This window comes from Schistocerca americana, chromosome 4 (assembly GCF_021461395.2).
Source record: "Schistocerca americana isolate TAMUIC-IGC-003095 chromosome 4, iqSchAmer2.1, whole genome shotgun sequence".
NCBI lineage: Eukaryota > Metazoa > Arthropoda > Insecta > Orthoptera > Acrididae > Schistocerca > Schistocerca americana.
The window spans coordinates 223079273-223367630 of NC_060122.1; the positions used below are offsets into that span (position 1 = coordinate 223079273).

General features: G+C 43.3%; 1 protein-coding gene across 1 annotated transcript; it reads right to left on the reverse strand.

Moving 5' to 3' along the window:
• Positions 1–22058: 22058 nt before the first annotated feature.
• Positions 22059–161086, reverse strand: LOC124613362. The gene is made up of 8 exons (XM_047142061.1): positions 160838–161086; positions 104359–104589; positions 93036–93140; positions 76417–76596; positions 59418–59589; positions 42818–43042; positions 39398–39604; positions 22059–22150 (listed from the first exon to the last, which is right to left on the reverse strand). Exons 1-8 carry the CDS (start codon positions 161084–161086, stop codon positions 22059–22061), a joined length of 1461 nt encoding a protein of 486 aa, XP_046998017.1.
• Positions 161087–288358: the final 127272 nt, after the last annotated feature.

The following is a 288358-nucleotide window of genomic DNA, read 5'->3' on the forward strand; positions in this document are numbered from 1 at the left end:
AGGCAAGTATGGGGTGCAGGGTCTCAGGGGAGGGGGGGATGGAGGAAAATCCGCTCTGGGAGGAGGAGGAAAGAGGAGAAGGGGGCCCTGGGGAGGGGGGAAGAAAAAACAAACGCTTATAACTTTAAGTAACCATGAAAATTACCAAAGAATTACAAGCACAAAAACTAAAATCACATCCTGCAGTGGAGATACATAAAACATTCGTGCCAAAGGCGTCGCCGGTAGTTAAAATTAAAATATAACCTCCAGCTGTACAGCATAATTCTGATGAGATGGTCGATGCGAACACGGCATACTATCAGTACTTAGCCTGTGAACTAGCGTGAAGAGGGTGTGCAAGCACTAGCGCAGACGGTTTCACCAAGAGAGGGCACTTGTGGTATGCGCGAGACACTCGCGCACATTAAAACCTGGGATACATACCGTACTCATGCTCATCAAAATTTTAAAGGTTGTGCTAATCCAAACCCTCTGTCTTAATAAATAAAACATATCAGAACCATTTAAAACACCTGCATACAATAGAAATTATGAACACCAATTTGCCTGTGTCCTAGTGTCAAGCAGGTGAAGCTTGAGCTAAGGAACACATACAACGAGAGAGGGAACTAGTGTTATGCGCGAGAATCTCGCGCCAAATTGAAGGCTAGGATACATACTAACGAAAACGAACAAAATGTTGTCGAAAATCGAAACCATCTGTCATCATAGATAAAAAAAACATAACAGAATCATTTAAACCACACATACACATCGGAAACGCTGAACAACAATCATCAAAAATACGTAAAATCCCTTCTCGCTCTAACGTAATATAGTTTGGCTGACTAGAAGCCAGTTTCCTTGTCTGTTGATGCTGGTGAGATGCTCCTTTCCTGTCTCGTTGGGATTTTACGTATTTTTGATGATTGTTGTTCGCGGTTTTAGATGTGTATGTGTGGTTTAAATGATTCTGTTATGTTTTTTATCTATGATGACAGATGGTTTCGATTTTCGACAACAGTTTGTTCGTTTTCGTTAGTATGTATCCTAGCCTTCAATTTTGCGCGAGGTTCTCGCGCATAACACTAGTGCCATCTCTCGTTGGATGTGTTCCTTAGCGCAAGCTTCACCTGCTTGACACTAGGACACAGGCAAATTGGTGTTCATAATTTCTATTGTATGCAGGTATTTTAAATGGTTCTGATATGTTTTATTTATTAAGACAGAGGGTTTGGATTAGCACAACCTTTAAAATTCTGACGAGCATAAGTACGGTATGTATCCCAGGTTTTAATGTGCCCTCTCTCGATGAAACTGTCTGCCCTAGTGCTTCCTCACCCTCTTCACGCTAGTTCACAGGCTACGTACTGATAGTATGCTACGTTCGCATGGACCATATCTTCATAATTATGCTGTACAAATGGAAGTGAATTTTGCTAAGGAAGGTGTCTTCCTATTCAGGTGCATTTTTGCTTCTGATGAAGGTATATTTAGATATACCGAAACCGTGGTCAAGGATTGCAATAAATCTTTATCCTGTAACTATTTGGCTTTTATCATTTACCGTGAAGAACTTTGATGTTATTAAGACAACTCCAATCTGCTGTAAAATCATTTAAATTCAAGGCTCGTCGTTGGATTAGTTACGATGTACTTGCGTATCGCTGCACAGGAAACATTTGATGGGTTCAAATGTGACACTGAAGTACAGCAACGAGACATAAATTGTTTATACAAAATTTTCTTGAAGTTCTATGTAGAACTTGTATCACAGGTCAAAAAACGATTTGACTTCTCAGATGACATTTATGAAATAATTTCCATAGTTAAACCTAACGTAGCCCAATTTTACACGGTTAAATGCTCCCTGTCCTAAAGAGTTTTCTGTTCTTCAAAAATGAATCAACTGTCAGCAGCTGGGTTTTGAATGGAAAAGTCCTGCTATACTGGAGCGTGAGAAACTTGGATTAGTTGTACCTAAATTGCTACTGTATATTGGAAGAAAACTCCAAATTTCCCAAATCTACAAAAAGTAATCTTCCATCTCATCTGTCATCCCTTTTCCAATGCCTCTGTGGAACCAGTGTTTAGTACCCTTAAGAACTTGAAAACGGCTCTTAGGAACACATTGAAAACTGAAACAATAGTAGCATTGATGGCAGCAAAAGAGGGACTAGAAGGTGAAGGAGAATTTGTTTCCTTCGAACCGACGAGAGAAATGATGAGAAGCAGTGTATTACAACACTCAGTGCCAGTAAAGTTGGATCAGGTAAGTAAAATGTTTAACTTTTAATGTAATTTGTGGCCACCTTTCTTGTACGTAAGCATTTCCGATACTATGTTTGAAACAGAGGGTATTTTGAGGTAAAAACGTGAAATTTGACGATCCTGGTCGGGTAATTTAACTGATAGACATTGCAACATCGGCCATAATAGTCAATCGCCTAAAGGATCCCTTCCGAATTAGTTTTGTCGTAAGACCATGCTCTCAGGAAATTATTAGTTTTCAGTTAATCATTATTAATTATGTAGATATTGTCAGTGTATGGTGTTTCGTAAACAAATACTTCATGACGGAATCGCTTTTGAACGTTATTCCGAATGATACAGCTTCCCGCTTCATCATTTACAATTACAGGAAGTAGAATGCACTTCACAAAAAAAATGGTTCAAATGGCTCTGAGCACTATGGGACTTAACTTCTGAGGTCATCAGTCCCCTAGAACTTAGAACTACTTAAACCTAATTAACCTAAGGACATGACACACATCCATGCCCGAGGCAGGATTCGAACCTGGGACCGGAGCGGTCGCGCGGTTCCAAACTGTAGCGCCTAGAACCGCTCGGCCACCCCGGCCGGCCGCACTTTACAGAGAGCTCGACGGCGCTGATGTTGCTTCTGCGAGGGACATAAACTTCGAGCGCTTCTCGGCAAAACAGATAGAAAGAATCCTACACGATAGTTCACTAAGACAGTCCAAGAACAAATTGTCTTAATCTCCGCAAAACTCGGATGGAAAAACAAGGCCAGTCATACTGTACACCTCTTATACCATCCTCTGCTTACTCACTGGCTAAACTGAGACATTTCTGGAGTTCTAGTACCAGTGGTGGGGGGGTTCTTGCAACTGGTAACATGAATTGTTCTAAACTGTGAGTGTATTCCTCCAAGTCCATTCTGAAAGAAGCTATACTGCAACTAATTCTCTGGATCCAGATCCAGTCATGCAGCCATAACCACCCAAGTTCATCCTTACACTATTTGCTATGAAGACAATTTGATTTGGAGAGTAACGAGAATCATCAGGCCTCCTTGAAAACATTCTGCTATGCTTGTATGACAAGGAGAAAAATTCACTCCAGAAGTCTTTGCCAGCTGGGAGGTACTGAAGACAATTTTTCCGAAAGTTATGCTTGCCCCTCGATGACGAAATGTAACGGCTTTTTTGTGGTAGGTTTACAGTGATTGAAATCAGCAGCATGAAGGAGTCGACAGACACCAATCACTGGAAGACTGAAATTTCTGCCTCCTTCAGCATTTGACATAATGGATTCTCGTCGCTAGCGTTTGAAACGACTCGATCTCAATCTTTAGTACTTAATTGAGGTCTTATTGCTTTTTGCTGAGCATTAAGACCTTCTCCACATTTCTCTTGATACCTTCTTTCCCACATTTTCGGAGCTACCTCTGAGATGCCAGTTGTTTCTGAAATACGCGCGATCGAGCGACTACATTTCCTCGTACCGACAAGGTGGTCCCTTGTTATCTCAGATGAGTTAGGCATGGTTAGAAAAAAGTACGAGGACGTTGTCATTCGACTGATAACAAAGAAGATTTCGTTAACTTCTTCTCATCATTAATTTCCTCGACTGTTGTCGCAACTCACACCTAACATTAGAGGAAATCACTAGCTGCAAGGTTGGAAATTATGGGAGCAGGGAACGTCAGTTAATGACCAATGTGAGAAGTTAAACGGTCTACTCACAGCTGCAATTCCAAAAAGTTGTTATGGAAAGACACTTTTGGTCGTGACTGTACTACTGCGCGTAACGCTTTCTTTTTCACTAATGAAATTATTGTTGTGTTTGGCAATCTGCATTGCCTTTCTGTACAACCAACTTCAGTAAATGCTAGTGGCTGGCAGAACTTCAGTCCTATAAAACTAAATCCTATGGATTCCTAACAGAAAATTGGGTTCCGCTAAGGATTGTCTATTAATTTCTTCCCGTCACAGTTGCCGTAATGACCTATTACCTTTCCTGCGTTATATTCGTGTTATCCACGTATACCTGTCAAAAATACGGGTTATCTGTGTACCGCTCAAGTATCAAAAATGTTCAAATGTGTGTGAAATCTTATGGGACTTAATTGCTAAGGTCATCAGTCCCTAAGCTTACACACAAGTTAACCTAAATTATCCTAAGGACAAACACACACACCCATGCCCGAGGGAGGACTCGAACCTCCGCCGGGACCAGCCACACAGTCCATGACTGCAGTGCCTTAGACCGCACGGCTAATCCCGTGCGGCAGCTCAAGTATCCTTGGCTGAACTTAAATCATTTCTGTGTCTATCTTTTGAGCTTGTAAATATGAAGCGATATGCCATGTGAAAAATATTTCCAAAACAGCCAGTGGCTTTTTTACTGAAAGATAAAAAAGACCTTGGATTTTACAGACGACTGCATGCTACTATGATTTCACAACTACCATAAAACCTTTTGTACAATGTTATGTAGTGAGGCCAGAAGAGTAAGAGAATGAATGATAGTGGAGCATATCATTAATGTGTGTTCTATTTAATCTGAGTTTGTTTGGTGCGAACTGCATTATCATCCGACCTTTGGATCGGCAGATATTCAAATTTTAGTTAAGTGCAGTCATCAGACTTCGCTGGGGCGCGTGCTGGACTAGGACGATCATTGTAGCGCAGAAGGCCGATAACGGCCTGGAAACTTGCAAGCCACTTGCGGCTAGGCCGGAGCAGGGCGTCGGAAGAGTTCCGGAGCCTTGACGGAAAAATACTACGGGAAAAGTTAAAAGTAAGACGCAGGCACACACCCCTTAGTAAGGAATCGCCTCGAGGCTGAAGTCCGGAAGAGGAAAAGTAATCCATCCAGAGGTATACATTTTTACGAAATTTGCCCGATCGTAAAATTGTTTAAAGTGTGACAAAAGTGTATCCATTGGAAGAACCAATGTAGGGCCATATATTATCAAAAGTGTAAATACTAGGAAAGGTACTTACCTGACATCACAATCCGTGGAAAGTGTATAAATAGGAGTCCCAGACCATAGTGCAGGCAGAACGTGTCAGGTGTTGGCTGAGGCAATACCTGTATCGGGTGGCAGTCCCATCTCAATGACGAAAAAATCTTTATAATTGCTCATTTTATGTTGACAAAGTCTGAAAACTGGCAAAAAAAAAAAAAAAAAAAAAAAAAAATAATAATGGTTCAAATGGCTCTGAGCACTATGCGACTTAACTTCTGAGGTCATCAGTCGCCTAGAACTTACAACTAATTAAACCTAACTAACCTAAGGACATCACACACATCCATGCCCGAGGCAGGATTCGAACCTGCGACCGTAGCGGTCGCTCGGTTCCAGACTGTAGTGCCTAGAGCCGCACGGCCACTCCGGCCGGCCTGAAAACTGGCACAACTCGTGTGGTAAGTATTAATTTTTTTAGGACAATACCTACAGACCTAGACATTGGTAGCGTATATGAACAAAGTTTATTTCTTATACTTAAGTCATCTCTCATGCTGCTGTTGGTAAGTTGGACGATGCTTATTATATGGATGTGAAAATTATTAGTGCTGCATTAATTCGACGCTGATGTCCTTCTGTCCACGACTGGTCCCACATGGCAGCAGCAGATTTAAACCTTAAACGGGAGTCGCGAGTGAGTTTTATTTAAAAGAGTTTCCTGTCTATCAAAATTAGCGTCTGTGCTAGTAGCTCTGTGAATTCTGGTGTCCGGCGATTGAATCTTTGCGTTTTTCTTGTGACTAATGTACACCAAACTAATCTGAGAGCATAGCGCCTCAACAGGTACAATGTGTCTTACCAGAATAGCGTGTTATTTATTTCATGTTGTGTGAACCTCTCCCTGTGTTCTGTTGTGTAAATGCAAAGATTTATAAGGCCACACTAGCGGGCGCGCAGCGTAAGAACAGCTGCATTCATCGATCAAAATATTCACTGACGGCTCCAAAATAATATAAGGCACTGCATTCGTTTACTTCTGCAGGGACCCACTACCTCGGGCTAAGTTTAAGCTTTCGACGAAAACCAGCATTTTAATTGCCGAAGTTCTTGCAATTAAGGAGGCCCTTCGATATGTGGCAAATCAGATTGATGACATCCTTACTATTACAGGTTCGAGAAGTGCACTGGAAAACCCGGAAAAGCACCAATGGAGCTCCAACATTAACCACCATGTGCTCGATACAATGAAGTTAATCTACCAGTGTGAAAGTCAACATAAACGAGTCGAGTTATTATGGATCAAGGGATACTCTGGTATCTCACGTCACTACGTGACGGACCACCTCGCGAAACAAAGTGTGATTGATGGCCAACGTACTACACTTGTCTTCCATGTAGAGATTTTGTTGTTGGCGCAAAACGTCCATCAAGAGTGGTGATATGACAACAGTCCAGAGAAAGACATTATGCTGCAGTGTAGCCGAGTATTTCGCGAAAAACTTGATTCTCCCAAATCAAAACATCTAGACGTCGTACCACTACTACAACACGCATTCGGCTGGTTCACGGCTGTTATCCTTCAGATCTTTACACGATGGAAGTTCAGCCATCTCCGTACTGCGAACTCTATCCTGCTGCGGTTGCAAACCTCTACCATGTGTTCAAGCTATGACAAACAACGCTGCAAGTTTGTCATGGTCTTAACCAGAGCTGGAATTCCCCAACCTACGTCTGTGACCGGCCTGTTTTGGCAGCTGTCCAAACTGGTCTACGTCAGTATTCCCCAGTTTCTGCAAGAAGCGGGTATCCAGTTATAAGTCAGATGCCAAGGATCCAGGGTGAGAAATTGTGACATATGGACTGTGTTGGGTGTAGAAATGTACAAAGTGTCCCATGAAGTTTAATTGGTATTAATGTAATTTTTAATGCCTTTGGTGTATGTATGATATTGTATACCAAATAAGTAGATATTCATTTCTCTAGCTGAATGCTTAATGCCAAAGACCAATAAAAAGAAAGAACAACTGCAGAATGGGTACGGGCAGGTACGGTTTGGCAGGCAGAGGATGTGCCAGTGGAATTTGAGTATACAGAGCAGAAAGATAGGTTTTTGTTACCACTGGATGACACTCATTTGTTATTCCTCCGCTTATGGTTGCAGGCAGTAGATTCTAGTGTTTTTGTGAATTTTCCTCCTATTCGTTTAAACTGATATACTAATTCTTCATAGCAAAATAGTCTGAGAGGTTTTTGAGGTATGCAATTCGATTCTATGCACGAAGAATAATACGTAATAACTAGCTGACAGGAGAGGCGACGGTCGAGGGTGACGCCAAGGTACTTAAGGGTGGGGATGAGGGCGATAGGACGGCCATAGATGGTGAGATAGAAATCAAGGAGGCGGAAGGAAGGGGTGGTTTTGCCTACAATGATCACCTGGATTTTGGAGGGATTGACCTTGAGCAACCACTGGTTGCACCAAACGGTGAACCGGTCAAGATGGGATTGGAGAAGGTGTTGGGAACGCTGCAGGGTGGGGACGAGGGCAAGGAAGGCGGTGTCATCGGCAAACTGGAGAAGGTGGACGGGGGGTGACGGCGGCGGCATGTCCGCCAAATACAAAAGGTACAGAAGTGGGAGAGGACGGAGCCTTGGGGCACACCGGCGGAGGGAAAAAAGTTGTAGGAATCCGTGTTATGGACAGTGACGTAGGAAGGACGGTGGGAGAGAAAGGAGCCGATCAGACGGCCGTAGTTAATGGGAAGGGCGAAGGTTTGGAGCTTGAAGAGGAGACTGGAATGCCATACGCGGTCATAGGCACGTTCGAGGTCCAGGGAGAGGAAGATTGCGGAGCGACGGGAATTTAGCTGTTCGGAAAGGAGATGAGTGAGGTGGAGGAGAAAGTCATTGGTAGAGCAGGACAGTCGAAAGCCACACTGGGTAACGGGAAGGAGGCAGTGCTGGCGGAGATGCTGGTGGATGCATCGGGTGAGGATGGATTCCAGGACCTTGCTGAAGACCGAGGTAAGGCTGATGGGACGTTAGGAGGAGACGGCGGACGGCGGTTTACCGGGTTTAAGGAAAATCAGGATATGGGAGGTTTTCCACAGGTCAGGGTAGTAGCCGGTGGACAGGACTACATTGTAGAGCCTGGACAGGGTGGAGAGAAAAGAGACAGGAGCTTCACGAAGGTGGCGGTAGGTGACACGATCGTGACCAGGAGCGGTGTTGCGTTTTGTGCGGAGTGTAGCAATGAGATCCTGTGTAGTGATAGGGGCATTGAGTTCCATGTGTGCAATGTTGTCCAAGTACTGGAAACCAGGTGCGAGGGGAGGGACAGAGGTGTCAGTTCGATCGCGGACATCCGGGAAGAGGGAGTAATCGAACTGGGGATCGTCGGGGATGGAGAAGACATTGGAAAGGTAGGAGGCAAAGTGATTGGCCTTACTAAGGGTGTCAGGGAAGGGGTGATCATCATGGAGAAGAGGATAGTAGGGGGAGGGTTTAGTTCCAGTAAGGCGATGGAAGGCTGACCAGTACTTGGGAGAGTTTATAGGTAGGGTAGCATATAAACGGGTGCATGTCCGTCACCAGTCCCAGCGTTTCTTAGCCGCGAGCAAGTTTTGGATGTGTCGCTGGAGTTGCCGGGGGTGTCGTAGTGTGTCCGGGTCACACGTATGGAGGAAGGCACGGTAGAGACGGCGGGATTCACGGAGGAGGAGGATGGCCTGTGGGGGTAAGGTAGGACGGTGGGGGTGGATGGCGACAGTAGGGACGTGAGCCTCCACGGCCTCAGTCAAGGTCTGCTGGAGAAAGGAGGCGGCATGGGTAACATTGTCAGGGTGGTGGTAGGTGAAGGGATGGCCTTCGACCCGGGTGGAGGGGGTATCCCGGTAGGCATTCCAGTCGGCACGGGAATAGTCATGGACATACTTTGGGGGAGGGTCATTACGAGGGTCGGGGCGGGGGCGACGACCATCTGAAACGGTGAGGAGGACAGGGAGATGGTCGCTACCAATGGGGTTCAGGACATCCACCGCTATGTGGCCAAGGGGGTTGGGGGAGGAGAGGATGACATCGGGAGTGGAGTTGGATTCGGGGCGGGTGTGCTGGGGAATGGGGACGAGGTCGCCTTCGAGGGTGGAGAGGAACCGATGCCACCGCCGTAACTGGGTGGCGGAACGACTATGATTGTTGAAGTCGGTGGCGATCACATAGGAGGAGAAAGTACGATCAATGTGGGAGAGGAAGTCGAAAGGAATAGGGGCGTTAGGGCGGACATAGATGGTGGTGCAGGTGATGGTAAGGCCGGGGAAGAAGAGACTAAGGATCATGTGTCCGGTGGGGTCGGGAAGGAGAGGTTGGAGCCGAATTGGGATCTGACGGTGGTCACCAATGGCAACTCCGCCACGCGCAATCAGGAGGGGATTATTGGAGCGGTGGAGAAGGTAGGGCGAAGTGTGGACGGTGTGGTGGGGTTGGAGGAAGGTTTCATTGAGGAGGAAGGCATCCGCGCGGTGGGTTGCAAGGGTGTGCATGAAGAGGTTCTTGTTGGCAGGAAGGGAATGGATGTTGTTGAACAGGACACGGTGCTGCCGTGCCATGGTAGGGATTTAGACAAGGGTGTCGAGACAGGAGAAGGTGAAATGGGCCTGGTTGTGGGAGTAGGTGGCATACATTTTTAGGTGGAAGACGGAACGGGCGGTGAGGGAGACCTGTCGGAGGGTGTGAGGGCGCTGGAAAGGGTGGACGTTTTGCAGGACAATGGTGAGGAACCTGATGATGTCCTCAGCGGTGCGGGGGGGGGGGGGGAGGGGGGGACAAAGGGAATTGCCAAAAGGGGTGGGGGCGTCCAGAGGACGGACAGGGATGGTGACTTCAGGAGTCGTCAGACACCTCTGGCAGTGAAGGGACTGAGGAGGGGAACGGGAGGGGTCGACCTTATAACGCTGGTTGAAGAGGAGGGCACCCTCCTTCAGGAATCGGTCAATGGAGGGGGCATCCTCGGAGAAAACCCGCATAAGGTGGGTGGGGCTGGCCGAGTTAAAAATGTGGCGGACCGCCCGCACCTCCAGCGAGGGATGCGCCTTGAGCTCTGCCAACACCTCCTCCTCCGTGATTGTCAGACTAAGCCGAGTGATCACGGTGGTGAGGGTCAGGGGGCAACGTGGGGGTTGGGGTTGGCGGGTAGGAGATGGAGAAGGAGCATGGGTGAGGGAGGGGTTAGGGCCAAACCAGGTGATGGGGAGGCGGGAGAGGATGTCAGTATGGAGGGTGAGGCTGGGGGAGGAGATGAGAATTGAATCCCGTCTGGGAGTGAAGAGTGAGTTGGGGGCACCAGCGAAGTGTTGGCGGAGGAGGAGGGAGAGGTTCTAGGCCTCGAGAAGGGAAGGATCGGGATGGGAGAGGAGGTATTTGTATAAAGAGGGGGGGGGGGGAGGAGGAGGAGGAGGAGGTGGAGGGAACAGGGCCAGGCGGGGAGACATCCATGGCATCCAGGGGGCGGAGGGGGGGAAGGAGGATGGGGTGGGGCCTTTTTGGGAGCGGAGGAGGTGGTGGTGCCACTAGGGTGTTTAACGGCGGCAGAAGGGTGGGTGGTGACATGAGGGACGGGAGCTATAGGGAGGTGGTGGGAAGTGGCAGGTCCCGGCGTGGGGGTAGTAGTGGCAGTGGTGGTGAGGGCTGACATGACGACAGGGATGAACAAAAGCAGCACAGGACGAAAAGGTGAGGAAAAAACCAGGGACGGACAAAGACGGATGAAGATGGACGAAGACGAGGACTAGAGTCCCACGCTGCTGGTGCTGGCGACGGCTGGCAGGAATGCCAAAGCTGCTGCTGCCGCAGACGGGGCCGGGGCCGCTGTTGTTGCTGCTGCTGCTGCTGCTGCTGCTGGAGGGCTGGCTGGCTGGCTGGCTGGCACCTGAAACCCTAACACTTCGATTAGTGCTGGAATGGCACAATCGAAGGGCGGTATCCTTTCTAATTACCGCCAGAGATGGAAGAGACCTCAGATTCGGCAGCTCCTTTATACCGCGGGTACTGGCCATTGTGTGTGCGCGAGCAACGGAAGAGCTGCCCTCTATGGGGTGAAGAATTGCAGCAGCGCCAGCTGTGAAAACTGCCAAAAGCGAGGAATCACAAAATTAAAATGCAGCCGGTTGGAAATCAGACCGTTGTTGTTTTATCTGTGATAAAATAGGATTCCACGTCTTACTTAAAGGAAAACCCTTATCTCTATTAATAATATCATCAGACAGACGTATTTCAATTGATTCTTTCAATACACAATCCCAGTAACGGGAAGCCGAGGCAACAATTTGCGTCTCATTATACGACATATTGTGCCCTTCATTAAGACAGTGTTCAGCAACGGCTGATTTTTCCAGCTGGAGCAGACGTGTATGCTGTTGATGTTCCACACATCGATCTTGAACTGTACGAATGGTCTGTCCAATGTAGGCCTTTCCGCAGTGACAGGAAATCTTGTATACCCCAGGCTTTCTCAGTCCCAAATCATCTTTAACCGATCCAAGAAGGGATCTAGTTTTCGCCAAAGGCATAAGGACGCTTTTAATATCATATTTCCTAAGGATTCTTGAAATTTTCGAAGAAATACTTCTCACAAAGGGTAAAAAAGCAACTGATTTGGAAGTGTCCACCGTTGGTTCTCGTGGGGGTCCAAATTGAAAAGCACGAGTAATTTGGTGATCAGAATACCCATTCTGCCTGAAAACAACCTTAAGGAGATCCAACTCCTGTTTCAAGTTATCGGAATCTGAAACAGCATAAGCCCTCTTGACCAGTGTGCGTAAAACTCCCAAGCATTGATGTTGTGTATGACAACTTGTGGCGTGGAGGTAGCGGTCCGTATGCGTAGGTTTTCGGTATACACTGTGTCCCAAAGTCCCATTCCCTTTCTTATGTACTAAGACATCCAAAAAAGGTAATTTGCCATCTTTTTCAATTTCCATCGTAAATTTGATTCGTGGATGAAGGCAGTTAAAATGATCTAAAAATGGATTCCATTCCATGTGGCCAAACGATGAAAATATCATCCACGTATCTCAAAAAACATGTTGGTTTAAGAGAAGATGTCCTAAGTGCCATATGCTCAAAACCTTCCATAAAGAGATTGGCGACAATAGGGGAAAGAGGACTCCCTATAGCCACACTGTCAGTTTGTTGAAAAATTGCTTCATTAATAAAAAAATACGTCGATGTCAATACATGGCGACACAGTTCACTAGTTTTATCATCCAAGAGCTGACCAATTAGCAATAAAGACTCCTCCAAAGGTATCTGCGTAAAAAGTGAAACATCAAAGCTCACTAGAAGGTCAGATGTTCCAGGGCGTAGAGACGTCAGGCACTGAATAAAATCGAACGATTTGGATATGTGGTGTTCACACTTCCCAACATGTGGGCTCAGAACAGAAGCAAGATATTTGGCCAAATTATAAGTAGGGGCACCCAGATTACTAACGATCAGACGAAGAGGGGCACCATTTTAATTTTGCGATTCCTCGCTTTGGACGGTTTTCACCGCTGGCGCTGCTGCAATTCTTCGCCCCACAGAGGGCAGCTCTTCCATTGCTTGTGCACGTGCAATGGCCAGTACCCGCGTTATAAAGGAGCCGCCAAATCTGAGGTCTCTTCAGTTCCGGCGTGACTGTGCACTCAATCTCACCTGAAGGTGGCGGCCAGATGGTCCGCCGAAATATCGTGTTGTCGTCAGGATGATGGAACCCGGCTGCAAACCCATGAAAATCATCTGTAATTAGTATTGTTGGCTGCCACGTGCAAGACGGCAGATTATTGTGCAAATTACTCCAGTATTAAGTGGCATAAAGCGAAATGGAGATGGTTTACAATTAATTTAATGAGTGAACATACGAAAGTGAAATTAATTTCATTCATTTTGCAAAGAGTCGTATCAGTATTAAAACATGCCTTTGGTTGCCACTTCCTGGCTATCTTTTGTTCAAGTAACGAGATTTTCACAATTAAGTTGTTGCTCAGCTTTGAATTAATAATAAGTGTGCCGTGCAAAAGGTGTTTCTCCCTTAGAACCTACAAAAGTATAAATTATCACTCATGTGGAAAGACATTCCATTTTAACCCTGAGATATTTCTAAAAGTAAAAGATGAAGGTGCTTCACAACAAGTCATTCCTAATTTATTTTACGTCCATTCAGACATTGCAAAGCGATTTTTTTATTGGGCATTTGGATATAGAAAGCCTTAACAATATGAAAAGTAATAATACTTGCCCATGATAAGAAGTTGTAGCGAATATGCTATGTGTAGCCTTATGTGACCTTGGAATGCATTATTAACAACTCAAGGACATACACATCGATATAAACACAAAAGAATCACTTAACTTTAGACTTCAAGATGAATGTAATAATTCCAATTTCAAGGAAAGCAGGTGCTGACAGGTGTGTATTTTACTGAACATTCAGCTTAAAAAAATCACGGTTACAAAATATTAACAAAAATTCTTTACAGAAGAATGGAAAAGCTGGTAGAGACTGACCTTGGGGTAGATCAATCTGGATTCCCGGAAAATGTACTAACATACAAGGGGACTACCGAAGCGTCCGATTCCACCCGTCTGCTTTGACCCTTGACATTACTAGTATGGCGGAAAGGACCATTCTCAACGTCTCCAATATGGCACCTATGACATCAATACATAAACACAACAAACACATATCACTCCAAAACTATAATCAAACTAACGGGACCAGCACAGGAAATTGGGGGTTTTTGTATGGGGACAAACTAAATATAAACACATATAGACACACACCACGATTGCAAACCACACAAAACGACAACATAAAAACACCACAAAATGCCCAAATACCGCTATACTGAGAATATCGACAGGAATCGGTCACTTCCCTTCACCTACATAGCTCAACTGCAATTGTTGATACCTCAAAATAAAAACCAACTATTCCAAAAATTATTATCACCCCGCAGCTGTCGCGATACCACAAAACCAACACCTGAAACAACAAAAATTGGAATCGGACACTTCCCTTGACCTATATAGCAACGGTAGCTCACAATACCAAAACACAGCTACGACCACAAATTGGAATCGGTCACTTCCCAGGACCTATACAGGTCAACAGCAGCTCATGATAACAAGATACACGTTGCTGGCTATGTCAAATTGGAATCGAACACTTCCTGTGACTTATGTAGCTCAAATACAACTGACGATACCAAAAAAATTGAAATCGAGGACGTCTCCTAAGATACATAAATCAACCACAAGTGCCAATACCAAAACATCAACCACTAACATATACAGTAAATAACACTGATCCAACAACACATAAAAACCCCATCGAACATCATAACATGTTAGACCCAAAAAAACGACTACTCACCACAAAAAAGTTCAGGTGCTACACACTAGGTCAGCCACCCCAATCACACACATGCAGGCACACACACGCAGGCACACACACACACACGCACACACACACACACACACACACACACACACACACACATACACACACACACACACACACAACCAAAACAAATCCCCAACTCACATATTCTGCTTACATACGCTGCATTTCACTATCTCTGCCACAAGCCCAAAAAGTTGCGGAGACTTAGTGACAGACAACATGTTGTCCCACATTTCAGTCCGCGGATGCGCAATATTAAACTTAGAAGTCATATCCATACCTAATAAAAGAAGCCACAAACTGAATTAAATGACTTAACGCATGACAAACAACAAACCAATAACATCAAATGTCGCTGCAATGACATAAACACAATAGAAACTTAATTCTTAATTCATTGAAACTAACTCCCATTCTTCTATAACAATCACGACCGATAAATGCACACTTCAAGCACTGACACCTAAATAAACCCAATACACCAAATAACATGTGGACCATACACACACCACCAGAGGACACCACCAATTGCAACAAGATGACATCTACAAACACAACACACTCATAAACTAAACTCTGCGCCATCATGACGTCACACAATACAACACCCTTACGTCCCGGGTCAAAGCCGATGGGTAGGATCGGACAACTCCATTGACCCCTGTACTGACCATATGACTTATCTTAGATGATAGGTTAAAGAAGGGCAAACCTACATTTATAGCATTTGTAGACTTAGAGAAAGCTTTTGAAAAAAAAGTTGACTGGACCACTCTCTTTGAAATTCTGAAGATAGCAGAAGTATAATGCAGAGAGGAATGGTTATTTACAACTTGTACAGGAACAAGATGACAATTATAAGAGTTGAATGACATGAAAGAGAAGCAGTGACTGAGAAGGGAGTGAGAAAGGGTTATAGTTTTTCCCTAATATTATTTTGTTTCTACATTGAGCAAGCAGTAAAAGAGGCTAAAAAGAAATTTCTAGTAGAAATTAAAATTTAGGAAGAAGAAATAAAAACTGTGAAGTTTGTTGATGACATTGTAATTGTTATGGTGTAAAGTCAGTGCCAGCATGCTCGTCGGGTATGACAAAGAAGAGAAGGCTGTGAGAAGAGGTCAGCCAGTCGCTCGCTGACTGACCTCCCTCCAGGAGAACAATGTGATATCAGTGGCCCCTATGTGAAGATGATATAAGCACTGTGCCTGACTCATAGCACCCTAGTTCAATAGCAACTTCAACATTAGTCACTTCATTAGATGACACATTGTAGCATCGATCATTAGTATTCTCTACGTAGCACAGACTTATGTTTCCTATGCTGAAGAAGACTGATGATTTTGTATGTCACTCTTTGCTTGTGGCACATCTATCAAAGTTAAGTATTGTAATTGTTTTGTTGTAATTAAACTCATTAATATGAGTTGTTTGATTGTCTGTCTAGTGAGCTGAGAGACAAAACAGTAATTCTATCAGAGACAACAAAGGACTTGGAAGAGCAGCTGAATGGAATAGACACTGTCTTGAAAGGAGGACATAGGATGAACATCAACAAAAGCAAAACAAAAGTGTTTGTAGGATGAAATCAGATGATGCTGAAGTAATTAGATTAGGAAATGAGACACTAAAATTAGTAGACAAGTTTTGCTATTTGGGCAGCAAAATAAACCTATGATGACTGAAGTATATAGGATATAAAATGTAGACTAGCAGTGGCAAAAAATGTGTTTCTGAAGAAGAGAAATTTGTTAATATCAAATACAGATTTAAGTGTTAGGAAGTATTTTCTAAAGCTACTTCTCTTGAGTGAAGCCTTGTATGGAAGTGAACCACAGATGGTAAACAGTTTAGTCAAGAAGAGAATAGCTACTTTTGTAATGTGGTGCTACAGAAGAATGATAAAGATCAGATCGGTAGATCATGTAACCAATGAGGAGGTACTGAACAGAAACGAGGTGACAAGACATTTGCAGAACAACTTGACTAAAAGAAGGGATCTCTTATTAGGACACATCCTAAGGCAGCGGAGGATCACTAATTTACTATTGGAGGGAAGTGTGGGGAGTAAAAATTGTAGAGGGAGATCAAGAGATGAATGCAGTAAGCAGATTTAGAAGGACGTAGACTGCAGTAGTTATTGGGAGATGGAGGGGCTTGTGCAGGAGTGAGTAGCCTGGAGAGCTGCATCAAACCAGTCTTCAGACTGAAGACCACAACAACAGCAATATTGCAGTCATAGGACACTATGAATTTTCATTTTGTGAAGTGTACAATTTTCATACCAGTTACTATCTATAAGTAGACAGTCTCAACTTAGGAGCCAAAAACACAATAAGCACCAGAGATCGATACATGAGTACCAAGAAGGCAGTCTGGTCTTATTGAGGACTAATTCTAAAGCCTCTAGCATAAAGAAAATTAATAAGAAGTGGCAACTGTTGTATACAGGGCCACATGCAATTGTGAAAAAAACCTCATGAAGTTTGATACCTTGTTTGATACCTTCTAGCTAATCCAAGGACACTAATGGTGAAAGGTCTGTATCCACACTGGGATTTAAAACCTTTTATTGCCCCTGAATAAGTTGATACTAAAGGTTTGACAGCAAGAAAAATAATGCTTATATTTTTGTGAATAGTTAGTATAAGTATGATATTTGTATTTAATTGATTTGTATTTATGTGCATTTTTACTTTCTCTGCAAAACTTTCATCTGACTTGGTATTTGTGAAACTTATGTCAGATAGCACTTCACTATAGGTAACAGCATCATCTGCAGTAAGTCTGAGGTCATCACTAATGTTATCTGACAGGTCATAAACACACAACGTGAACAGGAGTGGTTCCAGCACCCGTCCCATAAATATAGTTATTTCCTCTGTACTTCAAAAGTGAGGAATTTTTTGTCTCATAATGATTTTGTCAAACAATCATCAAACATTTGTGATTTCTATCTGTTCTAAGTGGTTTCTCCACAACAGATGGTGCCTTGCCACATTAATCTACAAGGGCAAGCTGGAAAGTGACACCTCTGAATTTTTTATTCTGTTCTCAATATTGCTTGAGGTATTACATGTCACACATATCAACAGGTTGATTTTACCACTTCACTGATGCAAGTTGCAACACTCTGTCACTAGAGGGCTCTGAATTGTAGCATGTAACATGGTGGTGCGTACTGTAAATATGTCAGTGCATGACAGACTGTCAGAAAACTGAAAGAATGAGTTTGAAGAATTTGTCCATATAACAAGCACTCTCTCCTACAGCATGACAATGCAAGATCACACATAAGCACTGTGACATCTACAACAATCCAACACCTTGGGTCACTGTCACTGATCATCCTCTATAAAGTCATGAGTTGGCACCATCCAATTTTTATTTGTTCTCAAAAATTAAAGAACACAGTTGAGGATTTCACTTTGATAGTGATGAAGTGGTGCAAGCAGAGGTGAAGTTGTGGCTCTATCAACAAAGTCAAACAATCTACAATGCCAGTGCAACTAAGTGGTCTCTCATTGAGAGAGATGTGTTCATCACCAGGGTGACTATGATGAGAAATAAATATGTAGGCATGAAGAATAATTGGGTATGAGTTCAGGTCATGGCTGTAGTGACTGAGGGAAAACTGATGACACAACAGTTAATTCATGGACATCCTCCATCTCGTTGCGTTAACACTCATGCACCTGTATCATAGTGTCATTTTTCCACAAGAAAATGCTTGTCCACACATGGAACATGCCTCTATGAAGTACCTGTGTGAAACCTATGCCAGCAATATCCCGAGATATGTCCCAACAGAACTTGTGTGGAAACAGTTCAGACATCAACACTGTCCCAGTACCAGTATCTAGCATAGCACAAACCAGTTACAACAGTTGTGTGCCTGCTTGGCACATGAAAGGATACAATTGCTTAGTTACACTCTTCCCAACTGAATCCTTGCATGCTTTCAGGTGAGACAGGTGCGACATCACACTATTAGTAAGTTTATACCACTGAGTTCTTCATAAATTTGAATTATTTTTTAATCAGTGAAATAACATTACATACGCTCTCAACCCATGAAGTTTCATTTTATTTTCTCCTCCCCTCCTGGTGCATCATTTTTAAGTCAGGCTTATATATTTATAGAAATAGACACTTTTGTGTATCTACCAGCACAGTTCTGGATGGCCAAGATCAGTTTATAACAAACTTGATATCAGGAGGCAGTTTCTGAGGGGGTGAGGCTATCCCAGCAGCCCCATTTGTGCAGGGGGGCAGGGAGGGGGCTGGGAGTGGTGACATAAAATCATAGCTCTGGAAAGCCACGAGGTATTGCAATAATACTTGGTGCATGTGTAATTTACCATCTGGGAAAGTATAATGTGAAGCTATAATACCCTTAAGACTCATGAGGATGTGTGTGAAAGTAGGGTTGGAAGAAGGTGACTTGTAAACATAATTCTGGAATGCTGTGAGAAATTTCTGTGATGCTTACTACACATATGACACAATACGTAAAAATGCTGTGATAGTAAGAAGTGCTGGACAGATTAACTGAAGCAATAATCTTGACAAGAAAAATATGATTTGAAACTGTCTTCACCTCACAGCACTCATTCCAGTGGGTTATTTTGTTATTTTAAGAGATTTCCATTTAAAACTATGATTAATATGTCATTGAGTAATTAGCCAGTTAGTAATTAATACAACATGTCCCAGGAGAAATAGTCAATATTCAGGGATATGACAGTTATCACCATTTGAAGCAAAAAAGTCTAGTAAACATGAGCTGTGAGCACTTGTTCATCTTCACCACTGTGAGACACATCTCTTTTACAGAACAAGTACTCACAGCTCTTAAGTTTGCATTTTAGATTCCGTGTTTGCTATACTTTTTTGTTCTGAATGATCCTGTCATATCCCTGAATACTGATCATTCCACCCGGGATGCCTGTATGTAGATAAGGACAGTTGAAATTTCCTTCAATGTAACAGTAATTTTACCCTTCTTTGTAAGGATAGAGTGAACAATATTGTTTGGAATTTATGGACAATATTGAATTGATGTGTTGAATGAGAATATTCATTATAAACTGTACTTAGACAACAACAATAGATACCATCCATAATATTTTAGTCTACCAAGTGGAATTCTTGGTTCACACAGTCAAATGCCTCGAAATTCTTATTGACGAAAGTATGATCATACAAAGTGAAATTTGTGTCTGGATTGAGGACTGTTTGGTAGGGAGGACACAGAATGATATGGTGGATGCAGAGTCATAGCCATATGAAGAAGTAACTTGGGGAGTGCCCCAGGGAAGTGTGTTGGGACCCTTGCTGTTCATACTATGTATTAATGCCCTTGCAGACAATGTTGATAGTAAAATCAGGCTTTTTGCAGATGATGCAGATATCTATAATGGAGTTACTATTCAAAAGAAGCATAAATATTCAGTGAGATCTTGATAAGATTTTAACATGCTGCAGAGATTGGCAACATGCTCTACACATTCAGAAATGTAAGATTTTCCATTTCACAAAAAACCGCATAGTATCTTATGACCATAATAGCAGTGAGTCACTGTTGGAATCAGCTAACTTGTACAAAAACATGGGTGTAACACTTTGTGGGAATATGAAATGGAATTATCACATAGGTTCAGTTGTGGGGAAAGCAGATGGTAGACCTGGGGAAGTGCAGTTAGTCTACGATTGCTTAGAAATCAATCATGTGATTGGTTCTAGAATAATGTTCAAGTATGTGCTATCCTTACCAAATAGGACTAACAGGGGATATTGAATGTGTACAGAGGAAGGCAGAAAGAATGATCACAGGTTTGTTTAATCCATGGAACTGAATTGAACTGGAAGACTCTTGAAGATAGAGAAAAGCTATCCTGAGAAAGACTGCTAAAAAAGTTTCAAGAACTGGCTTTAAATGATTAGTCTAGAAATATACTACAACACCATACATATAATTCACATAGGGATTGTGAGGGTAAGATTAGAATAATTACCGAATGCACAGAGGCATCCAAACAGTCATTCTTCCTGTGCTCCATATGTGAGTGGAATGAAACCGTAATAACTGGTACGTTGGCTGTACCATCTGCCATGCACCTGATGGTGGTTTACAGAGTATTGATGTAGATGTAGGAAAGGACATAGAATACTATACCTATGGCTTGTATGGTTTGAGTATACTTTCCCAAATCACAGAGACTGTTAGTAAGTTATAATGTGAAAAATTAACCAGTATTGATAAAAAAATCTAAAAACTGAGAGGAATAAAATGAGTCTATTATTAGGCACAATTTCCTAATCTACCTTTTTAACACTTCATAACTAAGTCTGTCAGGAAATATGTACTGAATTTTTAACTGATTACTAAGACAGATTAATTGTGACCCTTAGCAAAATAATGAATTATGTATTTTATGGAGAGTGTCTTTTACCTACTGCCAGCTACTTTCTCACACTGCTCATAATTTCCAACTTCGTCCCTAACTTAGCAAAACACTAACCATAAATACACACTGACTGCCTAAGTTAGCCTTACAAGGCTCTGAAATCTTCATATATATTTATTACATTTGGTCTGTGTACAATTTTATGACACTTATGATGTATAAGTATGCATTACTGTTGAATTCTCAACATTTTTCAGTACATGACCTCAAGAATTAGAAGAATTGAATTATCACTGGGCACAAAGATAGAATTTCATTTCTAATATTCTGCAGATGTCACATGTGAATGACTGTCAACTTTTTTTTTTTTTTTTTTTAATAGAGATTAATGTTGGTCAAAATATCAAATACAATAATTTTATTTTAGAAGATAATACTACAGCATAGCTTACATTTTAATACATTTCATAAGAAATTGCATAATCTATTCTTCATACAGAACTAAATTAAATATCAGTTGAAAATCATTAAGAGATGTTAGCACCTTGAATATGTACAAATCATTATTAATATAAAAGGTCAAATATCAAATGAAACATTTCAGACATTAGCAGTAAGATGAATGAAGTGGCACCTCTTTTAATAACATTGTTTTAATCACACAAGAGATAAGTTTCTCTTCTAAACTTGGAAGTACCTTAGTTTAAGGGAGAAAATTGAGGAACAAATTTGAAGACCTATTTATATATGAATTACACAGACTGCTAAAGCAGCAGAATAAAATAAATTGTACAGTTCTTGATTTATCAGTGTAATGAACTTGATCGCATTAATAATTATTCCTGATTTCAATATAGGCTTCATCCACAGCAAAGATCATAACATTTTAAAAATCCTATTGATCTACACTCTCTTATCAGGTTATAGAGTGGTTACTTCATTTGTAGAGGTATTAAAAACTATACACTATGAACTATGGTATAAATTGCATAATTTCCATGATTTATTTCATTTATACTTTTCTGTAAATGTAGATGAATGCTGGTGACATTAGAATATACTGATTCAATGTTATGCTCAGAATAGTGTTCTGTAGCTTAGTCCCTAAAACATAAAAAGAAAATAATATAAATGCTTAAGTTCATTACAGTATAATGAAAAAGATTATGAAAATGTCAAATAATAAACAGTATTCAAATGACTTACACATATTTTCAAATATAAATAAAGATTTTTAAGAAATTTAGTACAATTATAACAAGAAGAAAAGTATACTGATAAAAGATCAAAAAACAGTTGTACCACACAACCAGGAGAATAATGGAACAGGCTTACAACTGGTTTACAGCAAACACTTTGACCTTTGATATTAAAAACACTTTTATGGTGTAATTCTAAACAAATAAAAATGACTTACATATCAGAAGTAGAGATCAAGGTGTATAAACTGGATGAGATGCCATGTATGAAGTTCCTCAGCATCCATATAGATAATAAATTCAGGTGGCAAACTCTTCTGGAATGCCCTCAAAGATTATGCCATAAGACAGTACCAAGTGAAAGTACGCAATATATGCAGCTTGTCAACACAGTGAGAGAAATTTCTAAGTGCAAAGCAGAAAGCAAAGCTAGTGCCACTTAAGTTTATTATTTATCTTTAGTCCAAGGAACTTTAGTCATGAAGCCTCATGCAATATGTTCCTATCAAGCTCTATATTTAAAGATATTAAGAAATTTTTTATTCATTTGGAATTGTGTAATATGAATTTTTGGGAGATTAGGGGTTAAGCAGTTTGCAGTGAGAACCCATTGTAAGTCTGTTCTAGTATTCTGCTGGCTGTGTCTGATATGCATGTGTTTGGGGAATTTATCAGTATTCCATATGGTTGTCATCAACAAAAATGACAGTTGAGGAGTTTTCCAACATCTTTTTTAAATCCTTCACACAGGAAAAGAACATTACTTAAGGTTTCCCCCTCCAAATTTAATCACATTCCTGTTGTGTCATTTGTTAATGTGAAATTTTGGTATCTGTTTTTAATATATGATTCTATTCAGGCATGGGATATGTCTTTAATGGAGTTCAGTTTTGGTTTCACTGGTAGAATTTTATGATCAAAATAATCAAAGGCCTTGGCTATCGTGAGGCTACACAAAGCCTTAACAAAACTTTTTAAATGAGTTAGACCACTTGTCTTCTTAGAACCCATAAGTTATTGAGCTTAGAAGTTGATAAACTGGTCAGTTTCTAATTTTCAAAGTCTCCACAGGGGTGTAGCATGGCAGTGTACTGGGCAGAGTGAAAGCCTGATGACTATATCACTAATACCAAGTGATGTGACACCGGTGTCAGCACAATGGATATGCATTTAGGCCAATGCCAGGATGGTCCCTTTGCAAGAGTGTGGCTCACTTCCTTCCCCATCCTGCTGCAATCGAACCTTATGCCCCACCTCTAAAAAGCTTGTCCATTTTATCATTGATGGAATGTGACACCTTAAATATACCTTCCCTATACTTACATCAGTGACATCAGTACTTTGTCAAATTGTGGATTGTGTTTAATGCATCTTATGAACTTTTTGGATATTGAACACCAGCTCTGTGGAAATGTGTTTGTCTATGAGACATAGAAGGCAGTAAGCTGATACTGGTGTTCATGTTGATGACGTTTCTTGACTTCCAGAAGGCATTCAGTGCAGTTGTGCACTATCACCTAATAAACATAATACAAGCATAAGGGATATCAGACTAGCTTTGGGATTGGATTGAAGAGTTCCTAGTAAACAGAACATATCATGTCATTTGTAATGGAGAGTTAACTTTAGACATAAAGTGGAACATCGGGCAAACCCCAAAGAGGGTGTTACGGGACAACTGCTATCCACTAGATATGAAGTTGTGTTGATAAGTATGGTAAATCTCCTTGAAAAAAAAAAAAGGAATGTTTGTGTTGTGGCTTCATGACTGGTAAGCTTGATTATTCTCAGGATCATATAAAGAATTTCAACAATACATAGCATACATTTCATTGTTGACAGCTGTCTGAATTGGTCAGTGTGTCCACTGCAATTGAAAATGCAGAAAACTGCTGCTGCTATTAAAAATTTTCATTTGAAGTTTTGAATTGCTACACAGATCAAAACAGAACCAGATGAATTTCATGCTGACTCTGCACCATCATTGAAGACCATTTACTTTTGGATTAATAAATTTAAATGTTTTTGGACAAGCATCATAAAGGCAATGTTTAACCACAATCCACAAGACATTTTGCACTGATTTGTTACTGTTGATGAAATCTGGATCTATCATGACACACTGGAGTCAAAATGACAGTCAAAAGAATGGGCAAAAGCTGCTGAAAGTGCACAGAAGTAGGCAAAGACCATTTTGTCAGATGGTAAGGTTATGGCCACTGCTTTTTGCGATTCCCAAGAAATAATTCTCATAGATCATTTGGAAAAAGACAGAACCATAACTGGATCATATTATGCTTCATTGTTTGATCATTTGAAACTTGTGTTGGCTGAAAAAAGACCAAAGGTGGCACACACACCATTCACCAGACATAGTCCCAAGTGATTTATTCCTGTTCTCTAATCTGAAACTTGTTGGGAAGAAATGTACATCAATTGGGGAAGTGTTAGTTGCAGTCAATGTGTGTTTTGCACAGTTTGCACAGTGAGATGAAAAAACTGGAGGACCACTGGACCAAGTATATATCCCTCAGAGGAAACTATGTCAAGAAGTAAGGTGAGTTGTGTACAAAACAAACAGCTTTCTTTGCTTTTATATCAGACTTATCAAACCACCCTCTTACGGAAATGAACTACTGGATAACATCAGAAGCTCCATAAGATTGCTCACAGATGCTGCTGCTATGTATACTTAGAAGTCATAATGGTAGTAACTTGTGGTGTACTGCATGAACACCTGCATATGATTGATGCTTAGTTCAGGGGTTGTCAATAAATCTGGAGCGTAAACAGATATAACTTGTTGTGCATCAATACACAGAAAGACCTTTTATCATTTGGTATACAATCGCCGGACAACCAGCTAAAACAGTGACATCCAGTAAATGCCTTGCAGAATACCCACAGATATGTTTAAAATGGAATGACCACATAAAACTAATCGTAGATAAGGCAGATGCAGGATCATGAACCATTGGAAGAATCTTTAGGAAGTGTAGTCCACCCACTATAGGGGTATCTTATAAAACCCTTGAGGGACAAACACTTCAGTATTGTTTGTCAGTCTGGGATACCTCCATGTTGGGTCGAAAGAAGAAATGGAGAAGATCCAAAGAAAAGCTATCAGTTTTGTCATGGGTCCATTTGATAAGCATGAGAGCTCCTTCCCATAGAGCCTTGACATTCAAGGCAAATGTATTTTTTTGGATGCAGACTCTTTACAGCAGTACACCACCACTCTAACCACTGCGTTCACTGGACATAATTATTCCAGCAGCCTAGTTCAGCAGCAGATTTCCCAGACCATCACATCCAATCCTGGTACTGCTGATCCCTCCAAAAAACAACTTCGGAGCACACCACTTGTCACCCAGTATTATCCTGGTCTCGAATACATTAATCAGCTGCTTCTACAAGGCCATGACTTCCTAAAATCATGCCCTGAAATGAGGTCCATTCTGTCTGAGATATTGCTCACCACACCGTGAATAGCTTTTCATTGCCCTCCCGATCTCTGCAATACCTTGTCAGACCCTATCCTCCTTCTGCACCCATCTCCCTGCTCTATGGCTTCTAGCCCTGTGACCGCCTATGCTGCAAGACTTGCCCTGTGCATCCTCCTATTACACCTATTCCAGCCCTGTTACTGGCAAAAGAATACTACCAAAGGGAGAGCCACCTGTGAAACGACAATTCATTTACCAGCTCTTATGGAAACACTGGTCTGCCTTTATATTAGTATGACCGCCGTCCAGTTATCAGTCAGGATAAATGGGCATAGGCAGATGGTGTATACCAGCAACACACAATATCCTGTTGCAGAGCACGGTCATGACTTCTGTGGCTGTTTTAACGCACGTGCCATCTGGATTTTTCCCCCAGACACCAGTTTCTCAGAACTCCGCACGTGGGAACTAGTGCTACATGTCCTTGGTTCTCAACTCCCACCTTGCCTTTATGTACATTAATTCCTTCCATCTCAGTCTTTCTTCACAGTAGCTACTCCTTTCTTCGCTCGATTTTAGTCTTCTATGTATTTCGTTTTCTGACATGTCTATTTTTCGCCGTCCCCCTCTCACTTCTGTTACATACAATGCACTTAGCTTTTCACTCTTATTATGATGGTTTAGTAGTAATCTCTGACTTGTTTATTACCCAGTTTTTCACTTTTAAGCTCTCAGGTTTTCAAATTTCATCTGGTGTAGTCCCCAACAATCAGTCTTTCCTTCTCTTTCCGTCCGGTAAGTCTCACCTGACCCGGGGTTCTGGGTGACTTTTCTGAACTGTACCCCTTTCCCTAAACTTCTCCAGTCCTTTTCCTTCACCCCTCTTCCTTCCCCTTCAACTCTTCTGCCGGAAGAAGGAGCCACTGGCTCTGAAAGCTTGTAAAACTTAAACTATTTTTGTGTGTGTTCTCCTGCCATGGTTGGTGAGTGGATTTTTTATCTATCCATTTACATTATAAAATATACTTTGTATATCATGGTGCAGTTTGATGTTAAAATTCTGAGGGCATGTGTTCCAAGAAGATTTATTAATATTTTGCTTCTTCCTGCATACATCTCATGAAAACACAATGATGGTATTAGTTGACCACAACATTATTGCACCTGGGATTGGGAGTGCTGTGATCAGCTTATTGTGAGTTTTTATCATGATATTTCACAAGTACTTGCTGACCACTTGATAGCATATGCTCAACTATCTTGAAATTATTCATAACATAATGCAGTTTCCTTCGTTACCTTTGTATTTGCTTACTGTAACATTACTGCATGTTTCCAATAATGGCCACAGGAAGCCAAGTGCAGTAATAATGTGTTTGAGATGTAAGATGAGGGAGATCTGAGCTTAAGCAGTGGTTTGCCAACAGTTGCTTTTGCTGCATATTTGTTGTGATTGGAACAGGTAACAGAAAAGTTACAGTGGCATACAAAGTACCCTCCACCACAGGCTGCAAGCATTACGATAACTTACACATGGCTATAACTGTAATACTCTCACACATTCTACATCCTAATGATACATTAACATCAAGGATCGATGTAGATAAAAAATAAATAAATAATAAATGTTCTGAAGCCAACTGCAGGGTTAGGGGATGTCAGCTGAGATTTAGGCTCTGGTAAGCAAATGGAATAGATCATGTGCAGGCAACAGCTTGGACAGTAACATAAATTAAATTGGTTCACACATGGTTATGACTGATGTATTGCCCCTTAGTCCCATCACACATACCATGTTTACAACTGAGGACTACTGGTAAGAGACTCCTTGTATGGCTAATGGCAGTAGCATCCAGTCTGACTAAAGCAGTAGCCATCCTATCCCAGTGTTTTCCACTGTGTTCCCTAGGCTTTTTAGGGTACATACATGTTAAATACAGAGCTGCAATACCACTATAGTTACAGTTGAAATAGCTACTACCACAATAATATGCTACGGCTTATACAAAGCCATGGATATAAAAGAAAAGCATTTATTGTCTTTCATCAAAACATCAAAAGCCCCATTAATAAAAAGAATAAACTTCTCATAACCATACAGGAAAATGAATGGACAAGTAGAATGTTAGCAAGTTTATTGTGCAAATTAGAACATCACATGGAAATCATTGAAATGAAAACATTCATCTTGATGGAGACAAGAATGTAGAATCAGTAAGAAGAAAGGGGGAGAGGTTATGTGTATCCAAAAAAATGGAGTTGCATTTCAGGTTCTTCGGATGAATGAATGTTGTTACATAGGATTACCGTACCATAATAGTGAATCAGAAAATGTATAGGATTGCAGTACTGACTGTTTGTAGGCCACTAGCAGGATGTATATTAAGCTATATAAAGGCATTGTAGAGAGTTTTAATAAGGTTATGCTGGTTTAACTGGAGACTTCAATCTTCTTTTCTGTCAGATAATGCAAATAAGGAATGCTTATAGTTGGTGATATGAAACTATGAGTTATCTCCCACCATAAAATTTCTTACGATGATTGAAAGACAGTGCAACAGCCACTGACAGTTTGTTTTTAGATCCAGTACCTGATATATCTGTAAAACCAATAGTCACTGGTTTATCTAAGCATGATCATCAAATTTTAACAATAAGACATGCTAAACAATTAGTTACAGTTCACACAAAGAAGTATTATATCGCAGAAAATAAACAATGAGTCAGTCACAGACATATAATGGGAAGAATTCAACAGAAGCAAGGATATGGAATGGACAACTTCTGGAATTAAGCTGTTTAGTGCTAAGAAGACAGCTATGCCTAATTCAGAGAAAAAACTCTAGTTAAAAGCTGGAAGTCTGTTACCACCAGCATTGTGAAATACTTTGCTCTATCATTAAAAAAGCAAAACACATGAACTCTGCTGAAAAATAAAACACTCCAAAACGAAACAAAAACAGTTTGGAAAGTTACTAAATATGAAATAAGCAGAAATAGTGTTTCAAATGAAACAGAACCTCCAGAAAGTAGTTCTGGAAGAAATGATGATGTTTTCAAATACCTGGCCACAAATTCAATGATTACCTTTCACTGAATGTGGGAATAGTAGCACCAACACACATTAACTTATTGAACACAATTTTATACACAAATATCAAATATACAAGAACACATTATACGAAACAGCCAAAGCTCAAAAATGAAAGTGAAGCTAAATTAAATGTTGTGATCAGTCAAAGCACAAAGGTGCTGTTTGAGCGGTTGATAGTCATCACCTCTCTTTCATAACAGAATGCAAAAACGCTCATTCACAAACTCTGTCATAGACATGAAACTAACCTCAGAATGGGGAAGTCATACATGAGGGGTCCCACAAGGATTGGTACTGGATCACTCTTGTCTTCAACTTACATAAATTATCTTCCACTGATCTTAAAGGGCAGTTCACAAACTGCAATATTGGCAGACAACATAAGCATACTACTCAAGGATCCAACCACAAGGATTGCCAGATACAGCTCAGATGATAGTGTAACAGACCAGCAAATGATTTATAGCTAACAGTTCAAGTACTGTTATGTTGAAAGTCAGGTCTCTGCTGGTTATTCGCATCTTTATTCCACAATATTTCAAATGTGTGACTCAGAGTCTTCTTCAGGTGGTGTCTGACAGCAATTGAAGAAGACTGCAAATCACTAATTTGAAATATTGTGCAAGAAAGATGCAAGTAACCAGCAGAAACCTAATTGTTCAACATGGCAATGCCTCACCAGGAGAGCTAGAAAATTACAGTTCAAGTATTAATACCACAAAGAATCATTTTATATAATTTCAAACAAGTAATAATGAGTTACTACACTCCTGGAAATGGAAAAAAGAACACATTGACACCGGTGTGACAGACCCACCATACTTGCTCCGGACACTGCGAGAGGGCTGTAAAAGCAATGATCACATGCACGGCACAGCGGACACACCAGGAACCGCGGTGTTGGCCGTCGAATGGCGCTAGCTGCGCAGCATTTGTGCACCGCCGCCGTCAGTGTCAGCCAGTTTGCCGTGGCATACGGAGCTCCATCGCAGTCTTTAACACTGGTAGCATGCCGCGACAGCGTGGACGTGAACCGTATGTGCAGTTGACGGACTTTGAGCGAGGGCGTATAGTGGGCATGCGGGAGGCCGGGTGGACGTACCGCCGAATTGCTCAACACGTGGGGTGTGAGGTCTCCACAGTACATCGATGTTGTCGCCAATGGTCGGCGGAAGGTGCACGTGCCCGTCGACCTGGGACCGGACCGCAGCGACGCACGGATGCACGCCAAGACCGTAGGATCTACGCAGTGCCGTAGGGGACCGCACCGCCACTTCCCAGCAAATTAGGGACACTGTTGCTCCTGGGGTATCGGCGAGGACCATTCGCAACCGTCTCCATGAAGCTGGGCTACGGTCCCGCACACCGTTAGGCCGTCTTCCGCTCACGCCCCAACATCGTGCAGCCCGCCTCCAGTGGTGTCGCGACAGGCGTGAATGGAGGGACGAATGGAGACGTGTCGTCTTCAGTGATGAGAGTCGCTTCTGCCGTGGTGCCAATGATGGTCGTATGCGTGTTTGGCGCCGTGCAGGTGAGTGCCACAATCAGGACTGCATACGACCGAGGCACACAGGGCCAACACCCGGCATCATGGTGTGGAGAGCGATCTCCTACACTGGCCGTACACCACTGGTGATCGTCGAGGGGACACTGAATAGTGCACGGTACATCTAAACCGTCATCGAACCCATCGTTCTACCATTCCTAGACCGGCAAGGGAACTTGCTGTTCCAACAGGACAATGCACGTCCGCATGTATCCCGTGCCACCCAACGTGCTCTAGAAGGTGTAAGTCAACTACCCTGGCCAGCAAGATCTCCGGATCTGTCCCCCATTGAGCATGTTTGGGACTGGATGAAGCGTCGTCTCACGCGGTCTGCACGTCCAGCACGAACGCTGGTCCAACTGAGGCGCCAGGTGGAAATGGCATGGCAAGCCGTTCCACAGGACTACATCCAGCATCTCTACGATCGTCTCCATGGGAGAATAGCAGCCTGCATTGCTGCGAAAGGTGGATATACACTGTACTAGTGCCGACATTGTGCATGCTCTGTTGCCTGTGTCTATGTGCCTGGGGTTCTGTCAGTGTGATCATGTGATGTATCTGACCCCAGGAATGTGTCAATAATGTTTCCCCTTCCTGGGACAATGAATTCACGGTGTTCTTATTTCAATTTCCAGGAGTGTATTAACATAAGTAGACATTAATGGTAATACACTAAAAGAAACACACTGTCTAAAATTCCTCAAGGACCATTTGCATAACAAGTTCAAATGGAGTCAGCACAAGACAAACTAATCAAAAAACTCATTTCAGAATATTTTGCCCTTGGAATTATTTCTCATTTTGTTGACTTAAAGACAAGACTATTGTCTTGTTTTGCATACTTTGACTCCTTGTTATCTTATGGAATCATCTTCTGGGGAATTGCATCTGAAGCAAATGGAGTGTTTATTCAGAAGACGTGAACAATTGGAATATTGCATAAAGCACATAACCATACATTTTGGAGAAGCAGTTTAAGGATCTTGGAATTTCCGCACCCACTTCCCAATACATTGTGTCTTAATTGTTTTTGTTATTTATAATTAGAAATATGTTTCAGCTGAACTGTGATGCACACCATCACAATACAAAGGGCAAAAACAGTGTTCATAAATATAATTCGCCTCCTTGTCTAGGGTTCAGAGTGAAGTTTTGTGCTTTGGTGAGAACACATTCTACAAGCTCCCATCCAACAAAAATCAAAAATCGGATATTCCAAACAGTTAGTATGGTAGCCACTATTGCTACAAACTTTTGAAATGCCTAAGCTCAAGGACTGAAAAATTGTGTTAACCATCTGACAAGTAGCAGTGTTGTTGTAAGGCTGCATGACAATAATAACATACCATAAACAGGGCTTCGTATTTACACATGGAGGCAACTATGCTAATGTAATGAAAAAGCAGACACAAGGTCCCTGGAGGAGAAAAACAGTGCCTGTTTAGTATAACTGAGGAGACAGCAGCTTTTCTTCAGTGTAGCAGCGTTCTTTATAATGTATCCAATCAAATCTAGCTAGCATAAGCATTGAGTACCATTAAGCATTATAGTGATATTGTATTGTTAATACTGGTACACTATGCAGTTTAAGTTTCTAGGATTTTTTCAGTTTTTGTTAATGTATTCCTTGACTTATTCCAAATTCTTGAAGATTTGCCTTCTTGATGGTATCTACAGAATACGATGAATGGCTGAATGAATAAATGAATAAATTAAAAATGCATTGACTTGCTGGATGCAGCTCTCCACACTAGTCTGCCCTGTGCAAGTCTTTATCCCTACATAATTTGTACAGCATACATCCACTTGAAACTGTTTACTGTAGGAAAGTCTTGGTCTACCCCTACAATTTTTATCCCTCCCAATGCTCCCACCTCCCCCCCCCCCCCCTCCCCCCCACACACGCACATACACACACACATTCTCTCCCTCTCTCTCTCTCTCTCTCTCTCTTCCCTTCTTTCCCAAATTAACTATTTGTTGATGGCTCATGATGTATCCTATTAACTATTTCCTTATTCTAGTCAAGTTGTGAAATAAATTTATTTTCACCCTGATTTGACTTAGTGCCCTTCAGTAGCTATCTGAATGACCCACCTAATTTTCAGCATTACTTGGTTAACATTAATTACCATTTGTAGGACATCCACAACTGTTATATAAATTGATTGTAATTGAAACTTACACTACAGTTGTATAAAATTTTTATTAGTGAAGTCCTACGCAACTTGGTTTTGGGGTCTCAGCCCCATGTTTGCTGCAACTAAAATCAGTACAAAGTGTTCATGTCCAACTTAAGTTAAAAGACAGGCTGCTGGCAGATGGGACACACTGCTGTTTCCTATGAGTAATTGTTATGTCAGTTTAGGTGCTACCTACCAATGACAACACTATGCAAACTTGGCACAGATTGGCCTTGTACTCTAGGTCCTCACTGGTGCTTGCAATTTATGGTTGATGTATAGCAGGTACATCTGAAACACACTTTTAGCAGGTTACTTTTCCATTTTCTCTCTGATGAGCCATGTATGGTAAGTATGTTGCATTTTAACTTAACTTGGACATGTACAACTTGTACTGACTCAAGTTGCACCTGAAGATGGGGCTGAGACCCCAAAACCAATTTGTATAAGTAAGAAAAATTTTGTACAGCTGTAGAGGAAGTCGCAGCAATGAACAATTCTTCAGTTATTTAGTTTCATGTTCCTTGGATTATTTGTGTGATAAATCGTAATGATGTGGAACAAGTAATTTTACATTCACATTACAAATTATGTTGTAAATATGGCTACATGCTGATAATTTACAAGTGTCCTCCGTCTTTTATTTTATTTTACTAAAAACACCAGACATGTAGATATGAGTCAGTAATTCCTACCCACCAACTTTTACACATAACAATAATAGCAGTTCTTCTGTGGAATAGAAAAAGTTGTCGAGGAGAAACTTTTTAGTTTATTTTCATATTTTACTTTCCTGCCTGTGAGACATTTAATATCACTTGGTAAGTGATAAAAAATTTTGGTTGCAGCATTGTGAACCACTTTCTTTATAAAGACAATCTTAATGTGGAATATGAATGTCATTTTTTCTTCTGTTATTGTACTTATGTACATAAGTGACTGTTTTGAACTGCAGTGGACAAACTTCATGAGGGAATAAATACAAATATATTGTGAAGCAATAGTCAAAATGCCTAATGCCTTGAACAGATGTCTACAAGATGATCATGGGTGAGCACCATGTATTACTCATACAGCGCATTTTTGAGCAATGAAGACTTTCTCTCTTAAAGATGAGTCACTCCACATGATAATACTGAATGAAAATATGCAAAATATATTAAGTTATTGGTCTGTCTCTCCTCAAGATTTGCATTGATTGTAAGTGCAAATGTGGCTGAAATGAGTTGTTTTAAAAGGTTTCAAAATGAGCTTTTTCAGAAACATAAAACTCCAGTTGCTTCTATTCTTTTCTTGTTTATCACCTTCACTTCACTTCCATCGAAAGCTATACTCCAGACAAATACTTTCAGATAAGGCTGCCCAACAATTAATTCTATATTACTTGTTAACAACTTTCTCTTTAGTAGAAAAACTTTTCTTGCTGTTGGAAGCCTGGTTTCTATAACCTCTCAAATTCAGTCATCATCAATTATTTTTCTGCTCAGATAACAAAACTCATCTACTGCATTTAGTGTCTCATTGCCAAACCTAATTCATTAGGCATCAACTGATTTAGTCTGACTACAATCCATTATTCTTATTTTAGTGTTGCTGATGTTCATCTTATAACCTCATTTCAAGGTGCTGTCCACTGTGCACATCTGATTATCTGTCTTTTGCATTCTTTGACAAAATTACAATTTTTCCTTACTTTCCTTTACTGCTTCTTTAATATTCTGACTGTTACAAGTACAGCTTCATTTCTGTGCAAGTTTTATATATCCCTTCACTTCCTGCATTTTACGTGGTAATAACTTCAGAATTTAATGAAAAGGATAGTTACTACTCACCATAAACCAGTGATGCTGAGTCACAGAAAAGCGCAACAAAATGACTGTCAGAAAGTTAGCTTTCTTCCAACAAAGCCTTTGTCAAAAATAGGCAAAACACACACCCTTATGCAAACCCAACTCAGGTGTGTGTGTGTGTGTGTGTGTGTGTGTGTGTGTGTGTGTGTGTGTGTGTGTGTGTGTGTCGTCATCAATTTTTGACAAAGGTCTTGTTGCGCCTTTCTGTGACTCGGCATCTCCACAATATGGTGAGTAGCCATTATACTTTTCATTATATTATTACATTCCATTCTGGATTTTCCATTGTTTAACTTCAGATTTTCAAAGACTGCATTCCAGTCAACAAAGTATTTTTTTCTAAATCTAGAAATGCTATAATTGATTTGTCTTTGTTCAACCCATCTTCCAAGATAAGTCATAGGGTAAACATTGCCTCTCATCTTCCTACATTTCCATTTAAAAAGTTTCAAGACTGATTTTATTCCTTATATATAAGCAACATCATTGTAGTAACTATGTTGGCAACTTGAATAACAACTGCAAACAATAGATATGGATTTGTCCAGCAAGTTGTGAGCAGGCATCGTTAACTAGTGGAATTGTGGCTGTACTGTGCCAACATTACTGTGTCTCAAATCAAAATGGAGCAACATCTCTAAATCTAGTTTTCAGGACAGTCTCCAGAATGTTTTTTTCTTGTAAAAGGGAAAAGTGTGTGCAAAGTTTGTGCCATAAATCTTGACTCCTGAACAAAACAAATAGGACAAATGCCCCAAATTGATTGAAATACAAAATATGTACAAGTCTTTTCTGGGAAAAAATCATCATGGGTGATAAGATTTGGTGTTACCAGTGTACACCTACCAAACAATGATGAAATGTAGAAGTTTATGAGAAGGGTCAACATTTTGATGACATAACTGACATTTGAGTCCATGTGATGCACGAGTTGGACAACAGCCCAAAAGAAGACCTTTCTGATAGCTTCAAATGGTTATATGAATTTTCTGTGCATTGTACTCAAGTGGGAGGAGACTACTTGCATAGCATACCTACACCATTAAAACCATCATCTTAACTTCCCTATATTTTTTATTAATTCAGTCTTGAAACTTTTGTGACTGTTAGGAAATGCTACAAACCAGACAGAACAGTTTCATCATTATTGATGTTCCCAAGAATGTTACTAATTCTGAGGCAATGTCGTCTACTCCAGGTGCTAGTTTCTACCTAAATCTTGAAGCACTCTGTCAAATTCTTGTTGAGATACTGTAATCCCTCTTCTCTTTCCACATTACTGATGACCAGTTTGTTTCCCTTCTGTATATTTCTTCCATCTACCAACTTTCCTTCTTTGCTTAGTACAAAACTATTGGCAATCCCAGAGCTGCTTCTTTTTTCTCCAGAGGTTTCAATAATTTTTCTAGATATGTTATTCTAGCCATTCCCATTTTTCCATTTTGTACCTTCTGTCAATCACATTTTTAGACATCTGTATCCCCTTTTGCCTGTGTTATCTAATGATTCCAGTTAGGCTTTGTGTTTTCACCTAGCTTTATCTCTGCTGCTTTCACTGTTTCATCTCTAAAGCTACCTGACCAGCTTTCAGTGTTTTTCTTTCATCTATTCTTTGCCAGGCCACAACTGTTTCCATTGCATTAGGGGGCAATGTGGCTGCTTCACTTGTATTGTAACATAGCAGAGCTATTGGGCCCATAGAAACTACTCAATGGGCAGGTCCATAGGTTTTGCTCCCCAAACCCGCTTTCACCTCTGTGTAAGTCTACAGTCAACCCACAAATTGTGGTTGGTACTTATCCACTGCCATGCTCACAGGATCTCACAGGCAGATAAGGCATTGATTTGCATGACTCATATCATCAAATACCACTAGATGAAGAATCTCAAACTGTGTGTGTTGTCAACACTCATTTCAGCTTGTTTCAATGTTTGGGTTTGCCTTTTGACAGTGCTTCTGCACCCGCCATTTTCCAATGGTATTTGAAACAGCTGACCGCTCAAGTACCAAACTGTTCAAGCTATTTGGATGATACTGTCATAGCAGGTTGTACACCTGAAGAACACATTGCAAATTTGTGTGCTCTGTTTTGTATGTGATCTGATACAGGACTAAAGTGTAGACTGGAGAAGTTTGATTTTTGTAAACCTGAGTTGCAGTATCTTGCTCATGTCATAAACAGTCAAGGTGTACATCTTCTTCAGTCATATTTGTCAGCCATAAGTGACCTACCAGTTCCTTGCAATGTCACAGAATTGCAGTCAGTCTTAGGTAAAATGAACTATTTATGCAGTTCATACTGAATGCTGCACAAATCGTAGACCCATTACATCTCATGCATCACAAGAATGTCCACTTTGTTTGGACAGATGAGTGCCAAGTAGATTTTCAAAAACTTACAGATGCATTGCTCAGTGATTGATGGGTGGTTCACTTTGATCCTGAAAGACCAGTTGTGTTACAAGTTGACACTTATTCTTACAGAATTGGTGCAGTGCTTTCACACAGATTTGGTGATAAAGACAGGCCTATTGCTTTTGCATCATAAGTGTTGCCCAAAGCTCAGTGAATCTATTCACAAACAGAGAAAGAGGCATTGGCTATTGTGTATGGTGTCACCAAATTCCACCACTATTTGTATGGCAAAAAACTCTACTTAGTAATGGATCACAAGCCACTGAAGTCTTGTTTCATCCGATGAAGCTGGTTTCTGTGTGAACTTCCCAAAAATTGCAAAGATGGGCTTTGTTGTTGTTTCAATATCAGTATGAGATTGTGTATCATTCGACAGCTCAACATGTAATGTAGACGCACTTTCATGTCTTCCAATTGGTGAAGGGAGGAAGGGAAGTGAGCCATGGCGCAGCTCTCGGGTGCAAGACACTATCGATTACTCCTCTAGTTAAGGTTGGCACTATGTGTGATCGCGAGCACCTCCTGTCGGAGCGGGTCCTAACGGGGAGTGAGTACGAGTAAAGAGAGTCTGGGGTGGACAGCAGGGGAGAACAGACATTGCGGCCGCACTCTGAGGCGACAAGAGAAGAATTGTTGTGCATGGCCGAGAAGGGAGTGTTGAGCAAGGCGGCAGTCAGCATCACTTTCCGGGGGACAGAGAGTTGTGGAGTCCAGCGAGCAGACACCAGCTCCGGGAGCAGTGCTCTGGTTTGTGGACGTGACGTGGGTTGTATTTTGGCGCAGTATAGTCTGCTTGGTATGCATCTGCTGCTCCCTTTATGCCCACGTGTGTTGTTCTGTCCGTATGTGCATTGAAAAGGTTACGCTCCGGCTGGAACAGTGGTGTGTGCTTTACATTCATACACCCTGACTCATTAGTTTTGCTGCAGGCAGCTGTAATTTCAGAGATTTTCTTAGCACGGTGGTGCCTAGTATCTGAGAACAAGACAGCTAACGTGCGACCTGTTTTGGGTTTTGGAGTCCTGTTTGGGCAACCTAGTTATCATAGACACAAATGTATTGCTGCTGGGTGAGGTTAGCCCTAATCTTGTGAAACTGAGCTTTCAGTGACTGGCTCGTCTGCAAATTAATTAATTTAGCCTTTGTGGTGTGTTTTTTTGTTTTCAATGGTGACTTTGTCATTCATTTGCGTATGTTTCGCCATTAATGATAACTGTAAGATAGCAAGGTCTTGAAGGGCTTGCGTATCGTGACTGTATTTTGGCTACTGTTTAATTTGATTTCTTGTTTATCGGTCTGGTGAAAACTTATGCCAAGTTTACTAATTTCCGTCTGTGGTCTGGAAGTTGGTTTGATAGTAAATCCGTGGGTAAATCTTTACTGGACCTAACTGTTAACTGATCTTGTGTTGAACTAATGCCATTATTAAATCGTTTCTTGTGGGCTAAAAATTGTATTACCATAGACAAGGAGACAGGACACGTTCTGTGGTCGAGGGGTAGGCACGGTTGCTGCTTTGCGTGTGGTGTCTTGTCGCTCGCTATCATTTCCCGCATTAGTACGGGCGGCGTGAGATTTATTTGCTCGCAGTTGTATGGCCGCTGGTCAGCTGTGCCTGCTCCCGCTTCAGGGTGTGCTGTGTTTCGTAAGGCGTACACCGATTTTCAGTCACTGTTACTCCTGTGTTGTTGTCGGTCGCTTACTGAAACATTAGTCTGTTTTAGCATGGTGGCCACTGGGCCATTACGATGTCGGTTGATGACCAGCGTTGGGGCGGTCGTCCGCTCTGAGTGGCTTCAGTCGCTTGGACTTGGCAGTTACCTTCTGATTAAACAGATAAAATTTGTTTATTTGCAGTAAATTCCTAAGTAGTTTGTGCGAAAAGTTGTAACTGAGCTTTTCATGATTTTACACAATTCAATCATTTTGGTAAGGCATTTTCCTATCTGTTTTATTTAAATGAGAATTCTTTATTGGGGTTATTCACCTGTTGAAGCTTAACAAAAAATTTGTAACTTAGCTTTAATGATTTTATTTAATTTAAGCATTCTTGTAAAGCAGTCCTTTATCTAAGTTTTATTGATTGGTAATTCTTTATTGGTGTTATTCACTGGTTGAAGATTAACATATGTTTGTAACCAAGTTTATGTCCTTGCTTAATTGAGATTTGTTAAGAGCCTTTATTGCTGGAAGATCATTAAAGCTTGGGTGCTTGTAATTGTGAATACAGTTGTCTATGTTGTGGGCTGCCCTTCCATTTCCACAGCCAAGCTGTCCTATCTACCAGTACAGGAAAAAAAAAATAGTTCAGTAGATATTAAAATGTGTGAGGTGATGGATGCAACCTGCCATTGGGGCACAGTTTGGTTGGTATCTTATGTATGGAACGTTGACAAGGAGCAAAACCAGATTGCTGTTATGTCTTTGTTCATCTATCTCATAAACATGAAATTGTGACATGGTAGATCTTGTGCACTCACTTGTTAACCTACAGAAACTTGAAGAGATCTGAGTTCAGCACCACAATGAACTAGCTTATAGGAGAGACGTTACACTTAAATCATAAAGCAATGAATAGTAGGAATAAATTATAGATAATAGTCACACATAATAATACCTCTTAAAGCTGAAGCTATATTCACTTTTGCATTTAAATATTCGTTGTTTAAGCCAGAATTCAGGAGACTGTTATATATGCAGGATTCCTCTGTGTCGCTGTATATATAACCATAAGCACAGGTACAGTCATAAGTGCCTGGCAGGTTTAGGCATGCTTCAGTAACATTCTTACACTCATGTGTACCCTCCAAACATTCATCGATATCTGTAACAAATAATAATATACTGGTGTATGAATGTTGAACAATGTGTGGATGGATATGTGTGTGTGTGCGCGAGTGTATACCCGTCCTTTTTTCCCCCTAAGGTAAGTCTTTCCGCTCCCGGGATTGGAATGACTCCTTACCCTCTCCCTTAAAACCCACTTCCTTTCGTCTTTCCCTCTCCTTCCCTCTTTCCTGACGAAGCAACCGTTTGTTGCGAAAGCTAGAATTTTGTGTGTATGTTTGTGTTTGTTTGTGTGTCTATCGACCTGCCAGCGCTTTCGTTCGGTAAGTCACATCATCTTTGTTTTAGATATATTTTTCCCACGTGGAATGTTTCCCTCTATTATAATGTTGAACAATATTTCTACAAAAAGCATTAACATTATTGATAAACTGCTCCTCTCTTTTCTCAGTATTTATCACACATATAAATAATATTTTCTTTTTCTTGCTACTATCCTAGATAATTTCACAGTGTATACAGGGTGATTCAAAAAGAATACCACAACTTTAGGAATTTAAAACTCTGCAACGACAAAAGGCAGAGCTAAGCACTATCTGTCGGCGAATTAAGGGAGCTATAAAGTTTCATTTAGTTGTACATTTGTTCGCTTGAGGCGCTGTTGACTAGGTGTCAGCGTCAGTTTATGCTAAGATGGCGATCGCTCAACAGAAAGCTTTTTGTGTTATTGAGTACAGCAGAAGTGAATCGACGACAGTTGTTCAGCGTGCATTTCGAACGAAGTATGGTGTTAAACCTTCTGACAGGTGGTGTATTAAACGTTGGTATAAACAGTTTACAGAGAATGGGTGTTTGTACAAAGGGAAAAGTTCTGGATGGCCGAGAAGGAGTGATGAAAATGTAGCACGCATCCAGCAAGCATTTGTTCGCAGCCCAGGAAAATCGACTCGCAGAGTTTTGTTTTTGAGTGAAAAAAAAACCTTTTTAAATACTCTTTGTAATGATGTATAACAGAAGGTTATATTATGTTTCTTTCATTAAATACACATTTTTAAAGTTGTGGTATTCTTTTTGAATCACCCTGTATAATGGACTGGGTTATCAGAGAGTATTTAATTATTTTTTTGCCAGAATCAAGTTTAATTGTTAATACTGATGGTAATTTTTTCAATGATGCAGTACAGCATGTTATAATGCTAACAGTTTGGAAGCTCCCATTGTTACAACAAGCAGATTACTGTACAGTGAGTGAACAAATATAAGACACAGACAAATTTTAAGCCTGTTATTTTAAATAGGAAGATTGATTCTATCTGTAGCCTAAAAGTAATGCTGTATGTATCATTCATTTATTTACATTGTCTTCTGTAGATGGTACCATGAAACGAGAACCTGTTTATTATGATATAGGATGAAAGAAGTATTACAAAATTAGGAGAAACCAGTTATAAGTAGTGTCAGTATTATGCATTATGTATGTTATTACCCATCAAGTTAAGACCCTATTTTCGGTCAATAAAACCAATGTGATAAAATTAATATTCTGCTACCAACAGAAGATGACCAGCATCTATTTACTACAACTGAGATAACAGCAGCTCCTATATTTTTTCTTAAAGTAACACCTTTCCATCTTATTTTTCTTGTTAAGTTCAGCTGGCACAAGTGCAAAGAGCATTGAACAATGTAATGATAGTATATTATTAATACCGTGTGGCAGATTATATTTTAATGATATACTTGTCCATGTGGACTGTGAGGTTCCATATGAAGACAATGGTGTTTCTCTTTGTTTAATGAAAAGGGTTAGACAAAAATATGGAAACACCATGAGAAATGCATGCTTGAACATAAATGCAGATGCGCAGGTTATGCTGCTGTACGTGGTCACAAATAGCACTGTGCAATGTCCTCAACATGTTGCATACACCAGTCATGGTCAGAACAATGTTCTGTGTAGCTATGTCAGAGTTAAGTGTATGTGAACAGGCTAAACTGTTGGTGCTTGTATGGTGGGTGCTTCTGTAACCAAGGAAGCTGAAGTGTTTGGTGTTTCAAGAGGCACCTTATTGAAGATTTACACCACATACAGTGAAGGAGGAGAAACATCTTCCACTAAGTAACAAAGCAGACAAAAGTGTGTGTTGCATGTGCATGACAGTTATCGAAGAGGATTTTGACAAAAAATAAGAGGATGACATGTACAAAAGTCACTGCAGAACTGAATGTTGCACTTGTGAGCTCTGCCAGCACCAAAACAACATGAAGGGAGCTCCATAAGTAGGAAATTGCAGAGTGAGCTGGACTATCATTACCACTCATCAATGAAGCAAATGCTTGTAATACCAAAATGTGGTGCTGAAGCCATATAACTTTGAGTGTTGAGCAATAGAAGAAACATTGTCAGATGAGTCTTGTTTCACACTGTGTCCAACTTCACACTGAGATTATGTACCAAGAGTAAAATATTGTGGGGGTTCCATGATAATTTTGGCAGTCTTATTGTCATGCTATTACTTGGACCCCATGGTTATTCTGCTAGTGCACATTACTGGCAAGGATTATGAGACTATATAGCTTATCATGAATGTCCATGCATTCTAAGACAACAAGGCACCTGTTAACACAGCTCACATCATCCAGGACTCATTTTGTGAGCACAAGGATGAACTGTCATATCTCCCCTGGCTAACATGGTCACCAGAATTGAGCCTTTGCGGTCTACTTTGGAGAAAAGTGTTCATGATCTTCGTACCCTGAACATGCCACTATTTTACAGAAGAATGGTATAAAATTCCCTTGAAAACCCAACTGGAATTGTATTTGTCTATTCCAAGATGACGAAGCTGTTCTGAATGCCAAAGTTTTTCCTACAGCATATTAGGTACTGGTATGGTAATGTGTGGTGTTTGTGGTGTTTCCAATTTTTGTCCACCATTCATATATCTTGGCTCATTGAACATCTTTGAAGGATCTCCTTCTTGATTGGATCTACAGACAATTACAAATGAAATCGTGCCAGAACTAAGCAAGATGCAAAAATCCTAAAAGCATTTTCAACAACTTTTTAGTCTCTTTATTGTAAAAATTATAAAATAATATAATGTAATATAATTGGGAAACAAAAGACATTAGAATGGGTGCATGAACATGTATTTCAGACTAAAATTTTTGTGCCACAATTACTGCATTCTTTTGCTCAGTAAGTGATGCATTTTTACCCAAATGGTTACATGGAAAATCTACTAACCAATGCATATGCCAAATCTGGAACTCCAGACAAACCCAGGCTGACTACATTGGCAAGAAAGATTCCAGTGATTAAGTCTCAGTTCATCTAGGTCAGTGTTGAGCTCAAAAGGCAGTGAGCACTCTTTAGAGCCCTCTGGTGCTTCCTCCCAGCAAGGGTTTCCTTCAGCATCTTGCCAGCACTCCTCTATTGCTGACACATGCTTTAGCCGTGGGCAACAGGGATCTGTTACAGGCATTTTTAAGTTGACACTGCATCCATCTGTTCAACATCTTTCATAAATCACATCAAAATTGAGATCTCAGGTACATGGAATATATATTCTTCTCTGGTTATTACACAGTCACAACAGAACATATACATTAACAAAGTAAAGCAGGTGCTCAAAACTAATCTGTTCATTGTGTTAACTATTAACTGACACTAAACATCTACATTCTTTTTGTGGCATACAATTGGATGGTAACTAAAACACCTTTGTTGTGGGCAGAGTAGCAATTGTATCAAGCTCTTCTCTTAGTGGCCAGTATTACACACTACTCTGAATAAATTGGTCCACTGTTATCCATATGAAAATGTTAGTTGGATAGCACATTATCATAAATGCTATTTTAGGTATTCACTAATATTGTGTTTGCAGACATGACAGCAGAGCTGTACCAAGGTGGTGCAAGGTAGAAGATAGACCCCCCCACAAGTGGTACAGGCACTGAGAGGAGGAGGGGTGTATTTACAAAAATTGAGTGAAAAAAAAGCATGAATAAGGTTGTCTGAAAATTAACCTGGAGAGGTATAGAGGTATATAAGTTCTTCTACCCCTCATGTTCCTATCTTGTGCCTACAAGCAGACATCTGTCACTAAAATGATTAATATGGCAAAGTGTGCTTGTTACACTCGAGTGCTGCCTACTTAATCGCTCATTCCTTTTTTGTAAAAACAAATTATTTTTACTTTTGTAAAACATGCTCCACATCTGTAATATATTTGATGAAATTCCTATTACCTCTATATTTGATGAATAATACCTTATTGATGACTAATTTTGATAGTTATCATTTCCAAGTACAAATAAAAATCCATAACATGTTCAGTAACAGAGCTGCTGCTATTTCACTGCTTCTCAAAGGTCAGTGAGTACATGCTAAAACAAGTATGTTATTTAAGTGAAGGCTTCTACTTTTATCAGATTTCTACTGATTAAGGACTGGGGTGACACACAAAGGTGGGAAAAAAAAAAAAAAAAAAAAAAGGAGGAATATGTGATATATTTGCCTCTCCAGTCAGTATGTTTGCTGCTCCCATGTTTCGGTTCATATGATCTGTTGTGTAAGGAAATAACAAGTTAAGAAAGTGCCTCCTGTAGATGATATGAAGGGAACTTTTGAGTCTTGTGTAAGGAAGTAACAAGTTAAGAAAGTGCCTCCTGTGGATGATATGAAGGGAACTTTTGAATCATTTCGCCTGCGTATAACAGAACAAGTTGAAACAAATGTATGCTTTGCCATTGGCCATGAACTGCATTGCTCAATTATCTGGTGTCAAAGAGCTATAGAACTATGCCTTACATGATTTATAAGATATTTTGTTGTTGTTGTGAATGAAACTGTAACACAGGTTAAAGCTTTGAAAGTCTTAAGTTTCTCTACTAATGACTGTGTTAAATGTTTAACCCAATTACTTCTTATATAAAATTTCACTGGGCAGTCATTTCTGCAGGGCCTGCCAGTCATACCCAAATTGACATGTCTTTCATATGTGCATGATGATGAGTGTAGAATGAATTGCAGAGATGTAGTATTACAAGGGGCAGCGGATATCATCTTGGTACAGCTATAGTTTAAAACCACATACTGTGTATTTACAATAACATTGAGAAACTGTTTATTTTTTTCTTAAGTTCTGTTAAATAGCTATTGTTTATCAAATACTGCTAACTTAATTTTTAGATGATGAGGTGGGAACATCCACTGCAATATAATTTTCTGATGTACAAGCGGAATATCTGTGACTTGACCACAGACTTTAGTGCATTCTTATCTTCCAAGCAGAACAGAAGTGTACCTATTATTGTGTAAATATTCATGCAGTAAACATTATTATCATTCTGTACCATGTCGTACCTAAATTATATTGTACCCGCACCACCAACTTCCACATTGGTGACCTGTAACAACCACGAATTATGCCAGATGTGTACTAAACTGAATGTTACACTTCGACAATGTGATCCATGTATAGCTGTCCATGTGCCGAAATTTGCTCAACACACCAACATTTCCCATTCTTAACAGTGCAGTGCTTCTCCATTAACTCTTTGACCACTTGCAGTGATCAGTTCCACAAGTAATGTGCTTCAACACCGTGGTTCAACTTCTGACAATAATCCCAAACAATTGAAAACAACAAAAGATCTACTTTGGGGTCTTGTTGGCATTCCCATTTTGCTCAAACACTATGCAACTGATTAACTGCAACATTCCAGCTGCTCGGATTCGTGTTCTTTCACCATTGATACTGTTTCTTCTGCACCAAGCACAAATTAATTCAACCTGCCTTTGCAACTGCTGTCTGTATAGATTTTGAACATTTGTCCATCATCATAGACAGACCAGGAACATATTCAATTTTGCCTGGACTAACTTTAAGCTTGGTCCATGATTGTTGAAAGCTTATTTGTAATGATTGACATCACAAAGAAACAGTTACTTCAAGAACATTCCATGGAACATCGACAACATGTTGATATTGTTGATAACAATGCTGGCAGCCATCTGCCACAGCATCAGCCTTAACATGCTTCTGACTCTGATGTCACTGGCCGCGGGTGGAGCTACAACTTCAATGCAACATCAACAAACTTCCACTTTGTCACCATCCACATCGCACCTCGGCCTGCACAGAATCCCAATATGCATGCTGCACCCTTGCCTGCACAGATCATTGTCAACTGTGTTGCACCCAGGTATCTGCAACTTGTGACTGACTATGCCTTACACCCAATGCGCATTGAGAAACCTTAAGTCATGCCCTACCACATCCACATGGGAGCAGTTTGGTGACACTGCAGGTGACTGTTGCCTGTCTTGTGACTTCTCGATAGTGTCAACAACAAATTCATCTAGTTGAGAAGACTGTTCTAGTTTTCTAAATGCTCCACATGGCAACAAATATTCTCTCACTCCAAGGACAATGACTGCTACCAGCTTCACATTTCCGATTTTGCACATGAACATATTCTTCTCATTGACTTGGACTCTGACAAGTGTTCCATGCAGCTTCTATCTCCACTTGTCCCACTTGCAAGAACCTCGTTTTCAGCAGTCCTGCTTGCCTCCTTCCCTCTTGTGAACTGCCTTTTGGCAGAAATAAGTTCTGACATCAACCATCTACAACATGTTGGCTCATTGACAAAGGATAAACCTATGGCACTGCTGCACAAGGCTGCCAGCTTGTTGATCAAAGTGCAGGGCTCCATAACACACTACAACAGGTTACTGTCTCACCACCTCACATGGACATTCTATTTATGGACATCACACAATCAGCCTAGCGATGGACTTCTTATGCTAATTCTACACCTCATTGGTCATACAACATGCCATGCTCCTTTACTTTGAAACAGGCCACAGCATCTCAGGACCTTTTGCCCTGGCATCTCCATCCCTACCTGATACAATAAATGTTCAAGACAAGCAACAGGAAGACAATTGTACATCCATCAACTAATTCAAGCATTGTGGCTCCTCTGCTCACGAGCCCCTGGTGATTCACCAATGCTATGCCAACTGTCGTGCATCATTGTACACACTCTGTATGATGAACACATTGCTCCTGCAATGTAATAACGACATATCTGCTACCACTGTCCTGGTGCACGAGCAACCCATGGCCTTGGCACACAACTGTCATGAAAATGACAATTGGAAGTGCATGTGAGGCCCCAGAACCACCAACCAGTCACGCCCAACTGTTGTCTCATTCTGCCCACTTCCCCCTCTGCCTAACCGAGCGGGGTGGCGCAGTGGTTAGACACTGGACTCGCATTCGGGAGGACGACGGTTCAATCCCGCGTCCGGCCATCCAGATTTAGGTTTTCCGTGATTTCCCTAAATCACTCCAGGCAAATGCCGGGATGGTTCCTCTGAAAGGGCACGGCCGACTTCCTTCCCCATCCTTCCCTAATCCGATGAGACCGATGACCACGCTGTCTGGTCTCCTTCCCCAAACCAACCAACCAACCCTCTGCCTAGCACCTCCACTGTCACTGACCTGGGGCACACAGTGAAGCACACACATTTGTACACCACGCCATGCCCCACCGTCTGGCTACGCCATCGCTACTATCATCAGGCACCCCTCTCCAGCTGAACAGCACACCGTCACCATCTCTCTTCTACGTGACCCGCAGCAGTGCAGCTCAATTTTGCTGTCAATTGCCAATCTTCACATGACAACGGGCATGGGTGTGTGTGTTTGTCCTTAGGATAATTTAGGTTAAGTAGTGTGTAAGCTTAGGGACTGATGACCTTAGCAGTTAAGTCCCATTAGATTTCACACACGTTTAGTTAGGTTCACTAGGCTCCATATTCGACTACCACACTCCGACAATCCTCTATGATGCCGCAACATTCAGAGGAATCAAATGCTATATGGTGCCTTTTTCACCACTTCCAACTGCACAGTTCGTCTTCAACCACCACTGACAGTTACAATGGCTCTTTCCGACACTTGTTCAATACAACAACGCTGGACTCTCCAATAGCATCTCCGTCTACACCACTTCAACCACGATCAAAAACACATTGGTACCCTGTGTTCCTGCCTCCCCACAGCCCTCATTCTGCTATGAATGGCCTCTGCACACACTACGTCCATTGAAGTTCGATTTGGCAAATAAATTACCAGCTCATGTCAACTGCACTTGCTCCCCAACATATGCCACTCCTTTCATCAGATCAAAATCTCTCTGGCGTGCGTAAGATCCACATGCCGACATCCTCGCCACCAACACCCCACCCCATCCCTTCAGTTGTACTGTTGGCGACCCGTGTGGAGACATCAGACGCTTCCCACACCAGCTATAGCTATGTGAGTCATTCAGTGCTCATACCACATCCACAACAACAGCCGCTTCGAAAAACGGTCATGACTCATGAAAGTGGCAGTCATGGCACAACTGGTTGCATGCATCTGTATAACATCACTTCTAAAATAGGTCCAGGCCATGGCACGATTGGTCATTCATATCAGTACCCACCATTGAAGCAGTCACTAATTGCACTCTTTGTCTTTCCTTCAGCGCTCTGAACTGTGGGGGAGGGGGGGGGGGGGGGAGGAATAGACTCTATGGGAACATCCTCTGCGATACACATCGCTGACGTACCATAAGTGGAATACCTGTGTCTTTACCACGGACTTTACTTTAGTGCGTTCTTAGCTTCCAGCCAGAACAGACGTGTACTTTTTTTTGTGTGTACTTTTTTTGTACTTTTGTACTTGTGTGTACTTTTTTTAATTGTGTAAATATTCATGCAATAAAGCATTATTATTGTTCCATACCATGTCACACCTTATCTGTATTGTACCCACACTGTACAACTTCCACAATGACATTTGTATTTATCGAAGTGTACCAGTTATCCATATGCCGTAAAAATAGAGTTAAGATTGTTAAATGTGAAACGGTTAACAAAAGCCTCCAAATCTTGCATTTGGATAATAATTTGTGGAAAGAATGGGTAGTAAAAAATGCTTTTTCTTCTCTCTTGATTGTACAGAGATTCCCAGTCTACTATTTTATGTCTTTTCTTAGACTTCTCCAGCGATTCGGTGTCATCTCGTGGAACCGGTTATACTGCTGGGGTTCTGCGTCTTCCCAATACAATATTTAGACGTTGTAACTCGGTGTCTTCATCAGCTGTTTTCTGTGACAAGTCAACAAGCTGACTGTGTCCCATATTTATGCCTGGGCGATGTCTGGCGGTGCTATTCGTCTTTCGGCGGTTCGTCTTCCATCTGCGGCCGTTTCCGTTGTTTTCCCCTGTCACGGAATCTCTCGCGGCTGTGGCTGCTGTCTGGAGTTCTGTACTGTGTCTGCTCCCAGGTTGTGTGGTACCTGGGGTTTTGGATGGTTGATGTTGTTCCCTCTCTTGTCCATGAGCGCTACAGTTGTCTCCCGAGGAGGTAGTTGCTGCCTGGTGTTCCCTAAGAAATTTGATCCCTTTGATTACTCCCCTGGTCATCTGAGGTTTGCTACCAGAGAAGATAACTTTTTCCGTTGTTTCTGCACTAGTTCCAAAGCCAGATTCCACACCATACTGAGCTGGTATCCTATTTCGCGGTTGATCAGCTTCTCTGTCATCTTGATTTCGATAGATTCAGTAATCACACTATCTCAGAATCTGTGGGTCTGAGCCAGGATCCTGGTTTTATCATAATTCATGGCGTGTTCAAGTTCCAGGCAATGTTCTACAACTGCTGGTATCGTGGCCTGTCGTAGCCTGGTAAGTCTTTCGTGTTCTTTACATCTTATGTCAACTGTTCTGGTGGTTTGACCGGTGTAAGACAAACCAAATTTTATGTGGTAGATACCAGATTTTCTTAACTTCAGATCATCTTTGACCATTTCATGGAGGGTCTTGATCTTGTTCGATGTTCAGAATGTACTTTGATTTTGTGTTTTTCCAGGATCTTGCTGAACTTAGCAAATAGAGGCCCTGCGTACCGTAGAGAGGCTGCCCTCCTGGTCTCTTCTTCTTGATCTTCTCCCGTTATATCAGGTTGTCTGGTGGGATGTCCCTGGTTGAGAACCCATTGTCTGTGAACATTTGCTGTAGATGTTCTATCTCTGCTGCCAAGCTGTCTGAGTCGGACAGTGTCTTGGCTTGGTGTACAAGTGTTCTCAGTACCCAGTTCTTCTGCGCCAGATGATGGCAGCTGTCAGCCTGTAAATATAAGTCAGTGTGTGTTGTTCCTTATACACACTGTGGGCTAATGTGCCGTCTGTCTTCCTTTTCACCAGGATGTCCAGGAATGGAAGCTGACCATCAATCTAAGCATTGAATCTATCGAAATCAAGATGATAGAGAAGTTGATCAATGGGGAAGCAGGATACCAGTTCTGTGTGGCGCGGAATCCGGCTTTGTTACTGCTGCAGAAACAATGGAAAAACGTTATCTTCTCCGATAATGGAGCACAGACGACCAGGGGCGTAAACAAATGAAACGAATCTGTTATGGAGCACCAGGTGGCAACTACCTCCTCCGGAGACAACTGTAGCGCTCACGGACAAGAGAGGGAACAACATCAACCACCCGAAACCTCAGGCACCACACAACCTGGGAGCAGACACGATACAGAACTCCAAATGGCGGCCCCGCCACGAGAGATTGCTGCGGGTTGCATGGACAGCATATACAATTCCCACAGCAGCCCGATTCGCCAGGAAGCGCACCTTGTAGATGCTTACTGAACCCTCAATGCCAGGAGAATGACAAGGGCACGATAGAAAGCCGGAGCGGTCGACAATGGCATAAGGAACGTCTGCAGCGTGTTGATAGTGTTAGGAACGCGTCTGGCTGGCGCGTACCCAGCGAGGAACACAGCGGGAACGGGCGCGGATGGAAGACGGAACACCTAGATAGATTAGATTTACTTTCATTCCAATTGATCCATAGTGAGAAGGTCCTCCAGGGTGTAGAACATGTCAGAAAACAATAATACATGACAAATATTTACAACTGAAACAAGTAAGCTAATGTACCTTCCACAGGTCCCAAGTGGAATGATTGTCTTTTTTTTTTTAATGAACACTATATGAAAGAATCATTTTACAGACACTCATTTACTAAGATCGCATTAATGCAGTGAATTTAAAATTTTAAAAAAAGTTTTTTATTTATAAGGTAATAAACATATAACAGAACTACTACAATACTCATTTACAATAAACACATTCTGCACTGAAACGGTGCAGAAGTTAGATTGTACTTGTACGTACACACACACACACACTCTTATTTACAATGAACACATTACTGCACTGAAATGGTGCAAAAGTTAAATGTTAGATTGTGTGCACACACACACACACACACACACACACACACACACACACACACACACATATTATATATATATATATATATATATATATCAATGGAGTAGAAGGAGTTGGCCATCAACAAATTCTTTAGGCTTCTTTTGTACTGAATTTCAATGGTTGTTAAGTCTTTATGGCTGCTGGCCAATTATTGAAAATGTGTTCTTGAATAATGCACACCTTTTTGTACAAGAGTAAGTGACTGCCCTAAATACCACTCAGTGCTAGGATGCAAGTGGGTGCAGAAGAGGATAAGTCCATGCAGCCCTCTCTATCGTGAGACGCTGTCAGCAGGCAGCCACCTGTAATGGGAATCATCACCTGAGGTAATGCACTGTCGCCATCGTCTTGGGACGCTGCCTCCATGACTGGGGCTGGAGCCTGGGACCCTGGCCCACTGACGCCAGACTGCCGCCGCCGTAGATGGTCGCTGAGACAGGGCACTGACCTGTCCCATTACCGCCGCCGCCACGCCCCCTAGCAGTGATTACAACAGAGGCCTGAGGGCGTGGTTCCAGCCGCCGCGGTACGATCCAGCAAGCCTGTATGTAACGCCGCTGCCAGAGCAGCGTACTCCAGTTACTCCAGCGCAGCTACAGTCTCAGCAGCGGGCGCACGTTGTGAGCGTCTGGCTGGCCACTTTCGTCACTGCCAAGAATATCCGAATATCCGGAGGATCAACAGCTAATGTATTTCAGTTGATCAATAAATGTTGTTATTCTGTCATCATGAACCAACTGTGGGCACACCAACCGTGGGCACACCACTATCATCCTCTTTCTCGCAACCAGAGGAAAACCCAAGCTCGATTCCTGCGATGCCTTTAATTTAGGAGTACTGTCTGTTGCAGTGGTGTTCATTCAGGAAAAAGCGCAATGTGTTTTGTGGCTTCTTGAAACATGGTGGTCTCTTACAATTCAGCGACAGTTCCAGACTGCCTATGGTTGAGATCTGCCAGCGTCGAAAGATTGTATCAGAAGCTTGAATATACCAACAGTGTTGGCGATGATGCAGGACGCAGTAGACCTGGAGTGAGTGACAACACTATTGATACCACAGATACAGCATTTCAACGCTGTCCGCAGGAATTGACACGTCATGTTTTCAGATGAACAGGCATACCTCAGGGCACTATGGTGAGGATTTTACGCAAACGGCTGCAATCGCATGCATACAAAGTGCGGTTCCTGCAAGCTTTTAAACCAGATGATAGGTTCAGATGTTCTGATTTGTTAGGAACGTGCTGGTGAAAATATATGGAGACCACCACTACATTAATAACTATTGTTTCGATGAAGCGACTTATTGCATCTCTGGGGAAGTCAGCAGAAGTAATGTCCTTATCTGGGGGATGGAGAACCCACGTATCATTGTACAGCAGATAAGGGACAGCTCGAAAATGAATCTGTGGTGTGGCTTAATGCACAACGCAGGTATTGGACTGTTCATTTTCACTGAGCCTACCATTACGGCAATTACTTACCTGGACATGTTGAAAGTATACTTTGCATCTCAGTCATAGAAATGATGATGCACCGCCGCAATGGGGAGTATTTGTTCACCAGTTCTTGGATGTAACATTTCTGGACAAATGGGTCTGTAGAGACGGTACAACGTCATGGCCACCAAGTTCATCTGACATACGAGCTCTTAACTTTTTTGAGCAGCTACGTTAAGGATAAAGCATCCAGCTCAACAGTTCCTGATCTGCAGACTCTTAAAGCATGAATACAAGATGCTGTAGAGATGGTGAGAGTAGAGATGATAGCAAAAACGCGGAGAGAAACTGAATGTCTGAAATGTAATCGCAGCTGCGAATACGGACAGTCATGAGCTGTATAATGGAATGACGACAATGAAAACTTGTGCCGGAGTGGGACACGAACGCAGATGTACCGTTTATCGCGAGCGGCCGCCTTACCGTTTGGCTATCAGAGCACGACTCATTGCCAGACCAAAACTTCCACATGTCGTCATTCACGTGTCTACAACCCGTATTCGACATCCATTATGTATTTTCCCATATAGGGGAGACATTTTACTTGAAAGTCGCTTGCTTGGTGTCGTGGAAAAATACGATATCACGGTGTCGGTGTTATTCTGAATTACGATGCAATGTTCCTTTGGGTATGTATGCACGTCATAAATAACACTGCATCGTAATTCGGAAAACTAAGGCACTTTAATATAAAATTGAATATTGCCTAGACGTTCTAGGGCTAACAAACGCAGCACATGTAGAAGTATGTTCATAAGAAAACTTATGAGTTAAGTTACCATTTGCAACAAACTGCGCAGACATATCTAGCGTAGCTCCTTATAATAAATTTTTGTAGTCAGAGAAAGACTATGCCCAACTTGTATATCGGCTGTGGCAGGTAGTGCACCACGGAGCTGATCCTCCTTGTTATACAAAACGGGTTAGAACACTGTTGCAGAAACAACGAAACAAACAGGCCAAATTTAAACAGACGCAAAATCCCCAAGATTGACGATCTTTTACAGAAGCTCGAAATTTAGCGCGGACTTCAATGCGAGATGCCTGTAACAGTTTTTACAATGAAAATTTGTCTCGAAACCTGGCAGAAAATCCAAAGAGATTCTGGTCGTATGTGAAGTATGTTAGCGGCAAGAAACAATCAATGCCTTCTCTCCGCGATAACAATAGACATACTATCGAAGACAGAGTTGCCAAAGCAGAGTTACTAAACACAGCCTTCCGAACTGCCTTCACAAAAGAAGATGAAGTAAATATTCCTGAATTCGAATCGAGAACAGCTGCCAAGATGAGTAACGTCGAAGTAAATATCCTCGGAGTAGTGAAGCAACTTAAATCACTTAATAAAAGCAAATCTTCTGGTCCAGACCGTATACCAATTAGGTTCCTTTCGGAGTATGCTGATGCATTAGCTCCATACTTAATCATGTCCAACCGTTCGCTCTACGAAAGATCCGTAGCCAAAGACTGGAAAGCTGCACAGGTCACACCAATATTCAAGAAAGGTAGTAGGAGTAAACCACCAAATTACAGGCCCATATCGTTACCGTTGATATGCAGCAGGATTTTAGAACATATATTGTGTTCCAACATTATGAATTACCTCGAAGAAAACGGTCTATTGACACACCGTCAACAAGGGTTTAGAAAACATCGTTCCTGTGAAACACAACTACCTCATTATTCACCTGAAGTGTTGAGTGCTATTGACAAGGGATTTCAGATCGATTCCGTAATTCTGGACTTCCGGAAGGCTTTTGACACGGTACCACACAAGCGGCTCGTATTGAAATTGCGTGCTTATGGAATATCCAAAGAGATTCTGGTCGTATGTGAAGTATGTTAGCGGCAAGAAACAATCAATGCCTTCTCTTCGCGATGCTGAGGGAATTAGATTAGGAAATGAAGCACTTAAAGTAGTAAAGGAGTTTTGCTATTTGGGGAGCAAAATAACTGATGATGGTCGAAGTAGAGAGGATATAAAATGTAGGCTGGCAATGGCAAGGAAAGCGTTTCTGAAGAAGAGAAATTTGTTAACATCCAGTATTGATTTAAGTGTCAGGAAGTCATTTCTGAAAGTATTCGTATGGAGTGTAGCCATGTATGGAAGTGAAACATGGACGATAAATAGTTTGGACAAGAAGAGAATAGAAGCTTTCGAAATGTGGTGCTACAGAAGAATGCTGAAGATTAGATGGGTAGATCACATAACTAATGAGGAAGTATTGAATAGGATTGGGGAGAAGAGAAGTTTATGGCACAACTTGACCAGAAGAAGGGATCGGTTGGTAGGACATGTTCTAAGGCATCAAGGGATCACCAATTTAGTATTGGAGGGCAGCGTGGAGGGTAAAAATCGTAGAGGGAGACCAAGAGATGAATACACCAAGCAGATTCAGAAGGATGTAGGTTGCAGTAGGTACTGGGAGATGAAAAAGCTTGCACAGGATAGAGTAGCATGGAGAGCTGCATCAAACCAGTCTCAGGACTGAAGACCACAACAACAACAACAATGGAATATCGTCTCAGTTATGTGACTGGATTTGTGATTTCCTGTCAAAGAGGTCACAGTTCGTAGTAACTGAAGGAAAGTCATCCCGTAAAACAGAAGTGATTTCAGGCGTTCCCCAAGGTAGTGTTATAGGCCCTTTTCTATTCCTTATCTATATAATCGATTTGGGAGACAATCTGAGCAGCCGTCTTCGGTTGTTTGGAGATGACGCTGTTGTTTATCGACTCATAAAGTCATCAGAAGATCAAAACAAACTGCAAAACGACTTAGAAAAAATATCTGAATGGTGCGAAAAGTGGCAGTTGACTCTGAATAACGAAAAGTGTGAGGTCATCCACATGAGTGCTAAAAGGAACTTGTTAAACTTCGGTTACACGATAAATCAGTCTATTCTAAATGCCTAAATTCAACTAAGTACCTTGGTATTACAATTACGAACACCTTAAATTGGGCCGGCCGGTGTGGCCGTGCCGTTCTAGGCGCTTCAGTCTGGAACCGCGTGACCGCTACGGTCGCAGGTTCGAATCCTGCCTAGGGCATGGATGTGTGTGATGTCCTTAGGTTAGTTAGGTTTAAGTAGTTCTAAGTTCTAGGGGACTGATGACCACAGATGTTAAGTCCCATAGTGCTCAGAGCCATTTGAACCATTTTTTTGAACCTTAAATTGGAAGGAACACATAGAAAATGTTGTGGGGAAGGCTAACCGAACACTGCGTTTTATTGGCAGGACACTTAGAAAATGTAACAGACCTACTAAGGGGACTGCCTACACTACGCTTGTTCGTCCAGAATACTGCTGCGCGGTGTGGGACCCTTACCAGATAGGACTGATGGAGTACATCGAAAAATTTCAAAGAAGGTCAGCACGTTTTGTATTGTCGCCAAATATGGCAGAGAGTGTCACAGAAATGGTACAGGATTTGGGCTGGAAACCATTAAAAGAAAGGCGTTTTTCGTTGTGACGGAATCTTCTCATGAAATTCCAATCACCAACTATCTCCGCCGAATACGAAAATATTTTGTTGACACCGACCTACGCAGGGAGGAACGATCACCACGATAAAATAAGGGAAATCATAGCTCGAATGGAAAGATATAGGTGTTCATTCTTTCCGCGCGCTATACGAGATTGGAATAATAGAGAACTGTGGAGGTGGTTCGATGAACCCTCTGCCAGGCACTTAAACGTGATTTGCAGAGTATCCATGTAGATGTAGATGGGTCTGACCCAACTGAGTTCCCCTTCAGTGGTGCTATTCCCATGTACCCCAATGGAGATCCCTACGGTACAGTGTTCAGAAATCATAGGCAGAAGCATCAGAGACAGTGAAAGTTTGAGGCAGTCTTTGAGGTATGCTCAGATAGTCTAATGGTTAAAGGGACTGTTTGGGTGGGCAGGAACTCCGGGCTCGAATTCTGGTATGACACACGTTGTAAATTGTCACCACGATTTCCTTATAACGTTAATAGCATTTCTGGCCTTCCACGGCTAGAGAGCCTGTATAGGGAGAGAGTGGTCAACCGGACGATACGGCGGTCATTTTTCTGCCGAACTGCGGGCGGAGTTTTGAGTGGCCAGTAGTGGAGTAGTGGAGTACACACTCACCGATTCAAAAGCACAAAACAATATGGCGAAATAATTCGTTAAATGCCTTTCTTTACAGCTATAATATACTCATAGTAGCCTACTACGTACAGCACAGGAAAATTTGATACAGTGGCTGTAAAAATTATTCGTTACTTGCATTTATCTCCTTTAAAGTTCGTTTACTAGACATACTGCAATGAAAGTAACGCAAATAAAAAAATATAGTGTATAGCATTTGTTTTGTATCGGAAGTGCATGACGCTCAAGATTTAACGTACCCGTATTACGTCAGATGAATGAAAGTCGTAAGCAGTTGTTTACTTGTGACATGCAAAAAGTGTGAGGCGCATTAGTACTTCTTGTCACGTTTTCAAACTTTTCGCATGTCCCAAGTAAACAACTGCTTACGACTTTCTTTCACACAGACACACATTATATATATATATATATATATATATATATATATATATATATATATACTTTATTTCACACAGACACATTATATACATATATATATATATATATATATATATATATATATATATATATATATATATATATATATATCTTTTTCGTTTGTTATGTACGAGAGGTATTCAATATATATATATATATATATATATATATATATATATATATATACTCCTGGAATGGAAAATAGAACACATTGACACCGGTGTGTCAGACCCACCATACTTGCTCCGGACACTGCGAGAGGGCTGTACAAGCAATGATCACACGCACGGCACAGCGGACACACCAGGAACCGCGGTGTTGGCCGTCGAATGGCGCTAGCTGCGCAGCATTTGTGCACCGCCGCCATCAGTGTCAGCCAGTTTGCCGTGGCATACGGAGCTCCATCGCAGTCTTTAACACTGGTAGCATGCCGCGACAGCGTGGACGTGAACCGTATGTCCAGTTGACGGACTTTGAGCGAGGGCGTATAGTGGGCATGCGGGAGGCCGGGTGGACGTACCGCCGAATTGCTCAACACGTGAGGCGTGAGGTCTCCACAGTACATCGATGTTGTCGCCAGTGGTCGGCGGAAGGTGCACGTGCCCGTCGACCTGGGACCGGACCGCAGCGACGCACGGATGCACGCCAAGACCGTAGGATCCTACGCAGTGCCGTAGGGGACCGCACCGCCACTTCCCAGCAAATTAGGGACACTGTTGCTCCTGGGGTATCGGCGAGGACCATTCGCAACCGTCTCCATGAAGCTGGGTTACGGTTCCGCACACCGTTAGGCCGTCTTCCGCTCACGCCCCAACATCGTGCAGCCCGCCTCCAGTGGTGTCGCGACAGGCGTGAATGGAGGGACGAATGGAGACGTGTCGTCTTCAGCGATGAGAGTCGCTTCTGCCTTGGTGCCAATGATGGTCGTATGCGTGTTTGGCGCCGTGCAGGTGAGCGCCACAATCAGGACTGCATACGACCGAGGCACACAGGGCCGACACCCGGCATCATGGTGTGGGAAGCGATCTCCTACACTGGCCGTACACCACTGGTGATCATCGAGGGGACACTGAATAGTGCACGGTACATCCAAACCGTCATCGAACCCATCGTTCTACCATTCCTAGAACGGCAAGGGAATTTGCTGTTCCAACAGGACAATGCACGTCCGCATGTATCCCGTGCCACCCAACGTGCTCTAGAAGGTGTAAGTCAACTACCCTGGCCAGCAAGATCTCCGGATCTGTCCCCCATTGAGCATGTTTGGGACTGGATGAAGCGTCGTCTCACGCGGTCTGCACGTCCAGCACGAACGCTGGTCCAACTGAGGCGCCAGGTGGAAATGGCATGGCAAGCCGTTCCACAGGACTACATCCAGCATCTCTACGATCGTCTCCATGGGAGAATAGCAGCCTGCATTGCTGCGAAAGGTGGATATACACTGTACTAGTGCCGACATTGTGCATGCTCTGTTGCCTGTGGTTCTGTCAGTGTGATCATGTGATGTATCTGACCCCAGGAATGTGTCAATAAAGTTTCCCCTTCCTGGGACAATGAATTCACGGTGTTCTTATTTCAATTTCCAGGAGTATATATATATATATATATATATATATATATATATATATATATATATATATATACTGAATACCTCTCCTACATAAGAAACGAAAAAGATTACAAAAATCAGGTAATGTTAAATATAGGCTACTGTAATAACGACCAAATATAACAAGAAAACTACCGTTTCCCTTCTGCCCCACAGTAAGTAGGCCTATTAAAAACTGTCTTCAAGAGTACCTACAATTATTTACTACGAATAATGTTTCAGCAACCACGACAACTGCAGAAAACGTGCTTACAACTTGCCTGCGTCAACAGTCAGGCAATAATACTGAAACCAAAATAATGCCTAGTGTTCTGATTCGGAACGAAATAAAGTTTGACGCTATAAAGTCGAATGAGCATGGCACAACAATTACAGGAACTTTCTGTTTCCAGCAAGGACTGTCAGATATTGGCTTCAGAAAAGCTTGTGATGCTACCAGTATGCACGAACTGTTAAAGAAATAAGAGCTTAAAGGTGCAGTAAATTGTAATAGGCCTACCTACTCCAAACAAGTAGGCCTACCGACTTCATCACAAAACGCTTTCTTTATTTCAACTCGTATTTAAGATCGCAAACGCTAATTACGCACTGAACACGATATACAACTAAATCGAACATGCATGCACAACGCATAAGTTTCTAAGTAATTCAAATACCTTTTAATCGTTTCCAAAAGTCCTCTGAACTTCAATTCAACTCAAAAGCACGGCGAACATAGGAAGCGCGAGAGACGTTTGGCAGAAAATGGCGCCAAAGCTAATCAACCAATCACGGGCAACTTCGCCTATGGCCACTCTCTCCCTATACAGGCTCTCTATCCTCGGCTGCCCGCTACCTGGACAGAAGGAGTAGAGGGCACATGCGAACGGCTGGGTGTCGTTCGCCCTGACGTCGCTCCGGCCGTCTGGCTGCAGACAGGAGGCCCAGTCGTCGCAGGCCTCCCCCAGCGCCGCCAGCTCGGCGCGGCCCCGGAGCGTGTGCCAGCACAGGTACAGGGTCGCGCTAGTCTGCAGCACACACAAGTCACAGCCAGCAAGTAGTCTGCGCCGCCCTAGGAGTGCCGACGCTATTAACGTGTAAAGCGAAGAACCTTTTTTTTTTTTAAAAAAAAAAAGATATTCGCTCATGCTCATAAAGTAAGGATAATTGCAGAATGTGGTGCCATACAACGTGGTACTACACAAAACTGGCACTAATAGCATAGACATATAGGGAACACACACGACACATATCTGTAAGTCCACACCACTGGTGATAAGAAAACCGTCCCGAAACACATCTGCTACAAAACTCCATTGTTTCCTGCACATGTACTCCAATGTCAGTATGGGATATGATCATCATGCACACGTACACAGGCCGCACAATGTGTTGGCATACTCTGGATCAGGTGGTCGAGCAGCTGCTGGCGTACAGCCGCCCGTTCTTGCACCAGTGCCTTTCGGAGCTCCTGAAGTGTCGTAGGGGTTTGAAGACGTGCAGAGATACGTCGACCGCGAGCATCCCAGACGTGCTCGATGGGGTTTAGTTCTGGAGAACAGGCAGGCCACTCCATTCGCCTGATATCTTCTGTTTCAAGGTACTTCTCCATGTTGGTAGCTCGGTGCAGCCGTGCGTTATCATCCATCAGGAGGAAGGTGGGACCCACTGCACACTCCAAAAAAAGGCGGACATACTGGTGCAAAATGACGTCCCGATACACCTGACCTGTTACAGTTCCTCTGTCAAAGACATGCAGGGGTGTACGTGCACCAATCATAATCCGACCACACATCATCAAACCACGACCTCTATACAGTTTCAAGGACATTAAGGGTTTCGTACCTGGTTTCTGGTTCACACCAGATGAAAATCGCGGCGAGAATCACAGTTCAGACTATACCGGGACTCGGCCGTGAACATAACCTGGGACCACTGTTCCAATGACCATGTACTGTGTTCTTGACACCAGGATCTACGGGCTCTCCTGTGACCAGGGGAGAGTAGAATACACCTTGCAGGTCTTCGGGCGAATAAACCATGTCTGTTCAGTCGTCTGTAGACTGTGTGTCTGGACACAACTGTTCCAGTGGTTGCGGTAAGGTCCAGAGCAAGGCTACCTGCAGTACTCTGTGGCCGTCTGCGGGAACTGATGGTGAGATATCGGTCTTCTTGTGGTATGGTACACTGCGGACGTCCAGTACTGTAGCGCCTGGACACGTTTTCTGTCTGCTGGAATCGTTGCCATAATCTTGAGATCACACTTTGTGGCACACGGAGGGCCCATGATACAACCTGCTGTGTTTGACCAGCCTCCAGTCGCCCCTGTATTCTACCCCTCATAACGTCATCAATATGTGTTCTTTGAGCCATTTTCAACCCACAGTCACCATTAGCACGTCTGAAAACGTCTGTACACTTACTCGCTGCACTGTACTCTGAGATGAACCAACACACCTCTGCGTATGTGGACTGCTGCCAGCGCCACCGTGCGATGACGGCAGGTCAAATGCACCGCATGGACATACCCCTTGGTGATTTAAACCCGCAAACCACCCACCAGAGCGTTCTTTCACCATGTATCAGCATTATTCTTAATTTATGAGCATGAGTGTACAATTGTATCCTGGTCCAAGCGGGCAGGGTGAGCTGCTTCAGGTCTCAGTCCATAGTAGGACTTGTATCTTTCTATGCAGATTCCTATCAACTGCAAGTGAGGCAAAGAGGGAATGGGGGAGTTCGGTGTTCACGGATTCACAAATGGGGGTATTTTACGCTGCAGATAAGTTTACCACACCAAATACATTTTTGAAAAATACGATGCACCACGAAAGAATCATGCTAATGAGATGTAATGGTAGATCTGATGTACATGTAAAGAAAAACAAATGATTACAATTTCAGAATTATCCGAATGGAACGGAAATCCGCAGATGTCACATAAATGTACAGGCAAACAAATGATTAAAATTTCAGAAAAATTGGATTATTTATCCAAGAGGAAAAGCTTCACAAATTGAGCGAGTCAGTAAAGCGTTGGTCCACCTCTGGTCCTTACGCAAGCAGATATTCGGTTTGGGGTTGATTAGTAGAGTCGTTGGATAGTGGCCAAATTCTGTCATATTGGCACATTATATCGTCCGAATCTCTAACTGGCTGGAGGGCCTTGCCCATAATGCTAAAAACGTTCTCAAATGGGGAGAGATCCGGCGACCTTGATGTCCAAGGCAGCCTTCGGCAAGCGCGAATAGAAACACTTGCCGTGTGCGGGCATACATGGTGTCGCTAAATCGTAAGCCCAGGATGGCTTGCCATGAAGGCCAAAATAACGGGGCGTAGAATATCGTCGACTTACTGCTCTGCTGTAAAGGTATCATGAATGACAACGAAAGGAGCCCTTCTACGAAAAGAAATGGCACCCCATGAGCCGCGCACGACTCATGTTCATGCCGTTTATTACTTGACATCTTGTCTTTGCGGTACCGCCGTCCCGTTTCTTATTCGATTTACTGGCGTCACTAAGTTGCTGACCTGCCTACCCGTGAGTGGCACCAGCAGCGCTATAAATAAGAGCACTGTCGAGCGACGAGCTAGCACTTCCGGGTCAGGGTGTGCGGTGAGTTGAGTCGGGATGAAGCTCCAGTGAGGTCTGCACAGCCAGTATTCGCCCAACCGCTGGCGACACATATGCACTGTCCGACGGAAGGAGAATTGAGCACGGACGACCGTTGGTTGGTCGTTCGGTCGGTTGTCTCATCTGGCGACGTGTATTTGGTCTACCGAACGCTTCTGGTGTGGTGTCACCGCCAGACACCACGCTTGCTAGGTGGTAGCCTTTAAATCGGCCGCGGTCCATTAGTATACGCCGGACCCGCGTGTCGCCACTGTCAGTAATTGCAGACCGAGCGCCACCACACGGCAGGTCTAGAGAGACGTCCTGGCACTCGCCCCAGTTGTACAGCCGACTTTGCAAGGAAAGGTTCACTGACAAATACGCTCTCATTTGCCGAGACGGTAGTTAGCATAGCCTTCAGCTAAGTCATTGGCTACGACCTAGCAAGGCGCCATAGCTTTGATAATTAATATTGTGAAGCATGTATCATCAAGAGCGATGTTCTACAAATGTGGATTAAAGTTAAGTATTATAGCAACTGCGTCCATTTTCTAAGTTCTCATTTCCTTTTAACTGTTCCAGACCTCATGCCAATCTGCGTGAGCTTAACGCGTGCCTTTCGGCTTCCTCTCGTTGTGACTTGGCTGTCTTGCTAAGTCACAACATCTGGGCCCCTTCAGTTGGTCATCTTGCGGGACGTGGGTCGGTTCCTTGCTTGTGTGGAGATGTCGGTGCCCAATGGGCAAGTGTTCCCTCTGCATGGTTGGGTTCGAGCCAGTGTCTCTGCTTCGGAGTGCGTTCGAATAGAGTCAGGACGGAGCAGCAGTGGGGTCTGGACAGCCATGACCCACCCGATAGTTGCTGGCGCACATGATTTGAGTGGGGACGACCTTGGTCGGTCCTTCGGATAGTCGTCTCCTCGGACGACGTGTATTTGGTCGTCGACTACTTCTGGGTTCTCTGTGTGTGTCGACTTGTGATTCGTCCTTCTTGTTTCTCAGTGACTGTTTTTAGTATCGTTAGACTTGTTTGTGGAAGTGTTTCCGCGAAACCGTTTGTAACTTGTAGTTTTGACTCACCAGTGATTGTAATGCTGTCTGTGTGTTGGATGCAGTGAGTCGGTTGGGATGGAGCAGCAAGCAAGTCTCCACGGCGTGAGGCCAGGCCGGGACCGCTGGTGGCGTGCACGCGCTGTTGGATCGTGAGGAGTTAGCTGAGAGAGTGACAAGTTCGTTGCCCACCGAACCTGGACGCTGAAGTTGAGTTATCAGTTAATCTGTTATGAAACCTCAACTACTATGACATCTCTTCGTTCATTCGCGGGTTGTCGCCCATTGGCCGTTCGGACTAGCAGCATCGTATGGCGTGTTGGAGTCAGCGAAATCTTTCAGCCATCTTCCTATGCTGTGATTAATTATTAAATGACTGTTACTTATCAGTGAAGTGCACCAGCGGTATTTTCTGCCCTGTGGCCGTTAACGCTCCAGTTACCTGCCCTGGTCGTTAGTGTAGTTTGTAGGCAGTGTGCCTTTTCCTCGTTGTGTTGTTGCTGTCCAGCAGAGCGTGTAGTTCGACATTCTTTTAAGTTGTTTGGTTCATATTTGCTTATAGTGGTTATTGTCCCCCTGGCTGTTTTTAGACGCTAATTTCTGGAGGCGTAATGTTGTTCGTATTCTCGTCCTCGCCCGATATTCTCCGTCATCGTGCCGTTGGTCGGACGGAAGGGAATTGGTTAAATTGTTGGTCGGTCCTTGGGCCGTCCCTAGTTTGGGTTGCCATCCAATTACCTAACTTCAACTCTTGGTTGCCTGTCTCACCTCACCTTACGTTTGAGCTACCTTCCCAGGCCGACCCTTGGAACACTTCTGAGCACCACTTGTTCTGTTTATTTTAAATTGTGGTTTTCATTTTGTTGAAGTATTGTGCGAGGCTTTTGGCCGTGTATTAATTCAGTTTTTTAAAATTTTACTTAAAGGCCTTCAGCCATGTTAAATTAAAATTTTGAGATTTGATTGTTTCAGGAAAAAGATTTAATTCTTAAAAATTGTTCTATCTGAAATTGTAATCCAGGCCCTAAGTCGTTAGTTGTTCCATGTGTTGTGTGTGGCCTTCAGCTGAGGATTTACACGAACCCCTTAATAAGCCCTTCAGCTGTGTGCATTCTTTAAAGGAATTTTTTTTAATAAGATCCGAGGGGTTTGTTCTAAATTATTTATCTGACTTGTTGTTCAGGCCTTCATCCGTTGTTTCAAATTTGTTTGTGGCCTTCAGCCGTGCAATACGCTGATCAGGTTTCGGCCGTTCTGTTATAGTTTAAAAGAAATTTTCTTGCTTAAAAAATTTGTTGATTAATGTGCCTTAATTATAGTTGTCCTTCAGATGTGTAGTGTAAGCCTTCAGCCGTTAATTGTTTTCGTTGCAGGTTTTCTTTAAAAAAATATTTGCCTTCTGTTTTTAATTGCTTTTGATTTATAAGCCAGGCCGTCAACCGCTCTTGTGTTTGCTGTGTGGTTTTGGGCCTTCACCCCAGAAAGCATCTCAAGTTTTCTTTAACTAGGCCTTCAGCCGTATTGTTTGATAGTGGACTTTTAAGCCAATGTGTAAATAAGTGGTTCTTAGGAAAATAAAGTTGTGTGTTTGATTGTGCAACTCACAGTAACTGTTTACGGCCCCATCCACAACCTTAACCTTATCCAGTGCGCTCTCTGATTAGCTACCAATAAGGTTTCATCCCACACCATCACTCCTGGTTGTTGGGTCATATGGTGGGCGACAGTCAGTTTGGTATCCCATCACTCTCTGAGGCGTCTCCAGGCGCATTTTCGGCCTGGAGTCTCAGTGAGTGGAGTAGAATTATCTTCGGTGATGAGTGGGGCTTCGAACTGTGCACAGATGACCAGTGAAGACGTGTCTGTAGATGCCCCAGACATTGTGAATTTGTAGCTCTGACGAGCTTGGGGTTTTGATGATTTAAGGCATTAACTGAACACAGCTTGCCACGATATTCTTCAAGAGGACACCCACCAACTCTATCAATCAAAGCCAAGCCGTGTAACTGCTTTCATAAGGACGAGAGGTTAACCAACGCATTATTGACTTGCTCAACTTGCGAGGCCCTTTCTCTCGGATAAATAATCCAATTTGTCTGAAATTGTAATCATTTGTTTTGCCTGTACATTTATGTCACATCTGCGGATTTCCGTTCCATTCGGATAATTCCTTGATGGAGCGTCTTTTTTTTTGGTCTTAGAGTGTATTATTCGCCAGCCGAAGAGATGGTCGCTTCGGAGCACTGTAGATCGCGTAGAACAGGTAACAGTCAAGTGAGCCTCCAAAGCTGGCTTAAATCAGGGCAGTGAAATGGTGTGTATGTGACAGTCGGATGTAATGAAGAAGCTGGGTCGATATGAAGACGTAACATAATGGCTTAAAGGAGCTATCGAGTTCGGACGTACCTGTTTCACACCGTGACTGAAGTTGGCATATTTGTTGCTATATCAACTTGTGACTGTCCATCATGTCCAGAAGAACTCGTGCGCCATTAGCAGCAATGTAACCAGGTGTAAGAATAGTGATTGCAAAAAGATCCGAAGTGATGTGGACCGGACGCAGGTGTCTCACATTATCAGTGGCGATCGGCGTCAAATCAGACAGGAACTGCTGTTGTTAGTGATTGCAGGTCCAAATCAATCGCCGGCCGCGGTGGACTCGCGGTTCTAGTCGCGCAGTCCGGAACCGCGCGTCTGCTACGGTCGCAGGTTCGAATCCTGGCTCGGGCATGGATGCGTGTGATGTCCTTAGGTTAGTTAGGTTTAAGTAGTTCTAAGTTCTAGGGGGCTGATGACCACAGCTGTTAAGTCCCATAGTGCTCAGAGCCATTTCCAAATCAATCAATTTCCGAGCGCACTGCTAATAGAACTGCATGCAGTGATTATCTAAAGTAGAGTATCTCATAAAAGTACGTTATTATCCTACAGATTTCATTACAATTAACTTTAACACATTTCAGTAATTTTACAAAATTCTTCGCATTACAAGTTACTCAGTATTTTTCTTTATTAATTAAGTTTACAACTATTTATTTGGGTTTAAGTTCGAGTGATTTAGCTGGCCGGTCGACGTGCGACAGGGTGTCTGAGCGTTCGTCAGACTTGGAACGTGTGCGTGCATCCCAATGAACACAGATTTTGTCATCTTTGACAGGAGTGTCCACGCCATACTCATTACCAAGATGTAAAGGAAAGTGCAACACTTGATCATAAAGTTTGTTGGAACAAGCATTGTTGATCATGTTTGTGGTTAACATGAATGAGAGAGCGAAATTCACGGTGCGAGAAACACCACAGAAGTGCCTCCCACCGGAATACACTCTTCACAGTAACGTATCATTGGACGCCTTCAGTGCGCTCGACGCTTTGCATCTTTTAAAAATAAAGCAAATCGCAACTCGTCGGACCACACTACACGTCTCCAATCAGCTTCTGTGTTGTTTGGCCTATTGAAGATATGCAGTTTTATGTGTACCTGTGGCCAGTGGCTTTCTGCGAGGCGCCCGACCACAAATGTCCATAGCAGGCAGTTCCCTTAGCAATATTCGATTTTCGTGTCGAGTGAGTCTACCTTTAATGGAAGCAGAAACTCCTGCCTGGTTTGAAACCGAATGTTACTGACAATGCGTTCCAGTCGTCACTCGTCCAATATACAGTGTGGTCATGGGCACGTACAAACACGATTTTTCCTTTCCATCATTCCGTCACGTCTCCACTTCGACTCGCTTTTCACACCTTTACACTATGACTACGTGAAGGGGCACATAACCACCTCTTACCAGTCCAAACGCAGCAGTATGCGTTTTTCAAGAGTGACTGGTGATTACCAACGACTCATCAGGTTTCACATCTTACACATTGCACAACAAAATTAAAAGGTCAGTTTTTTCGAAGTCCGCAGTTCTCTTCCATTTCGATGTAGAAGTTTGAAATTAGGCTCAAAGGAGTCTACACCCTTCCTCTGTAATTATACAAAAGCGCAAAGACACTGAGACGTCGCTCTCCGCCTTGGCGACGCTTCAGACAGCAAGATGTTGACACATGGTTAAAAAAGGCCACAGCTCGAAAGTTCATGTGAGTTGTAAGGTGGGAACCAAATTTCACCATAATTGTGCCCAACTCCACCGTGGACTTGTCATACAACGAGAAGGTCGTTGCAGCCACTCTTACCCACATTTCGCCCCTTTCGTTTGACGTCTCTGCTAAGGACGTCAGAATTGCAACACCTAGCGTTGAAATAGGCGACCGAGGGAAAAATTTCAGATATGCCTCGGCTCAGAGTTGTCGCGGAAAGGCCTCAGGAGGTGGCATAAAGGGCACTAATGACACTACCCCTTCCCCTGGAGAGTTGATTCCCACGCATTTCGTGGTTGAAAATGACAGTTCACAGTGCAATGGGCAACAGGTCGACGATGTTGACAAACTTCGAGACTGGTGGTACACGGCGAGGTTTCAGGTTTCAGTCTATCTCTAAGGATATTCTGGGACAGCAACCCCACTGAATGTGGATGCACTATTTCGGAGAGTAACTCTAGTGTAAAGGATAGAACCTATAGGCACCGTTCAACGCAATTCGACGAAATTTGAACGTGATCCGAAGCACCAAAGAGTTCTTCTGGTTTTTATGACCTCCTGTTCCGCACCTTCATATGGTGTGATCAGGAAGAGTGCAACACTGACACTTGCATGAATAAAACGGCAAAGGAATCTCCAAGACCACCCACTTCGGTAAGACCCCTGGTGCTACCAGATCACGTTTGTAGAGCCCTTTTAAAAATGTGCCTGTTCAGAGACAGCTCCGGCCGCGGTGGCTGAGCGGTTCTAGGCGCTTCAGTCCGGAACTGCGCGACTGCTACGGTCGCAGCTTCGAATCCTGCCTCGGGCATGGATGTGTGTGATGTCCTTAGGTTAGTTAGGTTTAAGCAGTTCTAAGTTCTAGGGGACTGATGAGCTCAGATGTTAAGTCCCATAGTGCTCAGAGCCATTTGAACAGAGACAGCCTGTGACGGAGTGCTAGGTACCTGTAGGCAGGTTACACTGCCGCCCTTGCAAGTGGGCACATAGGATCGTAGCGGTGCCAGGGCACTGCCTGCCTGCGGGTACAGTTTTAAAGTGCTCAAAAAAAGGGTTGCATGTGACACAGAGTGTTGACGAACTGGAGCATCTTAGAGGGACCATTTGCCATTTTATACATGCATGTATAAATGTCATCCCCCCATCACCCTCTCACTTTGATCACTCCTGTGGAGGGTGCAAAGAGGAGGGCTGAAAAAATATAATCACCCTTTCATGTTTCAGATCACGTTCAAATTTCGGCGAATTTTTCTGAACGGTCATTAGAGATTCCATCCTATACACCAAAGAAAAAACCGCGGTCGCGTTACACTTCAAAATAGTATTACCACGTTCACGAGGTTGCTGGCCCACGATGTCCTTATAGAAGAGCTGAATCGACCAGGGAGTATCGGTGGTTTCAAAGTCGTCAAGAATGTCTTACTGTTGGTCATGGCACTGCTAGCTGTTGTTTTGGGCCGCGAAACGTGTGGGGTAGGTAGGTAGGTGGTAAGTTCCTATGGAACCAAACTGCTGTGGTCATCGGTCCCTCGGCTTACACTTTACTTAAACTAACTTACGCTAAGGACAACACACACACCCATGCTCGAGGGAGAACTCGAACCTCCGACAGTGGGAGCCAAGCAACGTATGGGAATTGCCGCCCTAGGGAAAGGGATGGTTACATAGACGTACGCCCTTTATGCTACCTTCTGAGGCCTTTTCATTCGAGTCTCAGCGGCGGTGTGGCTGAAATGTTTTCCTCGGCCATCCATAAGAAAACCGCGTGATTTTAACGCTGGGCATCGCGCTTCTCACCTCCACTGCATAGTCAATATAAAGTTCAAAACAGGCTCAAAAGGTAAACATATAGTTAATAACATTCCGGAATTCACTCCAAGGATTCGTTTTCTGCTGCTGCAAAGGAAAAGCGTCTATATTCAGTTTGAGCCCTTATACATCAAAGATTTTGTGGCTGTTCAATTGCTGAGGCCTTGGTCACCCTCCAAAACGTTACGATAAAGAACCAGTCTGTGGAAAATGTGTGAAGTCGGAATGCTGACAGGAATCCACAGTTGGATGTATACCATGCAAATATAGAAACAGGACATGTGATAAGGCAGGGGGACCTGACCGCCCTACCTACAAGCAATTGTACGAGGGGCAAATAGAACACACCGAATGTAACATTACCGATAAAGTTCATTAACACGGATCACAACTTCAGCGGCCAGACACTAAAGCCCTCCTTAAATACAGGTACAGATACGCAAAGAAGCAATATATGCAAGCGCAAACATAAGTCTCCATCACTAAAACGAGAGATTGACGGGGCGCAGTCGCCTAGCGACATTACATGGATGTAGCACAATTAACAGTGTAAGTGGGCTGCTTCTATGTTGGCAGCGCTGTGTAGCGCTTTGTATTGGATCTCTGACTGCGCTTTCTTTGTAAGAGACTCTGTGGCTGTTTGGACTCGTTGATGGAAGTTAATCGCTAGTAGTGTTGGGCAGTTGGAAGTTAGTCGCCAGCAGCGATGGAAGTACTGTTGGGCATTTGGAGGTGAACGGCCAGCAGTGATGGATGTTAGATGTGAGAAGTTAGCATTGATGGAGGGCAGAGGTCTGAAGTGTTAGCGTAGGCTAACGATCTTTACATGTTCGACTTGGAGATTGAATATTATTCATGATTATATATCTTTGTACTAGATGTCAATGACGATTTATGTTTGTGTCTGAACTGGATGTCACATTATTAAGGTAAAGAAACACATTATTTGGTTAGCAACAAAATCTTTCCTTTGATATTTAGCTGGCAGTATTGACGCTCGCTGTATTGCAGTAGTTCGCGTAATGAAGATTCTTGTCAGGTAAGTACGTAATGAAATGTATAGGTTATTGTTAAGATTTCTGTTTAGTCAGGACCATTCTTTTGAATTAATTATTTGAAGTCAGGTTATCCTTTTTTTGAGCAGTCAGATTGCGTTGCGCTAGAATATTGTGGGTCGGTGTTGACATGATAAGAATAAGCAAAGAGAAAGTAGATTCACTTGCATTCAATTTCACTCAGCAGTTTAAGTAAAAAATTTAACGAAGAAGTCTCAACAGATCTAGAAACGAACACTCTTACATCGCTACAAACGTGTGACATAATACAGAAAAGATATTTTAACATCACTGATTACATGTGTGTACGGAGCCGTTGACTACCGAGGGGGAAGTCACGAAATGTTCCAATCTTCCAGAACGGACTTCTGATGCAAATGGAAGGGCTGGAAGAGGACGTTTTCTACCAATGTAACGGGGGATGTAACAAAACAATCAGAAAACAAACACAAAAGGACGAGCTAGGGCACCTCAGTGATACCAGCACATATTCATTTTACAACACCGAAAAACAAGGGACAGATAGTCATATTGACACACCAGTACAAGAAACACAAAAAGATACAGCACCTGCTAACAATGCACTAGGTCAAAACACACCATTTAAATTACACTCAAATGCAGACCGTACATAAAACCCGTTGTACGTTTTACATATGGTGGCAGCACACACAGCACAGACACACAGGGAAACAGCCACAAAGAAAACGCTCAGTTGCCAAATAACCAAATAACCTCGAGATAGGCAAACAGTATTCGAAAAACAAAGGTACTGAAGATCCATTGCTAAATACAAACAATCTACCTAACAATACAGTTAAAAACACTTCATCCACACACAGTTCCTACTGTACGTAAACAATAGAGGAAGACAAATGTCAGGATGTTTCACAGGACACACACAGAAACCCCAAACAACACAATACTAACGTAACTGATTATGGTAATCTTGACGGTAACTCACGCATAAGTAGTTAGAAAATAGGGAAATTTTCCAGTTTGCTCTGCATCTGGTGATGCGCCTCAGTCACTCTGAAGGGGAAAAATATGTTTCCCTATAACGGGGCAGACCGACAGAATGACACTTAGGACAGAGACCTGCCAACCGACCATTATGAACTCTGGAGACTCTTACGACAAGCATGCACACGAAGAGGTGAAGGTTTAAACACAGATAAAGTTCATAAAGACTTCTATTGCGACCCTAAGGAGGCAACACCTAAGTGCTATGCCTTTACCAGATACCTCCCGCTGTGAAGATCTTACAGCTAAACTGCAATAGGAGTGCTTCGGCTGGAGTGGAATTGGGTAGACTCTTGAACGCAGTGCAGGAAGTATAATCTGTCTCGAAGAGCGTGGCGGGAGAATTCCAGGCCTTCCCAAGCATCTGATAGCAATTACAAGGATCGAGACTGCCAAGGCTACAACTGTAATAGCGAACATAGATTACACAGTCACAAAAACAACATAACTTTGTTGAACGTGTAGCCACACCTGAAATTACACATGGACGAGAATCTTGGACTATCATATCCTTGTATACATAGTAATCATATGACATAGAGCCTTTTTATAACCAAATGAGAGATATAGCACAATTTTCAAGGGACAAAATATTACTCATATTTAGTGACATCAATGCACGGTCGACTCTATGTCACGCACACAACAGATAATAGGAGGTAAATCGTAGTTGACACAATGAATGAATGTAGCCTCTTTGTTCTAAACGAAGCAGGACAAACATCTACATACTGCATCAGTCCATCAATATTAACATATCACTAGCAGATCCGAAGTCCATAATATACGTTAGCAAATTATAAGTACTCGAAAATGCCATATACAGTGACCATAACGCGATATTCATCCACATAAACACATACACAAACACGAACACACTAACTTCACGTCAACAAAAACGACTTCTTCTGAACGAGGCAGACTGACAAAAATTAAGGGATGTGGTTGAAGAATGTTCCCTCCATACATACAATGGTTACATAGCCTATAAAGCTCACATTCTGACTGGTCTGCTTCAAAAAGCACAACAATTAGCTATCCTAAAGACCGACCGTGCTCCAACACAGAAACTCACCTGGTCCACTGAGCAGAAACAGAAATAGATGTAGCAGGCGCCTTCGAAATCTCTGGTGGTCTACCTTGCTCGCAAGGCTACGAGAGATGCAGACAGCAACAGTCCTACACAATAGCTTACCCGACTAGTGCAAAGGTAGGGTGTTGCAGGGGCAAGCAGAAATACAAAATGTTATCAAGAAAGTAACAAAAGAATGGCCGCAAGGCTCAAACTATGGGCCAGATTTCTGGGATATTGCCATAGACCCGCTTCTACACAGTCTGGTTGAAGAGTATAGTAGCCTAAGCTAGTAGTAATGCAAACTCGGAAATGCAACTCAAATACAAGGCTATAAAACTCCTTACAAACGTAAGTGACCGGTGCAGCCATAATAAGCTCATAGTTGCGGCAAGCAAGACAGTATATTTACTCCAAAGGGCCTTGCAGAGAAACCACACCGTTAGGCTGAACAACACTAGCATAGAGAGGAAAATAACAACAAGATACCTAGGGATACTGACATTCAACGAGCACATAAGACTTACAACTGAAAAAGCGACAAGGCTTATGCGCAGATTCGCCACGCTAAACTCAACTCTTTACAAACTACCACTGCAGACACTGCGAATGTATCGTAGAGCCCTCTTTGAATCTATGTGTTTCGCAGTAAGTGCTCGGGAACGCCGACTGTCACTCATGACCCAGAAAACCATTGTGAGGCGTGGATAAAGAGGTGTATTGCTCAGAATGACAGGGGCATTTTGTACCACGTCCGTGGAAGCCCTATGCGTCGTACTTGCAACGTACGCTATTGACATAACCATTAGGCACCAGCACACTGGCCCAAAAGGGGAAGACAGGATAAAGTATATGAGGTAACAGGGGAGCATATTGCAGAAAAACGGCAATTAAATATTTGGAAGTTTGAGACATAGCAAAAAGAATGGGAAAGATCTGACACGGGCCGTCGTGTTTTCTCCTTCTTCCCGAAAATCCGGGAACGATTGAGCATCAAACACGCTGACCCAAGTCGCTGTATGGTACACTTCTTGACGGGCCATGGCTCTTACCCTACACATCTGCACTGCTTTGGGCCTAGTCAAAGTGACATGTGTGAATGTGGGCAACATGGATCCCCAAAACACGTAACACTAAAATGTACCATACTCACAAAAGTAAGGCCGACGTCTGAAACTGAAGACATAACGCAAGCTTTAAGAGACCCAAATAACTGGAGCATGCTTAACCGCATCACTGATGAGAATCAAGAGCGCTACACAAGACTTATAAGCAGCAACGGTCATATACAAGGTCACAAACCGAAACACACCCTACACCACAACATAATGCAAGGGACAACAGAGATTTAAAGACTGATATGGAAACAGATGAACATATAAGACACAGCGTGAGCACTCCAATATCATTAGATACGTATACGACATTGCAGCAGATCACACGACTGCAACAATACTACAAGTGATACGTACATGAAACAATTGGCCAATATTACTGGCACCTATGGTACTGTTCCAGCACCAGGTACTAGTAAGAAGATAACAAATCTCAAGAAGATTGCGTCTTTACCTGTATTGTCAGGTCCTAATTACTTTTTAGGACTTAAATTGAATTTTTCCATTTCAAAAGCAATTTACTAATAGAAACATAACAACGAATTTATCTGTTTTTACAAGTAAAACAAATAACTTTGCGTTCCTTTGATCATTACTTTCAAACATGTAATTGTGTAATTTTTGAAATGTATGAGAAACAAACTATAAAACATGCGAACTTTATAAAATTGTGCATAAACGCTTATATGCAATACAATAAGACGTAAGTACACAAACACAAGCGCACGACACAGATAAGATGCGCCCTTCGGGGAAGTGGAGGCTCCAGGTCACCTCCCGAGGCTCCTCTTCCGCTGTTGAGTGGTTGTAACAAATAATACTTTCATACTTTATACAAAAATCACGTATACTTAGCATCACAACATACATACACACTGTAGTAGTAGCTCTAGTTGACTAGACTATGCTAATGGTACACGCGGCGCTCGGGGACCACAGCACAGATACGACACATGAGGATGGGCTTATAACAGTCCGAAACCGGTCGTGTGAAAATAACGTAATTTACAACTGAAGCGGTATTTTCAACCTCTGCGATATGCTAATTCATATGAGACAGGTTCGAAGTGTTTACCGAAGCCCTTCCACTTGAAATAGCTATCTAAATCTTTCCTATCCTGTATTATTTCCTTATTAAGAATGTAGTAAAATTTTTTTCACCCCCTTCCTTTCCCAAATTGAGCTTTATGTATCTTGTGTTTTTATTTTTTGTTTTGTTTGTCTTTTTTTAACTAACCATTTAATTATGTAAAAAAACAAGAAAGTACTAAAATTCTGAAACTGTCTAGTTTGTAGCAGCAATAGACCCACTATAGTTACCAAGATGGTGAGTCATTCTGTAATGTTAATAAATGAATAAAAACACTACTGGCCATTAAAATTGCTACAACACGAAGATGACGTGCTACAGACGCGAAATTTAACCGACAGGAAGAAGATGCTGTGATATGCAAATGATTAGCTCTTCAGAGCATTCACACAAGGTTGGCGCCGGTGGCGACATCTACAACGTGCTGACATTAGGAAAGTTTCCAACCGATTTCACATACACAAACAGCAGTTGACCGGCGTTGCCTGATGAAACGTTATTGTGATGCCTCGTGTAAGGAGGAGAAATGCGTACCATCACGTTTCCGATTTTGATGAAGGTCTAATTGTAGCCTATCGTGATTGCTGTTTATCGTATCGCGACATTGCTGCTTGCGTTGGTTGAGATCCAATGACTGTCAGCAGAATATGGAATCGGTGGGTTCAGGAGAGTAATACGGAACGCCGTGCTGGATCCCAACGACCTCGTATCACTAGCAGTCGAGATGACAGGCATCTTATCCTCATGGCTGTAACGGATCGTGCAGCCACGTCTCGATCCCTGAGTCAACAGATGGGGACGTTTGCAAGACAACAACCATCTACACGAACAGTTCGACAACGTTTGCAGCAGCATGGACTATCAGCTCGGAGACCATGGCTGCGGTTACCCTTGACGCTGCATCACAGACAGGATCGCCTGCGATGGTGTACTCAATGACGAACCTGGGTGCACGAATGACAAAACGACATTTTTTCGGATGAATCCAGGTTCTGTTTACAGCATCATGATGGTCGCATCCGTGTTTGGTGACATCGCGGTGAATGCACATTGGAAGCGTGTATTCGTCATCGTCATACCGGCGTATCACCCGGCGTGATGGTATGGGGTGCCATTGGTTGCAAATTTCGGTCACCTCTTGTTCGCATTGACGGCACTTTGAACGGTAGTTACATTTAAGATGTGTTACGACCCGTGGCTCTACCCTTCATTCGATCCCTGCGAAACCCTACATTTCAGTAGGATAATGCACGACCTCATGTTGCAGGTCCTGTACGGGCCTTTCTGGATACAGAAAATGTTCGGCTGCTGCCCTGGCCAGCACATTCTGCAGATCTCTCAGCAACTGAAAACGTCTGGTCAATGGTGGTCGAGCAACTGGCTCGTCACAATACGCCAGTCACTACCCTTGATGAACTGTGGTATTGTGTTGAAGCTGCATGGGAAGCTGTACCTGTACACGCCATCCAAGCTCTGTTTGACTCAATGCCCACGCGTATCAAGGCCGTTATTACGGCCAGAGGTGGTTGTTCTGGGTACTGATTTCTCAGGATCTATGCACCCAAATTGCGTGAAAATGTAATCACATGTCAGTTCTAGTATAATATATTTGTCCAATGAATACCCGTTTATCATCTGCATTTCTTCTTGGAGTAGCAATTTTAATGGGCTTTAGTGTATATTGCGGTGCTGTCGACAGTTCAAGGACATAAATTGCTCTGGACGCCCAAATGTTGCAGTTGAAACAATGGAGAGTCTCGAAGAGGCGTTCCTTCGTAGCCCAAGGAAATCTACACGAACTGTAAGCACTATTTTTTTATGTGACACTCTTACTATGTGAAATACATTCGTCCAAAACTGGAAGAAGCGTATTTCTTCACTATGTATTTTATCTAGGAATTTGATTTCGCTGACGTGCGTTTGTGTGTCACAAGATGAGTTTGAAACTGTGATACCCGCCACTGGAACCTCTCGAGTGGCCCACGGAATGGCTGCGCCTCTATCCAGTCCTTGTCGCGCAGGCGCCGGCACTCGGCGTCGGCGGCGGCCACGTCGGCGTCGGCCAGCGTCCAGTTGTGCAGACGCATCAGCACCGTCGTGTCCTCCTGGCGGCGCAGCCCAGCCTGCAGCGCCTTCTGCCGGCCATACCGTCAAACTCTCAGCACAGCGTCCTGCGCATGCGCATTTACTTACTGCTACTAATCAGGGTAACTGGTAAGTCCATCAAATATTTGATAAATCGGGGCGTAAGTAAATGGATAAAAAATAACGTAAGAAATGATACAGTACATCAAAGACTAACTCATTATGCTCATAAATGAAGGATAATTGCAGAAAGTGGTGCCACACAACGTGGCACTACACAAAACTGGCGCTAATAGCATAAGCACGTAGGGAACACATACGATACAGACTTGTAAGTCCACGGTATTGGTGATAAGTTGAGAAAACCGTATCAAAACACATGTGCTGCAAAACGCTACTGTTTCCTCCGCATGTACCCCGACATCAGTATGGGATATGATCACCATGCACACGTACACAGGCCACACAATTGGTTGGCATACACTAGATCAGGTGGTCGGGCAGCTGCTGTGGTATAGCCTCCCATTCTTGCACCAGTGCCTGTCGGAGCTCCTGAAGTGTCCTAGGGGTTTGAAGACGTGCAGCGATACGTCGACCGAGAGCATTCCAACCGTGCTCGATGGGGTCTGGAGAACAGGCACGCCACTCCATTCGACTGATATCTTCTGTTTCAGGGTACTCATCCACGATGGCAGCTCGGTGGGGCCGTGCGTTATCATCCACCAGGAGGAAGGTGGGACCCACTGCACCCATGAAAAGGTGGACATACTGCTGCACAATGACGTCGCGGTACACCTAACGTGTTACAGTTCCTCTGTCAAAGACATGCAGGAGTGTACGTGCACCAATCATAATCCGACCACACACTATCAAACCACGACCTCCATACAGGTCCCTTTTAAGGGCATTAAGGGGTTGGCTCCCTACCGTCGTTGGATAAGCAGCTGCAGCAGCAAGTCGTATACTCCTAGCTCACTCATTTGTTACATAGTTTAATTCTTAATTTCTTTGCATGTTTTTGGTACTTGCATTGTTTAATTCATAAATTTCTGGCGTATTATAGTATTTGAGAGTTGTAGCATCGCGTTTTAGTACCTGAAATCGCGTAGTCTCCTTCCGCCGCCGAGCAGTGTGTCAGCAGTGCGCAAGTAGCAGCATTACTGCATTTACTAGGCAATCTTGTATTTTAATAACCGTTTAAATTTTGTGTCGATTTGTTTGCGCTCTCTGTAGATTAGTTCAGACGTTCTTTGCACAACAGTTTTTAGCATGGATAGGGACTGCAACTGCTGTGTTCGGATGCAGGCTGAGTTGGCAGCCCTTCGCTCCCAGCTTCAGGCAGTGTTGGCTTCAGTCACACAGCTTGAGGCTGTTGCCAATGGGCATCACTGTGGGGTTCCGGGTGGGGGTTTGTCGGGGACGGCCAGCTCGTCCCACGCATCCCCCGATCGGACTACGACTATGGTTGCCCGGGATACTGCCTGCATTGAGGCTGATCCCTCACCAGTGGTAGAGTGGGAGGTCGTCTCAAGGTGTGGCAGAGGGCGAAAGACATTCCGGAGGGCTGAACGGAAGGCCTCTCCAGTTTGTCTGACGAACCGGTTTCAGGCTCTGTCTCAGGCTGATACTGATCTTCGGCCTGACATGGCTGCTTGTCCTGTTCCAGAGGTTGCCCCTCTGTCTGCAAGATCCGGGCGGTCGCAGAGGGTGGGCTTACTGGTAGTTGGGAGCTCCAACGTCAGGCGCGTAATGGGGCCCCTTAGGGATATGGCAGCAAGAGAGGGGAAGAAAAGCAATGTGCACTCCGTGTGCATACCGGGGGGAGTCATTCCAGATGTGGAAAGGGTCCTTCCGGATGCCATGAAGGGTACAGGGTGCACCCATCTGCAGGTGGTCGCTCATGTCGGCACCAATGATGTGTGTCGCTATGGATCCGAGGAAATCCTCTCTTGGCTTCCGGCGGCTATCTGATTTGGTGAGGACTGCCAGTCTCGCTAGCGGGATGAAAGCAGAGCTCACCATCTGCAGCATCGTCGACAGGACTGACTGCGGACCTTTGGTACAGAGCCGAGTGGAGGGTCTGAATCAGAGGCTGAGACGGTTCTGCGACCGTGTGGGCTGCAGATTCCTCGACTTGCGCCATAGGGTGGTGGGGTTTCGGGTTCCGCTGGATAGGTCAGGAGTCCACTACATGCAACAAGCGGCTACACGGGTAGCAGGGGTTGTGTGGCGTGGGCTGGGCGGTTTTTTAGGTTAGATGGCCTTGGGCAAGAACAGAAAGGGCAACAGCCTCAACGGGTGAAGGGCAAAGTCAGGACATGCGGGGACCAAGCAGCAATCGGTATTGTAATTGTCAACTGTCGAAGCTGCGTTGGTAAAGTACCGGAACTTCAAGCGCTGATAGAAAGCACCGAAGCTGAAACCGTTATAGGCACAGAAAGCTGGCTGAAGCCAGAGATAAATTCTGTTAGTAGTAGTTTATCCTGTAGTGAAATAGAAGTGGATAGTTCCTGTGAATTATTATGGGTGGAGGTTACACTCAACAACCGAGCTAGGTTAATAATTGGCTCCTTTTGCCGACCTCCCGACTCAGCAGCATTAGTGGCAGAACAACTGAGAGAAAATTTGGAATACATTTCACATAAATTTTCTCAGCATGTTATAGTCTTAGGTGGAGATTTCAATTTACCAGATATAGACTGGGACACTCAGATGTTTAGGACGGGTGGTAGGGACAGAGCATCGAGTGACATTATACTGAGTGCACTATCCGAAAATTACCTCGAGCAATTAAACGGAGAACCGACTCGTGGAGATAACATCTTGGACCTACTGATAACAAACAGACACGAACTTTTCGACTCTGTATGTGCAGAACAGGGAATCAGTGATCATAAGACCGTTGCAGCATCCCTGAATATGGAAGTTAGTAGGAATATAAAAAAAGGGAGGAAGGTTTATCTGTTTAGCAAGGGTAATAGAAGGCAGATTTCAGACTACCTAACAGATCAAAACGAAAATTTCTGTCCCGACACTGACAATGTTGAGTGTTTATGGAAAAAGTTGAAGGCAATCGTAAAATGCGTTTTAGACAGGTACGTGCCGAGTAAAACTGTGAGGGACGGGAAAAACCCACCGTGGTACAACAACAAAGTTAGGAAACTACTGCGAAAGCAAAGAGAGCTTCACTCTAAGTTTAAACGCAGCCAAAACCTCTCAGACAAACAGAAGCTAAACGATGTCAAAGTTAGCGTAAGGAGGGCTATGCGTGAAGCGTTCAGTGAATTCGAAAGTAAAATTCTATGTACCGACTTGACAGAAAATCCTAGGAAGTTCTGGTCTTACGTTAAATCAGTAAGTGGCTCGAAACAGCATATCCAGACACTCCGGGATGATGATGGCATTGAAACAGAGGATGACACGAGTAAAGCTGAAATACTAAACACCTTTTTCCAAAGCTGTTTCACAGAGGAAGACCGCACTGCAGTTCCTTCTCTAAATCCTCGCACAAACGAAAAAATGGCTGACATCGAAATAAGTGTCCAAGGAATAGAAAAGCAACTGGAATCACTCAACAGAGGAAAGTCCACTGGACCTGACGGGATACCAATTCGATTCTACACAGAGTACGCGAAAGAACTTGCCCCCCTTCTAACAGCCATGTACCGCAAGTCTCTAGAGGAACGGAAGGTTCCAAATGATTGGAAATGAGCACAGGTAGTCCCAGTCTTCAAGAAGGGTCGTCGAGCAGATGCGCAAAACTATAGCCCTATATCTCTGACGTCGATCTGTTGTAGAATTTTAGAACATGTTTTTTGCTCGAGTATCATGTCGTTTTTGGAAACCCAGAATCTACTATGTAGGAATCAACATGGATTCCGGAAACAGCGATCGTGTGAGACCCAACTCGCTTTATTTGTTCATGAGACCCAGAAAATATTAGATACAGGCTCCCAGGTAGATGCTATTTTTCTTGACTTCCGGAAGGCGTTCGATACAGTTCCGCACTGTCGCCTGATAAACAAAGTAAGAACCTACGGAATATCAGACCAGCTGTGTGGCTGGATTGAAGAGTTTTTAGCAAACAGAACACAGCATGTTGTTATCAATGGAGAGACGTCTACAGACGTTAAAGTAACCTCTGGCGTGCCACAGGGGAGTGTTATGGGACCATTGCTTTTCACAATATATATAAATGACCTAGTAGATAGTGTCGGAAGTCCCATGCGGCTTTTCGCGGATGATGCTGTAGTATACAGAGAAGTTGCAGCATTAGAAAATTGTAGCGAAATGCAGGAAGATCTGCAGCGGATAGGCACTTGGTGCAGGGAGTGGCAACTGACCCTTAACATAGACAAATGTAATGTATTGCGAATACATAGAAAGAAGGATCCTTTATTGTATGATTATATGATAGCGGAACAAACACTGGTAGCAGTTACTTCTGTAAAATATCTGGGAGTATGCGTGCGGAACGATTTGAAGTGGAATGATCATATAAAATTAATTGTTGGTAAGGCGGGTACCAGGTTGAGATTCATTGGGAGAGTCCTTAGAAAATGTAGTCCATCAACAAAGGAGGAGGCTTACAAAACACTCGTTCGACCTATACTTGAGTATTGCTCATCAGTGTGGGATCCGTACCAGATCGGGTTGACGGAGGAGATAGAGAAGATCCAAAGAAGAGCGGCGCGTTTCGTCACAGGGTTATTTGGTAACCGTGATAGCGTTACGGAGATGTTTAACAAACTCAAGTGGCAGACTCTGCAAGAGAGGCGCTCTGCACCGCGGTGTAGCTTGCTCGCCAGGTTTCGAGAGGGTGCGTTTCTGGATGAGGTATCGAATATATTGCTTCCCCCTACTTATACCTACCGAGGAGATCACGAATGTAAAATTAGAGAGATTAGAGCGCGCACGGAGGCGTTTCTGGATGAGGTATCGAATATATTGCTTCCCCCTACTTATACCTACCGAGGAGATCACGAATGTAAAATTAGAGAGATTAGAGCGCGCACGGAGGCTTTCAGACAATCGTTCTTCCCACGAACCATACGCGACTGGAACAGGAAAGGGAGGTAATGACAGTGGCACGTAAAGTGCCCTCCGCCACACACCGTTGGGTGGCTTGCGGAGTGTAAATGTAGATGTAGATGTAGATGTATCTGGTTCCTGGTTCACGTCAGATGAAAACCCAGCGAGAATCACGGTTTAGACTATACCTGGACTCGTCCATGAACATAACCTGGGACCACTGTTCCAGTGACCATTTACTGTGTTCTTGACACCAGGCTTTACAGGCTCTCCTGTGACCAGGGTCAGTGGAATGCACCTTGCAGATCCCTGGGCGAATAAACCATGTCTGTTCAGACGTCTGTAGACTGTGTGTCTGGAGACAACTGTTCCAGTGCCAGCAGTAAGGTCCCGAGTAAGGCTACCTGCAGTACTCCGCGGCCGTCTGCGGGCACTGATGGTGAGATGTTGGTCTTCTTGTGGTGTTGTACACTGTGAACGTCCCGTACTGTAGCGCCTGGACACGTTTCCTGTCTGCTGGAATCGTTGCCATAATCTTGAGATCACACTTTGTGGCACACGGAGGGCCCCTGCTACGACCTGCTGTGTTTGACCAGCCTCCAGTCACCCTAGTATTCTACCCCTCATAATGTCATCAATATGTGTTCTTTGAGCCATTTTCAACACACAGTCACCATTAGCACGTACTCTGAGATGCACCAACACACCTCTGCGTATGTGGACTGATGCAGCGCCACCATACGATGACGCAGGTCAGATGCACTGCTTGGTCATATCCCGAGGTGATTTAAACCCGCAAACCGCCCACCAGAGCGTTGTTTCACCATATATCAGCAGAAAGTTATATTCATTTCGTCGGAGGAAGATGATGAACCGGTTTCGCCGTGCACGACCGAGGCGTTGGATACGCCGTCGGAACATTCTGACTAGGCCGTATTTCGGACGAATGTGCAAGTGGCGTACAGAATATACACAATCAGATGGTGTTCGTTTTGAATACGGAAAAATGAGAGCCACTGAGAAATACGACGAAAATGCCCATAATTTTACTACACTGAAACACTATGACATTACTGATGAATTTAAGTTCTTTGCTAATAAATATGATTCTGTAATTATTAACAAGATTGTAACCTATGTCTATAGAGTTAATCTTAGGGTAGAGCGATTAACACTTGATGACAGAGCTAACAAAAAAATATTTGAAGATCAGGGTGCCGACTGCCATATAATTCATTGTTTAAATGTTAAGGAGGAAATGGCGTCGGACACGTCGGACGTGGAGGTCGAGCAGGAAGTTATATTCAGAATATAGTCAGAATGTTCCGACGGCGTATCCAACGCCTTGGTCGTGCACGGCGAAACCGGTTCATCATCTTCCTCCGTCGAAATGAATATAACTTCCTGCTCGACCTCCACGTCCGACGTGTCCGACGCCATTTCCTCCTTAACATTTAAACAATGAATTATATGGCAGTCGGCATGTAGAACTTTAAGGCGGGATATCAAAGCTTCATCGCCAATATTGAAGTCATTAGACACAAATATGACAAGTCCGGTATGTTTTATAACCATTTTCTTCTGCAAACTACAGTCGGTGATGTGTGTGTGTGTATATATATATATATATATATATATATATATATATATATATATATATATATATGCATCACCGACCGTAGTTGCAGAAGAAAATGGCAGCGTACCAGGCAAAGACAGGATTTTGTGTACTAGTATTTGCTTATTGCCAATAGCTAGTTAGTGTGTAAAGAGCTCTCCGTGGTAAGTTTCTAAAGGCGCCACTAGTTTACAACACCAAATACGGGAAGGATGGTCGCCTGTGCGATGCAAAACGTTCGGAGCATCTGGGCGAGTCAGAACAGGCAGTCGACCGTATGTGGTACGTGACGATGTAGAAACCTACAATGTCTTGTGGGTTTACATCAAGGGTAATATTTATGTTCCACCTCTACCGCACAACCTCGAAGACTTGTGACTCGCCATTGCAGCTGCTGTTCTTACCATTACTGTTGGTACGCTGGGTGGGGTATAGCAGATTTGGACTACCGGTTAAATGTGTGCTGTATGACGAAAGGTGGACTCATAGAAAATTTATAAAATGTTGTTCTAGGCCATTTATTTGTACCGATTTTTTGAAATATTTCATGTTCTTTATCATTACCCTGTACATAGAGTGTGGAGGATAACAGCCTGATAATTTGGTCAGAGAAGAGTAGGGCACATCGAATCGATAAATTTTTTCGATATAATCGCAAGAAGCAAACGCACTGTTGTGGACCTAATAACATAAAAGCCACCCAGACAGCGAAAGGGCACACAGGACTGCCCAGTAAGCCTGTTTACCAGTGTTGTTTTTTCCGACTAAGCTGCCATGTGTTGTGGTATGGTTTCTTGTGCTTCACTGTACTTGTGTCACTGTGTACTGTACCACACCAAAGTCACCATGAACAAGTACGCAAGCAACAAGCTAGTCAACATTCACATTGCTTATGCAGCAGGTGGGTTTCAGTCCTGTGGGTGTGAGAAGTTGGCATACTCAACATTTCCCAAACTGAATCCTACCAGCAGTCAACACCCTTAGGGCTGTGGACAGTCGCTGGAGAGAACTGGTCATGAGTGAACTCAAAACGGCTCATGGAGCACAACGAAGTACAAGGAGGATGCTGGAATTTTGTGAAGAGATTCTCCATTGTTTCCAAAGAATGCTTTTAACCAGCATCACAGAAGTAGCTCACGAACTCGATGTCACTTGTTGGACAGACAGTTTACATTCTCATCATGCACAAAAGTGTCAAGCACTGAAAACAGAGGGTTGTCCATGGCACGCAAATTCTTGTGCCAGTGCCCCAATATTGTTAAGTTACCACACTTCATCCTATTTACGGATCATACTATTTGTCTGCAATCGTCATCAGTGGGTGTATGAAAATACATTCCATTCAAGAACATCGTCACCGGGAAAGGTTTTCAGTGGCTGTCTGGGCAGAAGACGTGATTGAACCTTGTGTTCCAGCACTGAATCTACTCAGCTGTTTACAATTTTTGTAAGTAGAACTTCCCCTACTGATGGGATATGTTCCTTCCAGCATGCGCCGCAGCACTCCACTCTGGCAGTCAGGGACCAGCCGACATTTGAATGAAGTGTTCGGTGACAGATTAGGTGAGCGCGGTGGTTGCAATATGAAGCTTTTCTGACCGACCGATGGAGCACCATACAAAATACTGCACCACTGTGTGCAGGACAACGTAGTGTGGCGTCCAGCATCTTTACAGTCACAGTCACCGTTTAACCGTCGTCCCAATCTACTAAGATACGTGGGTTTTGGCCCATGGCCTATAAGAAAATGGCTCATACCCCTCGAGTACAGAATGCACTTCATCCGGTGTATTTTGGTCACACTGGGAAAGAATTCAAATCTCCATCGTCCTGTTGCAACTGCATCCTACTCCTACGATTCTCGAATTATGCATGAAGTGATGTCTGCCTTGGAATTTGCTCTTTGGACCAATGTCTTCGTCATTCTTCCTGCATCTCCTTTATGTGATAAATATTGCGCTCCACTCTCTCTAATGTAACAAGGTTGCAAGAGGCAGATTCCTAAAGTTATGAAAAGAGCTTCCACAGAATGGACTCTGTATGCACCTGTAAATCTGAGCAAGCAGTGCAGCAAGCTGTACTGCTTAAGATTTACCGGAGAATGGGTGCAGATGTTCTCTGTTGGAGGTTGGTGAGCAACGTAAGTCCGAAGAAGCAGTACTAATTCTGTATTTACTTGTCTACCTTTTATAATAGTGGACTTGCACCCATGTCAGCCAGCCAATGGTGCCGGGTGTCGAACCCATGCACCACAATACACGATATATAGAGGAAACGTACCCAGCAGTCAGTACATCTGGCTCATCCCAGCGGCCAGGTGATTTTGCGACTTGCGTAACCGCAGGTGACCGGCAGGGCTGTCTCAGCAGTGGGCCGAGGCAGCTCGAGATGGTTTGACCACAGTTGAGGCTGGCTGGCGAAAGGCCCTGGCGCTTGGCAGTGGAGGCATCCACGTACGAACCACGGAACTACATCCAGCTAGCGGTGTCTGGCGCTGGCAGACGCCCAGTGGGTGGGAGAGTCTTAGCTGGAACCTCAGCCCGTCAGCGCTGCGGTTGGACCTCCAAGCAGGTGGCTCTGTCAGCATACCGGCTGAGTGGTGCTGGACTCACAGTATATAACGGACGCCGACTCACTGACTCGCTGATTCGATGCACAGCCTGGTCAAATGGCCAGTGTTGACATGTACCAGAGTGGGTTTATTGTTCAGTGGTCGCTGCAGATATCACGTACGCTGCAGCTGAAGCGTCCCTGGTTACGGTAGCTTCGCTGGTCATCGACAGGGGAGGCGCTTCGACTACTAAGCAGCGGTGTAAAGTAATGCTGCATCAGCATGTTGAGGTAAGTAGTACTCTTTCAGCAATGAGCCCTTGCCTTTGGATTGTGCCATTACACTAGGCAACAAAGACGTTTTGTGCCGTTACACTAGGCAACAAAGACGTTTTGTGCCGTTACACTAGGCAACAAAGACGTTCCCATGTGTAACACATTGTTTCCGAGCTTGTCGAGAACAGGCTGTATATACCCATCATCAGTTCTGCTCAGTCCGCCCCCGGTAGCTGAATGGTCAGCGCGAGGGAATGTCAATCTTACGGGCCCGGGTTCGATTCCCGGCTGAGTCGGAGATTTTCTTCACTCAGGGACCGGGTGTTGTGTTGTCCTAATCATCATCATTTCATCCCCATCGACGCGCAAGTCGCCGAAGTGGCGTCAAATCGAAAGACTTGCACCCGGAGAACGGTCTACCCGACGGGAGGCCCTAGTCACACGACATTGACATTCAGTTCTACTCAGAGTGCCATTTACATGCCTGAAATGTACAAGTGAAGATCCACTTATTTAAAGTGGATCACTACATCTACATTCACGTACACACGATGAAACAAAACGATAAGTTGAAACTTAAAGGGGTTGTATAGCGTCCCGTGAGGAAGAAGTTGATGCCGCGTGGGATTAGCCGAGCGGTCTTAGGCGCTGCAGTCATAGACTGTGCGGCTGGTCCCGGCGAAGGTTCGAGTCCTCCCTCGGGTATGGGTGTGTGCGTTTCTCCTTAGGGTAATTTAGGTTAAGTAGTGTGTAAGCTTAGGGACTGATGACCTTAGCAGTTAAGTCCCATAAGATTTCACACACATTTGAACATTTTTTGAGGAAGAAGTTGAGAATAGGAATCAATTTCCGTAAATGTCATCCGACGATGCTACAAAATGTCGAAGTACTGGTTACTCTTCCTGGTAGGCCATGTATTCGGCAGTAAATATGAGTTTGCATACTTAGGCCTCTGCCGGCCGGTGTGGCCAAGCGGTTCTAGGCGCGTCAGTCTGGAACCGGGCGACCGCTACGATCGCAGGTTCGAATCCTGCCTCAGGCATGGATGTGTGTGATGTCCTTAGGTTAGTTAGGTTTAAGTGGTTCTAAGTTCGAGGGGACTGATGACCTCAGATGTTAAGTCCCATATTACTCAGAGCCATTTGAACTTAGGCCTCTGTCACTACGGGTCTTACTGGTCTCCACGACACCGTTGTGCGCTTTCACATGGGCTGTACCAACAAGCCCCGTCAACGAAGACTAAAAAAGGTCCATTAGAATAAAAAACCGTATAATCGCACATTTTTGCACAGTGCTAAGAAGGAGTGTCCTGAACAACATTTTAGAAATCCTGACGGGTCGGTTGTCAGTGTTGGGGTGGGTTTAGGTTTAAAGGTCAGTCTTTTAATTGTTTTTTTTTCGAATAGATCGGAAACAGCGGCTTCTGGCTGAAATGTTTCCCAGTACAAAATTAAACTAACCTAAATGTCATGCAAAAAATGTCCTCGAAAGTCTCTTCTGGTTTGCTGCTGGATTCTAAAATGAACTTGACACTTCGGCGATCCAACTAGTAACCACCTTCATGGAGAATGCTGCTTCTGCTGATGAGTCCCGCTGAGAACTGACGCCAGGCTGCAAATCGACGTCCTATATAGGCCACCGTACACGGCGAATGCGCCACCCATAACGGTTGCTGCCCTCCATGACAGGTATGATGCGAGATAGCACAGGATTCCACGTCCTGCTAAGAGGAAACTCGTTGTCTCTGTTCATTAAATTATCCGCCAACCTAATTTCAATCGCCTCTTTATAGACACTGCTCCAAAAACCGGAAATGTTGGCAACTACCACAGTTTCATCATATTTCATACTGTGTCCCTCATTTAAACAGTGTTCTGCTAATGCCGATTTTTCCGGCGAAGAGACTTTCAAGAATTAATTATGCCTGGAAAGCTTATGAAGTCACAAAAAATGTCTCCTTGATGTTTTTTTAGGACTAATAGTTTCTGAGTTCAAGGGATGAAAATCGCAAATTATTAAGAATATTGTACCATCGGTATAAAATTAATGTTTGTCTTTAAATGGGGTGGGTCAAACATAGGTATTTAATGTGCGTACCTCTTCTAAGTGCCGTAGAGAGCTATTAAGAGATAAATTGTGTTTCGGGGGTGCGACAGGGTGGAGGTGCGAGACGTCTCGGGTAGAAGCTAGAGGGATGGTAGGTCCCCGGATTCTGTTCATCCACTTTCCTCCTTCATACGTCTGCAAACTGAAGGTCGCGCAAGTGATTCCTCCTCTATCTACCCCACTGCGTCACAAGAAGTGACTACAGGGTATTTCATGAAGTTATAGGGGCCCTCCACAGCGCGCTTTATGAATTACTGCTGACACAGTGCACTGACATGCCCAGGGAGCATTTTGCACAAAATGCGTTAACACCGCATGGGATGCAGATATGAGTTACTAATATCACTAACTCAGAAAATGCATATAGACAAAATCTATGTAAATATCTACACACAGTTCTACACTGCTTGACGAGAAATTGATTCTTAGCCGTCCTGCACGGCAGCTGTAATGCTATTCACGGACCTGCTTTCATTGACAGCGGATATTCCTGTCCGGTTTGAAACCGACTGTCATTCCCAAATCGTTACACTTGTCTCTTCTCCCTGTCGGTTATGATCTTTGTACGACCTCTGTTCTCACGCTGTGATACATGGCTGAGAGCGAACACTATACCATTCTCATTGGGACGCTTAACGCACTCCGCGCTGATTCACCAATAAACTGGGCACCTTCACTTACGGTGTGGTCGTGGGCACGTGCAAACTCGATAACTCCTGTGTGCCATTCTGTTACATCTCAGCATCGATCCATTTTATTGTGCTGAATCGATACGATCGACTGGTACTTACGAACCACTTTACTGCTACGACTTACGTCAGCGCTGGAGCGTCTGGTACCAGTTCTACAACACTTACTGCGCTGCAAAGGAACCTGTGTGGTCTTTTAAAGGTACACTTAATATTTTGTCCGGCAAGCTTATAACCTCGTAAGTAGTCACGACTAGTTTGGCTGTTGTACATTCTACCTCCTTTCAAACAGACTCTTAGAACCAGCGGAAAAATGCTCCTCTCGGTGAAAAAAAAAAAAAAAAAGTACTTACGTTCTTCTTTAAAAGAATATGACAGAAAAGTGGGAATCCAGCTGTCTTAATGCTCATTCCGCCTTCCTCATTAACAATTTGGCCTTGCCAACATATTCACACATTTTTAGCACAGAACATTCTAAATCATTTTGCCCAGTCTCTCTTCGTAGCTAAGCCTTCATACTCAGCATCTCCATCTCTTTGTCACTGTCTGTTTCAACACTGCTTATTTTTTCTCCCATTGACTTACAGTACATGTTATTGCCAATGTCTCCTATCTCACTTACACTGTCTCCTTTTCTCCTTTCTTCCCAGTACCACTTTCTCTACCACACCTCGGCACCTAAAAAATTCTGCGAGGTCCAAAACACCTTTTCGTCCCATATCCAAGTGTTCAAAATTTCTGTGCTGCTGGTACTAATAAAACGAATTCTGTACGTCAGTAAAATTTGACAATTTATGTATATACTTCGACACATTTCTACATTTTGACACATACAGTGAGCTGACAAAAGTCGTGGGATACCTCATAAAATAGTGTTAGGCCTCCTTTTGCTCGGTGCAGTGCAGCAACTCGATGTGACATGGACTCAACAAATCGTTGGAAGTCCCTGCAGAAATTCTGAAACATGTTGCGTCTATAGCCGTCCAATTGCACAGTGGCTTGATGACAAATGACTCTGAGCACTATGGGACTTGACATCTGAGCTCATCAGTCCCCTAGAACTTAGAACTACTTAAACCTAACTAACCTAAGGACATCATACACATCCATGCCTGAGGCAGGATTCGAACCTGCGACCGTAGCGGTCGCGCGGTCCCAGACTGAAGCGCCTAGAACCGCCCTGCCACAACAGCCGGCTGCGTAGGCGTTCAAAAGTTGTTCTTTTAATACTTATTAAAGAGAATATTTTGCCGGAAATAACGAATATATGACTGTTCCGCTACATATAAAAGTCAATAAAACGGTTTCCAACACCTTAGAGTCAATCGCAAATTGACTTTCAAGGATGACAACTCGGGTCCGTGGCTTTATGGGGCCTGCACCGCACTCGAACCCTACCAACAGAAATCGGGACACATCTGATCAGGTAATGGTTTTCAAGTCGTCTAGTGTCCAACTGAAGAGGTCACGAGCCCAGAAGAGGCATTGCACGCTCTGTCTATACCCATCCATGTAAACAGAGCCAACACCATTATGGAGCCACGAACAATTGCACAGTGCTTGCTGACAACTTGGTCCGTGGCTTCGGTCGTCTGCAGCCATAGGCCATTAACGGCAAATTTCGTCGGACTGTCCTAACGGATACGTTCGTCGTACGTCCTACATTGATTTCTGCTGTTATTTCATGCAGCGTTGCTTGTCTGTCAGCACTGACAACTGTAAGCAAACACTGCTGCTGCCGGTCTTCAAGAGAAGATAGTTGGTGACTGCTTTGTTCGTGGTGAAAGGTAATGCCTGAAATGTGATATCCTGGGCACACTCTTGTCACTGTGGATCGCGGAATATTCAATTCCCTAACGATTTCGGAAATGGAATGTTACATGCGTGTAGCTCCAGCTTCCATTCCAGTTTCAAATTTTGTTAGTGCCCGTCGTGCTGCCATAAAGACGTCGGAAACCTTTTCACATGAATCACCTGATTACAAATGGCAGCTCTGCCAATCCACTGTCCTTTTATACCTTGTGTGCTCGCTACCTCTATCTGCATATGTGCATGCAGTTATCCCATGACCTCTGTCACCTCAGTGTATAAACAACAAAGAAGTACGATAACACGGAGTTAACAAAAATCGTATGCTTTATAATTTTTCTGGATACTTTGCTCATCGATCGCAATTAAAAGAAAACGCCAGACGTATGATTTGTATCTGAAAAGAATAAAAACGTTATTAGAAGTATTTTACTGAATTTGTCGTCTTTCGAGTTTTAAATAATTTTTTGGGAGTCATTTCAAAATTTTGAAGCGTACTAAGAACCTTTTTACCCATTTTTTGTCACTGCAGTACTTCTGTTTACGATGACGCTAGAATCCTTGCCATGTGTTTACTACGTCAGTTAAAACTATATTTACATCTCAGACGGGATATTACGCACGTATTTCACATGAGTAAGTATGGTTTTTTTGAACCTCTGGATCTCGGTAACGGATGATGAGACCGGAAAAAGTTTCAAGGTTCCACGAGAACATCATCTTAAGAATATCTGGTATAAAATTCGACGATTTGCCATGATCAGAAATTACATAAATGGCAATCCCCGCAATTGGTACTTCTGGTAACCAAAAATGGTTCAAATGGCTCTGAACACCATGGGACTTAACATCTTAGGTCATCAGTCCCCTATAAGTTAGAACTACTTAAACCTAACTAACCTAAGGACATCACACACATCCATGGCCGAGGCAGGATTCGGACCTGCGACCGTAGCAGTCCCGCGGTTCCGGACTGCAGCGCCTAGAACCGCACGGCCACCGCGGCCGGCTGGTAACCAAAAATAATGGTTTTTCGGATGTCTCTGGATAAAGGACATAGATTTTCAAGAACTGGGAAATGGTGTTCCCAGAAGAATATCTAAAAAATGTACAGTAAAAATTTGATCCAGTTGGCATGGTTAGTTATTTATGTAACTTTGGCCAACGGTGCAAAAACGGCGGTTTTTGCGGTTTTCTGCATGAGTACAGCAACTTCGGACCTCTGAATCTTGGTAATGGATAATGATATCAAAAGGAGTTTTGAAATTTCCCGGGAACATTATCTTAAGAACATATGGAAAAATATTCGACGATACGACACGAATAGGAATTATAGCAATGGCCGTCTCTACAATTGGTACTTGTCGTACTCTAAAATAATGGTTTTTCGAGGTTTTCTCAGGAACTGCCAATGAGCAAATGGTGCTCTTAGAAGCTGCCTAAGGCCCACCCTGGGCCACTCCTTATGCAAAAGGACCTACCGATTTACTCAGTTTGCTTAGGCTGGATAAAATGTGTAATGTTTAAATTTTGACCTTGTACTGAGGGATAGTTACAGTATGCCCTTCTTCCGATGGTCGCTAGGCTAAGGGCTACCCAAAGCACTTGACCCCTTATATCTGTGACCAACAGAACCCGAGATAATTATGATTCCCTGAAAAACCACATTTTCGCGCGCGGCTATTTCGAACACACTGGTACCGTGCAGTGTCACGCACGAACCGATAGGCAGAATAATGTTTCTGACCACGTTGTTGATGTGTCCTGTTAGGACATTAGGACGCTCTTCTTCTGCTACTAGAGAGGGATAGGCTGTGTGCAGCATTCCGCAGTCATGAGCACTATGCAATAATACCGAAGACACAATTCATACTTCACACAGCACAGTGTAAATGAGCGTAGAGATAAATATTCCCTCTTTTTCATCAGTCATCTGTCACGTTTGATGTGAATTTACACAATTTATTCTCCTATGTGAATTTCTACGCGTTGAGGCAGCACTTGGTGGGACTATTTGGAACTTCGGGTGAAATTTAGCAATCAGTATCCTCGCAACTTTGCGTCTCTGTGGGATCATAGAGGGGCGGCAGCTGAGTATGCCATACTTGGGGAAACTCGTGGACTCTCTTCGTCACTGAACTGTGGTCATTTTCAAGAGCAAAGATGGCTTTACACGCTATTAACGAGATGTATACTGAAGGAGGCTAATGTTTTGTACGGCTTGCTTACAGAGACGCTCGTCTTCCATTGTTAGGAACGCTTCTTCCTGCTTAGCATTCAAAGTTCGCGAAAAGTGATAGTGCTAAATCATGAAAACACGAAAGGCGAAGCGTTTCTTCAGTAACATCTCATACTTAGAATAGCTGCCGCAATAGGTTGTTTACTACGACAGTGTTCACGTTATGCTTACCTCTTGCAAATATCTGATGCAGTCGTAGAAGTCTGTTCCGCAGTATTGCTGCACTTCCCAATGGAATGACCTCAGAGGCGGCGTTGGAAAACTGCCGAAAAATCCCTGTGCAGATAAGGGCGTGGCTTTAAAGTTTCCTTTAGAATTAGTACACTTTCAAATACTACATAAGTTTTTCAAAACTCATAGTGGCTATTTTTGAGTGATCAGTGAAAGGTTTATTCTGGAGTGCCAATGGAAGACTCAAAAACAGACAGCTTGTTGCTAGAGTAAAAAATAGTAGCTTATGAGTTTCGTATATGTAGCTCACACGAAGGTGGTGATAAGTTCCAGTAATGTTAAACACACAAAATAGCGATAGTGTAATCGCAGAATTCTTCATCGGTAGAAATGGATATTTTCAGTACTGAAGATACTGAAAACAAACTAGCATAAGCATGGATTTATCATTAACATATCCCACAGACATGAAAATACTGAAACATCAATTAGGTATCAGTCGGCTCCGTTAATATACAGCACATATGTTCTTGTTGTTGTTGTCTTCAGTAGAAGAGTGGTTTGATGCAGCTGTCCATGCTACTCTATATTGTGCAAGCCTCATCATCTTCGAATAACTACTGCAACCTTCGTGCATTCGAATCTCATGGTCTTTCTTTATGATTCCTTACCCCCCCCCCCCCTTTGCCCACACACACTTTCCTGTAATATTAAATTGGTGATCCCATGATGTCTCAGAATGTGTGCTAGCAACTGATCCCGTCTTTCAGTCAAGTTGCGCCACAAAACCTTTGCTCCCCAATTCTATTCAGAACGTCATCACTAGTTACATGGTCTACTCATCTAATCTTCAGCACTCTTCGGTAGCAACACATTTTAAAAGCTTCTATTCTCGTCTTGTCTAAACTGTTTACCGTCCGTATTTCACTTCAACAGATGACTACACGCCATGAAAATATTTTCAGAAAAGACTTCCTTACACTAAAACCTATGTTAGCAAATTTTTCTTCTTCAGAAACGCTTTTCTTGCTATTGCCACTCTATGTTTTATGTCCTCTCTACCTCGTCCCTCACCAATTATTCTGCTGCTTAAATAACAAAACCCATCTACTACTTCATGTGTCTCGTTTCCTAATCCAATTGCGTCAGCTTTGCCTAATTTAATTCGACTACTTTTAACATTCCTTGTTTTGCTTTTATTGACGTTCATCTTATAACCTCCTTTCAAGACAGTGTCCATGACTTTCAACTGCTCTCCCAAGGCCTTGGCTGTCTCTGACAGAATTACAATGTCATCGGCAAACCTCAAAGATTTTATTTCTGCTCCCTGTATTTAAAATCTTTCTAAAATATTTTATTTGGATTTTTGAACAGCTTTCCCAATGTACTGATTGAACAACATCGGAGAAAGACTACAACTCTGTCTCAATCCTTAATCATCCACTGCTTTCCTTTCATACACCTCGACTCTTATAATATCACAAATAAACTTTCCCTCTCAGTATTTTACGCCTGCTACTTTAAGAATTTCAAAGAGTTTATTCCAGTCAACATTAACAGAAGCTTTCTCTGAATCTACAATGCTATAAACAAGGTTTGTCTTTCTCTAATCTATAATCTAAAATAAGTCGTTCTGTCGGTAGTGTCTCATGTGCCTCTACATTCCTCCGGAATCCAAACTGATATTCTTCTACCAGATTTTCCATTCTCTTTCAAACAAATGGTGTCAGTAACTTGCAAACACAAATAATTAAGCTGATGGTTCGATAATATTCACAACTGTCAGTACCTGCCCTCTTTGGAATGGGATTTATTACATTATTTCTGAAGTCGGAGGTTATTTCGTCTATCTCATACACCTTGCACACCAGATGGAACAGTTTTGTCATGGCTGGCTCTCCCAATGTTATCAGCAGCTCTGACAGACTGACGTCTACTCTTGTTTCGATTAAGATCTTTCAGTGCTCTATCGAATTCTTCCCTCAGTGTCATATCTGCCAACTCATCTCCCTCCATTTCCTCTATCGTTTCTATTATACTGGCATCAAGATATTTCCCTGATATAGACCCACTATATATTAATTCCATCCTTAAGCTTCCCCTTCTTTGCCTAGTGCTGGCTTGCCATTCCAGCTCATTAAACCACGTATTAGCAATGATTAAAATACACGCTGTGCAAAATTCTACTACGAAGCTTTTCCGCTTCTTTCGCTCGTTCCATAATGTACTACTATTTTTGCTTCTGATCCTTATCTTCTATCGAATTCTAGTGTCGTTACAACTAAATTTTCGTCTTATAACGATATGTTTACGTAATGTGTATACGTAAACATACAGTTATAAATGTCCCCGTTCGTAGTCGCTAATTATAACAATATGTTTACTTTTGTGCTGTAACATATAGCTATAATCAGCGGTGGAGATATATTTGCCGACCGTGTGCGACTGTTTCTTGTTGGATCGTCTGATCAGTCGGAAGTTGCATTGCAGAGGAGAGTAAATGCCTATTCAAAATATAATTATTTTTGGATAGCTCAACATGAATTTCCTAAGGGACCGTAGTTTATCATGCATTTACCAGTAGAATATGGCGCGGAGAAAATATTTCGCCGCATACAACTTCCGTCCAATTTCGACGAAAGAATTCGTGACTGTGAACTCTCTATTTGACAGAAACATAAAGAAAATTAAATAACTTCATGAAGGAGTGAGACACAGATTCTATATTAAATAAATAGTCCATACACCAATTCCATTTAAATCTGAATTTATGGCAATTAATAGATGAACTTACACTGCAATGAAAGATTTAACATGGATGCCGTTTTGACTGACACTTCCCTTCTCGTAATAAAAATAATTCCTTTGACGTTTTCACATACACGTCGCACAATAAATCTACTGCTATGCAGTATTGCACTTTTAGTATTGCACTTTTACTTTACACTAAAATATTATTATTTTTAACGATAATAATACGGCGGCAAGACATGCGCGTCCGACACAAGTTACAAGAGACAAGAGAAGAATGAGTAACTGTTCATCGAGAATATCTCGTGCATAAAAAAAAAGTGTAAAAGTGTTCTTCTTCTGTCCGTTTTTCGCGCCGTGGTTTTCAAAGTCAATAACTCACTGCATCTCTGACGGCGCTTCGACAATAAACAAGTTACGTCACAGGTCGTTCACCTTTTACATTCTCGCAACATTATTTGCTGACTGTAGCTGTTGCCGAGCGACTGCTCGATTAGTGAATGATTTAAAATGATAAGGCAATCACATAATGTTACAGTCTCCATTAACTATCTGAATAATTTCTTTTATCTCCTCATAAATTTTTTCAATCTCTTCATCATTTGCGGAGTTATTTGGCATATAGGCTTGCATCGTTGCGGTGGACGTTGGCTTCGTATCTATCTTGGCTACGATGGTGTGTTCACTGTGCTGTTCATTGTTATGTCCCCACATTCTTGTTTTTCTTATTCATTATTATATCCATGTTTACATTACCCTTATTTGTTTTTATATTTATAACCCTTTACCCAGCTGATCAGAAATTCTATCCTTCCTGCCATCGCACTGCACTAATTCCCACTATATGAATTTCAACCTCTCCATTTTCCTTTTTAAATTGTGTAGCCTGCCTACCCGATTCTGACATTCCACACTCTGACACGTAGAATGCCAGTCTTGTTTCTTCTGTCGACGACATCCTTCTAAATACTCCCCGCCACCGAGCGAGGTGGCGCAGTGGTTAGCACACTGGACTCGCATTCGGGAGGACGACGGTTCAATCCCGTCTCCAGCCATCCTGATTTAGGTTTTCCGTGATTTCCCTAAATCGTTTCAGGCAAATGCCGGGATGGTTCCTTTGAAAGGGCACGGCCGATTTCCTTCCCCATCCTTCCCTAACCCGAGCTTGCGCTCCGTCTCTAATGACCTCGTTGTCGACGGGACGTTAAAACAACACTAACCTAACCTAACCTACTCCCCGCCCGGAGATCCGAAGGCGGGCTATTTTATCCAAGATGGTACCACCAACACTTAACCATATACTAAAGCTGCTTGCTCTCGGGAAATACAACGGCTGAGGTCTCTCCTTGATTTCAACGGTTCGCATCCAGTATAGCAGGGTTATGTTGCCTAATGTTACAAAGCCATATTAGTCAATCATCCTGACTGTTGCTCTTGCAGCTACTGAAAAGGCTGCTTCCCATCTTCAGGCAACATACGTCTGTCTGGCCTCATAACAGATAACACTTCCATTGTGGTTGCATATACGGTACAGCTGTTTGTATCACTGAGGCACGAAATCCGCCCACTTTGTTAACGTCACCATTACCATTACCCGTTTCTGTTATTAAATGATGTGGACTGTCCAAGTACTGAGATACGACTGCAACTACTTCTTCCATGAGCAACGGGCTTGTGCGATAGTAAGCTAGTTAATTCCTGCGATCTTCCACAGGTCATTGACCCTTCGGCCTGGTGGTCTTCCTCACGGCCTTTCCCTGTCTGTTGGAATCCAACTCAGAGACGCCTTTGTACAGCAGTCATTTCTTCTGGCAACGTGGCTGCCCCATTGTTATTTCGTACTGCAATGAATGTGCAGGATGTCTTTGAGGTCGGTAGTTGATCTAATGTCTCCTGCCCGTTTTGTTCGTCTTTCCTTGCAAATACCAACATAGACCATTCTATGCTTGCTGTACAATTCTAAGTTCCCGTGTTGTATATTCATGAAGAGTCCAGTCTTCACAACCGTAAGTGAAGATGCGGAAAACACGCTAATCAAAAGCTATTTTTTGTCAATTTCACTGCCATATGTCGCCTGAAGAAGGTCGAATGTCTTCTAAATTCTTGCAAGCCTAGATTGATGCGTTGAAAGAGTTCCCATCTTATGTCTCCAGTCACATTTACAAGTTGGCTATGATAATTGTATTCTCTGAGAGTGTAATGCAGTGTATTTTTGAGTTGTCCTTTTCCTAATGTGCACCATTTATTGAACATAATTTTTGTCTTGTAAAGGTTTACGTTACGTCTCCACTGCCTGACATTCCTGGGTGAACTCTTCAAAATCATTTGCCAACAGTACAAAGTCATCTACAAAATCTCAGGCTGTCAAGGTTCTTCCTACCGATTCTGATTCCTTCTTCCTCAAAGTTTAATTTCGACATTGCCTTTCCCAGGACGGCGAGAACAGTTTGGAAGGGATGAGACAGTTTTGTTTCACTTCTCTTTGATTTGGAAACTGTTGAGTTGGTTCCGAGACACTAAAAAAAGCTATAGAAGTTTCGTATATATGCTACAGGATTTTAATGTAGGTCACCTCCACCCCTTGCTTTGCTAAGTTTTTAACGACAGCAGGACTTCTAACTCAATCAACAGCCTTTTCAAAACCTACAAAAGCTATACGTAGAGATATCCGGTAGCGTTCGCTCTGCTTATCACTTCCCCGAAAACAAAAATATCACCTAGTGCGCTGAAGTTGCTGCGGAATCCTGCCTGCTCAATAGGCTGAGCTGAGCGCGAATGGGACTGAAACTGTATAATAATATTTTTGTAAAAACTTTGTACAAAGAGCAGATTAGGCATATGGGATGATAGCTTTTTATATTGTGGGCCTTTCATTTCTTGTGGAGTAGTATTATCGTTGCTTCGTTCCATGAAACTGGGATGGATGTACGGTTAGTAGACGGAGTAAAGATTGTGAACATGTGCTCGTAAGAATTTTCACCAGCAAACCGCAGAATATTAACAGACAACACATCAAACCAAGAGCAGTGTCCTTTTTCAACGTAGCATATTTGACTCCCGAAGGAAGAATGTCCGGAACTTTGGGTGCGTTGTAGAGGCCATGTAACATCGTAACCCATTTGTTGGTGGCCTACTATTGTCTCCGTCCACTGAAACAATATATAGGGTGGTCAGAAATAGTCTGAAAAGCCTAAGAGAGCGTTGCAGGGTAGGTTGTGCTGAGAAATAATTGCTAAGAAAAAAATGCGATACGTTGCGCCGTTTCCCAGTTAATTTGCATTGAAGTTACCTAACAGGCCGTTGGGCGCAAGCTGCACGCCAGATACAATTAGTGTCAGTTGATCTCATGGTGCACATGATAGCACACGAGGCTGCTCAGTCTTTGTCTCGGGTTCGATCCTTACTACCGTCTCATGTTCTATTTTTGTATCACTCTCTTGTTTGGTTTTAGTAAACCAAATGAAGAACACGTTTGGCGACACCGTCTCTGGGCAGGACCCATGAATCTGCGCGCCCAACCGTCTATTGGCTAAATTCAATGCTAATTAACTCTGAAACGACGCAACGTATCGAATTTTTTCCTCAACATTTATTTCGGATCTCAATCTACCCTACAAACACTTACAACTGTTTCTGACGACCTTGCATGTACAGGGTGATTCCGTGATGATGCTACGAACTTTCAAGGGTGATGGAGAAGCGTAAGTATATCAGTTTGAGGTAAAGGAAACCACCGAGTCGAAAGTTATAAACGATAATCGTTCTGATAACTCTGACGGTGGATCTCTTCTACTGCAAGCTCTTTGCTTTCGATAGTTTGGGAGAAGGTGGTATGAGCCAATACAAGAAAACCCATTTCTTGTACTGAAAAAAAAAAACATTTCTTCTACTAAAATATTGCTCACTGCTCTTGAGATATGTATTTTACAGCTCATGTTTACTCGACTTTTTTTTCTTGTTTTGGCCAATACCACCTTCTCCCAAAATATCTGAAGCAAAGAGCTGTCAGCAGAAGAGGTCCGCTGTCAGAGTTATCAGAACGATTTTTGTTTATAACTTTCGACTCGGTATTATCCGGACCCGGTCCCTTATCTCAAATTGGTACTTTTACTCTTCTCGATCATCCCTGAAAGTTCGTAACACCATAATGGAACCACCTTGCATATTCTTTCCTAAGAACAAACTGTGAAAGCAGTAATGTAACACTAGAACGAAAGACACCCATTACAAAGACTTCAAAGGCTTGAAATTGGTACAGAAAGATATCTGATACATGGGCACACATGTAATTCAACAACCTATCAGAGAACATTAAACAGCATCGTGATAATGTCGTGGATTAATGAATTTCCTGAAGGGCAGTTCCTTTGACACCATTTCGAAGTTTCACAGAAACTCGAAAACGTAATGTATTTAAATTGTTTTATAACTGGAATTATCACAGCAGTACAACAGGCTTTGCTTCGTAAAGTTAAATTATTTCTCTGTATTGCACTTAAATACACTGATGAACCAAAACATAGAGACCACCTGCTTAATAGCGTGTTTGGCTATCTTTGGAACGAAATACATCACTGATTCAGCGTATCAGGGATCCAACAGTTTGTGGAGGTGTGTGGCATTAAATGCTACGCACAGGTCACGTAATTCGCGTAAATAACGGTCCGCTTATACGCTTAAGCGATGGTGGCGCCCGATAGAGACCAAGATGGGTTCCATAGGATTTACATCAGGCGAATTTGGTCGCCGAGACATCAATGTGAGTTCACTATAGTGCTTGTCGAACCACTGTAGCACAGTTCTTGCGCCGGCCGCTGTGGCCGAGCGGTTCTAGGCGCTTCAGTCCGGAACCGCGCGACTGCTACGGTCGCAGGTTCGAATCCTGCCTCGGGCACGGATGTGTGTGATGTGCTTAGGTTAGTTAGGTTTAAGTAGTTTCTAAGTGTAGGGGACTGATGACCTCAGATGTTAAGTCCCATAGTGCTTAGAGCCATTTGAACAGTTCTGGCCCCGAGACACGAACAGTTAAGGCTGCGTTCACACTGCCGGCATGGCCGGGCCGGGCTGACGCGTACTGGCTCGGCTCGTGCCTAGCCAGCTCAGGCCGACGAGTAGTGCATTCACTTTGCGCGCCGCGCCGAGCCGAGACGGCGAAATGGGGGAAAATCCACTTCTCCGATTTTCATGTTTTAAAAATTCTTAGCGGTATATAAGACTTCGGCACATCGTTTTATGAACTTATTTTTTCCTTAAAAGCTTTACTTACGTCGTGAAAAAAGAAAAAGTCTACTTTTCGTTTCGCGTGATTTCTTAGTTTCGTAACGCTTCCCAACCGATTTTGAAGAAAGTATGCGGCTAAAGAATCTGATTTTTGTACACGTGGTAGTGCAACATCTTAGCTTCGTATTGAATCATTTATCTTTCCATATTCCTTAACAGTCATTGTGAAATGATGCTATTTGTCAACGTTGTGCACTTGATTTACAAATCTTGTAGTGAAAAAAGTTATGTAGCGGGTAGCTTACTGTTAGATCTGTTTTAGACCATACATTGTTGGGAATGAAATGTAGCTAAAAGTACCAAAAAGTTTGTGAAATGATAATGATACTGATATCTGTCTCTGGTCTCAAGTAATGCGAGCCATTCAGTGGCGTCAGTGCCGCGTCCGCAAGCCACGGAGTTCGCGCGGTTACAGCTTGGTTTAGTGTAGTCATATAACGCAGGATAGAAAAAAACTAATTACTAGTGATCAGCGCAGACCTAGTGCCGGTCCCTCTTATTATTTTAATGGTCTCATTCTATAGATAAATCCAAATGTATAAGAATCTTTCCCTCGGCTACTGGACAATCATCTGCTATGCTTTTATAATTGGCCACACGTTGCATCACAAAAGACAAACAATTATTTGTCATCAACATCCTACAATTAGTATGATGTACCTTTCGTATTTCGAACTAAAAGATAACTGAAGCGCAATTCTGTAGTCTCGTTGTCTACTTTGACAGAAAAAATAATGGAGAGTTAATGAAACGACTGTAGATCGGCACAGATGTGCGTTGCATTGTTCTTCATTGTTTTTTTTTCTTCCTTGGCGGGCTGCGCTGCACTGTCAAGGTAATCCCCACTCTTTGGCTAAATGGCTGGCGTGAGGCCAAATAAATAAATTCAAAAAGATCCCCACCCTTCGACAGCTGACAAGCAAGTCAGTAGAAAACGCAGCTGCAGTCAACAGTTGCTCGCCTTTAGCTAGTCTGTGCTGTCGTGTAGAACAATGTCTTCACTCTTTTATTGGTATTGTTTTGACTCTGCAGTAACTCGTCGAGTTTTGAAGTACAGAAGAACTAGGAGGTTATGGATTCATCCCATAAATAGCGACAGACATTTAGGAGAGTTTTTTTCTTTATATGAAGAACTTAAAAACTATCCTAAAAAATTTTATTCAAATTACAGAATGGATCATAATACATTTCAGTATGTGCTGCAGAACATTCAAGACAAAATTTCTAAACAGAACACAAATTTTCGCAGAAGTATAACAGCAGAAGAAAAATTGTGTATAACGATAAGGTAAGATTCGTTAGCACACACTTTTTGGTTTGCAGTAGAACTTTGTACAGCATTCACTACCTCCAATTAATTGTAGTCATGCTTTTGTATTTTAAATTTCACAAACGCTTACCTCTGAGGGGAAGAGAGTTTATGGGACTCCTGAGAATCATTAGGAAGTAATTAGCTTCGTCATTTTGGGTAATGTCTTGCTGTGCCTTCAACGAAGAATCGCAGAAATACTCCTTCAGAATTTTCCAACTTTTATCTTCTTTTTCCTTCATGATGCAGCGCTTGGCAGTGGTGATAGTTCATCATGTGGAGCCACTGATGACCTCACAGAATTCTTTTCATTACCTTGTAAGATAGACAGATTGATAGTCGAAGAGCTTTGAGATAATGCTCTTTGACTCAGTGGTTCTATTTCCACTGATAAGGAACTGCCACAGCATGACTTTACAATGCATTATCATCTGGTAGGGACAAATTTCCGTCCCTCAGTGACACTCATATCTGCCTCCGTTTACAAGTAAATGCGAACTACTCAGTGGCGGCAATGCCGCGATCGCTGGTAAGCTATTGTTGTAAATGCATGTAAATACGGTAGATTAAATAAATGAAATAAAAGTAATTTCGCATGTGTCATTATAATAAACGTAATTTTTCCTCACTGATTGTGAAATGTGAGGTAACATCGTAAAATAAAAGACGTGTGCAGTCACACTTGTGATGAAAGCAGAAGGGAGACGTGTGATGCGTGTACTGCAGAAGCTGTAGTGCTGCTCCACAGGCTCGCGCCTGCGGTCGGCTCGCGCCGGCAATACTAAACACTCGGGATGTCGCCGGCTCGGCTCCGGGAGGCTCACGCCGTGTCGGCGCGGCCCGGCCGCCAGTGTGAACACCGCAGTTCAAAACCACGTGTTTGATATCAAAGCGAGCGGCGGCCCAGCCAGGCTCGGCTCGGCCCGGCCGGCAGTGTGAACGCAGCCTTATATACTGCTGAAAGACCACATCGCCTTTGTGGTAGACATCAAGCATGCAGGGATGCAGGTGGTTCTCAGCTGTCAGCCTGTCTCCTATTACTACCACAGTTCCCATGCAAGTGCAGAAGAATGTTTTCCATAAGATAATACTGCTCCCGTCAGCCTGCATCCTAGGCGCGCTACGTGTTTCGAGTCGCCGTTCCCCTCGATGACGGCATTTGTGGAGACGACCAGCGACCTAGTGTAGCAGAAATGTGATTCAGCCAAAGAGCCGACACGTTTCCATTGATCGACGGTGGAATCCCGATGGTCCCGTGCCCACCGCAGCCGTAACTGACGATGTGGTTGGGTCAACATGTGAACACGTAGGGGTGGTCTGCTGCGGAACTCCATCTTCAACAACGTGCGATGAACGGCGTGCTCCGGAATCACTTGTGCGTGCACCAGCATTGTCTCTCGGCAGAGATGCCACAGATCACCATCTGCCCTACTTTACAGAGAAGGCAAGCCTGCGAACAGCAAGTTCTGTGAAAAGTCGTGGACGTCCAACCATTTAGCACCTAGTAGTGATTCCACTGTCCTTCTATCTCTTTCCATAGATGCTCACGACAGTAGCACGTGAACATACAACCAGGTTCGCCATTTTCGAGACACTCATTCACAGGCTCTTCGTTATAATAATTTTCCCTTTGTCAAAGTCTCTTATTTTAATGGATTTCCCATTTGCAGCCCAAATCATCGCTATGGTGGTGCCCCGTCCGTGTCAACTCCGCTTACATACTTTTGTTAACGCGTCATGTGTCCGCAACGCCACCAGGCGACATCCATCGTGGCCGTGGGTCGTGATAATAATGTTTTGGCTAACCAGTGTAAATGTCTATGATTTTTTTCCACATCTGGTGGATCCGTTAAGTACAACTGATGTAAATTAAAAGAAATGTTTGTCAGCCTCGTAAGTAATTGCGATGGTCACAAACCGTGATATTTCTTCAACAAGGGTTAAAAATTTGTGAGGTATCGGTAGGTGTAAGGCGGTACTGACCCTGGGCGCGCCTTCCTGCTTAGCGAAGTAGCGCCTGTCGAAGTCTGAGAATTTGTGCTGGCGCAGGTAGTACGCCACGTCCCTGATGGCCTCCATCAGCCACGCCTGGTCCACGGACGGGTTGTCGGCAGCGGTCGGCGTCGTCTCCTCCCCACCAGTCTCCGTCACCACCGCCAGGTCTCCGTTACCAGCAGCTTCGCACACGGCCACCAACAGGAACGTACAACCCACCTGAGGAAACACGTTGAACGAAATGGTATTTCCAGTATTCTTGAGTACTGCTCGAGCGTTTGGTATCCCTATCAGGTCGGATGGAGGGAGGACATAGAAGCAATTCAGAGGCGGGCTGCTAGATTTGTTACTGGTAGGTTTGATCATCATGCGAGTGTTACGGAAATGCTTCAGGAACTCGGGTGGGAGTCTCTAGAGGAAAGGAGGCGTTCTTTTCGTGAATCGCTACTGAGGAAATTTAGAGAACCAGCAGCTGAGTCTGACTGCAGTACAATTTTACTGCCGCCAACTTACATTTCGCAGAAAGACCACAAAGATAAGATAAGAGAGATTAGGGCTCGTACAGAGGCATATAGGCAGTCATATTTTCCTCGTTCTGTTTGGGAGTGGAACAGGGAGAGAAGATGCTAGTTGTGGTACGAGGTACCCTCCGCCACACACCGTATGGTGGATTGCGGAGTATGTATGTAGATGTAGATGTAGACCAGTCTACACTGGGCTGACAAAGGTCGTGGGGTACAACCTAATATCGTGTCGTATCCCCCTTTGCCCGGCGCAGTGCAGCTACTCGACGTGGCATGGACTCAACCAGTCTTTGGAAATTGCCTGCAAAAATATTGAGCCCTGCTGCCTCTATAGCCGTCCATAATTTCGGAAGTGATGCCGGCGCAGGATTTTGTGAACTAGCTGACCTCTCGATTATGTCCCACAAATGTTCGATAGGATTCATAATGGGCGAAAAATTGGAAATTCGTGGTAAGTTCCTATGGGACCAAACTGCTGAGGTCATCGGTCCTTGCCTTACACACTACTTAATCGACCTTAAACTAACTTACTCTAAGGACAACACACACACCCACGCCCGAGGAAGGACTCGAACCTCCGACGGAGGCAGCCGCGCGAACCGTGACTAGGCGCCCCAGACCGCACAGCTACCCTGCGCGGCTATAACGGGCGATCTGGGTGGCCAAATCATTCGCTCGAACTATTCAGAATGTCCTTCAAACCAGTTGCGAACAATCGAGCCTTGGTGACGAGGCGCATCGACATTGGTAAAAGTTCCAGCGTTGTTTGTGAACATGAATGGCTGTCAATGGTCTCCAAGTATCCGAATATAGCCAAGGCCCAGTCAATTGCAAGTAAACACAGCCAACACGATTACGGAGCCACCACCAGCTTGCACAGTGCCTTGTTGACCCACATGGGTCCATGGCTTCGTGGGCCCTGCGCCACAGTCAAACCCCACCAACAGCTCTTACCTATTGGAATCTGGACTCATCTGACCAGGCCATGGTTTTCCAGTCTTCCAGGGTCCAATCGATACGATAACGAGACCAGGTGAGGCGCAGCTGGCGATGTCGTGCTGTTAGCAAAGGCATTCGGGTCGTTCCTCTGCTCCCACAGCCCATTAACGCCAAATTTTGCTACACTGTCCTGGCGGATATGTTGGTCGTATGTCCCACATTGATTTCTGCGGCTATTTCACGCAGTGTTGCTTGTGTATTAGCACTGACAACTCTACGGAAACGCAGCTGCTCGTCCGTTAAGTGAAGGCCGTGAGCGACTGCGTTGTCCGTGCTGAGAGGTAATGCCGAAAACTTGGTATTATCGGCACACTTTTGACACTGTGGATTTCGGAATATTGAATTCCCTAACAATTTCCGAAATGGAATTTCCCAACCGTCTAGATCCAACTGCAACGGCCTTGCCGCAGTGGACACACCGATTCCCGTCAGATCACCGAAGTTCAGCGCTGTTGGGCGTGGCCGGCACTCGGATGGGTGACCATCCGGGCCGCCATGCGCTGTAGCCATTTTTCGGGGTGCACTCAGCCTCGTGTTGCCAATTGGGGAGCTACTCGACCGAATGGTAGCGGCTCCGGTCAAAGAGAACCGTCATAACGACCGGGAGAGCGGTGTGCTGACCACACGCTCCTCCTATCCCCATCCTCAGCTGAGGATGACACGGCGGTCGGATGGCCCCGACGGGCCACTTGTGGCCTGAAGTCGGAGTGCTAGATCCAACTGCCATTCCGCCTTCAAAGTCTGTTAACTCGCGTCGTTCGGCCATAATCACGTTGGAAAGCTTTTCACATGAAGCACCTGACTACAAATGACTGCTCCGCCAATTCACTGGCCTTTTATACCTTGTGTACGCGATATGTATATGTATATGTGCATATCGCTATCCCATGACTTTTGTTACCTCAATGTATACGGAAATCGACAAAGATTGCTAATTCGCAAAGAATTTGTATGATGAATAATATAAGCAGTTCATTAAAGGGGCGCTCAGAAAGTTTCCGTTCGAAGTCCAGAAACGGTATGCCAATCTGTAAAGATCACAGTGAGCGGCGGGGCAATCAACCTACCGATGCACTAGACTGAAGATACTCGTTTGGTAATAAACCGTGTCCTGTTACGCAAAGACGTTCTTAATTGCTTGCTGCATATCTCCAACCCACAGGAATCATCGACACTTCAGAGCCATTTTTAGAGGACCGAAAACGTGATAATCGCATGGAGAGAGATGAGGACAAAAGGGCGGGTGATCGAGTGTCTCCCATTTGAGTTGGCGTAATTTCTGTGTTAAGATATTTGCGATCTGGGGACGTGCGTTATCATGAAGCAGCAGCATCTCTTGGTACACCATCGACAACTGTGGTGTTCGGCAGATATTCTGTCCCATGCAGAGCCTTCATTTCCCGATGTATGTCTACTGGTGTTAGTCCTTTGGCAGCCAAGAAAAAAATAACAGTTTGTACGATCTTTTTAACCGTTTGATAACAACGTTGACGTAGTACACGTTCCCGTATTTACCGCACGCACGTCGGGAAGACGAGATTGCCACACTAATTCCTTGCGTAGATATCGCTGCTTGTATACCCGTATCGGAGTCGCGCTGCGTTGTATTTACAAGGGGTGTCCAGAAAATAATTTGCGATCGGTCACTAAATGAAACCACGGTGAAAATCCAATGAATCTTCGCGTCACGTAGCACTTAGCAATTCTGTGGCCACAGTGAGCACGTAAAGTACCTAGTAAATAGTCTCTTCCGCCATGCATTGATGCCTACTGAAAGATTTCGCCTGGTTCCATGCATCCTCTTATAGCGTTCTCGTGGTTCATTCCTTTCTTTACGACAATTCTCGGCAGCAGAATGCAGGGGTAATGAAGACTGCTGCTGCAGCGTGTTCGATGGGAAGTATCTGATCATCCACAATACAACCTGGACATGGCTTGCTGATTTTCATATCTGCTCACTCGACCATCTGGCTAGGTAGACAATTTTTTGGCATATACAACGACCTGCAGATCAACGTAGAGAATTGGCATAAGGCTGCCTTCTATGACGAAGGTATTGTAAAGTCAGTACAACTCTGCGACAAATGTGTAAGTCGGAGCGGGGACTATGCAGGGAAGTAGCTGGAAGGTGTAGCTAACGGTTGCAAATAAACAATTTCTAATAGTCACTGTGTTTTCCACTTCGGGACTGATCGGAACTTACTTTCTGGACAATCCATGTGCACTGCGGAAACGTCTTCAAACGTTTTGATCGCCCCTTATAGTAATGCACTCTTGGTGACTAATAAAATTTGTGCCAGAGTGGGAATCAAACCTGTATTCCCTTCTTTTCGAGCAGTTTTCAGAAATTATAAGTGGAAACATCGGCGACAAAGAAATTTTGAGACGGTCTTGGAGCCCTGACTGTTGGAGATAAACAGGAAATCCGGCTACTTTATTTGTTGTGCCAAGGTTGAAATCAGCCTCAGGATGTCATCTTGGGAATTTCTTACAGTGCCTGATACACATGCCGTGTCATTTGTTGAAGACTGCTGGCTGGAGGCTGATACTGAAATATAAGGCTTCCTGTCGCATCCTAGACATGCGCTGTGGTAACAAATCAAGAGACCGGGCAAGCCAGTCATCGATCCATATGTTGCACTGTAGGTCTTGCATTTTAAACTGCTGGAATATACCATATCGTACCCTGGCCGCGAATGATATGTCAACAAGTTTAAGCATCCCTGCAACACATCGGCGGGTATTCAGCCTCCCTTCAACAACAATAGCCAGATCAGTCCTGTTGTATCCAATAGCCTCCCCTAATCAAGATTCCGGGAGCTGTACAGGTATGCTAAGGTCATCAGTCCCTCAGACTTAGAACTACGTAAACCTAACTAACCTAAGGACATCACACACATCCATGCCTGAGGCAGGATTCGAACCTGCGACAGTAGCAGCAGAGCGGTTCCGGACTGAAGCGCCTATAACCGCTCGGCCATAGCGGCCGGCCTGCGAGTTTTTTGTATCTCCTCTACGGCTACACTGGTATCGATCTGGCCGCTACAAATATTATGGATAATTGTTGCATACTGCTTCATTGTCAATATTACAAATGATAGGAAGCAAAACTGATTTTAATCAACTGAAACTATATGGTTCCAGAGCCCTTTTCAAGTCTCAGACATCTATGATGTATACATGCAGAATGAAGCAAGTTGTGCAAAGCCACTGTGCCAGGGTGACGTAGTGATTAGCGCATTTTCCTAGTGAGCAGGAGATCTGGGTTCGAATCCCGGCCTTGAAGAAAATTTTCATTAGTCGCTTCAGTCTGCATATATACATCAAAAATGAATTTGTTCTGTCAGGTACAGTCACAAGAAGCAAAAATAAAGAACAAAAAAGAGACCTTACAAAAATTTCAACTGCAAACACTACAGTATCACTCACTGCCGTGTTGCATAACACATTAGTTATGAATCTACTGGCCCCATCATAACTGGAGACGCTTTTGAAAGCGGTTAGGCATTCTCCTTACCAAATTGTCCAGATCATACTGTGGGATATTGTCTCATCCCTCCACAGCAGCCTCTACCGCGGTCTGTGAGGCCACAGGCGCGACAGGATGACTTCAGATAGCTCATATTATCGTGTCCTAGTTGATCTGGAGAATATGGACGCCATTCTGTCTGAATAAGTCTATGCTCCTCTAGGAAGGTGTTCATAAGATTGTGACTATGGGGGCGTGCATTGCCGTCCATCAGCGTGAATCCCGCTCCAATACGTTCACCAAATGTGTCCACAATGCGTGCAAGGATATCATCCCGATACTTCGCACCAGTCATCCATCCTCCCATGTACTGGTACAAGGTGTGACCTGCAGCCATATGTGGTTCCACCTCAAAACGTGACTGAACCGCCTCGACAAGGGTGGCGGTCTAATATACAGTTAGGGTGTAAACATTGCCCTCGTTGCCTCCACGCAAGAATATTAGTATTGTTAAGTTGAAGAATGATGCGGGTCTCACCAGAAAAGAGTGTTGTTTTATAAATGATAGGGTACAGCAATCAGTCGTCATTTCTTACAGGTTTTATTTGCCATTTACAGATTTCGGCTAGTGCCTAGCCATTATCAATGGCTCTGAGCTCTATGCGACCTAACATCTACGGTCATCAGTCCCCTAGAACTTAGAACTACTTAAACCTAACTAACCTAAGGACATGACACAACACCCAGTCATCAAGAGGCAGAGAAAATCCCTGGCCCCGCCGGGAATCGAACCCGGGAACCCGGGCGTGAGAAGCGAGAACGCTACCGCACGACCACGAGCTGCCTAGCCATTATCAGTGCACTATTTTCTAGTCTCAATGCATGTCAGTTCCCTACAGTTCGGGCGTCAGTCACAGTTCTTTGAATACTACTGTATTTTAAACTGCTGGAATAAACCATATCGTAACCTGCTTGTATAATACGGTAGTATTCAAAGAATAACAGGAAACTGACATGCATTGAGACTAGAAAATAGTGCATTGATAATAGCTAGGCAATAGCCGAAATCAAAATTTGTCAAATAAAACCTGCAAAAAAGGACGACTGGTTGCTGTACTATATCATTTATAAATCAGATTAGTCTCTGAGTGCACCCACTTTCCTAATGGAAGGAACCGTGGTAAAGAGTGTTATGTCTCACTGCTGCCTAGTCCATATAGAGTGGTTTCGTGCACATGCGTCACGAGCCTCTCTTCGAAACCAATTTAGGGGAGGAGCCTTGAGTGGTCTTCTGGCAAGTAACCCAAGTTCATGAAGCCTATATTGTACAGTTTTAGTTGACATCTGCACTCCTATTGCTGTTTGAAACTGCCATCGTAGATGTCGAGCATTGTGTGGAAGGTTATTCCTCGCTGGCATACGCAGATATCGGTCCTGCAAACTTGTTTCTCTTCCGCGGCCACTAATATGACGATCCTCAACTGATCCTGTCGTTAAAAACTTGTTCCAGATTATAGAGACATCATTTTGACTCACAGCAATATTCGCTGCAACGTCCATCTGTCTCATTGCCTGGTCCAGTAGAGTGACTATACGGAGCCTCTGATCGAACGTTACTGTTGCCCCAACCATCCTGAATCAATATAACTTTCGTAATGACACGCAGCGCACGTAATGCAATATTTACAGGTGACTTTGTTGCTATAAGCTGCACATATTGCTCCCTCACGGTAGAAACATGGACTGTTTCCGCTAGAATTACATTACTAACAATGCATTCATAACCTAGTGTATTTGTCGATCACTGTATCCAATATTAAAGTTTCCACAGTATGCAACATTTATTTTGACCACTATATAAGCTTCCTCCTCGCTGAACATCACAGAATCCCATTCAATGTCCCAATTGACTGTGGCTCCACAGCACGCAAGTCTCTGTTGTCTGTGATAGCCGGCCTGGGTGGTCGAGCGGTTCTAGGCGCTACTGTCTGGAACAACGCGACCACTACGGTCGCAGGTTCTAATCCTGCCTCGGGCATGGATCTGTGTGATGTCCTTAGGTTATTTAGGTTTAAGTCGTTCTAAGTTCTAGGGGACTGATGACCTCTGAAGTTAAGTCCCATAGTGCCCAGAGCCATTTGAACCATTTGTCTGTGATACGGTGACAGATAAAAATTCGAGATCTCAACCCAGCATCGAGTAACCCGTCTGCGACGGCGCCATTAAAAGGTCTTCCCACACAAAACGTCCACCCACCTATCGGTGAATTCTGTCCATAAGCTTGGTCTGTTAGATTGGTTGATTTGAAGGAGGGGGATCAAACAGAGAGGTCATCGGCCCCATTGGATTAGGGAAGGATGGGGAAGGAAATCGTCCGTGCCCTTTCAAAGGAACCATCCCGGCATTTACCTGAAGCGATTTAGGAAAATCGCGGAAAACCTAAATTAGAGTGGTCCGGACGCGGATTTGAACCGTCGTCCTCCTGAACGCGAGTCCACTGTACTAACCACTGCGACAACTTGCTCGGTGTGTTCAGCTGGGAAACGAATATCTACTGGATAAGTTGTAATAGAACAGTACCACTATATGTATCTGAAGGGGCAACCATTGAGCTCTTAAAACACAGATAGTTTCTGAGTGAAAGTTTCAATACATTGTCACTTGTCTAATACAAAAACACCGCCAAGCCCGTGCTACTCTTAATTTACAGTTTCGACATTCACACGCTACCACAGTCACCCGAAAGAGCCAGATTATAGTATCCAAGCGAACCTGTTACCAGTAAGATTATAAAACGCATTATCTGTGACAAAATGCTCGTTAAAATGTTCCACAGCTCGAGCCCCTTGAACGTTCAGTGCTCGGTCCCGACTTGCGTAATACGCCACGTGGGCTTTAATTAATTCAGAAGTCAGAGTTTACGTAGAAAAACAGGAATTTCACGCATTCGATTTTCCTACTTGTTCGCGTTTACTCTGCAGCACTCCAAGATTAAGTTTTACTCATTATTCCGCAAAATTATTCCGTCTGTTCAGAACTCCTAATACGCGCTTCCAAACATGATGAAGGCTGAGTTCCGAATTCAATCTAGACTTCACAAAGCAATGTACTGTAGTCTGACTGACTGGCATACATCATAGCCAATCCGATATCAGTATTAAACTGCGCAATCCTCCGTCTTTTACTACGAATCAACAACAGTATAACAGCTTTTCATAGCGATTTATAAAATGAAGAAATATAGAAACCCACAAGTATCAAAATAACTCCCTCTTTAAATCGGTACACTTGTGATAGCACGCGCTACCACTGTGTTCCAAAACGCCGCACATAAACATGGGAATTTTCCGGGGCTCATACCTTGGATTCTGTTGGTGATAGAAAGGTAGGATAACGTGTTTTGTATAGCCCTTGGGCTAGTGACCATTTGTATACCCAACAGAAGGATGGTCTTACTGTAACTACCCTACAGTACAGGGCCAAAGTATGAATATTACACACTTCCTCCAGCATAGGCAACTGGAGTAAATCGGTTGTTTTTTGTTTTCAGTGTGGTCTACGCCGGCCGCTGTGGCCGAGCGTTCTAGGCGCTTCAGTCCGGAACTGCGCTGCTGGTACAGTAGCATGTTCGAATCCTGCCTCGGGCATGGATGTGTGTGATGTCCTTAGATTAGTTAGGTTTAAGTAGTTTTAAGTCTAGGGGACTGATGTCCTCAGATGATAAGTCCCATAGTGCTTAGCGCCATTTGAACCATTTGATGTTGTCTACGGTGCGCCTTATTCTACATCTACATTTACATCCATACTCCGCAAGCCACCTGACGGTGTGTGGCGCAATTGAGGCACAATTTAAAAGAAGAAGGTAACTGAAAAATATTTGCCGGCGATTTACTTCCAAACGAGCTAGTAGGGGGACAGACATCTATTGCAAATTTCATTGACTCAAAAATAAGTCAACAGCATCTACTGTAAAAACCATAATGTGTGCCTACACCATCTCTCTGTCTCAATTCTAGATTTTATTGGAGAAACGGACAAGTACATTACTGAAAGTGATGCTCTTACGGGATTTGAACATTCACTTGTTAAGCACAAATATGTTTTGTTTAAATGCACGAGTGAAAGTGGGATCCGAAACATGCTGGAAAAGAATAAAATGTCTTAAAAATTCAGAACTTTGAAAAAAGTGTGCCATATTTTTACAGGAGACTTTACTGACAAAAACTAGAAAAAAGTTCTACACTACTGGCCATTAAAATTGCTACACCAAGAAAAAATGCAGATGATAAACGGGTATTCATTGGACAAATATATTATACTAGAACTGACATGTGATTACATTTTCAAGCAGTTTGCGAGCATAGATCCTGAGAAATCAGTACCCATAAAAACCACCTCTGGCCATAATAACGGCCTTCATACGCCTGGGCATTGAGTCAAACAGAGCTTGGATGGCGCGTACAGGTACAGCTGCTCAAGCAGCTTCAACACGATACCACAGTTCATCAAGAGTAGTGACTGGCATATTGTGACGAGCCAGTTGCTCGGCCACCATTGACCAGACGTTTTCAGTTGGTGAAAGATCTGGAGAATGTGCTGGCCAGGTCAGCAGTCGAACATTTTCTATATCGAGAAAGGCCGGTACAGGATCTGCAACATGAGGTCGTGCATTATCCTGCTGAAATGTAGGGTTTCGCAGGGATCGAATGAAGGGTAGACCCACGGGTCTAACACATATGAAATGTAGCGTCCAGTGTTCAAAGTGCCGTCAATGCGAACAAGAGGTGACCGAGACGTGTAACAATGGCACCCCGTACCATCACGCCGGGTGACACGCCAGTATGGCGATGACGAATACTCGCTTCCAATGTGCGTTCACCGCGATGTCGCCAAACACGTGTGCGACCATCATGATGCTGTAAACAGAATCTGGATTCATCTGAAAAAATGACGTTTTGCCATTCGTGCACCCAGGTTCGTCGTTGAGTACACCATCGCAGGCGCTCCTGTCTATGATGCAGCGTCAAGGGTAACCGCAGCCATGGGCTCCGAGCTGATAGTCCATGCTGCTACAAACGTCGTCGAACTGTTCGTGCAGATGGTTGTTGTCTTGCAAACGTGCCCATCTGTTGACTCAGGGATCGAGACGTGGCTGCACGATCCGCTACAGCCATGCGGATAAGATGCCTGTCATCTCGACTGCAAGTGATACGAGGCCGTTGGGATCCAGCACGGCGTTCCGTATTACCCTCCTGAACCTACCGATTCCATATTCTGCTAACAGTCATTGGATCTCGACCAACGCGAGCAGCAATGTAGCGATACGATAAACCGCAATCGCGAAAGGCTACAATCCGACCTTTATCGAAGTCGGAAACGTGTTGGTACGCACTTCTTCTCCTTACACGAGGCATCACAATAACGTTTCATCAGGCAACGCCGATCAACTGTTGTTTGTGTATGAGAAATCTATTGAAAACTTTTCTCATGTCAGCACGTTGTAGGCGTCGCCACCGGCGCCAACCTTGTGTGAATGCTGTGAAAAGCTAATCATTTGCATATCATAGCATCTTCTTCCTGTTGGTTAAATTTTGCGTCTATAGCACGTCATCTTCGTGGTGTAACAATTTTAATGGCCATAAGCGTATAAACATATGTTTTGAACTGAATAATTATAATAGATGAAGAAGAGGACCCACCATTGTAGGCATTGCGCTGTTCTTTGTGGAAGGCAGTTCTTAGGACCGAGCAAGGAAATTAATGGTTATGTAAACTGAAGGAGCAGGTGGAGAAAATAAAGGAAAGTGAAGGAATTAATGATCTCAGCTGTATCGGGACTTTGTGCGGAATCAGCACAGATGATAGGAAATGTGTGCCAGACTGGGACATGAACTCAGGATCTCCTGCTTATTAGGCAGTTACGTTATCCACTGCGCCACCTTGACCGGGAATTTATCACTTTTGCGTGGACTATCTCGATATGGTCCCTGGCCGACTCACACTCCCATCCAGCGTCACCTATCCACAGTTCTCGTCCATGTCCCCAATGTTCACTAATTTTAGATTCCTGCTAGAGGTCGAATGTAAATGTGCATTCACACTGAATGTTGTAAATTCATTGCCCATCGAGGCGAATCAAGTATACAGGGTGAAAAGTATTTAAACCGACAAAAGCTGGGAGGTTGTAGGGGACATCAAAACAAATATTTTTCCCTAATGTCATTTTTTCCTATGAGGAGTATTTAAACCAGTAGAGGAAGATTTCTCTGACGCCAAATTATTTAAACCAAGAAACACTTTTCCATTTTTTTATGACCACGAGACAACACATTAACACAACCCAATTTCAATTACAGTAGATTTTCAGAAATGCCTCTATTGACACGTAAACAAAGGTTACACCGTCGGATCATGTTCTATCTGACACGGGAGAAAACCCCAGGAGTAACCTGAATTGTTCCTGCTGCTGCTACTATCCGGTAAACCAGATCCTCTTCTGATGCAACAGGAGTTGCGTAAACAAGGTTGCGCATCTCTCCCCACACAAAAAGTCCAGAGGGGACATATCTGGGGATCGAGCAGGCCATGCTACAGGACCACCTCTGCCAATCTACGTTTCTGGGAACCGTCGGTCCAGGAATCGACGCACACAACGACTGAAATGTGCCGACGCCCCGTCATGTTGGAACCACATGCGTTGTCTTGTAGGGGGCGGGACGTCTTCCAGCAATTCTGGCAATGCTCTGGCGAGGAAATTGTAATAGTGCCTGCCATTTAATGACCTAGGGAGCAGATATGGCCCAATTAAACAGTCCCCAACAACACCGACCCTCACATTAACGAAGAACCGCACTTGATGAGCGCTAGTAACTGTGGCATGTGGGTTATCCTGACTCCAAACATGCGAATTGTGCACGTTGAAGACTCCATCACACCCGAACGTTGCTTCATCGGTAAAAAACACAGAGGATGTAAATGTAGGATGCATTTCACACTGTTCCAGGTACCACTGCGAAAGCTATGCTCTGGGCGGATAATCAACTGGTTCCAGGTTGTGGACACGCTGTAAGTGAAATGGACGTAAAAAATGCTCTCGAAGGACTGTTCTTACGTTCGTCTGATTCGTCCCCACGTTACGTGCAATTGCACGAGTGCTGATCGAAGGATCCCGCTCCACATGCTGCAAGACAGTTTCCTCAAATTGCAGCGTCTTACCGTGCGACGGTGTCCCTGTCCAAGTAATCTGCTAAATGACCCGGTCTCACGCAGATGTTGGTACACAGCAGCAAAGGTCGTATGATGCGGGATACGGCGATTAGGATATTGTTGTTGGATATTGTCAGCTCGTCCGTTGTGGTGCGCTATGTAGTAAGCACCAACCATATCAGTGTACTCACTCCCGGTTTATCGCTCCATTAGTAAACAGAGACAATGCACTAGTACACTGGTGGGCAGCAGTTGCTTACAACTGAAGAGCATAATACGCCCTCTAACAACTGAAGATCGTAATACAGCCTCTAACAACTGAAGAGCGTAATACGGCCTCCACCAATTTAAATAATCCTCATAAGAAAAAATGACATTAGGGAAAAATATTTGTTTTGATGTCCCCTAAAACCTCCCAGATTTTGTCGGTTTAAATACTTTTCACCCTGTATGAATGTATGGCACCTGTTCTTTCGGGTATGTCCGACCCCGTGTGGTGAATGTCCTTTTGGATATGTCCGAAATGCAACGAAGGCGTGGATGGGGACTGCAGACAGGTGTTGCAAGGTGGAAATGTGAGTCGGCCAGCGAGCATGCCGAGATAGTCCGGGCATTGTCGATGAATACTGTTTGTGCGTGACAATGGTTAACACAGCTGCCAGTAAACAGGAGATCCCAGATACAGTCCTGGTCTGACACAGTTTTCACTCGTCGCCACTGATTCCGCACAATGTCCTGACGTAGCCCGATGTAGCTTCAATTTGCATAATACGTTACAATGAAATGAACACCCTTAGCTGCTTACAGGCGTTGACATACGTCAACGGGGACAGATGAAAATGTGTGCCCCGACCGGAACTCGAACCCGGGATCTCCTGCTTACATGGCAAACGCTCTATCCATTTGAGCCACTGAGGACACAGAGGATAACGCGACTGCAGAGATTTATCTCTGGCACGCCTCCCGCGAAACCCACATTCTCAACGTATTGTCCCGCACTATATTCGTAGTGCCCTCGCCCGATATACTCATTACTCGCGGCGCGTTGCCGCTTTCCGTAAGAGTTCGGGCACTGTTTGTGCATTCGCACAGAAGAAGAAGATGGTCAAGTGGCCGGTGAGCCTTAACTATGTATATACTAAGATGGTATCTGTTCTTTCGGACGTGTCCGAAAGAACAGATACCATCATAGTATATATTTACATAATACGTATCACAACTGTGCATTCCTACTGGAGTCTGTTCTTTCGGACGTGTCAGAAAGAACAGAAACCACGCATTCATATAAAATAAATAGTTTGTGGTGTGTCACGAGGTGCAATATTTTGGTACCAAATATGACAGCCAGTGCTTCTTTTCGATTTTTGAGTAAGTGCTCTGATCTGAACCGAGCATTTTAGCTGCGTATGCGATGACTTGTTCATGCCCAGCATCGCTTATCTGAGAAAGAGCTGCCTTGATGCCATGTTCAGACACGTTGGCGGCCAGTATGAGGTATTTTGACGGGTCATAAGATTCCAGATAACGAGCCGATTTTAGACAATATTTTAACTTGTAAAAAGCCTCCTGACACTTCTATGACAATTAATATTTTGCATCTTACTTGCTTAGATTGTTAAAGGGTCTGGCGATCTGGGCTCGATTTGGCATAAATTTTCCATAATATTATATTTAGCCGAGAAATTGCTGAAGGCCTCTTAGGTTCATAGGCACATAGATTGTCTTTATAGCTTCCACATCTTGCTGTGTCGTTTAATGTCATTTACGATTCGATGCGAGGTGATTCAGCTGTCCCCATTGCTGGAATTCATAGACCTCACAATGCCCTTAAAAGCGGCGCACTAGAATTTCATTTTCTTTCGCTCGTTAATGCAAACTATTAGTCCTACAGAAAAAACGAACAGGACTTCTTTGTACGAAATTTCATATAGTTAAATTTTGTACTGGGATCCACTTTCGCTGGAGGCCACGGTTTTCGTGTTATTCGAAAAAAACGCGTTTGAAGATCACTTGAGTATGTTTTTATCGAATAATTCGAAAATTACGTCCTCCAGAAAAAACGTATCCCAGTGAAAAATTTAACTACATTAAATTTCTTAGAAAGAGATACTCTAGCGATTCCGAAAAGCTACCTTTAGTACATGTGCAATCCCTGAATTGGTGAGACTGCTCGTCTAGCGGTAATTGTAAGTAAGATCCTGATAGATCAATTTAATAGAGTTACTGTACACCAGATAGTCTTGACATAACCTCTTCTGGCCTACAACTCTTATGGATGGCATTCTCTGATTGGGCATTTGTAGTTTATTTTCTGGAGTACACAATTTTTATTTCTGAACATTTAAAGCGAGTTTACAATCTTTGGACCTCCTTTAAATCTTATCTTTATAATTTTTATTCATTATAAATAACCACATCAACGGCGAAAAATCTGAAGTTACTATTACGATTGTCTGCAAGGTCATTAATATAGAAATGAATAGCAGGCGCCCCAACATCTGGGGTATTCCTGAAAACCCTTTTACATTTGTCGATGACTCTCTGTTGAAGGAAATATAGTGCGTCCCCCCCTATCAGTAAATTCTTACTCTAGTGACATATTTATTTAATACTCCTGCGATCGAACTTTCATTAATAAACTTTCATGTGTTTCAGAGTCAAATGATCTTCGAGAGTAAAAAATGTTGCATCTACTCTAAATGCCTTGATCCAAGGCTTTCAGGATTTCATGGGAGCACAGCACAAGTTGAGTTACACATAGGCGATGTTTTCGGAATTTATGCTGGTTGGGTTCTAACAGGTCATTCTGTCGACATACCTCATAACATTTAAGGCCAGAATACGTTCTAAAATTCTACGACAAATGGCTGTCGTGGATGCTGGACGAAGGTTTTGCGGATCACTTGCGGTAACTTTCTTATAGACAGGTGGTGCTGTTATGTGACAAAGAAATTATCAAGTACTAATCATTCATTCAAATAAGAAGCATAAATTTCATATAGCGTCGTGTTGAATACTATATAGTTGACACCTCTCTCTCGACTGCGGACAGACGTCACACAAAAGCAAGAATTTACAGTCATAAAACGAAATTCCTTACTACACTACTGACCATTAAAATTGGCACACCAAGAAGAAATGTAGATGATAACAGGTATTCATTGGACAAATTTATTATACTAGAACTGACATGTGATTACATTTTCACGCAATTTGGGAGCATAGATCCTGAGAAATCAGTACCCAGAACAACCATCTCTGGCCGTAATAACGACCTTGATACGCCTGGGCATTGAGTCAAACAGAGCTTGGATGGCGAGTACAGGTACAGCTGCCCATGCAGCTGCAACACGATACCACAGTTAATCAAGAGTAGTGACTGGCGTATTGTGACGAGCCGGTTGCTCGGCCACCAGTGACCAGACGTTTTCAGGTGGTGAGAGATCTTGAGAATGTGCTGGCCAGGGCAGCAGTCAAATATTTTCTGTATCCAGAAAGGCCAGTACAGGACCTGCAACATGCGGTATTGTATTATCCTGCTGAAATGTAGGGTTTCGCAGGGATCAAATGAAGGGTAGAGCCACGGCTCGTAACACGTCTGAAATGTAACGTCCACTGTTCAAAGTGCCGTCAATGCGAACAAGAGATGACCGAGCCGTGTAACCAATGGCACCCCATACCATCACGCCGGGTGATAGCCAGTATGGCGATGACGAATACACGCTTCCAATGTGCGCTCACCGCGACGTCACCAAACTCGGATGCGACTATCATGATGCTGTAAAAAGAGCCTGGATTCATCCCAAAAAATGACGTTTTGCCATTCGTGCGCCCAGGTTCGTCGTTGAGTACCCATCGCACGCGCTCCTGTCTGTACCATGCAGCGTCAAGGGTAACCGCAAACATGGTCTCCGAGCTGATAGTCCATGCTGCTGCAAACGTCGTGCAGATGGTTGTTGTCTTGCAAACGTCCCCATCTGTTGACTCAGGCAGGGATCGAGACGTGGCAGCACGATCCGTTACAGCCATGCGGATAAGATGCGTGTCATCTCGACTGCTAGTGATACGAGGCCGTTGGGATCCAGCACGGCGTTCCGTATTACCCTCGTGAACCCACAGATTCCATATTCTGCTAACAGTCATTGGATCTCGACCAACGCAAGCAGCAATGTCGCGATACGATAAACCGCAATCGTGATAGGCTACAATCCGTCATTTATCAAAGTCGAAAACGTGATGGTACGCGTTTCTCCTGCTTACACGAGGCATCACAACGTTTCACCGGGCAACGCAGGTCAACTGCTGTTTGTCTATGAGAAATCGGTTGGAAACTTTCCTCATGTCTGCACGTTCTAGGTGTCGCCACCGACGCCAACCTTGTGTGAATGATCTGAAAAGCTAATCATTTGCATATCACAGCATATTCTTCCTGTCGGTTAAATTTCGCTTCTGTAGCACGTCATTTTCGTGGTGTAGCAATTTTAATGGCCAGTAGTGTAATATCCTCCGGCAGTACAGTGATTTAATCGATTGCCGCTTTATTTTTCCCCAAGGACTCAAAGGCAGTAGTACTGGACGCACGTTTGATCACGAAGAAGTCGAAAGTCGTAATGAAAAAACGAGTGCAGCTAGCGTAAGAAACGTGTGGTGGGCTGAATCTCAAAATTTCTGAAAAAACTTTATAAATCTTTCTTTGCGTGGCAGTTGGTGGATAACGCCATTGTATAAAGAGGAATTTGTTGTAGACAATGGGAGAAGCATTGACGTCAGGTCACATTTCCACGGAAACTATGGTTCGCATTGTCGAAAGTCTATAAAAGAAAAGGCGCTAGGAGAATTCAGGCAATAGTCTGGAAGGAACCCAGCTGGGAGAGGAACGTGAGTCTGACTTCGAGATTCCTACGACGTCGCCGCCGTGTATAAGTCGCCAGTGGTGCAAAAGCTGAGGAGGAGGAGGTGGCGGCGTCGGCGTATGGAAATAGGCATGGCGGGGAGTCTATCTGACCACGCACCCGTAGTGGTTTCCACAACTTGTAGAAAACTCTTGCTTATTTCATATCCCGTTTTCAGACTGAAACGAAATATGTTAGTGAAGCCACCTCAACCGCCGCCGATGTGTAAAAGCCGCCGTTAACCGAAGCTGAGGCGAGACAGGGCATGACGTCACCGCTGCCTGCCAACTTCACGAGACAAATGCGCTGTTACATAAACTGTATCTCCGTCCATGTATATGAGGACTTGCAGAATAAACCTTAAATCTGAAATCTGTGTTTTATCTCGAAGTTGTCATACGTGATGGATTCGTAAAGTGTGCTTTAAAATAACTTGAAGCTGTTCGTAATTACTTTAATTGTATTGCAAGTCTGCTTTAGTGTAGTGTTATAAAAGATAGTGTTGAAGATATAATGAAATTTTGTGTGTAAATTGGCAACGGAATAAGAGATAGTCTTATTGTAACAAGTCACTGGTAAATATTTTTAAATACCTGACATTCTTTGGACATAGAGCAGCAGATTAATTTATTTCAGATTGGTAGGAAGCAACATTATCATTTCCGCGCTTTTTCATGACCGTGATGTAGTCTTACCCGGTTCGGCACTAAGGGACCAAAAGGTTTACTGACTTTAAAAGAAAAACAAGACTACACAATTAAAAAGGATTGATTCAGAAATGATGGGAAAACGATAATGTTCCTCCTGCCTCAATGCTGCGTTCGGTCCATCGGCGTGATAGTAAGTTCTGGAGATTAACATTCAAGTATTGAGGAGATGGAGATACGTAAGGATAATTTGTCCAAATAAGCACACTTCATATATAACATGTTTTTTAACGCTACGTACCTTTTTATATTACAGTTACAATAGCTGGTGCGTATTAACAAAAGCTTTGCACATAACAGGCAATATTTGACGTTAATGTCATATTGATGGTGCCTGCTCGTAATTACTTACATAAACATATATGTTCCCTGATTGAGAAGACAATTAGCACGTTTACAGAATGGTATAAGATGAACATCAACAAATGCAAAACGAGGATAATGGAATGTAGTCGATTAGGAAATGAGACACTTAAAGTAGTAAAGGAGTTTTGCTATTTGGGGAGCAAAATAACTCATGATGGTCGAAGTAGAGAGGATATAAAATGTAGACTGGCAATGGCAAGAAAAGCGTTAACATCGAGTATAGATTTAAGTGTCAGGAAGTCGTTTCTGAAAGTATATGTATGGAGTGTAGCCATGTATGGAAGTGAAACATGGACGATAACTAGTTTGGACAAGAAGAGGATAGAAGCTTCCGAAATGTGGTACTACAGAAAAATGCTGAAGATTAGATGGGTAGATCACATAACTAATGAGGAGGTACTGAATAGGATTGGGGAGAAGAGGAGTTTGTGGCACAACTTGACTAGAAAAAGGGATCGGTTGGTAGGACATGTTCTGAGGCATCAAGGGATCACCAATTTAGTACTGGAGGGCAGCGTGGAGGGTAAAAATCGTAGAGGGAGACCAAGAAATGAATACACTAAGCAGATTCAGAAGGATGTAGGCTGCAGTAGGTACTGGGAGGTGAAGAAGCTTGCACAGGATAGAGCAGCATGGAGAGCTGCATCAAAGTAGTCTCAGGACTGAAGACCACAACAACAACATCAACAACAACAGAATATTTTCCACAAATTACTAAACACAGATTGCGGAACCCAGCAAGTCCGCGTCCGCCTTTCTTGAAATAGAAACAGTAAAAGGTGAAGCGCTCAAGGTCTCATTTGTCTTGAAACAACAGAATTATTATTACATCATTAATCGATACGTGTACATAGAGATTCACAGCTGCCGCGCAGGGGCGGCAAAGATAAAGAATAATAGATTCTGTCGCTGCTATGCGACGGTTCATTTCTTTTACATTACAATTGTTAGATAACTTCAGACCATCAGGCATGTACTATTGAGCGTATACTAATGTTTGTGAGGCGAAAATTACTATTATTACACTGCCTCCCATGAGGAGGGAAGGAATACCGAAGGTATTACTTTCATCCTCAGGCCAATTGGAATATTTGTAATTTTTGGGTGTAACATACAGGTTATTAAAAAGAGTTTTCATTTCATATTCATTCTATAATAAAAGAATTGATGCAACAATCTGCAATTACTGACCGTTGATCAGTGTGAATTTGTTCCGTGTTGTTTCAGTCTTTGTATGGTTTCAGTCTTTCTTGATGATATAGGTATACATATTTACAAATGTTACAAGAAAAAAATATCACACTTCATCTTTTGTCACTGCAAAAGCAATTTTACAATCATAAATGGTACATAACTGTTTCAATGATATTCATTATATTTTCGTTCTCTTATCAATTTGTTTCTTTGTCGTTTTGCCAAGCTTCATTGGCTCGGTCGCATTTAATTATACATTTATTTGCATCGCACATACACTATTTGTCACCGACTTGGATTGTAGAGCGGCCACTGCTGATGGCTTCGACAAGGAAGTCCGTATCTTTCACTTTCAGGGCTCTCCGAGTTATTTCACATATGAACCAAATAAATATCTTATACTACAATAGCTTACAAAACCAATTTTATATACATGTGGGATGGAATATAGAAAGGACTGGATCCTTTGACGTTTTATCGTGTGCTTATTTTCACTTGAATCGTGACCTTTCGTTAAAGTTTGCATTTCAACAGTGTTCTGTGGTGACATTGTGACCTATTTCTGTGAATGATCAGTCATTGGACTAATTACGCTAATTTCTCTATCTTAGAATCTCTCAGAATGTTCATGGCATACACAAAAAATGTTTTCAGTGCTGGTTGTACCGCACAGCAACGGATGTTGGTGGTTGAACGCTAGCATTATTTCGTCACATGGTGGCTTTTGGCCTCCCGTGTTGCAAACGGTGTTATAATTAAGTCTGCGCGCGCACGTTACCGGAGCTTAACTTGCGGTGCGCTGATAATCGCGTTTGATGTGCCGTGCGTCACTTTTATCATCGGATCGTGGCTTTGTGCTTTTTAAATTGCTGGAGGGAGCTCCATCCACTGAAGGTGCCTCACATCACTTCCTGTCCACTATCCGGTTACGGATTCACAGGTAAGTGATAGCTATCGCTGCAAGTGCATGTGTGGAACGACACCGATTATGACTCGTCGAACACATCGATGAACTTTCTCACACGTATTGTCCAGTAGAATACTGCCACTGAAAATCGTCGAACTTTACAATTTCACTTGCACTGTGGTGAGCGTCTGCGTGAACGTTGTATTCGGTGAAATTCTCACTTCATAACGTTACGCTGTGTTTATAAGTTGACTTACGTATTAACATTTACAAGAGTTCTCTTAGAATCTAGAATTATTTTAACTGGTCACCTTGAATCGGAACAACTGTTTCTTAGTTCGTCTTTTTACCATCTGCGCATACGGTCACATGTAAACTTTCAAAAGTCCTTTTTTTTTTTACTAAATTCATTCCAATCTCCTTTACAAGTTACTTTCTTTCATAATAATCTTTATCACGCTTGTTTATTCATTTTGAAGGTCCAGTACGTTTTTAATGCTCATCTTACTTAGTGACTTGTGAGTAGGTTATAAAACGCCCTTACTGATGTAGACGAATGCCTTGCACTAATACAGAGACTACATGATTGGGTTTCTAAAGCTATGATCTTTCATATGATTATGAAAAGCGATTCGCCAACCACAAGGACATTCTGACTGATCACAGGCGCTAATTCCTTATCTTTACGTCACCTTATATCTGGCTCTGAGCACTATGGGACTTAACATCTATGGTCATCAGTCCCCTAGAACTTAGAACTACTTAAACCTAACTAACCTAAGGACAGCACACAACACCCAGCCATCACGAGGCAGAGAAAATCCCTGACCCCGCCGGGAATCGAACCCGGGAACCCGGGCGTGGGAAGCGAGAACGCTACCGCACGACCACGAGATGCGGGCCAGCTTTATCTCGTACGAAAACAAGCTACCCTCACAACCACGCGAAGTGCCATCGTGTACAAATGATTTGCCTTCACACAGGCCTTGTCTTTATCACTGTCTTCACACACACTACAAATTTTCAAGGGTGAAGAAAAATTGCAGCTGTATAGGATCCAAGTACACTCCTGGAAATTGAAATAAGAACACCGTGAATTCATTGACCCAGGAAGGGGAAACTTTATTGACACATTCCTAGGGTCAGATACATCACATGATCACACTGACAGAACTACAGGCACATAGACACAGGCAACAGAGCATGCACAATGTCGGCACTAGTACAGTGTATATCCACCTTTCGCAGCAATGCAGGCTGCTATTCTCCCATGGAGACGATCGTAGAGATGCTGGATGTAGTCCTGTGGAACGGCTTGCCATGCCATTTCCACCTGGCGCCTCAGTTGGACCAGCGTTCGTGCTGGACGTGCAGACCGCGTGAGACGACGCTTCATCCAGTCCCAAACATGCTCAATGGGGGACAGATCCGGAGATCTTGCTGGCCAGGGTAGTTGACTTACACCTTCTAGAGCACGTTGGGTGGCACGGGATACATGCGGACGTGCATTGTCCTGTTGGAACAGCAAGTTCCCTTGCCGGTCTAGGAATGGTAGAACGATGGGTTCGATGACGGTTTGGATGTACCGTGCACTATTCAGTGTCCCCTCGACGATCACCAGTGGTGTACGGCCAGTGTAGGAGATCGCTCCCCACACCATGATGCCGGGTGTTGGCCCTGTGTGCCTCGGTCGTATGCAGTCTTGATTGTGGCGCTCACCTGCACGGCGCCAAACACGCATACGACCATCATTGGCACCAAGGCAGAAGCGACTCTCATCGCTGAAGACGACACGTCTCCATTCGTCCCTCCATTCACGCCTGTCGCGACACCACTGGAGGCGGGCTGCACGATGTTGGGGCGTGAGCGGAAGACGGCCTAACGGTGTGCGGGACCGTAGCCCAGCTTCATGGAGACGGTTGCGAATGGTCCTCGCCGATACCCCAGGAGCAACAGTGTCCCTAATTTGCTGGGAAGTGGCGGTGCGGTCCCCTACGGCACTGCGTAGGATCCTACGGTCTTGGCGTGCATCCGTCCGTCGCTGCGGTCCGGTCCCAGGTCGACGGGCACGTGCACCTTCCGCCGACCACTGGCGACAACATCGATGTACTGTGGAGACCTCACGCCCCACGTGTTGAGCAATTCGGCGGTACGTCCACCCGGCCTCCCGCATGCCCACTATACGCCCTCGCTCAAAGTCCGTCAACTGCACATACGGTTCACGTCCACACTGTCGCGGCATGCTACCAGTGTTAAAGACTGCGATGGAGCTCCGTATGCCACGGCAAACTGGCTGACACTGACGGCGGCGGTGCACAAATGCTGCGCAGCTAGCGCCATTCGACGGCCAACACCGCGGTTCCTGGTGTGTCCGCTGTGCCGTGCGTGTGATCATTGCTTATACAGCCCTCTCGCAGTGTCCGGAGCAAGTATGGTGGGTCTGACACACCGGTGTCAATGTGTTCTTTTTTCCATTTGCAGGAGTGTATGTTGATAGTCTCCGTTGCTTCAGAAGAGGTGGAACGCCAACCTCGTCGCCTCGATATCGGAAAGAAGGGGAACGCCGGAGTCACGGACTCGATATCAGAAAGGCTCCACGACCTGACCGGCTGATCAACGTTGCAACCTTGCCGCCACCTTCAGTGATATCCTCTCGCTGTCGATTATCCAAAGGAATGGGGTACGTGCTGATATCCTGGTCCTGCGAGATGCAGGCAAATATCTGCGGGTATCAAAATGGCTTTCACTTATCTGCTTACTACCATAGATCTCGAACCCTCAAACTCGATATCCTACAGCCAAAGAACCACAGTGCCATAGAGCAGAGCTGCGGGCTACTTTTGCGTCACGTCGGTAAGGAGCGTTGTTGGTCGCCTCGGGAACTTCTAACCGCTGCTAAATCCCACATGTTATCAGACCTGTAGTAAGTGCTGCTTCGATATCCCCGGTCCACGTCGCTGAAGTTTGGCGAAATACAGCGGACTGATGTATCCACCTAACGCAAAAAAAAAGAAGGTTCAAATGGCTCTAATCACTACGGGACTTAACATCTGAGGTCATCAGTCCCCTAGACTTAGAACTACTTAAACCTAACTAACCTAAGGACATCACACACAGCCACGCCCGAGGCAGGATCCGAACCTGCGACCGTAGCAGCAGCGCGGTTCCGGACTGAAGCGCCTAGAACCGCTCGGCCACAGCGGCCGGCCCACCTTATGCAGCGAGTAGAGAAACGTGTACTGCTACTAGCACACTACCTGTCAAGGAATTTCCCCGTCGTGCAACAGCCGTGCTCCAGATCCAGAACGGTGATACCCAGTACCTTGAAGACGACACACCTCGTAGTACCAGTTCAAGATGCTCACTTCTCCTGCAACTTGACGATTGTAAGAATTAGAAGACAGTCTAACGTACACCGCAGTTTACGAAGTGAATAAAATGGAAGAAAAACTGGGAGGTAAGAGGTTTCAACACAAGGATGGTATACTGAAGAAGAGACTGTAAGGATTCCACTGCTAACACAAGGCTGCAACGTTGTTTGAACAGCCGGTCAGGTCGTGGAGCCTTTCTGATATCGAGGTCGTGACGCCGGCGTTCCATTTCTTTCTCATATCTTCTGAAGCAACGGAGACTATCACCACGCTTGGATCCTATACAGCTGCAATTTCTCTTCATCCTTGTGAATTTGTAGTGTGTGAGAAGACAGTGATAAAGACAAGGGCCTATGAGAAGGCAAATCATTTGCACACGATGGCACTTCGCATGATTGTGAGGGCAGCTTGTTTTTGTACAAGATAAAGCAGACGTAAAGATAAAGAATTAGCACCTGTGGTCTGTCAATATGCCCTTGTGGTTGGCGAGTCGCTTTTCATAATTCTATGAAAAGTCATATCTTTAGAAACCCAATCATGTAGTCTCCGTATTAGTGCAAGGCATTCGTCTATATTAGTAGGGACGTTTTATAACGGAACAGCACATAAAACCAGTACAACGAAAAACCAGTCCAAAGCTGCAAATTTTACTTTTTTTATTCACTCGGCGACTAGTTTCAAGGCGGAACCCGTTTTCAGATCATCGTAACATAGTCAACAATGGTCTTACCAGAGATGTGAGAACCATGTCGAAAATGTGCAACGAACAGATAATTTGTTCATCACATTTTTGACATGGTTTTCACATCTTCGGAAATAACATTTTTAACTATGTTACAATGATTTGAAAACCGGTCTCCGCCCGAAACTAGTGATCGAGTGAATAAAAAAAAGTAAAATTCGCAACTTCGGACTGGTTTTTCGTTTTACTGATTAACAGAAGTTGCTTACTCACAGCTATTCCAGCAAGCTGGAAGTTCATAAGATGGCAAAATGTCTGATATTTGTAAGAAGTTCCATTGCGATGCACTGTAGAATGGTTTGCGGAGTGTATTTGTAGAAACGGGTTTACCGGCGGCGAAGTGATAATCCTTTTGAATGGTTATTATTATTGCATTAAGAAACTTGTCACCTTTCTGTAACTACTTTCGAAGATTTTATCTATCTTTGATTTGAGGAAGGCCATTACCGTCTAATAAAATGTTGAAGTAAGCTTCCGAAGATGTTCGTTCGAGCTCATCCCTCAATTGTTCCGCGCGACCGCTACGGTCGCAGGTTCGAATCCTGCCTCGGGCATGGATGTGTGTGATGTCCTTAGGTTAGTTAGGTTTACGTAGTTCTACGTTCTAGGAGACTGATGACCTCAGAAGTTAAGTGACATAGTGCTCAGAGCCATTTGAACCATTTTTCAACCTCAACTGTCAGCCAGTTCTTACATTTGCTTTGCAATTCTGTTGCATCAAAAGTGAGTTATAAGGACTTTATGACAACACGCTACCTACTGTGTGAATCTTCAGAAGAAAGAGTATTAGTGACTTTAGAACTTTTGATAGGGGATCCTTGGTCTGTAGATATCCGCTTGCAATGAACGAAGGTGAACTGTCAAACTGTAACCGCCAAACTCAATCTTTAGTTCGCGGCAGTAATGACAAACGAGACATTTCGAGAGTGAAATTTTCATTCTGCAGCGGAGTGTGCGCTGATATGAAACTTCCTGGCAGATTAAAACTGTGTGCCGAGCCGAGACTCGAACTCGAGACCTTTGCCTTTCACCAGTTGCCAGTTGGTAGAAAACTTGCCAGCGACAGACAAAGGTCCCGAGTTCGAGCCTGGGTCCAGCACACAGTTTTAATCTGTCAGGAAATTTCATATCAGCGCACACTCCGCTGTTGAGTGAAAATTTCATTCTGGAAACATCCCCCAGACTGTGGCTAAGCCACCTCTGCGGAAGATCCTTTCATCTAAGCGTGCTAGTACCGCAAATTCGCAGGAGATCTTTTGTGAAGCCTGGAAGGTAGGAGACGACAGGAAGTAAAGCTGTGAGCAGGGGCCGTGATTTGTGGTTGTGTAGCTCAGTTAGGAGGGGATTTGCCCGCGAAAGGCAAAGGCCTCGACTTCATCTCGGTCCGGCACACAGCTTTAACTTGTCAGGAGGTTTCGAGATTATTTCTGAGCCGTGGCGCTCGTTACTGGCGCGCCAGTCTCTTGGATGTCCATTATCGATCCTTCGATGTTTCTTATCTGTGCTTGCCTTGTTTTCCGCATTCGCGGGGCGAGGGGCAGTTGACGTTTGTTCGGGGCTACCTGCTGAGACGCCGCGAGGTACGAGGTGGGAAGCAATCACGTGTATGTGGAGTTGGTTATACGCGGTCAGCCGGTTCAGGATGGAGGATATGCGTTGGCTGCCTGCTTGTCTGCTCTCCTGAGTTTGCTCGCCGTGTCTTGCGACCGCCTAGCTTGGGTTGCTGCCCGGTGTATCCTACACGAGCCATACTGGACGTCCAGCAGAAGTTAAGCAGCTTGTGTTTCTTTTAAAGAAAAGGAGAAAATGTATAAAACTTTTGGTAACCAATTTTGGTGGCCTCTTAAGTGTGGCCTTCGCGTTTACACTGCCTTTGGGGAGAGCTAATTCTTTTAAATTTAAATAGTTGGTGTTCCCTGTCATTTATAATTTTTTGGGGGCTTTTATTTGAATTTTCTCTTTGGCGTTCCTTCCTTGTGCTTGGTTAAATGTTTACTTGTATAGCGGGAAGTGACTCCTGGTTAAAACTCGGAGAAGGTGATTCATGTTACCGCCGCCTCCGGCATTCGTCTTTTCAATTAAGTGTTGTCATCCCTTCGAGCGACCTGGTGTCACTCCTCGTAAATTAATGCTGGTTTATGTGTACTTAATTTTGAATTGACCATTTGAATTAATATTTTGGAGCGCAGTAAAGCACTAAGGCAACCTCATTGTATACCACCTTGTGCCCCGGTCTAGTACCTTAATTTTCAGTGGCACGAGTTAGCCCCACTGCCGGTTTTACTGATGTGCTCCCTTCAAAATCTTGTCTTGTATAAGTTTGCCCCATGTGTGTCTGGGAACACAGAGATGAGCTTTAGTGTGACTTCAGTGCTACTCAGTTAATGGAATCCTCATTTTTGCTTGGCTTCCACTGAAGAGTTTGAGTGGAGTGTAGGGTGTTTGATTTGTTATTCATTTAATTACTGTACGTTCGTTTATTTAATGGGGAGCAAGACATTTAAAGACTGTTGGTATTAACTCCCCTAGTTGCTGGGTGTTTCTAATTCGTTCCAAATGGCCTACTACTTATTCAATGGCAAGGCTGTTGATTAGTTGGTTACTGTGAGTACAAATTCACGCTATTTATGTGTTGCCGAAAGTGTTAAAGTGTCTGTGTCGTGATTCAATCACTAGCTACGTGTTTGAGCTAAATTGATATAAACCCTACATTGCCTCCTTAAAATTTGTTGCCAGCAAAAACCCTTAAGAGAACTAAGTTTTGTCACTGCTTATGTTAACCTTTACTGGGACCAATATTTCATGTAGTTAAATTTTGTCTTAAAATGTTATTTCTCTGATGTAATAAACGAGTGATAAAAGAAAAAAGCAAAGGGGCCTGGTCCTTCCTATTGCGTCCGGTTTGTAACAAGTATCAGTATCGTTCTGGCTTGTTAAAATTATTAGTCTCTCCATTAGCAAAATTCCAGGATACGTACTTGTGTTTTGCTGAGATCAAATAAACGCGGTGGAAGTTTCGCTATTTGTGTATATGTTGTGCAGTTGTATCATCCACACTTAAAGTTTGTAACCTTTGCTTTGCAGCACGTTCTTCAATGAACAGTGGACAGAGCGAACTATGTTCGGATTGCATTAATTATTTTATGGTAAATCCGCTGATGTCAGGACATTATTATTAACAAAGCAGAGCTGGTAGTATTATTGCAAGAAAAAGAAGGAAGAATGTCATAAGTCATGTATTTCCTGTTGGGAAATGCAGTATCTTCTTAGTGAATGACGAAACGTGTTTTGCACGCTTCCCGTAGCTAATAGCTGTCTACTTACACCTGCACGCCTCATCAGCGTTTAAACGAGCTCGCGTCTTAATTAAGTGGCGACGACGCGGCTGATGCTTGTTTATGGTGGCGACTGCTCTAGAGGATTAGGATACGCCGGGCGTTTGGCCACCTTCTTTCGGCGTTCACTCAAGTTTATCGTTGGAAAGTGGGACCAAGGGGGCTGTCAGACAGAGCTTGTTACCGATAACTTCGTTGGAAGTAGGGTTTTATTTTTAAATAGGGCTGTCGCACGCCCGACTCCACGGTTAGCGGTCGAGGCGGGATTGCGAAAGAATAGAAACACGTGGAGCCGTAATTAAGGCTACTCGCGTGATCGCAGGAGACGTAGCTGCTCCTTCACGCGGCACGCAGGTAATGCGATCAGACACGCGAGGCGGGACCGTGTAGCTGCTTTTGTTGTGCCCCGCAAGTGATCGGAGGACAAATGTTCGTTTCTAGTTAGCATGGCAGTGCAGCTGATATCTATATCCATGTATATACATACAGACTGTACAGCGAAGTAATGGAAAAGTAAGCGTGGTGTCGTCCGAAGAACGAGGTCCCATGCCAATGTTGGTACCTCACGACAGAACCACAATTGAGGTCAGTCGCTGCCACACGCAGCAGCGAATGAGAGGTGTCGGCGTAGAGACGCTCTCAAGAAGGTCCATATGCCGCCGCTGCCGGAAGATTACTTATTATCACAGCGCACCACCGCTCGCCCCACTCTCTAGTCATGGCCTATGACTACAGTATCGTTTTATTTAAGATCCAGCAGCGCGATTTGTACTAGGAGCCAGAACTGTACATCGAAGTTTATAGTCAACTGCACACTGAGATGAGAGTATCATTCTGTATGTATCGGGTGATAGGTTAGTGTTCAGCGACAGTAACAAATACATAAGTGCCATTTCTGTGGACATGGACTGTTTCCAAGTGAAAGATTTCAGACCACTCAAGTTTTAATAAAGTAATCTAATGTGAGGGGCTTTCAATAAATAAATGGCTCTGAGCACTATGAGACTTAACTTCTGAGTGGCTCTGAGCACTATGAGACTTAACTTCTGAGGTCATCAGTCCCCTAGAACTTACAACTACTTAAACCTAACTAACCTAAGGACATCACAAACATCCATGCCCGAGGCAGGATTCGAACCTGCGACCGTAGCGGTCGCGCGGTTCCAGACTGTAGCGCCTAGAACCGCTCGGCCACCCCAGCCGGCGCTTTCAATAAATAATGAAACACATTATTTTCAGAAAGCAGAATGGTTTTACTCAGGGTTCCAGTCTCCGTTCAATGCGAAGGCCTTACGCCACCTTAATGTGACGGCCTTTATGCCGCATGGTACCACTCTACCGGTCGGCTTTGGAGCCAATGTCTTGCTGCATGACGAACCTCCCCATTACCCACGTACTGCTTCCTGCAGAGTGCATCTTTCATTGAGGCAAACAGATGCAAGTCGAAAGGTGCGAGATTCTGGCTGTAAGGTGGATGAGGAAGAACAGTCCAAGTGCATCGAATTCCAGCCGCGTCTCCTTTGTGGTTGTTTTGTGAGCTCCTATCGGGTGAGAAGATTTGTTTGAGCTCTTCCGTTGTCTTGGAGAAGAAGAAGTTCGTTTGCATTTTCGTGGCGACGAACACGCCGAGATCGTTTCTTCAATTTCCTGATGGTGTGTGTAGACGGCCTCTACGCATGAAATGGGACAGGTTTGAGCGACCTTGTTGCTATGACCACAGACGCCTCGCCCAACTACTCGCCGTGCTTTTGTTCACCGCCAGGTCTCCGTAGATATTCTGCAAGCGCCTGTGAGTATCTACGATGCTCTATTTTGTCACGAAAAGAAACTCGATGACAGCTTTCTGCTTGGAATGCACCTTTGTTACAGGCGCCATTTTGAAGGCTACATATAGCACTGCCGCCTATCGGAACTTCATGAAACTATAGTCCTAAAGCGGGAGTATTCCATGATGTCCCACAAAAAATTCCGAATTTTTTCAACAGAAATTAGCCAAGAAGAAAAACATCTTGCATTACTTATTAAACGCCCCTCGTATTTTCTTGTTTTTCTAGTATCTACTCGACTTCCTCTAGAATTAAATGTAGCCTTGCTAGGACACCTACAGTGCCGACACGAATGTCTCAAATGTTTTTTTAGCCCGGCACTACAATGATGACAAGGATGGTACTGGTGTACTCCAGTACGTTGTCCCAACCACCATTTACTTCACAATGGCGACGACGAAGTGTGCCCCTTTATTCCCGAGCGCTGAATTCTACCCTGGTCTACTTTGTGATTATTTTCAGCCGTCCAATAGTCACAATTGCGAATATAATGTTACTACAACTTTGTGCATCCTGTAAAATGTTAAACTATCTCTGAGGCCCCAAAAGAAACGCCTCTAAATGAAGCTGCTCAGTTTCTGGTCCAACAGGTTTAACGACTGCTGGTCATTGTACAACAGATGATAACCTTACTGTCACAGCTAGCATCTCCGCCGCTGTAACAGTAAACAAGAGAACTGATCGGAAATCGAAGCCCACTTTACAGCATACAGCATTAAAGGTATGGCCGTGCCTGCTTTGCTTCTATAGACTTTCGGAACTGTCGTGTAGAGACTATGTCTTAAATTGTGCTCCCATTCTCGTCTGTAAGATATCGCTTATGACGAACATTATGAAGTACAGCTTCAAGCCGCTGAGGCAAAATTTAAATTTTTTCATCTAAAGAATCTCTCTAAACAGTCATTAAAACCGTGTATTGCTATAATTAGAGGTCTAACAAGACAATGTAAGTTCAAGTGTTCTTGTGGATAAAGTGACAGTGATGTTATGTGATGCAATCACACACATGCATAACATAACATGAAATCACATACTGACTTGTCTTGATTACTGGTCGGTACCAACATAGTGTTTTATTCGTCTGTGGAATTAAGTTATCAAATCAGTACTTAGTACTTTGCAATTCTTCAAAATTTTTCCTCTCAATTTTCGGTGTATTGCTGGAGCAACTGCTTCCGAACCAGGTAGGTAATTCTGCAATATGTGTGCATTCAGTGGCTATGTAGTTTGAAACAAATTCCCCATGCAGGGGCACGTCGCTATTTTTTGCATGATCATAACCTCTTTGTGCACTCAGGTGTTCTGCTGTTGCGTACAGAGAATGACAATGCACGGGTTGTGATTTCTCACTCCCTCCAGCGAAAACTTTTGCATTTGTTGCACCAAGGTCACTGGGGTATAATTTGTACAAAGCAGTTTGCTAGACAGACATTTTACTTGGCATGGCATGGATGCTCAGATTCAGCAATGTGTATGCAGAGCACCAGTCCACACTGCTGCAAAACATTTTCAGAAGCCATGTGTGTCGGGACTGTGGCGGTGTATACATACTGATTTCACAGGTCTATTTTGGAACATGCAGTGGTTATAGTCACAATCAAATCCACCACTTATACTAGTACTACACTGGTGTCCTAAATTAAAGCAACAAACGGAAATTTGGCAAGGTTGCGTATATTTTGGCTCAATACAGTATAGACAGGTGGTAGTACAGTGGAAACAATATAAAGAATAAACAACTAGAAAATGCATAATAGTAAACGAAAACGTTCATTTTTTCCAAATTAACGGATTTGCACACACATTCCGACAACTGATTATGTGCTCAGCATTGCGCGTGACCACCTTTAGCAGCAATACAGGCCAGACAACGATGTCATCATTCTTATGTTGAGGCAATAACGCTCATTCTTCCTTCAGAGCTGCTCGCAGTTCTTGGAAAGTGATTGTTGGATGCTAACGTGATGCAGTCCATCTTCCTAGAGCATCCCAACTATGCTCTGTGGGATTCCAATCGGGGAGTAGGCCAAGAAATGCAAGCAATAGCTTCCGTGTCCAAGAAAACATAAACCACCCGTGCTCTATGAGGTCGAGCACTATCGTCCATCAGTACGAAGTCTGGGCCGACAGCTCCTCGCAACCACCGCACGTTAGGTCCCAAGATCTCGTCGCGATACCTGACAGCAGTTAAACCTTGCCGATTCGCCCGTACAATTTTATGAAGAGGTTTTCCAGTGGTCAATATAATCCATACCCACACCATTAGGGATCCTCCACGTCATCGGTCTCTTCACACAATGTTTGGTTCCCGAAATCGTGTTCCACGTTTCCTCCAGATGCGAATCCGTCGAGAATCAATCTCCAGGCCAAATGGGAACTCATCTGCGACAATAACATTGGCCCACTGCTCGGCCGTCCGCGTGCCATGTTGACGACACCACTCTAGACGTTCCCTTCTGTGAAGAAGCGTCAGAGGTACACATAAAACAGGTCTGCGACAGTAAAGGCCGCGGTGCAGAACTCTTCTGTACACCGTTTGTCTCGAAACAACGCGTCCAGTGCTGTGCTGTACTAAGGCGGTACTGTCATGCCGTCACAGCCACATAACGGTCCTCTCTTTCTGGTGTCACATATGGTCGGCCCTGTATCTTCAAGATACAGTTTCGGTTTCTATAAACTGCCGCCATAGCCGAAAAAAAAAACAGAATGGTTCACATTAAGTAATCGAGCCACATCAGTTTGCGACTGTCCTGCTTCCATTCTTCCCATGCCCCTCTACCGCAGCGAGTATGGTAGGCGTCTTCTCTGTGCCATAGTGCACAGTCTGTGACTGTGTACACATCGATTGTGGATGTGGAACTACACGCAAACACTACTCCGCTTGATAGGTGCCCTCACGTCATTGTCGGCGTGGTTGGTTGTTGCCGGAGTGTCATCTTCAGTGCAGAACACGATCGTACGGACATCTGTTGAATAGTCTGTACGATTATATTGTGAATTAGATATAGGGCAGAGAAAAAGCGGTTTCTTGCTTTAGTTTTTGACACTAGTGTATATCCGATTTGTCTTCTGTTTTGTGTCTAGAAGGTCTTCCTGAAATTTTTGTGTCGGACAATGGACCACAATACACGTCAACCGATTTTCAACACTTTTGTGTTGACAACAGTATACACCATGCAACTACTGCTGCTTTCATCCTCAGTCTAACAGTGAAGCTGAACGGTTCGAGCGAATTTTCAAAAGTGACATCGAGAAATTCCATTCCTCCCACACATGGGAGCAAGAGTTCGAGGTTTTTATTTCCTCCTGCCACCCCCTGGTACGTGAAGGAAAGTTGTTAGCAGAATTATTACACGCTCGTCGTCTCCGTACCGTACTGCATCTTCTGCGGCTGCCACGGAAACACCTCGTTGCCCCCCGTCAGACAAAGCCGCAGAATGAAGGTTTCCTTATAATTTTAGGCAATGCACAGCGTTGGGGGCACGATTTCGTCACACGAGTCTTGGGTCATCCGTTTTGTCACGTACAAGTTTCCTCTGGGCTGTATCGGCGTCACCAGAGCCAACTGCGGCACTCTTGTCAGTGATTCCGCGACAAAATTTTTGCTCAGACAGCCATCACGTCGCTGGGGTCCGCAGCAGCAGTCATCTCTGTCTCTCCATCCGTCATAGTCGGTGCCATCCAGAGTGATGCCGATGGAGACCGATGTTGAGTATTTGACATTGCTATCGCCAATGTTGCCAATGGTCCTGCAGCGTGAGCCGATGTCCGTTGAGGCGCCAGCCCCAGACAGCCATCACGACGCCTCAGGAGTTCCGCTTACAGTCAACCCGATCGCAGCGTCTGCGTCACTGGACACTGGCATACACTCTACGGCCGGTTTTTCAGAATCCCTGTCTCCTCATCTACGTCCGCATTGGGTCTCCCCCTCCTCGCCCTCACCCAGCAATGCCGACAACGGTGCGAAGTTTTGGGGGGAGAGGGGGAGAATGTGGTTTTGTCCAAAGACCGAAGTATCATGTCAAAGTTGCCACCTCACGACGTAATCGCAACTAAGGACGCTCTCTGCCAAACATAGGGACGAATAAGAGACGTCAGTGCAGACATACTCTCAAGAAGTTCCATATGTCGCCACTGCCTAATGATTACTTACGTCAGAGAACAGCGCCGCTCAGCCCACTCTCTAGTAATCGCCTACAATGACAGCATCACCTTATTTTGGTTGCAGCAGCGCGAGTGGTATTGAAAGCCAGAACTGTATATCGGCATTTATGGTCACTATGAACTGAGAGGAGGCTATCGCTCTACGCTGAAGAGCCAAAGAAACTAGTACACCTGCCTAATATCGTGCAGGACTCCGCGAGCACGCAGAACTGCCGCAACACGACGTGGCATGGACTCGACTAATGTCTGAAGTAGTGCTGGAGGTAACTGACACCATAAATCTGTAAGAGTGCGAGGGAATGCAGATCTCTTCTGAATAGCACGTTGCAAGGCATCCCAGATATGCTCAATAATGCTCATGTCTAGGGAGCTTAACGGCCAGCGAAAGTGTTTAAACTCAGAAGAGTGTTCCTGTAGCAATTCTGGACGTGTGGGGCGTCGCATTGTCCTGCTGGAATTGCCCAAGTCCGTCGGAATGCACGATGGACATGAATGGATGCAGGTGATCAGACAGGATGCTTACGTACGAGTCACCTATCAGAGTCGTATCTAGAAGTGTCAGGTGTCCCAATCATTCCAACTTCACACATCCCAAACCATTACAGAACCTCCACTAGCTTGAGCAGTCCCCTGCTGACATGCAGGGTCCATGGACTCATGAGATTGTTTCCATACCCGTACACGTCCATGCGTTCGATGCAATTTGAAGCCAGACTCGTCCAACCAGGCAACACATTTCCAGTCGTCAACAGTCCGATGTCGGTGTTGACGCGAAGCGTAAAGCTTTGTATCGTCCAGTCATCAAGGATATAAGAGTGGGCCATCGGCTCAGAAAGCCCATATCGATGATATTTCGTTGAACGCACGCTGACACTTGTTGATGGCCTAGCATTGAAATCTGTAGCATTTGCAGAAGGGTTGCACTTCTGTCACGCTGAACGATTCTCTTGAGTCGTTGTTGGTCCCGCTCTTACAGGATCTTTTTCCGGCCTCATCGATGTCGGAGATTTGATGTTTTATCGGATTCCTAATATTCACGGCACACTCGTGAAACGGTCTGACGGGAAAATCCCCTCTTCATCGCTATCTCGGAGATGCAGTGTTCCATCGCCCGTAGGCCGACTATAACACCACGTTCAAACTCACTTAAATCTTGATAACATGCCATTGTAGCAGCAGTAACCGATTTAACAACTGCGCCAGACACTTGTCCTACATGGATGTTGCCGACAGCAGCGCCGTGCTTTGCTGTTTACATATCTCTGTATATGAATACGCAAGCCTATACCAGTTTCTCCGGCGCCTCAATGTGTATTGCATCAAGTGATTAGTTACACTGTTCGGCGGCAGTAACAAATTATAAGTGATTTTGCTGTGGAGTTGGATTGTTTCCAAATTAAGTATTTCATACTGTTCAAGTTTTAGTAAAGTAATCTAATATTTTGTAGCAGTTTTAGTATCTGCTCGACGTCTTCCAGAAGTAAATCTAGGCTTGCTAGAACCCACTACAGTGCCGAAGCACGTCTCAAGAGTTTTCTCGTTCGGCGCTACAAGATCGATAGACGAGTGCAACAGACAGTACGTTTACTTTGAATGCTATCAGAATTTTATACAGAATCCTCGAACTAATTCGGAAAGCTGCTAGCGGTGGCGCTCTAATCGCAGTACTTATTGCCTATAAACAGTGCGTCGCAGGTCAGACCAACAGTTCCACCGCTGAAACGTGAAAGGAGGTTAGCGTACCGAAGGAAGAGGTTGAAGTCAAGTATTCCACTGATGAACGTATTTTTTGGTGCTGAGATACCACAGATTAGAACATTATCCTGTGGCAACAAGATGCAGTTTTCAAACACGATTTAATGTTCCAAAAGGACCGATGCCATAGCCACACACAAGCTCTTCGCCAAACTCCAATGGACAGGCAGCGTGGCTGACGATGTAGGGGGGAATGTTTGCCACAGGCAAACTGTAGCTATCCCTGGAAATGTCGCTACAGTTTCTGGAAGTATTCAGTAAAATTCAAGGAAATCCTTCCGAAGTATTGCAGCAGCGACTGGTACCAAGCCTTCCAGCACGCAGAAAATACTGCGACAGAATGTACACTTGTTTCCATTCGAAGTCCAAAGCCATCAGGCCACAATGTGCGACAGAGGGCTGACTTTGTGTACCAGAGTCTCACCGATGATTGATAATGATGGATTTTATATTGGCTGCATTTGGCTCACAACTGAGTGGAGTCGCCTGAATGGAATCGTGAATAAAAAAAAAAGCTGGCGATTTTTGGGTTACGAAAAATCTCCATATGTTTGAAGCGAAACCACTGTATTCTGCCAAATTTACTGTGTGGGCTGCGCTATGCAGCAGAGGCATTACTCGTACGGTTTATGGTGGCCTGTTACGTTCCTGGCAGCGCGACTCTGCATTCAGACCATATCTTTTGTCATGTCTACCTGGTAAGAAGTCCAAACACTGGAGCACTTGAACTAACGTATGTGTTCCGGTAAGATGTTTTTATTTTAGCTACATGTGAAAGAATTTAACAAATATCATGTAAAGTTTTTGTTGTAAGTTGTCTTACTGTTAAAAAAAAGTCTCCGATATGAAGTGATTCATTCTACCTGCGTCCTCCTCCGCAGCTCAGTGATCAGTGTGTCTGGCTGCTAAGCAGAGGACTCCGGTTCGTTTTCAGGTACTGCCAGGGATTTTTCCTTGTGGTAAGTTGACGAATGCCGGACATTTGCCCCTTCGCCAGGTAGCGATCCCTCAGGTAAGGGACGTCCTTCCTCGTACTTCTTCTGTCCGCTTTCAAACCGCCGTCTCCGCATCTTACTCGATACAGCCAGTACCTAAGGGACCTTCTTCTTCGACGTCTTGGCCAAATACAGAGCTTCTTTTCCGAAATCGAAATATTTGTATCTTTTGGGGAAACGGAAGCAATTCTGACGATTGTCAGAATGTAATTAGTTCTGCCAAGTATAAATATAATCCCTCTGTCTGTACGGTAGCTTCCTTTCACGCTTACTGATTGCGATAGAAACAGTCCATCGCCATGGAAGCAACAAGAAAGGAACGCTATAAACAGAATGCGAATGTACGGTAACCATTTCTTTTTGATCGCTGCATTTGTGCCTACTTTAACTGCTACAACTGCATGCCCAAAAGACAATAAGGAAAGAAGAAATGGGTATGTGAATGTTTGAAAAGAAGGACGACATACTTCATATTAATTTACTCTAAAATCCGATATCCCTTGCGGCGATACATTAGTTAATAAAGTGTAGAGGGACAATGTTCAAAACATGACTGAATGTACATTCAGAAACAGAGATAAGAACATCTATGATTGACATGTCATCTAAAGTCGACGTACAATTTTAAAATGTTAGAAATAAGGAAATGAAGTAATACAGAATGCTATGCTTGTACCGTACGTTGTTGTTGTACATTGTTTAGCTCTGGTATTTACAGGGTCACAGAGTAAGCATCCTAGGTTTTGGAGGGAAAAGCCGTAATTGTAATGATCCCCACTACAACAGAAACAAGAAGCACAACTTAAGGAAAAACAATATAATGTGTGTTCCAGCTCACAAGCAATATTGAAGCAGTTAGTTCCTGTGACTTAGTAAGGACAGAGGGTATTATTAGACAACCGGAATAAATTAATAACTGGCGCCTTTACCAACACCCGGTCTCAAATGAAACAGTTGCTGAACATTTCAAAGAAAACTCGAGTCTCATCGCAAATAGGTACCCTACTCATACAATTATGGTCGGCAGTGACTTCAATCTACCTTCCGTATGTCGACAAAAATACATTTTCAGACCCTACTGTAGATAGAAAACAACTTCCATAATTGTTCTAAATGCCTTTTATAAAATTATTTTGAACAATTAGTTCACGAGGCCATTCAAATTATAAATGGTTACGAAAACACACTTAACCTCTTAGCCACAAATAATCCTGAGCATCATGACGGGTACAGGAATTAGTGAACACACAGTCGCAGTGAGGCTCAATTCTGTAACAAAGAAATTCACCAAAACTAAACGCGAAATATATATATTTATAAAAGCAACTAAAACTTCGGTTGACGTCTTTCTAAGAGACAGTCTCCAATCCTTCCAAACTACACTCCTGGAAATGGAAAAAAGAACACATTGACACCGGTGTGTCAGACCCACCATACTTGCTCCGGACACTGCGAGAGGGCTGTACAAGCAATGATCACACGCACGGCACAGCGGACACACCAGGAACCGCCGTGTTGGCCGTCGAATGGCGCTAGCTGCGCAGCATTTGTGCACCGCCACCGTCAGTGTCAGCCAGTTTGCCGTGGCATACGGAGCTCCATCGCAGTCTTTAACACTGGTAGCATGCCGCGACAGCGTGGACGTGAACCGTATGTGCAGTTGACGGACTTTGAGCGAGGGCGTATAGTGGGCATGTGGGAGGCCGGGTGGACGTACCGCCGAATTGCTCAACACGTGGGGCGTGAGGTCTCCACAGTACATCGATGTTGTCGCCAGTGGTCGGCGGAAGGTGCACGTGCCCGTCGACCTGGGACCGGACCGCAGCGACGCACGGATGCACGCCAAGACCGTAGGATCCTACGCAGTGCCGTAGGGGACCGCACCGCCACTTCCCAGCAAATTAGGGACACTGTTGCTCCTGGGGTATCGGGGAGGACCATTCGCAACCGTCTCCATGAAGCTGGGCTACGGTCCCGCACACCGTTAGGCCGTCTTCCGCTCACGCCCCAACATCATGCAGCCCGCCTCCAGTGGTGTCGCGACAGGCGTGAATGGAGGGACAAATGGAGATGTGTCGTCTTCAGCGATGAGAGTCGCTTCTGCCTTGGTGCCAATGATGGTCGTATGCGTGTTTGGCGCCGTGCAGGTGAGCGGACTGCATACGACCGAGGCACACAGGGCCAACACCCGGCATCATGGTGTGGGGAGCGATCTCCTACACTGGCCGTACACCACTGGTGATCGTCGAGGGGACACTGAATAGTGCACGGTACATCCAAACCGTCATCGAACCCATCGTTCTACCATTCCTAGACCGGCAAGGGAACTTGCTGTTCCAACAGGACAATGCACGTCCGCATGTATCCCGTGCCACCCAACGTGCTCTAGAAGGTGTAAGTCAACTACCCTGGCCAGCAAGATCTCCGGATCTGTCCCCCATTGAGCATGTTTGGGACTGGATGAAGCGTCGTCTCACGCGGTCTGCACGTCCAGCACGAACGCTGGTCCAACTGAGGCGCCAGGTGGAAATGACATGGCAAGCCGTTCCAAAGGACTACATCCAGCATCTCTACGATCGTCTCCATGGGAGAATAGCAGCCTGCATTGCTGCGAAAGGTGGATATACACTGTACTAGTGCCGACATTGTGCATGCTCTGTTGCCTGTGTCTATGTGCCTGTGGTTCTGTCAGTGTGATCATGTGATGTATCTGACCCCAGGAATGTGTCAATAAAGTTTCCCCTTCCTGGGACAATGAATTCACGGTGTCCTTATTTCAATTTCCAGGAGTGTACGTCTACATCTACATGATTATTCTGCAATTCACAGTTAACAGCCTGGTAGAGAGTTCATCGAACCACCTTCAAGCTATTTCTGTTCCATTCCACTCTCGAACAGCACACAGGAAAAATGAACACTTGTATTTCCGTGTGAGCTCTGATTTGTCTTATTTTATTACAATCATCATTTCTTCCTATGCAGCTGTGCACAAACGAAATATTTTCACTCTCTGAGGACAAAGTTGGTGATTGAAATTTCATGACATCCTGCAGCTACGAAATATGCCTTTGTTTTAATGACTGCCACCTCAGTTCGCGTGTCATATCCGTAGCACTCTCGCGATAATACAAAACGAGCTTCTCTTCTTTGGACTTTTTCAATGTCCTCCGTAAATCCCATCCGATGCGGATCCCACACCTTACAACAGTACTCCAGAACAGGTCGGACTCTGTAGTTAAGATCGGTGGTGGTTGTGTGGTGTTTGTCGCGCCATAATTGGGCCCATCGTGATCTTTATTTCAACGTTCTCGTTGACAAACTGTTGTCCTTTTTTCTAAATCTTCTTTATGAGTGTGCTAAGGACACACCCGTCCTCCAAGAGGACAACAGCCATCTTCCCCAAGAGGACAACAGCCACCTTCACAGGTCTGCATCCTTACGGTTCTGGTTTGCTGAACGCTCTGGCACCCACCAACACCTCGAAGACACCAAATTTTAAATCCATATAACATGCCTGGGACAATTTGGAACAGTGGGTGAAAAATAGCAGCTGACATCCGTGCATATTGGAGACTCTACAGGAACTAAGAAGAAACTTGTGGACTGTATTACTCTCCGAAGTAAGGTCATTATCAGCGGTAGAGACAGCATCACGGGGTACTAGTGCTATGTCTCCTGGGTGTGAATAATTATTTGGTCGGTGAGCTTATTTGCTTTGCTGTCTCAGAACACCCAGTTTGTTCTTTTTATAACATTTCTCACTGGGAGTCAGGAATGACAGACACACGGTTTATACGCTGTGAGACGTGGGACGCACGCTCAAGGATACTTCAACTCAATAAAGACAAGGCAATAATTATCACACAAATACAAACTCTGGCTTGTAATTTCCAACACATCTTTTTTAACAACTGTACAACAGCAAACTGCTGTTACCCCTACATAATTGCCCTAGAATTTGAAACATTACTAAACAAACAAAATGGCTACGGGTGTCAAAGCCCACACCAAAAAACAAATAATTTTAAAATCCTCTTTACATAAATCTTAAGACCCATACAAACAATAAATAGTTTACTGAGGAAACCTCCACAGAAGCAACACACTTTTTACGATAAAGCAGTAGAAACAACTCAGTTTCTTTCTGAATAAAATATTAAAAACCCTGCACAATGCAAGACATCTTTCATGTATAACAAAATTTCAGTGACAAGTAACGGCACATCAGAGGCGCGCGGAAACTGCAACTCAGATCGAGCCTGAATGAGAGCTGAAAGGAACGGTGAAGAAGGAGAGACGGGCGCCTCGGCGTCACCAGGAACAAATAATAAAATACTCAAATTCGCCGAAGAACGGGAGTCCACTGATAAATACAGTGACCGCGCTATCGGTTACATTTCAAACTGGCCGCCGCCAAGGCGTCGTCCCCCAGTTAAACGGGCAGCTACAACAGGCGACGCGCACCGCTGATTATACCACTGAAACAACAACATAAAACTACACAGTAACTGGGCAGTATCCGGAGTAACACAATCCTTAAAACATTAGAAAAATTCCAAAACAGGAATACAGCCACAAGGAACCAACCTTCAGAATTAACGATTTTAAATATCTGCACTACTTTGTGTTGTGACTTGGCAAGACAGCCAAGCCACTAAGAGGTGAAGCCGAAAGGCAAGCGTTAAAGCTCACGCAGGCTGGCGTGAGGTCTGGAACAGGTAAAGTAATTATACTAGCAAGTAAAGTACGTAGCTTCTTGAATACTTAACTTTAATCCATAATTGGTGAACATCGGTCTGACGGTACATGCATCACAAGATAAATAGCAATTGAATACGGCGCCTTGCTAGGTCGTAGCAAATGACGTAGCTGAAGGCTATGCTAACTATCGTCTCGGCAAATGAGAGCGTAATTTGTCAGTGATCCCTCGCTAGCAAAGTCGGCTGTACAACTGGGGCGAGTGCTAGGACGTCTCTCTAGACCTGCCGTGTGGTGGCGCTCGGTCTGCAATCACTGACAGTGGCGACACGCGGGTCCGACGTATACTACCGGACCGCGGCCGATTTAAAGGCTACCACCTAGCAAGTGTGGTGTCTGGCGGTGACACCACACACTGTCATTAATAATACGTGCAGACACGCTTATTACTGCCAGAGCAGGAAGTGATAATATATTCAAACATATAAGAAGCTGGTCATAGTGCTAAAACACGCCCTCGTAACTTAACTCATGACATAACCCCAGAGTCAATTAATTATATTATACAGAGTGGAACACACAAAACCAGCCCGAACCGGAATGCGAACGCGCGTGAGTAACATTACTAGCTTGTCAGTTTCTCTGCCACCTACCAGCAGTAGTAGCGTGAGAGTAGTTCAAACGGAAAGCAGTCGTTATAAACCGTGTAGTTCATTGTCATGCCTTACTCCACTGAAGAACGTGTGTTCATTGTTGATGAATATGTGCGGTCTGAATCTATTAAAGTTGTTCGTAACACTTTTCATGAAAAGTTTCCTGAAAGTAATATTCCTGCAAAATCAACGATTCAGGATCTAGTGAGAAAGTGGCTGTCGACAGGCAGAGTTGTTAATTCAAAGAGAAATAAGGCACTGACTGTACACCTGAAGTTTGGCAAACGTGACGGCACACACTGAAAGAAGTTCCTACAAGTCAACACGACGATTATCACAGCAATGTGGAATATCTCGCAGGCCATGTCAACGCATCCTTCATGACTTAAAAATGAAACCTTACCGTGTGAGTGTTGTTCAGCAAATAAAAGAAGCGGACAAGGGTAAACGTATACATTACTGTAATTGGTTGCTGGAAAATGTTGCTGGGGTACATCTTGATCCGTTCCTCCTTTTTCCGACGGATGAAGCTTGGTGTCATCTGTCGGGTTACGTAAATTCACAAAACACAAGACTCTGAGCTATAGAGAATCCCCATGGCATACTGTAAAAGCCGCTACACGATTTAAAAATTGGTGTATAGTGTGCTGTATCTGGAAACAGAATTATCGGGCCATTGTTTTTCAACGAAACTGCCAACACACGCGTTTACTTGCAACTCTACAATGAATTTTCGGCTCTGTTAACTCCAAACGAAAAATGTGCATATTTCCAGCAATATGGTGCAATTTCTCATACGTCGGATTTGTCCTTAGCTCATATACATACTGATTTTACAGACGAGAGGACCATTAGTAAGGGCTTGTGGCAACCCCGCTCTCCCGACTTGTCACCATATGACTTTTACCTCTGGGGATTTCTAAAGGCTAGAGTCTACTGCAACAATCCCAGAACACTTGACACATTAAAAAGCAACATATGCGAAGAAATTTCGAACATTTCTCAAAGAGTACTGAAAACTTTTTTTCCTTAACATTCTTCGACGTGTGCAACTTTGCTTGGATGTTGGCGGAGAACATTCTGAACACAGACTTTAAATTCCTTTCTGAAATATGCTTATTAAACTAATAAAACTAAATCTGTTACTTAAACTGTTCATTACATAGTTAATAATGAAATTGTACAATAAAAATGTAAGAAAGCGATGATGTACGCTGATTTTCTTCATTCATATTCGTTTTAGCTCTGGCGCCGGTTTTATGTGGGCCACTCTGTATATATTCCATAAACACACACTCAGTGACAATAGGACAGGACTCTAGCACACAAATTTTACATCGTTAAGCCTCTGCTTGTTTACCTCTGAACACATTACCTAAACACCAGCAGACAGCCAGAAAATAGAACCTATGGTTATTTCGGAGTACAAAGACACGTACTTAGATTACACTCCTTGCCCATATCTCAAGTGCGTCCAAAACAGGCAAACCTCATTCACGCTGGTAACCACTGTTTAGTAAGTTGTGCATCAGTGGTCAATACGAAATAGATAACATGGGCGTCCAAACACTGGGAAAGCCATTAACTGCAAACAGCATAAAATTCAATATACATATATACAGCATGACTTTAAGAACGTGAACAATTCCCACCGTTTCATTCTGTAACGTATCTGGTTGCAGGCTGATAGATTCTAAAGCCACTATTACACGTTCACACCGTTTAGCAGCACAGAGGAGACCATCGCTCTCTCACTAGACGCAGCACACACTCGCCGACCCCGCACACGTCTCCGTCTGCAGCCCCACTGCCCACGTGACAGAAAGACGCAGAGCATGCGCAAAGAGCGACAGCCGACAACCAGACTGCACACTGGAGCGCCAACCAATCGACCTAAAACCAGCCATCTCCCCTCAGCGTCGTACTCTTTCCAGCTCCGTAAGACGACGGTTGACATTCCGCTGCCACAGCGGAATGTCAGTATGCACCGCCCAACAACCGAAAAGCGACCAAAGAGGAAAACCGCGGCCACGCGATACAGAGTCTATCGCAGAGATCTTAAAGGACTATAGAGAAGCGACTGGCGACAACAGCGTCCCATATCACGCTGTCCAGTCAAATTAATGTGTATCACCTGTCAAAAGCACGAATAACCACCTTTTGCAGTGCGGACCTGTGCGTGACGTGCAGGAAGTGTGTCAGTCAGATTGTGGTGGGTACCGGCAGGGATGGAGCCATGCCGACTCCAGTACTGTGACCATCTGCACTAAGTTTCCCGGCTGAGGATCCGTGGCGCGAACAGCCCCATCGAAGCGGTATCACAGACTCTCGGCTGTGTTTAAATCCGGGGAGTTTGGTAACCAGGGCAGTACGGTAAACTCATCGTTGTGCTCTCGAGCTGTGTGGCACTGCATTGTGATGCTGATAGATGCCAACGTAACGAGGAATAACAAAGTACTTGTAGTGGCGGACTTGATCACCAAGAATAGATGCATACTTGTGTTGATCCATTGCCCCTTCCAGAATGACGAGATCACATAAGGAATGCCACGAAAACATTCCCCAGACAATAATGCTTCCTCCTCCGGCCTGGTCCCTTCCGACGATTGCTGAAGGTTGTTTGCTTTCTGTCTGATTCATCTGAAAAGGCCATCTTTCGACACTCAGTGGATGTCTAATGCGGTATTTGCGTGAAAATTCCAGCCTTCGCCACCCATGAACAGCAGCGTAAAGGCCCATACGCAGCATTGTTCGTTGAACGTTAGCTGAGAAGACACTATTTGCATCCTTTGGATTCGTCTAGGAGATCAGTTGCTTAACAATTGCATGTCTGTTCGCCCATACACAGCTCCGCAGACGTCGTTCGCCTCTGTCGTCTTTGACCGGCGGTGCACTTCTGTTGCCTCTGTGCTGGTTTTGGATAAAGGCATTTTGCCACATTTTGCCAACATAGGCAGCGGTCACGTCAATGTGCCTGGACCCTGTATTTATAGCTACGCAAGTTAGTCTTAATTAAACAAATGTTTACAATAATAATCGTTTCCTTGTAGAATTATTCCGAAAATATTCTCCTCCCTTCGTGGTTTAGGTGGTTTCACATGCTCGTGGCAGCAAGCTCCAACCACCCGTTTCATGATCTTTCCCTCTGTCTTGTCTCTCTCGGTTTGCTCTCAAGAATTTGTTTTGGAAATTTATTTTGATGCACTATATCTACAAGTTCCCAGCATCTAGTTCTGTTTAGATTTGTTTCATTGTGCACTGAATTAACTTCTAATTCATTTCTAATGTCTTCATTTCCGAAGTGGTCTTGTCTGATGCACCCTTTACCACGACAGAGAAACTTCGTTTCCTCAGCTAGGACCCTATTCATATCATTTTGCGTTGGCACCATGATGTAAGATCTATGGAGCATAGTAGACCTTGCCATGACTTTGTGAAACTTCACCTGTCCAATTGTTCGACAGACTGTGTTAAACTTTAGGATCTTCTTATCAGTTTTACTGTCGAAATTTTTTCTGTGTTGCAGCCTAGATACTAAAAGTGGGTTACCTGTTCCAGTATTACATTATGCATTATAATTTCAGATCTTAACCTATGTTTTGTTTGTGGAGATGTTCCTGTTGTATTTAAAAGCCAACGAATTAAGGTGACAAATGACTCTTTGAAGATTATCCTCATTTGCTTCAATTATTATTTGGTTGTGTGCAAGTAGAAGATTGTCAAAATATTTGTTCCTATAGATCTTGATGCTGTAGGTGATATTTTGTTTCCAAGCCTTGACGAGGTCACATATTTAGATGTTGGATCCTTGCATCCTCGTTTTACACCATGTGATATTTCTAATTGTTTAGACAATTCATCTCCATCTTCGATTATGATTCTTGTTTCTTTGTAAAGAACTCTTATAAGTTAATTAGATGAGCTGGGAAGCCTCTTTTTTTCAGAATCTCCCACAGCAGATGTGAACTGACTTGGTCGGCTTTTCCATAATCTACAAACGCTAAGTGCATTTATAAAGCCTGAGCCACACGCAACGTTTTGTCGTCAGTCTTGCAGGGTCATGCCAAATTTGTCAAATAAAACGTTACGTGTGGACGGACGTTTGAGAGTCTTACATGAACAGAATGAAGTTTGACAAAGTCGACAAGAGTGATGGGCTGGAGCACTGTGTACATGCAAGACTGTTGACAAGTCGTGAATGTAGATGCACGTCAGTCTTATCGTTCAAACTTAGCTCCACTGCCAGTCTACTATCGGTTACACTAGGTGTTCCAGCTGCCATTTTAATGTATGTAGTCGCCAAAGAAAGTGGTAGATTTGCGAGAACTGAACTCGCGAATTCTTCACGGAGTTCATAGAGCTGTACCAAAGTCAACTCTGGCAAGTAAACTTTAATGCTTACAGCAACAGAGACAAGAAAAACCAGACATACGCCACTATGGCTAGTGAAGACAAAGAAGTGGACAGTGAAGCAAGAAAAGAGTTGGTCATCAAAAAGATCAACTCATTTCGAACGTGTTACAGCAAAGAGAGTGTGAAAATAAAAGTGTTTGTGAGATCATGAGCTGGAATGGAAGAAGTTTAAAAAAGTTCTTTGTGGTATTTTGATTTAATTTCCTTCTTGAGTGTCGAAGATCACGGTCTGACATATAACATCCTGAAAAGGAGTTGAATAATAAAAATCGTTTAAAATCTTCGTAGCCAACAACTATAATTTATTCAGTCCCTCATGCAAAACTAACAAGGGAACCTCCTCCATTTAGTTATAAGTTGGCACAGTGGATAGGCCTTGAAAAACTGAACACAGATCAATCGAGAAAACAGGAAGAAATTGTGTGGAACTATGAAAAAAATTAGTAAAATATACAAACTGAGTAGTCCATGCGAAGATAGGCAACATCAAGGGCAATGGGACTACAGGAGCGCCGTGGTCCCGTGGTTAGCGAGAGCAACTACGAAACGAGAGGTCCTAGGTTCAAGTCTTCCCTCGAGTGAAAATTTTAATTTTTTATTTTCAGTTTGTGACAAACTCTTATGTTTTCATCACTTTTTTGGGAGTAATTATCACATCCACAAGAAAACCTAAATCGGGCAAGGTAGAAGAATCTTTTTACCCATTCGCCAATTGTACAAGATAGGTGGGTCGACAACATATTCCTGTCATGTGACGCACATGCCGTCACCAGTGTCGTATAGAACATATCAGATCTGTTTTCCTGTGGAGGAATCGGTTGATCTATAACCTTGCGATCAAATGTTTTCGGTTCCCATTGGAGAGGCACGTCCTTTCGTTTAGAACCTCTCGTTCCGCAGTTACTCACGCTAACCACGGGACCACGGCGATCCTGAGCCCACACTGTCCTTGATGTTGCCTATCTTGCGCATGGACTACTCAGTTTGTATATTTTACTAATTTTTTTCATAGTTCCACACAACTTCTTCCTGTTTTCTCGATTGATCTGTGTTCAGTTTTTCAAGGCCTATCCACTGTGCCAACTTATAACTAAATCTGAGGGGGGTGCGATGGGGAGGGTCCCTTGTAAGCAATTTGAGTTCCTTGTAGCTCCTGCCAGTTGCTAAAGCCCATAACGTTGCGGTGAGTCGTGGAGTCTGATAGCCGCCCTCATGACACTAACTTCTTTTTCAGTTTTTATGGTTACAAGCGTTGACAGTTTACAGTACCGTTCTATGTTCTTATATAAATAATTACGCCAATCTTCTGATTCCTGCCGTAGGCGTCGTTGAAAATACAATGGGAGAATGTCTATCTGTCCAATAACCAATCATGGTACCATCGGAAACTACGTGTAGATTTCGGTTTCTTCTTCAGGTTAAGAGCACATGACGCAACCCTCATCGCTAACAGTTCTTCCTCCTTGACTGTTTCGGAACGACTGATCAAGAGACTGAGCATAATTGTGAATAGTGTAACTGCGCAATTTGTGTGTCTTGTCCTCAGTCTTTCATGACCATGCAAGACTGACAACAAAACGTTACGTGTAGACCAGGCTTAAGTTAAAGGTTTTCATTTCTGTACCCGTTGTTTTAGACTAAAAATACCTTCAAAGCAGGACCCTCATTTCCTGAAACCTATTTCATAAAAAAGAAAATTAAAGTTCAGATACAAATGACGATTATTTATCTTACCTACAAATTAGATGATAGTGAAGCAGCAACTCACGAACAATGACTCAAAATACTCGTATAAGCAACAAATAACAGCTCGTAGTTGTCATATTAATATTCTAACGACTTAGATTACTTAAACAGCGTTCATAAGTGCCCATCCGCAACACCAAAATGTGTAGAGGTGATAATGGCGAGAACTAGTCATTTATTGCAAAAATAAATAAAAATAATCGGAAATAACAATCCACGTCTTTCAACATTATTGACTTCATTTGCAGTAAAAAGCGAACGCAATTTTCGATTCTTTACAAAAATTTAGAAAAGCGCAGCGCTATCCAGCATTGCAGATCATATATTTTGAAAGAGAGTGCTGCGGTTAAGTTTAAAGTTAGAATACTTCACCGCAGATTTGTTAGAACGTTGTTGCCTCGGTTTACTGTGTGCCTGATGCCCCGAACCGGCTGTAAACGCACTTCGTCGTATGGCGCAACATTGGCCACACACATACACACACACACACACACACACACACACACACACGTAAAATACTTGTTTGAAAAGTTCCCGTAGCATCTGTGAGGCAAGCTCAAAGCGCTACGTGCGCGCGCATATGCCGACTCGGTAATCGGAAGCCAGCACTTAGCCACGTGGTGACATCGCGGTTTAGTGCCTGCCCAGGTACACGGGCTGTCTCTTCACAGAGTGAGTGCAACTGCCCAGCCTCGCATGCAGTGGCGCTACGGCATCTGGTTGCTTTTCGAGACAATGCACAACCAGATCTGATTTCTCCACGCTGATTTGATCGGCATATCAAGAGTTGCAGGGAGGTACCTGATAACGTACTAGACAATCAGACTTTATACGCCGGTGGGTGCTTGTGGCGTATGCAGTTCAAAGACTCGAGGTCAACTTCAAACTGCTGTATTTTATTTTGTATTGATTCCATGCCGGCCAGAGTGGCCGTGCGGTTCTAGGCGCTACAGTCTGGAGCCGAGCGACTGCCCCGGTCTCAGGTTCGAATCCTGCCTCGGGCATTGATGTGTGTGATGTCCTTAGGTTAGTTAGGTTTAATTAGTTCTAAGTTCTAGGCGACTGATGACCTCAGAAGTGCGACTGATGACCTCAGAAGTTAAGTCGCATAGTGCTCAGAGCCATTTGAACCATTGATTCCATGTTTTTATACGAATTGTTAAGTCTCTGAAATTTTCCACATTGCTTTTTCGAATTGTTTGTTTTTGTTCGTGACATGTAAGAGTAGTACGTGCTCCAACTGATGTGTTAGAATCTATCTTGTGAATGCTTACTTTAAAATTTTTGGATTACTGGAGATACTTTTTAGGCAGGGGAACCTGCCTTCCGACTTCATCCTAAAAAAGACTCACTTGACCTACACATGGCAACAGGCGTAAGGTACACTAAGAAATTTTTTTAATTCAGATGCACTAGTAATAAAAACACTATGACGAATTGAAGTTCCGGCATTAACTGCAATCGGGCATTGAAATAAATTCAATGGCGATAAGTGAAAATTGGTGGCAGACCGGTATTCGAACACGCATTTCCCGCTTTACGCGAACGGTCGCCTTAAGTGGTTTGGCTCGCATTCGGAAGGACGACGGTTCAATCCCGCGTCCGGCCATCCTGATTTAGGTTTTCCGTGATTTCCCTAAATCACTCCAGGCAAATGCCGGGATGGTTCCTCTGAAAGGGCACGGCCGACTTCCTTCCCCATCCTTCCCTAATCCGATGAGACCGATGACCACGCTGTCTGGTCTCCTTCCCCAAACCAACCAACCAACCTAAGTGGTTTGGCTATCTGAGCACGCTTCACGTCCAACCCGAATTCCCATCTTACTGCATACTACCGACGTAGTGCCCCTTACTCGCAGCCTCACATTGAATCCTACAAGCGATGGGGCGAAGAGTAAACCTGCACTGAATGATCATTAACTACCGTCAAGGCGTATACACTTATATGTGTAGTGTCAGTTCTTTCGCACATGTCCGGAAGAACAGATGCCACACATATAAATAAAAATAATAGTTTGTGAAAATGATGCGAAAAGTGACTATACGAGGATAATTGTATTTATAACGAAACAGCGAAGATGAAAATGTTCAAATGTGTGTGACTTCCTAAGGGACAAAACTGCTGAGGTCATCGGTCCCTAGACTTACACACTACTTAAACTAACTTGAAGCTAAGGACAACACTCACACCCATGCCCGAGGGAGGACTCGAACCTCAGGCGGGAGGGGCAGCACGATTAGTGACATGGCGCCTCCAACCGCGTGGCCACTCCGCTAGGCAGTGAAAATGGCAAGGCAGGAGGTTTGTGTTAAGTGTTGAAGAGTGCAAGGGGGAATGTCTTTACAACTTTAACCCTCTACAATTGACGTTGTCTTATCGAAGTCTAGAGATGAAACGCATCTTCACTTCTCTTACAAACGATATCTGAAGATCTGAGACTTCTTTCAGACCTGAGATGAGATTTCATGCCCTCTTCGCTTTTGTCGGTAATCCGGAAAAGCGACTTCAACTCCCGCTGAGTGTTTGAAGGTTAATTCCTTGTCAATAGTGGACTTCCGTGGTCGTTACAAAGCTAAGAGCTGTCCCGAGCCTATTACGAGATTGGCCACATTTTAGAGCTGGTAACTTCCATTACTAATACGCGTATTGCGGAAGATCATCAGCCCACCTCTCCTGTAACAGTAGAGCACAAATTTTTTTATTGGGATACCAACTTGCAGCCACAACATGGGGCAACGCTGCAGAGCTAGTGCATGTTTCGTGGCTCAAGAATCGTCAGCAGTTGCCCTTATTCCTTGTGCTAACTGTCAGACAAACTAAGGCTACAGTTCGGCGCTTTACGGCTGTTGGTTTGCAAGTAACTGCTGATTGCTTAGTCCTGCATCTGTATCGGAACTCGTTTGACTTCCGACTAACAATTCACCGCATTGTACATTCCTCCTTCGACGAACTACTTCACGTATACCTTCTTCATAACGTAATTATTTTCTCTTCTATGTGTTTTCTGTGATTTTTGTAAGTGAAACTTACCTATATCGTCCTGTAAATTTCGTGAATAACTCCATGTCTTGGGAACTGTGACAGCAGTTGTTACAATAAATGAAGAAACTCCAGCTGCATAACAATTTCTTTTGTTAACTACTATCGATTACTCTGCTGATCTTCTTCAGCTCTGGCGCCGCATGGTCATCGTTAATAAAGTAAACTGTGATCCAGATGATATTTATTCACTTATTATTTCTGTAAATTGTACGTCAGGAATTCATGGTCACACATCGCGAGCCGGCAGCTGTGGTCGAGCGGTTCTAGGCGCTTCATTCTGGAACCGCGCTGCTGTTGAGGTCGCAGGTTCGAATCCTTCCTCGGGCATGGACGTGTGTGATGTTCGTAGGTTAGTTAGGTTCAAGTAGTCCTAAGTCTACGGGACTGATGACCTCACATGTTAAGTCCCATAGTGCATAGAGCCATTTGAACACACTGCGACCTTTCAGCTATTATCGGATTTCCCTACAGCTTTACCTATACAGCTCTCGCTAGTACCATGGAAATTATTCCCTGAGGTCTTAACAGATGTCCCATCATCCTGTCCATTCTTCCTGTCAGTGTTTTCCACATGTTCATTTCGTCGACCCTTACCAAATCAGTCCACGTAATTCTCAACATTCTTCTGTAGCAATACCTCTCAAATGCATCAATTCTGTTATTTTCCTGTTTTCCCACAGCCCATGGATTCACAACCATACAATGTTGTACTCCAAAAGCACATACTCCGAAATTTTTTCCTCAGATTAAGACCGATATTTGATGCTAGCAGACTTCTCTTGGTCAGAAATGCACCGTATGCATGTGCAAGTCTGCTTTTCATGTCCTCCTTGCTTCGTCCACAATGTGTTATATTTCTTGCAAGGTAAAAAAAAAATGGTTCAAATGGCTTTGAGCACTATGGGACTTAACATCTGAGATCATGGTGCACCGGCGGCCATTATGTGGAATTTAATTACAATATTAAATACTGGGAGTCACCCTCAAGTTAACATAATAATTACTTCTAACATTATTAATAGTTTTCAAACATTAATATGTAGAAAGTTAATTTTATCAGAACTTTTATGGAATTGCATAGATAATTTAACTGCAATAGGCAACAAAGCTTAGGTTTGCTTCACGATATCTTTGAGTTTGCAATTAAACTTATTTCTGTCAAGTCAACGCTTAACCAAACTAAAGCCAGTCTGATATAAATGATATTATTCATCGTGAGTACAAATCCTCACGCAACGGCGATGCTTATATCGTCTCTCTCTTCGCAACAATTAATTTATCGGGCAATAACAGCAATAGTTTCATGCTACTTCTGATTGCCTTTGAGCTAGACGCGAGTAATTAAAGCATTTTAAGTAAAACTGTGGCCATTTTTACTAATATTTTTGGCTGTGTAGCAACTTAGATTATCGTCGGTGTATATGCAAGCCGTATTTACGAGAGTGCAGAATACACGCGACACCAACAGCAGAAAGTTGCGCCGGTCACGCCAATATTCAAGAAAGGTAGTAGGAATAATCCACTACATTACACTCCCATATCTTTAACGTCGATATGAAGCGGAATTTTGGAACATACGTTGTGTTCGAACATTATGAATTACCTGGAAGAAAACTGTCTATTGACTCGCAGTCAACACGGATTTAAAAAACATCGTTCTTGTGAAACACAACTAGCTGTTTTCCCGCACGATGTGTTGAGTGCTATTGACAAGGGATTTCAAACTGATTCCGTATTTCTGGATTTCCGGAAGGCTTTTGACATTGTACCACACAAGCGGCTTGTAGTGAAATTGTGTGCTTATGGAATATCGTCTCAGCTATGTGACTAGATTTGTGATTTCCTGTCAGGCAGGTCACAGTTCGTAGTAATTGACGGGAAGTCATCAACTAACACGGAAGTGATTTTTGGCGTTCCCCAAGGCAGTGTTATAGGCCCTTTGCTGTTCCTTATCTATACAAACGATTTGGGGGACAATCTGAGCAGCCGTCTTAGGTTGTTTGCAGATGACGCTGTCGCTTATCGACTAATAAAGTAAACAGAAGATCAAAACAAATTGCAAAATGATTTAGAAAAGATATCTGAATGGTGCGAAAATTGGCAGTTGACCCTAAATAACGAAAAGTGTGAGGTCATCCACACGAGCGCTGAAAGGAATCCGTTAAACTTCGGTTACACGATAAATCAGTCAAATCTAAAAGTCGTAAATTCAACTAAATACCAAGGAATTATAATTACGAACAACTTAATTGGAAGAAACACATAGAAAATGGTGTGGGGAAAGCTAACCAGACTGCGTTTTACTGGCAGGACACTTAGAAAATGTAACATTTACTAAGGAGACTGCCCATACTAACATGTTCAACTTTTGTAGTCCTGTCTTCCTCAGTTGCATGTAGTATTACGGTAAACTGATAATTTTTACTTTATCGAGCGTCTGACAGCAACTGAATGAGACAAAATTTCATGCCATATGCGTTTCGCCTTTATTTTCTGGAAGGTATCTTCAGTGGCAGGTTGCGTGACTATTTTCTACATATTACGCTCCTGTTGCATTTTTGGTGTTGTTCTTCATCTTATAAATGCCAATTTGTGTTTTTTTTTCCACATTTCACAGAACTATGAACTGATCACTTGTCTTCATGCAATGCAAACCAAAACACTGGATCAGAACAAGTGTTCAGTTGACAGTACTGTCAAATGTGAAAAAAAACCGCAAAAACACATTTACAAGAAGAACAACACCAAAAATGCAACAGGAGCGTAATATGTAGAAAATAGTCCACGCAACCTGCCACTGAAGATGCCTTGCAGAAAATAAAGGCGAAACGCATGTGGCATGAAATTGTTTCATTCAGTTGCTGTCAGACGGTCCATAAAGTAAAAATTATCAATATACCGCAATGCCTACACTATGCTTTCCGTCCTATTTTAGAATACTGCTGTGCGGTGTGGGATCCTTCCAGACACGATTGACAGAGTACATCGAAAAAGTTCAGAGAAGGGCAGCGCGTTTTGTATTATCGCGAAAAATGGGAGAGAGTGTCACTGAAATGACACAGGATTTGGGATGGACATCATTAAAACAAAGGCGTATTTAGTTGCGAAGGGCTCTTCTCACGAAATTCCAATCACCAACTTTCTCCTCTGAATGCGAAAATATTTTGTTGACGCCGACCTACATATGGAGAAACGATCACCATGATAAAATAAGGGAAAACAGAGCTCGCACGGAAAGATATAGGTATTCGTTCTTACCGTACACTATGCGAGTTTGGAGTAATAGTAAATTGTGAAGGTGGTTCGATGAACCCTCTGCCAGGCATTTAAATTTGATTTGCAGAGTCTCCATGTAGATGTGGGTGTAGATATTAAATATCCTTTAATAGAAGGGAGGTCAGCGTTGGTCGTAATATTGATGGTTTATTGATAGCAAAATCGATATTCAATCACATAGTGGTCATCTTCATTGCTGTGGTGTGCAAATTGAACACATAGGCACTGGTATCAAGTTATTATCAGTAATCAAAGCTATGACAGCGCCTATGAGTTTAATTTGCACACCACAGCACTGAAGATGACCACTAAGTGATTGAAAATCAATTTTGCTATCAATAAACCATCAATATTACGATCAACACTGATCTTCCTTCTAATTTCACGTATATGGTCGTTGTGCACACAGCACTCCATGGAGTCGCCAATCAATAATATCCTTTACCTTTTTCCAAAGAATCGCGACCACATCTCACATTAAAATCGAAACACTTTAATACCAAAGAAGAGAGAGAGAGAGACGATGTAAGTAGGTTGATCAGGTTCTCTTATTGGTAACGCCACGTAGCGCTCTGTATGAAAATCACTGGCTGTGCTGTGTGCAGTCTGTGGCTAGTTTGCATTGTTGTCTGACTTTTGAAGCTTTTGCTGTGTTTGTCTCTGATTTTGTTCCATTGTGTCATACTGTTGCTGTGTTAGTCTCTGATTTGGTTTCATTTGTTGCATTAATTGCAATAATAGTGTATTAGTGTCTGGAATCTGTTCCTCTATGCTTTTCGGCAGTGCATTTGCACAGGCAAAATTCACATTTTGACAAGCAGAAAATGTGTCTTGACTTATTTGAGAAAACGGTGAGGACGCAAAACCTGAATCTACAGTATTTGCAAGATTGTGTCCCGTCATTTCGGATTCCTGAGGTGAGCTGTTGCCGACCGATCGATCGATAATGCCTCCCTGTTCACTAATTATTTCACTGCCTACACTATTATTTGCAGCCCGCTCCATTTTCTTATGCACAATTACCAAATTACTACTTTGAACATTAGTTAATTCATTACTCGGCGGCGTAACACACTGCTTTCGTCTTCACTGTCATTTCTCAGTTTACTTTGGAGTCTAGTATTACGTTTTTCACGCGCCATTATTGTCACAATATTTCACACGACAACACAGAAAAGCACAATTTGAAGAGCCAAATAAGAAAACACATTAACATAGCATTGAAAATAATACCTCGTTAATTGCAAGCGCAGCTGCGAAATACTTGGTGCAAATCTACATGCATGCCACAACTGTTTTACTGTACAAGAATGAAAAACTACAACTACAAAGGAAATTCTCTCTACAATTACGCGCTAGCAATAAACAAAGGCTGCACTAATTACACAAACTACAAGAAAAAAATCAGAAGATTCCAGTGAGGTATCCTCGGCTAAGGGTCGACATACGAAACGTCCCCTTAGAAAAATTATACATGACTGTGTTTAAACTGACACACAATATTTTTAGCGCAACGGAATCTGACTTTCAATAACCCCTACAAAAGAATGGCCCTGACTAACATTAACCTATACCTTTCACAAATCACTTACCTCACAAAAATCTTCGTTACTCGAACTACTGCAATACAGCGAGCGCCACTACTGCCAGCTAAATAAAAGATTCAAACTACTGTAGGCACTAACTACTGATAGGCATAGTTAGCAAATGAAAGATTTTGATAGAGAACAAACAATGTATTTACCTTAATAGTGTTCAAAGGTCATAATATATATATAGCAGTTCATGACATCCAGTCTTACAAATTTACTGTCTCTGTCCGGTTAATCCGCTCTCAAAAATCCGCCATCTCACTTCCCCACATCCACCACTGCTGGCGGCTCACCTCCAACTGAGCAACGCTACGCGCTGTTCACATCCAGCTGCCCAACTCTACAATGGCAGACAACAATGCAAACTAGCCACAGACTGCACACAGCACAGCCAGTGATTTTCATACAGAGCGCTACGTGGCGTTACCAATAAGAAAACCTAATCAGCCTATTTACAACGACACATGAAATGTGTATATCAAGAGTAAGGAACAGATGGGTACCAATTTACCGTCGTAAGTACTTGGTCGCAAGGCTGAAAAAAAAAATGTTGCAGTAACAAGAACCGCTGACAGCAAATAGGCGCAGCCTGACCTTTAGCCAGGCTCTGTCTAAAGGCAAGAAGTAACAAGAGCGCAGCAAGACGCGTAGCTTGCAGGCTAAGGGGGTGACGGTTTCCCCGTGCCGCTGCTGCTGCGCGCCGATCTTCCGGATATTGCTTCCGGCCGGTGGCTGCGGCAGCGGGCGATGCGTCCTCATTTCGCAGCGCCCTGCGGCTCCCCCGCAGACGCGGAAACTGAATTTTCGTGGCCGCCTCCGCGCAGCGCACGTGCGGCGCCCCATGGCCGCGGGGTCGCTATTGCTTCCCGCGCCCGCCCCGGGAGGAGCACTAATTCCGGCGCTCTCCCCGACCCCAGGGACCACTGTTTTACTTCCGCCGTGTCTTTTACGAGCTAGTCGTGCGCGCGCGGCCACCCCTGAACCGCACGCCGCACCAAATGACCCCAGCGTCCACCAAGGGCTGCGTGGGGTCTCGGGGACAAGTCGGAGAAAACGAAACTGGGGGAAAAAACAGAAAAAAAACTGTTCGAGTATTATCGCTAAGTACTGGGGGTGGACGTAAAATACGGAAACCCCGCGAGAAATGCATGCTTGAAGTAGCTACTAGTCTATAGATTGCTGTATTTGTCGTATACGACCATGAATCGCGCCTGTGCAATGTCTTCAGTGCGTTGCAATTGTCAGTTGTGGTCAGGACAGTGTTCTGTGTAGCTGCGAGTGCATTATGTAGGGGCTAAGTGACGATTCGGAGTAGGTATTAAAATCCGTGGAGAAGAAATAAAAACTTTGAGGTTCGGCGATGACATTGTAATTCTGTCAGAGACAGCAAAGGACCTGGAAGAGCAGCTGACCAGAATGGACAGTGTCTTGAAAGGAGGATGTAAGATGGACATCAGCAAAAGCAAAACGAGGATAATGGAATGTAGTCGAATTAAATCGGATGATGCTGAGAGAATTAGATTAGAAAATGAGACGCTTAAAGTAGTAAATGAGTTTTGGGGAGCCGAATAACTAATGATGGTCGAAGTACAGAGGATAAAAAATGTAGACTGGCAATGGCAAGGAAAGCGTTTCTGAAGAAGAGAAATTTGTTAACATCGAGTATAGATTTAAGTGTCAGGAAGTCGTTTCTGAAAGTATTTGTATCGAGTGTACCCAAGTATGGAAGTGAAACGTGGACGAAAAATAGTTTAGACAAGAAGAGAATAGAAGCTCTCGAAATGTGGTGCTACAGAAGAATGCTGAAGATTAGATGGGTAGATCACATAACTAATGAGGAGGTATTGATTAGAATTGGGGAGAAGAGAAATTTGTGGCACAACTTGACAAGAAGAAGGGATCGGTTGGTCGGATATATTCCGAGGCATCAAGGGATCACCAATTTAGTATTGGAGGGCTGCGTGGAGGGTAAAAATCGTAGAGGGAGACCAAAAGATGAATACACCAAACAGATTAAGAAGGATGTAGGTGGCAGTAGGTATTGGAAGATGAAGAAACTTGCACAGGATAGTGTAGCATGGAGAGCTGCATCAAACCAGTCTCTGGACTGAAGACCACAACAACAACTACAAGTGACTTCGAACTTGGATAAATTGTAGGTGCTCGTATGGTGGGTACTTACGTAACCGAGGTGTTTCAAGAGGCGCCGTATCGAAGATTTATAACGCATACCGGAAAAAGTGGAAAAACAACGCAGAAAGAAATATGTATGTTGAGTAATCGAGACAGACGGTCATTAAAGAGGACTGTGACTAAAATGAGAGATCGACATCTGCAGAAATTACTGCACACTGGCGAAACCTATCAGCATCAAAACAACACGAAGGGACCTCCATGAGCTGCTAAATGCAGGGCGAGTAGTAATTCCAAAACCACTTACCAGTAATGCAGGGTAACGTGATGCCGAAGCCACAAGCTGTGGAGTATGGAACGATGGAAGAAATTCATCTGGTCGGATGAGTCTTCTTGCGCAGTGTTTGAAATTTCTGGCCCAGTTTACATCTTAAAATATTGAAACATGGCGGCGGTACATTGGTAGTTTGGGGAGCGATGGCATGATGTTCAGAGGGTCTTGCGGTTATTCCAAAAGGTCGTATTATTGCCGAAGATTCTATGACTGTTTTGCCTTATCAGGTGGATCCCATCGTGCCATGGTACAATATTTGATCCCCCATGGTGAGGTTATTTTCCTAACCGTCAGCGCCCCTGTTCTCACGGCTCCTATCGTCAAATAGTAGCTTTGTGAGCACGAGGATGAACTGTCGCATCTCCCCTGGCCATCATAGTCACCAGATCTCAGTATTATTGAGCCTTTGTGATCTAACTTGGAGAGAAGTGTGCTTGGTTGCTATCCACCACAATAAACGTTACCTGAAATGGCCTCTGTTTTGCAGGACGAATTTACAGGATTCGTTTGAGAACCATACAGGGCCTTCATTTGTCCGTTCTAAGAGAAATGGAAATTGTTTTCGATGCCAACTAAGGTCTATGGTCCCTTGCCCGCGTAGAAAACTTAAGCTTCTAAGTTAATGCACTCAAACCATACAGCCATTTACGTCACATATTTTTCTATCTTGCCATTATCGATATCGATAACAGGCAAAAATCGTCGAAATTATCGATTACTGGGATGGATGAACTACCCGTATACATAATTAAGTTTGTACGGAACCCTCGGTGCGTGAGTCCTTTTCCCACTTACCCGGATTTTTTTCTCTAATTATAATTTTTTCCTGCTGGTGCGCGAAAGTCCTGCCCCCAAAACGCTACGAAGTTGACATCGTTGAAGGAATAATTTGCGCACTCTTTCAGTCGAAAGTGTGCTAGTAGGGATCTACAGACACATTCGCTTTCGGCGAAAACATCCGCGCGCCAATTTTATGGCTGTAAATTCATAGCGACGTTCTTGTGACCTACGGTTATTTGTAAAAGTCCGCTCTGACAGTACTAACAGGACGTTATCCTCGACTCCATGGAGTACGTGACGACCTGTGCACCTCCTGTTCTTCTACAGGGATATTTCTATTAGCAGACTTACTTATAGATGGTCTAAAACCCGTTCGGTTCTACATAGAGTACGCGAAAGAATTTTCCCCCTCTTCGCGCAACAGTGTGCTGCAGGGCTTTAGATCGGCGAAAGCGTTCCTAAGAATTGGAAAAAGCACAGATCGTTCCCGTTTTCAAAAAGGCTCGTCGAAGAAACCGACAAACTATAGGCGTATATCTCTGACGTTGATCTTTTGTAGAATTTTGAACGTGTTTTATGCTTGCGTATTACATTTCTGGAGACCGAAAATCTCATCAGTAGGAAAATAACATGGGTTCCGAAAACAACGACTGTATGAAACCTTGCTCGCTCTGTTAGTCTAAGAGACCCAGAAAGCAGTGGATACAGGCAGCCAGATAGATGCCGTTTTCCTTGCCTTCCGAAAGGCATTAGATACAGTTCTACACTACCATCTAATGAACAAAATACGAGCCTGTGGAGCATCAGACCAACTGTGTGACTGGATTGAAGAATTTTTAGAAATAGAACACAGTATGACATTTTGAACGAAGACAAGTTTTCGGATATAAAAGTAACTTCGGAGGTGCCACATGAGGGTGTTGTAGGGACATTACTCTTCACAATATATACAGGGCTATTACAAATGTTTGAAGCGATTTCATAAATTCACTGTAGCTCCATTCATTGACATATGGTCACGACACACTACAGATACGTAGAAAAACTCATAAAGTTTTGTTCGGCTGAAGCCGCACTTCAGGTTTCTGCCGCCAGAGCGCTCGAGAGCGCAGTGAGACAAAATGGCGACAGGAGTCGAGAAAGCGTATGTCGTGCTTGAAATGCACTCACATCAGTCAATCATAACAGTGCAACGACACTTCAGGACGAAGTTCAACAAAGATCCACCAACTGCTAACTCCATTCGGCGATGGTATGCGCAGTTTAAAGCTTCTGGATGCCTCTGTAAGGGGAAATCAACCGGTCGGCCTGCAGTGAGCGAATAAACGATTGAACGCGTGCGGCCAAGTTTCACGCGTAGCCCGCGGAAGTCGACGATAAAGCAAGCTGGGAGCTAAACGTACCACAGCCGACGGTTTGGAAAATCTTACGGAAAAGGCTAAAGCAGAAGCCTTACCGTTTACAATTGCTACAAGCCCTGACACCCGATGACAAAGTTAAACGCTTTGAATTTTCGGCGCGGTTGCAACAGCTCATGGAAGAGGATGCATTCAGTGCGAAACTGGTTTTCAGTGATGAAGCAACATTTTTTCTTAATGGTGAAGTGAACAGACACAATGTGCGAATCTGGGTGGTAGAGAATCTTCGCGCATTCGTGCAGCAATTCACCAAAAGTTAACGTGTTTTGTGCAATCTCACAGTTTAAAGTTTACGGCCCCTTTTTCTTCTGCGAAAAAAACGTTACGGGACACGTGTATCTGGACATGCTGGAAAATTGGCTCATGCCACAACTGGAGACCGACAGCGCCGACTTCATCTTTCAACAGGATGGTGCTCCACCGCACTTCCATCATGATGTTCGGCATTTCTTAAACAGGAGATTGGAAAACCGATGGATCGGTCGTGGTGGAGATCATGATCAGCAATTCATGTCATGGCCTCCACGCTCTCCCGACTTAACCCCATGCGATTTCTTTCTGTGGGGTTATGTGAAAGATTCAGTGTTTAAACCTCCTCTACCAAGAAACGTGCCAGAACTGCGAGCTCGCATCAACGATGCTTTCGAACTCATTGATGGGGACATGCTGCGCCGAGTGTGGGAGGAACTTGATTATCGGCTTGATGTCTGCCGAATCACTAAAGGGGCACATATCGAACATTTGTGAATGCCTAAAAAAACTTTTTGAGTTTTTGTATGTGTGTGCAAAGCATTGTGAAAATATCTCAAATAATAAAGTTATTGTAGAGCTGTGAAATCGCTTCAATCATTTGTAATAACCCTGTATAAAGGTCTAGTAGAAAAGACTGGACTGGTGGTATGTTTTGGAAGGTGAGACAACGACTCTGAATTATCCCCCTGACAGTAATCACTTAAACTAGTAAATCTTCCACTTACTACCTGTCCCATGCGTCTGCTAAATGGATTTTTCCGTTACTTTGATGTTGACAGGTTACATTAGAGGTTATCGCAGTTATCAGAATCTAAATGAACTTGAATTTTGAAGTAGTATAAATGAAATTGTGGCCCTCTCATTATTTTTGTCAATTGTCAATGGGTAATTAATATATCAACACAGGATTGATCTTTATAAAAGTAATGGCACAAGTTTATTGATTAAAAATTGCACAAAAAAAGACATGTTAAGAGCGAAGACAAAAAATAAAACAGGATCCGATGGCAGCAGAAATATGCGACACTGTTAACAACCCTGTGTGGTGGCTGGTTGGCAAAGATAGTGGTTTGTCTGACTGAACTACTTACTCTGGCTCAAAATATGGATAACGCAATCTGAAATTATCTAACACTAAATAGGCCTTGAGGGATTTATTCTACACAGAAGTTACACTACGTTGGTGTAGCTGAGGGCAAGTGGCGTGATTGTGATCTTGTTTGCCCTAATAAGCCCGAGCAGCAATACAGTACCCCTTTTCTCCATGTGCGGCGCTGTCTCATTTGACGGTAGCGGTTCAAGAGTCTGCAGAGCAAGGATGTGCGAAGCCTGGATTCCTTATCGCAGGCACGAAATATGCAAAGTCGCGGCTGGCGATCAGTTAGACGAATTGCAATTATTCTGCAACGGAGCCCTTAAATCTCGGCAGATTCCAGCGTGTGAACTCCCGTTCGCCGGTCATACCACGGACCAATTTGACTCACTTATACGGCAGTGCACACAAGGAGATCTAACGTCAGAGCGGCAGACCTGTCACGAATAAGATTGCCACCATAAAGACCACACAGGCATTAACAATGTACACGCTTTCATCAGTACCTGCTTATGCTGATAACTTCCTGTCGTGTCACAAACACGATGTCTTGGCTGAAAAATCAACATTAAATGGTGCTCTTGAATAGGAAGAATAGTGAGAGAGTGACTCGTCTTCTCTCAAAGTTCAAGAGTGGAATTAAAATTCAAGAGGAAAGGGTATCAATGATAATATTCGCTGGTGACATTACTATCCTCAGTGAAAGTGAATAAGAATTACAGAATCTGCTGAATGGAATGAACAGTTTAATGAATGCAGAATGTGGATTGACAGTAAACTGAAGAAAGACGAAAGTGATGAGAAGTAGCAAAAATGAGAACAGCGAGAAACTTAATATCAGGTTTGGTGATCACGTAATACATGCAGTTAAGGAAGGGAAGCAGTGGTTGGGAAGGGAGTGAGACAGGATTGTAACCTATCCCCGATGTTATTCAATCTGTATATTGATAAGCAGTAAAGGAAACAAAAGAAAAATTCGGAGTAGGTATTAAAATCCATGGAGAAGAAATAAAAACTTTGAGGTTCGCCGATGACATTGTAATTCTGTCGGAGACAGCAAAGGCCTTGGAAGAGCAGTTGAACGGAATGGACAGTGTCTTGAAAGGAGGGTATAAGATGAACACCAACAAAAGCAAAACGAGGATAATGGAATATAGTCGAATTAAATCGGGTGATGCTGAGGGAATTAGATTAGGAAATGAGACACTTAAAGTAGTAAACGAGTTTTGGTATTTGGGGAGCAAAATAACTGATGATGGTCACAGTAGAGAGGATATAAAATGTAGACTGGCAATGGCAAGGAAAGCGTTTCTGAAGAAGAGAAATTTGTTAACATCGATTATAGATTTAAATGTCAGGAAGTCGTTTCTGAAAGTATTTGTATGGAGTGTAGCCATGTATGGAAGTGAAACGTGGACGGTAAATAGTTTCGACAAGAAGAGAATAGAAGTTTCGAAATGTGGTGCTACAGAAGAATGCTGAACATTAGATGGGTAGATCACATAACTAATGAGGAGGTATTGAATAGAACTGGAGAGAAGAGAAATTTGTGGCACAACCTGACTAGAAGAAGGGATCGGTTAGTAGGGCATATTCTGAGGCATCAAGGGATCACCAATTTAGTATTGGAGGGCAGCGTGGAGGGTAAAAATCGTAGAGGGAGACCAAGAGATGAATACACTAAGCAGATTCAGAAGGATGTAGGTTGCAGTAGTTACTGGGAGATGAAGCAGCTTGCACAAGATAGAGTAGCATGGAGAGCTGCATCAGACCAGTCTCTGGACTGAAGACCACAACAACAACAAGATGGAATCTGCTAACTAGGCAGCAAAATAACACTTGACGGATGGAGAAAGAAGGACACAAAAAGCAGAATAGCAGTGGCAAAAACGGCATTCCTGGCCAAGATAGTTTTACTAGTATCAAACATTGACCTTCCTTTGAGGAAGAAATTTCTGAGAATGTACGTCTGAAGCACAGCATTGTATGATAGTAAAACATGGACTATGGGAAAAGTGGAATAGAAGAGAATCGAAGCATTTAAGACGTGGTGCTACAGACGAATGTTGACAATTAGGTGAACTGATACGGTAAGGAATGAGCAGGTCCTCCGCAGAATCAGCGAGGAAAGAAATGTTTGGAAAACACTGCTAAGAAGAAGGGACCGGTTGGCAGGTCATCTGTTGATACATCAGGAGATAACTTCCATGGTACTAGAGGGAGATGTAGTGGGTAATAGAGGAAAACAGAGACTGGAATACATCCTGCAAATAACTGAGGACGTAGGTCGCAAGTGAGATTAAGAGGTTGGCACAGGAGAGGAATTCATTGTGGGCTGCATCAAACCAGTCAGAAGACTGTTGACACTCGAGGTAGGGAGGGGGGGGGGGGGGGGGGAAGAGAGAGAGAGAGAGAGAGAGAGAGAGAGAGAGAGAGAGATGGCGTTGGTAGTTCCATCAGGCTTTTCGTGGTTTATGCTTTTGTGTAAGGAGAAGTCGCGAGGTTATAAAATTATAGCGAAGTGCAGGAAGACCTGCAGAGCATCGTTTTCTGGTGTAAGAAGTGGCAATTGACCCTCAACACAAACAATGTAACGTACTGCGAATACATAGACAGACACTTGATTGTATGATGACATAATCGCAGAGCGATATCTGGAAGCAGTCACATCCATAAAATATCTAGGAGTATGCGTATGGATCGAAATGAAGTGGACGGACCACATAAAATTAATCGTGAGTAAGGAACATGCCAGACAAATTCTTTGGAAGAATCGTCAGGTCACGTAGTCCATCCACAAAGGAGGTAACTTATAAAACCCTTGTTCGACCAATACATGAATACGGCTCGTCAGTCTGGGATCCGTACCAGGTAGAGTTAATAGAGAAGATCCAGAGAACAGCAACACGTTTCGCGTTTAGCAAGAGCTAAAGAGTCATGGAGATGCTCAGCCAACTCCAGCGACTTCTGCATCATATTGTGGTCTAGCCGGCCGAAGTGGCCGTGCGGTTAAAGGCGCTGCAGTCTGGAACCGCAAGTCCGCTACGGTCGCAGGTTCGAATCCTGCCTCGGGCATGGGTGTTTGTGATGTCCTTAGGTTAGTTAGGTTTAAGTAGTTCTAAGTTCTAGGGGACTAATGACCTCAGCAGTTGAGTCCCATAGTGCTCAGAGCCATTTGAACCATTTATTGTGGTCTACTGCTAAAAGTACAGAGACCGTACGTTCCTAGAAGAGTCAACCAATATATTACTTCCTGTTACGTATCTCTCGCGAAAAGAACACGAAGACCAAATTAGAGAGATTCGAGTTCACACGGTGGCTTACAAGCAATTGTTTCTCCAACGAACCATACCTGACTGAATAGGAAAAGAGGGAAGCGACACTGGTACACAAAGTACTCTAAGCCACACACCATAAGTAGGCCTGCGGAGTATAGAGCTAGATGTAATTGCATTTTATTCAAGGAACAGTTAGGGAGATTTTTGAAGTTCCAAAATTTGTTGCTATATAGGCATCGAAGTAACTAACGATTGCAGTAATACAGAAGATACGAACTACAGACTATTGGCACCAAGAAAAACGTTTCTGAAAAAGAGAAATTTGTTATCACAGAGTATACATTTAATGTTCGGTTCACACTGACACCCAAATCTCCAGATATCAGACAGTCAGATCGATATCAGCCAAAACACCGGTATAGTTTTTGCTGTGCGCTGTCGTCCAGGCGAACATACGTAAACTATAAATAGTAAGAACCACATGATGTACGGACCAGGAAAAGCATAACATTGAGCATCTGTCATGTGGAGCTCCCTCGGGGAAGTCGGTAGGGCGTAAGTATCTCGTATGACGAGTCCTAGCTTCGAGCCCTGGTCATGCTAATATTTCTACCGTAGTACGTGTGAAACTGATGTGTGGAAGGATCGTTCGGAGTTCATAGATGGACGACGGTGCTGCCATCTAGCATTCTATTATTATTGATATTATTATTACTATTAATACTTCCGCACGTGTGATGCGACTGTTTCTTTCTTCTTCTGTTCCAGTTGTTCGTGTTTATGCTTTGAAACTACAAATGTACCACAGTCTAAATAAATACAGTCACAACATTCTCTGGTGAGAAAGTTGTTACCTTTTGATAGCTGGAGCGACACTAGCGCTCCAAGCGGTGAGAAAGCAGAGTGTCAATTGCATCGTATGGATAATGTTTGTTTTTAATTATTTTCTACTTAATGAACGGAATAGTGATTATTTTTTGTGTACCATGCGTTAGTAAGTTACCAAGAGACATGAATTTTCGTGTAATGCACTTAAAAACAGCCGAATCACACTGATTCAGTGACATAAGCTGCAGCACATGGATGAACATTTGTATGTTTGCCGCTTGTTCCGCTGAAACCAAGAGGCTATAAACACTTTTCTTGTTGAGAAGCATATATTTCTAATGATGTCTGTTGTTATTATCATAAGTATTTTCATAGACACTTAAACATGTTTTATGGAGTCCAACGATTCGCGTTATGCTTCTCTCGACTTTCTAGTACACGAATATATTTGTAAATATAATTACCTTTGCTTGAAAAGTGAGCGTGTTGAAGATTCTTGCCTTTGTAAGTTAGATTTAACAAGTGTAAAATTGGTTTCTCCTGTGCTGGGAAACAGTTTTATTGCGTTTGACAATATATTATCACGTCTGTGTGGTTTTCCCTTACTCTACAGTTGTGGTGACTTGCTTGATAAGGTAAATAACGTAGCTATTACATTCCCTAAATGCTTCCTACGTTCCACATTCACTGATATAGCTGAAAGTGTAGCGAACAAATCTCTGCTTGCGACGACGTCTTTCTACAAAAGGTCGGGTCTTCTGGTGTTCGCTACTAAGTTTTTGTTATTAAAGGAAAACGACACTATTCATTAAATGTCTGTTTCTTTACAAGAGAATCGTAAATGGACTGCTCTGTAACGCACCGTTTCGTATATCCCAGATCCTTTAGGAAACTAAATAATCACAAGTGGAGTGTATTTTTTTCATTTATTGTCGATCTCTATGGCTCTACATACCCTCCTTATTGTAAAAACAATGTTACAAATCAATATGAACGTTAGTATTCATACTCATTCGATATCGTATGAAGAAGTGTCACTTTCTGGCCGCTTGGGGCGCCGCTATCGCTAACAAAAACGGGACGGAGTGTCGCGACTATTGCCTTAGAATGTGAATGTGCTATATAGGTTGGCTACATTCAAATAAACGAAACGAAAGCGGACTGCCAATAGAACACTGCTATAAACTCCGAACAGTCCTTTTACATGCAACGAACGTGTTGTCCAACATAACAGTTTACATGTATTACAGTACAAAAAGTAAGAGCAGACCTCGAACCCGAGACCTTTGGTACGGCAAACTAACGCTGTTCCGCATTCCCCACGGGAGCTCTATCACACCGGCGCTCACAGTTACGCTTCCTGTGCTTCATAGGTCATCTGTTGCCCATTACTTACCGTTTATGCACGTTCTCCTGGACGACGTCACACAACACACACTATGTTCAAGTTTTTTTTGTTGAGACTCTGCCGATATACAACGTTTGGAATCGATCTGACTGCCTGACACAAGGAGGTTTGGGTGTGAGAAGATACGACACGTTGCAGTAAAGGTAGGGCGAAGCTTCACTTATCACTGTGACACTCGTGTTGCCATTGGGTTGATACGAAACGTGATACGAAACGCGGTGCGACTCGCCATACGACAAGCAAGAAGACAACACGAATCACATTTCTTTTTAGACTTCAGTTGTAGCCCTGATCTCTTCTGAGAGGACATTATTGTAGTTTATTACTATTTAAAGATCAAAAAACTGAAAAAGAGAAAAGGTAGTCTGTGCATCCGTACAACGCACAGATCAGCTGCGGTTTCTTGTGAGGTCTCCCAAAACGAACAAAAATTTCACGAATTCTGCAGAATGGGTCCAGTCTCCACTTTGTGGACCAACTATTAGCTGCTACTGTGACAAAGCAGAACACATGTTTTCGACTTGCTACTTGAATTCCCTTTGAAATGCTGAAGGTAGCATCGATAAAATACAGGGAGTGAAATGCTGTTTACAACTTGTACAGAAACCAGATGACAGCAATAAAGGTCGAGGGGTTTGAAAGGGACGCAGTGGATGAGATGGGATTGAGACTAGGCTGTAGCCTAACTCCAATGTTATTCAACGTGTACATTGAACAAGCACTAAAGGAAACCGAAGAAAAATGAGGAGAAGGAATTAAAGTTAAGGGAGAAGAAATAAAAACTTTGAGGTTTGTTGTAATTCTGCCGGAGACAGCAAAGGACTCGGAAGAGCAGTTGAACGGAATGGACAGTGTCTTGAAAAGATGATATAAGATGAACATAAACAAAAGCAAAACAAGGATAATCGAATGCAATCGGAATCAGATTAGGAAACGAGACACTTAAAGTAGTAGGTGAGTTTTGCTATTTGGGCAGCAAAATAACTGACGATGACCGAAGTAGAGAGGGTAATGGCAAGAAAAGCATTTTTGAGCAAGAAAAAGTTGTTAACTTTGAATATAAATTTAAATCTTTTCTGAAGATATTTGTCTGGAGTGTAGCCATGTATGGTAGTGGAACAAGGACGTTAAAGAGTTTAGATTAAAAGAGAATAGAAGCTTTCGAAATTGGTGCTACAAAAGAATGCTGAAGATTACGTGGATCGAGCACGTAACTAATGAGATACTGAACAGTTAGGGAGCCAAGGAATTTGTGGTACAATTTGACCAAAAGAAGGGATAGATTGGTATTGGAGGGATGTGTTGGTGGTAAAAATCGTAGAGTGAGACCAAGAGATGAATACAGTAAGCAGATTCAGAAAGATGTAGGTTGCAGTAGTTATTCGGAGAGGAAGACGCTCGCACAAGATAGAGTAGCATGGAGAGCTGCATCAAACCATTCTTCGGACTGAAGACCACAACAACAACAACTTGAATTCAAGAGATCTAACATCATTGATAGTGTAGCAGTGGTTAGTGAACTGCACGTAGAGGTAGACAATGTTTCTGAAGATATAGAAGCCGTTGATGATAAGGAAATCCCGATCTGTCGTTCTCGGCTTCATCAGGCTTCTCACTTTAGAAGTAGCAGGAAGTCAGAGTTCAGATCTCTTTTAAGCCTGTCACAATGTTTCCTGAAATAGGAGAGCTTCTGCTTGTATCGGCTGCATACGAAAAAGATAAACACGGGGCAGCTCTGCAGCCCACGTAGCATGCCATAGATAGTGGCAATAGCCTCGCACGTGGTTTGTAGCTGTCAACCACGTCGCGGACAACCTCCAATATATTTAATGTATTTTCTCGAGAATGGTATGCTATATGGCTCTGCTTCCACGCTTAAAACAATTTCGATATTTTAGCAACATGTAGGATGTAGCAATGTATGAACTCATACGCACCAAACCTAAAATGGCGAGCAACTACAGGCTTCTCTGAAAACTTTTCAAAATATGTCTGATGGTCTACTTATCTGTGAAGTATCACAATAACTCTGGACAATAGCTACAAGAAAACTAGTTTATTATCAAGCTGTCATATCAGACTTTATTTATTTTACTTTCTCAAAATTGAATGAGAGAGATTGCAATACTAGAGAACTTTTACTATTCCCAAAAAAGTGGTTTTTAATTTTTTACGCGAAAAGTAGAAGTTCTGCTACAGAAACGGATGTAGCTTTGCTTCGTTTACACAAAAACAATTTTTCCCGAGGCACGTCTGATGACTTGAAATTTCCCTCCCCAAGTATTGTAGAAATCAAATTGCGTAGAGCCACCAGCACTCCCTGTTGCACCTGGCAATGTGACAGAGGTATGTGGCGGAGTCGTATCGCTGTTGTCCCGGAGTGGACCAATTAACTCCCTTCCATTACGTTTCCATGCGATTCGCCGATGAGGCTGCTTTGCATCGTACTGAGTATCTTATCGCCTCAGTGTGAACCGCTCCTAAGAGTTGTAAAGTTTTCTTTTGAAGTATCTGTATGGGGTGTAGTCATGTTCGGAAATGCGATAAACAATACTGACAAGAGGAGTAAAGGTGTTCCAGGAGAATGCTGAAGATTAGATGGGTGGATCAAGTTACTGATGAAAATGTACGGTATTGCATCAAATTAGCGAAAAAGATCTTTATTCCACAACCTGATTAAAAGCAGGGAGAGTCAATTTTGTAATGGAAGGAAACGTGGGAAGTAAATATTGTAGAGGAAGACAAGTGTTTGACTACTTCAAAATGGTTCAAATGGCTCTGAGCACTATGCGACTTAACTTCTGAGGTCATCAGTCGCCTAGAACTTAGATCTAATTAAACCTAACTAACCTCAGGACATCACACACATCCATGCGCGAGGCAGGATTCGAACCTGCGACCGCAGCGGTCGGTCAGTTCCAGACTGTAGCGCCTAGAACCGCACGGCCACTCCGGCCGGCGTTTGACTACTGAAAGCAGGTTAGAATAAACGTAGGTCTGTAATAGCTGTTCAGAGAAGAAGAGGCTTGCACAGGAAAGGCGAGCGCAGAGAGTTACACAAAATCAGTCATTGGACTAAACACAACACCAACGTAAGCATCCTGTGCTGAGACATCCCATTATGTTTTCATGGGACAGGAGACACGATCACCTGACGGTATATCTCAGTCACTCTAATCTGATCATCAGCAGCAAAAGGACTGATGTGCCCCCGCGAATATAAACGGTTGTGAAAACACACTTGACCTCTTAGCAACAAATAATCCTGAGTTAATAACGAGCATCAAAACCGATTTTGGGATTAGTGAACACAGGGTTGTCGTAGCGAGATTGAAAATTGTAATTCCCAAATACTCGAAAAATAAGCGAAAAATATACCTATTCAAAAAACAGATAAAAATTCACTTGACGTCTTCCTGCGAGACAATCTCCACTCATTCCAAATTAATAATATAAATGTAGACCAGATGTGGCTTGGATTCAAAGAAATAGTATCGGCAGGAATTGATAGATTTATACCAAATAAATTAACAATCGACGGAGCTGATCCTCCTTGGTACACAAAACTGGTTAGAACACAGTTGCAGAAACAACGAAACAAACATACCAAATATAAACAGACGCAAAATCCCCAAGATCGGCGATCTTTACAAAAGCTCGAAATTTAGCGCGGATTTCAATGCGAGATGCTTACAACAGTTTCCACAATCAAACTTTGTCTCGAAACCTGGCAGAAAATCCAAAGAGATTCTGGTCGTTTGTGAAGTATGTTAGCGGCAAGAAACAATCAATGCCTTCTCTGCGCGATAGCAATGGTAATACTATCGAAGACAGTGCTGCCAAAGCTGAGTTATTAAACACAACCTTCCGAAATGCCTTCACAAAAGAAGACGAAGTAAATATTCCAGAATTCGAATCGAGAACAGCTGCAAACATGAGTAACGTAGAAGTAAATATCCTCGGAGTAGTGAAGCAACTTATATCACTTAGTAAAAACAAGTCTACTGGTCAAGACTGTATACCAATTAGGTTCCTTTCGGAGTATGCTGATCCATTAGCTCCATACTTAACATTCATGTACAACCGTTTACTCGACGAAAGATCCGTACCCAAAGACTGGAAAGTTGCACAGGTCACACCGATATTCAAGAAAGGTAGTAGGAATAATCCACTAAATTACATGCCCGTTAACGTCGATATACAGCAGGATATTAGAACATACATTGTGTTCGAACATTGAGAATTACGTCGAAGAAAACGGTCTATTGACACACAGTCAACATGTTTTTAGAAAACTTCGTTCCTATGAACACAACTAGCTCTTTATTCACATGAAGTGTTGAGTGCTATTGACAAGGGATTTCAGATCGATTCCGCATTTCTGGATTTCCGGAAGGCTTTTAACACTGTACCACACAATCGGCTTGTAGTGAAATTGCGTGCTTATGGAATATCGCCTCAGTTATGTGATTGCATTTGTGATTTACTATCAGAGAAGTCACAGTTCGTATTAATTGACGGAAAGTCATCGACTAAAACAAAAGTGATTTTTGGCATTCCCCAAGGCAATATTATAGGCCCTTTGTTGTTTCTTATCTATACAAACGATTTGGGGGACAATCTGAGCAGCCGTTTTAAGTTGTTTGCAGATGACGCTGTCGTTTATCGATTAATAAAGTCATCAGAAGATCAAAACAAATTGCAAAACGATTTAGAAAAGATATCAGAATGGTGAGAAAAGTGGCAGTTGACACTAAATAACGAAAAGTGTGAGGTCATCCACATGAGTGCTAAACGAACTCCTTAAACTTCGGTTACACGATAAATCAGTCTAATCTAAAAGCCGTAAACTCAACTAAATACCTAGGTATTACAATTACGAACAACTTAAATTGGAAGGAACACATAGAAAATGTTTTGGGGAAGGCTAACCAAAGACTGCGTTTCATTGGCAGGACACTTAGATAATGTAACAGATCTATAAGGAGACTGCCTACACTACGCTTGTCCATCCTCTTTTGGAATACTGCTGCGCGGCGTGCGATCCTTACCAGATAGGACTGACGGAGTACATCGAAAAAGTTCAAAGAAAGGCAGCAATTTTTGTATTACCGCGAAATATGGGAGAGAGTGTCACAGAAATGATACAGGAATTGGGCTGGACATCATTAAGAGGAAGGCGTTTTTCGTTGCGACGGAATCCTCTCACGAAATTCCAATCACCAACTTTCTCCTCCGAATGCGAAAATATTTTGTAGACACCAACCTACATAGGGATGAACGATCACCACGATAAAATAAGGGAAATGAGAGCTCGTACGGAAAGATATAGGTGTTCATACTTTCCGCCCTAGACGAGATTGGAATAATAGAGAATTGTGAAAGTGGTTCGATGAACCCTTTGCCAGGCACTTAAATGAGATTTGCACTGTATCCATGCAGATGTAGACGTAGACTTGCTGGCAACCGGTCCTACTTTATGATTAGTGAAATACAAAATTAATAACATAGGTGGGTTTTCGTTAATTAATTACACTGTTCCGATTACATATATCAACCTTTCAACATAAGTTGCAGCAGATTTATTCTGAGTCGAGAATAGGTATCGTGATCATACTTAAGTGAGTAGAAACGAAAACGTTTTTTTTAACGTTTAGAGAGACGAGAGATTTATTTTAGAAAAGGTTGATAGAACATGCAGTGTAGTTTCTGACATCAGTTGAGTGCCGAACCTATACGATTTGCATTTTAAGCATCTCTTCCACTGTAGCACCATTTTCCTGACTTATTGCACACTGTAATCACTAATGTGGGAAGCGATGTGAAGCAAGCGTTGCATTCACACTTTTAAAAAGCTGTGTGTGTGTGTGTGTGTGTGTGTGTCTGTCTGAGAGAGAGAGAGAGAGAGAGAGAGAGAGAGAGAGAGAGAGAGATGGTTCAAATGGATCTAAGCACTATGGGACTCAACATCTGAGGTCATCAGTCTTCTAGACTTAGAACTACTTAACCCTAACTAACCTAAGGACATCACACACATCCATGCCCGAGGCAGGATTCGAGGGTCGCGTAAGTTATGACAACCGTTTCACGAACGGCCCAAGATCTCAAAATGAGATATTCGGCAAATGGTAGTACTCAGAAAAGCTCGTAGTTTTGTTGAATATTTACTCCTCGCATCTCTCTTTTCAATTGAGCTACTGAATCAAGTATTTTTTTTTTAATGAGATGATATAATTTAACCACTTTCTAAAACCCTGGGAAAGATCGGTAGAGTGATGTTGGCACTGAAACTGTGAAAGAGGTGCCTGATAGTGAAAAGTAGCATAGGCCTAATGTGATTCCTAGGACAGATTATGTTCATTGGGTGGTGTTGCTCAATCAAAAAGGGATACGGAATTTTACGAAAAGGACAGAGTAGCTACCTGAGATGACTATAGTGAATACGTCTCACTGTAACTCTCCTAATAACCCACTCTGTTTCACCACATCAAGTGAATTTTGGTTTAGTGCCAATTAATAAGAGACTTAAGCCCTAATATGAATCTGTGAGTAAGAATGACAAGTAATTCATCTACAAATGTCTGTCGCAAGTGCCATGGGAGTGCCGGATCAGGGAAAAGCGTAAACCCAATTGTGAATCTAATTCATCAAACAATACCCAATGGTAACACTAGATCCGACGGATCACAGGCAGATATGCTTCAATTTTCGTTATCTCCTTTGCAAGTAACATGAAATTCTTAACAAGTGCTCTGCAAATTCTCATACGTTAACTTCTCTTAGGGGGTGGTACGATCATTGAGAAGGAGATTTCATAGGCAAATTCATTACACAAAGTATCTTACTTCTGGATACAAATGATAAGAAAAGCTAGTTATTGTAATTCACTAATGACCCCACTATTTAATCTGATTTGTCTGGATATCATCTCAGCCATGGTATCATTTTCGATTAGATGGGAAAAAGAGAGCATGTGATGGAGCTTGGCTGTTGCGAGAAGAAAATTGACAGTGCTTACAAGGAAATGGGAATAATACGCATGCAGACTACATCGACAGAACTTGATACAGGATGGTTAAAATAACAAAGAGACCTCTCTTTCGCATTTTTATGGAACTTTAGAGAATATTCTTCACACGATGCTCGGATCATTGGGAAGCAAAATTATTACTGCTGTCGCGAACTCAGACATTTATCATTGAACTCCACTACAGCAACGAATTAGACACTCGCCAAGTGGTATCAAGGTCGCGCACAAAGCAACAACATTCTGTCTTCGGAAAAATTTCTCGGAAGTATTTATTTCGCACAGAACTTGAGAAACAGGGGGGAAAATTACTAGAGAAAAACTGATCAAAGTACGCGCGAAAGACGTTTACTTATCGTGGGTACCCAATGAGTCCACTTGTATGAAAATTGAGTAACGGACAAAGCACGAACACGGGGTTCAAAGCGGCTCAAAATAATTGAATTTCAATCACAATAATTAAAAAGTACACAAGGAGTTTACAGTGGAACAAGAAGCGCTAATGCTTTCAAGTTTATTGATTTCCTAACTCAAACACATCGCGATTTAACCTAATTTCCTGTCCACTGGGAACACACATGCTTACCGACTAAGAGCTGGAATACGACTGTACCACACAGAGTCAAACTCTGGCACTTGTTCAGAGCAGAAGCCGGAATTTTTACGAGAGGGTGGTTGCGCCGGTTCCACTAGCCAATGAGGATGGGTAGAAAAGCCGCTTGATGTACTTGCTGTTTTAGCAGACGACTCGAACGAGGCGAGAAGGTAGTTCAGGAAGACCTCTTTGCGATATCAAATATACGAGTAAAGCAAAAGTCTAACGGTTGGTTCTGCTAATTTGGAGAAAAGTAAAGGGACTTCTTTGGCTCCTACGAAGGATTCAGACCGGCATCCACTCTTTCAAACTAAACAGACAAGGCGGGAAAAGGAAACCATTATAGCTACATTTTATATCCTCTCTACTTCGACCATCATCAGTTATTTTGCTCCCCAAATAGCAAAACTCCTTTACTACTTTAAGTGTCTCATTTCCTAATCTAATTCCCTCAACATCACCCGACTTAATTCGACTACATTCCATTATCCTCGTTTTGCTTTTGTTGATGTTCATCTTATACCCTCCTTTCAAGACACTGTCCATTCCCTTCAACTGCTCTTCCAAGTCCACAAAGACATCGGCGAACCTCAACGTTTTTATTTCTTCTCCACGGACTTTAATACCTACTCCCAATTTTTCTTTTGTTTCCTTTACTGCTTGCTCAATATACAAATTGAATAACATCGGGGACAAAGCGTTTCTGAAGAAGAGAAATTTGTTAACATCGAGTATAGATTTAAGTGTCAGGAAGTCGTTTCTGAAAGTATTTGTATGGAGTGTAGCCATGTATGGAAGTGAAACATGGACGATAAATAGTTTGGACAAGAAGAGAATAGAAGCTTTCGAAATGCGGTGCTACAGAAGAATGCTGAACATTAGATGGGTAGATCACATAACTAATGAGGAGGTATTGAATAGAATTGGGGAGAAGAAGAATTTGTGGCACAATTTGACAAGAAGAAGGGACCGGTTGGTAGGACATGTTCTGAGGCATCAAGGGATCACAAATTTAGCATTGGAGGGCAGCGTGGACGGTAAAAATCGTAGAGGGAGACCAAGAGATGAATACACTAAGCAGATTCAGAAGGATGTAGGTTGCAGTAAGTACTGGGAGATGAAGCTTGCACAGGATAGAGTAGCATGGAGAGCTGCATCAAACCAGTCTCAGGACTGAAGACAACAACAACAACATAGCTACATTAGGGAGACTGCCGCATTTAACGAAAAATAAAATAAATTACCTTGCTCCCATTAGCCCTCAAGCATAAGCATGACTTCGATGTAGCAAATTAAGAGCAACAAAATCATGTCATCGCAAGGTAAAAAATGAAATAAATTGAGAATGGGGTGTGGAACAAGCACACTCTTTTAACTATTCCCGAAAATAACCGAGATATGTGTTAATGTAATCAATCGGCTGTTGCGGTGTACACACCTTCTATAGTGGAGCTCTCATGCTCTTCAGGGTACGTCTCACGCATGCCTTATGAAATGTACATAGTTAACTGGGGCTCCATCATGCAGGGAAATCAAATGGGGTGTCTCCCAACAATATGGCGATTTGTCTCTCAGAAATACAGTGTACAGTGGTGAGTTAAGCGGAAAGGAAGCAGATAAGGGCCTGTTAAACAACTACTGAGTGCCCCTCTCCCCACCTGAAACCTCACTGCAAATCAGTATTGCTGGCAGTTCACAACTGTAGCATTATTAACACTGTGACACTCAACTATTGCAACTGTTGAGAATTCCGTCTCTGGTCAAACAGTATTTAGATGAGGAAAATACATACGAAGGGTAGTACAGCAATTATTCCTAAATTCGTCGCGATATCCGAAGGCAGAATCAGTCAAAGCCAACACATGCTGTGAATAGTACGGTTGTAGCTGCGATTCTCTTGTGACTGTCCACACAGTAACATATGTGGCACCCACGTCACGTTCAGCTTCATTCGTTCTGTCGTAACCTTCATCTTTCATTAGTACTAACTAGAAACCTGAGAAATGCGTCACGAATCAACTGGCAGTGAGATTTCGTGAAATATACCTAAGATACCAAACGTATGTGTTCTGGTCAGCGGAGGAGACATGTGAGCTTTGTAAAGGCTTGCATTACAGAAATCGATTACCATTTTGACTAAGTGTCTACGTGTCGCTGTGGTAATCGTTATGTCTGGTAAAGTCTGCAAGAACGAAATATCGATAATCAGTATCCGTAAGAGCTGGCGATACTGCCGCAAAGTAAGGCTACTAACTTTCCTTCCAACTGGACCAATAACAGTCGTAGAGAAATCGAAGCTAGTGTTTCTTAATTAACGTAGGTTGTATAAGATGTTTCACAATTCGTTTTTACAGACTTCTAGGGGTTTAGAGGGAATTTGATAGATAAAGAATGATACGTAAGCAATGCCCAGAAACGTACCGTTTGGATATAAAATCAGTTTAAAGATTGGATTACTTTCAAATGTCCCTTTCACGGCACAGTACGTAATGGCAAAGTTGCACAACGCCATGCGCCGAGAACGTTCCCCGGATCGTCCCAGTCCGTCACATAACAAAAATGGCTGCGAGGGAGTGGTACGTTCGCAGCCAGGAGGTTGGACTATGGTGTTCCACGAAAGCGCACTAGGATTTTGGACCATATAAATCAAAGTCACGAGCAACGAACAACGGGGTGGAGCGGCTTCTGTAGGGCACACATGTCAGAGCTCATTGTCTCCACTTCATGTGTACCGTGAAGTGGCAGTTTTGAAAGTTACCCTGTCTTCAAGCTTACTTCACATACAAACGACACATTTCCGGACGTGGATTCCGTATCAAAACTTTATCTACTAAGTTTCCTTCACAGCCGCTAGAAGCCTATAATAAGGCTTGTGAAGCACTCTGTATAGCTCAAGGGGAGACTGGGAGACACAGTAACGATGTATGAACAGGGAGTATATTGAAGCGTTTATCGCAAAAGGCGTGGTATCGACCAGAGACCGTGGCGTCACACGAAAGTCGACAATGCGAATCGATACCACAGTCATTAACGAGGGCTCAGTGTATTCCGCAATGGCGTATGTGAGGCGCTCCTGATGACAACGCCTCCCCTCTCAGCACAGCATCGCCCTCACACCTAGGTCAATATAGTTTCGAGCATGTAAGAGATCAGCCCCAGTTTGGCACCTCAGCTGAAGCAGTCAGCATCGTCGAGCATGACCAATCAGTTGTGAAAGTTTCTGACCCTTATAAAGGTCGAACATAGTACTTCAAGAGAACAAATGCCACTGAGCACTATGGGACTTAACATCTGAGGTCATCAGTCCCCTAGAACTTAGAACTACTTAAACCTAACTAACCTAAGGACATCACACACATCCATGCCCGAGGCAGGATTCGAACCTGCGACCGTAGCGGTCGCGCAGTTCCAGACTGAAGCGTCTAGAAGCGCTCGGCCACACCTGCCAGCCTCAAGAGAACAATTTGTTATTCTGTGCATCAAGTGATGCTTTCATAGCCTATGACAGCTGTAAATTATCCATTACTCCTGTGGAAAAGAACTGTGTCAAACTTAAGAAAATCTTTTATTAATTTATGTAATAAAGTGAACTAACGTTCCATGTGTTCTAGTTAATGAACCTTCTCCCAGAGCGAACCAAGGAACCCACAGTTACGGCCAGACTAAAGTAGATTCGTCTAGTCACAACAAATGGAACATTAATTATTGATTCGAATGGAAATGAATCGAGTATTGCCAAACAGGTTTGCAGCTGGAGGACAAACAACTATACCCAAAACCAACTAAGATATAAAATAAAATATCGCAAAGAGATCGAAGGCAGTATCGTAAAATAAACTTTAGCTATACATGGTGAATATTACAGGGACAAGCATCAGGAGGTGATTCCTGACAGCAAAAAGAACAAAAAAGTTATTATGAACGTATGTCCGGAAATGGACTATAAGGTTGCAGTTCGTACTGATACATTGCAGCAACATTACATGATATTGATTTATTATTTAACTAACGCATTTTTACCAACAAACATGGCACCGATGAACAACGTTATTCTCTGTATTGCAGGTTGTGTGATTTCAACCAAGTCGAAGCAAAATAGCCCGTTATTCAATTCAGGAACAAGTCGAGATGGTGATCGTGTACAGTCAAAGCACGTGGAGACTGTCGAGAGGCCGCACGGACTTACCAAGTAACTTACATTAATAGAGAGCACCACCTAACTCACAAAAAGTTAGCGTCCATTTTTCATCCATTTTTCTGCGTTTGTGTAAGTATGGATCCTTTCAAAGAGCAGCCGCGGAAAGCCCGCGCATTAGCTCTAGAACAACAACGGTATTGTGATCAACCGACCCTGAATTATACATGTGGGGGCATCTAAAAATGCTTCCTTCTGAACCAGTTGCTGATGTGCAGACCCTTGATCACAGTCACCGTGAAGCCTATGGCGCTATCTGGCTACAGCCTGGAACATTCGAAAGAGTGAGGCAGTCCATGATACGACGTGTGAAAGCTCCCATTCCATCTCATTGACTTTAATTGCAAGTACTTATTATTAACTATAACGAAGTTCATTATACGAGGGGCGTTCAGTAAGTAATGCAACACTTTTCTGAAAGCAGATTGATTTTATGCAGGTTTCCGATATACCCTGGCTACAAAACCCTATTTTTCAACATAATCTCCCTTCCATAAGACGCCATCTTACTGGGACGGCCTGTATGTTCGCATGGTACCACTCTACTGGTCGACGTCGGAACCAACATCTTGCTACATCAATAAGTTATAGATGATCTCCATGATCCACAAAAATTGTCACGATGAGCCTCGAACGCGCAATAAATTCGCACAGATCGTTCTTCTTTGCTCTTTACGCTTTCTATTAGGCGGCAAGGAACCCAGCGGACGCATACCTTTGAGTACTGCAACTGGTGAACGAGAGTGTGAGCTTTACTGACAGAGACGTCCAATTGTGCACCGACTTGTTTGATTGTGATCCGTCGATCACCTCGAATAAGAGTGTCCACACGTTCCAACAATGCAGGAGTCACAGCTGTGTGCGGCTGGGCGGCAAGAGGGAGACCGGACAGGTTTGCGCGACTTTGTAGGGATGGTAAAAGACGACTCACCGTGCTTTTGTTCACTGTGTAAGGAGTACACTGGGGCACACTTGTTTGTGGCACCAGAATAAGGTAACACTGCACTGCACTGTACTCCATCTTCAGGCCACAAGTGGCCCATCGGGACCATTCGACCGCCGTGTCATCCTCAGCTCCGCCGTGTCATCCTTAGGTGAGGATGCGGATAGGAAGGGCGTGTGGTCAGGACACCCCTATCCCAGTCGTTATGATGGTTTTCGTTGACCGGAGCCGCTACTATTCGGTCGAGTAGCTCCTTAATTGGCTTCACGATGCAGAGTGCACCCCGAAAAACGGCAACAGCGCATGACGGCCCGTATGGTCAACCATCCAAGTACCGGCCACGCCCGACAGCGCTTAACTACGGTGATCTGACGGCAAGGAGATTGCGCAGAATAAGGTAAGAATAGTAATGAATTAAGGTGAAACTAGTATACTATAAACAAAGACTGTCTCTGATAGGCTCGGTAATGCGGGTCACCAACTGTGCGCGACCGCAGAGCCAAAGTAAGAGTAAGAGAGCGCTTGGCATACAGTTGTAGGTAGCTGTCTGTGAGGGAAAGACGATGGAGTAGCCAGCTTATGTGGTGTGCGGTGTAAAGCCACCAAAAGTTAGATTAATGTAGGTATGTCAATATTGTTGAACATGGAAGCAGAAGTCTTCATGCATTTAGGTAAAGATATTCAATAATTATGATTTCTGTTTTTGCCAGCGCGTTAGTACACATGAGTTGGCTGATAATTTGTAATTGTTGAATAACCCCAGAATGTACGTAAACTGTTTTGAGAAAAAGACTAGTTAGTTATTTCATGTTTGTAATGCTTTTAAGATTTGTTAATAGAGCTATGTGTAATTTGATGATTTGCATTTATGTTGAGTAATGAAGTTAGATGATTGTTTGTGAATCAATTGTGAGTAATGGGGCTTCAATTGTCAGATGTTTTTGAAAAGCCAAAGTTAACTTGCAATATAATTTTGCTAAAAAAACTGAGTGTTAGTAATTCACCATAATCAGTACCGCTTCCCAGTCCAGGTCATATAATTTTCAAAAGTTAAATTTTCTTAAATGTTCTCGTTTATCAGCCAAAAGAATATCATGTGCATTTCACGCAGCTGAGCCTGTAGGTAGCATTCATATTTTTTGTGAGAGAGAGGAATATATCGCGTTCCACCGTTGCTGCTCTAGAGGTAAGACAATTCAATGTATTTGTTATGTGCACAGGGACCAAACTTATTAGTTTTGAACAGGGCCTTAGGATTCAGTGCTTAAGGAGCTGAATGTATTTTGCAGTGACTGTATTTCGTTATTGATATTGGGAGTTACATTTCCCAGTCGATTCATGTAACGTTTTGCTAACAATAACACAGAGCGAGCTCACCACTTGCACTTAGCAACACGACAATTCGAGTTCTGTATCCATTCCACAGTTCAGACTACATTCAACGTAATCATAATGTTTATTATTTCATTCAGATTAAAGAATGTTAAAACTGCCAGGTATTCGCAGACATTCTGCAGGGCAGTGTGGATATCTGCGATGCTCTGGTTTTCCGACCAAAGCAATTCACTGACAGCTCTCTCTTTGGAATTTACCTCCGTTACAGACGCCATTTTGAAGCGCCGCCACCTGTGGGAACTTCATGAAGCTGTAGGAGCTGAAGTGGGAGTATTCAACAATGTCCCCCAACAGATTCCGCGTTTTTTCATACGAAATTGGCCGAGAAAAAAGGTGTTGCATTATTTATTAAAACCCCCTCGTATCATCTAATAAATTTCGATGTAAAACATTTTCCCAACCAATAATAGGAAGACAATCACGTGTCTTATACTCCTGCCGCTGACCTGTACGTAACTTCCTCGCCTCCTACTAAATAATTTCTGTAGCCTAAATTAAATTTGCGATCACTAAGCGCATTTTAAATATAGATGGAGCGAGAAGTGATACATCGCTGAAGTTTGGTGACGTCATGGGCCCCCAGCCCCGTTTCCCAAAAAACTTTTCAATAAAAGCATTTGTTAATGAGTGACATGATCAGTTCGAAGACTGCAGCGATACAATGTTTAAAAACTCGTACAAGCTAAAACCGTCTTTCGATGAAAAGAATTTGTGTTTTTCCGTATACTAACTTCCAAATTTCTCAGCTAATTTTCAGAGAGTGAGGTAGCATGAAATCTAAGTTACGACAATGGTAAGGAATTCTGTAAATTCCAAGCTGCGATGAACGCAGTACACAATGAACAAAGTAAACTTTCCAGTTTTTTGCCTGACCCCTGCCCACATGGATGGACATGCAGTGTGACGTGTAACATTGGAGCCAGATAAAGTCGCCCATTCACAGGCTAACCGTACCTGCTGGCCGCGCGGGGTAGCCGTACGGTCAAGGGCACCTTGCCCCGGTTCGTGCGTCTGCCCCCGTCGGAGGCTATAGTCCTTTCTCGGGCATGGGTATGTGTGTGATGTCCTTAGCGTAAGTTAGATTAAGTAGTGTGTAAGCCTAGAGACCGATGACCTCCGCAGTTTGATCCCATAGGAACTTACCACAAATTTCCAAATTTCTTGCTGCCAACAACACGGTCCGTGAGTATATAGGCACATCAGTAAACCATAGCAAGTTGGGTAAGGTGAGACAGAATGGAAAAAAATCCTCCAGTAAGAAAAAAATGACTGAAAAACTAACCCCTCGAATGGTGGCGGAAACGACTGTACTTAAGAGACAGCATTCTCCTTTATTCACTCGCTCTCATAGCCTTATTCTATAGGCCCATGTTCAAAATCGTAGTGCTAAATGGGCTACTGATAATGGTGAGTGATTACTTCGATTTTATATTACGTAAATTACAACGTAGTGAAAGTTATGAGAGGTTTTGTTACTGTATTTTTTAAACGAAATTTTCGTGCAAACATTTTCCAAATTGCTCTGAAATACAATTTTTAGGAGTTATGTTGAGGTGATGAACTAAGCCCAAATGTGAACATATTGTAATGCTTATCGTATTAAAACATTTTGCATGTTATATTGCAAGTAATGATTTATTATTGCTATAAGACACTGCGGTAACAAGTCATGGGATTACAATAGACACATATACAGATAGGGGTAGTACGGCGTACACAAGGCATAAAAAGAGCAGTGCATTGGCGGAGCTGTCATTTGCACTCAGGTAATTCATGTCAAAAGGTTTCCGTCTAACTGTGGCCACACGATGGGAATTAACAGACCTTCAACGAGGAATTGTGGTTGGAGTTAGACGCATGGGATATCCATTTCGTAACTCGTTAGGGTATTTAATATTTAGAGATCCACAGTGTCAAGAGTGACGAGAATACCAAATGTCAGACAGTACCTCTCACCACGGATAACGCAGTCGCCGACGACCTTCACGTAACGACCGAGAACAGCGGTTTGTGTAGAGTTGTCAGTATGACACACAAACAACACTGCGTGAAAAACTGCAGAAGTCAGAGTGTGACGTACGATGAACATATCCATTAGGACATTGTGGAGAAATTCGGCTTTAATGGGCTATGGCAGCAGTTTGCTAACAGCACGACATCATCTACAGTGACTCTCCTGGGCTGGTGATCATATCAGTGGGACCCTAGACGACTGGAAACAATGGCTTGCTCCGTTATGTGTGGGGTGTGTTTATATGGAATGGACTGGTGCTCTGGTTCATGTGAACAGATCATTGACTGGAAACGTGTATGTTCGGCTACTCGGGGACTGTTAGCGGCCACTCACGGACCTCATGTTCCCAAACAACGATGTCATGTCACCGGGCCACAACTGTTCCTGTTTGAAAAACATTCTGGACAATTCCAGCGAGTGGTTGGCCACCCGCAAAGCCCGATATGAAACCCACCGAACATTTATGGGGCATGACTGTGAGGTTTACTCGTCCACAAAATCCTGCACCCGCCACACTTTCGCATTTATGGATGGCCGTAGAAGCAGCAATTGCTCACTGTTTGTGCAGGAGACTTCCAACGACTTTTCGAGTTCATGCCACGTCGAGTTTCTGCACTACGCCGAGCAAAAGAAGGTCCGACACGATATTAGGAAGAAATCAATAAATTTTTCCACCTCGGTGTAAAACATTTTGTGAGCCAGCTGCTGGTTCTATACAGCCAATGAGAGAGCAGCGACCAGAAGAAGTGCTTCGAAGTACGAGACGGAGGAATATTGTCATATTCTCACATCAACGTATACAGGGTGGTCCATTGATCGTGACCGGGCCAAATATCTCACGAAATAAGCGTCAAACGAAAAAACTACAAAGAACGAAACTTGTCTAGCTTGAAGGGGGAAGCCAGAGGGCGCTATGGTTGCCCGCTAGGTGGCGCTGCCATAGGTCAAACGGATATCAACTGCGTTTTTTAAAAATAGGAACCCCCATTTTTATTGCATATTCGTGTAGTACGTAAAGAAATATGAATGTTTTAGTTGGACCACTTTTTTCGCTTTGTGATAGATGGCGCTGTAATAGTCACAAACATATGGCTCATAATTTTAGACGAACAGTTGGTAACAGGTAGGTTTTTTAAATTAAAATACAGAACGTAGGTACGTTTGAACATTTTATTGACAATGCGCTGACGCATGTTGTCAGGCGTTGTCGGTGGATCACGATAGCAAATATCCTTCAACATTCCCCACAGAAAGAAATCCGGGGACGTCAGATCCGGTGAAACATGGTATAGTGCTTCGACGACCAATCCACCTGTCATGTAATATGCTATTCAATACCGCTTCAACCGCACGCGAGCTATGTGCCGTACATCCGCCATGTTGGAAGTACATCGCCATTCTGTCATGCAGTGAAACATCTTGTAGTAACATCGGTAGAACATTAGGTAGGGAATCAGCAGACATTGCACCATTTAGGTTGCCATCGATAAAATGGGGGCCAATTATCCTTCCTCCTAAAATGCCACACGATACATTAACCCGCCAAGGTCGCTGATGTTCCACTTGTCGCAGCCATCGTGGATTTTCCGTTGCCCAATAGTGCATATTATGCCGGTTTGCGTTAACTTTGTTGGTGAATGACGCTTCGTCGCTAAATAGAACGCGTGCAAAAAATCTGTCATCGTCCCGTTATTTCTCTTGCGCCCAGTGGCAGAACTGTCCACGACGTTCAAAGTTGTCGCCATGGAATTCCTGGTGCATAGAAATATGGTAAGGGTGCAATCGATGTTGGAGTAGCATTCTCAACACCGACGTTTTTCACATGTGGCTGAACACTTCTTGTTTCCTGAAACAACGTAACTATCCGGCGAACGGTCCGGACACTTGGATGATGTCGTCCAGGATACCGAGTAGCATACATAGCACACGCTCGTTGGGCATTTTGATCACAATAACCATACATCAACACGATATCGACCTTTTCCGCAATTGGTAAACGGTCCATTTTAACACGGGTAATGTATCACGAAGCAAATACCGTCCGCACTGGCAGAATGTTACGTGATTCCACGTACTTATACGTTTGTGACTATTACAGCGCCATGTATCACAAAGCGAAAAAAGTGGTCCAACTAAAACGTATTACACGGATACGTAATAAGTAATGGGGGTTCCTATTTAAAAAAAAAACGCAGTTGATATCCGTTTAACCTATGACAGCGCCATCTAGCGAGCCAACCATAGCGCCATCTGGTTTCCCCCTTCAAACTAGACGAGTTTTGTTCTATGTAGTTTTTACGTTTGATGCTTATTTCGTGGGATATTTGGCACGGTCACTATCAATGGATCACCCTGTATACGTGAACCATTGCGCACTGGGTACTACACAGATGTGGACTTAGGTTACACCCGAACGACCATGTAGGAAATCGTAATATATTCGGAGGAAACAACCAAATAATTTTAACAACCAAGATTATAAATTTCAGTGCTTTGCTATGAGATCGAAGAAAAAGTCAAATATTTTTGACAACCAAGACTGCTACTTGTTCACTTTCTAAGTCGGTACAATCAGCTGTTCCGCACGGACAGTGTAAGAACCCATAGTTAGCAAACGATAGTGTGTTCAGTGCGTCTTCGTAGTCGTAAACAAAAGCAGACGTAACAGATGGAGTTCGATATCACTGAAATGTTGCACGTATTTGAAATTGAAACGGTTTAAGTTTGATGATATATTCAGTCAAGCTGCTTTTGCTACAATATGCATAGAAGGTACTGTACAAATTGCCGGGATGAGTGTTATTAAACTTCAGGATCTTAGGCTGGCCACGGTTTTTCGTGTGTAGTCAGCAGCTAGCTTTCTAGACTGAGCAATCGGGTGTAAAAGTTTGTTCTGATGCTTTACAGTATAGCAGCATCTTATAACATTTAGCATCATTTTGCGAACTGGCCTCTGAAACACAGCTCTCTTTCTGCGAACAAGAGTGGAAGGAGTTGAAGGTGTCACCCTCGATGAAGCAGCATCAAACTCATCACTCATTTTCAGACTAATATAAATCACTTTACAAGTCTCAAATAGGCGCCGTGAAGTTAACCCGGAAACAAATGTCTACAACAATATCAGTATACTAGCACACGTTACTGGAAGCTAAGGCTCATAGCGATCGAAGACGTGTTATTATTATCAATCCGAAGTCTGCACAATCTTTCGACTTTTATCGACGCAGCGACTCCTGTCGCTCACCAGGGCGTAGCTCCTTAGAAAAATGTGCAACTAGTATAAATTTCACGGCGAGCGGTAGACGAGGTGGTGCTTATCTACTGCTCATAGGTTGGCAACGCGTCGGTTTTGCGTAGCCATTGAGAAGATAATTTCGCGAGTAATGCGACAATGTATTTCTAACGCAGACATTGAAATCACTGTCTTGTCTGCTGTTATTCACTATAATAGTGAGTTTTGGAGAGAAATATTTTGTAACTATAACAGGGAAGGCTATAAAGTGGACTGGTTTAAATGATGTACTTCTGCACGGAGACATTGTCCGTTTGTGCATGTCTAATGGATTAATTACATAGACACGGAAATGTATCAAATATGGCGGTGAAATGGCTTTTATGGCTCTTAAAGAGCCAAAGGTTTGATTAGATGGAATCATCAGGAAGTGTAGCAAAAGCCTCCACTTTTCCAAGTGTTCCATCAGAAAGAATTCCGGGTTTTCTCGAACAAGCTGAAAATTAGTACCATTTTGCAGTTTACATACCTGTGGGTTGACGAGCGCAAATCGAAATTTGTCTCGAGAACTGGATTTGGCCAATTAAACTGTGGTGGTCTGGAGACAGATCTGTAGAGAGGTTTGTATGAAAATTGCCTGAGACAAAATGACAGACTTGGTGGCGAAGGGCAGACTGTAAAGATCGATGAATCTCAGTTTGGAAAGAGCAGGAAGATGGGTGTTTGATGCTATTCACTGAGATACATATAAGCGTTTTTTTTTTCGTGTTGTGCATAGGCGTACGAAAGTTGTTCTCTTCATACTTATTAAAGAGGATATTTTACCGGGAATAACGAATATATCAGACTGTTTCTCTACATATAAAAGTTTAAAAAACGTAGGTTTCCAACACCTTAGAGTCAATCACAAACTGACTTTCAAGGATTCAGAGACAGCTGTCCATGAAAATATCATAGAGGGCGGATTGCTACCATCAAACGATCCCTACATGGCACAAGACAGTGCAATAATTTCTTTGATAGCTTCCTCTTCGAATATGTGTGGAGGAAACAGAATCGACGTGAGCGAGACCAGTTTTTATGTTTTCTTGTGGGTTGCTGTATTAGACTACAATCCAAAAGAATAAGATCTGTTGCACTTTCACTATCGCTTTCTTTTCACTGTTAACTGTTATTCCTAACACTATCAGGAGTTCTATTAATATTATTGCTTGCCACAATATTTGACTATTTTTCGCGATTAACCTCAGTCTCTTCGAAGTTGTTGTTAAAGTCGGATGTGAAATTGTGCTTTTGAGTTGGCAAATCCAAAGAATCTGAAAGCAAAGAGGCATGTCTGTAGTGACAGACTGATCTGTAGTTTAGCCCACGGTCTAGGTGAGGCTGGAAGGTAACAGTTTACTTGTGAGTTGGCGAAGCCAACGAATCTGAAAACAAAATAACCTATTTGTAGTGACAGACTGATTTTCTGGACTAGGTTACGTTCGGCTCTTAGAGTTTCCATAACACAAACTGCATTTAGAATATTAATCTTAAAAATATTTTATTGCTTTTTTCTAACATGTCTCGAATTACGACGTTGGGACATAGTAATGGACCTTACATTCCTTTTTGTAAGTAAACAAGGAGAATTACTTTAATATAATCCGCCGCCGCGAGTATTTCAGTCCTACTTTTCCAACACATTACGAATCATTACGCTATGCTTTCATAGGGACCTAATACCATATTTTAATTTTATAGTAGTGAAACGTCCATAATTTATAACAATAACCTTAGTACTGGCAGATGTTTCACTACTTTTCAGAACGTGTCACGAATTACAATATTGCGGTTAGGTTGCGTTCTAATAGCACAGCATAAATTGTTGATTATGAGACGAGCAGGAATTACGTTGAAAATTTCCGTTATCACAACTATTTCATTGCATTTTTCCGAATATGCTACGAATTACGAAATTAGTGTTAGCTTTGGGGCTACAAAGACTTTTGCTTCGACCAAAACGAGCAGCTATTGCATTTGTAATCTTGATTGTCAAAAATATTTCACTGTTTTCCCGAATACCAGTATATCATGGGTTATTACACTGTCCTTTAATTTTCAGATACTAGAGTGTCCGGCACGAAAGTTAAGTGTCCTTAAGGTCACGGCCGCTGCCTGCCATCAGTAGGGGCTGCGGGCTGTGATTCGCCCGTCTCTCGGCTTTGTCGTGATGTACGTACCGTTAGTGGTGCGGTAGGTCAGAGCAGCTGAAAGCTCAGTATTACTGTGCTATATCGAGTGTTCACGTCTAATCTGAGTGTCTTACTGTCTTTAGAAAGGTGCTTCGACGTGTGTTCGGTGGTGAACAACAATGCATGAGCAATGGCCTACTTGTAGTACTCCTCCGGTCGGTGTGCGTAAAGGGCGGAAAGACATTCATAAACAGTCGAAAATTATCATATCGAATGTACTCAAGTTTTTTATTTATCTGGCCGACAATGATGAAGCAAGGAATAAATTTTGCGAAAATTCATAAACTTACAGCCGCGTGGGATTAGTCGAGCGGTCTTCGGCGCTGCAGTCATGGACTGTGCGTCTGGTCCCGGCGGAGGTTCGAGTCCTCCCTCGCGCATGGGTGTGTGTGTTTGTCCTTAGGATAATTTAGGTTAAGTAGTGCGTAAACTTAGGGACTGATGACCTTAGCAGTTAAGTCCCATCAGATTTAACACACATTTGAACATAAACTTACGGCTAAAGCGTGTAGTGTCTCCAAGTCAACTGTAGGCCGTATTGTCCGCAGCTCGTGGTCGTGCGGTAGCGTTCTCGCTTCCCACGCCCGGGTTCCCGTGTTCGATTCCCGGCGGGGTCAGGGATTTTCTCTGCCTCATGATGACTGGGTGTTGTGTGATGTCCTTAGGTTAGTTAGATTTAAGTAGTTCTAGGTTCTAGGGGGCTAATGACCATAGATGTTAAGTCCCATAGTGCTCAGAGCCATTTGAACCATTTTTTTAGGCCGTATTAGCAAATCTGTCATTGGCAGAATCTCCAGACATGAATGAGTGTTTCGATTCTTGAAGAAAGGGATACGAACGTGAACGGAAATCAATCGACTTTGACGATTTTAACAAAGAGCTCATGCATGGAACTGTACTTGGATATTACGACAGAGGAGAGTATCCAATGGCAAAAAAATACAGGCTGACCTCGGCGAAAAAATTAATTACTCGGGCTCAGAGACCTCCGTTCTTCGTCTTCTCCGCTCCCTTGGTTTTCTATTCAAGAAGCGTAATGACGGACGGAAATTCTTAACGGAAAGCAGAGACATTGCAGCAGCAAGAGCAAAGTTTTCGCGTACAATGCATTTCTTGCATGCTGAAGACACCAGGCCTCTAGTATGCTTGGATGAAACTTGGGTTTCACAGAACTACACCAATAAGTATATATGGCACGACTCCAAAGGAAACGGCGGTTTGAAAGTGCCTACTGGTAGAGGTGGCCGATTAATCATCGCCCACGCTGATTCATTAACCACAGGCTTCATACCAGAGACCAAACTTGTTTTTCGTGGTGAGAAAAGTTCTTGGCAATTTGATTACCATTCATAAATGACTGGAGAAGTTTTTAAGAATTGGTTTATTCGACTGTTGTCTGCGCTGGAAGAAAGGTCAGTTATCACGAGGGATAACGACAGCTACCACTCCATTGAGATAGAAAAGCTGACACGTTAAGCCGGCCGGTGTGGCCGAGCGGTTCTAGGCGCTTCAGTCTGGAACCGCGCGATCTCTACGGTCGTAGGTTCGAATCCTGCCTCGGGCATGGATGTGTGTGATGTCCTTAAGTTAGTTAGGTTTAAGTAGTTCTAAGTTCTAGGGGACTGATGACCTCAGATGTTAAGTCCCATAGTGCTCAGAGCCATTTTGTTGCAACGTTCAAATTGGCGCAAGGCAGATATTATGGAGTGGTTAAAGAGAAGGAATGTTTCATTTTCAGTCGATGAAACGAAGGCTGAACTCCAATCTAAGGAAGAAATCGAAGGCGCCAACAAGATTTGCGAATTAGATCAACTGGCAAACAAAATGGGACACCAAGTGGTAGTCTACCACAGTATCACTGCTAGTATAATCTCATTGAATTGATATGGGCCCAAGTAAAGCGAGAAGTAGAGAAAAGAAATACTACTTTGAAACTTGCTGATGTCGATACGCTAACACACGAAGCTCTTGAAAACGTTACTTAGCAGGACAGGGAGAGGTGCGTAAAACACGCAGAAGCATTGCAAGAAACTGACTTCTTGAACCAGGATTTAAGAGACACCATAGTGGAATGTGTGATGACACACCTGGATGTGCCGGCCGTTGTGGCCGTGCGGTTCTAGGCGCTTCAGTCTGGAACCGCGTGGCCGCTACGGTCGCAAGTTCGAATCCTGCCTCGGGCATGGATGTGTGTGATGTCCTTAGGTTAGTTAGGTTTAAGTAGTTCTAAGTTCTAGGGGACTGATGACCACAGATGTTAAGTCCCATAGTGCTCAGAGCCATTTGAACCATTTTGAACACCTGGATGAAACAAGCGACTGTGAATCTGAAGACAAGGAGCCAGAAGACCCTTCAGTTTAGGTAAGTGCCGTCTACGTAAAAAGCTGACTTGATTTAAAGGATTGTCAATTCATTTCAGTTATAGAGGACATACTGCGAATGTTTTTCTCTTACAGTAGACGTCTGATAAATTTATCACAGGCGGTGGCGATTAGTTTACCCGACAGTAACTATAAATCAAAATAATATTGTCAATTCTGCATTAATTAACAACAGTTTTTCCTAAAAACCTGTATCGAATGGTTTTACATTCGGATATAATCTTACTGCATTTGGTTTACTTGTACATTCTAAATTTAACTCCTTTTTTTCATCTAAGGATTTACTGGCTGTTTCGTAGTAAGGGTAATGCAGTTGATTAAATGACAAAACGTTGTGGTGCTTCTGTATCGACTGTATGTATAAACAGTGCAGTAACATCAGAACAGTCCCAACACCTATTCTGATTCTCCGAGAAGCGCATAGAAATCTATGATATTTGACGACTTCTACAAAAAGCTAGAAGGTAGAATTGTATTACTTTCGTATGACAGAGGATAGTATATGATGGCTAGAGACTGTTCTGGCCAGTCACTTCAATGCACTGTCTTCTCCGCGCACTTGGTCTTTAATTCAGAAAGTGTAACGATGGACGAAATTTGTAACACAAGACAGGGACATTGCAGTAGTAAGAACGAGGTTTTTGTGTATCAAGCGCGTATTGCGTGCTGAGAATAATAGGCTTACAGCAAATTTACATAAAACTTGAGTTTCACAAAACCTTTCGAACAAATGTTTTTCTCGACATCAGTATAAGATCTGAGGTCATCAGTCAGTCCCCTAGAACTTAGAACTACTTAAACCTAACTAACCTAAGGACATCACACACATCTATGCCCGAGGCAGGATTCGAACCCGCGGCCGTAGCGGTCGAGCGGTTCCAGACTGAAGCGCCTAGAACCACTCGGCCACCCCTGCCGGCTAACTACAATTACTTTTGCGTAGCGTGTATTGGCGTTTTGAGTGATAGATGCAATGACGAAGAATATGTATTAGCAGGCAGTAAAACGTTTTCTGGAAGTAGGAACTATTCCCGGTCATATTAAAGCGAGCCGTCCGAACAAAACTGTTGGCGACTGAAGAGCATCGTTCCACGTGAGAGAAGTGCAACCCTTCCGCAAATTGCTGCAGATTTCAATGCTGGGCCATCAACAAGTGTCAGCGTGCGAACGATTCAACGAAACGTCATCGATATGGGCTTGAGGAGCCGAAGGCCCACTCGTGTACCATGGATGACTGCGTGATACAAAGATTTACGTCTCGCCTGGGAACGTCAACACCGAAATAGGACTGTTGATGAATGGAAATATGTTGCTTGGTCGGAAGAGTCTCGTTTAAAATTGTATCGACCGCATGGAAGTGTACGGGTATGGAGACAACCTCATGAATCCATGAACTAAGCATGTCAGCAAGGGCCTGTTCAAGCTGGCGGAGGCTCTGTAATGGTATGGGGCGTGTGCAGTTGGACTGATATGGGACCCCTGATACGTCTAGATACGACTCTGACAGGTGACACGTTCGAAAGCATATTGTCTGATCACCTGCATCCATTCATGTCCATTGTGCATTCCGACGCACTGGGGCAATTCCAGCAGGACAATGCAACACCCCACACGTCCAGAATTGCTATAGAGTGGCTTCAGAGTTTAAACACTTCCGCTGGTCACCAAACTCCCCAGACATGAACGTTGCTGAGTATATCTGGGATGCCTTACAACAAGCTATTCAGATAAGATCTCCACCCCTTCGTACACTTACGGATTTATGGACAGTTCCGCAGGATTCATGGTGTCAATTCCCTCCAGCACTACTTCAGACATTAGTCGAGTCCATCCCACGTCGTGTTGCAGCACTTCTGTTTGTTCTCGGGAGCCTTCACTATAGTAGGCAGGTGTACCAGTTTCTTTGGCTATTCAGTCTATATGTTCAGAACACTAGATAAAAAATCAGTATTGTCTTATCTCAGTGAGGAACTTGAAATTTTCAGCACAGGTCAGAAGTATGTACAGGAACTCTGTCTCAAGTTTGAAAGAATACTTGACCATGCACTGGATAGATATATACCCAGTAGAACAGTCGCCACCTATAACACGCAATACTGCGTCATACGGAGCAAGATCTTCTAACTAAACAATAAAATTCTTTTTATAAAAATACCATAGTAAAATTATTACGCTTGAAAGATACAGACGAGCGTGGGAGGAAGACGTAATGCGGGTGAACTTCTTTCATCCGAAATTATGGTCCTGTGTTAGTAATGTTCTCGTTCTAATGATATATGATACGTAATACCTATTTAGGGACGGCATCTGTGTGTTGTATTACACCCCCCTGGTATTATATTTTAAATTTACCGCCTTTTTTTGTATTTTACTCCGTCATAATTTTTGGATAAATTAATGCACAGGTGTTGCTTCTAGTAATTCTGTCTTATTAATGTTTTATGTACATTACATTTATAAAGTTTTAGTGGCAATATATATCCGGTTTACGATCTTTCATTCTTACCAGCCGCTGCGTGGCAGCGCCATCTAATGAGGTGATTCTGTATTAGGCGTCAGTACTGACACACGACGCTGTGGTGTATTATGCTAACTACTTAAGCCCCATCTTATTCTATTATTTGCTTCTATGAACGAGTACGCGTTATGCAGATCTAGGAGACACTCACGTCCATCTAGAAAGGTAAGGCCTTATCAAAAGGTCCGGCAATATAATTGCATTTCTGAGTGTCCGATCACTGGGCAATTCTCTTATCCGTTTTTACTATTTTATATTTCTAGTATTTACTGAGGTTAACAAAGGCGATGTTGGCCTGATGTACCCGACGATGCCCTTTAGCTACACTGTCTAAAGCATCGACCTAAGCAATACCAAATTAAGGTATTTGCTCTTTCAGTATTTGATCTGTTTGTACATGCTTTTAGGTTATCCATGTCTGCACAACGCGATCGTGGTCCTTAAATAGATGTATTTGTTCTTTGTTTTCTATCTAGATCAGCCTGAAGATGCCTAAATAAGGTGAAACGCGTAGTTGATAAATAAAAAAACTAAAATTGCAACCAAGACTGTTTTCAACTAATACTACTAAACACTGATTCATGCCACAGATGGATTGGAAGAATTTCTACCAGGGTGTAACACTTTGGAGGGATATGAAATGGAACGATCACATAGGTTCAGACGTGGGTAAAGCAGGTGGCAGACTTCGGTTTATTGGCAGAATACTGGGGAAGTGCAATCAGTCTATTAAAGAGATTACTTACAGATCACTCGTGCAACCCATCCTGGAATTTTGCCCAAGGGTGTAGGACGCGTAACAGATAGGACTAACTGGGGGTATTGAACGCGCACAGAGAAGGGCACAGGTTTGTTTAATCCAGGGGAGAGTGGCACAGAGAAACTGAAGGAATGGAAATGACAGGCTCTTGAAGACAGACGTAAACCATGCCGAGAAAATCTATTAACAAAATTTCAAGAATTGGTTTTAAATGATTACACTAGGGATATACTACTAGATCTAGAAATGATCATGAAATAGATGTAAAAACAGCCGAATCGCACAGATTCAATGACATAAGCTACAATTGATCCAAGAAGAAAAACTTTCGAATGTGTGTATGTTTGCAACTAATCCCGCTGAAAGCAAGAGAATATAAACACCTTTTTCACGCTTGAAAAGCATATATTTCTGTTATTATCTGTTGTTATTATTATGGACAGCCGGCCGGGGTGGCCGAGCGGTTCTAGGCGCTACAGTCTGGAACCGCGCTACCGCTACGGTCGCAGGTTCGAATCCTGCCTCGGGCATGGATGTGTGTGATGTCCTTAGGTTAGTTAGGTTTAAGTAGTTCTGGGTTCTAGGGGACTGATGACCTCAGAAGTTAAGTCCAATAGTGCTCAGAGCCATTTGAAGCTTTTATTATGGACACTTTCCTTGACACTTAAAATTTTTTATGCAGTCTGATGATTCGCATGTTCTTACACTTCACTCGACTTTTAAATATACAGATAATTTGGTAAATGTAATCACTTTTCCTTCAAGACCGATTGCGGATTTGTTTCTTCTGTGTTGGGTAACAGTTTTATTGCTTTTGACGATTTGTTATCAAGTGTTTCTGGTCTTCCCTTAAGCCTCAAGTGTAGTGTCTTGTTCGGTACGTTAAAAAATACATGTATTAACATACCATATAGGTTTCCTACTGATTTGGCTGGAAATTTAGCAAACCAACCTCTGCTTTGTTGGGTAGATATACGACATCTTTCTGCAAAATGTCGGGTCTTTTGGTGTTTGCTTGCAATTTTTTGTTATTAAATGAATGCGACATTATTCTGTAAATGTCTGTACGTTACACAACAATCGTAAATAAATTTTAATGTAGTGTACCGATTCGTACCTCCCTGGGCCTCTAGGTAACTAAATAATGATAAATGTGGTGTCATTCTGGTTTAATTATTATCAACTTTGGAGGCACTACATGCCCTTCCTATTGTAAAAATTATATTACATATCAATATTAATGTCAGTATTCGCTCTCGTCCGATATCGTATTCAGAAGTGTCCCCTGCTGACCGCTTGGGGTGCTGCTATCGCTCAGAAGTGTGCTCGCTGGCCGCTTGGGGCGCTGCTGTAGCTCTGGGTAACAAAAGCGAGACCAACGACCTATATAAACAACATAGACTGGCTATGGCACCGCCATCTTTGAAGCAACTTGAAAACTGAGCCGCCATGTCTTGTAACGTCAAGGCGCAGCCTACACGTCGTCTGCTAATACTGAATGTTGTTATTGTTTACTACGCATGGCGTAAAATAAAAGCCAATCTGCACTGACAATCTGATTTCTCTACTGTAAAACATATAGTGATGAAGGCTAAAAGAAATGAAACACACTTCTGACATCGATTAATTGAAAAGTTTATTACGAAATGTTGCAGTTTATTTCGCTGCAATGCCATATAGGTCAAATAGTTCAGTAGGTCCAAAAACGATCAATTGACAGCGCAGGACCTTTCATTGTCCCTTAAACAACATAAGTTTGTATATATTTGGCGAATATGTTTCCCTCTTTCTTCCACTGGCCTGGTTTTTGCACAAATGGTGTAACCTACAATTAAAATACTATTTTAACAGCATCCTGACTAGAAAAGAGTAATGTGACTCTTCTCCAAACTCAGCTGGCACCATTAGATGGTCAGAATTGAGTAAATAAATTTGGCCTGTCACCCAACATTCTGAACAATTCCACACACAACTACTGATGGAAGTTCTTCTTCGATATTAAGGTTTGACAGTCCCTGAAAACCCTTTCTGCCACTGTTAACAATTTGAATACACCCTTTGAAGCAGTATAAATCTATTTTTGATACATTTTATTGCAATGAAACCTGTTTTCCATCAGTTTCCTTCAATTTACAGAGGTACTGCTGCAGTAAATTAAGTTTCACACTTGCTGTTAAACCATTAAGAAGACAATAGCCAACAGGAATTTTCCAACTCTTATTAATCCCAGTGACCATAAACACTAGTGCCTCTTTTGCTATTTGGCTATCATCACTTTCCTCACATCCTTGCCCTAAGTCAACATAACCTCAGACCTTATTACCATCCCATATTAAGTCTTTTTTAAGAGCCACCTCATCGAACATAAGTGCAGCTAAAATAGGTCCTGAACTACGTTGAACCTCATCAGCTAATTTTTTAAGCTTTCTTCTGTAAATCTAGGACTGCCATTTACTGTAGTTGCCCACCTGTGGAGTGTTCGAGGATGGGGTAATTTAACAAACTTCCTCAAGTAATTATAAGCTTTGGAGAAGTAAAAATTGAGTGTAAGGGAAAACTGTCTTATTTATTGAGGATATTCAGGAATTCAACATTTGTTTTGCGTTGCAAAAAGTTTCTTCAGAATATCACTATTTTTGTCACATCCTATCACTTCAGAAGCACAGTCTTGAAGTCTCTTATTTAGGCCTACAACCACTGTTTTATATGTCACAATTTGTTTCTTCTTTCTTGAAACACTTTGCCTTGCATGTTTCGCTTGCTTCCTCAGATTCTCGATCCTTTTCTGTAGTGCCTCATAATTCTGTTTCAATTTTTTTCGGGCTAGGCAAACAATAAGAAGGATCTGTATGATCATTCTGATTCACTCTTTCACCTACAAAAATGAAGTATTATCATTAAGCTTTTATTTTCCTTTAAACATACATTGATTAATAGTAAAATTCACACATAACCCATACAGCAAATAAATAACAGCAAACTATTTTACCTGGTTCATTTGATAAGGAAGCTCATTTTCACTGACAGGACGTTTCCTTGGTTGTCTCTATACTATAGGTGTTTTCTGCAGATGATCAGGAAACGTAAATATTATCGGTACTGCGTTTGTCAGAAGTCGCCTTTTCTCGTTTGTACTATACATGTATCTATCTTCAAAGTGAAAAGAGCATATGTAGCTATATTGAGTTGGCTGCCACTTATCTCGCCTCATATTGGCTATCCATCGACTTAACAGCTCTTTATTTTTCAGAGGAACTCTAAAAATAAAGAGACGTGTATATAGTAGCTTATTTACATTTTGTATACAGCTTAAACACGAAAATGATGCACAAAATGCTAAGTACAACACACATTTAGATACTCACCTGAAATATGGTATTCCAGTTGTTTTATCACTTCTATTAGCGGAATTGTACACTGCACATACACTGGGTATGATTCGCGATCGGTCAATAAGACTTTTAAAACAAATTACAACCGGAAAACAGTGATTTTCTAACGCCAGTACTATACTCCAAATGTAAATATACCGACATGTAGACGTTTCAAAAAATGGCGGCCGGTGTTGCTTTTTGCTGCCGCTGGGAGCGCTGTTACCTCACAGATAGCCACTCTATGTAGTTTGTATACCTCCTTGAGCGAGACATAGTGTCGCGACTGTTGTGTTAGGCAGTGTCTATACTTTTATTAAATTTCACTGCTGCTCGTAGAAGTACGTTGCCTTTTTTTATCGCCACTCATTGGTTATGTGGAATTATCATTCCATTGCCTACGCAAAACTGACGCGCTGCCAACCTATGAGCACTAGAGAAACACTTCCCTGACTGGTGCCGGCCCCGACCTCGACTTAAGTCTTTTGTTATTTGTAAAATCATAGGTATCCGTCGTTCATTAGAAGTGGCGAACTGTGATACCCTCCATACCAAAACTCTTGGTCCATGCTGGTCGTTGTCTTGTGGACAGGTTGGTAGATGTGGAAACATTTCGAGTGGTCGCAGAAGCGAGTCTGTCCTAGCGTCCATCGCTCCCGTAATAGCGCGAAATTCCGCGCGCGCCCCAGCTCGCAGTGTCCACACCGTGCTAATAGCCGCTGCAGCGCATCAGCAGTCGCGAGAGCGCCTCGCTACTTACCACCCAGCCGCTGCGAGCCGCCATTGTGGGAACAAAACAGCTCCGCCTGCCTCTGACGGCGTCTGTGTCTTCTTCGCGAACAATGCTCCGCAGCCGCCAAAAGGTCGTGCGTGGTCTGTTAATCGATTCGCAACTCTTCTGAGAGGACGCTCTCCAAGCACAATGACTAGTGCACCGTTCGGGAGCAGAGATTTTTAAAACGTTGCAGCTGTTCCAGAGATCTCTGTTTCAGGGCACTCGTGGCAACAAAGAGTAAACAGGACCCGCTAGATGTTGCATTGTTCCCATCGCTGTTACTCACTCTTCTGGTAGTAAACGTGTGACCGACAAGAGGTAGTAGCAGGCTTAGAATCTGCAAATTACCCCCTACCAGTCTATATTCTTCTATATATTTTAAATGTGAAGCCTCAAAATTTTCTATCTTTTATTTATTTTCAAGGGGACTAAACATTTAACGTAAAGTAATAAATATAGAAAGGAAATAAAATCAGTCTCAGACCACGATAAAATACTGAAACAACTTCTATTGCTCAAATATTAGCAGCCCATTCACGTTCTGGGTTTCATAATTATCCAGAGTGCAAGTCTTCTGTCGCCCCTCGTAAGAGTCTGTTTCTATGCTACGGCGATACAAAATCCCCATTTATACCGCGTCATTTATAATATCTGCTGCAGCTCAACGTTTCCATTCTGCTGCTGATATTTTGTTTAGGAGCAAACTACACTTCTTGAAATGACAGGACACTGAGTTCGTGCGAAAAATAAAGTACTGGACTCGCCCTGGGAGAGGGTGGCGGGTGGGGGAGGGGGGGGGGGCGAGGGGGGGAAGTTTCATATCCCCGTCCAAGAATTCAGATTTATGTTTCCCGTTATTTCTGTAAATCGTCCATTTCTTTCCATTTTGCTTTAATCTTCGTGTTGACGAACTAGGATCACGTAACAGCTTCACTTCCTCTTCTTTCTTTTGTCATTGTTTCATCTTGGTCCAGTACGCCTTCATATTCTCTGCAAGTTATCTTTTCCTTTCGTCTGTCTATGTTGTTCTCGAGTCCTTATTTCTTCTACCTTGAAAGCCTTCTAAATTTAGGATTTTAATCTTGTAAAGTTTTCTCTCTGTTATACTCGAGTCTTTGACGTTGTTTCTGTGTACCTCTTATTTCTGTAATCCATGCTGTTGTCGATTTCTTTTTTCAGGAATAAATGAATATCTGTTTCGTTAGTCTGTTCTCATTCATTCGATGGAGTTGTCCAAAGAAAATCAGTCTTCACTTTTTCGTTACTCCTGGAATTTTCTCTGTGTTTTACAGGAATAAATGAATATTTGTTTCGTTAGCCTGTTCTCATTCATTCGGTGGAGTTGTCGAAAGAAATTCAATCTCCACTTTTTCGTTACTTCTGGTATTTTCTCTGTGTTTACATAGAGCTTTCCTTTAGTTCTCCGAATCCAACCATCTGTTGTTTGTATTTCAACCATTATTTTTCTAGTAATCCATCTTTCTAGTACCTCTACACTGTCCAGCTTATAATTCATGTATAAGCATTCACACGCATAGTATTACCACTGTAGTACAGTGTTTCATATCCCCGTGCAAGAATTCAATTTATGTTTTCCGTTATTTCTGTAAATCGTTCATTTCTTTCCATTTTGTTTTAATCTTCGTGTTGACGAACTAGGATCACGTAACAGCTTCACTTCCTCTTCTTTCTTTGTCATTGTTTCATCTTTGTCCAGTACGCCTTCATCTTCTCTCCAAGTTGTCTTTTCCTTTCTTCTGTCTACGTTGTTCACGACTTCTTATTTCTTCTACCCTGAAAGCCTTTATTTTTTTTTATTTTTTATTTTTTTTTTTTTTTTTTTTTGCAGGGATAAATGAATATTTGTTTCGTTAGTCTGTTCTCATTCATCTGGCGGAGTTGTTGAAAGAAATTGAATCTCCACTTTTTCGTTACTTCTGGTATTTTCTCTGTGTTTACGTAGAGCTTTTCTTTACTTCTCAGTTTCAACCATCTGTTGTTTGTATTTCACCCATTGTTTTTCTAGTAATCCATCTTTCAAGTACCTCTACACTGTCCAGCTTATAATTCATCTATAAGCATTCACACGCATAGTATTACCACTGTAGTACAGTGTCAAAGTTTTGTTGTTCTAGATGTACGTTACTTGTAGCAGATTTTTGTTGTTGAAGTAATGTCCTTCCCATTTTATTAATTATTTCATCTGTTGCAATTTTTCTAACTCTTTCTGATGTAAAGTTTCTCCAGGATATTTAAATTTACTAACTCACTCTATTTTACCTATTTGTGTTGCCATGTATTTTGGTGCATTTTTTATATTTATCATGATTTTGTTTTTTTTTCAGCTGGATATCTGAGACCGGTTCATTTCGCTGTGTTTTTCAGAAGATTTATTTGAACAGCTGCTTCTGTCAGATTTTCTGAAACTATTCCAAAATCTTCTGCAAAAGCAAGTAAGCTTCCCTTAAATCCGTTTAAATTTCTTCTCGATATTATTGGTTTTATTTTGTGACTGTTTTAGTTTCAAGTGCCAGATCCTTACAATTCTTTTCTAAAACTCTGTTAAATAATATACGTGATAAGTCTTCGCCTTATCTAATACCAGTTTTTGTTTCAAATAACTGACACACTTCTCCCACAAATTTTACTTTGGATATCGTATTTGTTAGATTTCCACAAATTATGTTCGCGAATTTTGCTTTAACACCAAGCTCTCTAATGCTTTTGTCTATTGATCATCTTGAGATTGAAGCTCTTTTTTCTGTGTGTTGTCACTTGCAACAATAAAGCAGTCCATAGAAAAGGCAGCATATTCATAAAACAAAGACTAAAAATAGCCTACAAAAGAGACAATCCAACACAGGGCAAACTAAGAGCAACGAACACAAACAACCGGCCGGGGTGGCCGAGCGGTTCTAGGCGCTACAGTCTGGAACCGCGCGACCGCTACGGTCGCAGGTTCGAATCCTGGCTCGGGCATAGATGTTTGTGATGTCCTTAGGTTAGTTAGGTTTAAGTAGTTCTAAGTTCTAGGAGACTGATGACCTCAGAAGTTAAGTCCCATAGTGCTCAGAGCCATTTTTGAACACAAACACAGACAAACAAAACACGTTTAGTATTTACCAAATGTTACGTCAAAACTGCAGATTAATTTATGTAGGACAGACAAGTAGCTTTAACACCAAATACGCAGAACGCAGAAGAGCATTTAAAAGTAACAACTCTCATTCTACATCTGCTGAACACCTTATAGACATGAAACATAGCGCCCCCGTCCCCCCAAAAAAACAACAGTGAGGGTGAAATTCTCAAATGCAGCAACAGTCCCCACAAAAACTAATAATTGAAGAAAGCTATCTATACAAAACGCCATAATTGAAGCAAAACAAGTGGTAAATGAAAACACAGTTCTCTGCAGTGGAACTCTGTCCTCTGCCCTCAAAGAACTACCAGACTACACCGATCCATAGACGCCCCAAACCCCCCTTCCAAACAAACAAACGCACACATCCACAAAATAAATAAATAAAAATAAAGAAAGTAATAATAAAATAAATAAAACTCATACCTATTTTCACACAAACACACACACACACGATGACAATGACAGATACACCCCACAAAGATTCAGAACTCCGATACAGAAGACGTCCATCTTGGTTCTGTAGTCTGTAAACAGTGACACGATGAATTACTTAGTGCAGGCCTTCACAGTGAAAATAGGAAACCAGCAAAAGCAAGTGAAATATGTTGTAGACAGATAGACACACACACACACACACATACACACACACACACACACACACACACACAGAAGGGATAACCATAACATGCCCAGTTGTAAATTTTCGAAGAAAATAACTGTCTACTTTAAGTTCTATATTGTTGTAGACGACAAACTGTCAAACAAAACAACTGTATTAAGTTGATAAAATCCAAGAAATCTACAGTATGTGGTAACAAGGTATATATACAAAACGTCTATTTTTTAACTATGTAAATACTGTCTTAAAAACTCAAATTCGTAAGTGTTCAAGTAGTAAAAAGCATTTTTCCTATTTGATAGAAGATAACAAAAATCCCACTAATGATGCTAAAACTTCAGCTAAACTTGTCTGGGGAATAGAAAGAAAAACAAAAAATTGTGTTCTGGTCAAGGCAGACCTTCTCCAAAATCAAATCTATTTTATCTATCGTTGCGCTGTCGAGACAATCAAATGCTGTCTTTAAATCAATGAATGATACTATTATGAGTTTGGTGATTCATAAAATACTGTGCTGAGTTAATGATTTTCAGTTAAAAATCTGTTTCGTGAAGGATCTTTTCTCTCTAAAACCACACCGATTTTCTCCAGGTTGTTTGTCTCTTCAACTCTGTTGACGACAATTTTTGATAATATTTTGTATACTAGTGGCAAAAATCGCATTCCTGTGTTATTGCTGATATTTCGTTTTTCTCCCATTTTATGTAGCTGGTGGATTAACTATTATGAAATGTTTTTTGTTTCCGGAATGTTCTCAAAAAGCATGTGTAGATCTCTTATAATCTTTTGTTCTGCCATTTCAATAATTCTGCGGGAATTGGCTTTAACACTTATTGTTTTTTGAAAGATTTTGCTTTTGTTATAACTGCTTGATTTCACAGTTGCATAGAAAATTGAAGTCAGATTACACAAGCCATCCCATCTTCGTTGAACCAAATATGGCAAGCAATTAAAAAAGTAAAGAACAATAAGACATTCTGTGAAGACTAGGTAAGTGTTGAGCTATTAAAGAAACGGTGGGCTACAGTTAGAATCAGAACTAAGATCCTTAATAGAGGCTATTTATAAAATAGTAACCATAATTACAGATCGCAAAACCACATTCATTTGCTCCACATAAAAAATGTTTAGTTTGTGTGCAGTAACAAGAAAGGAATTGCATTTCTTGAACTTACTGACAAAGTCTTGTCGAACTGCCTTTGAATGGTCTGATCCCTATAACTCAAGAGCTAACTGCGGGCTACCAATTTGTGTTCCACAAAAACAGACATATCCTGAATCATTTGTTGCCTTAGACGAAACTACGGAGGTAGTGTGGGAATCTCCATATAAATTATCCATATATACTGTTTGTAGAATCCAGAAACGCCTAGAGCAGCACACACCACTAAACATCAATAAATAATTTTAGAGAGTATAAAAGTTAATCTAATTAATTAGAATAAAATGAAACTTACTGCCTAATAAAGTCATTGTTAGGGGAAACTGAACGGATTAATTCTGATGATGATGATGATGTTTGGGTTGTGGGGCGCTCAACTGCGTGGTTATCAGCGCCCGTACAATTATCCAATCTTTGCTCAGTCCAATTTCGACACTTTCCTGGATGATGATGAAATGATGAGGACAACACAAACACCCAGTCATCTCGAGGCAGGTGAAAATCCCTGACCCCGCCGGGAATCGAACCCGGGCCCCCGTGCTCGGGAAGCGAGAACGCTACCGCGAGACCACGAGCGGCGGACGCGGATTAATTCTCTCTATCTCCATAAAAATGAAGAGTAGGATACTAAACTGTAAAATCTGTAATATGCGGAAAATGGTTTCTCATGTAACAGAATCTGAAACTGCTTTAAAATTTTACAAACACTATATTGCTAGAATAGGATCTCTCATCGATTTTGCACTAATGTACTACAGAGTTCAGAAACGTTACGAATATCAACAAAAAGTTCTGAATATGAAGGTACATTGATACAATTAAAGTACAAAATTTCTCGAAGTTTTCCACGCGGATTTTCATCTTTCTGGCGTAAATCCGGAATAGTATTATTTCTTCTTCCGCTATTTCGGCTGATAACCTTAAATTCTGCCAGAGACTGATCTTGAAGAGGGCTGTAAGGTTATCAGGCGAAATATTGGAAGAAGAAATAGTACTATCCCAGATCCACGACCGAAAAATGACAGAATAAACTACAGGATGTTGCTTTATTCCAGTTTTTCTTAATAAATATTGTCAGTGCAGAGGCTGTCTGCTCGAACGATACAGACAAGTAATAAGGTTTGTGGAAACCAGCTGCAATCTCTGCGTTGACATAACTTATGAACATCGGCTGAGTCACGTCGAGGTGTATGTGACGGGTGTAGAAGATATATATCTGCCCCTGAAGTTACTTTATGGTTTAGCGACAAATTCTTTTAGATACAGTAAACGTACGGCGGAGTACACTTGAAAATGAAACGGTGAATATCGAAATTAGATAAGCTCTAAGAGAGGAGTGACTAAACAATCTCTTGTAAGCAAATAAATTTCTGCATATTCGGTACAAATTTTAAAGTGTGCGTTGGACTGAAACTAGAGGACGCCATTTCAACTTTTTTGTTAATCTCATCTTTGAGAATTAAGTGAAACTCAGCGCAAAGAAATTCAACTGCAGCGTGAAAACGTTACTGTTCTCAAATCAGCGAATGGCGTAATACTGATGAAGAATTGCATAACATCAGTAACCAAATTAATGCAAACTACTATAAATTTTTTTGCGAAGGCAGGACAGAATTAATTAAGAGAAGACAGTGTACCTAATGACAAGTAAGGAAAACCTAATTGATCTACACTTGGTTGCAGGTAGATTAATATTCAAGAGCGTTGCTTGCTTCAAGTTTTTAAGGAGTTTCTTCAGGGAGGAAAACGGAGAAGATGTAGAAATAGAGTCACATCTAGCAGGTACCAATAGAGTACTTTACCGTCACAACAAAATCTTTGATGGACGAAAAAGCAGAAAAATAATATTTCATGGTCGGAAATTTGGATTTCCAATTTTACCTAGCTTTTAATATTGCTATTGAGGGGCTAGATTCCTGGCAGAGTCTACTCAGAACTATCTAATGAAACGTATTTTTTTAAATAATATTTTCCCAAGCTTGGAATTAAAAAACTGTGTTGCATCGGAAACAGATTTCTTTTTTCCTTTATCTTCCCTCAATGTGCGAGTAACGTAACAAACGAGGTACGGTGGGAAGACAAACTAAGATTTACTTCAACAATAAATAATATTAATTTTCAGCTGTTTTAGGTTTTGCTGACTTAGTAAAGTGACCAGATTAATATAGTGACTACGAAAACGAAAGACAAAAACCGAAATTACTAAAATCCTCTGCGCTATTACTCAATGGTCTTCTAGGATATGTAAGATAACCAAACGTGTCATCCATGTCTGCGGACAAAATCTACGTAACGGGGTCTGGAACACACAGCGACTCACAACTGACTGCCATCAAGTGCTCTGTGGCGTACTATACGGTGCTGAGGCGTGGATTTTGACCGCAGAAGCTGTTCGACCGTTGACGGTTGCTGAAGTGCCCATCCTTCTCATCCCAATGAGGACTTCTCCTCTTATTCAGAACCGGAAGCCATATTTTGTTGAGTCTGACGACTTCTTTTATACAATTAAAGTTGTCGGCGTGCTTTATCTGAGATAACGTAAGTCCTGTCAGCGGTTTCTACGACAGATTGTATAGAGAGGCGGCTGGAGTTCGTTAAGCACGTCAAAAACTGTAACCGGTAGTAGAAACGCCTCAAGTTAAGAGCTATCTGGCATCCGGTTCTGAAGAAATGCACTAGTCTTACGTAATGGGACGACAAGAACGGTGATCTCATCGAACGCCAAAGATCGAATCGTGTCCGCACTCTAAACGCACATGACGCGTGCATCTACGCCGCACTACGCGACTGATGTTAACAGTTTAACGTGACTGCCGAACAGCCGCGTGCGGGACCGACGTCGGAACCAGTGAATATAAATTTACTAAAAACATGGACATACCCTTATAGACCTTCAGAAACTTAAGTCATGGGGTTCACAGTGGTGTGGAGAATGTCGATGTACAACAATCATATCAGTGAAACTTCCTGGCAGATTAAAACTGCGTGCCCGACCGAGACTCGAACTCAGGACCTTTGCCTTTCGCGGGCAAGTGCTCTACCATCTGAGCTACCGAAGCACGACTCACGCCCGGTACTCACAGCTTCACTTCTACCAGTACCTCGTCTCCTACCTTCCAAACTTTACAGAAGCTCTCCTGCGAACCTTGCAGAACTAGCACTCCTGAAAGAAAGTCTCCGCAATATCCTTTCTTTCAGGAGTGCTAGTTCTGCAAGGTTCGCAGGAGAGCTTCTGTAAAGTCTGGAAGGTAGGAGACGAGGTACTGGCAGAAGTGAAGCTGTGAGTAGCGGGCGTGAGTCGTGCTTCGGTAGCTCAGATGGTAGAGCACTTGCCCGCGAAAGGCAAAGGTCCCGAGTTCGAGTCTCGGTCGGGCACACTGTTTTAATCTGCCAGGAAGTTTCATATCAGCGCACACTCCGCCGCAGAGTGAAAATCTCATTCTGGAATCATATCAGTGCAGTCATCTTGACATGTACTGCGAACTAGCAAAGTATCACATTGATCGAACTTGCCCGTCCGATGTCGTTAGTAATTAAGTGCATAATGTACTGCCTGAAAAGAACATCTGAAGTAGCCGGAAGGGGAGGGGAAACGAAATGAAACTCCGCTGGTTCAGAGGGTATGAGATGTTAATAAAGTGACTAAAAAATCAGCTTATGTTTAGAAAGATCTTGCCAATTTGAGCCCTCTTATGAGTATATGACGATCAGTTTGGCTTTAGGAAAGGTAAAGGCACCAGAGAGGCAATTCTGACATTGCGGTTGATAATGGAGGCAAAACTAAAGAAAAATCAAGATACGTTCATGGGATTCCTCGACCTGGAAAGAGCGTTCCACACTATAAAATGGTGCATGATATTCGAAATTCTGAGAAAAATAGAGTTAAGCTATAGGGAGAGGCGTGAAATATAAATTGTGGACAAGGGCCAAGGGGGCGAGAGGGAATAAAGAGTGGACCATCAAGAACGAAGTGCTCATATTAAAAAGGGTGTAAGAGAGGGATGTAGACTTTCACCCCTATTGTTCAATCTGTACATCGAAGAAGCAATGATGGAAATTAAAAAAAAAAGTTCAGGAGTGGAATTAAAATTCAAGGTGAAAAGATATCAACGATACGAGTCGCTGATGAAATTGCTGTTCTGAATGAAAGTGAAGCAGAATTACATGATCTGCTGAACGGAATGGACAGTCTAATGAGTACAGAATATGGAATGAGGAGAAATCGGAGAAAGACGAAAGTAATGAGAAGTAGCAGATATGTCAACAACGAGAAAAGAGACTGAACATTAGGATTGATGGTCATGAAGTAGATTAAGTTAAGGAATTCCGCTACCTAGGCAGCAAAATAACCAATAACGGACGGAGAGAGGACATCAATAGCAGATTAGCCCTGGAAAAAAAGGGCATTCCTGACCAAAAGAAGGTTACTGGTATCAAACATAGGCCTTAATTTGCGGAAGAAATTTTTCAGAATGTACGTTTGGGGCACAGCATCGTATGGTAGTGAAACATGGACTGTGGGAAAACCGGAACAGAAGAGAACCGAAACATTTGAGATGTGGTGCTGCAGACAAATGTTGAAAATTCGGAAGACTGATAAAGTAAGGACTGAGGAGATTCCGCGCAGAATCGGAGAGGAAAGGGATCTGTGGAAAACACTGAAAAGGAGAAGGGACAGGAGGAGGGGACATTTGTTAAGACATCAGGGAATGGTACTAGAGGGAGCTGTAGAGGGTATTTTGGAATACATCCAGTAAATAATTGAGAAAGTAGGTTGCAAGTGCTACTCTGAGATGAAAAGGTTGGCACTAAAGACGTTGTATCCTCTCATGAGGTAAGCTGGCCCACAGCTGTTGCAATTAGTCCTTGAAATACCGGACGTTAACACTTGGACGGGTATGATGTTCTAGCTGGTTCCACACATGTTCTGTCGTGGTTGTGTATGCGGATCTTGCTGGCCATGGGATTACCTCAACATAATGCAGACAGACACGTGCCGTGTGTGGACGAGTATTGTGTTTTCAGAAATGGCACGACGATTCTGTCTCCTGAGAGGCAACAGAGGAGGACGAAGAATGTTCATAACGTACCGCTGTGACGTCAGAGGTTCTTCAGTCACTACCAGCCGTGACGTGTAATCACACCCGATGGCTCCCTAAACTTTGACGCCAGTAGTAACACCACTGTGCCCCTCCAAAAATTGGAAGAACGCCATATTCGCCGGCGAAGGCCGTGGGGAATAGTACGGAATTCCTATTCATGGGTGAGCGCAGTGCGACGACGTCCATCAGTAGCCCGTGCTTCCCGGCACGGTACCAGTCCTAATGCAGCCGTTTGTGTTGTGATCATGACAGCAGCCTACGCATAGGATGATAGTTCCCTAGTCCGACTGCTGTTGGTCTCCGACCAATGGCCGGCCGTTGTGGCCGAGCGGTTCTAGGCGCTTCATTCTGGAACCGCACGACCGCTACGGTCGCAGGTTCGAATCCTGCCTCGGGCGTGGATATGTGTGATGTCCTAGTTAGTTAGGTTTAAGTAGTTCTAAGTTCTAGGGGACTGACGACCTCAGATGTTAAGTCCCATAGTGCTCAGAACCATTTGAACCATTTTTCCGACCAATGATGTGAGATGACAGAATGTTGCAGGGGGTCCACTATTTGTTCTCGGATGACAGACGCAGGTGTGTAGGAGTTACGATGTGCTCGGTGTACAATGCCTCGTGTTACAAGGAGAAACATCATCAAGCACTTACCCGAACTCGACTGCAACAGCATGGCGACCTATCCAGGCAGCGGTTTGTGGTTGTTGCTTGCGTTGGTCACTATCTCACGATTGTGTTGCACCTTCAAAGAAGGCTGACAACTTTCATGGCCACAGACCCATGCGAGGCTGTGTTCACAGCTCTAGGGTTTTGTATCAATCCGAGGATGATGATGATGATGATGATGATGATGATGATGATGATGATGAACTCGATCAGTGCTACTATGACAAAGAGTCGCAACTTCCTGCCAGTTGCGCAACCGGAAATGAATTTTTCTCCTTCACAGGTATGTTAATACTGGGGCCCATGTCCGCAGCTCGTGGTCGTGCGGTAGCGTTCTCGCTTCCCGCGCCCGGATTTTCTCTGCCTCGTGATGACTGGGTGTTGTGTGATGTCCTTAGGTTAGTTAGGTTTAAGTAGTTCTAAGTTCTAGGGGACTTATGACCATAGATGTTAAGTCCCATAGTGCTCAGAGCCATTTGAGCCATCTGGGGCCCATGCCACGCCCTGCCTCGCCAGAAACTAAGTCCCACTACCTTAAGAGCTTCTATGAGCGGTTGCGCTACTTAACACAACTCCTCTTTAACTCTGCTACGAGTTACGGCTCACAGAGACACACTCACACTCACAGAACACACATAGACACAGGGGCGTCGCAGACACTCAGAGAGCATCCCACAGTGTCCCAGGGAGCTACAACACCAAGAAGAATGGCAGATATCAACAATGCGGATACTCTGAAGTGGTCCAAATCTCTTCAGAATTTAGTGGAACAGAACTTTTCCTGTCAGTGGGAAACAAGGCGATTCTAAAGTGTCTTCAGCAACGAAACGTGACATCCACGACCTGCTGCTGTTGTGCTGAAGGCTGTTTAGCACTTATGTTCCAAAATTGACACAGATAGTCTATTTTTATGTTATAGTGAAGTGTATATGGATCTGTGGCATAATCTCTTGAGCCGTGTGCGGCTCGGGTTCTTGCTCTCCATACCTGGCGTATTGTAATAGCGGTAGTGGTGTCTCGTTTCCTTCTTGTGTTAATGGCGCCACTGAGTTTGCTAGTATTGTTTGTCCGTGAGTGGCAGCAGCAGCAGCTGTTATCGATAGCCAGTACTGTGGTACTATCTTTGGTGCGACCGCTTGTATTTCCGGGTCATCGTGTGTGTGTCAGGCAGTTGGGCTTCGGACGGAGCAGCGAGGAGGTCCACAGCACGAGGCCAGGCCGGGAGCACTGGTGGCGCGCAGGCACTGTCGGATCGAGGGGCTGTAGCCGATGACCGAACCCAGGATGTTTGAAGTTAAGTGAACCTTACCCAGTAGTGAAACCTCTACTGTTTGAGATCTCTTGTTTGCGTGTTGCTGCTCCCACGGTTGGTGAGACCAATCGCAACAAGTGGAGTCAGTCAGGTTGGCGGAAGCCATTAGACGCCTTCTACTGCTTGATATAAGTTTGAATTTGGTGTTGTTATTGGTGAAGTGCAACCAGCGTTATTTTACTGCCTGGTGGCTGCTAATGCCCCAGTTACCTGCCCTGGAGGTTAGCGTAACTTGCGGCAGCGTACTTTTCATCGTCTTGCCGATGCTGTCTGGCATGGCGTGTAATTTGACAGCTTCCTTGATTGGGGAATGGATAATTGTTTTTCTTGTCTACCTTGGTTATAGTGGTTCCTTCTGCCGTTTGGTGTTTTAAACACCAGATTCTGGAGATGCAGTGCTGTCTGTCACTTCACCCTTGACTGAATTATTCCATCATTGTACTGGTTATCTGGCGTTTGGTGGATTTGGTAAGAGGGTTGATCGGCATTTAAACCGTCTCTAGTTTGAGTTGCCCTCCTTGGGTGAACATTACTCTTGGGCTGCCAGTCTCACGGCTTGCACGGCTGTAGTGACATTCCTCAGGTCGATCTGTGGAGCACTGTCTGTGGATCACTCCGTCTCAAGTTGTCATAATTGTTTAAAATTTACCTTAATGTTTTAACGTGTAATTGCCTTCCTCACTTCTAATTCAGGCCTTCAGCCGTTAATTGTTTGTAACATTGCTTGTAGCTTTCAGCCGACAAATAATTTTCAATTCTGTCTTGATAAGGCCTTCAGGCTCACTATAGCTTTTTATAGGTTGTTAAGATTGTTTAAAAAAGGTTTTAGTATTTTTTTAACGTGTAATTGCCGTTCTCACTTGTAATTCAGGCCTTGGGCCGTTGAGTATTCTGAAATTTCTTGTGGCCTTCAGACGACGAATAATTTTTGAATTTTTTCTTAATCAGGCCTTCAGCCGTTGATTGTGTGTAACATTGCTTGTGGCCTTCACCCGACAAATAATTTGCAGTTCTTTTTTAATAAGGCCATCACCCATTACTATAGCTTGTTACAGTTTTTTAATTGTTTAAGAAGAAATTATCTTAGTATTTGTTAACTTGTAACTGTTTGCCTCTCTTGTAATTCAGGCCTTCAGATGTTGAGTATTCTGAAGTTGCTTGTGGCCTTCAGCCGAGAAATAATTTTGAATTCTTTCTTAGTAAGGCCGTCAGCCGTCAGCACAGTAAATTCCTTTTCTAAATGATTGTTGAAAATTATTTTCTCAAATATAGTGTATGTGTTTACTGTAGCCAACGATAGTTGATTACGGCCCCATCCACAATCGTCGCCTTATCCTGTCTCTTCCTGACTACCAGGTCTCATCTCTCGGTACAGAAGTTGCAAGTTATGGCAATAATTTCCTAAGGAAAACTTTCCAAAGTGTGTAATACAATAGTTATTCTTCCTTCAACTGATTAAATTTAATAATTGTAACATAACAGTTTCTTACATTTTATTAACACTGATAAATGTGATGTGTCATGATCACATCATCAGTGGCACGGCAGTAGTTTATGAGCCTTGATATCCGCAGAAGAAACTATCCATTCTTTATGTTTAGAGCTTAACTTAAATTCTGAATTTCAATTTTCCGTATTAATTTCACTCTATTGTTGACAAGTTGATAAAGCAACAGGTTTCCAATATAATTGTCCATATGTTCCTTCTGACATCTTCCTCGCACTTTAGATTTGGTCTTCCATTCTGAACTCCAGTTTTCCTTGTTTCCTTTGTGACACCTTTCTCGAGCCTTATACATGGTCTTCCAAATCTCCTGATTCTCTCAGGCACTTCGTTAAATATCTTCTTAATCATATTGTCATTATTGCTGAGTATGTATGCTGCCCATACCAGCCATTTGATGTTAATGTAAATGACAATGACTGTTTCATTACAAAGATTATATAATTCATAATTGAATCTCCTCCTCCAGACACCATATTCTTCCACTGGCCCAAGGGTCTTTCTTCGACATATGCCAAGTTGCAGTTCACTGAATTCCGTTAACGTCCAGATTTCAACACCTTATGTTAACACCGAGCTCTTAAAGACTTCACACGTCATAATTTTAATTTATATGTATGATAACCCACTTATTACGGCAAGATCTAAGCTTCTATTCTCCCCGCTACGGTAGCCAGAACTAACATGGACAAGCACGTGCTATCAAAACCTGTGACAAACATACCTATTCAAATTTCATATCGCATCCACTTCCTCATACACATCACACAATAGCCAAGAAGCATTTTACTGAGCACCAACTACAGTGAATCGTGTTTACCGCACTTGGCGTGAAATGTCCAAGTCCTCGCTCCACAAAGAGAACCAACTTTAAATACAAACAAAATTTCTTCAAAGTTATTCCACATGTCTCTGAGCTCAGCTAAACACTTAACATAGCGGGTAACTCAATTTTATCTCAAATAATAGTGAAGTTCATTGCCCGTTACAACCGTGTTCTGTGGTGTGGTACGTTGAACAATACCCCAGAACAAAGAAAATTGCAAAAATATGAAAATTTACCCCGAATCGCTACTTTGACAAAGTTTCCATACGTTTAATGCACATTTGAAGCCGGTAACTAAATTAGGAATTCCACATTATAAATCACGAAGATTAAAAAAAAAAGAAGAAGAAGAAAGTTGTTCGTGTCAAACACATGTACAACTACTACACAATGAAAATATTGTTAATTTTGATAAAGAAGCCTACATAACCACATATCAGAATTGAGCCGTGCACGACTCGTCTTCATGCCATTTATTGTTTGTTATCTCCTATTACTGTACTGCAGCCTCGTTTTCGTATTCCATTTACTGGCGTCACTAACTTACTGCCTTACTTGCCCGTGAGCACCAGCAGCAGCGCTTATCGATAAGTGCACTGTCGTACCATCTCTGGAGCGAGCGATAGTTTTCCCGGGTCGTCGTGTGTCTGACAGTCAGTTCGAGACGGATGGGCAGTGCAGTGGGCACGCAGCAGCAATGAAGTCGGGGACGGAGCGCCGGTGAGCGACACACATGAACTCTCCGACGGAGGGAGATCGGAGCGGCACGACCGTTGGTTGCTCGTTCGGTTGGTCGTCTTTTCTGCCGACGTATATTTGGTCCTTCACCGTTTCCGGGCCTGGGCAGTTCGTTGGTTGGCGTGGAGCAGGGGGGGAAGTCTCCATGGCGCGTGTCTGTCGGGGGCCTGGCGGCTTCCACGCGCGGTCGGAGTGTGAGGGGGTGTTCCTATTGCTACGAGGTCCGTGGCTCACCGATCCCGGACACGAAGGTTGAGTCTACTTAATCTACCAGCCAGCCCCAACTGGTCACATTGTGTCGTTTGAATTAGTTATCGGTCCGCATCTCGTGGTCGTGCGGTAGCGTTCTCGCCTCCCACGCCCGGGTTCCTGGGTTCGATTCCCGGCAGGGTCAGGGATTTTCTCTGCCTCGTGATGACTGGGTGTTGTGTGATGTCCTTAGGTTAATTAGGTTTAAGTAGTTCTAAGTTCTAGGGGACTGATGACCATAGATGTTAAGTCCCATAGTGCTGAGAACCAGAGCCAATTAGTTACCCTGTCGCTTGGTCCGTTGTCTGTCTGTCGGTTGGGCTGTCGTCGGGTCGACAATGGTTGGGGCGACTACCTGTCTCACCTAAGCGAGCGTTAACCTCGTCTACCCGAAGGGCGCTTCTCACCTATGTTGCGCGCTTGTGTTTGTATATATACGTCTCATTATACTGTATATGTATGTTTAAGCATAATTTTATAAAGTTCAGATGTTTTACAAATGGTTCAAATGGCTCTGAGCACTATGGGACTCAACTTCTGAGGTCATCAGTCCCCTAGAACTTAGAACTACTTAAACCTAACTAACCTAAGGACATCACACACATCCATGCTCGAGGCAGGATTCGAACCTGCGACCGTAGCGGTCTCGCAGTTCCAGACTGTAGCGCCTAGAACCGCACGGCCACTGCGGCCGGCAGATGTTTTACAGTTAGCATGTTAAACATTTCACAAATTACACAATTACATGTTTGAAATTAATGATCCATAGAACGAAATAATTACTTTATTTCGGAAATCATGAGGGCAATCAACAATGTGAGCTCGACAGTGTCAAGAGTGTGCGGAGAACGCCAAATTTCAGAGATTCCTTCCCACCACGGACAATGCCGCAGCCGACGGCCTTCACTTAATGAACCAGAGCAGTGGCGTTTTAGAAGAGTTGTCAGTAGTAAGAGACTAGCAACACTGTGTGAAATAACCGCAGATATCAATGTGGAAGTGCGACCAACGTATCAGTTAGGACAGTTCAGTGGAACTTGGCGTTAATGGACTATGGCAGCAGACAACGGACGCGAGTACCTTTGCTAACAGCAAGATATCGCCTACAGCGCTCCTCGTGGGCTCGTTACTATGTTGCTTCCATCCTAGAGGACTGGAAAATGGTGGCCTGGTCAGATGACGCCCGATTTCAGTTGGTAAGAGGTGATGGTATGGTTCGAGTGTGATGCAAACCGCAAGAAACTATGGAACCAAGTTCTCAACAAGGCACTGTCTACGCTGATGGTGCCTCCATAATTATGTGAGCTATCTTTATATGGAATGGACTGGATCCTCTGGTCCAATTGAACCGATCATTGATGGAAACGATTAAGTTCGCCCACTTGGAGACCATTTGCAACCTTTCATGGACTTAATGTCCCCAAACAGCGATGGAATTTTTATGGATAGCAATGTGCCACGTCAGAACATTTTGAACAACTCGAGAGAATGATTTGGCCACTCAGATAACCCAACATGAATCCCATGGAATATTTATGGGACTTAATCAAGAGGTCAGTTCGTGCACAAAATCCTGCACTGACTACAATTTCTCAGTTATGGACGGCTACAGAGGCAGCGTGGATCAGTATTTCTGCAGAGGACTTCCGACAACTTGTTGACTCCATGCCACGTCGAGCTGCTGCACCACGAAGAGCAAAAGTGGTCTGACACGAAATTAGAAGGTATCCCACTCATTTTTTCAACTCAGTGTAATATGCGTGAAAGCCCACAAATTATGATGTGATAATGTTTTGTGTAAGTCAGCAGGCCAACAGCGACAACGATACATGCCGAAGTCGCAAGCAGACGACGAAGAGATATAATATGAGGATACTGAAAGGGTAATTTAGTGCTTAAAGCGAGATGAAAATCTAATAGTCAGGGCGGATTGGAATGCGATTCTAGGGGATGGAATAAAAAAAGGGTTACGAGAAAATGTGAGCTTGTTACGAGGAACGAGGGAGGAGAAAAATTGAGTTCTGCAATAAATTTTAGCTACTAGTAACGATTTCTCTGTTCAAGAATCGCTAGAGGAGGAGCTATGCTCAGAAAAGGCCAAGAGATCAGGAAGGTTTCAGTTACATTGCATCAGGGTTAGGCAGAGATTCTGAAATCAGATATTGGATTGTAAGGCGTACCGAGGGGCAGATATTGACTCAGATCAAAATTTTGTATTGATGAAGAGTAGACTGAAGTTTTAAGAGACTACTCAGGAAGACTCAGTGCGCGGAGAAGTGGGATACGGAAGTACTAAGGAATGAAAAAATACGCTCTAAGTTCTTTGAGGCTACACGTATTGCGATAATGAATAGCCCAGTAGGCAGTTCAATTGTAGAGCAATGGACATCTCTAAAAAGGACTAACACAGAAGCTTGAAAGAAAAACGTAGGTACAATGGACATAACTACGAAGAAACTATAGGTAACAGAAGAAATACTTCAGTTGATCGACGAATGAAGAAAGTACAAATATGTCCAGAGAAATTCAGGAATACAGAAATACGACTCACTTAGGAGCGAAATAAATAGAAAGTGCAGGGAAGCTGAGGCGAAATGGCTGCATAAAAATGTGAAGAAATCGGAAAAGAAATGATTGTCTGAAGGACTGGCTCAGCATATATAAAAACAACTTTCGCTGAACTTAAGGGAAAGGGCCGTCACATTAAGAGTGCAATGGAAATTCCACTGTTAAATGCAGAGGAGAGGGCGAATAGGTGGAAAGAGTACACTAAGGGACTCCATGAGGGGAAGACTTACCTGACGAGGGGATAGAAGAGGAAGCGGCAGTGATGCAGAAGAGACAAGAGATACAGTATTAGGAACAGAATGTAGAAGAACTTTGGCAGACTTGAAAATCAAATAAGGTGCAAGGGATAGATAACGTTCAATCGGAATTTGTAAAATTATTGGGAGAACTGGCAACAAAACGATTATTCACATTGGTGTGTAGGACGTATGAGACTGGCGATGTAACATCAGAACTTCGGAAAAACATGATCCACATAATTCCCAAGCTTGGAAGAACCTACAAGCGCGAGAATTATTCTACAATCAGCTTAAAAGCTCATTTATCGAAGCGGCTGACAAAAATAATATACAGAAAAACGGGAAACAATTGAGGATCTATTAGATGACGACCATTTTGGCTTTAGGACAGGTAAAGGCACCATAGAGGCAGTTCTGACATTACGGTTGACAGTGAAAGCAAGAATGAAGCAAAATCAAGATTTGTTGACATGGAAAAAGCATTCGACTATGTAAAATGGTGCAAGTTGTGACGAAATCCTGAGAAAAATAGGGATAAGCTGTAGGAAAAACGGGTAATATACAATATTTACAAGAACCAAGAGGAAACAATATGACTTGAAACCAAAAACGAAGAGCTCGGATTAAAAAGATGTAAGACAGGGATGTCGTCTTTCGCCTCTACTGCCCAATCTATACGTCGAGGAAATAAAAGAAAGTTTAAAAGTGGTATTAAAATTGAAGGTGAAATGATATCAGTATTAATATTCGCTCCTCAGAGAAGGTGAAAAAAGTTTACAGGACCTGTTGAATGGAATGAAAAGTCTTACGAGTACAGAATATAGTTTGAGATTAAATCGACAAGAGGTGATCGTAATGAGAAGTAGCAGAAGTGAGAACAGCGAGAAACCTATCTTCAGGATTGGTCTACTTTTATCAAACACAGGTGTTAATTCGAGGAAGATATTACTGAAATTGTGATTTCGGAGCACAGTTTTGTATGGCAGTGAAACATGGACTGTGAGAAAATCGGAAGAGAAAAGAATCGAAGTATTTCAGATGTGATGTTACAGATGAACGCTGAAAATTAGGTGGACTGATAAGGTAAGGAATGAGGAGGTTCTCCGAAGAATCGGCTTGCAATATGGGAAACAAATGACAAGAAGAAGAGACAGGACGGTAGGACATCTGTTAAGACATGAGGGAATAACTTCCATGGGACTAGAGGGAGCTATAGAGAATAAAAACTCTAGAGGGAGACAGACACTGGGATACATCCAGCAAATAACTGAGGACGTAGTTTACAAGTGCTGTTCTGAGATTAAAAGTTTTGCACAGTAGAGAAATTCGTGGTAGGTGTCATCAAACCAGTCAGAAGACTGCTGACTCAGAATAAAAAAGTCATTTGGTTCAGCTTCTGTTATTGTAATAGGAATATGACAGATGATTTCTTGAGGTCAGCGCCGATCGCTACGAAGATCCGATGCTTTTGGTACGTGGAACGTTGTGTGCTGGACAATGGTTGAACCAGTAAAGTTGTTGAGTTCGGTGATAGAGACCTACAACGCTTCACTGATGAAAGTGTCGGTTACCGTTTAGTGATATTTGCTCACGGAATTTGGGTCTGTCCTTAAAGTATTTCTCTGAAAACGATTTGCGACTTGGCGTAATTCACGGCGAACAATGCCAACGTATAGAAAAACTCATGCGAACTTTGTGTGGAAAGGCATAAGATACATACACACACCTAGTGTGGACAGAATTTGTGTTAATTTCGATACATTATAGGACGACTAGGATCTGATAATGTTCCCAGACCAGGGAGAGAGTGCACAAGATTTTCAGCTAGGCCACACCTAGTTCAAGCCGCTCACTGATGATTCGATGCAGTACAGTTACTGTGGGGATGTTGATTGCTACGGTTTTATCGTATAAGTTCTATAAGGTCCGCTAGTGCTGGGTAAACCAGGAACGTGCCCGGATCCGTGCAGCCCTGTCATCTTGAAAGGTGGAATTTTCACCATGAAGATGTTAAAGAAAGGACAATATTTACACCGAGAATATTGACGAAAACACTTGTTTCATGTTCACGGAAGCCTGCTTGAGTGGACTCAAATCCTGACACGACGAGCACCCCCAAAACTTCACATAACCGTCACCGGTCTGAAGTACTTTCTCCATGCATTGCGGGTTAAACTCCTTATTGAGCCGTAGGTGCATTCAGCGCCATGTACTACACTAAAAGAGGCAAAATCGAAACTCGTCGGATTTTGCTACGCATTTCCAGTCAGACACTGTCCATTTTGTGTTTTGTGCAACCCAAACGTGTAATTATGTTTGCCCTTGTGAACGACGTCCTTTTGCGAAATATCCGACTCCGCATGTCCACTGTATGCAGCGACAGCATTCACTGACAGCAGAGCGTCCTGTCGAATTTACAACCGATTGCCAGCGACAAAGCGTAACACTCGTCTCCTGTCCCTGTCGGCTAGAACCCTTTTACAATTAATGGGGTTATCGGGTAACTTTTTAAATTGAAAATTACCTGTAAATCAGAAATATTTAAATGAACGAAAATGTTGCTGGGAAATATTTAAAAATCGCGCTTGCGGAAAATCTTCCGAATGTCTGAACAAAGAGTTAAAATGTGGAAATTTTACCTCCGGAAATACGGTTCATAATTTCGGGGATACAGGTTTTCTAATTACGGGTTCTAAATAAACACTTAAATTTAATGAATTAGTAAAATGTCTTTATTCGCATCCATTGTTTGTTTCAAAAGCAAAGAGTACTCCATAACTGTCGATTACTCTGCAGGCGTTCTAGCCACAACAAGAAAAATGTTCAGTCTTTGCGCTTCAAGCGGTACTGCAAATACACTCAATTTAAATATTTGCAAGCAATTTTGTATGACAATAATATTGGTAGCAAAATAGCAAGTTACAAAGCAATATTCATTACACCGTGGGCATTAGAATGAGGAAATGTCTGCAAACATTGTTTTATTTTATCTCTTTTGTCATTCTTTCATTTCGTCCTCCCCTTTCTGGTAGGTATATCAATGAATGAAAGTATGTGTGCAGTCAACTAGCAGACGACTAAGGTGGTGGTTTACAAAGATAGAGTAGAAGGCGAGGTTGAGCAAAGAAGCTAACACAGGCTTCGGGTTGTATCGATAGTCTAGAGGGATTTAAGCTTGTCAGCAAATGAGGGCTATCTTCCATTCTCATTTTTGAACGAAGAGTTCGTTGGCGGCCAGGTAGCCCTGTTCATCACTCTGTCGAAGGGAGCTTGATGTGTGCCTTCTTCTCCACGCCATATATCGTTTTGATAAGAAAATTCTAAAGAAAATGAGCTATATGATCGTCGATCAGGATAGAATCGTGTTTATTAGATTCAACGTTTCTAGAGAAATATCAGAACATGGCGTAATTTTCGTAAGTTTGATCGTTTAGTCAGTTAGGACTCGGTAACGTATTGTGGCGCAGACCCTTAGTCTGCCATCTTCGTGTGTGGGTAAAATGAAGCTGATTGCTCAATAATTAAAAGCGGAAAGCGAGAGTAAAATGTTTTATTCTTGAGACGCCCTGTTGAACCCGCAGGGCAGGACAGGTAGTTTAATTTGTGGAAAGGGGCCAAAATAAGGGGCTGTCAGTTACACTCGAACATACAACTTTATTATTTGATCAAACATTACAAGAGCCCAAAAAATTGTTATTTTTTAAACACACAGCTTTAATCTTTGGGACTTAATTACCTGCTGAAAGTCACCTTAATTTAAAAACGGCTGAAGGCCATAACTTAAAACGCAAGTATAATCAGAAATTTAAAAGGAAAGCCTTATCTTACAACAGTTCTCTAATTTAGGCTGAAGGCCTTAAGAGCAAAACAACTCAAACTCAAAATCGGCTGAAGGCCCAACACTTAAAATTCAACAACATTAAAACCTTTAACATGCCAAAGGCCTTACGTGAAACAGTTCTTTAAATTAGGCTGAAGGCCTAAAGAATCTTACGCCTTAAGGGCAAAACAACCTTAATTAAAAAAAAACCGGCTGGAAGCCATGCAAGTACAAACAACAAGAACAACTAAAAAAAGCGCAGTACACCCAAGGGCGCATAGATGTTCGAGGGTCGGCCTGGAAATCAAACACTAACGCTGTTAAGTAGAGGAAGCAACTGTAGTAACAAATCGTACTGTCATACCTTATACATAAATCACGTAGAGTTAGCATCAGTGCATACGTACATACAGTATTAGCTGTAGCAGAATAGAATATGTTAATTCAGATGAGATAGGCTCGAAGTTTTTATCGAAGCTCTCCCATTGAAACAGATACGCAAAGGGACCTCTTTTGCTATCTAAATCTTCCCTTTCGTGTGTTATTTTCTTCTTAAAAATATAGTGATCTTTCCCCTTCCTTTCCCAATTTGTTCTTTACGTATCTTGCGTTTTTTGTTTTGCTTTTCTTTCTTTAATTTAAAACCAAGAAAAGTACTAACATTCTGGAAATTGTCTACTTTGAAGTAGCAAATCACCAACTATAATTAAAAACTCTGTAATGTGAACAAATTAATAGATAATAATGATTTGCGAAATGATATGTCCCATGCGTCTAGCTCCAACTACCATTCTGCGTTCAAATTCTGTTAAGTGCCGTCGTGCTGCGTAATCACGTCGGAAATATTTTCACGTGAATCACGTGAGTACAAATGACAGCTCCAGCAATGCACTGCCACTTATACCTCGTGTAAACGACACTACCGCCATTTGTATATGTGCCTATTGCTATCTCATGACATTTGCCACCTCAGTATATAATTAAATGCGGTGCAAAAAGCATCCCGGACCAAGGAACTTGTCGCCCCCTGGAGACATCTTGATAGTATTGCGCACAGCTGGAGTATGTAGACGGTTATGAGTAGAGTCCTGCATGACCGAGTAAAAGCACAAAATACGAGATGGGGCGAGCACATCCTAACTAGATAGGCTGCCCGCACTAGTTCTAGTGACCGAGCATAGATGCCGTGACCGAATGCGTAGCACGTAACTTCAAACACATTACACGTGTCATTATCCGTGTGAGACTGCAGCCAGTACGGGCTTCTCATTTGTGGTGTGTCTCTCTCTGTAATCATGCAGTGCGAGGAAGCCAGTGCAGTAGGACGTAAGATTGAAACCAATGTTTACACACTGAATAGACGGGAAGGTCTAAAAAGCTAAGTACGGAGCACATTTTTGTTGGTTGTAGACGAAAACAGTGCGTCTACTGGGTACGTATGATGCATAAACTGCTCCACATTATTGTGTTTCCAATCGGGAACCACTCATTTAAAGAAACACAGTTGCAAGAAATCTCACAAAGATACAGTTCCTTCAGGAATAACGGCAGTAATAAAAAATAGTATTACAGCAAAGTGTGTTCCAATGTGTGCTAAAGATATGAGACCTTTTAATGCTGTTTCCGGTGAAGGTTTCAGAGAACTAGGCCAAGAATTAATACATCTAGGTGCGCATTATGAAGAAGTTAACGTGGCAGATATCATGCCACATCCCTCTACTATAAGCAGACATGTCAAAAAACAAGCTGATGCAGTACGAAACAGCATACTGCCTTCTGTTATTGCGGAAGTTATTAATAAAACATGTGCTGCGACAGTTGATATGTGGACTGATTCGCATAATCAGGTGCACTATTTGACGCTTACAACACATTACATTAGCACAGATTGGTCTCTTGTGAACAATGTTTTATTTACAACAAAATTCCTGGACGTTAAGAAGACGGGAGTAAATACTATAAAAGAAAGTGCTCTATGAATTTAGCTGTGTTACGTACCCGTTCTTGGAAACGTTACTTTTGTATTAAAAGAGAGAGAGAGACAGAGATAAATACATTGTGTGTGTGTGTGTGTGTGTGTGTGTGTGTGTGTGTGTGTGTGTGTGTGAGAGAGAGAGAGAGAGAGAGAGAGAGAGAGAGAGAGAGAGAGAGAGAGAGAGAGGCGTTGGATTTGTACAGTAAAGTACGGTGCAGCGAGCCGGGGCGAGGCGAGGTGAGACGTCAGCGGTGACCGGTCATGCCCGGTTATCCGCGTGTCCGGAATCCGGACATCAGACATGGGGCGAGTACGTGACCGAGCCGAGTCGTGTGGGGCCGGACACGAGCGGCTCGGTCCACCCGTCAACAGGCTAGCCGTGACCGGTCAAACATTGAGCGTTGCAGCACTCTAGTTATGAGCTGATATTTGGAGGGGACTGTCTTTTGCTCTAAAGGGCCAACTCTTCCCGCGCGCGTGGGATGTTGTGGTCAATTGATAAAAGCGGAATGTGTTAACTGATGGTGTCGTTAGCACATCATGGTATTTCGTCATGGAATTTGTGTCTGTCCATAAAATATTCCTCTGGGAACGGTTTTCAGCTTAGTATTGGACATTGCTCTTGATTTAATGGAACATTTTTGCCGTGTTTTAGAATTTTATACTCAAGCTTTGTGTGCTGCGACTTATTAATAACCAGACGTTATCTGCTCATATTATTCCTGTTTTGCGTACTCTGCACAATATGGCTGGCAAGAGTATGATCAAAAGTTAAAATAATAGTTCAGTTGTGTCGTTGAACGTTACTCGTAGTCATAATGATCTATACTACTGCGTTTAATTTAATTTTCAGTTGTTTTTGCTGTTTAGTTATTATTAACGCTTTTATGGAATTAAGATATGTAACAGGGAATTTTAAGAAAGGCAGGTAAATATTTGTCTTGCATGAAAGTAGGAAACAAATTGCAGACACTGCGAACAGACATCAATTATTCGGCACCGAAGACGAAGATACACAGCACAAACGGATAAAATCCAAAGGCACTGTGCAACACGCTTAGACCAGTATGTACGCAACAAGGTAGAGAGGGATGGCAAACGTTTATCGAGATTAAGTAGCCTTGTTAAATAGTTTTTGCAAAAGCAATGGGAGCTGCATCACAAAGCGAAGGCAAAGCTTTTCTGACAAACAAAAGCAGAACCGAGACAAAATGACCATAAAGGACAGCATTGCGAAAGCTTTCAGCAATCTGACGAAGAAACTTACGAAGGTTTGGTCTTACGTCCAGTCAGTAAGTGGATCTAAACCATCTGTTCAGGCACTGGAGGAGCGGAAGGTACCGAGCTAACGAAAAAACGCGCAAATCATTCCCGTTTTCGAGAGTTGTACGTAATCGAAGGTCTATATCACTGACTTACGTCTATTGCACTCTATTTTATGTTCTTGCATTATGAACTTTTAGAGGGCGATAACCTCCCCTATAAATATCAAAATGGATTCTGAAGTATCCACCACAGGTCCAGGTGCAAAAAGACACCAAGTTTATTTGAATTAAAATTACAAATTTCCTTCTTGGAAACAAGGCTTGAAACAAAATGAACTCTTCTGGGTTGAACACAAAGCACTACTTCAGGCAGAAACCCTGGTAATGGAACAAACAAAGTTCTAAATTAAAAGTTTTTGCCACAACTAGTATGGAAACGAAGCACGATTAAAAGTTCTTGGCGCGCTTTGTTCAGAAAAAAAGTCTGTATGGACCAGTAAGAGTCAAAGTTGACAATGAGAAAAATATTAAGTCTGGAGCATCAGAATTAAGAATAAACTCTGAAATATTAAAATTCCACTGGCCGGTCTCTACGTCAGGGTCACATCTCCTTCTGTATGGCCCCGTTGCATGATCCGGAATGAGAAAGATGGCTCGGACGGTGGTGACAGCGTAGCGACGCCTCTAGAGTGACCTCCTGATTGAAGAAATGCATAAGCATTTGGCGCCTGGCCCAGGAAACCCGCTGGCCGGGGTGACCGAGCGGTTCTAGGCACTTCTGTCTGGAACCGCGCGACCGCTACAGTCGCAGGTTCGAATCCTGCCTCGGGCATGGATGTGTGTGACGTCCTTAGGTTAGTTAGGTTTAAGTAGTTCTAAGTTCTAGGGGACTGATGACCTCAGCTGTTAAGTCCCACAGTGCTCAGAGCCATTTTTTGAACCAGGAAACCCATCCAGAAGCTAAGCCCGGTCAGGGCCCGCGTGCTGGTCTAAGCATAACCCCCAGTGCCTGGATACAGTCGGTCTTGCTTCCTGTCACGTGTTCGATGCAGGAACGAGGTCTGTGGGGCCAGCGACCTCTGCTGGCGCTTCGGTCGGCGTCTGGTGGCTGTATGTAGAGTGGCAGCCCTCGAGTGTTGGCTGTAAGAAAGCTGGCTTCCCGCTTAACTTGAATGTGGTGTTGGTTGCAGTTACATTAGGCGTAGGCCCCACGGAACTGCAGGTTACACACACACACACACACACACACACACACACACACACACAGAGAGAGAGAGAGAGAGAGAGAGAGAGAGAGAGAGAGAGAGAGAGAGCACTTGCGAAACTCATCTCACATTGTCCGTGAGATCCAGAAAATGGTGTCCAAGCTGAGAGTTCGCTCCTGGACTTGCGGTTGACATTGTAACTGTCCACAGTTCTGCACCGTTGTTTAACGAACGACATATGAAGTTACTGAGAGTCGTAGCGGGATTTGTGACTGGATTCTAGACTTACTAGCTCAGAGAACTGAGCCCATCGTTCTTGACGGTACGAAATCGTTATAATATAGCAAATTAATCTAGCACATAGCGTCGGAAGCATTATGAGACTGTTCACAGACGACCGTGTTGTCCATGCTAAATTTGGAACGCCTTAAGACTACCGAAATGAAGGGTTATTTACACAATACCTAAAACTGGTGCAAATACTGTTTGTTGACCCTGAACGTAAATAAAGTGTTTCATATAAATATTGGATGGCATTCATTACTGTTGGATTACATTATTGCTTATAAATCACTAAAGAAAATGATAATATTAAACAAATCGTTGGAAATGTAGGTGCCAGACTGAGATTAACTAGACTAATGTTAAAGCTAATACAGTCCCAAAAGAAGAGGCTTAAAAAACTTTTGTTCCTGTGGTTCTTGTGTTTCGTTCGTCCATCTGGGATTCTTACCAGCTTCGATTAATAGAAGAGTTAGAGAAAATTCAACGAAGAGTGAAGGATTCGTTAATTTGGTGCAAGTGCGTTATGGTGATTCTCATCAAAGATTCTCACCAAACTCCAGTTGCGGACGCTAGGTGAGAGACATTTTGTATCACGGGAAAGTTTATTGCTAAGAAAAGTCATCTCGATCAGAACACCCACACTGAAGAAAGAAATTGCTATTAGTGGTAGACAGTTCCAATGTTAGACGTGCATGGATCCTCTTAGAAAAATAGTACCATATCAGAGAAACAAATCAAATGTGCACTCAGTATGTTTCCCGGGAAGAATTGTCCATGATGTGGAAGAGGCTATCCAAAAAACAATTGAATGCAGAAGCTCTACGCAAGCACAAACGATGTCTGTCGTCTGCGTTCTTGGAAATTTCCTGAGGCAGGCGGAAATGAGTGTAGGCAGCTATCCTCAGTCGTGAGGCCTCTGCACAGATGTCGAACTGCGGCATCGGCCCGAGGACTGATCGAACTCTGGTCTGGAGCCGATTGGAGTTTCTAAATCAGTTGCTTCATCGCTTCTGTGCTGAGACTGGCTGTAAGTTCCTCGACCGTAGCTGCAGTGGCAACGGATGGAACACTGTGTGTGGAATGTACAACTTTTCATTTTTAGATTAGACTTCAACTCCGAGGCTTCCAGTAGAAAAAAGCAGCATCAGGAAAAAAAACTATGAGACGCGATTCATAAGTAACCCATGGCCATGCTTCCCGGTCGCGATATCACTCTAAATACAGCTGCAGTTGTTTGTTTTCACAGCAGCCTAAGCACTGGACGCTGGTTGATCCCTCTTGTATTACTACTTTTCTATTGTACGTTACTGCCGCTAAAATGTCAGTTTCATTTCTTTCATCAGTTGCTCTTTTTTCTTGGCATATTTTATTCTCTACACTTTCAGTTTCCAGAACTGTTTTTATAATGTCTGCATAGACAGATCGTGATACTCTTCAGCATACAACCACACCGATGCTCTAATAGTTTGGCGAGATTCGCCATAAACGATATTAAGTTTTTCGACTATTGTATACATTACGCTGCTCGCTACAACAGCAGAACACAGATGAGCTTCAAGCCTGCCGGCAAGCACAAGAACCATAGTTGAGGCCTTAGCAATTTAATTTTAATGGAACTTGGTTGAAGGCCGCATATTAAGCAATAAGAAGAGTTACAATCAAAAGGCAGAAAGCCTTACCGTAAAACATTTCATGCAAAATTCGGCTGAAGGCCCCATACAAAAGCATAACAATCTTATCCCGTAAGGGCAAGGCAAGAACATTAATTAAAGAGAGATTATAACTCGGCTGAAGGCCGCACAGCATCAAATAATTTAACGGCTTAAGCCCTAGAAAGAAGAGTTTCAATTTTAAAAGGCAGAAGGCCTTATCTTAAAACATCTCATGTAAAATTTGGCTGAAGGCCCCATATAAAAGAATAACAATCAGATGCATTAAGGGAAAGACAAGAACATTAATTTAAGAAATATTGATACTCAGCTGAAGGCCACACATCAACTAAATAACTAAAACCCAAACAGGGAAATTACTATGTAACACACAAGAAACGGCGCTCAGAACTTTCCCAGGGTCGGCCTGGGATTGTAACACTAAAGCCTGTTTAGGTGAGACAGAAAGCCTGCCCAACGACTTCTTAATCTGAAGGCAACCAAACCGACAGACAGCCGACCGATCAATCAACAAAATCAGTTCCGCTCCATGCAACCAGCAAAACGACCACAAGATTTCAATACAACGACACACAGAATAGTGGCGCCCCACAACGATAAACAACACCTCAGCTGTCGAACTACACGCCGCACTGGAGAGCAACTACCCGACGAGGAAAATACACTGCCGAAAATTACGTCAACGACCAGGGCAGATAACAGGAACGTCAACGGCCACAAGACAGAATATACCGCTGGTCAACTTCAATAACAATAAATTAAGTTAAACTCCACAGGAAGACGGCTGGAATCTTAGCCGACTTGAATACACACACGTTGTTGCTCGCGGGCATGTCCCAAAAGCGACAACCAGGATCAAACGAAGAAATGTAAATACACTACTGGCCATTAAAATTGCTACACCAAGAAGAAATGCAGATGATAAACGGCTATTCGTTGGACAAATATATTATACTAGAACTGACATGTGACAGATGATGCTGTCATATACCATTTCTTGGGTACTGGTGTGACTTGTGCAAGTTTCAATTTACGGATCTTTCGACGAGCGAGCGGCTGTATATGATTCCTAAATAAGGGGCTATTGTATCAGCGTATTCTGAAGGGAACCTGACTGCTATGCAATCTGTACCGAAAGCCATACCTTTGTTAAGTGATTTAAGGTGCATTGCTACACCGAGGATATCTGCTTGTACTACTCAAGCTGGCAGTTGTTCTTGATTCGAATTCTGAAATATTTACTTCGTGTTCTTGGATAAACGAATTAAGGAAAAGTGTATTTAGTAAGTGTGCTTAGTGGCCCTGTCATCAGTAAAATCACCATTGTTATCGCTCAGTGAAGGTACTGATCGCGCCTTGCCATTGGTGTACTTTACATATGACCAGACTCTCTTTGGGTTTTCTGCAAGATTTCTAGAGAGAGTTTAGTTGTGGAAACTATTAAAAGCAACTCGCGCTGAAGTTCGCGCTAAATTTCGAGCTTCTGTAAGACTTTACAAGTCATGAGGACATTGCGTTCTTTTAAGTTTGGCCCGTTTTCTTTCGTTGCATATACCACAGTGTTCTGACCTGTTTTGTGTACCGTGGAGGCTCAGTACCATCTCTTATTACGTGGTGTGAGTCTTTCAGATGCCGCCGATACCATTTCTTTGAATGTAAACTACATCTCTTCCTTCTCCTCTACCAATCATATCGAACGGTTATGACAATCGGCGATACAGAGCTCGTAGCTACGTCGTGTTCTACTGAGCGCGATGGCCTCAACCCCCGCGCCACCTCACCTCACCTCACCCAGCCGATAAAAACGCTTTCGCGGCGCCCCCGCATGTAATCATTTGCACGCACCCCGGGGACGCACTCGTTCCGAGACGGGCATACGTGCAAGGAACGAAGTGGTGGGGGCGGGGAAGGTGAGGGGGAGGGGGGGGGAAGGGGGGGGGGGGCTTCCGCTGGCGGCTCAAAGCGCAGCTCGCGGCGCGGCGCGGCCGAGGCGTTTGATCAGCTGGCCAATCTGGGGCCCGCGCCGGGGGGTCCCACGTGGCCGCGCCTTTGATCGCCGGATTAGCCGCCCGTCCGCCATGTGAGCGTCAGCTACCGGCTCCGTCATCCGCAGATCGCGCACCTCTTGAGCGCCCATCTCGGGCCAATTCCTCCATCACTCGGCTGCTCTTCTGCGTCTGAACGTGGCAGTAAACTTCCCTGTCACTTCATCAGTTTCGCAACATGTCGTCGCCCGATGCTTCTGCACAGCAGGAAGTTCCCCATCACTGGCGTCCGCAGAAGCTTAACCGAGAGGGAGCTAGGGTCTTAAATTGTCACTTCCCCATACAAGCGGAATCTGAACATCTATCCTGCTGCAAAAAATAAGCGTGAATATCAGGAATCCGATAGAACATCAAATCTCCGACATCGCTGCCGCCGGAGAAAGATCCTGCAAGAACGGGACCAACGACGACTGAAGAGAATCGTTCAATTTGGCAGAAGTGCAACCCCTCCGCAAATTGCTGAAGATTTCAAAGCTGGGCCATCAACAAGCGTCAGGGTGCGAACCATTCAACGAAACATCATCGATATGCTATTTCGGAGCCGAAGGCCCACTCGTGTACGCTTGATGACTGCACGACGCAAATCTTTACGCCTTGCCTGGGCCCGTCAAAACCGACATCGGACTGTTGATGACTGGAAACATGTTGCCTGGTCGGATGCATCTCGTTTAAAGTCGTATAGAGCGGACGGAAGTGTACGGATATGGAGGCAACATCATGAATCCATGGAACCTGAATGTCAGCAGGGGACTGCTCAAGCTAGTGGAGACTCTGTAATGGTGTGGAGTGTGTGCAGTTAAAGTGATATGGTATCCCTTATACGTCTAGATACGACTCTGACAGGTGATAGGAACGTAAGCATCCTGTCTGATCATTCATGTCCGTTGTGCATTCTGACGGACCTGGGCAATTCCAGCAGGACCATGCGACACCCCACACGTCCAGAATTGCTTCAGAGTGACTCCAGGAACACTCTTCTGAGTTTAAACACTTCCGCTGGCTATCAGACTCCCCAGACATGATCATTACTGAGCATATCTGGGATGCCTTGCAACGTGCGTTTAGAGCCCTGCAGGATTCATGGTGTTATTTCCCTCCAGCACTATTTCAGGCATTAGCCTAGTCCATCCTACGTCGTGTTGCGTCGCTTCTCCGTGCTCGTGGGGGCTCTAACGATATTAGGCAAATGTAGCAATTTCTTTGGCTCTTCAGTGTATATCAAACTTATGATGTATCTAACAATTGATAATTACCCACCCGGTACCGTTAAGAAAGATTACGTTGATACCTAAACGGCAACAAGTTCCAACTACATATGCATGCGGTGACGCCTAAGGGCTGAGGATGACACGGCGGCCGGTCAGTACCATTGGGCCCTCGAGGTCTGATCGGACGGTGTTATGTTGTGTTAGTATGAATCCGGATGCCACCTTTTTGATTCAACGGCCTTAAGATTATATACTGAAATAACTAAGTCCAGGGTATCCAACGAGATAACGATGTATACACTGCCGGAAAAAATTAATACACTCAAGATTTATTGTTGCAACAGTACATGAAATGATTACATTTACAGACCAATAGCACAAGCGGTTCTGAGGTAACAGGTTTCGGCCCACGCTGAAACACCCATATTAGTGAGTGGTGTAGCCTCCAAGCGCGGCAATGCGAATGCTGACTCTGGCATCCAGTGGACCGTATAGATGACGAACACTGTCGTGGGATACGTTATTCCATGCTTGCTCGACCTGTTTACGTGATGAAGGACGTTGGTTGACGAGTCGCACGAGTACTGTTCGCCCCATCACATCCCACACCCTCTCCACTGGAGACACGTCCAGGGACTGTACTGACCGAGGAAGTTGCTAAACGTCTTGCAGAGCACGCTGAGTTTCGCGGGCAGTGTGTGAGCGGGCATTGCCCTGTTGGAACAACACATCATCTTCCTGTTGCAAAGACAGCAAAGGAACGGGTATAAGAAAACTCTGCAAGTATACGGAGCGCTGGCTAGCGTGCTCTCAATAAACACAAATGGTGAACGAGTCTGGGGTGGAGCCAGCTTGTCTTGGACGAATTCATTCCATGTGATAGCGATCACCAGGTCTACGTTGTGCGCGCAAACGACCATCACTTGCGTGCAAGCAGAATCTGCTCTCATCGCTGAAGACCAAGGCGCGCCATACCAAGTGATCCTATGACAGCACCAGTCGAGCCGTGGACGTCAATGCTGTGGCGTGAGTGGAAGACAGGCTGGAGGTGTGAGTGCCCAGTCACACTGCTAATAACCTGCCTGGTTGGCAACAATTGGTGTTGACACGTCTGGGCTTCCAAACCCTCTTATCTGTAACTTCCTGGCAGATTAAAACTATGTGCCGGACCGAGACTCGAACTTGGGACCTTTGCCTTTCGCGGGCAAGTGCTCTACCATCTGAGCTACCCAAGCACGACTCACGCCCCGTCCTCACAGCTTTACTTCCGCCAGTACCTCGTCTCCTGCCTTCCAAACTTTACAGAAGCTCTCCTGCGAACCTTGCAGAACTAGCACTCCTGAAAGAAAGGATATTGCGGGGACATGGCTTAGCCACAGCCTGGGGATGTTTCCAGAATGAGATTTTCACTCTGCAGCGGAGTGTGCGCTGATATGAAACTTCCTGGCAGATTAAAACTGTGGCCGGGCCGAGACTCGAACTCGGGACCTTTGCCTTTCGCTGCAGAGTGAAAATCTCATTCTGGAAACATCCTCTTATCTGTGCTGTGGTAGCTGTACGATCTGCCACTGCTGCCCTTAGAATATGTCGATCTTGGCGGGCGTCTCTGCTGCCTGGACGTTCAGAACTTCGTCTACTGTTGTGAGACTGTTCATATGATCACTGATACCAGCATCGTTGCACAACTAATGCCGCACATCCAGCCTGAGTGGCAGTTTTCCGAGAGGACCATCGGACCACTCGGAAGAGCCTTCCAAACTCGCTCAGTTTGATGTAGGAAGCAGGATTGCATCATCGTGGCGTGGTTGCCTGTTTTCTTGAACATTTGCACCACACTGAGCCTTCTTTCCCTGTTAAAGAACAGGCACGGTGGCACTCTGGTAGCTATGTCAGTATCCTTTCTGTTGGCGGACAATTTTAAAACCATTATTAGTACATGTGCTGTCCCCCAGGTGGCATATGCCATCGTCGGATCAATATCGATGCCGTCATTCGAGGTGTACAATTTTTTTTTCGGCAGTGTGGTTACTAGAATACATTCACAAAAAAGTTGTTCATATTCCAGTCATGTTAGGTTTACACTAAATATTTAAAATCCGAGTTGTAAAAAAGAACAGTTGAGAAAATTATGTTGAATATCAAGAAAAATAACCAACAAAAAATTCCACATTAATGCTCCTTGAAGTGACGAAATTGAGAAAAACTTTAAAAGCGCTTATTCAATTCTCATAACACATACGGAATTCCACACATGACTTTTTTAACGCATTTTTTGATTTACTCTTGGCAACGTCCTTGCCGCAGTGGATACACCGCTACCCGTCAGATCTCCGAAGTTAAGTGCTGTCGGGCGTGGCCGGCACTTGGATGGGTGGCCATCCAGGCGCCATGCGCTGCTGCCATTTTTCGGGGTGCACTCAGCCTCGTGATGCCAATTGAGGAGCTACTCGACCGAATAGTAGCGGCTCCGGTCATAGGAAACCATCAAAACGACCGGGAGAGCAGTGTGCTGACCACACGCCCCTCCTATCCGCATCCTCAATTGAGGATGACACGGCGGTCGGATGGTCCCGATGGGCCACTTGTGGCCTGAAGACGGAGTGCTTTTTTTGATTTACTCTTATGATTTCTATTTCTTTAAAGGGTGGACTGACATGCTATTACTAAAGTTCTGGATAATGTGTATTGCGAACTACATACAATGATGGGAAAAAAACTCAGCACCAAGAAGGAGTTGTGCGACATAAACAAGAGTTATCAGTCGTGTTTCAACATCTGAAATTTCATGTCTATTCAAATTTCCGCGCCAGACGCGTAAGAGTGGCGCTAGTGGTGCCACTGTGAGAATGCAAATCAGGTTTGCTTTAAATGCACACTGTAATGGTCGTGAGCGTTAGTTATCTTTGTGATTGGACGTGGTGAACTGATGTTTGTCATGAGTACCTTCAAGGTGACACAGTGTGTGATGTCCTTAGGTTAGTTAGGTTTAAGTAGTTCTAAGTTCTAGAGGACTGATGACCTCAGAAGTTAAGTCCCATAGTGCTCAGAGCCATTTGAACCATTTTTTAAGGCGACACAGTCGCCTTAATCAACACTCCACTGAGTTTGGACGAGGTCGTATAATAGGGCTACAAGGTGCTGAATGTTCCTTCTGCGATACTGTGGAAAGACGTGCCACTGTGTATGATTACTGGTAGACGTGGTCACGCAAATGTACAGGCGCAAGAAGACCGGGCTCTGGACGACCATCTGGCACCATCGAGAGGGTGGCGTATGGCAAATGCAGCAGCAATTTGAGCAGCAGTTGGCACCACAGTGAGACAACAGATTGTTACAAATCAGTTACTTCAAGGACAGCTCCGAGACAGAAGTCCGATTACGTGCATTCCACTGACCCCCAACCACCTCCATCTGCGACTTCAGTAGTGCCAAGCGAGAGCTTACTGGAGGGCAGAATGGAGGTCTGATGGTTTTTCTGATGAAACTTTGTTCTGCCTCGGTGCCAGTGACGGCCGTGTTGGTTAGAAAGAGGCCAGTTGTGGGCCTGCAACCAACCTGTCTGCATGCAAGCCACACTGGATCTACACCTAGAGTTATGGTTTGGGGTGCGATTTCGCATGACAGCTAGAGCACTCTCTTGGCTATCCCACACACCCTGACTGCAAATTTGTTCGTCAGTTTGGTGATTCGACTTCTTGTGCTGCCATTCATTAACAGCTATCCAGAAGGTGTTTTCCAATACGTAAATGCTCGCCCACATACCACTGTTGCAAATCAACATGCCCTACAGAACTTCGATGTGTCCCTTGGACTGCTAGATCACCAGATCTGTCTCCAATCGAGCACACATGGGACGTCATCAAACGACAACTCCAGTGTCATCCATAACCAGCGTTAACTGTACCTACATTGAATGACCAAGTGCAACAGGCTTGGAACTCCTTCCCACAAACTGGCGTCCGGCATCTGTACAACGCAATACATGCACGTCTTCGTACTTGTATTCAACAACATGATGATTACACTAGCTACTAATGTACTAGCATTTACCGTCCGGTGTGGCCGAGCAGTTCTAGGCGCTTCAGTCCGGAACCGCGTGACTGATAGGGTCGCAGGTTCGAATCCTGTCTCGGTCATGGATGTGTGTGATGTCCTTAGGTTAGTTAGGTTTAAGTGGTTCTAAGTTCTAGGGGACTGATGACCTCAGATGTTAAGTCCTATAGTGCTCAGAGTAATTTGAACTAGCATTTCACATTTTCAATGGCTTATATAAACCTGTGATCTTGCAGTGACAGTCACTTCAATACATTACCTAGACAAATGTTTTCCCGAAATTTCATTACACTACATTAACTGTTTTTTGGTCTTGCGATTTTTTTACGTCAGTTCGTTTTTTGGTTGACTGGCTAAAGTATAGCTCCGGGTCAGTGTAAAACTAGAAATTTCTTAAAAACAACTAATAAATTGTCTGGTCCCCGTTCCCAAGTTTTGTCACTTTATTCTGCAGCCTCACTATCGCTGTATGCTGCTGTATGCTTTTATCCGATCTGCACAAAATAGTTTTGGAGCTGAAAGCCTCGTAATTTGTCTTTCCACAGAAAATGCCGGACAGTGCTCCTACAACGGCGGCAGCAGCAGCAGTTTGGTAGCTAAAATTCAGTAAGAACCAAGTAGACTGCTCCATTCATAAGAAGTTCCATGATGTCAGACAGTCACACAACATCCTTTGTGCAGGGCATAGGAGCCTCTACAAACTGGTTCGATTAAGACAGGGGCAAGGTATCTGAAGAAAGTTCTGCGACATCTGAGAGTCACGTGTTGTCTTATTTGTTCGAGTGTTCAGTGACAAGCCCAAGCAGACCATCCTCCTCTGGTTCGGTCAGATGGGATGTTGTCCCTCACCTGCCATTGTGGCTTTAGAGCATCCCCAGACCAGCAACTGTAGGACGTCGAAAGTTCACCGAAAAACCCAGCCATTTTTCTCATTTGTAGGGCAGTCCTTCGAATTCTGTTTGTGTAATTGTTCTGATTTTCCTGTCTGTGCTTAGACACTAGACTGTGCTTCGATAAGTGAGGAAAATAACGTCCCTGACTCAAGCGGAAAATATAAACTAACCCCACTTGAGCTGCGTATCGACTCGTGCTACACCTTGTATTTAGATTGCATTGGTTTTCCTTTTCTTCCCCTGACATGTTTTGTCTGTCATTAAGTGGCTGCTTGGTTGTCTTTTCCCTCTGCTATCGATATCTGCGTTTGCTTCCGGGAAACTGCTATGGAGGAAGTGAGATCTGGTATCTTCGTGTGGTGACGCCAGTAATCGTGTGTTTGCTGAGACCTTTGATTTTTTTAATGGCGGTGTTGGTAGCTTCACTGCCTCACCGTACCTTATTAACAAAGTTCTGTATTTACTTTAGTAGCCTGTTTACTAATGTTCTTTAATTTTTTTTAAAACTGTTGTATTGCTATAAATTACTTGATGGCCGTTAGCGGCGTGTTTTGAAAGGCTGTTATTGCCGTACTGCTAGCTTGTGTGTGTGTTTTTCTTTTTAAAGAAATTTTTAAATTGTGCTATTGCTATAAATTACTTGATTGCCGTTACAGGCATGTTTTGAAAGGCTGTTATTGCCGTACTGTTAGCTTCTGTGTTTTTTTTTTTAAAGAAATTTTAAACTGTTGTATTGCTATAAATGACTGGATTGCCATTTTTTAAAATAAATTTCTAAACTTTTGCATTGCTGTAAAAGACTTGATTGCCGTTAGCGGCGTGTTTTGAAAGGTTGTTGATTGCCGTACTTCAAGATTGATGTATTGCTATAAATGATTTGATTGCCGTTAGCGGCGTGTTTAAAAGGTTGTTTATTGCCGTACTGTTAGTTTCTGTAAGATATGAATAAAACATTTGAGTGTAAAAATCTCAACTCGACAGTAAACTATTAGAAGTTTGGCCCCGTTTCCCAACTTGTGGTGTGGCTTGTAGTAACCGTAACCACTGTGTGTGTCACCACTCACCATTTCAGAAAAGTGGTGAACACTGCAGTAGCTGTAGGACTCAGAAATTTTTAGCTTTCTGTTAGTGCCTTCAAACAAGCGGCTAAATCTCGAAAAGTGGTAGGTGTCCTGTTTAGAGTTACAGAAATATTTATTTCGACTTCTCCATTTCATCATTTTGGAGTGTAAAATCAGATATTATAGCTGATATCGGTTTCGGGACCTTTTTGTCACAAAAGAGTGTGAAGGGTCTCAGGTAGGTGTCACAAGTGTGCAGTGGTCTTTTTAGAGTCAGTGTTCGAGTGCGGCAATATATGTCGAAAAATTGATGCAAACTACTGAGCAGCGATCTTTTTTGAAAGTGTATTTAGATACATATTCAATTGGGTTAAGTAAGTCCCGAGGGAGCACGTGCTCAAAGACAAGGGAAGACTGTGGTATTTCCCACAAAAGCGCACGAAGTGTCTCAGGGACGATTTCACAAGCGTATCGCGATCTTTTTTTAGAGCCTGTTTTCAAGTGCGGTGGTGGCATTCCTCGGAACAAAACGTGTAATTACATCGAAAATTGTTTAAATATTCTTGCGTCGTCTGCAAAGCTCTCTCATTTTCTTTGTGCACTGTTATTTTTAACTCCTGTGACATCTTCAATTTATGTATGTGCCAGTATTCTGCAACACCAGATGTAATAGCTCCTGAAGCAGTTCGTGTATCCTTGCGTTGGGGATGGGAAAGAGGAAGGTTGCGGGTATTTCCAATGCGACAGGAAGTATGTGGCCACCCATACGGCTACAGCGTGTCGGTGCCATAAGACGGCGTTGTCGCTGGGGGCAGGGAGCATGCGCACTGGAGTGAATGTCTTGCCTCTTGCGCTTTGGAAGACTTACTGGACTTTTATCAAATTATCTACAGTTCCAGCACACACATTTATCAGTATGACTTGCAAAGTGCAACTTACCCCCATCCTGCTGCATCTTTAGGATATCATAAAGCGTATTTGTCTTCAAAAATATCATTGCTTTCCAAATATTATGCAGGTGGCTATCGACACAGCCCTGAGCTGGAAGATTACAGCTAATACACCCATTACACTCCTCCTCCAGCACAGACACCTCATCCATTGAACAAAGCAAACAATTACGTCCGTCCTCCCAGTCCAGCAGCTAGACACAGACTGAGCGAATTTCCCACCATTTTTCTCCAGACCGCCATCTTGGATTATGTCATGGGACGGTAGAAGGGGATGGCCGACACTGCCCTCTGATGGTGATGCTGCGAACTAGACCAGTTGTACTCTGAATCTCACAGTGAACACACTGTATGGAGCTACTGTCTATGACAATTCTAGATTCTTTAAAGTCGGTACCGCCATTAGACTGTTGTTTATTTACAGAGTTACATTTACACTTACACAATCATGATTTCGGCTTCAAAGCGCCATTATCAAGTGTTTTAAGTATTATAAATTGCATAAGATGGCATACGACAGATACAGATGACGCGTAATGTCCGCAGCTCGTGGTCGTGCGGTAGCGTTCTCGCTTCCCGCGCCCGGGTTCCCGGGTTCGATTCCCGGCGGGTCAGGGATTTTCTCTGCCTCGTGATGACTGGGTGTTGTGTGATGTCCTTAGGTTAGTTCGGTTTAAGTAGTTCTAAGTTCTAGGGGATTGATGACCTTAGATGTTAAGTCCCATAGCGCTCAGAGCCATTGGAACCATTTTTGAACAGATGATGCAATTTGATTTGCTTTCTTAAGGTGCATGAAAGATCTTCTGGTCAGCTTTGTTTTGCCCTCTCTGTATAAATTCATAATTCCAATACAATATGTGATACATCCAGCACTTCGCTGTAATCCTAGAACACTCCAGTAACATGAGTGCAATCCAGGACCAAGGTTTACTCAAGACGAGCTTATAGCTTGAACTGTAAACATCAAAGCAGCTCCTCTCTATCATATCCCAGCTGTCTTCATTCTTTGCAACAGCGAATCAATATTTTTACCACTTCATCGACGTGCGCAGCTTTCCTGATGTCTATCTCCTCCTTTTCCGCGTAATAAGGTAGCTTTATTCTATTATTTCTCAGCGTTTTCCTGAAACAGCGTATTTCTGTAGATATTGCTTCTGTACTGTTACTATGGTCTCACCGCAGGACACCACATTGGCTAGGTTGTAGGCTTCAAATCGGCCGCGGTCCGTCAGTACACATCGGACCCGCGAGTCGCCACTGTCGACGCTGGCAGACCGAGCGCCGCCACTCGGCTGGTCTTACGAAACAAGCTGTTGTGGGTTGGCAGGAGAGCCAACACCGGGATACAAGAGGAAGCCGAAAGGCACGCGTTTTAGCTCACGCAGGCAGGCGCGAGGTCTCGAACAGGACAAGGAAATTAGACTTTAGAAAAACGGACGTAGCTGGTGGAATACTTAACTTTAATCCATAAATGGTGAACGTCGCTCTTGACGATACATTAATCACAAGATCAATAACAACTGATAATGGCGCCTTGCTAGGTCGTAGCAAATAACGTAGCTGAAGGCTATGCTAACTATCGTCTCGGCAAATGAGAGCGTATTTTGTCAGTGAACCATCGCTAGCAAAATCGGTTGTACAACTGGGGCGAGTGCTAGGAAGTCTCTCTAGACGTGCCGTGTGGCGGCGCTCGGTCTGCAATCACTGATAGTGGCGACACGCGGGTCCGACGTATACTAACGGACCGCGGCCGATTTAAAGGCTACCACCTAGCAAGTGTGGTGTCTGGCGGTGACACCACACAAGTTAGCTCATTGGCCAATTCTACAGCCGATTTTAATAGGAATGGATCACTTGTTATAGCTTCAGAGATCTCATTTGCAGAGACGCTAGTTAGCATAGCCTTCAGATAAGTCAGTAGCTACAACCTAGCCAGGTGCCACATACAGATTATGCATTGACAATTGATCTATATGTGTGAAGCAATCAGAATTGTAAAGAAGTATTTGCAGTTCAGTATATAACTGTGCTTGTAAATATGATTGTACAAATATCGACGTTCGCCGCTGATGCTGAATTAAAGCTAAATATGTAATTGTATTCCTATCACATAACTAATGAGGAGGTATTGAATAGAATTGGAGAGAAGAGAAATTTGTGGCACAACTTGATTAGAAGAAGGGATCAGTTGGTAGGGCATATTCTGAGGCATCAAGGGATCACCAATTTAGTACTGGAGGGCAGCGTGGAGGGTGGAGGATGTAGTTTGCAGTAGGTACTGGGAGATGAAGAAGCTTGCACAGGATAGAGTAGCATGGAGAGCTGCATCAAACCAGTCTCTGGACTGAAGACCACAACAACAACAACAACAACAACAACAACCTGTCTACTAGCTTTCTAATCACCGAAGATGTTCCAGATACATCCCGTCAAGTATGGTTCATTTATCTTCAAGTCGGCCTACGTGATCAGCACGTGCATTTAATGGCCACACCTCGTGATCAGACTAAGAGTCAAATTGCGTGACTCAGCCCGGTCACCCTTTTTCCATGAGGCCCATAGTTCCGCCTCATACATAACAGTTACAACACATTTTGTTTATACTGGGTAGACAAAAAAAAAAAAGAGCCAGAAAATATTTCGTACACCTTAAGACAGGCATACAAACTTACATCATCTGCATTTAGGCCAGAACAAGTGTGACGGGTAGCGTATCTTAAGGGGCATGAAATATTTTCTGGACCAGTTTTATTTCGCCCATCCCGTATGTCATTGTTCCTAGTCCACAGGAACATTGTGTAATTAAAAAATTGCTGAACTCAATAATAACAGGACTGACAATACTGCGGTACCACATATTCACTATTACAACTGTTATGTATGAGGCGGAACTATGGGCCTCATGGAAAAAGGGGTGACCCGGTTGAGTCACTCAATTTGACTCTTAGCCTGACCACGAGGTGTGGCCATTAATTGCACGCGTTGATCAAGAAGCTGACGTGAGGATCAATGAACTATACTTGACGGGATGTATCTGGAACATCTTAGGTGATTAGAAGGTTAGTAGACAGGTTTAAAAAATGGTTCAAATGTCTCTAAGCACTATGGGACTTAACTTCTGAGGTCATCAGTCCCCTAGAACTTAGAACTACTTAAACCTAACTAACCTAAGGACATCACACACATCCATGCCCGAGGCAGGGTTCGAACCTGCGACCGTAGCGGTAGCGCGGTTCCAGACTGTAGCGCCCAGAACCGAGCGGCCACTACGGCTGGCCTAGTAGACAGGAATGCAATTAAATACTTAGCTTTAATTCAGCATCAGCGGTGAACATCGATCTTGACTTTGTACAATAATATTTACAAGTGCAGTTATAGACTGAACTGCGAATACTTCTTTACAATTCTGATTGCTTCACACATATAGATCAATTGTTAATGCATAAACTGTATGACGCCTGGCTAGGTCGTAGGTACTGACTTAGCTGAAGGCTTTGCTAATGAGATCTGCAAATGAGATCTCTGAAGCTATAACAAGTGAACCATTCCTATTAAAGTCGGCTGTACAACTGGGCAGTGCGCTAGCTTGTCTCGAAGACCAGCCGAGTGGCGGCGCTCGGTCTGCTAGCGTCGACAGTGGCGATTCGCGGGTCCGTTGTGTACTGGCGGACCGCGGCCGATTTGAAGCCTACAACCTAGCCAATGTGGTGTCTTGCGGTGACACCCAACAACTCCTAATATTACTGTTATTGTGGCATCTCCATCGAGCCACTCATTTCATTTAAGTTCATTTAACTCCTTCCAAAAACTCTTATCAGTTTCCCTTCGCTGGAATAATTGCATGAAATCAGTGTCATGAGGCAGCTGTTTACCATTGGCATTCGCCATCTGATCAGATGGAAAGCCACTTAACGGTAAACTGCACAAGGAGACTGCGGGAATTCAGAGCAGAGTAGGTGGCAACTAGTGGTCAGAAGTTGCGCACCTGGCTGGAACCGCACTGCCGGGTGTAACCGCGGCAGTAGTTCGGTAAGACGCCGCCGGCGCGCCGGAGCGCTGCCTGAGTGGCGGGCGCACTACTTGCTGGAGATGCGCGCCGCACGCTAAGAGGATTACAACTGCTCGCCACGCCACTTTGCAGGCGCACAGTTGGCCCGTCTTGTCGGGAGCCGCCATCCTGAGTGGCGAGCGACTACTTGGCGCCAGTCTCAGCAGCAGAGGGCTCAGGTTCCATTCCTGTTCCGAGTGCCTTTCTTTTTTCAGTCTTCGTCCAAATTCGTCAGTACTGTTCGAAGAACAAGAGCGCAGTCCTGTGTACCACACGTGGGGAACCAAGAACGGCTTTCCCTATTTCATTCGCTAATGTGGTAAGGCTCTTCGAAATCAGACCTCGCTGCTGAATGATTTTGATTTCGAGAGCAAGAGCTCACCCTTTGCTTTTATCTTCTTGTAGAAATAGTAAATAGCCAATCAGTTCCAAATTGGGAGGTATATAAAAACCTCTTTACCATGGTTTCAACACTTATTAAAGCATCTTTGTCAGAAGGAAATATTTACAACCTAAACAAGTTAACAGTGAAATATGTATATCATTACGAATACAAAAAATTATTCTGTCTTACTGTTTTACTACTTGATCTTACCACAATGACCTTTCTGAGATGGTAACTTACTATTTATTGTCATTTTATTAATTTTAAATATGTACACAGCTACATATGATCTGGTTTTTAAGTCATAATTTTAATTTGAACGTTTTGATCAAACTTAGCGTGATAAAGTTTGTCACTATCACGCCCTCACTTGCCAGAGGTTTTTGCTTAGCCCAAGTGATGTGTACGTGACGCTAGTACACTAGCTGCACATTGGTGAGGAAATACCAAATGGCAACAACCATTTTGTGCGTGTTTTAATTATTATGGAGGTTCAAGTGGCTCTGAGCACTATGGGACTCAACTTCTAAGGTCATCAGTCTCCTAGAACTTAGAACTACTTAAACCTAACTAACCTAAGAACAGCACACACATCCATACCCGAGGCAGGATTCGAACCTGCGGCCGTAGCGGTCGCGCGGTTCCAGACTGTAGCGCCTAGAACCGCTCGGCCACCCCGGCCGGCTATGAAGGTTGTATTTCATATCTGACTGACGTCTTTGCGCTATATTTTAACTTACGTCTACCACAACATATCATCCAATATGTCTGAATAGTTTTTTTGTATAACACACACAGCATATATAGATTTTCACTGTTAACTTGTTTAGGTTGTCAAAATTTCGTTCTGAAGAAGACGTTTTCATAATCGTTGAAACTGTGATAACGAGGGTTTAACAAACTTTCCATTTTGCAAATTGTTGGCTGTTCACTGTTTCTACACGAAGAATTCATCCTACGGTTGCTGCTTCAGCCATGTACAAAATTTTAAAATCTTCGCTTTTACAATGTGTTGAATTCTGCTAGGCCCACTTTCAATGACTTGGACGAATGTCTGTCGAGGAATGGCAGCCCATTCTTCTTCAAAAGTAGAAACCGGAGAGTGCAGTGATGTTGGGTACCGGGATCAGGAACGAAATCGAGCTTCTAACTTATCCCAAAAGGTGTTCACTGTGTTGATGTCGGTAATCTGAGGAGGCCAGTCCATTTCAGGAATGTTATTGGCCACAAACCATTGCCTCAAACAAGCTGCTTCATGGCAGGGTGCACTGTCAAGCTGATACAATCACCACTGCAGCTGTGAAGATGCGGACTCAGTGCTCTGTGACGTCGAGGCACATTGGCCACAGTTTGATTGGTGTTTTCCGTGCTGCCTCATGTGTTAGCAGCTTGGGTTGGTGAGTAACCAGAGTGCTCTCACTTACATCGTAAACGACATCCTGGTAAGCACCCATTGTCTCTGCACAGAGTGTGCGACTTTGAGCTGGGTCACAATGCAGCCTTCGAAAGGTGGGGGTTCCTCAGTATCGGAGTACATCTATGGGGAAGGAATTAAGCGGCACCTGCGACACGCCCCTAAGCGATAATCATTGTTTGGCTGCTCCCTAGTCTCACCAGTTAGACCTCCAGGAGGCCTGTTGGTGGATGTCTCCAAAAGCTTCCCATCAGTCGTGACTCGAATGGCAGCACTGTGGGTTGCTGTTGCAAAATCCTCCTGGCAAACTCGCTGTTTCGTCGGAGTCCGAAGACAATTTTCGTGGAACAAACGATGGACCAACACACTTCCCACCTCCCATATGGTCAGCTATGAACTGAGTACATATAAAGCCACTATAGATAAGTAATATTTGAGACAGTAGTGAGAATGGGTACATGATATGGAATGTGCTGGAATTTTCCTGGGCAAGTTACACTTTTAAAAATTTATTTCAAAAAATCTAAAATTTTACACTTGTCCCAGGAGCTCCTGTACAATATTCAGGATAGCACAAGTTAACAACTAATTAAGCACACAAAATAACAATGCACTTAACCTTTCTCAAAACTCGAGGCATTTGACACTTACATAAGATCAGTTCAATATATAAAAATTAAATCTCAATAACATATTCATAAATTACATACACTGCATCGTCAAGACATATACATATTTTAGACTTCACGTATCCTGATATAAAGCAAACCTGTTTTATCAGAACACTTGAATAAAAGGATAAAATTTTAACTGAAATAATATGTGGCGCCAGCGGCGCATTAACTGCTTTGACACAAGTTATGGGTGGCAACATTCAATAAAACTATGCACTAAATTAAATAGTACAATAAAATATATACAATATCCAATCAATAAAAGCTTAATGCTACTTGACAGCAACCAAAAGAGGACAGAACCTGTTACTCTTAGCCAAACAGAGAATCAGTGAAATCACATCAAACAGAAACGTAATCGACAAAAGAGATGGAACATAACATTCTACGAGGGTTGTTTTTTAAGTAACGGCCGTTTTTATTAAAAAAAACCAAATACTTTCGTAAAAAAACTTTTATTTTCTGATTCTACACACTTTTACCTATTTTTCTGGATAGTTGCCTTGTTTATTTAAGCACTTGTCATACCATACAACTAAGTTTTTAATTCCCTCTTCAAAGAATTCGGCCGCCTACTCCGACAGCCAAGAGTTCACGGCCGCTTTCACTTCATCGTCGTCATTGAAGCGCTGCCCGCCAAGATGGTGTTTCAGGTACCGGAAAAGGTGAAAATTGCTAGGAGCAAGGTCGGGGCTGTATGGTGCATGGTCCACAACTTACCAGCCAAAAGAATCAATCAAATCCCGAGTCTTTGGAGAGGTGTGAGGCCTAGCGTTATCGTGCAGGAGCAAAACTCCTTTTGTCAGCATGCCGCGCCTTTTATTTTGAATTGTTCTGCGGAGCTTCTTTAGAGTTGCACAGTAGGCGTCTGAGTTGATTGTCGTTCCTCGTGGCATAAAGTCCACTAGCAAAACACCGCGCCCGTCCCAGAACACAGTTGCCATAATCTGGCGCTTTGAAAGCGTCTGTTTGGCTTTGACCTTGACGGGTGAGGTTGTGTGTCGCCATTCCATCGATTGTCGCTTGCTTTCGGGAGTGATATGGGATACCCATGTTTCATCTCCAGTGACAATTTGACTCAACATGTAATCCCCTTCTTCCTCGTAACGAATCAAAAAGTCAAATGAAGTGGCAAATCTCTTCCCTTTGTGGTCCTCTGTGAGGAGTCTGAGTACCCACCGAGAACACACAAGTTTAGGTTTTCAGACACAATTTTGTACAAAACCGATCTTGAAACTTGTGGAAATTCCAAAGAAAGAGTGGAAATTGTGAATCTTCTGTCCTCACGAATCTTTGTTTCGACTGCAGCCACCAAATCATCAGTGATCACAGAGGGCCAGCCTGAGCGTTCTTCGTCATGGACGTTTTGACGGCCATTTGCAAACTCTCAAACCCATTGACGCACTTTACCTTCACTCATTGCATTCAAGCCATAAACTTCTGTTAACTGACGATGAATTTCTGCAGCTGATAGGCTTCTCGCGGTCAAAAAACGTATCACTGATCGTATCTCACACGCGGCGGGCGATTCAATAATCGTAAACATTATAAAGTAGCACAGCGATGCGTACACGTCAGCTACAGAGCTGTAACTTGCATCAGTGTGAACGGGAAGGATGCCGGCAAGTGGCGCGGTGGCTTGTTGCGGCGTCCGCGCGAACTACGGGACTATACGCGCGAACGGCCCTTACTTAAAAAACAACCCTCGTATTCTAGTCCACGACATAGTGGCTGGCAGTCGAAATGCTGTGAGTCCTGGATTCGGATCTGATACGTTCGTATCGATGTTTCTGGTAAGCTATTGACGGTGCTTTGACTTTAAGTTTCCTCGGCACGCCACGAGATGATGCCACTTCCGCATGTGCTGCCTTGGAAGGCGAATGTGTAAATGCTGTGCGAAGAAAGACGAGCATATGCAAGATATAGTCAGCCATTCTGTTGGCAGGCAGGAATACGTGATAGTTTCCCAGTACAGTGTAGAGTGTTTATATTGAAAGGTGGCGAGTTTCCCTGTTGGGAGATGGTTACTAGCTCCATTTGCTGTTGTCGAACATTCAGTGGGGTGAAGACAGGTTTTAAATCCGCCACGAAAGTACTTCATCGAGGTCTACCTGCTGCGGGGCTATTTGGCAGTTATTACCATCATATAATGGAAGTTATGGTGAGCTCCTTTCTGCTGCATTGCGAAAAACTGAGTTGCGCCAAAGGTGAGTGAACATACTCCTCACCTTGGGAGCTCGCCGTGCCCCATCATTTGTGTGTTTCTTCTTTTCTTCAGAATTCCAAGGGAGTCCCAGCGATAACTTGGCCATGTTTTGGATGATCTCATTTTGTTTGTAACTATTACGCCGCTTGGACGTAATTCGTCATAAACTGCTTGCTTTTTACAGCCTGAGCTGGCCCTCGATCAAATGTGCGCGATTCGGCGAAAGGGGCCGTCTAGAAACTTTTTACTCTTTTGCTAAATTCATTTTATGTTACATGAAACAACAAGTTTACTGTTACCAGTCACCGTTTTATTTATTTCCACGACGCATTTCAGAGGTTTAAACCTCCATCATCTGGTGGATATACGCTCCTGAAAATTGAAATAAGAACACCGTGAATTCATTGTCCCAGGAAGGGGAAACTTTATTGACACGTTCCTGGGGTCAGATACATCACATGATCACACTGACAGAACCACAGGCACATAGACACAGGCAACAGAGCATGCACAATCTCGGCACTAGTACAGTGTATATCCACCTTTCGCAGCAATGCAGGCTGCTATTCTTCCATGGAGACGATCGTACAGATGCTGGATGTAGTCCTGTGGAACGGCTTGCCATGCCATTTCCACCTGGCACCTCAGTTGGACCAGCGTTCGTGCTGGACGTGCAGACCGCGTGAGACGACGCTTCATCCAGTCCCAAACATGCTCAATGGGGGACAGATCCGGAGATCTTGCTGGCCAGGGTAGTTGACTTACACCTTCTAGAGCACGTTGGGTGGCACGGGATACATGCGGACTTGCATTGTCCTGTTGGAACAGCAAGTTCCCTTGCCGGTCTAGGAATGGTAGAACGATGGGTTCGATGACGGTTTGGATGTACCATGCACTATTCAGTGTCCCCTCGACGATCATCAGTGGTGTACGGCCAGTGTAGGAGATCGCTCCCCACACCATGATGCCGGGTGTTGGCCCTGTGTGCCTCGGTCGTATGCAGTCCTGATTGTGGCGCTCACCTGCACGGCGCCAAACACGCATACGACCATCATTGGCACCAAGGCAGAAGCGACTCTCATCGCTGAAGACGACACGTCTCCATTCGTCCCTCCATTCACTCCTGTCGCGACACCACTGGAGGCGGGCTGCACGATGTTGGGGCGTGAGCGGAAGACGGCCTAACGGTGTGCGGGACCGTAGCCCAGCTTCATGGAGACGGTTGCGAATGGTCCTCGCCGATACCCCAGGAGCAACAGTGTCCCTAATTTGCTGGGAAGTGGCGGTGCGGTCCCCTACGGCACTGCGTAGGATCCTACGGTCTTGGCGTGCATCCGTGCGTCGCTGCGGTCCGGTCCCAGGTCGACGGGCACGTGCACCTTCCGCCGACCACTGGCGACAACATCGATGTACTGTGGAGACCTCACGCCCCACGTGTTGAGCAATTCGGCGGTACGTCCACCCGGCCTCCCGCATGCCCACTATACGCCCTCGCTCAAAGTCCGTCAACTGCACATACGGTTCACGTCCACGCTGTCGCGGCATGCTACCAGTGTTAAAGACTGCGATGGAGCTCCGTATGCCACGGCAAACTGGCTGACACTGACGGCGGCGGTGCACAAATGCTGCGCAGCTAGCGCCATTCGACGGCCAACACCGCGGTTCCTGGTGTGTCCGCTGTGCCGTGCGTGTGATCATTGCTTGTACAGCCCTCTCGCAGTGTCCAGAGGAAGTATGGTGGGTCTGACACACCGGTGTCAATGTGTTCTTTTTTCCATTTCCAGGAGTGTACATTAGTTAGTATGACATTTGCGTGTGTGTTGTGTTACGATTTTTTGGAGGAACTTGTGGCACTGTCTAGTGGAGGAACAAGGCACTATTTCAGAACATGGTTTTGGGTTTCTTCTGACAAAAAATTAAACTTATATCTAACGGTAAACATAAAATAAGTAAAATAGAGTACCTCCAGTGGTCACAGGTTCCTTTCGCTGTCATAAAGCGTCACATGTATACTGTCATATTTGTAAACAAATATGGCGTCTGGAATCTGCTTGGTGCAAGGTTTGTATAGCAGAAGAGAAGAGATAATCGCAAAGTACACAGAATATACATCGTAACAACATTATTACAGAATAATTATTTAAAGGATTTGGAGGTATTTGTTTTGAGGCGTCGAATACATGTGTGTGTACTTCAGGTGGCATATAAATCCGATTTTGACAAGTTAAAACAGCTTATACTTCATACTCGTTTGTACACTCAGGTGAAATGTTAAAATGGCTTAAACTTCATACTTATTAATAACAATCAGGTGAAATGTTACAGACTTTAAGTACAATAATCATATTGACTACAGCAGTAAAATTATACCTAAATTAAGATATTTGATTGGGATTAATAGACAGGTGTGAGAGGCTGGAGGCAGAAGAGAGCAAGAGAGAGAGAGAGAGAGAGAGAGAGAGAGAGAGAGAGAGAGAGAGAGGGTGAAAAGAGTGATTGTATGAGAGCAAACTTTACATGGCAAGGGGTCTTAAGATTACATGTTACATATATTAGCTGCCTAAAGGGTGGGGTAATACATTGGTTAATGCTTTAAAATATACAGACAGATACACAATTTGTGCCAGTAGTTGATATACATATAGTTTCAAGCTGACAAGGGATACAAGCTGTTGGTGTGATAAATTATCTGTAAATGAGGTCAATCTCTTGTAGTCTTGGCGGCTGTCAATATTTATGGTAAATATTAAGGTGCGCGCGAGCGTGTGTGTGTGTGTGTGTGTGTGTGTGTGTGTGTGTGTGTGTGTGTGTGCATTTTTAATGATGTAGGCAGTTCCTAAAAACAGAGATGATACTATGGTAAATATTGTCATTTAAGATGGATTCAGGTTGTTTTGTTTGGTGTTTGTATGTTTGGAGTGTTTCAAGGATGTCTAGTTTTCTGCCTTTTGGTTGGATGTGTAGGATGCTAATACTTGTGTTGTTAACATGGTGTTTTGTTTCATGCAGGTGAGTGGCTATTGCTGATGTGTGGTACTTTTTTTTGTTTTTTAGTGCTGCCATGTGTTCCTTGAATCTAATCTCAAACGATCTGCCTGTCTGGCAGGCTCAAAACTAACTCCTTCACTTATCCGATATCTAATTGTTGTAAGACGCTGTTATGTGTATGTTAACATTTGTTTTGTTTTAGAGCTCTGAAACAACTTTATTCTACCTGTGTAGATCTAGGGCGACGAACTGTTGCGACCGATGTCGAATGTAAATGCCAGCTTCTAGGCAAAGTTTGCAGGACGCGGCCTTGACGTTCCCCGTCGGCAAAAAATCTGAGCTGTAATTTAACCTGTGTCATTTGAAGTCTGTTTGTCTAAGGAACGGTACAGCGTTCGTTCTAAATGTTGGCGACAGTAAAATTTTGAAATTACATTGTTTAATTTGGTCTTTGGTCTTTAAAGATTTTCATACTATTGGCGCTTTAAATAATTTTTTTATGTTAACTGTCGTTGGCGCCTTAAGCTATTTAATCCTTTAACACTGAATGTAACTGGAGGCGTTTTTATAAAATATCCGATTTTAAACTGTTTTACTTTTTGTGCTTTTACAATTCAGTACTAATCTGACTTCTTTAAATAAACTTTCCAAGTTACCAGCGTGTGCCTTGTGTAAATTTGTTTGTGCTACAATGAAATTGTAAAAACGTTTCTGCAAAGTTTGGGCTCAGTTGTTCACCACTCATGGATCACCGTATCCTAAGCATTTAAGAATACAGCTCCTGCAAAAATTTTCAGTACAAATTACCAGCAATGGCGACCGAACACTTACAGCGTAAAGATGTCACCCTCGTTTTGCCAATGGACTTGTCAAATAAGGTTTCGGCGGGGGCAGAGGTTGAGGGCACTCTCCTGCCCTTATGGTAGGAAACTGCTCCTAACAGGGGAAAGAATCAGCATCGATCAACGGCATGGTTATGCAGGCAATGGAATCCATTTCATTAAAAACAGACAACGTGTATCCATCGGACATGTGGTCTAAACTGAAAAAGTGTCATGATGATCTCTCCACTGGCCAAAGATTCCGTATTAGTCGCCCATTCGGATCTCCGGGAGGGGACTGCCAAGGGGAACGTGTCTATGAGAAAAATACTGAAGGGGTAACATTCTATTAGTCGGAGCTTGGAATATCAGCTTGAAGATGGTACTGAAGCTAGAAAATCTGAAAACAGAGTTGCAAAGTGTCAATCTAGTTAGAATGAGGGGTCAGTGAAGTGAAATGGAAAGAAGACAAGGATTACTGGCCAAATAAGTATAGCGTAAATATCAATAGAAACAGAAAATCGTATAACGGGAATAGGATTCGAAGGCAGGACAGAGAGTGAGTTACTGTGAACAGTTCAGTGATAGGGGTGTTCTCGTCAGAATCGACAGCAAACCAACACCAACACTTCAGATATACACTCCTGGAAATGGAAAAAAGAACACATTGACACCGGTGTGTCAGACCCACCATACTTGCTCCGGACACTGCGAGAGGGCTGTACAAGCAATGATCACACACACGGCACAGCTGACACACCAGGAACCGCGGTGTTGGCCGTCGAATGGCGCTAGCTGCGCAGCATTTGTGCACCGCCGCCGTCAGTGTCAGCCAGTTTGCCGTGGCATACGGAGCTCCATCGCAGTCTTTAACACTGGTAGCATGCCGCGACAGCGTGGACGTGAACCGTATGTGCAGTTGACGGACTTTGAGCGAGGGCGTATAGTGGGCATGCGGGAGGCCGGGTGGACGTACCGCCGAATTGCTCAACACGTGGGGCGTGAGGTCTCCACAGTACATCGATGTTGTCGCCAGTGGTCGGCGGAAGGTGCACGTGCCCGTCGACCTGGGACCGGACCGCAGCGACGCACGGATGCACGCCAAGACCGTAGGATCCTATGCAGTGCCGTAGGGGACCGCACCGCCACTTCCCAGCAAATTAGGGACACTGTTGCTTCTGGGGTATCGGCGAGGACCATTCGCAACCGTCTCCATGAAGCTGGGCTACGGTCCCGCACACCGTTAGGCCGTCTTCCGCTCACCCCCCAACATCGTGCAGCCCACCTCCAGTGGTGTCGCGACAGGCGTGAATGGAGGGACGAATGGAGACGTGTCGTCTTCAGCGATGAGAGTCGCTTCTGCCTTGGTGCCAATGATGGTCGTATGCGTGTTTGGCGCCGTGCAGGTGAGCGCCACAATCGGGACTGCATACGACCGAGGCACACAGGGCCAACACCCGGCATCATGGTGTGGGGAGCGATCTCCTACACTGGCCGTACACCACTGGTGATCGTCGAGGGGACACTGAATAGTGCACGGTACATCCAAACCGTCATCGAACCCATCGTTCTACCATTCCTAGACCGGCAAGGGAACTTGCTGTTCCAACAGGACAATGCACGTCCGCATGTATCCCGTGCCACCCAACGTGCTTTAGAAGGTGTAAGTCAACTACCCTGGCCAGCAAGATCTCCGGATCTGTCCCCCATTGAGCATGTTTGGGACTGGATGAAGCGTCGTCTCACGCGGTCTGGACGTCCAGCACGAACGCTGGTCCAACTGAGGCGCCAGGTGGAAATGGCATGGCAAGCCGTTCCACAGGACTACATCCATCATCTGTACGATCGTCTCCATGGGAGAATAGCAGCCTGCATTGCTGCGAAAGGTGGATATACACTGTACTAGTGCCGACATTGTGCATGCTCTGTTGCCTGTGTCTATGTGCCTGTGGTTCTGTCAGTGTGGTCATGTGATGTATCTGACCCCAGGAATGTGTCAATAAAGTTTCCCTTCCTGGGACAATGAATTCACGGTGTTCTTATTTCAATTTCCAGGAGTGTATATTCCGACGTCGCAAGCAGAAATAAAATACCACACATCAAAAAAAGTTTTGCATCACCACGGTTCCCAGAACTCCTGAAGATAGACTTTCATTGTGGATATCGTATCACAGACGCAGTCCCTTTGACTGTTGAGATATGTTACTAAAACCGCGCAAAGATGTAAACAACCACGCATGAGCAGCGCCTATTAGACGGAGAGGGTCAGGCAGCCGATCAGTTCCAGTCATTCCACCAGGAAGGAGATACATGGCTCGTGTTGTCTGTAGTTCAACCATGCCTAGACGGTTAATATCGCGGTTCGATCGCGTCTGCATTATTACTTTGTGCCAGGAAGGACTCTCAACAAGGGAAGTGTCCAGGCGTCTCGGACTGAACCAAAGCGATGTTGCTCGCTCGGACATGGAGGAGATACAGAGAGACATGAACTCTCGATGACATGCCTCGTTCAGGTCGCCCAAGCGCTACTACTGCAGTGGATGACCGCTACCTAGGGATTATGGCTCGGAGGAACCCAGCCAGCAATGCCACCATGTTGAATAATGCTTTGCGTGCAGCCGCAGCACGTCGTGTTACGACTCAAACTGTGCGCAATAGGGTCATGATGCGCAACTTCACACCCGACGTCCATGGCGAGGTCCACGACACCATGCAGCGCGGTACAGGTGGGTCCGACAACGTGCCGCATGGACCGCTCAGGATTGGCATCACGTTCTCTTCACCGATGAGTGTCGCATATGCCTTCAACCAGGCAATCGTCGGAGCGTGTTTGGAGTCAAGCTGGTGAGGCTGAACGCCTTAGACACACTGTCCAGCGAGTGCAGCAAGGTTGAACTTCCCTGCTGTTTTGGGGTGGCACTATGTTGGGCCGACGTACGCCGCTGATGGTCACGGAAGGCGCCGTAACGGCTGTACGATACGTGAATGTCATCCTCCGATCGATAGCGCAGCCATATCGGCAGCATCTTGGCGAGGCGTTCGTCTTCATGGACGACAGTTCGTGCCCCTATCGTGCACATCTCGTGAACGACTTCCTTCAGGATAACAACATCGCTCGACTAGAGTGGCCAGCGTGTTCTCCAAAATGAACCCTACCGAACGTGCCTGCGATAGGTTGAGAAGCGCTGTTTATGGACGACGTGACCCACCAACCACTCTGAGTGATCTACGCTGAATCAACGTTTAGGAGTGGAACAATCTGGACCAACAGTGTCTTAATGAACTAGCGGATAGTATGCCATGACGAATACAGGCATGCATCAAAGCAAGAGGACGTGCTACTGGGTATTAGAGGTACCGGTGTGTACAGCAATCTGGACCACCACCTCCGAAGGTCTCGCTGTAAGGTGGTACAATATGCAATGTGTGGTTTCCATGAGCAAAAAAAAAAAGGGCGAAAATAATGTTTATGTTGCTCTCCATTTCAATTTTCTGTACAGTTTCTGGAACTCTCGAAACCGAAGTGATGCAAAACTATTTTGATGCGTGTATTTTAGGATATTGATAAAAATCGAATAATAGTGGAGTATTGGAACTAAGTTGTAGCGTAAGGAATACAAGAAGAGATTACGGGAGAATGTGGGCTTGATACTAGGAGTGAGAGAGGAGAAACACTACATGAGTTTTGCAACAAATTTATGCTAATAAAAGCGAATGTTGTGTTCAAGAATCGCAAGAAGAGGCGGTATACTAGGAAAAGGCCCGAGGACATGGGATGGTTGCAGCTGGTTTAAATAATTTCTGGCAGGGATCCCGAAATCAGACCTTCGATTGTAAGGCGTATGCAAGAACAGGTGGTCCATTGATCGTGACCGGGCCAAATATCTCACGAAATAAGCGTCAAACGAAAAAACTACAAAGACCGAAACTCTTCTAGCTTGAAGGGGGAAACTAGATAGATGGCACTGTAATAGTCACAAACATATGGCTCACTATTTTAGACGAACAGTTGGTAACAGGTAGGTTTTTTAAATTAAAATACAGAACGTAGGTACGTTTGAACATTTTATTTCGATTGTTCCAATGTGATACAAGTACCTTTGTGAACTAATAATTTCTGAGAACGCATGCTGTTACAGCGTGATTACCTGTAAATACCACATTAATGCAATAAATGCTCAAGATGATGTCCGTCAACCTCAATGCATTTGGCAATACGTGTAACGACATTCCTCTCAACAGCGAGTAGTTCGCCTTCCGTAATGTTCGCACATGCATTGACAATGCGCTGACGCGTGTTGTCACGCGTTGTCGGTGGATCACGATAGCAAATGGCAACTTTCGTCGCAGAAAGAAATCCGGAGACGTCAGATCTGGTGAACTTGCGGGCCATGCTTCGACGACCAATCCACCTGTCATGAAATATGCTATTCAATACCGCTTCAAACGCACTCGAGCTATGTGCCGGACTTCCATCATGTAGGCAGAACATCGCCATTCTGTCATGCAGTGAAACACCTTGTAGTTCAAATGGCTCTGAGCACTATGGGATTCAACTGCTGAGGTCATAAGTCCCCTAGAACTTAGAACTACTTAAACCTAACTAACCTAAGGACAACACACACATCCATGCCCGAGGCAGGATTCGAACCTGCGACCGTAGCGGTCGCGCGGTTCCAGACTGTAGCGCCAGAACCGCTCGGCCACCAGCGGCCGGCGAAACACCTTGTAGTAAGATCGGTAGAACATTACGTAGGAAATCAGCATACATTGCGCCATTTAGATTGCCATCGATAAAATGGGGGCCAATTATCCTTCCTCATATAATGCCGCACCATACATTAACCAGCCAAGGTCACTATGTTCCACTTGTCGCAGCCATCGTGGATTTTCCGTTACCCAATAGTGCATATTATGCCAGTTTACGTTACCGCTGTTGGTGAATGACGCTTCGTCGCCAAATAGAACGCGTGCAAAAAATCTGTAATCATCCCGTAATTTCTCTTGTGCCCAGTGGCAGAACGGTACACGACGTTCAAAGTCGTCGCCATGCAATTCCTGGTGCATAGAAATATGGTACGGGTGCAATCGATGTTGATGTAGCATTCTCAACACCTACGTTTTTGAGATTCCCGATTCTCGCGCAGTTTATCTGCTACTGATGTGCGGATTAGCCGCGACAGCAGCTAAAACATCTATTTGATCATCATCATTTGTTGCAGGTCGTGTTTGACGTTTCACACGTGGCTGAACACTTCCTGATTCCTTAAATAATGTAACTATCCGGCGAACGACCCGGACACTTGGATGATGTCGTCCAGGATACCGAGCAGCATACATAGCACACGCCCGTTGGGCATTTTGATTACAATAGCCATACATCAACACGATATCGACCTTTTCTGCAATTTGTAAACTGTCCATTTTAACACGGGTAATGTATCACGAAGCAAATACCGTCGCACTGGCGGAAGTTACGTGATACCACGTACTTACACGTTTGTGACTGTTACAGCGCCATCTATCACAAAGCGAAAATAGTGGTCCAACTAAAACATTCATATTTCTTTACGTACTACACGAATATGTAATAAAATGGGGGTTTCTATTTTAAAAAAACGCAGTCGATATCGATTTGCCCTATGGCAGCGCCATCTAGCGGGCCAACCATAGCGCCATCTGGTTTCCCCCTTCAAGCTAGACGAGTTTCGTTCTTGGTAGTTTTTTCGTTTGATGCTTATGTCGTGAGATATTTGGTCCGGTCACTATCAATGGACCACCCTGTATATTCAAACCACAATTTAGCAATGATGAAGAGTAGACTGACGTTTAAGAGAATCGTCAGGGAGAATCAATATGGAAGAAAATGGAATACTGAAGTACTAGGGAAAGACGAGACGTGTTTGAAGTTCTCTATCGATGTTGATGTTGCGATAAGCAATACCCCAATAAGCAAAACATTCCTAAGAAGTGCAATAACATATGCTGAAAAGACTAACATAGGTAAAAAAAAGGTGCGTCACTACGGAGAACCCAGCATATTTTCATACGCTTATGTCATATGGTATTATTTTTTGGGGTAATTCTTCTGATTCAAAAAGGGTATTTTTGGCTCAAAAACGGGCTGTTCGAGCTATGTATGGTGTAAGTTCGAAAACCTCTTGTCGACCCCTATTCAATAGTCTGGGAATTTTGACATTGCCCTCACAGTATGTATTTTCTTTAATGTCGTTTGTTGTTAGCAATATTAGCTTATTCCCAAGAGTTAGCAGCTTTCACTCAGTTAATACTAGGCAGAAATCAAATCTGCATGTGGAATGCACTTCCTTGACTCTTGTGCAGAAAGGATTGCAGTATTCTGCTGCATCCATTTTCAATAAGCTACCACAAGAACTCAAAAATCTTAGCAGTAGCCCAAACACTTTTAAGTCTAAACTGAAGAGTTTCCTCATGGCTCACTCCTTCTATTCTGTCGAGGAGCTCCTGGAAGAGCTAAAAAATTAAGCAACTTCCAGTGTTACATTCTTGATTTTCTTTATCTAAACTAACAACTTGTCGCCTGAATATGTTTCTTATATTTCATTTTATCTGTTTCTACAATCGTGTTATAATTTCATGTATTGACTCGTTCCATGACCATGGAGACTTCTCCTAAATGTGGTCCCACGGAACAATAAATAAATAAATAAAAAATAAATAAATAAGAAAAACTTTAACAGACGGATGAAAGTAGAAAATACATAAATGTCCAGGAAAAGACGGGAGTATGCAATATAAGTCGCTTGAGAATGAAGTTAATAGAAAGTACAGGGCAGCTAAGGTTTTAGGGAGAACTTGAAGAAGTTGAAAAAGAAATTATCGCTGAAACGTTGAATCGACTAACTCAGCATACAAATAAGTCAAAACTACCTTCTGTGATATTAAAAGCGGGGTTGGTAAAATTAAGAGTGAAATCGGAATCCCACTGTTAAACGCAGAGGAAAGAGTAGATAGGTGGAAAGAGTATACTGAAGGCCTCTATGAGGGTGAGGAGTTGTCTGATGACGTGACAGAATAAGAAACTAGAGTCTATATCGAAGACATCGGGGATCCAGTAGTAGTAGTAAGAATCCGATAGACACTTGGTAGCCTTGAGATCAAATAAAGAACGCGGAATAAATAACATTCTTTCAGAATTTCTAAAATCATTGGAGGAAAGTGGCAACCAAGAGACTAATCAAGTTGATATGTGGAATCTATGAGATTTGCAGTAAGTCAGTTTCAGAAAAATAACACTCACACAATTCCAAGTGGTAAGTGCATAATCTATCATACGAGATGCATTCAAGTTCTAAGGCCTCCGATTTTTTTTCTAATTAACTACTCACCCGAAATCGATGAAACTGGCGTTACTTCTCGACGTAATCGCCCTGCAGACGTACACATTTTTCTCAACGCTGACGCCATGATTCCATGGCAGCGGCGAAGGCTTCTTTAGGAGTCTGTTTTGACCACTGGAAAATCGCTGAGGCAATAGCAGCACGGCTGGTGAATGAGCGGCCACGGAGAGTGTCTTTCATTGTTGGTAAAAGCCAAAAGTCAATAGGAGCCAGGTCAGGTGAGTAGGGAGCATGAGGAATCACTTCAAAGTTGTCATCACGAAGAAACTGTTGCGTAACGTTAGCTCGATGTGCGGGTGCATTGTCTTGGTGAAACAGCACACGCTCAGCCCTTCCCGGACGTTTTTGTTGCAGTGCAGGAAGGAATTTGTTCTTCAAAACATTTTCGTAGGATGCACCTGTTACCGTAGTGCCCTTTGGAACGCAATGGGTAAGGATTAGGCTCTCGCTGTCCCAGAACATGGACACCATCATTTTTTCAGCACTGGCGGTTACCCGAAATTTTTTTGGTAGCGGTGAATCTGTGTGCTTCCATTGAGCTGACTGGCGCTTTGTTTCTGGATTGAAAAATGGCATCCACGTTTCATCCATTGTCACAACCGCCTAAAAGAAAGTCCCATTCACGCTGTCGTTGCGCGTCAACATTGCTTGGTAACATGGCACACGGGCAGCCATGTGGTCGTCCGTCAGCATTCGTGGCACCCACCTGGATGACACTTTTCGCATTTTCAGGTCGTCATGCAGGATTGTGTGCACAGAACCCACATAAATGCCAACTCTGGAGGCGATCTGTTCAACAGTCATTCGGCGATCCCCCATAACAATTCTCTCCACTTTCTCGATCACGTCGTCAGACCGGCTTGTGCGAGCCCGAGGTTGTTTCGGTTTGTTGTCACACGATGTTCTGCCTTCATGAAACTGTCGCACCCACGAACGCACATCCGTAACTCCATCACCACATGTCTCCTTCAACTGTCGAGGGATTTCAGTTGGTTTCACACCACGCAAATTCAGAAAACGAATGATTGCACGCTGTTCAAGTAAGGAAAACGTCGCCATTTTAAGTATTTAAAACAGTTCTCATTCTCGCCGCTGGCGGTAAAATTCCATCTGCTGTACAGTGGTGCCATCTCTGGGACGTATTGACAATGAACGCGGCCTCATTTTAAAACAATGCACATGTTTCTATCTCTTTCCAGTCCGGAGAAAAAAAAAATCGGAGGCCTTCGAACTTGAATGCACCTCGTACAGCTTAACAGCTCATGCATCTAACCTGCTGACAAGAATAACATACACAGCTAAAAAGAAAACTGAGGATCTGTTAGATGACGATGAGTTTGCCATTAAGAAAGGTAAGGGCACCAGGGATGCATTCTCAGTTGCGCTTATTGATGGAAGCAAGACTGCAGAAAATTCGAAGTACCTTTATAAAATATATCGACCTAGAAAAAGCGGTCGACAATGTAAAACGGTACAAGGCATTTAAAATTCCATGAAAAACAGGAGTAAGCTATAGAAAAAGACAACTTGTACAAAACCGAAGAGGCTACAGTAAGACTGGAAGACTAAGAGTGAAGTGCCTGGATTAAAAGTGGTATAAGACAGCGACACAGTCTTTCGCCCCTTCTGTACAATCTATTCTTCGAAAAAGTAATGATGGAAGTGAAAGATTCAAAAGTGAGATTGAAATGTAGGTAGAAAAGATATCAGCGATGAGATTATATCAAAGATGAGATTATATCAAAGATGAGATTATGTCAACGATGAGATTTGCTGAGGAAATTGCTACGCTCAGTGAAAGTGAAGAAGTCCTGCAGGACTTGTTGAATGGAATGATCAGTCTAATGAGCACAGAATATAGTTTGAGAGTAAACATAAGAAAAACGAAAATAATGATTAGTAGAAGAAATGAAGACAACGAGACACATAACAGAGAACAAAGTGAACAGGACACAAGAAAACGACTAGCATAGACAAAGAAAGCATTACTGGTCGATATTAATCTGCAAATATCAGACATTGGCATTAATTTGAGGATGAAATTTATGAAAATGTTCTTTTCGAGCACAGAATTCAGTAGTAGTGAATCATGTAGGGTGGGAAAACTAGAGAAGAGGAGAATCAAAGGGTTTGAAATGTGGTGCTATGTATTGAAATTTGGTGATATAGAAGGATGTTGGAAATTAGATGTATTGAATAGATAAGCAGTGGGGTGGAAAGAAACACATGGAAAACACCGACAAGAAGAAGGATCAAGATGGAATGACATGTGTTAAGATACCAGGGAATAATTTCCATGATACTAGCGGGAGCTGTTGATCAAGAAACTAAAAAATGTAGGGGAAAACACAGTTTGGACTAAATCCAAAAAATATTGGAGGGTGTAGGGCTCAAGTAATAGTCTCATGCAAGATGGAGAGGTTGGAGCAGGAGAGGAACCGTAACGAGCCACATCATATTAGTAGGAAGACTGATGAGGGGAAAAGAGAGAGAGAGAGAGAGAGAGAGAGAGAGAGAGAGAGAGAGACAGAGAACTGCCCACCAACCTGCACCATCCTGACACGCCACTGTCATTCTGTTAACTGTACACATACAGCAGAGAAATTTCGTTCTCAGTGTAGCATTTGGGACCTACACCAGCTAGTGACAACCAGAAGAGTTACTCGGTTAGTTCGTGAAAACATACGCAGAAACAAAGTAATAACTCGCTGCCTTGCCTCCATCCCTAAATTTTGTTTGTACAGCATTTCATACTTTTAAAGATATTGGAATTGGCTTTCCATGAAGTCATCGGTAGAACCGATAATTTGCTTGTCAAAGAATACCTCATATCAACTTTTTAATCGTTTTGCGGACCCAAATTTCTCTAGTGAAGCAGTAACAAAATGAAAGAAATTTGCTTTAGCTTAAAAGTGAAGAACTGATGACGAAAAATGCAAGTTTTCTAATTTATTTCTTTGTTTTCGTTATTATTTTCATTTCTTCGTTTCTTGAAGTAAAGAAAGAGATAAGGAGTTAGCACGGCATTCTAAATGAGCTGTTTTCCGAAGTCAGAACTAAAACAGAAAACACTAAAAGATTTTAATGTTTCTCTTTAGATGATGTTAATATTATTAATAGTAATTTTGTGCCGTTGACTTCAAATATTATACAACGGAACTGATAACTCAGTTAAATTCCACAAAATGAATTTATTTGAACGAATAAACACAGTACCAATGATAAGAATCGGATATGAGCGACCATGTTTCCCTTTTCCTCTCATTTGAGTAATTTTAAGGTCGTTCGGAATTTATAATACGTTTCTGTGTACGTTTTTCAGAGTTTTACAAGTTACGTGATTAACTGCTGTGAAATAAAATTCATTCGCTTCGCAACATGACGACTGCTAACACCCTGCCCGCTTGTTATTGGAACTGTGCTGGCTGATGTGTACTTTGCGGACTGTGGGTTTTTATTCGTTCATTTTGGATTTAGTGCGGTACATGTTATTGGTTACATCATTTCACTCGCATTGTTTATTAGTTTTTCTGCTTGTTAATTGCTACAGCGAATTGCCTTACCATGTTATTCTCTGTGCATTCCGTGTGCCTGTATTTCGTTGTCCCGTTCCGTTCCTAGCTATACTATCAATCCAGCACTGCAAATACTTCTCCCGGCAACTGCAAAAAAATCCACCTCCCAAACTGTAACCTGCATCTACATCTACATACGTACTTCTGAAGCCACCACAGGGTGCGTGGTGGAGGATACCTTGTTCTGCTACTAGCCACTTCCTTTCCTGTTCCACTCTGGAATATGTTTTGCAGGACAGAGCGAATCAGGTTGTGGAAAGGGGCGAAGACCAGTTACTGTTACTTACCCAAGATCCTCGAAAACACAATGCACAGATTTCTCTTTAAAACAACAAGGATCAATTCACGGCTGAGGGCCCAAGTAACTTCACAATAATAAAGTTTAAATAATTCCTTTTAAAACACAAGCATTTAGAGAAACGGCTGAAGGCCTTACTTAAGTAAAATTAAAATATCCTTAAATAATTCCTTTTAAGGCACAAGAATTTAGGCAAACGGCTTAAGGCCTTACTTAAATAAAATTAAAATATCTTCTCGGCTAAAGGCCCAAATAATATTTCAGATCAGTAAAGAAAATTCTTAAAAGGCAAGCATTTACAAATTTCGGCTAAAAGCCATGTTTTGGAAAATTTGAATTAATTCCTCGGCTGAAAGCCCAATAAAAGGGAACCCTTCAACACTAGCATTTACACAGTACAATAGAAAAACATCTTAAGAAAACCTGAAATATCTTGACGGCTGAAGGCCCAAACAATTATTCAAGATAATTAAAGACAAACCTTAAGGTAAACATTAACACAATACTGTTGAAGGCCATTTTAAGATTTCAAGATAATTAAAGAGAAACCTTACAGACAAGAATTGGACCATCTTAAGGTTGTGTTCAAGCAGAATGGCTATACAGATAAACAGATCCGTCGTGCTTTCCAGTATGGACCTTCGCCTGAACCACCAGAAGATACCTGCAAATCGGTGGCCTTTCTGCCTTTTGCTGGGAGCATTTCCTCGAAGATAGGAAGAATTCTGAAAAGATACCATATCAAAAGTATCTTTCGTCCGCCAGCCAAGATTAGAGCGCTCCTTGGCTCTGTAAAGGATGACTTGGGTTTGAGGAAGCCCAGTGTGTACAAGATCCCTCGCCACTGTGGGAAGGCTTATATTGGGCAGACAATCCGGACCATACGGGACCGATGTGTTGAGCATCAGCGGCACACACGGCTGCTTCAACCTGAGAAATCTGCAGTGGCGGAGCACTGTCTCACCGAAGGACACAGAATGCTCTATGACAATACACAAATGGTTGCCCCTGCATCTCGCTATTGGGACTGTGTTTTAAAAGAATCCATAGAGATTCGTTTATCTGATAATCTTCTTAATAGAGACAAGGGCTATCTTTTAAGTAAGACTTGGGACCCGGTGTTATCTGACATCAAAAAACAACGGTCTGTGTTTCGATCGTCGGAATAAAAAGTTTTTTAATTTTTGACAGCGATATCTCGATTTCGCCTATTTCCACCACTGGCGGCGCGGTATGTTTGCTGCGCTAGAGGGCAGTTACGGCACCTTCTCGCGCACGCGTTGTGGGTCTTCTGCGGCCTATATAGGGGCCGCAGCTTGCGCTAGGAAGTCAGTTCCGGCGAGTTCGTGCACCAGCACTCTCACCTGAAGATGGCGGCCAGATGGACCGCGGAAATATTGTGTCATGAAGACGTTATGATCCGGCTGCATACCCGAGAAGAATATTACCATTAGGAATTTACACATTACGAGCTGAAAGACACAGATTTTAAATAAACGCGGCTGAAGGCCTAAATATAAAGTAAACAAGAATTTTAAATAAAACACGGCTGAAGGCCTAATCTTGAAATACTTCACATAAGGTTCGGCTGAAGGCCATACACTGAATATAGAACAGACTAAATTAATACACGGCACAGTACTTGCACAGAAGAAAATCTCAATCACAAACAGCAAAACAGTGGTGCTCAGAAGTGTTTCAAGGGACGGCCTGGGGAGGGAACTCCAACAATAGTTTAGGTGAGATGGATAGCCAAGCGTAACACTAAAGAATTGGGTGACAACACGGCCTAGGGACGGCTGAAGAACCAACCAACAACCTATTCAATTTCCTCTGTCGCAACTGACCAACTGCCTACTCCAGTACGCAGACAGCATTCATCTGCTCATTGGAAATCACAACAGCTACACACAATTCCACGTAAACACATCTGCATAAGAACCCGAACAATTTTAAAAGCAATCACTATGGAACAACAAGGACGATTCAATTCGACACAGAGAGTTTCCACAAGCGGTCGGCGACCAGATACACGTCGTCCAATGAGACGACCGACCGAACGACCAACCCAGGTCGTTGCCACTCAAGTTACGTGTGTCCACCACGGTCGGGTGAGTCTTTGGTGTCCGAAGCTGACTGCAGCTTCCACCCGACTCAACTCCATGTCCGTTCGGAACTTGGAGAGACGGCGACCCGGGCACACTAGCTCGGACCCAACCATGCAGAGGTAACACTTGCCCATTGGCCACGACACCTCTGCACAAGCAAGGAACCGACCCACGTCCGGCAATATGACCAACTAACGAGGCCCAGAAACGGTCAAAAGACCAAAACACGCGCCCAATGAGACGACCAACTGAACGACCAACCAACGGTCGTCCCGCTCCAGTCTAATTCCGTCGGACAGATCATGTGTGTCGCCAGCGGTCGGCGATCACTGGCTGTCCGCACCTCACTGGCGCTCCGCCCCGGACTGAACTCCAGACACACGACGACCCGGAAATACTAGCGGTTGCTCCAGAGATAGTGCGACAGTGCACTTACCGATAATCTCTGCTGCTGCCACTCACGAGCAAGCAAACCAGCAACCTAGTGACGTCAGTAAATCGAATTAAAAGAAAACGAGGTGACAGAACCATAAAAACAAGATGACGAGCAATAAACGGCATGACCGCGAGCCGCGCACAGCTCACACTCGCAAATAAAACAACCGGAAAACGAATGCCTATACGCCTCTGTACGAGCCCTAATTACCTTATTTTCCTGGTCCTTACGCGAAATGTTCGTTGGCTGCAGTAGAATCGTTGTGCAGTCTGCTTCAGATACCCGTTCTCTAAATTTTGCCAATAGTGTTCCGCGAAAAGAATTTCGTATCCCTCCAGGGATTCCCACTTCAGTTCACCAAATATCTCTGTAATACAGCCGTGCTGAACGAATCTACCGGTAAAAAATCTAGCAGAGTACTCTTGAATGGGTCGCTCTAGTGTTCTATACACGATCTCCTTCACAGATGAACCACGCTTTCCTGAAATTCTCCCACCAAAACAAAATCGAGCTTTCGCTTTCGCTGCTACACTCTTGCCTGTGCATCCCATTTAATATTACTTTACAACCTCACGCCCAGCTAATTAATCGATGTGACTTTGTCGAACAGTGCACTACTATGCGGTATTAGAACATGACGGTATTGTTTTTGCTACTCGTCTGCATTGTAAGTAGCCTGTTTAGGTTTTTATGTTGGTAACGCCACGAAGCGCTCTGTATGAAAATCACTGACTGTGCTGTGTTTGTATCTGATTTTGTTTCATTTGTTGCATTAATTGCAATAATAATGTATTAGTGTCTGTAATCTGTTCCTCTACGCTTTTCGGCAGTGCATTTGCACTGCCAACATTCGCATTTTGAAAAGCAGAAGATGTGTCTTGACTTAATTGAGAAAAAGGTGAGGACGCAAAACATGAATCTACAGTATTTGCAAGATTGTGTCCTCTTATTTCGGAATCCTGAAGCGAGCTGTTGCCGACGGATCGATCGATAATGCTTCCCTGTTCACTAACTGTGTCACTGTCTGCACCATTATTTGCCGCCCGCTCCATTTCCCTACGCACAGTTACCAAATTATTACTTTGAATGTTTGTTAATTCATTACACGGGTGATGCTGATAAGCTACAATCGTCGTCACTATCATTTCTTAATTTACTTTGGAGCCTGGTGTTACGTTTTTCACACGCCATAATTATCACGTATTTCACACAATAACAAGAAAAGCACGATTTGAAGAGCAAAAACAAGAAAACACATTAACATGGCACTGAAAATCATATCTAGTTAATTGCAGGCGCATCTGCGAAATACTTGGTGCAAATTTACAAGCATGCCACAACTGTTTTACAGTACGAAAATGAAAAACTACAACTACAAATGAAATTCTCTCTACAATTACGTGCTAGCAATAAACAATAGCTACACTAATTACACAAACTACAAGAAAAAATCAGAAGATTCCAGTGAGGTATCCTCGGCTAAGGGTCGACATACGAAACACCCCTTAGAAAAATTTATGAATTACTGTGCTGGTAAACCTATTACGTTATTTGATTTTCAAACAGCTGAGCAAAACTCAACGTACTCAGACAGTTTTCTCTTTACTTATTCTGATCATCACTAAACTGACACACAATATTTTTAGCGCAACGCAGTCTGACTTTCAATAATCCCTACAAAAGAATAGCCCTGACTGACAATAACCTATACCTTTCATGAATCACTCACCTCACAAAAATCTTCGTTACTCGCACTACTGCAATACAGCGAGCGCCAATACTGCCAGCTAAATAAAAGATTCTAACTACTGAAGGCACTAACTACTGATAGGCATAGTTAGCAAATGAAAGATTTTGACAGAGAACAAACAATGTATTTACCTTAATAGTGCTAAAAGGTCATAATATATATATAGCAGTTCATGACATCCAGTCTTACAAATTTCCTTTTTCTGACGGACACACGTCCAGATCGTCCGCTCTCAAAATTCTGCCATCTCTCTTCCCACATCCACCACTGCTGGTGGCTCACCTCCAACTGCGCAACGCTACGCGCTGTTCACATCCAACTGCCCAACACTACAATACAGAATATGGCAACAATGCCAACCAGCCAGACTGCACACAGCACAGTCAGTGATTTTCATACAGAGCGCTTCGTGGCGTTACCAAGATAAAAACCTAAACAGCCTACTTACAGCATTAAATGTAGATCAACCTGCTATTCATCACACCAACTAGAAATTTTGTGCAATCATGTTGTATCCTCCTAGATCTCATCTTCCCGTATGCGACGGCATCATCAGCAAACAGATCATTTATGTATACAGAGAATAGGAGCGGCCCTGTCACAGTTCCCTGGACACTCCTGACGATACCGTTGTCTCTGATGAACACTCACCATCGTGGACAACGCACTGCGCCTTATTACGTAAGAAGTATTCGAGCCACTCACATATGTGGAAACCTGTTCCATATGCTTGTAACTTTGTTAACAGTTTCAGGTCTGGCACCGTGTCAAATGTTCTCCCGCTTTCCAGAAACGTGGGAATATGGAATCTACCGGTGGCTCTTCATCCATGTTAGCAGAATATGATTTACCATCCATTTAAATTTTTGCCCACAATCTATCTACATCCATTATGCTGGTACTAAATTACGTCGATTCATTTTTTAAATGGGATGCTAACAACCGCTTATGTGCAAAAACACTGTCCTAGCCTTATTAAAGGGTTTATTAACTTCAATAACGATTGTCGCTATGATGAGATGATAATCACAAATCCCTATCTCTGTATTAACGACATCTTCGATAATGTCACGGCCGTTTGAAGTCACAAGGCCTAAAATATTTCGAACTAGCTGCTCAAAGTGTCCAAAAGTACATCACAAGACTGTCTGTCCGTACGACCTGCAATGAATCCATAGACATCCAGCCCCCAACCGACACTGCATAATAGAAGTATTTCCGCTCTACTGTGCATAGTTTTCTTTGAATGATTCTAGAACTGTCACGGCGCAGTCTGGTGGCTTGTAAAAGCATCCCATAATTAATTTAAATTCACTTAAGCACGTTACACGTGTCCAGATAACTTCCAGTCAGACTCAATTTCAACCTCGATAGACAGAATATTTTTGTCGACTGCAGTGCACACTCCCCCTCATATGAACCGTAGTCTGTCCTTTTGATATATGCTCCATGCCTCCTTAAATATTTCAGAGCTCTCTACTTCCGGTTTCTGCTATCTCTCGGTTCCGAAACAAATGTGATGCGACGTCTTTCCTGCAGGTAGTAAATTCAGAAACTTTGTTATGAATACTTCGAGAACTGATTGTTAAAATTTTGACTGTCGAAGTGTCTTTACTTTGTACGTGGTCTGATTTCGCCCTCTGCATATTAACTGGCGAGATTTTATCAGAGTACCCCAAACTACTGCCTAGCCTACAGAATCCCATGTGCACTACACTAGTATTCTGCTACCCAAGTAGCTGCTCTCCTGACCTATCAAGGGGATGTGGGGGGGTACTAAAAGTCTCTACACCCTAATACAGGACCAGAAAACGGCAGCCAACAGCGTCACAGAATCAACGTAACCTTTGGTTGAGATCCTCCACTCAGCTCCAAACTAATGAATTATCAATTCTCTCTCCTTGACTACACACACGATGCCAGCAGTAGTCTTCTCCAGTCCCACGAGCCACCTACATGAACTGAGCATGACCTCAGAATCTAAGCGACAGATGTCACTGGTGTCGATGAGAGACACGACTTGCAGACGACTGCACCGTACACGCTCGACAGTCGCAGGCGGGGCCGACTCCACATCTCTGATGAGGCCCCTGGCACACGTACCGAGTGTTTATTGGATTTCTTTGCTACCCTGGACGTTATTTCCCTAGGGGCCTCCGTAATGCGCCTAACACAGGATCTCCCACCTCACCCCGTGTGCCTGCTTGGACCGTGCTGAAGGAGCGACCACCTGTCCACACATAGGGGGAATGGGTGGACAACATAGACAGCCTCCACTTTGACTCTCAGCCGCAAGGACTGCGCGAATCTACTCTTTGCAGTTAATAAAACATAAGCTTGCACTCATTGAATACAAAAATACACACGGAGTTGAAGGGCTTGGGAAAGTATAATGGCAAGCCACATTAGCTGTGAATAGAGATATTCCGTTACAAAAGTTTTAAAAATGTTTCAAACAAAAGTTACTGACATTTTATTATTAATGCAGCTGGTATTCTTTGTTCAAAGACTAAAGCATAAAATCAATAGAAAAAAATACCAACTTTGTGTCAATAATGTACAAATTTTTCCATTTTATTAGTAGTGACGAATACATTTTCTGGTTCTCACATCTCGTCTGCAGATGTAGCTACGTACTCATCCTCAGTTGTAGCTATCCTCTTAGTTTTTATGGTTCTGTAAAAGTTGTGATAAAAAGGTAGTATTCGATTTAGTGCAGATAAAGAGGTGGTGTTTCTTCTTGGGATCAGCTGGAAGTGACCAGAATATTTCTTTCGAAGACTGGTACCTTCTAATGTCGGAGAACCGCCTCGTTTGCTTAACTTGACTGTCTACCAATCTTCCCCGCGAAAGGTATTTTAAACTAATAAGATCCCTGGCTCTTGTGCAGTGAAGACGAGCCGTGGAGCAGCTGGCGGTAACAACTTGGGCCCTCCTTCTGGGATATTCTTCTGATTAAACATAAACCTTATGTCACCGGTGCATAAAAATTTTAAAAACGTTCTCGTAATCCAATAAAATGGGTACCTAATCGCTAACATGATGAAGAAAATGGTAACCCACAAATTCGAGTATCTCTCTTTTTGTAAACATCCCATGATTTACACTGCACAATGTAGTTCAATTAAAAAGTGCATTGATTGTATCTCAGTATAAAGATCTTGTATAACAGCTCAGCATAGAAAAAAAAATCGTAGATTAGCTAGCCAGCACAAAGATGATAGATGATGGCAACCAGCAAATAACAACATGACATGGAAACCAAAACTTACCTGACTAGTACTAGAATTAATATAAATAGAATCTTCCATCTCCTTGTTTAAAAGGAAGTCTGGAACATTGTCATCATCGAAACAGTCAGAATCACTGCAATCGCCCCACAGTTGACTTAAAATGGCAGAAATATTACCATTTCCCTTACTGCAGCCTGCTGCTGCCTCCGTTTTTAATTTGCTGGCTGCCATTTTCTCCCACCAGAGAATGTGAGTTCCCATAGAAACAAACCAACACTTTGCTACTACCAGTCAGTAAAACGAACTCATTGCTCCTACTAGCGTAGATCAGGGTTACTATTGTATTACTGTATTTGCTTTGAAAAATTCAAATGGGTTTGCTATTGTCTTTCCCCGTGCAATTGAATTTAAGGATTAAACAGCGAAATAACACAGGAAAGCTAAATAAGTAATTCGCCGCATTACTGGGCTGTCAGAAGCGGCAGCTAGAAACTAACTAGTCCGTTGTTGCACCGAAAGAGTTGCCTTGATAACTTCTACAGCCTGAAATCGCCCTTAAAAGTATTAGTAACGAATACAATTCCGGTGTCTGAAGACATCATCGTAAATTGTAGAACATTCTTGAAGAGTATTGTTTACCGAAAATGCTTTGTGGTCTAGCCCTGAGTATCAAAAGGTGTGTGCTGAATCTCAGGTATCTATCCAATGGATCTAAAAAAACTGTATCCGTAAATTAAGCTCTGAGCACTATGGGACTTAACTTCTAAGGTCATCAGTCCCCTAGAACTTAGAACTACTTAAACCTAACTAACCTAAGGACATCACACACATCCATGCCCGAGGCAGGATTCGAACCTGCGACCGTAGCGGTCACGCGGTTCCAGACTGTAGCGCCCAGAACCGCTCGGCCACCCCGACCGGCGTAAATTAAGCATGGAAATCCTAGAAGAGATGTAGGGATGCAGAAAAAGAAACGAGAACCAAAGCCGGAAGAAGGAGAATGGTGGAAGAGTTCATCAGATGCTTTAAGATGCTGAGGAACAGAGGCGAACGAAGAAGAAGTTAGTAAAACCACAGCAATTATGTTGTTGTTGTGGTCTTCAGTCCTGAGACTGGTTTGATGCAGCTGTCCATGCTACTCTATCCTGTGCAAGCTTCTTCATCTCCCAGTACTTACTGCAACCTACATCCTTCTGAATCTGCTTGGTTTATTCATCTCTCGGTCTCCCTCTACGATTTTTACCCTCCACGCTGCCCTCCAATACTAAATTTGTGATCCCTTGATGCCTTAGAACATGTCCTACCAATCGATCCCTTCTTCTAGTCAAGTTGTGCCACAAACTTCTCTTCTCCCCAATCCTATTCAATACCTCCTTATTAGTTATGTGATCTACCCATCTAATCTTAGGCATTCTTCTGTTGCACCACATTTCGAAACTTCTGTTCTCTTCTTGTCTAAACTATTTATCGTCCATGTTTCACTTCCAGACGTGGCTACACTTCATACAAATACTTTCAGAAATGACTTCCTGACACTTAAATCTATACTCGATGTTAACAAATTTCTCTTCTTCAGAAACGCTTTCCTTGCCATTTCCAGTCTACATTTTATATTCTCTCTACTTCGACCATCGTCAGTTATTTTGCTCCCCAAATAGCAAAACTCTTTTACTACATTAAGTGTCTCATTTCCTAATCTAATACACTCAGCATCACCCGATTTATTTCGTCTACACTCCATTATCCTCGTTTTGCTTTTGTTGATTTCCATCTTATACCCTCCTTTCAAGACATTATCCATTCCGTTCAACTGCTCTACCAAGCCCTTTGTTGTCTCTGACAGAATTACAATGTCATCGGCGAACCTCAAAGTTTTCATTTCTTCTCCATGGATTTTAATACCTACTCCGAATTTTTCTTTTGTTTTCTTCACTGCTTTCTCAATATACAGACTGAATAACATCGAAGAGAGGCTACAAGCCTGTCTCACTTCCTTCCCAACCACTGCTACCCTTTCATGCCCCTCAACTCTTATAACTGCCATTTGGCTTCTATACAAATTGAAAATAGCCTTTCGCTCCCTGTATTTTACCCCTGCCACCTTCAGAATTCGAAAGAGAGTATTCCAATCAACATTGTCAGAAGCTTTCTCTAAGTCTACAAATGTTCGAAACGTAGGTTTGCCTTTCCTAAATCTAGCTTCTAAGATAAGTCGTAAGGTCAGTATTGCCTCACGTGTTCCAATATTTCTACGGAATCCAAAATGATCTTCCCCGAGGTCGGTTTCTACTACTTTTTTCATTCGTCTGTAAAGAATTCGAGTTAGTATTTTGCAGCCGTGGCTTATGAAACTGATAGTTCGCTAATTTTCACATCTGTCAACACCTGCTTTCTTTGGGATTGGAATTATTATATTCTTCTTGAAGTCTTAGGGTATTTCGCCTGTCTCATACATCGTTTTTCACCAGATGGTAGAGTTTTGTCAAGACTGGCTCTCCCAAGGCTGTCAGAAGTTCTAATGGAATGTTATCTACTCCCGGGGCCTTGTTTCGACTCAGATCTTTCAGTGCTCTGTCAAACTCTTCACGCAGTATCATATCTCCTATTTCATCTTCATCTACATCCTCTTCCATTTCCATAATATCGTCTCAAGTACATCGCCCTTGTATAGACCCTCTATATACTCCTTCCACCTTTCTGCTTTCCCTTCTTTGCTTAGAACTGGGTTTCCATCTGAGCTCTTGATATTCATACAAGTGGTTCTGTTCTCTCCAAAGGTCTCTTTAATTTTCCTGTAGTCAGTATCTGTAGTCAGTATTCCTTTTTGCCTGCTTCCTTTACTGCATTTTTATATTTTCTCCTTTCATCAATTCAATATTTCTTCTGTTACCCAAAGATTTCTACTAGCCCTCGTCTTTTTACCCACTTGATCCTCTGCTGCCTTCACTACTTCATCCCTCAAAGATACCCATTCCTCTTCTACTGTATTTCTTTCCCCCATTCCTGTCAATTGTTCCCTTATGCTCTCCCTGAAACCCTGTACAACCTCTGGTTTAGTCAGTTTATCCAGGTCCCATCTCCTTAAATTCCCACCTTTTTGCAATTTCTTCAGTTTTAATCTACAGTTCATAACCAATAGATTGTGGTCAGAGACCACATCTGCCCCTGGAAATGTCTTACAATTTAAAACCTGGTTCCTATATCTCTGTCTTACCATTACATAATCTATCTGAAACCTGTCAGTATCTCCAGGCTTCTTCCATGTATACAACACAGCAGTTATAAGGAATAAGGGCTATTTTTTTTGCAACCTCCGATCGGTCGCGAGATGGGAACCACAGTGAAAATCAAAAACGTTTTATTTGCAACATTTAGCTACTTAGTCGCCACTCCGATTTAGCATTTGTCGTAGCGTCCCTCGTTATAGAACGCAGCCGACTGTGATTCCCACCAATCCCTTACGCTGGTCTGGAGCGATTGGTGTGAGCGAAGAGATGAAACGCAGAGGGAGCGACGTTCCCCCTGTGTGGTCGATGATTAAACGCTTTCTGTCGGGGAACCTGCAGGAGCGTCTACCTTGCACCTGCAGTATGCGGCCTAGAATTGAAATTGGCTTTATGTGGGTTGCATGAAATCAGGCGAAACCTCTCAGCAGGACTTCACACTTGGTGGGAGACACTATTTTCTAGGCATCCTTACGCACTCAATGAGAGCTCAAAACTGACAAGCGCCATCTTTCGGCTCCAACTGGAATTTCTATTTAAACATTAAACATTTGCACACAGACCCATCTCACATTTCTAACCACGCCTGAGACGGCGCGTGATTGTGTTGCTCTTGTTTTGTGCACAACAGCTCTGGCAGTCTTGGATAAGCGGCGTTTAACACACCAGATAGTCAATTAACTCAGCAGGTAGTTGACGTATTTAGTATACATGTGTCACTAGTACCATACAGATGTAGCAGAAATGAAAGAAACCATTAATGTTTGGAATGTTTTAAATATCGTGTCATTCAAGCTAAGAAGGCGTTAGGCAGCGGAAAACGGTGTTGGAGAGGATGATGATACATTCGCAAAGATTTTTGTGGCTCTGGAGGGTATGTGGAACTCGATTTCGGGATCCAAACCCTGTGGAAAGAGAGAGATATCGAGGAGGATCCCTAATGGTGTGGCGAGGGGCTATGTTAATCTCCGCACGAAATTGTACAGGTGAATCGGCAAGGTTTATCTGCTGTCACGTACCGTGAGGAGATCTTGGAACCTCATATGTGGTTGTTGCTACTGCTGTGGGGTCGAGACTTCGTACTGATGGACGATAATGCTCGACTTCATAGAGCACAGGTGGTTGATGTTCACTTAAAAACGGAAGGTATTGCACCTATGGCGCGGTCTGCTCGTTCTCCCTCTAGGAATTCCATAGAACATGTCTGGGATGCTCGGGGAGACGGATTGCATCACGTCAGCTTCCACCAACCACTCTCCAAGACTTGCGAGCAGCTTTGCAGGAGGAACGGGCGTTACTGCTTACTTGAGATGGATGACATCATTCACAGCAATTCCCCGCCGTTTGTCAGGCATGTATTGCTGCCAGAGGTGCTCACACAATACACTGCACATTAAACAATTGTCGGAATGTGTGTGCAAATCCAGTGAGTCGGAAAAAAATGACGAATATTTTTGTCTACCGTTATGCATGCATTGTTTACATTGTTTCTACTTTACTAACACCTGTTTATACTGTTTTGTGGACAGATAAACGTAACCTTGCAAAATTTCCGTTTGTTACTTTAATTTTAGACAGCATGTACACTACTGGCCATTAAAATTGCTACACCACGTAGATGTGCTACAGACGCGAAATTTAACCGACAGGAAGAAGATGCTGTGATATGCAAATGATTAGCTTTTCAGAGCATTCATACAAGGTTGGCGCCGGTGGTGACACCTACAACGTGCTGATATGAGCAAAGTTTCCAACCGTTTTCTCATACACAAACAGCAGTTGACAGGCGTTGCCTGGTGTAACGTTGTTGTGATGCCTCGTGTAAGGAGAAGAAATGCGTACCATCCCGAATTTGATAAAGGTCGGATTGTAAACTATCGCGATTGCGGTTTATCGTATCGCGACATTGCTGCTCGCGTTGGCCGAGACCCAATGACTGTTAGCAGAATATGGAATCGGTGGGTTCAGGAGGGTAATACGGAACGCCGTGCTGGATCCCAACGGCCTCGTATCACAAGCAGTCGAGATGACAGGCATCTTATCCGTATGGCTGTAACGGATCGTGCAGCCACGTCTCGATCCCTGAGTCAAGAGATGGGGACGTTTGCAAGACAACAACTCTCTGCACGAACAGTTCGTCGACGTTCGCAGCAGCATGGAGACCATGGCTGCGGTTACCCTTGACGCTGCATCACAGACAGGAGCGCCGTGATGGTGTACTCAATGACGAACCTGGGTGCACGAATGGCAAAACGTCATTTTTTCGGATGAATCCAGGTTCTGTTTAGAGCATCATGATGGTCGCATCCGTATTTGGTGACATCGCTGTGAACGCGCATTGGAAGCGTGTATTCGTCATTGCCATACTGGCTTATCACCCGGCGTGATGGTATGAGGTGCCATTGGTTACGCGTCTCGGTCACCTCTTGTTCGCATTGACGGCACTTTGAACAGTGAACGTTACATTTCAGATGTGTTACGACCCGTGGCTCTACCCTTCATTCGATCCCTGCGAAACCCTACATATCAGCAGGATAATGCACGACCGCATGTTGCAGGTCCTGTACGGGCCTCTCTGGATACAGAAAATGTTCGACTGCTGCCCTGGCCAGCACATTCTCCAGATTTCTCACCAACTGAAAACGTCTGGTCAATGGTGGCCGAGCAACTGGCTCGTTACAATACGCCAGTCACTTCTCTTGATGAACTGTGGTATCGTGTTGAAGCTGCATGGGCAGCTGTACCTGTACTCGCCATCCAAGCTCTGTTTGACTCAATGCCCAGGCGTATCAAGACCGTTATTACGGCCAGAGGTGGTTGTTCTGGGTACTGATTTCTCAGGATCTATGGACGCAAATTGCGTGAAAATGTAATCACATGTCAGTTCTAGTATAATATATTTGTCCAATGAAAACCCGTTTTATCATCTGCATTTCTTCTTGGTGTAGCAGTTTTAATGGCCAGTAGTGTATGTATATGAAGGTGTAGATCCATCGATCTTATCAGTTGTCCGTTGATTGCTGTCGTGAACTTTGTGGCTGCTTTTCTCAAAAAGAGGGCGTTATCGGGTCGAAATATCTTACACTCTCATTTTACGTTGTACAGAAGCGACCTGCCAATTATGAGCCAAATCGGTTGGCATATCTTATGTCTTCAACTTGTGATTTTACATACTGGAGGAAGACAACGGCTTACCACCTTCAGTGGGACCACGTCTAGTAAGGCACTGTGATGGTCAAACCAACTTTCGAGTTGACGACAGCTTTACTTCATTTATCAAGGCTAGAGATGGTATTATACGGTATTAGCGTCACTTCTGCTTGGGCTGAAAAATTTTTAGAAAGCATTCTTTGAATTAGAGTGTGAACAGCGATTGGTGTAAAATACTCGATCGTAGCAGATTTTTATTTTGGCTAGCAACTAGTTTCGGTATATAATTTAGACCATTTTCAGGCCGTAAGTATCAGGATGGCGGCTGGTGGCTGTGGACGGAGCAAGATTCGTAAAAACACGAACGCCAACTGCTCACGTCTGTGTTCTAACTGATCTTGCTCCGTCTACAGCCACCAGCCGCCATCATGGTGAGTACAGCCTGAAGATAGTCTAAATTATAGACTGAAACCACTTGCCAATGAATGTGATCGAGACTGTTTTACTATATTTTAACCCTGGGGATGAGCAACTTTTTTCCGTTAAGCTATCGGTACTTTACATTTCGTGGATTATTCACAACGAAATTTACGAGGTGAAAATTATTCTTCCACTGTGGGAATGGCAGAGGTGACGAAGTAAACCTAGCAAGTGTGCGTCGCACTCTAACTATCCCTGAAAGACGGACACAGAGTGGGAGGGATACACAAAGACACACAGACACACACACACACACACACACACATACGCACGCACATTCACACAGACGGGAGAGAGTGAGAGAGAGAGAGAGAGACAGAGAGAGAGAGAGAGAGAGAGAGAGAGAAGTGCGACACAGCTGTTAGCTTGTTTACACAGCAGCCAGGTTAACTGGAGTGCGCCTAAGAGGCGGTTTCCACAGGGCTCTTTAGCGGCACCGGTTAGCCCGCCCGGCCACTCAAGAGTTCAGAGGCCGGCGTGCCACTTGCGGCTTTAATTGGAGTTGCCGAGGCTTCCATTCCGCAGGTATGCCACAGACGGCATTCCCCGAGGAAGCTCTGACGCTGCCATTTCTGAAATTCCTGCTCGACCCTTACGCAACGAACCCTTCCCTCCAGACAGCTATCTGTAATTAAGATCTCTGACCTGATGGGTATACTTGCAACTTCGTGAAATATGTTATACAGGGACCGCACCCACTCGTCATCATCAATTTCGTCCAAATTTATGGAATAAATAGGGCTTGGCTAGAAATGAAAGCGACAGAAATCGGAGTTCCAGATGGCCAAGGTGTTTTTTTTTCTTTTTTTTTTTTTTTGTTTGTTTTTAGGCAATGGTTGGCGCAGCGAAAATATTACACAACGGTAGCCAGAGGGTAGCTGGATCGAACAATCATTTTAGTTTCAATTTTTTCGTGACTTATACTGCAAATATATCGAAATGCTTAATATATTCTGTTTCTTAATATTTTCAAAAAATGCATGAAAGGGAAAGGCAGTGGAAAATTTGGGATAACAAATAAATTTACAAGATTGGATTGCAGTTTCAGCACCCACGAGGGCTCCGCAAATAAATTTCCAAGAAGGGATTTATTTAAAGTGTACAGGACTTCGTATCCCATTGCTTTCGTTTTGACCTTCGTGCATTGTTACGCGTGGTTTTCTGCAAACTGTGCGATGAGAGAGAGCCTTTGATATATGTAAACTAAGTTAATTTTTCTATAGAAACTTTAAAACAACAGTGCAATTGTAAAATACAGCGTTTGTGACACGAGCAGAATGCCGGGAAAATTACTGCTTCCCTTCCTATCAGTATAATACCAAGAAGTGTGAATCATCAACTGTAGAGGATCTAATTTTATATACGAACTTGTCGTGTACTCCTTAAAACATTTTCTTGGAAATTTGCTACCCCAAATTTTCCTTTGCCTTTCCTTTTCATGGCTGTTATGAAAATATTATCAACAAAAAATGCAATATGATGATGATGATGATGAGGTCCCATACTCCGAGGAGCGTAAGGGACGATGCGGGAGACACGCACCGCCGACTACGCAAGGTCCTAACGGAGGGGGTTTACCGTTGCCTTCCTCCGACCGTAATGGGGATGAATGATAATGAACACGACACAACAACACCGAGTCATCTAGAGGCAGGGAAAATTCCTAACCCCGCCGGGAATCGAACCCGGGATCTAGTGCGCAGGAAGTGAAAACGCTACCACAAGACCATGAGCTGCATTCTTCTGGTTTACTTACAGTGTGAGTAACGCAAAAATTGAAAATAAATAATTTCCATTCTGGGAACCGATCCCCCGACCTTCGGATTACCGATCTGTATTATTTCCGCTGCGCTAATAGCTGTCCGGTCAACACATTAACGTAAATGACTCATGCTTCGCCCGAGCTGCGCCAAAAATGCTATTTTTTTCTAAACGCTTGGCTATCTGGAAGTTTTAGTTTTGTCAGTTTCGTTTTCGGCCAAACCCTACACATGTCATGAATTGGGACGAAATACAGTGGGTGATAACGAGAAGGTGAGGTCCCGTTATTACTGCACTAGAAAAATAGAGATATGTATACGAGTGTTGATAATTCTTGTTCAAGGGTGCAGACTGTAGTTTCTTATGAGAATTAGCACTTCAGAACTAGTTGCGTGTAACGGTTGTGGGTTTCCTAATCATGAGTTAAGAAATGTGAAAAGCACTTTCAGGAGACAAATGTAGTTTAAATGTAACGTTATACAGTTGTAAGCGATTTCATCTCATATACTAATTATTTTGTGACTGGAGTATGTGTGAGTGAATCATGAGCGATGGAACGAACTGGAGAATCATACTCATAACATTTTCCATAAGAAATGTATTAAGTCATGGAGATGCTCTATCAATTGTCCTGTTTAACCTTACCCTGGAGAAAGTCGTAGGAGAGAGAAAAGTTGAAAAGTTTATTGGGCTACGAGTAGAAGGTGACAGGTTTCAGATATCTGATTACGCAGATAACGTAGCGTTAGTGAACGACAGCGAGATCTTGGGGAGTTATACAAAAGGGTCTCCAACGAAGTAAGAAAAACAAGACTATCCATCAACAACCAAATAACGGAACGTATGCAAGTAGGCTTAGCTAAATATGCACAAAGAACTTCACAATTGACGAAAACTAGTTCAAGTCTGTTGATCAGTTCAGGTACCTGGAAAGTGGATAGAAATACACTCCTGGAAATTGAAATAAGAACACCGTGAATTCATTGTCCCAGGAAGGGGAAACTTTATTGACACATTCCTGGGGTCAGACACATCACATGATCACGCTGACAGAACCACAGGCACATAGACACAGGCAACAGAGCATGCACAATGTCGGCACTAGTACAGTGTATATCCACCTTTCGCAGCAATGCAGGCTGCTGTTCTCCCATGGAGACGATCGTAGAGATGCTGGATGTAGTCCTGTGGAACGGCTTGCCATGCCATTTCCACCTGGCGCCTCAGTTGGACCAGCGTTCGTGCTGGACGTGCAGACCGCGTGAGACGACGCTTCATCCAGTCCCAAACATGCTCAATGGGGGACAGATCCGGAGATCTTGCTGGCCAGGGTAGTTGACTTACAACTTCTAGAGCACGTTGGGTGGCACGGGATACATGCGGACGTGCATTGTCCTGTTGGAACAGCAAGTTCCCTTGCCGGTCTAGGAATGGTAGAACGATGGGTTCGATGACGGTTTGGATGTACCGTGCACTATTCAGTGTCCCCTCGACGATCACCAGTGGTGTACGGCCAGTGTACGAGATCGCTCCCCACACCATGATGCCGGGTGTTGGCCCTGTGTGCCTCGGTCGTATGCAGTCCTGATTGTGGCGCTCACCTGCACGGCGCCAAACACGCATACGACCATCATTGGCACCAAGGCAGAAGCGACTCTCATCGCTGAAGACGACACGTCTCCATTCGTCCCTCCATTCACGTCTGTCGCGACACCACTGGAGGCGGGCTGCACGATGTTGGGGCGTGAGCGGAAGACGGCCTAACGGTGTGCGGGACCGTAGCCCAGCTTCATGGAGACGGTTGCGAATGGTCCTCGCCGATACCCCAGGAGCAACAGTGTCCCTAATTTGCTGGGAAGTGGCGGTGCGGTCCCCTACGGCACTGCGTAGGATCCTACGGTCTTGGCGTGCATCCGTGCGTCGCTGCGGTCCGGTCCCAGGTCGACGGGCACGTGCACCTTCCGCCGACCACAGGCGACAACATCGATGTACTGTGGAGACCTCACGCCCCACGTGTTGAGCAATTCGGCGGTACGTCCACCCGGCCTCCCGCATGCCCACTATACGCCCTCGCTCAAAGTCCGTCAACTGCACATACGGTTCACGTCCACGCTGTCGCGGCATGCTACCAGTGTTAAAGACTGCGATGGAGCTCCGTATGCCACGGCAAACTGGCTGACACTGACGGCGGCGGTGCACAAATGCTGCGCAGCTAGCGCCATTCGACGGCCAACACCGCGGTTCCTGGTGTGTCCGCTGTGCCGTGCGTGTGATCATTGCTTGTACAGCCCTCTCGCAGTGTCCGGAGCAAGTATGGTGGGTCTGACACACCGGTGTCAATGTGTTCTTTTTTCCATTTCCAGGAGTGTACTTTAGAGTCTAAACCCACATGAAATTCTGCGAAAATGAAGATATGCTATGCCGTTATACACTCATTGCCCTCTATAGTTCAGAAAGCGAGCAACCTCTGATTGTTTGCTGATGATGCTGTGGTGTACGCGAAGGTGTAGAAGATGAGTGGCTGTAGGAGGATACAAGACCACTTGGACAAAATTTCTAGTTGGTGTGATAAATGGCAGCTAGCCCTATATGTACAAAATGTAAATTAATGCGGATGAGTAGGAAAAACAAACTAGTAATGTTCGGATACAGCATTAGTAGTGTCCTGCTTGATAGAGTCACGTCCTATAAATATCTGGGCGTAACGCTGAAGAGTGATATGAAATGGAACTAGCTTGTGAGGATTGTGATAGGGAAGGCGAGTGGTCGCATTCGGTTCATAGGCAGAATGTTGGGTAAGTGTAGTTCATCTGCAAAGACAGCATATAGGACTCTAGTGCGATCTATTCTAGAGTACTGCTCGTGTGTTTGGTATCCATACCATGTCGGATAAAAGGAAGACATTGAAACAATTCAGAAGCGGGCTGCTAGATTTGTTACCGGTAGGTTCGAACAACACACAAGTGTTATGGAGATGCTTCGGGAAGTCAAATGGGAATCCCTGGAGGGCAGGCGACGTTCTTTTCGAGGAACACTGCTGAGAACATTTGTAGAATCGGCATTTGAAGCTGACTGTGGAACGAATTTACTGCCGCCAATTTCCACTTCAAGCAAGGACTACGAAGGTAAGATACGAGAAACTAGGGCTCGTACTTAGGCAAATAGATTGTCGCTTTTCGCTCGCTCTATCTGCAAGTGCTACAGGAAAGGAAATGACTAGTAGTTGTACAGGATGCCCACCACCACGCACCGCACTGTGGCTTGCGGAATATGTGTGTAGATGTAGATACTTGTCCCGAGAACGTTTTACAATCTTTTTAGGCTTTGCCCACAATTGCTGTACGTCCATCACAGTGGAACTAAATGCCATCAGTTCATTTTGTAAGTGAACGCTAACGACTGCCTATCTCCACTTTCTAGCAGAAACACTCTCCTAGCACTCTGGACTGATTTATTAACTTTGGTAACCATAGTCGCTATGATGACATTACGATCGCTAATCCTCGTCTCCATACTGACGCAGCCGGCCGAAGTGGCCGTGCGGTTAAAGGCGCTGCAGTCTGGAACCGCAAGACCGCTACGGTCGCAGGTTCGAATCCTGCCTCGGGCATGGATGTTTGTGATGTCCTTAGGTTAGTTAGGTTTAACTAGTTCTAAGTCCTAGGGGACTAATGACCTCAGCAGTTGAGTCCCATAGTGCTCAGAGCCATTTGAATCATACTGACGCCATCGATAAGACCCGGCCAATTTGTAGCTACAAGGTGTGAGATATTTCCATCTCAGGGCTTACTACGCTGGCTTTTATCTTCGTTGAACAGTTACCCACTATTTCGAGCTCAGCTTACAACGACTGTCTACATTCCTTCTAGTTCTTCAGGTTGTTCGCTACAATAGCGTCTTTGCTAGTTACAATTTTGTATTCTTCACTATCCATTTGGGACCCCTTTAACAGCAGTGTCTAATATGAATAAAAAAAACATTACTCAGGAGACCTTCAGAGCACAGAGGTGCATAAACATAATTGTACCTGAAGTAACATCATACTTTACATACATATTTGAGAGACAGTTCCTTTGTAACAGGATATGCTCGGCAATTCTGTAATAATTGATGAACAATAAGCTTTGTCATTATCTAAAAATTACAGTCATGGATCACATCACTTTCTAAACTCACTGTTGTGGTCAACAAAGGAAATAATTACTGTTTAGTAAACGAATCTCGCACCTAATTCAACACATTTTCCGTACGAGAATAATCAGGATTTCGACGCAATGTTACACAAATTTAAATACGAAAGAAGAAAGCAACACCATTAGAAACAACGATGTTGTACGTATACGAGGTTCTCTTCGTTGGCTTTATTGGGGACCTCAGACGACAAAGAAATCTGCTGCATGTGACAATAACGACTCTACACAGAATAATTCGAGAAATTTCTGAAAACAGGTACTATATTTCCAACAAACATTTACTGCCGAACGATTTCTCATATTCCAACGATTGAGTCATTGTGGACAACTCGCCAAATCTGTAGTCATTTTACATTGTCGATACCGTATTTATCCACCATTAACTGTGCTGCCATCTCGGTTTAGGGTTTGTGTGGATTCTCTAAGTAATGTAAGAAGAATATCAGGCTGTTTCCTTTTTACGACTTCATATCTTTTACATTTTAGCTTGTACTTCACGTATAATGACGTCGTCGTCAATGGGACAATACGCCCTTATCTGTCTCCGTATTTCCATTCCAAATACCTTCCCACTTGAAAGGTGTTCTTATTTTATTTACTTATTCGTTGTCGTTGTATTGGACCTCTGTGACATGATATAATAATAATAATAGTAATAAAAATAATAAATGAAGTTGGAAAATCAGCGCCAAACAACCAAGAAAACCGTGAAATATTCACAAGCTATTTCAAGAAGTTGTTAAATTGTGAGGAACCAAGAGCAAACTTTCTAGAACAAAATCAGGGCTGCACTAACAAAAAGTCAGATTTCCCCAGCATGGCTGAAATCTAAAATATCATAAATGATTTGAAAAATGATGAGGCCCCCGGGGGAGATTCGGTAACTGTCGTAACGTGAAAAATTCCAGGTGCTGGAAGTATTTTATTATGTAATTCATATTATCTGCTGGCGATAATGTATAAAAGATTGGCATGTACGAGGGCAGTACATGGCTCACACTTGTCGATTGAAATGTCTTAGTTTTATAACATAATTTTAAGTAGTACTTCATTTATATTTGGATTATTCATAACATTTAGTTCCTACAACAATTTATTGGTGATTCGATTTTTTTGACTTGTTTGGTACTAGAGAGATAAATCACTTTCTGCTCGTGTTGACGTAAGTGAGTGGCTGCAATATGTAGTCGTTCTTCCGTTTTCCTGCTTCGATTACATGCATATACTAACATTTATTGACTGATATGAGTATACTTCCTACATGATGTGGGGTGGGCGAGGGTACTTCATTAAACTCATCCATCACCCTTGATAAGTGCACCTTTATTTTGCTCTTATTTCATCATTTTAATTACATCAAATGCCAGAGTGATTGTGCTGTTGCAGCACGGGATATCAGGTGCAATTAAAAGACTGTTATTTTAATACTGAATTACTTCACACAGACACACAAAAATATTAATTAATTCAAAAGCGTTCACCACAGAGCTTTTTTAACCTTTACTTTTAGAATGTGGTTGATATGCATCATAATATTATTTTGACGATTTTTAATTTTAGGTTAAAAGTCGATGTTTTTATTTTTTAATGTCATCCATTTTGTTGTTTGCTTGCAACCTCTGTTGAGCACGATACTTGTAAATAGATTGCATACCAAAATAAATGGTGTGAAGCATAATAATATTTTATATTTGAGTCAGGTAAACAGTAATGAACTGCTGAAAAATTGTTTATCACAAACCTTAACCTGCAGAGTTCCTCTCTTATCTGAAACGTTGAAAATTTGCCGTTACAGTCACGAGTTTCAACACTGATTTTCTTTTATGGATTCTAAATCTCAGTGGACTGGTGTGGTAAGTCGCAGTAATGGTTGAGGAAGATTTAAATAGAACTGACGTCAGAGTCGGTTCTTAGCTGTCGGATTTCGTGCTATAAATAACTACTATACGTTGTTTCGTATAGCAGGTCTTGACGTAGGAGCATTAACAGTATTTTCATAACTTTAACGAGTACCTATCTGTATTGAGATAATGCATCCGTTGTTTGGCGGGATGAGTTACTTTCGAGGCACAGTACAGAATACGATTTACAGTAGTCCATCCGAATATTATAGCACTGGAATTCATCACATTCTCGTTTTAGGAGAATCTTTCAAAACTTTCTGTTGCATATAGAATTTTTTTGTTAATATATTTCACTCATTGTACGACGTGTTCCATGCATGGGCCTAGTGTCCGTCATGTTGGTCATAATTGTGCTTTAAATGCAGTTACGTATTTTGTTATTAGAATATTCTAAGGTTTATTCGTGATGTCTTGCCACTATTTTAAAACTCTGATATCTTTACGGCTGACGCTCACTTTGCGGTCGTCAATAAGCTATCTAATATAATATTGTGAACTCTCTTTGTTCAACAGAGATTTCAGTTTTCCTGAATTATTGTTGCAATCAACAAATACACTGCAAAAC

Coding starts and splice junctions, on each gene's coding strand:
- LOC124613362 (XM_047142061.1), bottom strand. CDS start 161,086: ATGGGGCGCCGCACGTGCGCTGCGCGGAGGCGGCCACGAAAATTCAGT. Junction 76,597..93,035: donor GCATCAGATATTTGCAAGAG/GTAAGCATAACG, acceptor TATGGCCGGCAG/AAGGCGCTGCAGGCTGGGCT. Junction 59,590..76,416: donor TCGAGAGGTTCCAGTGGCGG/GTATCACAGTTT, acceptor TGTGTGCTGCAG/ACTAGCGCGACCCTGTACCT.